Here is a 273,873-nt window from a genome sequence, read left to right as displayed (position 1 = left end):
AAGAAAGAAAGAAAGAAAGAAAGAAAGAAAGAAAGAAAGAAAGAAAGAAAGAAAGAAAGAAAGAAAGGAAGGAAGGAAGGAAGGAAGGAAGAAAGAAAGAAAAGAAAGAAGGAAGAAAGAGTGAGAGAAAGAAAGAAAAAGAAAGAAAGGAAGGAAGGAAGAAAAGAAAGAGAGAAGAAAGAGTGAGAGAAAGAAAGAAAAAGAAACCAGCTGTGCCTGGCTTTTGCAAAAGGGAATTTACTGGAATACTGGAAGGAGCCCTCAGGGCATCACTGAATGAATGGACCTGCTTGGAATGCAGATCCAGGGAGGGAGCATCTGATTGGCCTGGGCTGTGTCAGGGGCCCACACCGAGGCTATGAGAGGGCGGAGCTTTTGATTACCTTCTTCTCCGCCTGACTGTAATCAGAGGAGATGAGGTAAGTCCCCCCAAAAGACATCAGAGGGGAGTGTAAAGGGGAAATCCATGTCCAGCAGCCGGGAAACAACAAACATCACGACACCAGCCCTCAGATATTTCAAGACTTAGCATTCTACCCGGTCTCTCCTCTGAGTTGAAACCCCTTGTTCCCCCTCTGGGTTCCATCAACCTAACCCTAGAACTGGATGACGTTAAAGCTGAAATCTAAAGTAAACCAGCTGTACAAGTGACCAAGCCCCTGCCTGGTGGAGAAGAAATGGAGTGCATCCATCAGGGCCCAAGCAGAGAAACAGAACCAGCAGGAGATATGCATTAGGTGATTTATTGCAAGGAATTGGCTTATGCAATTGTGGGAGCTGGTGGGGCAAGTCTGAAATCTTAGGACAGACATCAGAGAGGGCAGGGGGGGAAGCTGCTGTCCACAGGTTCCCCAGGTAGGATTTTGTCTCCATCAGGGAAGCCTCAGCTCTGCTCATAAAGCCCTTCAACTGATTGGATCAGGGCCACCCAGACTATCTAGGATAAACTCCTTTACTTAAAGTCAGTCATTATGAACTTTGATAACATCTATAAATACGTCTGCCGCAACACCTAGATTAGCATTTCATTGAACAACTGGCCAAGTTGACACACAGAGGTGACCTCATTAAGCCTCTGAGAAGATGTGGCATGTTTAGGGTTGCCAGATAAAATAGAGGAAAGCTTAATGCCCAGTTACATTTGAATTTCAGGTAAGCAATGGATAATTTTTTAGTATATGTACGAAAGAAAGAGAAAGAGAGGAAGGAAGGAGAGGAGGGAGGGAGGGAGGGAGGAAGAGAGGGAAGAAATATCCTATAAAAGCCCACCTGCATATGAAGACTTGGAACTCAGAAGCAACCCTGGGAAGGAGCGTGGCACCGAAGAACCAGAGGCCCCTCTCATTCACTAAACAGCCGTGAGTTTGGAGAATATTTATTGAGCACCTATTACGTGCTAAGTACCAAAAGCTATAGCTAATACTCACATAGCATTTTCCATGTGCCAGGCACTGTTCTAGCTGCCTTTTAACTTATTAATTCATTTAATACATAAAACTCAGTGGGAGTAGGTATAATTCCCATTTTATAATGAGGCAATCAAGGCAAAAAGATTAAGAAATGGTCCACAGTCCCAGAGTAGGTAAATGGTAGACCTGGGATTTGAACCTAGGTAGTTTGGTTTCAGGGCTCATATACTTGATGGCCTGTGTACCAGTCAAGGTTCAGAGAAGCTAACCCAGTAGGAGATTTATACACACACACACACACACGTGTGTGTGTGTCTATGTATATATATGTACGAGGGGAGGGAGGGAGAAAAATATCCTTTAAAAGCCTTTATATATATACATATACATGTATATGGTACGGAAGGCACATGCTGTCACCTCCAGCATCACCTCCCAACTATTGATCACACAGGGTCAGCCCTATTTTGTGTAGAGGAAATGGCCCAAGGGCGTGGATACCAGGACGGGGGGTCATTCAGGCCATCTCAGAGGCTCTGCCACACTTCCCCACTAATCTGCCCCTCTAGGTCCTCAGCTTGGTACTTGGGGAATTGACAGTCAGCAAGACCAACTCCTTCCCTGTCCTTCTAATGCCTTAGGGTGTGAGGGAAGAAACAATCAATAAGTAAACAAATAAATAAATCATTACAAGTTGTGGTATGTGTTATGAAGAAAGCAGCAACTGCACCCGGGGTGACTGATCAGGGAAGGCCTCTCTGAGGAGGTGACATTTGAGCTGAGACCTGAAAGGTAAGAAAGAGCCACTAGTCAAAGAGTAGGGCTGAGCAGCACGTGCAAAGGTCCAGAGGTGGGACAGGCTGGCAGGAGCTGAAGGAGGAAGGTCAGTGGGGCTGGAGAGTGGCCTTACAGGAGTGCCATCGGGCAGGTGCTTGTAGGCCTGGTGAGCAGTTAGAGCTTTATCAAAATGAGAAAAGAGAAAGTGGGGGAGCAGATAAAGGGACAGGAGAGGAAGAATCAAAGTGACTTCCCTGTCCCAAACACACACACACACTCACATTTACTTGGCTGGAGGGCTTGGTCCCTCACTGGAGGGAGACACAATGAGACCTTTCCCTGCTGACTCTGGGGAAGGGAACCTGAAGGAAGGGTCTAGAAGAATGAGAAAGACCCTTGTACCTGAAACCCAGTGGCCTTCTCCGCAAAGCACATCTGCTTTGCATTTAAGGTGCCAAAGTTTCCTATCAGGACCAATGTTAACCTGCCAGGAAGTCCTGTTGGTGCTGCCTCAAATCATGACCAGGACACGTCTCCCTCCACTGTCCCTTCCTGGCCAAGCCCCATCATCTGTCACTGGATCATCGTCACAGCCTCTTAAATGGTCTCCCTGCTTCTGTCCTTGTTCCCATCTATTCTCCATGCCAGCAGCCAGCTCCTCTTAGAAACACTGTCAGATCCTGTCACTCCTCTGCAGGAAGCTCTCTGAAGGCTCCGCATCTCACTCTGAGTAAAAGCCAGAGTCCTTCTGGTAACGCACGTGGTCCTACAGATCCCCTCTGCCCCTCACTTCTCTGACCCCATCTCCCACCACCCTCCCAATTGCTCGACTCACTCCAGCCAAATGGTCCCTCTCAATGTTCCCCAGATACCTCAGCAGACTCAAGCCTCAGGGCCTTTGCACTTGCTGTGCCTCCTACCTAGAACACTCTCCCCATCCTACAGCCCCCATCCCACTCCACAGCACCTCTCACCTCCTTCAGGGTTTCTGAGTGTCACTTTCTCTGATCACTCTGTTCAAAAATCCAACTCTCCCCCTCCCCCAAGCCTCTAACAGTTTCCATCCTCCTTCCTGCTTTGTTTTATTCTTTTATCTTTATCCAACTTACTTCACTTTCCTTCTTTATATGTTTATTGGTCTTCTCCCCTGACAGAATGCAAGTTATATGAGGGTTGGAATGCTACTCTGTTTTATCCCCTGCTCTATGCCCAGAGACTAAAACAGTACCTGGCACATAGTAGGTGATCAATAAGGTTTACTAAAGGATGAACAGAGTAAATCTAGAATTTGACACTCAATAATCATAGGATGACTACTAGTAGACTATAAACTTTTGGGATAAGTGTTCCAGTTTAGCCCAATAGCACTGGGGAAGATAAATGAATATAATCCCTTCCTCCTGATTTCCCGATGAGGCCCCTAGAGACCAGGACTCATGCTCTGAGCCCCGTCATTTACCAGCTCTGAGGCTTTCGTCAAGTCACTTTTCTGGGCATCAGTTTCCCTATCTGTAAAATGGGAAGGACGGACTTGATCACCTTTAAGGTCTACCAGACATTCAACATTTCAACAGGCACCATCAGGAGGGGAAGGGGGGAACTTTCTTCCAAAGTTCAGAAAATCTCTCATGCACATCACCAGCGAAAGATCAGATGACATTTTTGAAAGGGGAAATGCTGTTGACAAGTAGCCAACTTCTTTTTACATCTTCTTAAGTAGCCAAATTCTTTTTACATCTTCCTTCAGTGCTGCAGTGCGGTGCCCTCTCTCTCCTTTCTGCCTCTCAGACCCTCACACCTGCAACCCCCGAGTGGCTATGTGGGGGGAAGGGGGAGGGAGGAAAACACACTAATGCCCTTTTCCCGTATTTTGGAGCATTTTCAAATAGAATGTCTAAAAGGCCTGGAACCACTCCAGGGTGTATGCCTGACAGAAATGGGGAGCTTCTGTGCACCAAAAACTGGTGCAAATACGATCATAGTTGCTTTATTCTTAACAGCCCCAAATTAGAAGCAACCTGAAGTCTATCAACAGAAGAATGAAAACATCAATTGCAGTATATTCAGACAATGGAATACAGTAGAGCAACGAAGAAGAACAAAGTACAGCCATACAAAAACCCCGCCTGGATCTCCCAGACACAATATTGAATGAAAGAAGTCAGGCACAAAAGAGTATATACTGTATAATTCTGTTTATTCGAAGTTCAAAAACAGGCAACATTTATCTACGGTGATGAAGGTTAGAATTAAGATTACTTGTGGGGCACTTCCCTGGTGGCACAGTGGTTAAGAACCCGCCTGCCAATGCAGGAGACACGGGTTCGAGCCCTGGTCTGGGAAGATCCCACATGCCGTGGAGCAACTAAGCCTGTGCGCCACAACTACTGAGCCTGTGCTCCAGAGCCCGCGAGCCACAACTACTGAGCCCACGTGCCACAACTACTGAAGCCCACGCGCCTAGAGCCCGTGCTCCGCAACAAGAGAAGCCACCGCAATGAGAAGCCCGCGCATCGCAACGAAGAGTAGCTCCCGCTCGCCGCAATTGGAGAAAGCCCGCACGCAGCAACGAAAACCCAATGCAGCCAAAAATAAATTAATTAATTAAATAAAAATTTAAAAATAAATAAATAAAACTTCACCTGAAAATATTAAAAAAAAAAAAAAGCTTAAAAAAATAAATAAATAAGTAAAAGGGGACATCCCCGGTGGTCCAGCAGTTAAGACTCCACGCTCCCAGTGCAGGGGGCCCGGGTTCAATCCCTGGTCAGGAAACTAGATGCCGCATGCCACAACTAAGAGTCTGCATGCTGCAACTAAAAAAAAGATCCTGCCTGCCACAACTAAAGATCTCACGTGCCGCAACTAAGACCTGGCACAGCCAAATAAATAAATAAATATTATAAAAAAAAAAAAAAGTAGGGACTTCCCTGGTGGTCCAGTGGTTAAGACTTCGCCTTCCAATTCAGGGGTGAGGGTTCGATCCCTGGTTGGGGAGCTAAGATCCCAGATGCCTCGCGGCCAAAAAATCAAAACATAAAAAAAAAAAAAAAAGTAAAAGGCCTGAAACAAAGGAAGTTTCCAACACAAGGAGGTCCTCGACCACCCACCTATAGCGGATTTCCACAAAATTGGGTGGCAGTTCCCACCTCCCCTGGCAGCCCACAGGGTCACTAACTCAGAACTCAGCACATCTGGCCACTGCTTCCTCCTTCTGAGCAACCTGGTCCCCAGAAGCCAAGAGGACAAAGGGCACAGCTGCTTCTGGCTCTAGGCTGCATCATTCACCCACCACCCTCCTACCCCTTCCTGTCTCCCACCCCCCTCCTAAGGGCCAAAGCCTTGGAGGGGTTCCAATTTCTCCATCTTTTGCTGGCCTCCTCCTCCCACAACCACCCTCCCCCTCACACACAGTGTTGCATAATCCTGGATGAGATGGAGAGGAAATCCCAGCCTGGCGCCTGCCTCCGGGCCTTTGTGGCTCTCTAGGTGAATTCTACGGAGCGTCCAGTTGGTTGTCCAGTGCCAACCAAGACACTGGGGGGTCGAATTCAACTACCAGGACTAGGTCTTTGGCACTCCCATCATAGGTCTGCTGAGACCAGTGACTCCTGACTCAGGGCAGAGACCCCATCACTCCACCCCCTTCCTGACCTGGCTTCATTCACGTTGGGAGTTTCTCTCCGATAACAATAAGAGCCTCCTTGTACAAAGCAACTTTTCATTGCTTGCTGCTTCCTTTCACAGATGTCAACTTGTCAGGACTATTACTGACCCCATTTTACAGATGAGGAAGCTGAGGCTCTGCAAGGTTAAATGACTCACCCAAGGAGCTGTAAACACAGAGCCAGGACTTGAACTCAGGCAGCTCAGCTTCAGTGCCATGTGCCCAGCAGCAAGCTAGACTACCTCACACAGGTACAAGTCTAAATATAAGTGCCGGCACTGTGAATGCTGCCTGGGATTAGCTAAAAGGCAATATAAGGTGAAAGAAATGGTTCTGTTTCTCACAGGAAAAGATCCCAATTAATACAAAATTTTAAATGTTGAAGTACATTGAATTATGTAGAGAAAACCACTTTCTCCCTTTTTGGCCAGAGGGCCAGTTAGCCTGATGGTGCTGTCCAAACTAGGTCCACATGCTGTCCAAGCAGAATAGAACCGCTGGGAAAATCCAAAGGCACAGGGCGGGTCTGTCTTTTCCCTGGGCTGCACTGACTCATTGTTCCCAGCCCACTGGCTGCAGAAAGCCTCAGAGCAGAGCCCGGGGTGGGCAGAGGGTTGGCAGGGCAGATGGCTTATCAGGTGCTCCTACCCACCAGAGGTGAGGAAGGAATGCCTTCCCACCCAAGTGCTTAGAGAAAACAAACCCCCCTCCCCGGAGCCCCAGGGACTAGCAAGCTCTTGGACTGCTCAGGGCCCTTTGACCGGAGACAGCCAAGGGACACGGGGCGAAGCTCTTCAGGGAGCTGAGCAGAAGCCCAGGGCGCCCTAGGCTCTGCATTATAATTGGATTTTCCAAGAACTGGCTTTGTGCCGCTTTTCAAGCTGCTGATTTACAAATTGACCTCAGCCAGCATTTACTCTTCCCTGTAACTGGATTTGCCAACTCTCAGACTCGGCCTCTTGTTTCATCCTTCCATTTTTATCCCTGCTCTTCTCCAGATAGTCGACCCGCCCCCGCTGTCTGGACTCTCTTTCTGAGGTTAAAGTGGAGTGAAGAGAGTCAATATATTACGCTGTGTCAATAACGGCCTCCTGTCAGTCACAGCCATTCTGCCAATCGTCTAGGGCATAGGCGGGCCTTAGGAAAAGTTCGACCAATGGCTTTTCACTTTCGCCCAGGTGAAGCTTGTGACTGGCCCCGGCCCTGAGCAGACGGGCAGGGACTTGGGGGTGCAGGAAGCCGGGAAGGCGGCGGTGAAATAAAACGATACCTTTGTGGGCACCGAGTGGCTAAGAGGATAGGCTCTAGGTTCAAAAGCCAGCTCTGCCCCCAACTAGCTGTTGATTTTGGACAAACACTCCGTTTCCAATTTAAGGTCTAAATGAAATGCTGCATGTAAAGTGTTTAGCACAGCACCTGGCATGTACAAAGATGATGAAGGGTGACATTTTAACGGATGGTGTTCTTCAGTCCCAGTTTTTCTTATTGTTTCAAGATCCTCTCCACGCCTAAAATTCAGGCAGCTGTTATCATATGTCTGCTGGAAGGCATGACACAGCGAAAAAAAGAGAGCCAAACAGTCCTGACTTTTGAATTTTGAAAGCCTAGGAAGTCAGGGAAACAGAAAGGACTGATGTGTACGGACAACAGAGTAGATGGGGGGCGGGGGACAACCCAGATGCTGGACTAGCAAGACTTCCTGCCTCTTAAGACAAAATAAAGCTTCCCACATCGGAAGGAGGAGGGCAAGTCTGAAAGGAAGCAAGGGAAACCGAGAACGGGCCCCTGGGCTGTGTCCCATTGTGTCCCTTTCCGTGTGGAGCTCGGGAGGGCAGCAGGACTCTAGATGGAATGGTATATCTGGGCTGGTGGATCTGAGACAACTCCACAATGTTTCTCTGCACCAGCAAGGAGCAGAAGAAAAATGGCCCCGGGGGACCCAAAAGTGGCAGAGGTAGGGAAGAGTGAGGGCTGCCAACTCAAGTGTTTACACAGGCCAGACAGGTTTTATAAATGAGTGAATCCAGGCTGGATGCATAATAGGGGGTGTTGGGTACGGTGAATCACAAAAGGGCATGCCTGGCTTAAAGGGGCAGCCACTCCGCAGGTCCAGCAGATTGCCACTCCACTGGAATGTGTGCCCAGAGCCCTCTGTTCCAGATAGCTAGATCCTATGTGAAAATTCCCATTTCAAATACTGGCAACTAATTTTTTCTGTAATAAAATTTTGAAAATGTGCTATTTATTTTTCCTTTCAGTTTTATTGAGATACAATTGACATACAGCATTGTATAAGTTTAAGGTGTACAGCATAATGATTTGACTTACATACATCATGAAATGATGAAAACGAAAAGTTTAGAAAGCATCCATCATCTCATATAGATACAAGGCAATTAATTTTAAAAAAATACTATATGGGCCAAATCAAACCTACCTGTGGACTACACACGAATCAGAGGATGCCAGGTAGGGGCTCATCATCCTGCCAGGTTTTCCCTGGGCCCAGCATGGTGTGGGAGTTGGGGTGAGGGATGGCTCAGTGTGGACTTGCAGGGTCTAACAGCCAGCAGCCAGTCTGGGTGGATGGCATTGGCTCCCGATGTGCTCCTAAGGTTGGGGGAGTGGGATGGCACTACAGAAGGCCCTCAGAAATTAGATGCAACCCCAGCAAAAGGGGGAAGGGAACATTTCTGCCGCCTGGCAGAAGAGGGGCTTGTGAGACAGATTAGGCTGAGCCACGGAAAAATAGTTACCTTTCCTGCCAGCTTGAGTTTGTGGTCTGAGTCTCACTTCCTCTGGTCTGGGAAATTCAACTATTTCTATACTGCATGTGATTTTTGAGAATTCTTTTCTTCCTTATGTCCCTATGTATTCATTTATTTTATTTATATATTATTTGAGTTAAAATCTTTATTTCGAAATAATTAGATTCACAGGAAATTTTTTTTTTAATTTATTTATTTTATTTATTTATTTTTGGCTGTGTTGGGTCTTCGTTGCTGCGCGCGGGCTTTTCTCTAGTTGTGGCGAGCGGGGGCTACTCTTCGTTGCGGTGCACGGGCTTCACACTGCGGTGGCTTCTCTTGTTGCAGAGCACGGGCTCTAGGCACCTGGGTTTCAGGAGTTGTGGCTCGTGGGCTCTGGAGCACAGGCTCAGTAGTTGTGGCGCACAGGCTTAGTTGCTCTGCAGCATGTGGGATCTTCCCGGACCAGGGCTCGAACCCGTGCCCCCTGCATTGGCAGGCGGATTCTTAACCACTGCGCCACCAGGGAAGCCCTCACAGGAAATTTTTAATGTACAGGAAAATCTTGTGTGTCCTTCACCCAGCCTCCCCCAATGGTAACCTCTTGCGTAACTATGGTACAATAGCACAGTCAGGAAACTGACACTGGTACAATTCACAGAGCTTATTCAGATGTCATGTTTTACATGTATTTGTGTGTGTGTGTGTGTGTGTGTGTGTGTGTGTGTATTTCTATGCAGTTTTATCACTCGTGCAAATCAGTATGATCACACGTGATCAATCAAGATCCAGAACTGTTTCATCACCGTAAGCTCCTTCATGCTACTCCAGTGTAGCCACAACAATTCCCTCATCCCCATCCCCATCCTCTCATGCCTACCCCCATCCCCTGCCAATGATCTTCATCTCTATAATTTGGTTATTTCAAGAATATTACCTCAATGAAATCATAGAGTATGTAACCTTTTGAGATTGGCTCTTTCTACTCAGCATGATTCCCTCAGCTCAGTACAAATTGCTGCATATATTGATAATTTGTTCCTTTTGATGGCTGCATGGTATTCCATGGTATGGATATACCAGAATTTAACCATTCCCCTATTGAAGGACACTCAGGTTGTTTCCGGTTTGGGGTTATTATGGATTTTTATGTATTTAAAATTAGGTAGAAAATGTCAGCCAGGGGCAGCTGTGTTCTGAGTTTGGACGGGGTACAATATTTTCTGTGGCCCCTCAGTCATGGAATTTTGCACAGACTTTTTCATTGGAACCCTGCAGAAGCCCTAGGAGGGAGGCAAGGTAGAGATTCATTCATTCAGTCAACACAATTTTCTTGAGCACTTACTATGTGCCATGCACTAGATACTGGAGTTACAGTAGTGAATGAAACCAGTTAAAACTCCTCTCCTCATTTATTATCCCCACTACACATGTGGGAAAACTGTGATTTGCTCATGGTCACACAGGTAAGAAGTGACAGAACTGGGACTTGAACCCAGGTCTTCTGACTTCCAGGCCACTACTTTTCTGATTATATTTCTGTGTCTACCCTCAATGACATCAATATCAGAGCACAAAGCACATGCTGGGGATCCTGTGTGTGATGTTTTAAACAGAGGTTCTTAACTGGGGGTGATCTACTCCCAAGGATGTTTAACAATGTCTGGAGTCATTTTTGGTTGTCACAACTTGAGAGGGGGTTGCTACTAGCATCTAGTAGATAGAGTCTCAGGGAAGCAGCTAAACATCCTACAAGGCCCAGGATAACCCCCACCACAACGAATGATCCCACCCAAATGTCAACAGTGCTGAAGTTGCAAAACTCTGGTCTAAAGAGCCATGGGGGGCTTCCCTGGTGGCGCAGTGGTTAAGAATCCACCTGCCAATGCAGGGGACACGGGTTCGAGCCCTGGTCCAGGAAGATCCCACGTGCCACGGAGCAACTAAGCCCGTGCGCCACAGCTACTGAGCCTGCGCTCTAGAGCCCACGAGCAACAACTACCGAGCCACCGTGCTGCAACTACTGAAGCCCGTGCATTTAGAGCCCGTGCTCTGCAACAAGAGAAGCCACCGCAATGAGAAGCCCACACACCGCAACGAAGAGTAGCCCCCGCTCGCCACAACTAGAGAAAGCCCGTGCGCAGCAATGAAGACCCAACACAGCCAAAAATAAATAAAATAAAATAAATAAATTTATTAAAAAAAAAAATTTTTTTAAAGTAGCCATAGGAGTCACGGACAAAGACAACAGCTACCCAGACAACATAGCGTCATGTTGAACTTCCACCCAAGCAGACACAATCGTGTACTTGACAGGTATGGTTAGAGCAGGTACATTGTTGGTTGGGGGCTGATGGAGGGTCCTTATGAAATAGGTACAAAGAACCATCACCTCCACTAGATCAGTACTGCGAGGATTTTCTGCAGGGGACGAGGGTGCAGGGACAGCAGAAATGGTCGAAGACAGAGACTGGTGATGCAGAAAGGGCGGAAGTATTATTCCTCTGTTCTGTGCTCTGCCTCCTCTGTTTCTCCTGAAGAACCTTGTTAATCCCCTTCTTCAGGCAGAAATGTACAAGAGGGCAGGGCTGAATATGCACAGCCCTTTGAGGAGCCGCAGGGAAACAATGGGACATTCAATCCACACCATAAAGTGCGCAAGAAACATAACTTCAGTTTTCAAAACAAGACTTAATTTCTGGGTGGAAGAAATGATAGTTAATCAGAGTCTCCCTACTTCTTATTCTGGGTTGTGTCTATGTTTCTTATATGGGGAGAGGAGGTGCTCCCAGAGGGCCAGACCTGGGCAGGGGGCAGGGGCGATCCAGTCTTTTCTGGCGCCTGCTGTGGTGGCCTCGTTTCTGTCTTCCAGGAGGCAGATGTGCCCTCCTAGGCTTCCTGAAATCCGTCTCCAGGCCCAGCTTCTCTCCCTTTCTTCTCTCAGCTTCTTCTGCCCTCTTGGGCACACGGGAGACGTTGGCAGGGCCTGGCAAACCCCTGTAAGGCCGTCTCAGCCCCTCTGCCAATCACTCTATGTGACCATCCCTTCCCTTCCCATGCCATGCTGGGTGAGGGGAGACATTCTCCCAGGCTTGTCCCCAGTCCACACTCCCTCCCCCAGACAGCACAGGGCCACTGCTTTGACCACGCCTCATCTCTCTGGAGACCCACATCAACATAACTCTGCCCTCTACCTGGCCCCCCAGCCCAAGGAACTTTGACCTTAACTGGCTTGAGGGAAATGGCTCTTGGGTCTCAGTCTCCAAACATTTTGTTAATGACATAAACGTTATGCCCAGAGGCCTCCAGGCCTTCCTCTTTTGAAACTCAAAGGCCACGTTCTTGCAACTCAAAGTCCTTGTTCTTGAAATTCAAAAGGGTTATCTCTGCTTTCCTGCTGAATCGAGTCTTCCTCCAAAGTAAGAAGCGCCAAGGTCTGGAAAGAGCAAAAGGGAGAAAAACAACTTTCATCAATATCACCAAATATTAGCCCACTGTGGCAGCCTGCGTGGAAGGAATGGGCCACCAGGACCCTAGCAGGTGTGGAAGACACGGCCGTGCTCCTCCTGTTGGCCCCTCTCAGCCAGGGGAGCTGAATCTCTGTCCCCCTGTTCATCTTCCATCTTCTGAACCTGGATCAAGGAGTCCCTCAGGGTATCATAAACACCACTTACATGAGAACCAGGGTAGAAAAGTAGGTGGGAGCACAGGCTCCAGGCACATTGAGGTCATAGGCAGACCCCCCCACTTACCAGCTGCGTGAGCTTGATCAGGTCACTTAACCTCTCTGTGTCTCAGTTTCCTCATCTGTAAAATGGGGGAACTATAGTACCTTCCTCATGTGGTTATGAGGATGATTAAATGAGACAGTAATTGTAAGGTGGGTAGAATACTGCCTGGCACATAGTCAGCGCTATATGAATGGTGGCTGCTATTGTTATTTACTTATCCTAGAGGTGAATGTCTTTCCTTGAAATCCAAGTCCCACAGGGCCCTTGTGTTTGCTGCTGGTTTCAATGCAGTTAGTTAACTGGGAGAGGATCAGGGCACCTGTGCTTGATCTCTGGCCCTGCTTCCAGGCTGCTTGCTAAAGCTTCCAAGGGATTCTCTTAGGGTCCTTTTGTTGCAAGAAATGGAAACTCGGGGCTTCCCTGGTGGCGCAGTGGTTGAGAATCTGACTGCCAACGCAGGGGACACGGGTTCAAGCCCTGGTCTGGAAGGATCCCACATGCCGCGGAGCAACTAGGCCCGTGAGCCACAACTACTGAGCCTGCGCGTCTGGAGCCTGTGCCCCGCAACAAGAGAGGCCGCGATAGTGAGAGGCCCGCGCGCCGCGATGAGGAGTGGCCCCCGCTTGCCACAACTAGAGAAAGCCCTCGCACAGAAACGAAGACCCAACACAGCCAAAAACAAAAATATTAAATAAATAATAAATTAAAAATTAAAAAAAAAAAAAAAAGAAGTGGAAACTCATCAGACTAGTTTAAGCAAAAAGGAAACTCGGCAGAACAGGAATACGGCTCAGCCTGAAGAACTGGAAGGCCGGCAGGAACCCCGGAAGCATCTCTCTCCCACTCTCTCTGCAGAGGGCTTTCCTGCTTTGGCGTGTGCCAGCCCAACACGGAGGCCCTCCTATACTGACGGTGCCTGCTATAGGTGTCTGCCGGGGGCTACCCACAGTCATTGGCTTCTTCATTCTGTTGGCAAATCCTCCATTTGTCTCAGGTGTCTGCACCAACCCCAAGTGACTCCAGGTGAATCCCAAGAGTCTACCCCAGGCTGGAGGGTCCTCGCTGTGATGGGGTTAGGAGTAGGCATGTGAGCCAGCTCCGGCAAGGGAGCAATCAAGGAAGTTTCCTGGGAGCTTCTGGGAAAGGTTTCATCGTTGATGGAAAAGGGACCCACAGGAAGAGAGAGCGACAGAGCAGGGAGCCTGAGGGAGCGTGAGTAAGGAGGCTGAGCACATCAGAAGGGCCCACCCGATTATGAAGTCCCCGTGTGTCCTCGTCAAGGAGTCTGGACCGGATGCCGAGGGCAGTGGGGAACCGTTGCTCAGATCTGTGTTTCACACCGCTGGCCATACAACGGGGAGAATGGATTCCAGGGCGAGAGCTTGGGAGCAGGACCCCAGTTAGGAATTAGCTGGATGAACTGACTGATGATTATGAGATCTAGAGGAAGGTTCTACAGGGTGGGGCACAGAGGAATATGGGGCAATAAGGAGGAAGGATTGCTGGTTCTCTGTGCTCAGGTGTCCCAAGAACCTGTACCCCAAAGCCATGATGTCCTCACCAGCTCCATTCTGGGCCATCTGATCTGTCTACACAGGCCCCATTAAGTTGGTAACTCAGGAGGAGATGTATTTCTTGAACAAAAAAATTTCAGGAAATGGGATGAAATTGTTTTATTTAAACAAATGGTCCGATTATCCAATTTCACTTTGCACTATATGAGCACAATTCCTCACCATGCAGACCTGATTAAACCTTCAGAGAGGTTGGGCCAGTATGTCATGGGTAATGCCTGCAAGCAAGACACATCCTTTCCGGGTAGGTGACTAACGTGAACCACTCCAGGTGAAGGTCAGGTTACAAGTATGGTACGTGTTTTACTGCTGACTTTGGCAAGAGTCACAAGGTAGAGACATCATTCAGATCCTCAGAGTTTAGAAATGAGTAAAGGTGGGAAGAGGGGGTCATCTGCTCAGAACTGAGCAAAGGAAGAGTGGCAGATGGGGAAAGATCACATCAAGAAAGGGAAGACACAGGGGCAGACTGTGTGTGCTCTTGGTGGACCATACAGGTGGTTCCTGGCCCCCCTATTTTTTCTAAGTTTTATTATAAATTTAATATATTCTTATTGAAAAAAATAATAATTACCTCCTCCATCTTTCTCTCCCTCCCTCCCTCCCTCCCTCTCTCTCTCTCTCTCACACACACACACACACACACACACACACACACACACACACACAGACACACACACACACCTCTTCTCAATTTCTAAAGGTAACTACGGTTTGGTTTGGTTTGGTCCCTCCTGAACACTTTCTATGTGTAGTCAAATACATGTGTCTCCATCTGTTTTAAAAACCATTTGTGTGGCATCAAAATGCTTGGTCTCTTGCTTTTCTCAGTTAATGATCCATCTTGGATATTCATCCCTGTGAGATAGCTCCTTCTCTCTTCATGACTACATAGTATTCCAGTATGAGCCTGCACCATAATTAATTTAGCATATCTCTTTTTGGTGGCATTTAGCTTGATAATGATTTTTCACCATTATAGATAATCAGCAATGGAAATCCTTGAACACATCTTCTTGAGCACACATGTGAGTTCTTCTGCAAGATGATCTCTTCCTCTAAGTGAATTTTTCAGCCTTACTTTGTAACAGATTGTGGTCTACTCACTGACCAGAGACAGTCGAATATTTTAAATTAGTTACTTGCTCATTCAGGCAGAGCAAGTCAAAACGTATGCCAGGAAATGCTCGGAACTGCATCCAGTCCTCTTCAAATCCAGACTTTCAGAGCTGGACAGGTTAATGCCCCAAACGACTCATGTTCAGATGTCATTGGACCATTTGTAAGGCACTTTTTCACATTCTGGTTCACCTAATCCTCATATTGGTCCTGAAAAATAGGTATTATTGGCATCACTCTTTTTACAGATGAAGAAACTGAGGTTCAGAGAGGATGAGACATTTGCCCAAGGTCACACAGCTCATAAGTCGCAGAGGATTCAGAAACCAAAGAGAGATCTGATGAAATCCTGCCTTCTTTCTAAATCTATGATACAGGTTGTATCATGGTGCCTCATATGAGAAGAGCTTTACAGTGAGTAGTTAGCTGAAAAGGTGGGTGAAATAAACATCTGCCTACGTGGCTGAGTTTGCAGGACGTATTGGTTTCCTATTGCTACTGTAACAAATTACCACAAACTTTATGGCTATGAACAACACAAATTTATTATCTGACAGTTCTGCAGGTCAGAAGTCCAAAATCGGTCTCGCTAGGTTAAAATTTAGGTGTCAGGAGAGCTGTGCTCCTGCTGGAGGGTCTAGGGGAGAATCCATTCCTGACCTTTTCCAGCTTCTAGAGGCTGCCCACATTCCTTGGTTCATGGCCCCCTCCAGCAACTGCATTACTCTGACCTCTGCTTTCAGTGTCACATCTCTGACTCTGACCCTCTTGCCTCCCTTATGAGAACCCTTGTGATCACATCAGGTCCACCAGGATAATCCAGGATAATCTCCCCATCTCAAGATCCTTAACTCAATCACATCTGCAAGGTCTCTTTTGCCATGTAAGTTAACATATTCACAAGTTCTGGAGAACAGGATGTGAATATCTTTGGGTGGTCGTCATTCTGCCTACCACACGGGGTTCCTAGCATAGCTGTTAAGAGCAAGTATATACCTTGGTTCAATTCTTGGCTCTATCACTTGCTAATGGATCCAGGTACGTAACTTCTCTGAATCTTAGCCTCACCTGAAAAATAGGAATAATAGAATTTTCCTTTTAAGGCTGTTGTGATGATTGAATAACACAATGTTTGTGGAGCACTTGAAACATAGGGCTCAGTAAATGGTAACTGTCATCTTCCCCACTGCCTATGATGGTAACAGGTAACAGAAATTCCACCATTCAAGATTTATTTCTTTGGCTCTTTCCCCAAGGGCATGCCTCAGGCCCTTGTCAGCTGACAGTGGGATAAGGTGGCAGTTAAATTAAGTCAGGCTCCTCCATGGGACATAGAGAACCTGGGAAGATTCAGAGAAGCTAACCACATAGAGGGAGAAAGCTTGAAGGGGAGGATGACAAAGAAAAATACGTTTCCTTTGCCAGCTTCTGGGTTCTGCCTGTGGCTCAGCTTTGAGAATTTCTCCAGCCTCTCCCCAGATTAGCCAGGGTGAGCCTGCCTAAAAGGAACACTCTGAAGATGATTTTCTCAGATAGACAAGACCTGCCCAGTTGGGTGTGCAACAGAGCAGGGCGGATCTGGAGTTGGACCCTGGCATGGAAAAGTACTGAGGCCCTTTGCCTCTGGGTAGGAGCTGGAACAGCTGTCTGAAATGATCAGCCGCAGTCCAGGCCTCTCCAAAGTTGGTCTTGCAGAGTGAAATGAAAACCAGATTCCTGGTCTTATCTGAGAGCTATGTGACTGTTTCCCATCACTCCTTCAGAGCCTGGAAGGTTCCCAAATTCATTGTCTAAATTTTGCAGTGGATACACACAGCTCTCAAATGGGAGCCTGTTATCACAGGTCCCTTCTACACAAAGGTTCTCCCCATTTGCTAAGATAATGTTATTATTTGGGGCTTTCATTCATCCAGCAAATATTTATTAAGCACCTGCAGGGGACCAGTATGGGGGCGCAGGGGTCCCAGTCCTCAGGAGAGCAGGAGGCAGACTTGTAAAGAATTACATCACTATGTAGAGTGCGACAATGGTGTCTTCTTCCTGAGTGACAGACAGGAGAAGCAGGGGAAGCTTGTCTCAGGGCCCAGAGCATGACAAGTGATTTTTCTATAGCAGGGAGAGCACAGGCTCTGGAGGGGACCAACTTGGGTCAAGCTCCTGACACTTCTCAGCTTTATGACTTTGGGCAAATGACCTCACCCCTTTAAGCTTCAGCTTTCTGTTCTATAAAGTGGGCATAACTGATAACCATCTCCAGGGTTGTTATGAGGATTAAATAAGATGGTGCAAGGGAAGCAGGTGGTAATCTGGTGCTTGATCCACAGTAAGGATGTGAGGAATACCAGTTATTGATATACTTATGGAGACTCATTACTCTGTTTCTCTAAATGCCTTTCCCACCCCCAAATCACAAGACAGCCCCAAATTGGCTTCTTTATAGACACCAGGGTCCTGTTGAACTGTTGCCATTAAGAAGCAACAACGGGAAAAAAATACCCACGTGTGACCACTCTGTAGGTATACACACATGGGGACCATGTGTACCCATGAAGTCAGCAGTTTGTAAGTGAACTTGATTGCAATTACCACCAGGGTGTCTATTTTCCATCCTGGACAGGGCAGATTCCCAGTAGGAGGCGCCTTCTGTCCTCAGCTAGATTCTCTGACACCCGGCCAGCTGCCTATCAGCTTTTCTCAGGTCTTGAACTTCAAAGGGCTGGACACTCACCGGAGAGAGGGACCCTGGCCTGACCGGTCTTGGAATTCAGAACAATCTAAGGTTGAGAGAGGAGAAGGGCAACCTTCTCCCTCTGTGTTTAGAATCGGGCTGAGTCCCAGCAGCGCAGTTCCAGGGCAAACCTCCAGGCAGGGGCCCCACGCAGGATCGCAGGTAAGAGGCGCCCTCCCAAGCTGTGGTTCACGCTCCCCAGAGCCAGGCCTTGGGCAGCAGCTCTCGGGCTCTAAGCAGAGGCGGACCACCCCGCTGCCACCTGGTCAGCAGGACACCAACCGGTGCTGCTTTGGGCAAGTCCTCCGCAAAGCTGGGAACGGGCTGCCAGCTGGGGAGGCACCCGAGCCGGGTCGCCCCCATCCCGGGCGCGGGCACAGGCACCTGGAATGGGCTCCACCCCGACCAAGGCCCAGGTGTGAGACCCGGAGGGCGCCCAGGGAACCCGGGAGGGGGTGGGGAGCCGAGTCGAGGGCCTGAACTGACTCGCTTTTCAAAAAACTCGCTTCCTCCTTTCTTACCTCCGCCCATCAGTTACCTCGCAGGGCCCCAGCCCTGGGCGGTGCAGGCGGGGTTCAGCGCCCTGAACCTGCCGGAGGGTGAAGAGGGAGGCGGCGGCCTCCCCAGGAAGGGGCGGGGGAGGGGGGAGGCCGGTGCATCGGGTGGCCAGGTGAGCTCCTCACCAGGTAAAGGCGCGGCAGGCGGGCCCGCTGAGCTGAGCCGCCGGGGCTGGTAGGGAATCTCTGCTCTTACTTAACGCTTAAAACCCGGACTCCGGGCCGAGACGCCCCTCCCCACCCTACCCGCACACATCCAATTCCCGGTCCCCCGCGGGGGGGAAAGGAGTCAGGGCCCTGTCCCCTCCCCCCACCACCACCCCGGTTTAGCCAACTTCATGCGGCCCAGCGCCCCCGGCCCGCACTCCTCCCCCAGCCGACCAGACGGAGCGGGTGTCCGCCCTCCGCAGCTGGGGTCGGCGCCGCGGGCCTCTGGGTGGAGCGGACTGCCGGGCTTGGCGGAGAGGGTCGACTGGTGGGCGGTGCCTCTCGGGGCCGGAGGCCGCTCGGGGCCGGCACCGCCCTCCGCCTCTCGCGGTCCCTCCCTCCGGCACGCCGGCGCCCAGCGGCCGCGCTTCCTGCGTCCCCATCCCGGTCCGAGAGCGGGCTGCGCGCTCTCCGCCCCCGCGCTCCCTCGACCGAGATTCCCCGGAGCCCCCAGCCCCGGGATCGCGGCGCCCGAAGGAGGCAGCCTGCGGGGGCCGGGGTCGTGTAGCCCCCAGCCCCCGGCCGCCCGACCGAGACCGAGCTGGACCCGCCGCCGCCGCGGTGAGTCTGCGCCTTCCGCCCCGCCGCGCCCCGCGGAGGGATTGTTCCCCACAGGGCCCCGGAGGGAGTCGACGGCTGTCTGGGTCTGTCTGTCCGTTCGTCTGAGAGCTTCCTGCCCGGGGTCTTCGGCGGGAGGACTGCGTACTCGCATCCTCTGGAGCAGCGCCGGGCTTCGCCTGGGGGAAGGCAGCCGGCCTCCGGGCCCCCTGTTGGCGGGGACAGGTGCCATCCGCCTGGCGGATTTCGAACCCTTGGCCAAAGAGGCACCTTCCCTCCGTGCTTAGAGCAGAACTTCTCAGTAGGTCCCAGGAAACCACCCGGCGCTGCCCGAAAGAGCCCTTTCCCCCATCCCTTATTCCTTTTCGGAAAGGGAGACTTTTAAGGGATTTAGTTTAGTGTGTGTGTGTGTGTGTGTGTGTGTGCGCGCGCGCGCGCGTGTGTGTGTTAGGTACTAGAGTCAAAGGGTGAGGAATCGGGTGTGAGCAATGGGGTGTAACTCAGGTTTCTTCACCTAGTAAAATGGGAGTGATAACCTCCCGGGGTGAGGTGGGGCGTTCGTGCCTGCCGCAGAGCAAGTATCAATACTACTCAGATCCAAATCAGATCTCTAGTCTGCGCCCTGAAGGGAGCCCTGTGGCCCGGAATGCCAAGTCTGATTAAGAGGGATGGGCACTTTCAGAACGAAATCTTTCTTAGCCAGAGGACGAGGGTGCAGGAAACCTGGACGTCCCTACGGTTTCCCGGGTCCCTCCCGGATCCTCCCAGGTGGGTAGCGGCCACCAGCATTTGTGCAGCTCTCCGAGAAGCTGCGACGGGTCCTTGCTAACTCTGCGGGTGGTCCAGGAGCTGGGAACCCAGGTGTAGACGGAGCGGGATGGGCGGGGCCGGAGCCAGCCTGGCGGGAGGCAGGAGAGGGATTGTCCTCTAAGGCTGGCTTCTGGCTTTCGTTCTGAGGGGGGGTCACTTCGAGGATGGCCTTCCTAGTGAAGGGTCGGCTCTGGGACCTGTGACTGGCTTTCACACTTTGGAGACGTCACACAGGGATCTTGACCTAAGTTGATAGGGCCAAATGGAATTGGGAGGGGGCCCCTTTCCCTCCAAATGTGTCCCTCCCCAGCTTGCCAGAGCTATCGCCCAGATTGGGAGAAAAGGCAGAAGAGGGAGAAAGGGGAGGAGACTGGCTGGGCATCTGTTCCTCACAATGTCCTGAGCTGCCAGTGGTTCAATGATTAGGGCCTCTTGAGTATCACAGAGGCCCAGGCCGGCCCCCCGGGGATACAGGGCCAAGGGGCCTCAGAGAGTTCCCAGCCTAGTGAGCAGTAAATGGCAAGTGTCATAAAGAGGTGGCAATATAGTCAGACCCCACCATTCCCTGGCTGTGTGACCCACAGTGTCACTTTGCCTCTCTGAGCCTCAGTTTCCTCATCTGTACAGTGGGAATGATAACCTAGGGTGAGGGGGGACATTCATGCCTCACACACAGCAAGTACTCTGTAGGAAGCTATGGTACAGGGTTAGGGAAGAACAGAAGAAAGAAAGTAACTCAGGGTGAGGCATGCCAGCAGGTCCTGCTAAGAAAAGAATGTTGGTATATTAAACAGTGAAGTGGCGTCTCTCAAGGGGACGGGGTAGGAAGGGTGTCTGGGCAGATGGAACAGCCCAGGCAAAGGCATGGAGGTATGAAGGTGCACGAGGTGTGCTGGACCAAGGGAGGCGCTCAGGTAGTGGCAGGTGGGTTTGTGGGAGGATACAGGGAAGTAAAGGGAGTGGAGGGTCTGGAGTGAACTGGACCAGAGAGGTGGGGCGAGGTCATCACAGGTGGGACTTTATTCAGTGGACATCTTAGAACCGATCCACAGATGTTGACTGTGTGCCTTCAGTGGACCAGGCACTGTTCTAGGTGCTCAGTATACAATGCTGGACAAGAAAGACACGAATTCCGTTCAAGTTCTTTAAGCAGGAGAGTTATTTGATCCTGTTGCTGTGTTAGGAAGATAAATCTGGCTGCGTGGAAGTTGGATGGGAATTTGCAGAAGGTTGCTAGGGGAGAGGAGGCTGGCCCGCAGGCTGGTGGGGGCATCAGGAATGAAGAAGCTGGCTTGGCACCCCACACAGGAGGCAGAGATTAACAGGTGGTCTTGTCATGTGACCACTGGTCAAGGGGGAGATCTGTGGATTCAGTGTGAGGCTCAGACTGCCAGCCTGTCCTCTACCAGAGCAAGGTGGTGGGACCTTGGCAGGGCCCAAGCCCCTCCAGCTGCGGCTTTCCAGCTCTCTCGCTCCAGAAGTCACGAGCCGCAGGAGCGTCTGCATCTATGCGAGGAGTGGCGATGCTGGAGAGAGAGCCAGCAGCCCATCTCCTGTTGGCATTTGCAGTGGGCAGACTGTCCCTTTGGGGGGCTCCTGTTTTCCTGGGTCACGGTTCTGGTAAATGTTCTTCCCTCCCTCTGCAGGGCTGGCAGTAAAGCCCTCAGAGCTCTTGGGCTGGAGGAGACCAGAGCTCCAGGACCTTTGGCTCTGGGCTTCTCATTCGAGGGACTGAGAAGAGTTTTCTCCCTAAGTGCCAGGAAAATTCCCTCATCTCAGATGCCTTCTGACTGGGGACGTGGTGAAGGGTCTGCTTCCGGCTGCTGGCTTTTGCTTTCCCTTTTGTTGTGTCTGCTCTGAAGTTTAGAGGAGTTTTTTATTTGTTTGTTTGTTTTGTTTTGTTTTTTGCAATTGACAGCTGTAAGAATATCCTTCTCCTGGTCATAAATCTCCTTTACTTGGAGGTGAACCATGCATGGCCTTTCACCTGCCACGGGAGGACCCTAGAATGTCCTCTCATTTGACAAACAAAACTCAGAGAAGGGAAGGAACTCACCCAAGGGCCCACAGCAAGTCAGCAGCAGAACCGGATCTAGGTTCCTCTACATTATCCCAGGAGACTGGCCACATTCAAGTCAGAGACTTGTTATGGGCCCCAGGTTAGTCCAGGGTGAGAGGTTTTCTCAACATCTGTCTTGCTCCTCCCCAGTTTGGACAGGTGGCCCCGTTTAGCCTGGTGATGGTTTTTTTCCTCCTTTCTTCTGGATTGAGCCTTTGGTGCACCACCCACCGTGCTGGGAGCTCTGGCTCCACGGAGAACAGGTCACTTGTTTGGCTTTGCCTGCTCCAGGCCAGACTGCCCGACCCCTCCTGGGCAGCCCCGAGACGCTGGCCTGAGGTCGTGCTCTGGGGATCTCTGCTAAGTGCCTCAGGCTGATCGTCAGGTCCTCCCTCCCCTCAGCCCCAAGCCCTGTGTCAAGATGCTGGGCTGGCCCTCGCCATCTAGTCTGTGTTGTTTACTCGGGCTGAGCAGCTGAAAGTTTCCTTATTCTCTCTTGCCCTAGATTTCTCAGACATAGCAGCCCTTAAACCTGAGTGCTGGTTCCTTTAGCTCTTAGAATATTGGAGCCAGAAGGGACCTTAGCCATCCGAAAGTCCACTCCATTTGTTTTACAGATTGGGAAATTGAGGCCCAGGGAAAGGGGAAGGGAAAGGACAGGCCTGAGATCAGAGCCGGGGCTAGAACCCAAGTTTCCCGATTCTGTCTTGAATGATTTTGAGGATGGTTCTTGAAGAAAAAACAAAACAGAGCACACTTCTCCTCCAAGGGCCCCTTTCTCCCTATACTCCACACTGCCAGGAATTTGGGGGGTACCCACAGTCACACGTCCAGAGGGAGTAAACGCTGGGGCCCCCGGAAGACAAGGAGTATATATATCTTGATATTTTCAGGACCTGTCTCTTCAAACTGACTTTCATGCCAGGGACTAAACTAGTGATTAAACTTACTTGCTGCTCCCTGAACCCTACTTTATCATGTACCCCTGGATAGACAGGCTCTTGAAGTTATTTTCTCCCCCAGGTTACAAAGGAAGTACATGCTGATTGTAGAAAACTCGGAAGGAAAACATCACGATATGCTGACGACCACTGTCGACACGGTGGTGTCTTATTCAGACTTTTTTAGTTTGCTTGCTTGCTTGCTTGCTTGCTCTGCTATTTCATATCCTAGTTTTCCAATTCATCATGATGACGTGTACTTTCCCCACGTGATGGCTTTTTCACACCGGTTCTAACCTGCCAGTCTCACGTGCTTCTACCATCTGATGGCTGGAAGGTACTTAGGAGGCCAGAATTTTGTGGCCAAAATCAGAATGCTCCAGTAGCCCAAATTCTGTAACGCTATGCAGATTACCACTGTGGGACTTCAGGGGGCCACTTCTCGGGCCACTGTCACCATGGCTGTTGGGGAAAGGGCTGTGTTTACCAAATCTAATGCAAACATTGATTCTCAGTGAGCTTCTTAGAAATGGAGGACATCAGCCATCAGGGGTGGGGTGGGTGCGATCCCAGGATTATAGGAGGGAGGGAGAGAGCTTCGTTTCTTCTGGTCTTTTGCTGTGTTGGTTTTAACCTAGCCAGGTGCTTCCACCCTGCTGTTATCACCCCTTTCCCCAAATCCCCCCAGGACTAGGCACTGGGGTGGCAAGTGCAGGTCCCTCGAAAAATCAGAATTTGGTTTGCTTGTCTCCAAGCCCTACCTCTTGGAGAGGCAAAGATGGCAAACATGTGCAGAGAATTTGTTACCGACTCAGGTGATAAGGTCGGTCACCCCACCCTGGGGACAGGATTTCCTGGCGTCTCTCATCCTCTAACAGGATTGAAGCCTTGCGAATGCCATGTAAATTGTCAATACTAGATGTGATCTTGGGGACTTCCCTGGTGGTCCAGTGGTTAAGACTCCATGCTCCCAATGCAGGGGGCCCGGGTTCAATCCCTGGTCAGGGAACTAGATCCCGCATGCTGCAACGAAGATCCCGGGTGTCGCAACTAAAAACCCGGCTCCGGTTCACTGGGGTTTTTTTCTTGTTTTATTTTTTTAAGATTTTTTTTTTTTTTTTTTTTTGATGTGGACCATTTTTAAAGTCTTTACTGAATTTGTTACAATATTGCTTTTGTTTTATGTTTTGGTTTTTTGGCTGCAAGGCATGTGGGATCTTAGCTCCCTGACCAGGGATCAAAGCTGCACCCCCTGCACTGGGAGGCGAAGTCTTAACCACTGGACCGCCAGGGAAGTCCCTCACTGGTTTTTATATGGTGATCCTGGGAAACTTGGGATTCCTTGGATGGGTCCCAGAAGCAACTCAGGGGTTTGTGGGAACAGGGCTGAGTGGTGGGAAGCAGGGCCAGCTGGGAAGAAACTCTGCTTACAAATATTAAAGATGTCATGGTGCGAAGGATCCCTTTAAAGAGATTCTGCGACTTTAAAAAGAAAACGAAACCGCTGCTGGTCTAGCCACCTCGATTCTTAGAAGAAGAAACTGAGGCCAGAAAACAGAGTGACTGTGGCCTGTGCGGGGCAGGTGAGGGCTCTCAGGCCTCACATTGATGAGGGTCTTCAGATGAGGCACTAAAGTCAGTATCAGACAGAGCTCCTGGCTGGAGACACACGTTGGCCCTGAAGCCTGCGTCTCCTCTGGGCCACACTGGTATGTGCGCTAGGAATTCATGTTTATCATCAAGCCTGTAACTGTCGTGCCAGTGGTCCAGCTTAAATTGCACAATGCACAAAACAGTCATTTGTTCAATGCCAGCATTTAAAACACATCACAGGGTTGGTTAAGCCTGTTTTGGCATTTCTCCTTTTTTTTAATGTCCCCAGAGCTTCCCTAATGGAAACATCCTACAGGCGATGGGCCCAAGGTCACTCAGCAAATCTTGGCAGAACCAGGATGAGAATTCACCATGGTGAGAGAGGTCCTTTTTTAAGATCGTGGTCTCATAGGATGTATAATTCTGGATGCCTCCAGGAGGTTCTGCTATTTTTTCTATTCAAGATGTAGAACCACGTGACTCTAATGCTTGGTGAATTTTTTGTCTTTGCCACTTTTTCCTCTTCACAGCTGGTCTGGGAGAGAAAAGGAGAGACAGAATTTCTTTACCCTTGTTCCACATTTTCCCCACCTTCACTGGCCGGGCTTGTGTTGGTTAGGGTGTGGACATGGTTTCCCGAAACTTGGGCATGGAGGGACTATGATAAAAAACAAAACATTCACACTTTCAGACTCCATATATTACAGCTTCATTAGCTTCATTAGTGTGGTGGGTAGGGATTATATATTGGAGTTGCCTTTGGGTAATTGTTTTCAAACACTGACAGATGCAAATTAGACCATGGGGAGTGGGGAGGAAGTTGTCTTTGGCTGCCAAGAGCTGCCATTTTAAACGAATGTGCTGATAGTGTTGTGTGCTGGTCACGGAGCTGGTGGGGACCTGAGAGGCCAGCTCTGCCCCCCTAGATGGGCCAGTGGTCCCGGGAGCCACCGTTACAGTACAGCTGACCAGTGGCAAGGAAACCCAGGAGCTTGGAGGAGTTGGTTTAACCCAGACTTGGAGAGTGAAGGAAGGATTTTTTTTTTTTAATTTTTATTTTTGGCTGCACGCAGGCTTTCTCTAGTTGCGGCGAGCTGGGGCTACTCTTCATTGCAGTGCACGGGCTTCTCCTTGCGGTGGCTTCTCTTGTTGTAAAGCACAGGCTTCAGTAGTTGCAGCACGCGGGCTCAGTAGTTGTGGCTCGCGGGCTCTAGAGCACAGGCTCAGTAGTTGTGGTGCAAAGGCTTAGTTGCTCCGCGGCATGTGGGATCTTCCCGGACCAGGGCTCGAACCCGTGTCCCCTACATTGGCAGGCGGATTCTTAACCACTGAGCCACCAGGGAAGTCCCAAGGAAGGATTTTCAGAAAGGGCGAAGTCTCAGCTGAAATCCGAAGGGCGGGCAGAAGGTCAGCAGCTGTGCCTGGCAGAGGTGCAGCCTGTGCAAAGGCCCAGCAGCCTAAGAGAGCTTAATTCACACGGGCTGATACTAGATGTGAAGGGCAGGGGTGGCAAAAACCATTTACTTGATTTCTTTCATTCAACCAGTATTCACTGAGTTCACTCTACAGGTCAGGTGTTCAGGGTTTTGGGGGGAAATGTTCCATAAGGGAGACTCAGTCCCTGCTCTCCTGGAGCTTACACCTTACTGGGTTGGGGGAGGGGTCAGTACATTAGGAAACGAACAAGGGCACTAAACCAATAACCATATCAGACACTGGACTGAAATCTTTGCCGCTTCCCCACTGCCTGCAGGAGCAAGTCTGGGCTAAGCCCCTTCGCTTTCAAAGCTCTAAAGACTGGATTCTTTAGAGTTTAGACTCAGTTTACCTTTCCAGACCCATTCCGGCTGCCCCGATCTATCTCCGCACCCCGGTGCTTTGGTCAGAAGGAACCAGGAACCGCTTCCCACCTCACTTTCCTCCCCCACCCATAGCCACGAACTTTGATGACTTTTCTCTCTAGACTGTTCTCTGTCCCAATCAAAACTAAAAGCAAAACTTGGAGAGGTGAAGGGCGTTGTGCATGACCCTAGTGTACGTATCAAAACTAAGAAATTCACATTACTGCTGGCTAAACGACAGACTTTACTGGAATCTCACCAGCGTTCCCACTGTCATGTTTCTGCTTCGGGATCTGGTCCAAGACACCACCTTGCGTTTAGTTCTCCATCCCCTCGTCTCTACTGATCTGTGACCGTTTCTCAGTCTTTCCTTGAATTCCGTGACCTCGAGAGCTTTGACGAGTACTGGTCAGTGTTTTGTAGGACGTCCCTCACTTTGGGTTTGTCTGGTATCTTCTCATGATTAGACTGAGGTTTGAGGTTTGGGGAAAGAATACTGCAGAGGTGAAGTGTTCTCATGACATCATGTCAGGATTTCCACGATGTCAGCATGACTTATTGGGGGTGTTAACTTTGATCCTTTGGTCAAAGTCATGTCTGCAAGATTTCTCCACTATAAAGTTACTCAAGCCCCTTTTTGGAAGAGGCTTTTAAAGCATGGTAGTAAAAGGTCAAATTATAAAATAAATTCTTGAAAGTGATTGATAGATTGGACTTCTAAAGTTAAAAAAACTTTGATATAGTAAATATTAAACTGGAGCAATATTTGCAACACATCCAGACAAGGGGCTGTTTTCTGGACACATACAGGATCTCTTCCAGTCAGTAAGGAAAGGCTAAATGCCCTAGTTAAGAAATGGGATAAAGGAATAGATAAAGAAGATGTGGTACATATATACAATGGAATATTACTCAGCCATAAAAAGAAACAATATTGGGTCATTTGTAGAGACATGGATGGAGTTAGAGACTGTCATACAGAGTGAAGTAAGTCAGAAAGAGAAGAACAAATATCGTATATTAACACATATATGTGGAGTCTGAAAAAATTGGCATAGACGATCTTATTTACAAAGCAGAAATAGAGACACAGATGTAGAGAACAAACATATCGATACCAAGGGGGAAGGGGGAAGGTGGGATAAATTGGGAGATTGGGATTGACATATATACACTATTGATACTATGTATAAAATAGATAACTAATGAGAACCTACTGTATAGCACAGGGAACTCTACTCAGTGCTCTGTGGTGACCTAAATGAGAAGGGAATCCAAAAAAGAGGGGATATATGTATATGTGTAGCCGATTCACTGTGCTGTACAGTATAAACTAACACAATATTGTAAAGCAACTCTACTCCAATAAAAATTTAAAAAAAAAGAAATGCCATTGACCCATAAGCATATAGGGAAAAAAAAACATTCAACCTCATCATATTAAAGAAAATGCTAATTAAAACAATGCCATCTTTCACATATAAAATTTTTAATGTTTTGAAAAGTTTAAAATTTTTAAGCTAAAAAAAGGAATGCTGGGCTTCCCTGGTGGTGCAGTGGTTAAAAATCCACCTGCCAATGCTGGGGACACAGTTTCGAGCCCTGGTCCAGGAAGATCCCACATGCCGCAAAGCAACTAAGCCTGTGTGCCACAACTACTGAGCCTGTGCTCTAGAGCCTGCGAGCCACAGCTACTGAAGCCCGCGCACCTAGAGCCTGTACTCCGCAACAAGAGAAACCACTGCAATGAGAAGTCTGTGCACCGCAACGAAGAGTAGCCCATGCTCGTCGCAACTAGAGAAAGCCCCCGCACAGCAACAAAGACCCAACGCAGCCAAAAATAAATAAATAAAATAAATAAATTTATTTTAAAAAAAAGAAATGCTGATATGGGGAGATGGTGATTTCACAAACTCAGGGAGGGAATGTAAATTGGAGGACATTCTGAAAATGCATGTCAAAGCTTTAAGAAAGGTAGCTGGGGGCTTCCCTTCCCTGGTGGCGCAGTGGTTGAGAATCTGCCTGCCAATGCAGGGGACGCGGGTTCGAGCGCTGGTCTGGGAAGATCCCACATGCCGCGGAGCAACTGGGCCCGTGAGCCACAACTACTGAGCCTGCGCATCTGGAGCCTGTACTCCGCAACGGGAGAGGCCGCGATGGTGAGAGGCCCGCGCACCGCGATGAAGAGTGGACCCCAATTGCTGCAACTAGAGGAAGCCCTCGCACAGAAACGAAGACCAAACACAGCCAAAAATAAATTAATTAATTAATTAATTTAAAAAAAGAAAGGTACCAGTTTCAATACTAGGAGATTGTCTAGAGGAAACATGATTGTATAAGGAGTTAGTTTCAACAGTTTTTTTTTTTATAATAGCAATAAAATTAGAAACCAACTGTGTGTCTGGCAGTAGAGGATTGGTTGTATAAATGATGGGTCCTCCATGTACTGGAATATTCCTCAGCCACTAAAAATTATAGTTTAAATGAATACTGGTGATGTGCAGAATTGTTCATTATGTATCAAAAATTTCAAAGGTCACAAAAACATACTGCAGTAAGATCTCATTTTTGTAAAAAATAAAAAAGTGTGTTTGTTTACAAAACACTCAAAGTCTGAACACCATCATAGATATTATCAGTGGTTACGGACGGTGGGGTAATGGATGATTTTAATTTTCTTTCTGCTAATCTAGATTTATTAATTTTTGTTTAATAAACAGGCAGTATTTTTATAACAAGAGAAAATGTTTTACTGTTAAAAATCTCATAGGTAAAATATCTAGGAATAAACCTACCTAAGGAGACAAAAGACCTGTATGCAGAAAATTAGAGGACACTGATGAAAGAAATTAAAGATGATACAAATAGATGGAGAGATATACCATGTTCTTGGATTGGAAGAATCAACGTTGTGAAAATGACTCTACTACCCAAAGCAATCTACAGATTCAATGCAATCCCTATCAAACTACCACTGGCATTTTTCACAGAACTAGAACAAAAATTTCACAATTTGTATGGAGACACAAAAGACCCCGAATAGCCAAAGCAATCTTGAGAACGAAAAATGGAGCTGGAGGAATCAGGCTCCCTGACTTCAGACTATATTACAAAGCTACAGTAATCAAGACAGTTTGGTACTGGCACAAAAACAGAAATATAGATCAATGGAACAGGATAGAAAGCCCAGAGATAAACCCACGCACATATGGTCACCTTATCTTTGATAAAGGAGGCAAGCATATACAGTGGAGAAAAGACAGTCTCTTCAATAAATGGTGCTGGGAAAGTTGGACAGGTACATGTAAAAGTATGAAATTAGAACACTCCCTGACACCATACACAAAAATAAACTCAAAATGGATTAAAGACCTAAGTGTAAAGACAGACACTATCAAACTCTTAGAGGAAAACATAGGCAGAACACTCTATGACATAAATCACAGCAAGATCCTTTTTGACCCAGCTCCTAGAGAAATGGAAATAAAAACACAAATAAACAAATGGGACCTAATGAAACTTAAAAGCTTTTGCACAGCAAAGGAAACCATAAACAAGACCAAAAGACAACCCTCAGAATGGGAGAAAATATTTGCAAATGAAGCAACTGACAAAGGATTAATCTCCAAGATTTACAAGCAGCTCATGCAGCTCAATAACAAAAAAACAAACAACCCAATCCAAAAATGGACAGAAGACCTAAATAGACATTTCTCCAAAGAAGATATACAGATGGCCAACAGACACATGAAAGAATGCTCAACATCCTTAATCATTAGAGAAATGCAAATCAAAACTACAATGAGGTATCATCTCACACCGGTCAGAATGACCATCATCAAAAAATCTAGAAACAATAAATGCTGGAGAGGGTGTGGAGAAAAGGGAACACTCTTGCACTGTTGGTGGGAATGTAAATTGATACAGCCACTACGGAGAACAGTATGGAGGTTCCTTAAAAAACTAAAAATAGAACTACCATATGACCCAGCAATCCCACTACTGGGCATATACCCTGAGAAAACCATCATTCAAAAAGAGTCATGTACCAAAATGTTCATTGCAGCTCTATTTACAATAGCCAGGACATGGAAGCAACCAAAGTGTCCATCATCGGATGAATGGATAAAGAAGATGTGGCACATATATACAATGGAATATTACTCAGCCATAAAAAGAAATGAAATGGAGGTATTTGTAATGAGGTGGATGGAGTTAGAGTCTGTCATACAGAGTGAAGTAAGTCAGAAAGAGAAAAACAAATACAGTATGCTAACACATATATATGGAATCTAAGGGAAAAAAAGGTCATGAAGAACCTAGTGGCAAGATGGGAATAAAGACACAGACCTACTAAAGAATGGACTTGAGGATATGGGAAGGGGGAGGGGTGAGATGTGACAGGGTGAGAGAGTGTCACGGACATACATACACTACCAAATGTAGAATAGATAGCTAGTGGGAAGCAGCCGCCTAGCACAGGGAGATCAGCTTGGTGCTTTGTGACCACATAGAGGGGTGAGATAGGGAGGGTGGGAGGGAGGGAGATGCAAGAGGGAAGAGATATGGGAACATATGTATATGTATAACTGATTCACTTTGTTTTAAAGCAGAAACTAACACACCATTGTAAAGCAATTATACTTCAATAAAGATGTTAAAAAAAAAATCTCATAGGTTTTTTGTGGATCCCCTTAGGGTTACTACTAGGTAAGGTGCTTTGTGAGCTGTAGAGGGCTTTGCAATTATTAGCCTCTATTCCAGGTGATTCTTTTCCCATTTTTAACTTTGAGCATCTGGGTCTCCCTTCTTAGCCTTAGGAAGCTGAGATAGGAGCAAGGCGGGAACCACAGCAGCTCGCTGATCTGTCTGTTATAGGTTGAATGTTTGTGTCCCCCCAAAATTCATATGTTGAAGCCCTAACCCCCAATGTGATGGTAGTAGGAAGCAGAGTCTTTGCGAGATGATTAGGTCATGAGAGTGAGACTATCCTCATGGGATTAGTGCCCTTACATGAAGAGGAAGAGAGAGAGAGATCACCAAGGAAAGGCCATAAGAAGACAACGTGAAGGCTGCCATCTACAAGCCAGGAAGTGGGGCCTCACCAGACACCAAATCTGCCGACACCTTGTTCTTGGACTTCCCGCCTCCATAACTATAGGAAATAAATGTCTGTTGTTTAAGCTCCCCCCGAGTCTATGGCATCTTGTTATAGCAGCCTGAGCTAAGATACGACCTCCCAGCGTTATGATACACACATATATATAGGTATGTATATATAAAACTTGAAGTGTGTGTGTGCTTTACAAACAGTAAAATGTACCCTTTTTCATGTATAGTTCTGTGAGTTTTGGCAAACACAAACAATTGTGTAACCACCACCATGATGAAGATATAGAAAAATTTCATTAACCACCCCCCCAGATTCCCTCATGCTGCCCCTTTGTAGTCAACCCCTCTGCCACCCCTGGCCCTTAGCAGCCAATCATGTTTGCTGTCCTTGTAGTTTTGCCTTTTTTCCAGGATGTCATGGAAGTGGAATCATACAGTATGAAGCCTTTTGAGTCTGACTTCTTTTACTCAGCGTAATGCACATGAGATTCCTCCGTGTTGCATTTGTTCCGTTGTGTGGATGTACCACGATTTATTTATTCTTTCACCTGTTGAAGGTTATTTAGATTGTTTCTGGTTTGGGGTGATTATGACTAAAGCTGCTGTAGACATTCACATGCAGATTTCAGGATGAACGTAAGTTTCTCATTTTTCTTGGGCAAATACCTAGGAGTGGGATTGCTGGGTATGTATGGTGAGTGTATATTTATCTTTATATGAAGTGGCCAAACTTAGAAAGTTTCATGCTGATGATCCAAGGCAGGGAGGGGGGAAGAGAATGGACTCTTATTGAGCACCTACTGTGTGCCCTGCACAGAGCCGGGAGTTTTACACACATAGCCTCAGGCAATCCTCAGCACAGCCTAGGAAGTAATGGGCTCTGGCCGCCCTTTACAGGTGACCCGCAGAAAAGGCCATTTCACATGATCTGACCTAATAAATGCAGAACTAGTCTCTTTGACTCTGGGGGCAGCCAAAGGGGTGGCCATGATAGGAGACCGTCTAGCCTCCATGGTATGTCCTTTACTTCTGCCCACCCCCGCATTGTTCTAGCATTTATACATCTTTATCACCTCCAGCCTAGCTCAGAGTCCATTTGCTTGAGTGTGCACCCCTAAACTTCCTTAAGAAGGTTTTTCCCAGCTCCTACTTCCAGGACCACAGCTGTATAGGGACCTAATAAAATATTAATAACACCCTCCCCTCCAATGCGGAACTTTAATGACCTGTGTTGAACACCCGGTAGAAACCATTTGTCATCTCTCCTTGAGTGATATTTTGCCTTTTCCCAACTGATGTGGGTTCAGCTCTGCCAGGAAGTAGGTTGACTTTTTCCCATTGGTGACCTCCCCCTTCCCCATGTCACAGGAGAGGAAGTAACAATGGGTTATGTATAGTTCTTAAGTAACTTTTTGTTTAACTAGAAATTAATTTAATTGGAAAATATTTTTATACATGGTAAAAAAAAAAAAAAATCAAACAGTATAAAAGGACATCCAATGAAAAATGTAAATCTCCCTCTCATCCCAGACCCCTAGTCCCTTTTCCCAGAGAGAGCCGTGGTTCCTAATTTCTTGTATATGCGTCCAGAAATGTTCTGTGCATAGAATGATGCTGTGAACACTGCTTTTAGAATTTCTCCTGGAAATCAGAACAATAAAGTATAGTTGTCTGGATCATTATGAAATCGTTGGGTAATTTTAGACTTGTAATAACTCATATTAGGATCCTCAGAAGTGGGTTAAGGACCCACTAACCACCTGAGATTTTCTGTCTGACCTTCCATCTCTGCTTTTTTCTGTGGAAGGTCCGTAGCGTTCATCAGATTTTTAAAGGGGTCTATGCACCCAAAAACAAACAAACAAAAAAAAGGAAGGGACTTCCCTGGTGGCGCAGTGGTTAAGAATCCGCCTGCCAATGCAGGGGACACGGGTTCGATCCCTGGTCCGGGAAGATCCCACGTGCCACGGAGCAACTAAGCCCGTGTGCCGCAACTACTGAGCCCGCGTGCCTAGAGCCCCGTGCTCCACAACAAGAGAAGCCACCGCAATGAGAAGCCCGTGCACCGCAACGAAGAGTAGCCCCCGCTCGCCACAACTAGAGAAAGCCCGCAGGCAGCAATGAAGACCCAAAGCAGCCAAAAATAAATTAATTAATTTAAAAAAAAAAAAAGCTTTAAAAGAAAGGAAGAAGCATGGCCAGTACTATAAGAGAAGCAACCTTTTACAGATAAACAGTAGATAAATGGGTAATTAGCTGGGGGATACAAGTTCTGAATTTACAGATTGTTGGTGCTTAATTTTGTGGTTGGAAGTTGATGGAGCCATAGGTTGAACAGGGGAGTGTGCCTGGCTGAGCCACCAAGGATGAAATTCGTGGAGTTCTTCAGGCCCTGGGTGTTTGTGCTGACTCATTGCATGTGGGGAAGTATGTCGGTGTCCTGAGAGCATTTGTATGCTCTTGCCCAATTACTGGCAACTGGGATGAAGTTGCCCAGTTACTGGGAGATCCTCACCGAAAAGAGCAGACGAACTTGCTTCCTACAAGAGAGTTTCAGGCTGAAAAATACTCAAAAAGAGTTTATGGTAATTCCTGGCAGGCAGGGCCATATCTGGTTGGTCATGAAAGTCAGGGATGTTTGGGGAAATATCCTTCATGGGGTCAATATCCTTGATGGAGTTGTGGGGCAGGGGGGCAACCCCAGTCTTCCCATCACCCCTATTTTGGGCTGGCTGGCTGGCCAGAGGGTCTGACCTTACAAGGTATTTCTAATATTAGAAATGTTAAATATTCGTAGCAAATGTATTTACATGTATTAACCCCTAACTCATTGATCCTCATAACAGTTCTACCACATGGGGAAACTGAGGTCGGAATATGCCAGCTACCATGCAAACATCTCCCCAGCTTCAGAGACTTAGTAGGTCACAGCCTAATCTGTTGGGTAGGGGAGGTAAGATCTTTGTTCCCCCCGCCCCCCGCCATCATTCAGGGCTGCTGGGGACCCCCCCTACCTCCTCATCCGGCCATGCTGCCGCCTTGTGGGTCTCAGCTGAAATGTCCCCGTCTCTGAGAGACCTTCCTTGATCACCTTGTCCAAAAGACCATCTTCCCCCTTTACTCTTTCCTATTCTGTTTCCTTTTCAGAACATCTCTTGTTAATCCATCCCTCCACGTGTTTGTCTCTTTCAGTAGAAGAGAAGCTTCATGAGAACAGGCTTTGTCTTGTTCATGCCTGTGTTCATCGTGCCGGGCCCCCAGTAGTTGGTCAGTGAGCGTTTGTTGAATGAATGAATGAATGACGTAAGCAGAGATTTGTTGAGACTTTATGATGGGCATAGTTCCGCGTTCAGGGTTTGAGGAGTCCCAGAGAAATGTAAAAATGCCCTGAGGCGGCGATCAGAAGAACACAGGTATTAAGTCCTGCCTGCTTAACTTTTTTTTTGTTTGTTTTAAGATTTATTTATTATTTGGCTGCGTCAGGTCTTAGTTGCGGCACGCGGGATCTTTCGTTGCGGTGTGTGGGCTTCTCTCTAGTTGTAGCGTGCGGGTTTTCTCTTCTGTAGTTGTGGCGTGCGGGCTCTGTAGTTTGCGGCATGCAGCCTCTCTAGTTGAGGCGCGCGAGCTCAGTAGTTGTGGCGCGCAGGCTTAGTTGTCACACGTCATATGGGATCTTAGTTCCCTGACCAGGCATCGAACCTGCGTCCCCTGCATTGTAAGGCGGATTCTTTACCACTGGACCACCAGGGCAGTGCCCTGCCTGCTTAACTTTAAATTCAGTTAAAAAGAGAAAGTAGGAAGGAAAAAGACTCCCTCAAGACATCCGAGAGCTGCTGGTGACAGTTGGCTAAGACAGAGGTCCTGCATTGACAGCTCAAAGGAGAGCTGCTTCCTGCTGGCTGTGGGGGAAGAGGAATCAGTTGGATGTGGAACCAACCAGGATGCGAGGCCTTCCTGGTTAGCTGGGGTGGGGGAGGAAGCCAAGGCAGAGAGACTCACAGTGTGCAGAGATGGGGAGGCAGACCTACGTGACCTCAGGGGTGACTTCAGGACTGTTTCCCTCCCTCGGACGTGTCCCTGACGTTGCACTGATCTTCCTTCTGGGAGAGAGCACGTTTTTATCCATGCTGGAATCGTTGGTGCCTGGTACAGGGCCCTGCACACAGTGGTCACTCAAGGAACATGGGAAGTAAGGTTGAGCGGGGCAGTCCACACCCTCCCGGGAGATGGGACTTTGTCCTGTAGGCTCTGAGGGACTCCTTTGACGTTTTGACAGACACAGTGGCTGGAGTGTTGGCGTGGCTGCACTTACAGGCTGAGAAAGCCTTAGAGAAGCAGGTTTTAGTAATTCTCACAATCAACCAGGCCTGAGGAATAGGAGGGAGATGGTTAGGGCAGGAAGAATCACTGCAAAGAAAGGCTTTGAGAAGGAAGAAGAAACAAGTTTGGGGACCAAGGGAATGTGGAAGTGAGCAGGGGCTGCAAATGCCCATGTCTAAAAGGATGCAGCAGGGGGTGTTAAGGAGAGAGTCTGGCCAGATATGAGGCAGCAGGGAGTGGTGGGGATTGTGGCAGAGTAGAAGGCAGGCCCCTTCCATAGGAGACAGCTGTGACACAGCACCGGCTGCCTGTTACACGTGATAACTGGGGCCAGGGCTACCAGGTTTTCAAGTTTTGTGTATGAGATCACCATGTTCTCAATATTGGCAACTACTCTATAGCATATAAAATAAATAACACTTCACGGACTAAATAAGACACGTCCGTGGGCCAGATACAGCCCTTAGGCTGCCAGTTTGAGACCTGGGGGTGCGTCTGGGTTGGGGATGGGGTAGGGAGGAGAAAGAGTGCTCAAGGACACTGAGATTTCAAGCCCAGGTCACCGGGAGAATGGTGGTCTCTCACACTGTAATTAGGAAGTCTGGAGGAGGGGGCGGGGAAGGATGATGTTGGAATGATGTGGACAAAGGAGGATGTCTGTGATGTATGATGAAGGAGGGCACGGACCAGCAAAAGCAGCTTTTCTGCGGAAACAGCTGGATTGCAAAGGCCGTTGGTTAGAGACTGGAGGGAGGGCCTGTGAGTGTGGTTCTTTGGTGATGGGTCTGGAAGTGGTCTCCCTGGGACCTCCTGTAAGGGGTTCATTCTGTTTTGGATTTGGCAGAGGGTTCGTTTAAGATTTGCACCCTGCTAGGAGGCAAACGTAAGAACGCAGTGTTAGAGCCTTAGAGACACGGGTTTGAATCCTGGGTCGGCCCCTTGCTGTCCGGGACCTTGGGCCAAGTCTCTCTGGGGCCCCCCTTTTCTGGGTCTCTGTCCCGCGTGGATGAGAATGTTGGCCTTGACGGGTTAGGAGGAGGTGTCCCCAGCCCCTCCCCAGGTCCCCGTGCCCCACACCGGGCGCTAAAATACTTGTCTTACAGTAACCCTCACCCCGCACGACCCCGGCCTCCTCTCCTGGATCCAGGGCCTCGGATGGGATGCATACGGGGTCCTTCCTGGTTCCCCTCAACCCGCCTGGGCATCGTGAATCCTACCTCCCCCAGCGTGGCTGCTCCCATCGGCCACCTAGAGCCACGGCACACCCTCCACATCCAGAAGAACCTCCCTTCACTGCGGGGGACTCTCAACCCCCCGGGGAGGGATCCTGAAGGACAGTGAGTGGCCCCCTCCCTGGTCAGGGCAGCTGGAGAACATCCTGCGGCCCTGGACGCCAGTTCAGGGGTAGTTTTGTGCGACATGGGCCCTGTCCTCATGGAGTTTCTAGTCTCTGGCAGGAGGGAAGGTGACACAGGCTACTCAACACCAGACCACAGTGCTTGTGGTAACATTTACTGAGTACTTACTACGGGCCAGGCCCTGGGTTACCTGGCTTCTCTGGGTTGTTTTACTTAAGTCCCACAGCATTGCACTAAGGGTCGTTCTATTATGACGCCCACTTTACAGATGAGGAAACTGAGACTCAGCGAAGTCACTTGCTCCCCTCCCTCCCTAGGTTGCAGAGCTGGGCCTCCCTGGCTCTCAGGAGACCCCACCATTTAGCTGTAGAGAGCCAAGCAAATGGGTGTATTAGGAGCATCACGGACAAGGTGGATTCAAGCTGAAACCGAAAGGAGGGAGAACACAGCTGGAAGGAACAGCCGTGTGCACGAGAGGGCCACGTCCTCTGTGCCCAGGCCCCGTGCGTCAGGGAGTATTTCTCAGTTGTCCACAGTCACCAACTGCATCCTCCAAACCTAAAGTGGAAGTGAAATAAGCTGCTAGTGCTGCGTCAGTACCAACCGGGTGAAAGCTGCCTGGCGTGGTGGTACATGCCCTACCCGCTCGAGCTCGTGGCTTCCTCTGGCAGCTCCATTAGAGGGACACACTTTTTATTATGCCCCTTTTACAGCTCAGCTGAAATAACTTGCTCAAGTTCATAACCAGGAAGCTGTGCAGCTGGGAGTCGAACCTAGAACCTCTTAGCTCCAGAGCCAGAACTTTTAACCCTTGCGAAGGAGGTAGGACTTTGCTGAGTGGACCCACAGGCCACGTGAGGCATGTGTGGCTAGAATCCCTGGGGCAGAGCTGAGAGGCAGTCTTGGTGGAGGAATAAATCAGTCCCTGGTCCTCCCTGGCCCAGCTCTTAGCTGTAGCTCTTGCAAGCCTCAGCTCCCGCACTGGGTCCTTCCACCCTGCCTGTCTCTGCGTCCTCATGCCCAGCTGACTTCCCAGGCTCCGCCTTGGTCCACACTCAGGATGAGGGTTCTAAGGCTTCCGCGAGCATCAGAATCACTCAGGGAGCTTGCCAACAGCACGTCCCGGGCCCCACCCCAGATTCTGCTTCTGTAAGTCCACAATGGGGCCCTCAAATCTGCATATTTAGCAAACCCCCCCCCACCTCTGTCAGGTAGGGGATGCAAGGTTCTCAGATAATAGCGGGGCCCAAGTTCCGCTCCCTGACCCCCACCTGCTGCTCAGTCAGCCACGGCCACCTCCTTTTATACACCTCCGGTTGCTTAGTCCTTACTCCAGTGCCACGATTAGTACTGCGGTTGCCCCCATTTTACAGATGAGGAGAGCAAGGCTCAGAAAGGTGAAGCAGTTTGCCTAAGGCCACCCAGGCAGACCTGGATTTTAATCACCACTGACTCTACCCACGTTGCTTTACTGCCTCTGCTAAATTGGCTTTGGGGGTCCCTGGGGGTCCCCGGTGGGGTTTAGAGGAAGGGCTGTGAATGATGCATTTTCATCACATGCAATCTGTAGACGCTGGGGAAGGAGGCAAGAACCTTAGTCAAAGCCTCGGCAACCAGAATACTCCTTGCTTTATCTCCATGGGCTTTTCAGCCTGGTGTGAACAGCTGAAGTCATTAGTCAGAACTCAACGGGTTCAGCTTTCAAAGCTACATGTGAATCAAAATGTGGAATGACTCAAAGATCATTGGGTAGGAGGACGGATTCCTCTGTGACCCAGAGCAGGTCCAGTAACCTCTGGGGGCTTCTCCCCTAGATAGATAGAGGGCTTCTCCCCTAGATAGACTAGGGAATCCCACCCCAACTGGGCTGCAGCACCCAGAGAGAGGGTGAAAGTAAATGCTTCTCCCTGTGCCCCAGCAATTCCACTGCTGGGTATTTATGGAGAGAAAGGCCAACAGCGACCCACCAAAACTCTTACACGTATGTTCATAGCAGCTTATACCCAGCAGCCCAAACGAGAAAGCAGCCCAGGTGTCCACCAGCAGGTGACCAGATAAACAAACTGTGGTGTAGCCACACAATGGACTTCCGAGCAAGAGAAAGGAACCAAGCGAACTACAGACACAGGCAACACCATGGATGAACAAAAGAAGGCAGACAGAACACACGCTGTATTGGTCCATTTATATAAATTTCTAGTACAGGCAAAACTAACCTATAGTGACAGAAAGCATATCTGTGATTGCCTGGGGTGGGGGATGATGGGAGGAAGGCGCACACGGGGAACTTTCTGGGAGTGGCTTGTATCTTGATCTCAGCAGTGGTTACATGGATATATGTTGTTAAAACTTATCAAACTGTACACTAAGATCTATGCAATCTACTAGATATAAATTATACTTTAAGTAAACAAGTAAATGAGCAGATGCCTCTACCCCAGCCCTGGCAACTCAGAGTCAGCAGTCTTGGGTGGGGCCCAGGGGCATCTGCATTTTCAACAAGTACCACAGACAGCATCGACCTTCAGCCTGTGGTTGGGCACCCCAGACTCTAATCGCTAAAGTCTCTTCTGGCCAGGACAGTTGAGTCTTTGAAGATGTTGAGCATTTACTATTAGTCTGTTTTTAAGCATAAACCTAACTGGGGTCAAAGTCTGGTCCCGGGACTGACTCCTGATAATCGGCAAGAGCAGCTCTAAGCCGTGCACAAAGCACCCTCAGTTACCGGGCTGATCCTGGCCGTGTGCCGGGCATCACAGGGTCTGCTGTGCTGGGGACAGAGGGCAGGACTCCTGCACAGGGCTGCGGACGCCTGCCAGGCACTGAGCATCAGGCAAAGCTAGACAGGCCCTCTCTGGGTTCTGTCTCCCTGCCCTCCAGAAAATCATGACCTTGGCTGTGTGTTGAGGAGCTGCTGCGTTATACTGTTTCGTGTATACGTTGAATTTTATAAGAGGATGTTCTTAGGCACCTCAGCTCAGAGTCAGCCTAGGCTCAAGTCCCACATCTCCACAATTAGCTGTGTGTCTTTGTGCAAGTGACTTAACCTCTCTGTGCTCCTTATCTGTGAACTGAAGAAGATGGCAATACTTCTTCACAGTGCCTTGAGCAGGGGAAGCATTTAGTAAATGTTGGCTGTTACAATTACTATTACCTAATTTAATGCTTATAATAACCCTATGGGCATAGGTGCTATTCTTATCCTCATTTTACAGAGCAAAAACTGAGGCTCAGAAGGGTCAAGTCCCTGGTCCAAAGTCACATAGCCAGGACTGTGTGGAGCTGGAACCGAAACTGGGGTCTGCCTGACTCCTGAGGCTTTTCACTGCACCACACTGCCATCAGCTTTGTGGGATGGGGATCATTACAGAAGACCCCCCATGCACTGGAATGAGAATCCATCGCTAGTTGAACAAGAGATGTGCCCTTCTTCAGGAAGGCCGTGTGTACTGGTTCTGAAAGTGGGTTCACATCCTGGCTCTACCAGCTGTGGAGCCCTGGGCAAGCTGCTTAACCACCTCAGTTTCCTCATCTGTAAAATGGGAGTGCTAATCCCGACCTTAAAAGGCTGTTGTGAGGATGAAATGAGTCGGTATGTATGTGGCACACAGAATGGCATCCAGCACACGGTAAGCCCATAAGCCTGGTGAGCTTTATTTACCGTCACTGCAAGGTTGCACACCTCTCGGTTCTGAGATGACTGAGCCGGGTGGGACCCCAGCTGCGAGAGGATGGGAGGTTGTCCTTCATGCCTTCGAGGAAGTGACAGGACAGTCTGCAGGGCGGCCTGTGGCAACAGGCAGAGAAAAGAGCCTTTCGAACCATGTGCAGGGAATCTGAAGTTCTGGGATTAAACCCTCTCGTGGATTCTCTCATTTTAAAAACTCAAAGCCTGGTTCCCAGCCTTGTCCCGTGTTTCCTAACCATCATGTTTACTCCATTGGAAGCGATTCGGGGCTGGCAGCCCCTGTCATGTCTAAATGGACGGCAGGCTTCTCGCCGCACTGAGCTGGCTCTCAGGTTGGGGGGTGGGGTGGCAGCAGGTGCTGGGCAAGACTGAGCTCAAGGTGGACAGACAACCCTTTTGTTTGTTGATTTTTTGGATTTCTGTTTTTGTTGTTGGTTTTTTTTGTTGTTGGTTTTTGTTTTTTTGCCTGCATCTTGGGAACCACAGTGTGGGTTTCTCAAGCTGCTCTCTTTCGTTTGGGTTGAAAACAAAAATAAAAGGCAGACCATCAAACCGTGACATCCAGCTGCCTGCATGAGACTCCGTGAAGGCTGGTTTATAAATGAAGAATGTGTGACCGCACTAGGCTGAAAGCAGAGGGGCCACACAGCACAGCGTGTCTCTTCTGGAGTCCAACCCCTGTGCTCTTCTTGGCCTGAGGAGGTGCCAGTCTGCCTCTCTGAGCCTCGGTTTCCTCGTCTATGAAATGGGCACAATTGTGGCACCCACCTCATGAGGCTGTTGTGAGATGAGGCAGTGAAGGTCTTGGTCCGGTGCCTGGTACACAGTACAGATTCAACAAGCATGAGCTAATGGGATTATCGGTTTACCAGCCCGACTCTGAGTTGAACTGTTCAAGCTCTGGGTCTCTCACCGACTGGCTGTGTGACCTTGGGCTAATTAGTTCACCTCTCTGAGCTTCAGCTTCTTCATTTGCAAAATTGAGACCCTGTGTTCCCTATGTAAAGGCTTGTCCTGAGGATTAAATTAAGGAAGATAACTCCTAAAGGCAGCCTGGCACCGTCCTTAGGATATTCAAGTGATTGTGCTGACAACGTGACACTGGGGGCACATGGCCTTGACTCTCAGGGAGGTTGAACAAGGTCATAAGCATCCCGCAAAGTGTCCCGGGGCTGCGATGCTGGGGGTACCTGGTACAGCCCCTAGTGCCAGGGAATGTAGTTGATGCTTCTTGGAGTGAGGGAGAGGCCAGACACCGGTTACTTACCAAGTGGTGGTGAGGGGTGAAGGTGTGCCAGCTGACAGAGGGCACAGAAATAACAACTGTTCCTAGCTTGAGTGGCCCCTGGGTCTTCCGTGTTGGGCTTGTTTCTGGACTCATGTCTGGAAGTAAAATGTTTCATAGCAAGTCTTTGGGAACATATGGATAGACAGACCTTGCTTACATAGATTCCGAATACAAAGATGCAATTTACTCAAAAAGTACATGAAGGGATTATGATTCCCCAACAGCAGAATTCTTTATTTTATAGAAGTATTCACTAGGAAATTCTTCTCGATGTCAAGCACCCCTCGTACATGTAGAATGCTGTTTGATTTATGAATAAGAGGGCAGGATTGTGCAGTGGTAGCAGGTGTAGTTACAGGGGCTAGGTCGCTCCCCACTCCACTCCAGGTAGAACCCCTGCTCTGCCTGTTACCATCTATGAGACCATGTGTCTAATGTGCCTCTCTTTCCTCATCTGCAAAATGGGGATTATCATAAATAGTACCTATCTTACCTCATAGGTTTCATGAAAAATAAGCGAGATAATCCATGTAAAGAAAATTAATGCCACATAATAAGGGCATAATACTTGTGGCTGTTATTAATTCCAAAAATATTTGCAGAGCATCTTCTATGGGCCTGGTGCTGTCTGCCCTGTACCTGCCCTCGTGGAGCTTACTCTGGGGTGTGGGATATGGAGGGGAGGGGTAGAGGCAGACAAAACATAACATAAACAAACAAGATGAATTCAGTCTGCCGTCATAGCTGTGTCCCAAAGCAACAGGGAGCTAAGATGTAGGATCACGTGGGGAAATGCTTGCAAACGTCTGGCTTGGAACTGTGATAGTGACATTTAAGTGACAGATGAGAGGGAGCCAGTGATGAGGGGCAGAGTGCTTGGAGCATGGGGTGGCGGTGAGGGGCAGACTGGAGCAGCTCTTCAGAGACTTGAGATGCACCTGCACCTCACCTGTGGAAATGCAGGTGCCGCACCAGCAGGTCCAGGCGGATCTGAGGTTCTGCTTTTCTAACTAGCTCCAGGGCCACCGAGGCTGCTGGTCTATGGACCACACTGTGAGTGGCCAGTACCGGAAGACGGAGGGAGCCAGGGTCCAGGTGGCAGAGGGCCTGGAAGGCAGGTGGGGGGTTTGGAGTTTATTCTCGAAGGCAGTAGGAAGGCAGGCAGGAGAGTGACATGACTAAAGGACGCTTCCAGAAGCTCATTTTGGCTGCTGTGTGGAGAAGACTTTGCTGGGGCCAGGGTGGCAGCAGGGAGGCCAGGTAGGAGGCGATGCAATCGCACAGGTGACAGTGGCAGCAATGGAAGAGGCAGGAAGTAGGTTTGAGAACCGTGGGCAAGTAGACTGACAACACTTGCTGAAGTGTTGAATATAGATATCCTTAATAATCCTTTTTTTCCTTACTATTCTTAATAACTATTCTTGTATATGCTTCATTTTATATTATTTTAAACCAATAGTCTAGAGCAGTGGTTCTCAGCCCAGGGTGTTCTGCCACCCCACCCCAGTCCAAGGGACATTTGGCAAGGTCCCAGCTGGGATCCAGATGCTATTGGCATCTAGTGGGTGGAGACCAGAGATGCTGCTAGATAGCCTATGATGAACAGGACAGCCCCCAGCAAAGAATTATTGGACCCAACCTGTCGATGGTGCCGAGGTGGGGAAACCCTGGTGCAGAGGCATAGAAAGTCAGACATGCAGAGTCCCCCCCTCTCACCCCAGCCCTCCAACCCAAAGAGAACCAGTGTTACCAATTTGCCACACAACTCTCCAGGCGGTACACTGTGCATATACAGTACGCAGATTTCCTGTATCCTGTCTCACCCCGGAAGGGGTGCTAGGGAAATGCTCAGAACCTGGGAGCGCTGAGCCGGGCACGGAGGAGGGCATATGTTTCTTTTGCCAAATCTGTTCCCACTCACTGAAGGTCACACCCAGAGGGAGGGGGGAAGGGGGAGAGGAGGGAGGGCTGGCAAGTGTCCTAAAACCTTATTCCTCTATAAACTGTGATAGTCTTTCTTTTCTCCAAAGAGCACTCTGAAAACTGCACATTGTGATGCAGGCAGCCTCTCTAACTGGGGCTAACTCAAGGAATCCAGGACTTCAGTGCCAGAGGACACATTGGGATAATCTAGTTCCACCCAACCTCTTATTTCACAGATGGGAAAACTGAGGCCCAAGGCTTTTTGTAAATGGAAAAAATCCTTTTATAATAGTCTCTTCTTAAATTACTGGGATTTTAATTTCAGATCTCCAATGTAATGCACAGTGACAGCTTATGTTCCTGATTTGTTTTTTTTCCTGGACGCGTCCGTATGTGAGGTTGGTTACAGTGGCTGACAAAGGGGACGTAGTTTAACAAACTTAGAAAGCTAAAGACAATGTATTAAATTTCCCTGAAATCAGAATTAATTTCATTTTGAGAGTGTGTCCTATACTCCAAGATTCTCTCTTACTATTTTTACTGTTCCATTGGTCTTTCTGCTCGGAAAGGATGGCAGTAGCAGAGGGGAGGACGCTTTCTGTTCAGGGTTTGTTTGGCTTCGGTGCCCTTACTAAGTGGAAGAGAAAGGTAGCAACCCAATGGCAGTCTTCTCAACAGAGCAGGAGGGATTTTACTGGTCTGTGAACTCCGAGGTGTGGGAAGTACTGGTTTCCTCTGTTCTCACTGGCCGAACCGAGGGCAGGATTTGGCGTCATTTTCACAGCTTTGGGGAGGTCCGGTTTCAATGCAGCCTCAGGTATGCAGTGCTGCCATGGTGTGGCCCTCCTTCTGTCACCATGCTCCTGTCCTTTACGAGGCCTCAAGGAGCCCCCCAAGTGGAAAGAATGAGGTCCCGCCTCTGTAGGACCCCAAGGGAGGACCGGCAGGTCTGGGAGGTCAGTTCTGGCAGCAGTGAGGGCGCCCACACCTGGAATCCAGCTGTGGTCTCCATCGGCCAGCCCTCTCCCCAACCCCCCCCGAGGCATTTGGCCTCCTGCCTGGCCAGTGAGAGGGGTGGGAACCTTAGCGAGGAGGGGTGCATTAGGAAGGCTCCCCCGGGACTCCTCTGTACCTGTTTTCCCAGATCCCAGCTGGAGCAGACCCTGAACACCGAGCTAAGGGGTTTGGCCTTAGACTCTTTGGCACTGGGGGGCCCCTGAAAGCTTCTGAGCAGGCGAGAGACAGAATGAAAAAGGCTGTTTCCTGGAGCTCAGAACGGCAACAGCACGCTGGAGGAATTGGGCAGGAAGGCGAGGCTGGGGCAGGAAGCCAGGTGGGCACAGGGAGGTGGGAGGGCGCACCCCGGAGCGGCAGCAGTGGAAACAGAAAAGGAGGAAGAGGAGGATGAGTGGGTGGGACTCGGGCCGGGATGAGGGAGAGCCAGGAGTCATGGATAAGCAGGGTTTCCAGCCCTGATGAGGAGGATGGCGCCTCCGCCGACGTGGGAGACGGCAGAGGTCACGGAGCCTTCCCCCAGCCTCAGTTACGTTATCTGCAGAGGTCAGGTCGTGGGGAGGACGCCGTGAGAGCGTGCATGGGAGCTGCATGGAAATCAGCGGGCCCCAGGGGGGCGGCAGGCAGGGGCCCGGGGCCTGTGAGCAGGGCTTTATCCTGAGGGCCCTGGGGAGCCATGGAAGGGTCTTGACGCCGGTGGTGTGATCACATTTGCCTTTGGGGAAGAGCCCCCTGAGAGCAGTGGGGAGACGGCAGGCCGGGAGGCCGGGAGGCAGGGAGGCCGTGGAGGAAGCCTCTGTGGGCAGTATGCGGGCGAGGTGTGAGGTCAGCCTGGGCCAGGCAGGAGGTGGTGGCCCTCCTGGAGCATGGCCTCTCCCCAGGGCCCAGCGTGCTTGTCCCCTTTGTGCTCGGGCAACCGCTGCGACGAACGCAGGGTGGCCAGTGTGGGTCCCAGGGATGCCACTCTAGGGCTCTCCGTGACCGTGTCTGTACACACAAACCGTGCGCTGGGCCGGCCCCTGCGACAGCTGCCAGGACAGCAGAGGCAGCCGCCGCGGAGTGGGCACGGGAGGCCCAGCACCAGGTCCACCTTTCCTTTCCAGGAATCCCCCCTCCCCCTCCCCCGGCGCCCGCCACCGCCCAGCCCCCCAATCCGCCCCTCGGCCCCCAGCAGTCTCCCGGCAACTCCCCTGCCTCATCAGGGACTAGATCTTCATTACTCCTGCCTCTCCTCTCCTTTCTTCCTCCTGCCGTGCTTCCACGGTGTCCACTCCATTTTTGTTCACTTTTCTCTCCTTCTTTGGGTTGTTTGTGCCTCTTTTTTCCTTCCTGTCCCCCTCCCCGATTCATCAGCTCTTCTGGTTTTTCTTCTCTTTTGCCCGTCTTGGGTGCACAAGGCTGAGGACGTTTTGCTGCTGCTGGCCATCTCGGTGCCCGGCACAGTGCCTGGCCCACAGGGCACAGGCGGCGTCCCCTCGGGCGTGTCTGCCTGTCCCCGACGCCACATGCCCATCCAGTGCATTCCCTTCCTGCTTCCTTTTTTGCTCTGTGTGGATCCGTTTGCTAGATGTACATTATAACCCTGGCAATAACGTTTTCAAGGACAGGCCTGGTTCTCCCGCCCTCTGTTTCCCGCTAACCACCTAGAGGCATTCCCAGCCCGGTGATTTATGACAATAGCTATTGGGTGGCGAGTTCTAGGGCACTGCCCCGAGGACAGATTTGCCAACTTTCAGCACTGTGACAGTGTCCTTCCTCGGTCATGGCCACGGCCATGCCTCTGTCAGTGAATGACCCTGACAGTCATCCTCAAAACATTCCAGCCAAGGAGACAGACCCAGTAACCCTGGAATCAGGCCTTGACTCCCCGCTCCCCCCCTTGTTCCAGAACTCCCGCTTGTGGCCTGACCCTGCAGTGAGGGGATGTGGGAGGAGGGTGCCCAGGGGAAGGTGGCGGCTCCGTCGGCCCCAGCTCGCTTCGGAAAAGGGAAGACTGGGGGCAACTGGCTGGTTTGGTTTTGGTTTTGGCTTTTAGTCGTTATTTATTTTAATTTTTGTATCAAGCAAAGAGGGTATGTGTTGGTTCACGTAGCAGAAACACCGGTCGTTCCAGCGGGATTCATGGGTTCAAGTCTTGCTCACTCTCTGTCTCAGCTCTCGTTTCTCCCCTTGCGAGGGCCAGATGGCTACCAGCATGGTAGCTACACCTTGTCCTTCCAGCAAAGCCAGCAGGGGGAGGGCCCTGCAGGAGAGGACGGGACTCCCCCACCAGTATTTCCTGAACAGCGGAGAATCAGGCCTTCCTGGTCCTAGCTGGGCCAAGGCCCAACCCATTGGCAAATAGGAAGATCTGATTGGCCGGGCCTGGCCACGCCCAGTCTCAGAGCCAGGAGAAGGGGAACCGGCACTCAGCACAGATGCACTCATCCGGGTAACCCTGGGCAGCCTGGCTCCCCCAGCCCAGCGTGGTCCTTCCCGTGGGCGTCCAGTGACCCTCACTGGGAGTGAGCAGTGCAACAGGCTCCGGATCACTATTCCAAGGGCCCCTGTAGAGAATTCTGAAGTAACAACAAGCATCCCTCTGGTTACCCGTTTGGGACTTTCCTACTTGATATCGGAGTTCTGTAAAGAGAGGGCATACCTGTGGGACGCCTGTCACTGGCTGGTTTCTGTGAGGTGCCTGTTGCCACTTCCCCGCACACCTGGGCTACTGCCTGGCCTGTTGCGGGTGTGCAGTGAATGTTTGTGGAATCGGTGACTGGAGGGGGACAGCAAGCCTTGCTCCTGCCCCTCAGGGCCCACCCTCACCGCACAGCACCTTCCATCCATCCCTGCCCAGCTTGTCGGGACCACTCAGGAAATAGCAGCTACTTTATCATCATTATAAGTATTGGTCGTGGTGGTAGTTGTTACCCTTGTAATTTCATGGCTGTTATTATTGTTGAGCCTAGCAGTTTCTCCCGGCTCAGGGAGCAGTCTTGACCGTTGATCACCCTCACCTGCTCTGGCTACCTTTGCTTCAGTGATAACGTTCTGTGCCAAAACGCATGGAGTTAACGATTCCTCAGCTGACCTTCAGAGCTAAACACCCTGCAAGGTAGATTAAGGGCCAGACCTTGCATATATTTAATAAACTCCTGTGCTGTCCAGGCCCCTTGTGGGGCAGAGATGATGTGGCGTAGCTCCTGGCCTGAGGGGGACAAGGGACATGACCGGAACACCCACAGATGCACCGGAGACCGTGACACCCACTGTGGGGCTTCCGGGTGGATGATCCAGGTTCCCCACCCTCGACCCCCTTCCCTCCTCTTACAGTGGGGAGGAGGGGGCAGCCAGAGAGAGCTCTGATGATTCGGGCCACAAAGATGATGTGTGAGAGTGTCCAGCTCGGTGCTCGGGCCCAGGAAGGGCTCTGAGTGTGGGTGTTGGGTCACAACCCCTAACACTGTGCTGTGGCAGCTCAGAGAGGGGCAGAGTCCTTGCACATGAGATGGGGCTTCAGCAGCCCCATGAGCCCCCGGTCCCAGGGGCTGAGCGAGGCCAGGAGAGGTGCAGGGTCAGTACTCAGCCTGGACCCTTAGCTCTAAGCAGGTTACTGAAGGCACTGACTTGCATCTTTGTCACCGAGTGGTCCTGGACACACCCGTTCCATCTCTGTCATCAGCAAATCTCTGATTCTGATATTAGACAAAGGACTGCCATGTTCATGGAAGCAGTGTGTAGATGTTTAAAAACTCCTTCTTTAAATCATGGCTTGGGGATAGGCGAGAGGCAGGATTTTAGGGGGACTCTGGACTCAGACTGCCTGCTTCACAGCCTCGTTCTGCTACTTATTAATGTGAGGCTCTGGGCAAGTCACGTAACCTCTCTGGGCATCTGTAACACAGGGATGGTGGCAGCATGTTTGTAAAGATTAAATGAGATAATCCAGGCTGGGAGTAAGCATTCAATGCATGTTAGCTATTCTTATCATGACTGACCTATGCAGGTTTCTGAAAACAAAAGGCCCTCTTGTAAAATATGTAATCCTCCCCCCCATTTGTAATGACACACCTTGTCTATATCCAGGTGCTCCTGATACCTGAGTGGGGATGCTTTCCCTGGCAGACAGTCAGTGAAATGCCAGTGAACCCCTGATGTACAGGACTGTGCCTGGGGGCCCTTAGGGTATGCTGAATAATGAAATTAGGAATGAATAATGACCCTCCCCTCCCAAAAGATGTTCACATCCTAATCCCAAAACCTGTGAATATGTTGCTTTGTATGGTTAAAGGGCCTCTGCAGATTCACATTATCCAGATGGGCATGATGTAGTCACAAGAATCCTTGTAAGTAGGAAGCAGGAGGGTCAGAGTCAGAGGAGGAAATGTGACGACAGAAGCGGAGGTTGGAAGATGGAGAGGAGGGGCCAGGAGCCGAGGACTGCAGGCGGCCTCTAGAAGCTGAAGCAGGCGAGGAAACGGATTCTCTCCTAAACCCTCCAGAAGCAATGCAGCCCTGCTGATACCTTGATTTTAGACTTCTGACCTCCAGAACTGTAAGAGAATGAATTTGTGTTGCTTTAAGCCACTAAATTTATGGTAATTTCTTGCAGCATTACAGCAGCAACAGGAAACTAACAGCCCTTCTTGGCGGGGGCGGGGGGTGTCCATAGGTGTTTATCAGATTTTCATCTGTGTTGACGGTCAGAGGGCGAGCAGTCACCGGTCCTCAGCATCTCACCTGGCCCTGGGAGCCCCTGCCGGGTGTTGCTGCAGCCACTTTCCCCACCTCCTCGGGCCCCCCCATGTTCTCAAGGAGCCCATCTGAAATGCAGATGCATGTTTCACCACTAATTTCTTCTCTGGAAAGGCCTCTGAAAACAGCCTGTCCTGTCACCCTGGGGATTCGCCAATCAGGACCATGACAGGTGCCCACGGAGGGTGCCTCCCCTGGTCCTCAGTCACTGCTGACACCAGCTCTGGGCCTGTCTCCAAGCTGCTGCTGCCCATCTGGACGGGGAAACGGGCTGCGGTTCCAGCCGCGGGAGCGGTAGAGGCACCTCTTAGCAGCTGCCGGAGGCCACAACCTGGCACGTCACTTGTGTTTATCATTCACTCACCCAAAATAGCAACCGCGCCTTGGCAGAGCCCTCCAGCCTCTCACCTTCCCAGGTTTCCCACACACAGGGCGGCGGCAGCGAGCAGTCTCCAGTTCTGGGCCACATCTGGCCTTGGTTACATCACTGGGTCCTCGGAAGCAGCATCTCCCTTTTACAGATGTGGAAACTGAGGCTTGCGGAGGTGAAGTGCATTGCCACGGATGGGTGTACCGAACTGAACAAAGGTCCAACGGACTCTATATTTTTCATGACAACACTAGGTCAGCTACTCATTCTTTCATTTAATTTTTTTTTAATTTTATTTATTTTTTTATTTATTTTTAAAACTTTTTTGGCTGCGTCGGGTCTTTGTTGCGGCACGCAGGACCTTCATTGTGGCATGCGGGCTTCTCCCTAAGTTGTGGTGCAAGGGCTCCAGGGTGTGTGGGCTCTGTAGTTGTGGTGTGCGAGCTCCAGAGCACGTGGGCTCTGTAGTTTGCAGCATGCGGGCTCTCTAGTTGTGGTGCATGGGCTTCGTTGTCCCGCGGCATGTGGGATCTTAGTTCCCGACCAGGGATCGAACCTGCGTCCCCTGCACTGGAAAGTGGATTCTTTACCACTGGACCACCAGGGAAGTCTCCTACTCTTTCTTTTATTAAATTCCATGATACCACTATGTCATGCTTTTTTTTTTTTTTTTTAAGTTTTTTTTTTTTTTCTTGGCCTCACCGCGTGGCTTGCAGGATCTTAGTTCTTCGACCAGGGATCGAATCCAGGCCCATGGCAGGGAAAGTGCCAAGTCCTAACCACTGGATCCCCAGGGAGTTCCCCATCATGCTTTGCATTCGCTTTGCATTCGTGAACATTTATTCAGCTCCTCCTGCATGGACCAGGCCCGTTCCAGGACTGAGAGAAAGCAGCAAACAAAGCAGACAGAAATTCCCAGCCTCGAGAGCTAACATTTCAGAACAGCTCTGTCCAATAGAAATAGAATGTGAGCCCCACATGTAATTTTAAATTTAACTTTTAAATGGGGACCATATTTTTTTAAAAGATACAAAGAAGCAGGCTAAGTTAATTTTAATAATATATTTTATTTAACTCAGTATATCTGAAATAGATCATTTCAGCATGGAATTAATTTAAAATGTTAATGAGATATTCTTTTTGTCCTACTAAGTCTTTGAAATCTGGGGCGTATCTTACACTTCTACAGCACATCTCACTGCAGACGAGCCACATTTGAAGAGCTCCTTTGCCACCCGTGGCTAGTGGCCATTGTATTGGACAGTGCAGCCCTTGCATACAGCGAATTCCCACTGGCCATCCCAACAGCCACCTGGGTGTGACTGGTGTCACTTGCACCGCCCAGTGGAGCTGAGCAGCCCTCAGTCCATTCCTACCACAATCAGCTTGGGATTACACTGCCCACACTCAGCTCCGTGTCTTCTCACGGCTGGGTTGTTGTGGAATTGGGGAACCAGCATTTCTTTGTGGGGTGGTGGGCAGAGGTGCTGGGCCTCAGCTCAGAAGGTTGGGTTAATCCAGCCCTTACTTTGTGCCACATCATCGTCTGTGGCCCTTGCTGGGCCACTCTCGTGTTTTATTATTGTTGTTATTATTTCGTTTTCTTTTTTCTCCCCTCCCCCATTCCATTTTATCTTTCCTCCCCGGGGCAACCATCCCCGGGGATGGTTCATACAATGCCCTGATTGGCCAGGCCTGGGGCATATGCCCACCTGTGGAGCCAGAGTTTGGGTCAGACACCTGGGCTGAGAGTGGAGAGGCCCTGGCAAAGGAAAGTTAGAGTGCTGTTGAACTAGGATTAGGAGCGGTCACTGGGCAGGGACAACAGCATCCTCTGAACTTCTCTAGGGTGCTTGAGACTAACTGCTGCCCCTCCTTGTTTGACACGTCCTCCTGGAACTTCTGGACCCTGTACCTTCTGGGGACCTTTTCCTCTGCCTGAGGAGCCCTTCTTGGCTTCTTTGCCCAGGCTCCCCTCTTTCCCCACCTCTGGCTCTGGCTGTCTCGGAAAGACCATACTGAGTCTTACAAATAAATTCACTGTTACTATTCACCAGGTCTTGGCTGGTTTAGGTGGTAAAAAGCCCTAAGTAACTGTAAATTCAATAAAATAAATCTTTGTTTTTCTCCCATGTAAACAGAGTCCAGAGGTCAGCAGTCCAGGGCTGGGAGGCTAGCTCTGTGATTACCAAGAACCCATACCCCTTCTGTCTTGTTGCTTTGCCATCATCTACCTCATGTTCCAGCATAGCTGCTGAGATCCAGCCATCATATCTGCATTACAGCCAGTTGGAAAGGGGTGGGGGAGGGGAAGACATGTCCCTTCCATTTAAGAACCCTTCCTGAATGACCCTCTCCCCTGATACTCACTTCTGTTTATATCCTATCGGCCAGAATTTAGTCATATGGCACGGCCAGCTGCCCGAGAAGCTGGATAATGCTGCCCAAGAAGCTGGATAAGCCACGGGAAACTGAGCATCAGGAGTTTTCTTAACAATGGAGGAAGGGAAGAGCGGATATTGGGAACCACGTGCAGGCAAAACAAAACCATCCTACTCAGTATCAGGCTAGTGAGTTGTTATCTTCTCTCAGGAGGTGACCTATGCTTGGAGGTGAGCTGTGCCCTACAGGTGACATCTCACCTTAGCCAGCTGTGTCTGGCACATCCCTGAAAAGGTCACCCTTTTCCCAGCACTTAGCTGGGTCCTGGTTGACACTTACAGATCAGATGGCAGAGAGGAAAGGCAGCCGAGCTGTGCGCTCTGAGGCCCCTGAGAAATCGTTTTGTGCCGCAGCAGTTTCGTCGGGGCTTATCTGTAGATGAAGAGGCCACTGCAGTATCACCTGTTGGTTGCAAAGAAAGTAGAATGAGTCTTTTTCAGTTCCTAGGGGACTTTAAAACCTGGGGGAGTGAGTGGGTGGTGGTGAGTGTGGGCCAGTAACAGGCTGGGGGAATCCAAATGTCATCCTTCCCTTGCTGCACCATGTCTTGGCACTACCCAGCACTGTACACTTAATGTGGATAAAACATTCACTCCTCAGCCCTGTGAGGTCGATTCTGTCTGTTCTAATCACCTCTGGACAGAGAGGGATTTAACTCCAGCCCTTGCATTGACTGTGCCTTGACCTCTCTGTAAAGTGAGGGTTACGGTAGCACTTCCCTCACAGGGAGCAACAAGGGAGAAGATGTTGGAAAGCATGGGCTATGCCATGGAGGTAGTAAGCTCTCGGCCAGGGGTAGTTCTGGTTTTATCTCCCAATGTGAAAGAGGTCCCAAGCCCCCTAAAGCAAGCCCCCCTCCCTCAGCTGTTTTTCTCGTCCTCTCCTGCAGGCTGCCCCAGTTTAACCTCTATTCTGGTTTTATGATTAAACATCAGTGTCAATTATTTACAAGTCTGTCCAGATGAGTATCAGGGTTACAGGGGACTGAGTAACTCACACGGGGGAAGCTGGTTCTTATGGAGGCGAAATGAGGGGAAGGAAAACAAGGAATTCTACCTCCTGACCACAGAGGCTGAGGTCGGCCTAGGGAGCGCTTCCAGCAGCCGGGGCGTGGGGAGGGGGCTCTCCATCGGAGTGTGGGGATTGGGACGGGAGGCAGTGGGTGGTGGGGCATGCTAGCTCTGGAATCAGACATATCCAGGTTGAACCTTTGCTGTACCATTCGCTGTGTGACTTTGAGTAGGTACCTTAACTTCTCTGAACTTCAGTTTCCTCATCTGCGAAACGGGGATCATTATAGAAACTTCCTCATTAGGGTTTTGGGGAAATTTAAACAGGATAGTAAAGAGTAAATCAAAATATAATTATATTAAATAAATGTAATAATAACTCATTAATGGATATTTATATGAAATACACTAAATTTTATAAATAATAAACAGAATTATTAATAATAATAAAAAATGCGTGGAAAGCACCCAGCACAGTGCCTGGCACTTGGTGAGTGCTTAGGAAATGTTCGTGGGTGTTGCTACAATTCCAAAATGTAACCGCTGGAAAAAGAATTGAGTGTGACAAGTGACTTCCTAAAAATCAGAAGCAGGTGGAGGCCAGGGGGCTGGAGAAAGCAGCTCTGGCTAAAACGCTTCAAGTAGGAATTGCAGGTGGAAAGTGGAGAAGAGGGGGTGGGGAGAGTGTTGGACAGCTCAGCTGTGTTCCCAAAGGGCTCTTGGCAGAAGGTTTGGGAACCACTTCTATGGAGGCAGCGTTTACTGTAGCTAAAAAAGAAAATGTCCAGATATGGGCAGGATAAACTTTCTCAGGCTGTGTCCTAGTCTCCAGAATCAGGGCCAGTCTGATAAAGGCCTGGGAACGGGGAGGGCTTTGGTTCTGCAAAGTCTGTCTCTCCTCTACACACCTCTGGTTTTGGTTTAAAGCCCCTCATATAAAGACCACATAAAATAGACATCCGCCGCCTTGTTTTGTCCCCAGGGTTTAGGAACTGTAGCTTTGAGCCACTAGAAGAGCCTGCTGATACAAGCCTGAGAGGGCTAGCCTTTATCACAGTTGCTCTCCCAGCAGAGTTAGAACAGGTGCAGACTTGGCTCGAGAGTGAAATCTCGGATTAACCTGTAAACCAGGTCAAGGAACACTGGGTTGCCCAGCTTCCCTTCAACCTGGTCCCACAAGGAATGGGTACAAAATTCACCAAGAGATTGGTTTTATCAAGACTAAGGAACTGTGCCTGATTAAACCAACTATTGGGTAACCAAACAGTCCAAGTGTTGGCAGGTGCCCATAGAAAGGTATAAACACGAATGCTGCCGATATTCATTTCCTGTGGCTACTATAAGGAATTACCCCGAACTTGGGGTCTGAAAACAACACAGATTTATTCTCCTGCAGTCAGTTTCGTGGGCTAAAGTCACAGTGTCGGAGGGGCTGGCTCCTTCTGGAGGCTCTAGGGGAGAATCCGAGTGCTTGCCTTTCCCAGCTCTCGAGGCCGCCTGCTTTCCTTGGCTCGTGACCTCTCATCACGCCAGCCTCTTCCTACCATCATCACATTTCCTACTTCCTCCTTTGACTTTTGCCTCCCCCTTATAAGGACACTGGATCCACCTGGATAATCCCAGCTAATCTCAAGATCCTTGAGGTCATCCCATCTGCAAAGTCCCTTTTGCCATATAAAGTAACAGTCACAAATTCTGGGGATTAAGATCTGCATATCTTTGGGGGCTATTATTCAGCCTCCCACATGCCTTTTCTCAAATTCTGAGAAACACAGGGTGGTGAGTCGCAAATAGTCCTGAAGTGGACCCCGGATTCTTCTCTGTCCCCAACTTAAATGGCCTTGAATTAGCGACCCACCCGTTCTGGGCCTCTTTAAATGTGGATGGCCTCTCACCCGCCTCCACGGGTGTGTAAATGACAGCTGACGTGTCATTAGAGCCGTCGTTCTCTGCTGGGCACTGGGAGAAGGCCCTTAATGCCTTCACTCATTGATACATCATCTTTACTGTCCCTGGAAACTGTCAGGCAGGCTCCTGCCTCAGGGCCTTCGTTCTGTGGGTCCCTCTGTGGGAAGTGCCCTTCTCCCAGATCTCCACATGCGTCCTTGGAGCCCTCACCTCCTTCCAGTCTTTGCTCAGATATCCCTTACCCAGTGACTGTGTTCCCTGACCACCAGATTTGATTTGATTTACTATTTTTTTTATGTTTTGGCCACCCATGCAGCATGAGGGATCTTAGTTCCCCAACCAGGGATCGAACCCATGCCCCCTGCAGTGGAAGCTCAGGGTCCTAACCACTGGACTACCAGAGAAGTCCCCCTGACCACCAGATTTGAAATTGGCACCGCCAGCTCTCCCTCCCGCCCAGCCCAGCATCACAGCTTTCCTCTAGCTTAGATCACCAGCCTACACTCTATAGCCTTTTCTCTGTTAGGCTGGTGGTCTGTGGGCTCTACGAGACAAAGCTTCTGCCTGTTTTATTCATTCCTCTGTCCCCAGCCCTTGAACGGGCTCTGGCACGTGGTAGGTGCTCAGTGAATAGTTTGTTGAGTGCATGAATAAGTACCTGGAACTCAAAACTTGGAGCTCGTAACGCATAACAGCCCAGTGAGGTAGATCCCAGTATCATTCCCCTCTTACAGATGAGGTGACAGGCTGAGAGAGGTAAGAATTCACCCTTCTAGGTAACAGTTAAGTAGCAGAGCTGAGATACGGACGCAGCCTCTGGTCCGGAGCCCACCACATGGTGAGTGGAGTTGACCCTTGCAGTCAACCTCCGTAGTCCCCGATTTTAGAAGTTTTCTCCTCTGCCTTCCTGTACTTTGTGCTGCAAAATGCCTCTTGAGAAGGAAACACCAAACGAATCAAGTTGGTGTCCAAAACGGCCCGCTGCACAAGGACAAATGGTGTGTCCAGACGGTGCCCAGGTTCACACGAGCCTGGCCGGCAGCCAGTGCCCTGACCGGGGGCAGCGAGGTGAGATGTGCTCCGCACTCCGGTCTCTCCGCACCAGGTCCCCAGTCCTCCCGCCTCCCCAGACTCGGAGCTGAGCCTCAGACGTCTGTGTTCCTGGTCACAGGTCAGCCGTGACATCTCGCTTAACTTCATCCTCGTGCCCAGAGGGTAGCCTCAGTGGCGGGACCGTGGAGCCAGCCCTTAGTAACAGGGATGTTGCCCTGCCTTGATCGGAGTTAATCAAGCTTGGCTGAAAGGCTGGTTTTTTGTTGTTCCGAGGATGAGGAAGTTCTGAACGGGGAGACTGTGCTCAGGGCCACCACCTCTAAGCTGTGAGACCTGGGCAAGTTTCTCAACCTCTCTGGGCCTCAGTGTATTAAGTGATAACGTGGACGAAGATGGGGACCTCCTCATATGGTTGTTGGGCAGAAAAAATGAGCTAACCCGTGCAGAGCGCTTAGCGTGAGCCCGGCACACGGTCAGGGTCCAGGAAGCAGGAGCAGATATTTCACAGGTGCTGACGGCGGACTGGGGCTGGGGTTGGGGCGGCCGGGTTGGGTGGTCAGAGCCTGTACTCGGCCCTGCTTACCAGAGCGGGAGGCCATTGGTGGCTCATCCCTAGAGCCTGGAGAAGGATCAAGGTGTCAGACTCGCTTTGATGGTGACAGGAGCTCTCAGCCTCCATCCTGGCAGGGAACACACGGAGATGTCACATTTCCCGAGAAATATTGAGTGTGGCTGGAGCCCTCGAGATTGGGTGCCCAGCGCCAGCCCTGTAAGGAGGATCACACCCGGCCACTTGCTTAGAGAAAGATACCGTGTCAAGCTCCCGAAGAAAAGATACCTGGTTTGTTAACTTGCTCCTTCTGTTTATGGCTCCTGGAGTCTTCAGACTTGAATTTGCCTTCCTTAATTTCCTTCCTTAATTTCACCAACACTTAATGGATTAGCAAGGAGACTGGAGACGTCAGGTCTTATAAAATTCACTGAGGTCTTATACTGCGGAGGGGAAGCTGCCTCTTTTCTCTGCAAGAAGTGGTGCATCCTGGGAGGTGTCTGCTCTCCCATCTCTGTGCACTTTCCCAGGCTGAACCCTTCCCACGGGACACCTTATCTCCTCCTGCCCCCAAACTCTGCCCAAGGAAAGGTTACAGATGCCTCCAGGTCCTACAAAACTGCTGCTTTATCCTCCTCCTTCCTGCCCCCTACAAAGTGAATTGGTCGCTCTCTCTGTAGCCTCATTTTACATACCCCGTTTTAGAGCTTAGTGGTGCAAAGCATGGGCTTTAGAATCAGACATACCTCACCCCTGCCTAGCTGTGTGACCTTGGACCAGTTACTTCGCCTCTCTGAACCTCAGTGTCCTAGGTAGAACTAATAACTATTAAATGATTATGCATGGAAAGAGCTCAACAGAGGGCCTGGCACAGAGTCGGCATCCAACGCACGTTCCCTCTTACCTGATGTTGACTTCCCTTCTATAAGAAAGAATCACCTGTCTTCCTGCTGGACTGTAAAGGTAGTCTCACACATCTGTGTATCCCCCAAAGCCCCTGGCACACAGTAGGGACCCAGGAATTGTTGGAAACAAATTCTTTAAAAAGTCATTTTAAAAGAAATGCACATACGTTACCCCTCATGCTTCGGTGATGAAGTATCTCCAGGGGTGAACTGTGCGTTGCCCATTTCTGGCCCACGTGCCCCACCCAGGGAGTGGCCCACGTGCCCCACCCAGGGAGTGGCCCACAGGGACTCGGCCTTGCAGGGGCTGGTGTGGTGCAAGGGAAAGGAGGTGGGCTTCCAAGTCAGCTAGATTTGATTGTGAAACTTGAATCTGCAGCTTACAGCTGTGTGACCCAGGGCAAATTACTTAACCTCTCGGAGACTCAGATATAGTGGGGCTAATCATCTTTGAAGGGCGTCTGTGAGGATTGGATGCCTTTAGAAAGGGTGCCTGATTCCTTCTTGATCTGTTCCTATTATTATCGTTACTCTGCCTCGCAGTTTACTCAATATCCTTTCTTTTTCTTTTTCCCATCAGCGCTCTCTGGCTCAGGCAGCCCTCCTCTCTCCTCTACCTTTAGGACTCATTTGCACAGTGCTTTTCATTTTTTCCTGAGTGCACAGTCTACAAGAACCTGTTCTAAAAGAATAGGAACCCGACACCCTTTCACCTTGGCTCTTGGGGAGGTAGCCTGAAACTCCCAGGCGGGACAGGGGCAGCGGCAGCGGTGGCTCAGAGCCTTTCCTCTCGCTCCCACCCCTTCCCTGTGGCATGGGACTGGAACTTGGTGACAAAAGTGATTGTGGGCTGAAACCTGGCCAAAGGGCCCCACTGAATTCTTCCTTTGTGATGGGAATGTAGCACAGCCTGGTTCCTGCGAATGGAGCTGGGGATCCCTTTCCCAATTATGCAGCTTGGCAGGAAGAGTTTGGGGCTCGGGGAGAATGGTCAAGGAGCCTCTTTGTCACGGGGGCGGTTGTGCTGCCAGACACCTCCGACTGCCGAGATCTCCTCCCCCTAAAGCTGGCCGGGCTGGACGCTTCTGGAACTCTGCCTTCCGGGGCCACAGGACAGAGTTCAAAGGCCACGTGAGGGTCTAGATCAGAGCCCAGGTTTCTAAACTGTGTCCCAGAGAATTGCTGGGATTCAGCGAGAAGCAGGGCAAGGGAAGGCTTGCCCATCAACACTTGGAACCCTGTGCTGTTTCAGCCAGAGCAGTGCTGTTTTCTATCGTTTGATTTTATTTTAATCACTGTCTTCATATTGTCTCTATGTCTATATAGAGAGACTCTAATCCAAGTGTGGACTGGTGATAATGACCACACCCAACACCCCACCCCCAGCTCAGCCTGGTGAGCACTCAGATGTCAGAGCTGTGACTACTGTCCCCAGGGCACAGCCCCTCCCCTGCCCCCAGGGAAATCCCTGGCTCTGGCTCTACTTGGTCAAAGATGTACGGGAATAAAGACAGCAGCTGCCCAGGTTGGAGGAACAAAGCTCTGGGTGCTTACCTATGTGCTGGGAAGACCAGGGACCAGCTGAAACCTCAAACCCCACCAGGGAGTATTGATAGAGTCACCATCTCGGGTCAGAATGGAAGTCACATTTAACCTGGGTGCCTTTCCTATGCTGCTGGCAAATCATTTGCATACAGACACAAGATTTGGGTATCCTGAAAATTAGCTCTATCTAATCCTCTCCTCCTCGGTGCCAACCTTGGACTAGGCATTTCCCCTAATTGGTATGGGACATCAGTTAAACTTTTTAACTTGCTAGATAGTCATTCATTCATTCTACAAATAGTTATTAAGCACCTGGTGTGGTCTTGGCACACTATGCTGGGTGCTGGGCATACAGAGGTGAACAAGGCAGACGAGAACTTACTTTCAGGGAGTTTACACTCCAGTGGGGGAGACAAGGAAGCAACAGGAAAGCAAAACAAGACGATCATAGACTGAGTTAATGTCATCCATCCATGAGAAGGAATGTCATAGGGACCGAAGCATGGGGCTTGAGAGTAGCTGGGTGAGGGAGGGGACATTATTTATAGTGTGGTCGAGGAAATCCTTGCTGAGGACGTGGCATTTGAGCTGAGAGACAGAAGTAGTAAAGAAGTGGACAAACAAAAGAGACAGGTGGAAGAGTTTCAGGTATCAGGAACAGTAAGTGCAAAGGCCCTGGGGCAGGATATGCTTAGTGTGACTAGAAACAGACAGGAAGCCACAGAGGGTTGGTGAGCCAAGAGATAAGATATGAGAGAGGCAGGAGCTCAGTCTAGTCTGGTGGGATTTGAAGGCCACAGCAGAGGAGTTCAGATTTTATGCTAAGAGTTATGGAAAGACATTGATGGACTTTCAGAATCTCCTATTGCAAAATACTCCAGCCAGTCAAAAGAGTATATATAAGATATATGTGACGTTTAAGAAATAATTTAATAAACATCCTTGTACCCTTCACTATTCCTCCCCAACACCATTTCTCACTCCTCCAGGGAGATAACTGTTATCCTAAATTTTAGTTTATAATTTTGCCTTTCTTCCTAATAATTACAAAGATAAAGCAATACATTGCCTGGTTTTGAACTTCATATAAATATTATAGAATCATGCTGTGTGTGTTCTTCTGCAATTTGCTTTCCTGTTCAACCTCACATGTGTCAGAATGGACCACGCTGGTGCATGTAGCTGCAGTTTATTCATTTTCTCAGCTGCGTAGTACTCTGCTGGCCTATAACTGCATAGTCAGCTGCCATCGTGGTTTATCCTTTCTCCTGGGACATGACGTTATTCGATTTTCTAATGTTGAATCAACTCTACCTTCTTGGGATAAACCTTTTTTAAAAATGTTGGATTCCATTAGCTGATATTTTGTTTAGGATTTTTGTTTCTGTGCTAGCAGATCAAATTGACCTGTCATTTTCCTCTCCTGCCTTGTCGCTTTTGGGGTCAAGATTACAGATTCCTCATAAAATGACCTGGGGAGTGCTTCTCCTCCTTTTACTCTCGGGAGCACTTGTGTAAGATGGAGAAAACCATGGAAGGATTTTGTCAGTGTAGCCGCCATATCGTCATCCTTCTGCAGCCCCACTCTTGGTACAGAATCTTGAATTTTTTTTGCATGTACCTTCCCTTCAAAAAGCAAACACGTGCCTCCCCCAGGAGTACCTCAAATTGACATGCTCACAGCTTACTTAGAAAGCTGCATTTCTGGTTTTTTACAGGTGGATCCTTAACTCAAGATTTTAGCATGAAGAGTTGTTGTCAGGCCTGCCTGGAGGCTCCCTAGGTAACAACAGGTAGGTGCCTCTCTTAACTGGTTCACCGTTTTCTTGAAAACCCAGATACAGGATCACTCACTTATCCCTTAGGGCTGCCTTGAACCTGAGCCATGATGGATCCAACTCCTGGGTCTAGAGGTGAGTCCGGCTGAGCTGGGACCCCAGGCTGTTCACCAAGACTCCTCTGTTTTAGGGACATCTTGGAAACTATGTGGTCCAAATTCTCTAAGCACAAAATTAGCTTCTTTCCATTATTTTTGGAAGGGAAAGAACACCATGCTAAATATAACGTGGGTCAACAAGCCAGAAACAAGATAAATAGCTGCCAGCTGCACCTCGGGGAACTGTGTCTCCACACCCGCAGTGAACCGTCGAGATCCTGGTCTCCAGAGGGAGGGTGGAAACGACCAACAGTTTTAAGCTACCATTGGACGCATAACCCTGCCATGAACCCCCGCCAAAAACACCTTTATTTCATTTTCTTATTTGAAAAGCAACACATTTCTGTGTTTTCCAATTCTTATCCTCCCAGAAAGAAAAAGAAAATAAAAATCATTCTAATCCCAGCACACAGAGAAAATAACTGTAAACATCATGGTTTGTATAATTTGAGTGTTTTGAAATTTAATATAATACATTCATTGGTGTCTCTCAACCTTATCTTCCCCGACTATCATTCCTTCCCCGAGGAGTCTTTTTAGACCTTCTTTTTTGTAATGCTCCCCCAACCCCTGCCCCATGAAATTTTAATGCCGCCGACATGCTGGGTATCTGGAGGACCACAAACTATTCTAACAGGTAAGATTATTTTGCACCATACCCAAGAGCCAATTGTTTCCCCCTTGTGGGTGATCTCACCCCATTGAGAATGCAGGGCTTTAAATAATATTAAATAACAAACCTTTCTGTAAGAATTTACTGTGTGCTGGTCACATACTATTCTAGGTACTTTAGGTCCACTTAATTTTTTATTTATCATAACTCCCCTATGAGGTGCGTCCTAGAGAGCTTTTATCTCCATTCTTACAGTTGTGGAAACTGAGGCACAGAGAGGTTAAGTAACTTGTCCAAGGTCACTCAGGTCCAGGCAGCCTCGTTCCAAAGCTCACACTTAACTACCAAACTGTGTTGCCTTGTGACAACACATTCTGATTGTAGGAAATTCAAAATACAGACATAGAGTAAAAGTTACACTTCCCAAGCCCCCTCCATCCCCAGAAGCAATCTTTGGCACAAGTTTGGAATGTGCCCCTTTTCTGGGATTTTACATACATGTTTGCATACATGAAAATATATTGTGTCTTTTTTATTTTAACATAAGTAGGATCGTTCAGCCCTTTCCCCTGTATATTCCTATCTACAGACCCATGTATGGAGTTTTATTAAAATTAGAATCACACTGAACATACTCTTGTTTGACTTTAAAATGTATCATTAGCTGCTTTGAGACCATAATTGAATAAGCGCATGTACCATATTTTATTTAACCAAATCCAGATTATTGGCTATTTAAGTAGTTTCTAGTTCCTCGCTACTATAATGCTATCATGAATATCCTTGCCCTGTGCATAACTCTTAGAAGTGGGAATTAAATGGAGCCTAAGGGTATAAACGTTTTTGAAACTTTTGATCCACGAATGCCAAAACTTGCCATCCAGAAAAATTGTATGAAATTGCCCATCCCGACACCCTCACCCACACTGAGTATTAGTACCTGTTTTCAGTCATTGACAATTTAACAGGCCAAAAATGTGTTAATTCTGACATGTTCATCTCTGCCCGTGTCTCTCATCGGGGACCTGTTTTACTCACGTGACAGCATAAGGCAAAGCTTGAATTGAGAATTAATGAGAAGAGGAGGCAGGGGGAGATAACACGGCCCCTGGTTTAATAAACAGGCTGTCAGCCTCCTGGGTACGAAGCCTGCCTGTCCGGCCCTGAGCAGGTGCTCAGGAAATGGTTTCTTCATCTCTCCTGCTTCCAGCACGAGGCTTGGGCTGCACCTCTCCACCACGGAGCCCTCCAAGTCTGGCCTTGTCTCCAATACATTTGGCAGGACCGGTGCATTCCTAGGGCTGCCAAACCCCTCCTCCTTCCCTTCGCTGGCTGTGAGTGATGTGAGAAACACACAGCCTTGTGTATACTGTAGACTGCTCCCAGCTGGTCTCATTGCAAATGTCTCCAGCAGGAATGGACAGTTGCTTAACAAGATCTGGGCAAGGAAATCCCAGGATGAAGGGCAGAGGCACCTACCAAGGCCAGAGCTGCCCCTCTCACCATCTGCGGCCCCAACCAGCCCTGGGGGAAAATCAGTAAGGATGGAGTCAGCGCTCCCTGTTCAGTGCTCTGTATGCATACATGTGCATGGTCATATACCAGCATGCATGCATGGGTGTGCATGTATGTACACACATGTGCCCAATGCATTCAGGGGCAGATGCAGATACTATTATGTGAAGTGGGGCTTCTCTCACAGAGACTTTTCCATATGCCCTCCAGCCTAACTTAAGACACCCAGCTGCCTAGTGCCACAGTTCCTGCACTTTCTTCCCACTTTGTTGTTCCCTGTAGACTGTTTTCCTGCTGGCCTGGAAGCCCCCCTAATCCTTAACTTGGTCACCAGTGTTTCTCCAGCACCTAACACTGCTTAGCAGACGCACAAGAAATATTTGTTGAGTGGAAAAAAAAAAAAAAAAAAAAAGAGAGAAGGAACTGACTTCAAGCCGATAGAGGATGTTATCCCAATTATTTTTAGAGTATTTTTGAACAAAGTGGCCAGTTTCAGATGGAGCCCAGTGCTTGATGAGAAAATATCTCGGCAGCATCAGCTTTCACGTGGCCTGGTTAGCCGTCCTTTCGCAAGGAGCGGAAAGAATGCAGAATGGCAAACAGGACCTTGCCCATCAAAACAGCTGTAAAGTTTTACTGTTCTGCAAAAGTTGCTTAGGCAGGAATAACGTATTTGAGGAGTAATTAGCCAGGAGCCTTGCTCGCTGGTCCCCCCGCCCCCTGAAAGTGTTCTACACTCAACTCTTCAAGTCACTGGCTTATCTGGCTCCCTCTCCCAGCCAGCAAATGGTTACGGACTCCCAGGACGGCTGACCGCTGCCTTTAGCACAAGGTCTCTGAGCTGCTTCACGGGACAGGGTTTCTCATCCAGCTGGGCACAGCAGCTAAGATGAAAGATGTGCAGGCTTCTGCCCCTTTAAGAAAAGCAAAGCTCCGTGTGGCTGAAAAGAAGCGTGTCTTGCAGGACAGCTTCATCTGGCCTCTGTTCATTTCCTTCGTTTGATTCAGCAGACATTTTTGGGGGGCCCTGCTATGTCCCAGGAGCAGAGTGAAGAAGATGTGGTCACGGAAAGAGAGAGACTTGCCACGGTAGTTGCTGGCGGCTTGCGGGACACACGGAAGGGCAGCTGAGCCCCGGCGATCAGAGGAGGGCAGAAACGCTGGAGGGGGTTTGCGAAGGAGGGCGAGGAGCGCCATGAGTGGGAGAGGCAGGGCCAGGCTGAGCCGGCCGTGAGCGTGATTCTGAGGAGCCTGGATTTTGTGCTGCAGGAAACAGGGAGCCATTGAGGGTGGTGAGGGTCCGCGGTCGGCTGTCGGACCGGGTCATATCACTGACCGATGCCGGCCAGCCAGGTGATTCTGTCACAACTATTGATCATGGCTCAGGCATGCCATCATTCACTCGCCTCGCCATACCCGGGAAGAGGTGAGATTTTATTGCACTTCATTAAATCCCACAAAATGTTTGAACGCCCTGCAGCTCTGACCTTTCCGGCCTCCTGCAGGGAAAGGTCTCGCTTTTCCTTTTCGGGTGGGGGTAGGCGGATCACAGAAGGAACAGGAGCACGTAGGACCTCTGGAATGCATCAGAGGCGAGCCCAGCAAGGGCCTGTGACTCAGTCCCGCTTCTCCCCACCTTCAGGAGCACAGCCGCTGTGTTCGCCAGAGCACTTGGGATCAGAACTGATTTTCCTCTCTCCTCTCTCCGCTTTCCTTCCAGACCTCCCAGCCGCAGCTGTCCACACGGGATGCCTCACCTTTGCTTGAAACCATCCCTTGAGAGTCTGGCTGCTGTTTTTTTAGCGTGGCGCTAGGAATTTAGTGCAAGACGTTTAAGGGGTTTTTGTGGCTGCTGCCGCTGCAGCTGTTTTTTTTATTTATTTATTTTCTTTCTTTGAACCCGGGCCTCGCCCCGCTCGCGCTGGCATGATGGCCCAGTCCAAGGCCAACGGCTCGCACTACGCGCTGACCGCCATTGGCCTGGGGATGCTGGTCCTCGGGGTCATCATGGCCATGTGGAACCTGGTCCCCGGGTTCAGCGCCACCGAAAAGCCAACCGCTCAGGGGAACAAGACGGAGACAGGGAGCGGCATTCTCAAGAGCAAGACCTTCTCCGTGGCGTATGTGCTGGTCGGGGCCGGGGTAGTGCTGCTTCTCCTGTCCATCTGCCTGAGTGTCCGTGACAAGAGGAAGCAGCGGCACGGTGAGGAGCTGGCACACATCCAGCACCCGGGGGTCGAGCCTCACGCCCACGAGGAAGACAGGTGAGGCCTGGCCACCCGCCCCGGGTGGGAGATGACGTGCACACCCACACGCGCGGGGGCTCAACAACGACGAGAGCGTTTTAGTCTAGGAGGCTTTCTCCCATTCACGCTTCTTGCAAAACAGTTTATCATTTTCCAGATAACTCTGTCCTTCGATCCCGAAGTTTCCCAGATAATGTGGCTTGAATGGATTACAGGTGTGTCGAGATTTTGACACGTCCAGGGGATCTGCATGGCTCCCGGGGCGGCCAGAGCCTGCGCACTTGGAAGCTTGTCCATTTACCCCAGTGTCCTGTGTGTTTATGCTTTTAAGTTGAAAAGGTTGGGAAGTAGTGTTCTCTTTGACCCAAAATGCCACGAACACATTTAAAAGATAAGTGGTAAATTGGGGAACCTATGATAAAGGTTGATATCCCTAGTATAAAAAGAGCCCTTACAAATGAATATGAATGAGGAACACATCAGTAGGAAAATGGACAAAGGACACAAACAAGCATTTCATAGATATTCACACTGTAGATGTTCAACCTCATTAGCCAGGAAATGCAAACAACCAAAATAAGGCATCATAATTCCTTGGCTTTCATATTGGCCCAGATGGACTGCCCCCGGGGTTGGAGATTTGTAGGGAAGTAGGTCGCTGATCAGAGTGTTGATTGACATAACCTTACAGAAGGGGCATTCACAGAAAGAGGCCATATTAAAGATGTGTGCACCTATCAGTTCTCTTCCTAAGAGCTTATCTTTGGGAGACAGTCACACAAGTGCAAAGGGTTTTGTGCTCATATGTTTATCAGAGCATTGCTGAGAATAGCAAAGACAGGTGACAACCTAAGTATCCATCAGTCGAGCTAAAGTATGACATGCCCATTCAGTGGAGTTCTACACAGCCATCACTGATCTATATTTGCTAATGTGGGTCCGTATCTACCACACTGAGAAAAGGAGGTTCTATATAACACAGCATGTTAGGAAAGGTTTTCATCACATCAAATGTTGCGGCTATGGGATTAGAGAAAGATCCGGAAAGGTATACGACTGAATGTTAACAGTGATTATCTCTGGGTGGAACAATTTCGGATGTTTTTATCTTCTTCATTAGATTTTTCTGTGTCGTTTGAATTTTCAGTAAGAATGTCTTATCTTTATAGTGGGATGGGAGTTGTTTTTATTTTGGAAAAATTAAACCGATTTTCTGAGAGTAAAAGATAATCAGGCCCATTCTAGAAAACTTGGGAAATAGAGAAAAGAACAAAGAAGGAAATAAGTCACCCATCATTACCCACCCTGGCTATGAGCTCACAAGTTCGTTCCTAAAGGAGATGAGAGGAAAGCCCAGGCAAACAACGAGGTTTCTGATGTTGGCCATTATCCCCTATACAGGTTCAAGTGTAGCGTGCTGGAAAGTGGCTATTGGCATTACTCCCTATAAATGTGTAAAAACTGCCCTGACCTTTTGGTTTTCTCTTTCAACAGTCAAATGAGAGTAAGGCTGAGGACCTGACCTATCCTTTGAGTCTAATGGTGAACGTGGAAGACAAAATCACAGAATAATTTGAGATACATGTAAATTTTACATTCCAGATATTCCTTCTCTACCCAGGGACAACCATTTTGCTTCAGATTTGCAGCTGTTTCATGCATGTTTATGTTGTCTTTGGTCAAAGGATGCCCAGCTGGGCATCGGAATAGCCCACCCAGCATGCTATTAAGTGTGAGGCTAAAAGGCAAGGGTGGTTAACTCCCAGATGATATGGTGTAGTAGTTGAGAATGTGGCATTCATTTCCTGCCCTGCCACTTCTTAAAGGTATGACCAAGTCACTTAACCTCAATGTATCCATTTCCCCATCTGTAAAATGGGTATACTAATAGAACCTAACCCATGGTGTCATTAGGAAGGTGACATTGGTTCATATGTACTTGGGACAGTGCCTGGCTCATAGCCAACAGTTGGAGTGTTAGCTCTTATTACTTCTTGGACACATTTGTTGTTTACAAGGCTGGCCTACATGGTCCCAGTGGCAACACGGGATCTGGAGTCCATCTATTTGTGATTTGAAATGACTTGGACGCAGGCTAACACTCCCGTGTCTGTGCTTGGTGTGTTGCAGCCAAGAGGAGGAGGAGGCCTCCTCAAGGTACTACGTCCCCAGCTACGAGGAAGTGATGAGCACAAACTACTCGGAAGCGAGGGAACTGGACCAGAACCCCAGGATGAGCATCTCTCTCCCCTCCTACGAGTCCTTGACGGGGCTGGATGAGACAAGCCCCACCACAACCAGGGCTGACGTGGAGACCAGCCCGGGGAACCCCCCCGACAGGCAGAACTCCAAGTTGGCCAAACGCCTGAAGCCGCTGAAAGTTCGAAGGATAAAATCCGAAAAGCTGCACCTCAAAGACTTTAGGATCAACCTGCCAGACAAAAATATGCCTCCTCCGTCCATCGAGCCTCTGACTCCCCCGCCACAGTATGATGAGGTCCAAGAGAAGGCCCCCGACTCCCGGCCCCCGGACTGACGACCCCTCCCGGGCGTGTTCCCTCCTGTCACTCAACCTCCACGCCAACAGATCCCAAATGAAGCCACTCAGCCACGGTTGAGAAGCGGAGGGGCCAGGTGTGTACTTAGCAGTTTGGACGGGGCCGGGGGGTGAGGGGGTTCTGGGATTCAGGAGCGACTCTGCAGCCCCCAGGACCTCACATAGTAGGTGCATCAGAAAGAGCTGCTGCTTCGGATCTCGTGATGCTGTGACCCCATCAAGGGATGGCGCCGGCATCTTCCCCCTTGTCCTTCCGCGACTCTGAATCGCCAGTGACGACACTCCTCGTTCCAATTAGGAAAGGATACCTAGCAACTGGTTTAGATTGTGGTTTTGTTTTGCTTCCACTAGGACTGTTTTGTTTCCAAAAGAAAACAAGTTATACCTTCGCTTTTTCCCTGGTATCCTGAACTGTGGGTAGGAAAGATGACCCGCTTTATAGAAAGGACACGGGCCCGTTTTGTGAATTAAGCCGAATGAGAGGCTGGATGATTACCCTGGGGTGAGACCCAGGTGGGGTTCTCAGAGCCCCTGATGCCGTCAGTCCTTTTGAGGGCCCAAAGCCTGAGGATGCATAAGATCCTAGTTTTAATTGGTAGACTTTACTAGTCTCTCCTGTGTAATGGCAGAAAAAGGAAAGCCGTCTGGGATGCTCTGTTCCTTCTAAGATGCCTTGCAACTGAGCTTTTTGTAATAAAATATTTTATATGTCACACATTTGGTGCTGAATTACTTTAGCAGTTCTTCCAGTACTGACTTGCTTAGGGAGAAATCTCACTGATGAGAATAATACTAGCTAATATATCCTGAACACTTAGTATATGCCAGGTGCTGTGCTAAGCACCTCACATATTTATCCCATTTTCAACTGTACCCAAGCCAGGTATTCCTTCCTGTGGATTAGTTCACGAAGAATCAGGTTAATTAAAGGGCCCCATGTCACACCGCTAGGAAATGACAGAGCTGGGATTTGAACCTAGGCCTCCAGGGCCTGAGTTCTTAAACACTCTAGTGTGCCACTCAGTGGAAAGGGCTTTTTCAGGCTTTGAATGAGGACCTGTGCTTCCCAAGAGCTGAGACTGTCCCCGTCAACCCACATGCCCAACAGAAGGTTCTGGGTATTTAGACAGCAGCTAAACATCCTGTGACAGCTCTTCTCCTAAGAACTGGCCCAGATGGGCTGTATGATCATGCAGAGTGAGCGTGTCCTCGTGGAGAGGGCAGAGTGCCTACCTGCGGAGCCCAGGAGAGAAATTCAACAAACGAGAACATGCAGGGGATGGCAGACTGCTGAGGCTGGGCTGAATGAGAGGACCAGGGACGTCTGGGGTCACGGTCTTGACTGTGGAGTGGGAGTCTGGCAAGACAAATCTGAGTCCAAAGTTCCCTTCCTGGGACTTCCCTGGTGGTCCAGTGGTTAAGACCCTGCGCTTCCAATGCCGGGGGGGCTCGGGTTCAGTCCCTGGTCAGGGAAGTTCCACATGCCACGTGGCGCAGCCCAGAAAAAAAAGAAAAAGTTCCCTTCTTGGTCCTGGCAAGCGTGGAGCGGGCTGCTGGGGGTCTGTGTAGCTAGGAGGGTGGTTAGAAGAGCACATTCTCAGGCCCTGATGTTTCCTAAAAGCTCCCGTGGGAGAGGAGGAGCGGCAATTAGGAAGTCAAGCACCTTCTTACATCAGAATTGGCAACCGTGCCTAAATTCCAACCTTTCATTTCCTTATGTAAATCCATCTATAAAAAGGGAGCTTCGGGCTTCCCTGGTGGCGCAGTGGTTGAGAATCTGCCTGCCAATGCAGGGGACACGGGTTCGAGCCCTGGTCTGGGAAGATCCCGCATGTCGCGGAGCAACTGGGCCCGTGAGCCACAATTACTGAGCCTGCGCGTCTGGAGCCTGTGCTCCGCAACAAGAGAGGCCGCGATAGTGAGAGGCCCGCGCACAGCGATGAAGAGTGGCCCCCACTTGCCGCAACTAGAGAAAACCCTCGCACAGAAATGAAGACCCAGCACAGTCATAAATAAAATAAATTAAAAAATAATAATAATAAATAAATAAACAGGAGCTGTTGTTAAAAAAAAAAAAGGGAGCTGCAATACCGGAGCACCGGGTATCTGCTCGGTGGCCTGGGAGACCCGGAAGCCTGGTCTGGTCCCAGCCCACCCCTGAGCCAGCCTGTGCCTCTCCCTGTATCTCTGGGCTGGACTTGCTATTCATTTACTCCTTTTTTAAATAAATTTTTTAAAATTTATTTTATTTACTTATTTATTTTTGACTGCGTTGGGTCTTCGTTGCTGCACACAGACTTTCTCTAGCTGCGGCGAGCGGGGGCTACTCTTCGTTGCGGTGCACAGGCTTCTCATTGTGGTGGCTCCTCTTGCTGAGGAGCACGGGCTCTAGGTGCATGGGCTTCAGTAGTTGTGGCACAGGGGCTCAGTAGTTGTGGCACACGGGCTTGGTTGCTCCACGGCACGTGGGATCTTCCCAGACCAGGGCTTGAACCCGTGTCCCCTGCATTGGCAGGCAGATTCTTAACCACTGCGCCACCAGGGAAGCCCCTCATTTACTCTTAATGCTTCCCCCTGATGCGAGGACAAACAGGAGGAAAAAAGAAAGGGCAATAGCAAGGTTCCAAATGAGCTGAGAAATGACCTTCTAAAAGGGCTCTCGATCTGGCCTCTGGTAGATGTCTGTCAGGGTATCTGCCCAGCCTAGACCTTCCTCAGGATAGAAAGAAGTTTAGGGCTTGCAGTGGGCTGACTGGTGGCCCCAAAGATCTCAGGCTCTAATCCCTGGGACCTGAGAATGTTACCTTACAAGGTAAAGTTTTGCGGATATGAGTAAGGATTTTGAGTTGAGACTATCCTGGCCCTAAATGCCATCTGTAAGTGTACTTATAAGTGAGAGACAGGAGGCGATTATATACATAGAAGAGGCAGAGGCAGTGACCACAGAGGCAGGACCAGAGTGATGCACCTACAAGTCAAGGGATGCCAGCAGCTTCTGTGGTTAGTCTTTTGAACTCCTTGGCTTTTCAGCTCCTAGGCTGTAACATTTGAATCAGCAAATGCCCCAAGGAGAAAAGCTGCACCAAACGTCAAGCTTGCGTCTGTGTTTCCCTTCTCTCCAGAACTTGGCTCACATGTCTTGGTGTCTGACATTCAGATGCCAGTGAACAGATGTCTTCTTACTTTATCCAGGTTTTCTAAAATTTCTTTAGACTTCACCTGATCTTATGTTATTATTGAACTATCATCTCAATTACCCCTAGGAAGAAAATTTACAATTTTTAGAGAAAAGGGAACCCTGGTACACTGTTGGTAGGAATGTAAACTGGCGCAGCCACTGTGGAAAACAGTATGGAGGGTTCTCAAAAAACTAAAACTAGGGCTTCCCTGGTGGCGCAGTGGTTGAGAATCTGCCTGCTAATGCAGGGGACACGGGTTCGAGCCCTGGTCTGGGAAGATCCCACATGCCGTGGAGCGGCTGGGCCCGTGAGCCACGGCTACTGAGCCTGCGCGTCTGGAGCCTGTGCCCTGCAACGGGAGGGGCCGCGATAGTGAAAGGCCCGCGCATCGCGATGAAGAGCGGTCCCCGCACCGCGATGAAGAGCGGTCCCCGCACCGCGATGAAGAGCGGTCCCCGCACCGTGATGAAGAGTGGCCCCCACTTGCCGCAACTGGAGAAAGCCCTCGCACGAACCGAAGACCCAGCACAGCCAAAAATAAATAAATAAATAAATAAATAAAAATAAAAAAATAAAAGTAGCTATAGAAGGGAAAAAAAAAACAAAAAACTAAAACTAGAACTACTGTATGACCTCGCAACTCCACTCCTGGGTATAAATCCGAAAAAAACAAAAACACGTGTTTTCAAACACATGTATTTGAAAAGATACATGCACCCCAATGTTCGGAGGATCATTATTTACAATGACCAAGATACGGAAGCAACCTAAGTGTCATCAAGAGATGAACGGATAAAGAAGATGTGGTACATATAACCAATGGCATACTACTCAGCCTTAAAAAAGAACGAAATTTTGCCATTTGCAGCAACATGGATGGACTTGGAGGGCATTGTGGTAAGTGAAATAAGTCAAACAAAAACAAATACTGTAGGATATCACCTATATATGGAATCTAAAAAAATACAACAAACTACCGAATATAACAAGAAGGAGAGTCACAGATATAGAGAACAAACTAATGGTTGCCAGCGTGGAGGGGGAGGAGGGGGCAATACAGGGGTGGGGAAGTGAGAGATATAAACTACTGGGTCTGTAATAGGCTCAAGGATGTATTGTACAACACAGGGAATATAGCCAACATTTTGTAATAACTGTAAATGTAAAGTAACCTTTAAAAAGTATACAAAAATTTTTAAAAAAAGAAATCATATTGAAAATTGGAAACAATTTAAACGTCCATCAACAGGAAAATGCACATATAAATTATTGTATTTCCCTACATGGAAATCCTACATAGCGAGGAAAAAAAAAAAAAAGGATGCCAGCAGCCACCAGAGCTGGAAGAGGCAAAGGATGGACTCCTCCCTAGAGCATCCAAGGGAGTTTGGTCCTTCTGAAAAAAACCTTGATTGCAGCCCAGCTGATGCTGATTTGGGGCTTCCGGCCCCCAGACCCATGAGAGAATACGTTTGTTGTTTTAGGCCACTAAGCTTGTGGGAATTCATTACTATGTTTAGCAAACCAACACGGGGCTCAATCTTCAACTCATTAGAGACCAGCCCCCATTTGATCTGAACATTTCTGGACTCTTCCTATAAGGCAGGAGTGCTGTGGAAATTGCACGAAGGACCTTAGTTGTTTTGTACGTGTGGAAACAACCAAGTAGAAAATTATTCACGCTGTTCAGAGAATAGCTCATGGATGTTCAGTACGTAAAATATGGAGCACGGATGCACCTCCGTCTAAAAGGAAGGCAGGGAGAATGTGAGCTGGGAATGGTAGCAGTAGGCTGGAGCCCTGAATAGTGCCTAGGAAGACAAGGAAGTTATCTGCGAGAGTAAATTAAAACCAAAGCAGGAGGTCACTTTCACCTCAAAATTCCCCAAGGCACACTCGTCCTGCTTGCTCACTGGTTCAGACTTATCAGAGCTCTCTATCTTTTGACTACAAAAAAAAGCTAAAAAGGTAAAAACCAGAAGAAAGACCCTGGCCCTTCCTTTCCTCTCCACCGTGTTTTTGTTCTTAGGGTAAATATAAGAAAGGCAGAGACAGGGGAGAAAAATCACAAGCCACCCACCTGTTCTTGGGCCCTAACTGGCCCCAGGGCTATGAAAGAGCAAAGAAAATTCCCTCCCAGCACTCCCACCCCACCTAAAAGGAGGAATCTCAGCAGCCATGTTGGTGTCATGTGACCTCCGCCCTCTCAAGCCACAGCTGATAGGTATGTGTTCACCTGACCCAGGAGAACCAATCAGAAGCTGGGCTGGGCTAGGTTCACCTCTCCCAGGTCCTGGGTTGGGCAATGTGGTATCAGGGATTAGGGGCCCACAGGTGAGTGAAGCAGGGGACGTTCCTCAGCACAGAGAGTAGCTGACTGCTGAAAGAGGCAGACATGAAGATGAGACCTCAGACGTAGCTGTCTCCTGATGACTTTCTGGTCTTTGGTCCTGATCCCTTGGAAAGCCCAGCTGTACTTCTGCCCCTGGGTTCCACAAGAGATGCTGTGTCCTCCCAATAAATTCCCCGGATCCTAAGTTTAGCCCATGTCCTTGAAGGCGGGCCCTGCCTTTGCATCATGTCGTAGGCGGCGCTGGGCCCACAGTGGATACTCCACCTGGTCTCAGTTTTGATTTTCACTTTTCTCAGAGCAGTTACAGTTCTGAAAAGGGGAGCCACAAGCAGATGATTGAGGTAAAAGACCGTGCTTGGAGCGCAGCTGTGCCTGCAGTGCAGAGCGCGGCCTGGTGGGGGGGTGTGTGTGCAGCTACGTCAGCTGCCTCCACCCACAGAGAAGTATTGAGCTCCACAGATAGGCGCCAGGGTACTGTTCTGGGTTCTGGGGATAAAGCAGGAAGCCCTGCTCTCCGTGGGAAGGGTCCTTGCTTGGACAGTGTTTCCCAAAGTGGGTCCCGTGGCCTCGGGTGACAATGACCATGGTCATTTTGGACTGGCTACTTGCACTGGATATAATAAACTTGAAAGCCACCAGGGAGCCACGTGCACAGAGAAAGCTGGTCTGCAAGAGGAGACTCATGAAGCAGAGGTTCACGGAGAGAACAGTCCTTCATAGAAAGAGAGAGTTCTGGGTTCTCCTTAGCCTGGCCTCACTCACTGTCCTATAGGATGCCCCAGGCTACTTTCAATAAAGCCCTATCTTACGCTTAAACGAGTTGCAGTGGGTTTCTGTTGCTTGATGCCAAATGTCCTGAGACGCCTTGGTTCTGGATGAACACGTATGAGATGGGAAAGCTAAAATAAACCCGCAATGGTGGACCAAAACTGAAAATGGGACACAGCTTTATCCCTGGAAATGGATGGATCAATCAAACCACAGGCCACAAAGGGCAGTACACGAAGAGCCCTTCTGAGGACTCATGGTCTCATTTGTGGCCTTAAGGGCCCTGACCAGGCCCATTTAGCTCCTAGGACAAATTGTGCTGAGTATTTAAGTGTGGCAGTACAAAAGGACAGCCCCTGTTCTGTCTGCAAGCGCAGAGGGCGAGAGATGGGCTTTCGACTGGGGAGGACTTTGTTTTAATCCAAGCACTGCTGCTTCCTAGAAGGATGATCGTGGGCAAATAATTTGATCCCTCTGAGCCTTGCTCTCTACACCAGCAAAATGGAGTTTCCTAATTTTGAGCACCTGAGGAAACCACAGGCAAAGCACCAAAGCTACACCTGACACAGAGTGGAGGCGGGGGGTGGGGGTGGGGTTGCCACGTGGTGGCCGTGACTAGACCACAGTCTCCTGATGGAGAACTTGAAGATTCAAGCACTTCTCCAAGTGTGAGCCTCACACGCATTTCTGAAAATGTGTTTTGGAGAAAATTCACCAGGCGCCACCAATAGTTTGCAAGGAATCTTCACATGAAGCCATCTCCAGGAAAACGGCAGCAGGGCCACGTAGGTAAGACCAGCTGAGGCAGTCCTGGGGTGAGCCTTGCACAAGGCTTGGTTCCTCAAGGCACGTGATGGCAACTCTCATGGCGTCCGTTTTGTTTGTTTTTAGTCTAACGCCGAGTTGTCTGTGTGTTCAGGACTACGTGGCTGGTACTAGGAACCACGGCCATCAGGATTTTAGCCACCCTCTTCCTGGGGAGTCCCCAGGCACATTTCCCTGGATTTTAATGGGAAAACATCCCTGATTAGCTACATTTGGGAATCTCCAAGTTAAACAAAATCTGTTCATTCAACACATTTTTATTGAGCACCTACTATGTGCCACATGCTAGGGATAATCTGCAAACAAATGGATCAAGTCCCTGCTGACACAGAGGGCACATCTTGGGTGGAGGGGGGGGACATAAAATAAACCAATAAATAAAAATATGATGCATTGTCAGAAAATGAGAAGTGCTGTGAAGAAAAATGAGGCAGGGTAAAGGATAGATGAGAAGGGATCACAGATCTGGGTGACCAGGAAAAGTCTCCGAGGGAAATAACATTGCAGAAAAGTGGCGAGTGAGCCACATGGATGTCTGGGTGCAGAGAATTCCAGAAAATCTCTCAAATGCTTGTGCGCATTATGAATCTCCAAACAGATGCTGTATGACATAGCATTTCCCAAACCCATTTGGCCACAGAAACTCTTCTTCCTCACAGAGCATCTTCCAGGGTCAGCTTTCACAGAACACCCTGCAGGGAATGGTGATGCAGCCAAATCTGATATTCTGCAGGGGGAGAAGCGGGCCCAGAGCAGACAAGGGTTGTCCAAAGCCCTACAGCTCATTGATGAAGTTGTCCATTAGCTTTCTCGCTGTGTGGCATTCAGATCGCAGATCACCAGTGAGGGCAAGCCACTAAGATGGCCCAGCACCTGACAGTGGTGGCGGTGGGCAGCGGGGTCGAACCAAGTTCATGGGTCCAGGATGAGCCAAGCACAGGCGCCTGGAACCTCCAGCTCAGACCTCCCTGTGTCCACTCCCCGACAGGGAAGCGTGTGCCTCTGATGGGAAGCCTGCAACCCCTCATGACAGCCTCACGGCAGAGGGGTGGATGCTTTCAAAAGTTCTTGCCACCTGTGTGGGTGGTGGTTCTAGAGGCACCGTCAGACCATTCAGAAGCACCTTTCACGCTGAGCCGACAGGAGAAAGCCACTCCCCGGTTTCTCTGTAGCAATGCAGCTGGCCTAGGAAGCGATGTCCGAGAGTGCCTGAAGATGGGATGGTGCGTGACAGCGAGCCACAGCACATCAGGCTCAGATTCTCCAATAACTGAAGGAGAGTAGTGGTCAGGAAACCGGCTCTCCTTGGACATTGCGAAGCAAGCTGACCCAGAGAGGGAGGGAAAGATAGGGAAATATGAGCGCACAGTACATAGATGCAAATTTCTCCAGAAAAGCCACTAGAGAGAACATGTATACACGTGCACCAGACACCTTTAAAACATAGCCCTGGCAACAGGAGTTTCCTCGGGGCCAACCCGCCTGACTGCCATGTGTCTCATCAGACCCCTGGAACTCTGCACTTTCCAGGAAGGCAGTTAGGTGGATGACATGCTGATACAAGCCGACCAGCTCCCAGATGCAACATGTGACAAAACGTTCTCAACTCGCAGTGACACTGTTAAGGATTCAAGCCAACGCCAGAACTGAATGTTTTCACCTCAGATCAGTGGTTCTCAACCAGGATTGGTTTTGCCCCCCAGGGGACATTTGGCAAAGTCACAGTGGCCAGAGGGGGAACTGCTGCTGGCATCTAGGAGAGCAGGGATTCTGCTAAACATCCACCAATGCATAGGACAGTCCCCACAACAAAGAACTGTTCTACCCCACAGTCAATGGGGCCGAGTTTGAAAAACGCTGCCCTGGACAAAGGAAAATCCATTCTCTTGGGCAGTGAGGATTCCCGTCATAGAGCCTGGCCACCCGGTGTCAGTTCCATAAGAAAGAAGCAGGAAACAATCATCCTTGGAGACCAGTCTGAGTGTGGTACTTACCATTTTCCTTTAAAGAAACAGTCTTTTACAAAGACTGTTTTCCTATCCCTCCCCAATCCAGAACTATAAATCAAATTCTCCATGGCATGATATAAACAGACTTCTCCTCCCTTTCTCCTTTTCTCTATCTCCAGTCCCAACTCTGTGCATTAAAACCTGGAATTTATTAATTGTAATATAAAAAATGTGGGAAAGAAAAGAGTCAGTAGTAGTTACAAACTCAAATTGATTTTGAGAAATTTTAGATTATTTAAAAGCATACTTGGAACTAATGGAGGGTGAGTAACAACAACAGCAAAAAAAACCAACTAGAATACAGTTTGGGAAGCAAAAGTTATGGCAAAAACCCTTCTGGGTTATAGGTCTTCCTTATCAGAAAAAAGAACCAATGTCAAACAATACAGCATGCATCTCAGAGATAATCTAAGCTCAATACTGTATAACATTTGGGAGGTGCGGGGGAACTTTAAACGCAAGAAAATGTCCTTAATGTTTATCCTCAAGATGACTTATTTCAGAATGCATCCTTGATGATTATGTCCAGTCAAGAAAAATCATCAGCATCTACTTTAACAAAACACAAAAGAGAGAAAAATCATATAATAATGTGATAGCAAGCTTTTTCCTTCACTTTTTGGGTAAAACTTGACAAGCTGTGAATATATGTGTTGGTAAGAGAAATTGTGTGAATACTTGATATAAACAAGTGAATAAATGTACCTGCCTGGGCTTCCCTGGTGGTGCAGTGGTTAAGAATCTGCCTGCCAATGCAGGGGACATGGGTTCGAGCCCTGGTCTGGGAAGATCTCACATGCCGCGGAGCAACTAAGCCCATGCGCCACAACTACCGAACCTGTGCTCTAGAGCCCGTGAGCCACAACTACTGAAGCCCACGGGCCTAGAGCCCGTGCATCGCAACAAAAGAAGCCACCGCAATGAGAAGCCCGAGCACCGCAACGAAGAGTAGCCCCTGCTCGCCGCAACTAGAGAAAGCCAGTGCGCGGCAACAAAGACCCAACGCAGCCAAAAATAAAAATAAATGTACCTGCCTTATCTAAATGCTGCCTCTTTCAAAGCTGAACAACAACCACAAAAAAGATAAAAGCTGCATTTTTTTTCTTTCTGACAAATTAGTTGTCTATTTTAAAAATCAAAGTATGAGTCCACAAATTGACTTTTTGATTAGGAAGGGACACACCATTCTAGCAGTTGCCAATGATAAATTCATTTTAGCACCAAATGGGCTCTTTTAAATCAGCACAAAAGCATCAGAGAGAAAGATTCAGGAGTACACATCTCACAGGAGATGCTGTGAGCAGAAGAGAGCAATAATTTGAAAGGTAATGCTAAGTTTATTGAAAATATCCACTCAATCAATTAAAATGGCAAGGAGGAACTGGGACCAAAAAAATCTAACTGCTATTTACGATAAAAGTTGATTTTGATGTTTATTTCCCGAGTTTAAAAAAAAAAAAAATTTTAAGACCTAAGATTTTTCCATTGGCCTGAAAGCAGTAAAAATTGTCCATTACTCTTCCCTCAGGCCAATAATAGAAAGGTCTCAAGGGGCAGAATAGGAGCCAGAAATAAGATTGAAGGGGAAACAGTAAGGAGATGCACATCAAATGACTAAATTCTATGGGTAGGTTAAAAACAGACTATCTCATTGTCCTACTTCATGTATAGCTGAATTCTCAGATGTGTACATTTTTATATGTACTTCCTTTCACTGAAGCATAGAAGTAAGAGGAATATGATTTTATCTCTATGGATTTCTTCAAGTCAGGGTTTCTCAGCTTTGGCACTAATGGCGTTTGGTGCCGGAGCGCATTTATGTGAGGGGGGGCGGCCGTCCTGTGCACTGCAGGATATCTAGCAACATCCCTGGCCTCTACCTACTGGATACCAGTAGCCCCTCCCAGGTGTGACCATCAAAAATGTCTCTAGACATTGTCAAAAGTCCCCTGGGAGGCAAAATATCCCTAACTGAGAGCTACAGCTTTAAGTCTACTGGGGGAAAATGCAGTATGGAGAAGTAGAAAAAAAACCAGTATCAGCTGGGTGGCAATTTTCATGTTTGTAAAAGGAAGATGTTGGTAACTGCATTCAGTCACAGGACTGGAAGAATCAAATGACTAAACTATATAACGTTATATGTAATGAAAACGCTACAAAAGGGAGAGTTTTGAACAGGAATGGTGCTAGAGCTCATTCCGTCCAACTTCCTTGTACAGAGAAGGAAAACTGAGAGGCAGAGTTGTTTGTCTAAAGACCACACCAATGCAATACAAACATAGGTGGTTACAATTAAATACTGTGTAGTTTCCACCTAGAAAAACAAAAACACAGGAGCCAAACTGCATGAACCCCTGAGGTGGCACAGTATGAGCCTCAAACCAAATAATGACTTCAGTGGACTGAAACACATCTACACTGTTTAAATCAAAGATTCCTAATGATATTTTTTAAAACTCACTGGTCACTTTGGCAGTTGCTTCTTTGAATGCTGACACATAAAAGGAAAGAACCAATCTTTTATTCTGCCTTTCCTGAACCAACTGTATTTTATGATAGACAAATAAACAAATGGTTGACGAAGGATTCTAGCTAATAATTACCAAAGGAACAGCAATCAGAAAAAAATCACAACTCTGTGACCACACAAGACATACGGATCCAGGGAATGATCCTCAAAGGATGCTAAAACTATTAGGTAAAAAGTTGATGGATGAGCTCAAGTGCCCATTTACAAATGAATGGATAAAACAAGGTATATACACACAATGGAATATTACTCAGCCTTAAAAAGGAAGGAAATTCTGACACATGCTACAACATGGATGAACCTTGAGGATATTATGCTAAGTGAAATAAGCCAGTCACAAAAAAGACAAATACTGTATGATTCCACTTATATGAGGTCCCTAGCATAGCCAGATTCATAGAAGTAGAAAATAGATGGGTGGTTGCCGGGGGCTGGGGTAAGGGGAAAATGGAGAGTAGTTGTTTAAGGGGTACAGAGTTTCGGTTTTACATGATGAAAAGTTTTTGGAGGTTGGTTACACAACAATGTGAATATCCTTAACATTAGTGAGCTGTATATTTTTAAATGGTTAAGATGGTAAATGTTATGTTATGTATATTTTACCATAATTAAAAATTAAAAATGTTAATTATTGGGGGAAAAAAAGCTGTTGGGGACTTTGTAATGGATGGCTCAGTCTGTTAGCACGGGACCTACTGTTCAATCTCAATATCGTTAAAAACGGGATGACCAGACATTATGTGCTCACTGTGTGATGCAGGACGGATCACACAGCACCGCCTATGAAGGCGTCTGGACAGCAAAAAGACTTTGATCTCCTCAGACCTCTAGATCTAACTATTAGTTTACAGGAAACATGGGGAAAAGAGGAACAAGTTAATTGAAACCAAGAAGAAGTGATCAGCCAAATCCAGGATGTGAATGTTCTACAGGACAAAAGACCCAGTTTCTCCAACAGATCAGTGGCTGGGGGATAAAAAAGGTCAGGGGCGGGGAGTTGCTGTTACAGAATTAAAGACATTTCAGAGACATAACAACCAAATGTAATGTGTGGACCTTGTCTGGGTCCTGATTCTAACAAACCAACAGTAAAAAAGATATCTCTGAGAGAATCAAGGAAAGGTGAGCATGGACTGAATATTAGATGATATTCAGGAATGATTATAAGTATTTTTAGCTGTGATAATGTCGAGGCGGGGATAATGTAAAGGAAAAAAAAAGTCCTTTCAGTTTGGATGTCTTTATGGGTGAAATGACACAACTTGCTTTAAATTAACCTAGAAAAAAACTCAAAAAGGAAGAAAAAAGAATGAAAGAACATTGGGAAAATGTTGAAGCTGGATGACGAATACATGGAGTTAATCGCACTCTTCTCTAGTTTTGTGTGTGTTTCCAAAATCCCATAATAAAAAACAATTTTTATATAGGCAATCTCAAAGGAACATACAGACACACAACACAAACAGAGTGAGCTACAACCAAAGCGTAAGCAAATGAGGAAGCCATTTGCGTTTAATAAGTGCAGGAAACGGGAGATTAAGCCTTGGGCCTTTGCAAAGTGAGCTAACCAAGTCTAAGATGCCTGTATTAAGCCGGCACCCTCAAAGATGCTCTACACCCTGGCAAGAGGAGGGCTTAAAAAATTTTTTTTTCTGGACTTTCAGAAAGGGGAGCCTATGAAAACCTGTAGTTTTCAATGTGGCTCTGGAGGGGAAAACTAATAATGGCCACAATCATGATGATGATGATTATCACCCTGAGGGTTTGTAACCACGTGGGTCTGGGGCTCGAGTTTATACTCCATGTATTCAGTGGGAAAACTCCAAGTTGAGGAAATAAATGTCAGTGTTCAGAGGTTATTAGCATCCCCAGCATCCAGCTGAAACAAACAAAAAAGACTTCCGAGAGAAATGCAGCCAGGAATCAGACCCCTCAGGATTCCCACAGATTAAGTTCAATCAAGAATGAGATCACAGTCAAATTACTAAACATCCAAGCAATAAGTCAGTATGAGCCAGAGTAAGCAGAAACAACAAACAAGACATTCAGATAACCCCCCGCCACTCCCACCCAAGGACTTCAGATGTTGGAATTATCAGAAAACAGATTCTAAAATCACTATGTATTCAATATTTTTTTTAAAGAAGGCTTTTAAAATGAGCAAGGAATGAGACTATCAAAAATGGCCAGGCATTTGTCCTCAGGAGTTTGTGGGAGCACAGGAGAGCTATTTGACCCCTGTACTTTTGGCTCTTCCTTTCTGGTGGGAAAAACAGATTTATTTACAGAACCAAATTATGCTGGCAATAAAAATTCAAGTGCTTCCAGGAGCCAGAGAGGAAATGTGAGCAGTGCATTGGGCAGGCAGAACATAGGCTGTATCTAAAGAGGGAGCCTCTTCTCAGCCCCAGCAGATTGTTGATCTATATACAAGAAGAGAGTCCAGGTATTGCCAGATATTCCCATTTTCCCAAAAAAAGGCATAAATCCAGATGTTAATGATCTGTACATGTTGGCTACTCTGGTAGACATCTGGGTTTTGTCACCCAATAACAATTCACCTCTCTTCTAAAATATTATGGTGTTATGATCCCCCTTTGGGGACAACACCTTTCTCCTAGTCTCAGTCCAGTTTCTTAGAGATGGTATTGATTCCACCTCTGGCTGCAGGGATGGGCATGTGGCTCAAGCTCAGCCAATCAGAGCAGAGCAGTCTCCTGGGCCACAATAATTGGCTCAGGAATGGGCTTGTGACCCACCCAGAGAAAATGAGAAGCAGTGAGGCCATTGGGGGAAGCTTAGGAAAAAGACTCTTATCCTTCCCTATGGAATTCAAAGCTGAGAAGATGTAAGGGCTGGAGCTTTGGCAGCCTTTTTGTGACCATTATACAGAGATTCTGTTTAAGGTTGGATCCACATGGTTAAAAGAATCCCTGAGAGCTGGAGAGAGGCCAAGGCCTCATGAAATCATCCGAGCCTGAACCCAGAGGTTCCCTCTAGACTTTTCATTTTTGGTAACCAGTGAATTTGCATTCATGCTGAAGACAATTTGAATAGGTTTCTCTGTCACTCCACAGAAAGAGGCCTATCCCTTCAGCAACTAATTAAAAGTCTTTTAACACACTGGGAAAGCCAGACAAATATATCTGAGGGCCGACCATGGACCTTCAGTTTGCAATCTCAGCACCTGGCCACCCCTCTCCTTCTGTAGTACTGTACCTAGCTTCTCTTATTACTCATCTTCTAGCCTCCATTCCTACTGCTCCTTCCTTGTACCATACTCTTCTCTCCCTGCTCTACCTCCTGAAATCCTACTCATCCTTCAAAACTCAAGTCAAATGGTTCCTTTTTTCTCAGCGCCTTTCCTGACAACCCCACCCTAAGCCCTACCCCAGGCAGAAGATACCTCTCCCTCCATCCCCAGGTCCCTCTGACCCCCCCGATGAACACTCAGCCCTTCTGCTGAGGATTCTAATTACCCAGCAACATTCCTGTCTCCCCTGCTTCTTGACCGTGATCCAAATTCAGACCCAGATTAGAAGGGATGATATTTGAGGCTTAAGTTTCAAAAAACAATCAGTTCTTAGGAGAAGTCAGAAAACATGGTGAAAGATGAGGATTTGGGTAAGGGATTAGAAAGAAAAGAACAGTTGTTCCGGGGAAAAGAGAGGGTCTATGTGGAGTGCAGTGAGGAAGGAGGAAAAATTGGACATATTTAGACCAAACGAAATGATTCAGAGGAAACCCGAGAAGAAATGTCTAGAGAGGCATGAGGTTGATCTGACTGGAAAGGAATATAAAAAATGTGTGACGGGAATGACCCAAAACAGCAACGACAAAACGCCCAAAATAGGTGCACTGTTCACATGAGAAAAGAATGCAGACAGCAGCAAGACACTGAGAAACCTCCAGAAAACAAGAGAGAAGGTGACAAAGGATGAGGTCATCTCAAACCAGATAAACTGGGAGGCTTTCTATTGATTGAACGGGGTTTTTCAAAAGCTAGGGCTCATGTTGGCTTGCCACTGATGGAAACTCAGGGCACCGAGGCCTTCTGGAATTTTCTGTTCAACAGACAGACACAGGGAGGGTCCCAGGAGACCAGGCAGTTGCTAGTTGTACCAAAAGAGCTACCATGGGTCAAAGGTCAAAACAAGTAAAGTGTCAGTTTCTGAGCCACCCCAGGCAAGCACTGTCTCGCTTTTTACTTCTAAGGACCATGGGACCTTGTCCACAGTTCCCATGCCTCCTACCCCGGGACCAATGCTTTCTTCATGTGATAAAATACCTAAACCGGACAGTATCCAATCACAGCGGCCCTTAACTTTTGTTGGGGACATATCTGGTTGAGGCTCTGGGCCCTCTTCCCAGAAAAATGCACACAGCCTCAGACACAATAAAGTTTCCTTCCCGTTTAAGCAGCTTATACCCGCCCTGGGGCCCATCTCTTGAACAAGAGTTCCTAAACTCATTCACTTAATCAAAAAAACATTTATTGAGTGCCAGCTACCTGCCAGGTACTGCTCCAGGCACCAAGGATACAGGGATCCTCGCCTCATGGAGTGGACCTTCCAGTTTGTATTTGAGCCCTCAGATGATCAGAATGTCTGGCAAAGCAGCCCGGGAATTCAGTGATTCTGACATGGGGCCAGAATTAGGACCTGTCTTCCCAAGGAGCCCCAGCTCAAACACCCCTTCTGTAAGGAGAGAGGGGAGGAGTGTATTTAAAGCATGTGCTCTAGCTGGGAAGCTCATAGCCCGCTGAGGGAGTGTAGAGGGTACCTGCGCTTTGGAAAAATGTTTGGCAGAATCTCGTAAAGCCGGACGTATGTGTGACGCAGAAATTCTACTCCTAGATATATACCCAAGAGATATGTGCACATGTGCATACCAAAAGGCATACACAACGGCCCCCAATTATCCCTGGTGTTCACACGTCTGTGTCCCCTCCCCTTGAGAGTAGGCAGGACTGTACCTTATTTCTAATCAGTAGATGCCGCAAAGGCGATGGGGATGTCACTTCTGTGATTATGTTACAGAAGATTGTAACTTCCATCTTGCCTGGAGACTCTCTCTTTGGACTCTCACTGGCTTTGATGAAGCAAGCCACCTTACGGAGAGGCCCACATGGCAAGAAACAGTGCAGGATCTCTGGCTAACAGCCAGCAAGGAGGTGAGGCCCTCAGACTAACTAACAACCCTCAGGGAACTGTATCCTGCCAACCACCACATGAACTGGAAAGTGGATCCTTCCCCAGCTGAGCCTCAGATGAGACCCCAGCCCTGGCCGCCTCCCTGATTGCAGCCTGGGAGAGACCCTGAGCAGAGAACCCAGCTAAGCAGTGCCAGGATTCCTGACCCACAGAAACTGGGACATAAGTGTGTGTTTTTTGGAGCCGTTAAGTTTGCCATAATTTGTTCTGCAGGAATAGATAACAGAGTGTAATGCAATGCAGCAGTGAGAATGAATGAACCACAGCTACATCAGACAACGTGGTCGAATCTCACATAGTTGAGTGAAAGAAACCAGGCAGCAAATGGAATCTGTAAGATTCCATTTACATGAAGTTCAAAAACAAGCAGAACTAATCTATGATTGGAAGTCAGACTAGCTGGAGTGGGGTAACCAGAAGGGAGCACAGGGAGACTTCTCGGAGGGGCGGGGGCGGGTGGTGTTCTGCTTCTTGATCTGGGTTCTGGTTAGGGTGGGTGCATACACTTTGTGAAAATTCTTCAAGTGTACACTTATCATTTGTGCTCTTTTCGAGATGTATATTATGTTTTGGGAAAAAAAGACAGTATGCTGGAGTCAAACAGCTAGGGTTCGAATCTTGGACCTATCACTTACAAGATTTGTAACTGGGCAAGTTACTTGACTTTTCTGAGCCCGCTTCTGTAAAATGGGTTGGGCTAAGAATTAAATAAAACAGTGCATGGCATAGCGGCTGGTACCTAACAAGCCTCAATAAATATTAGCTAGTTTGGTTAACCTCATTCATAATGGTTCATTGTTAATCTCAAAAAACATAAGTAGTGGAGGTTGATTTGCTTGGATACCTGGAAGTCGAATTTATGGAGTTGTCCTGCAGGCACCACCCCACAGAGACCAGCTGGATCCTCAGAATCCCTCTAGCAGTGATCAGGGGAGGAGCTCAGCCTGCCTCTGACACCCACACCCAGAAAGCTCCCTGGGCAACAAGCAAGATGATATGGGAGTGTTCAGAGGTCAAGTTTGCTCTGGGTTGGGACTGAGACGATGCAAATCAAAGTCCTCCCCAGGATGTTTGTGATCGGGTTGAGATGGTGCTGTCCTCCCATATCATCAAGAAGACAACAAAAACAAACAAACAAAAACAGACAGCAATGCGAACATTCACAGAAGGAGTCTGTGGTATCGGGCACAGTTTAGTACTTCACACATATTCACCCATTTGATCTTTACAGTCAATGCTGTTATTACCTCCATTTTACAGGTGAGAGAAGTGAGGTACAGACAGAATAAAACAAACAAACAAACAAAACCAGGCCCATCAGAGGTGGCATCGGCACCCTTCATCTGCAGTTTTCAAACAGAACATACAGACTGACCTCCCTGGCAAAGCTTTGATTTGCAAGAGATGAATGTCCCAACCAGCCTTGTCTCTATCTGAGAAAAAAACTGGGTGTCTTCTCATTTTCTGACAGGGGAAGGGGGTGAGCACAGCTGCAGAAGGCCTCAGTTACCAGCTGTTATTTTGTGGTTTGAATTTATTTTTGTGAGCCTGTGTGTGTGTATAAAAACCTGCATTTCCTTAGTCCATAGGGTCAGGTTATTAATGGACTGTGGAGCCTCTAGTGGCCCTTTGCTCTCCCATCTGTCACCCTACTCAACAGCTTAGCTACTTCCTGCTCTTCAAGCACTCTCTCTCTCTTTTACTCTCCCTTTCTCCTGTTCCAGCTCTTTCCCTGGCTCTCTCTTACCCCTTAAAGGCTGGGCAAGCTCCCTACCTCTTCCGGGCGGGAGGCCAGCATTCATTTCTTGTTGGAATGCAGGGGGCAACACGCAGGTCTGGGGAGGGGGCACAGTGGATGGGCTCTCCCAGTCAAGGACAGCCCAGGGAAGGTAACTGCGGCCGAATGAGATTTTATGGGGCAGAGGTCCTTCAGGAAAGAAGCCCAGTGGGTGACAGGAGAGGTCCGTGGCAAGCCCCAGCTACCCCCTCCTGGCCTCAGCCCCCTTCCCCTCTTGCTGCAGGCACTGCCGAAACTTCAGGACAGCCGGAAGCCCAGATTGTTCAGGGCTGGGGGAAAGCAGGTGGTGAGCATGGGTGTCTCATGGTTGTGACACCTGTCACCTGTAGTCCCCGGGGAAAATACCGTCCCGTCACAGTCATCTAGATTCAAATCCTTTTCTGGCTGCGCCACCTTGGGCACATACCTCCATGTCTCTTGAGCCTTATTTTCCTGTTCAGGGGGGAGTGATTTGATAGAAATAATACCCATCACGACATTTTTGAGTGCTTCTCTGCAGAGCTCACCGTTCCAGGTGTTTCACACACACCTACTGCCCCAGGTTATGGTGAGGATTAAATGAGATGATCCACGGGAAGGACGGAGACAGTGCCCCGCAGGTGGAAAGCCCTGAGTTAACATCACTCGCTCCAGCATTATGAGGACAGCTGGGAATGACGAAGCTGGGACCTGAACCCAGGCCTTTCAGGCACCAGCGTTCTGATGCTGATGGAGATACAGTAACAGCCTTGGTAGCCACCCAGAGCTCAATAAGATTGGTTGATTACAGGCATCACCAAGGAGCCCATATAATCTAGAAACCTCTTTTTTTTTTTTTTTTTTTGGCCATGCTGTGGGGCTTGCAGGATCTTAATTCCCCCACCAGGGATTGAACCCGGGCCACGGCAGTGAAAGCACCAAGTCCTAACCACTGGACCACCAGGGACTTCCCCAGGCGCAGTATTTTTCACAGCCCATCACTGCAAAGTACAACTCTCACTCAGCCCAGGACATGCTATTATAAAGCCATGAGTTATTGGGGTATTTTATTTTCTGTTTTTGAAATTTAAGTGGATGACATGGAACTGGGTTTTAAGATTTTCACACACCCTTTGAGATGACTGTGGCATCCTGTGGGGAGCGGCGGGATCCAATCAAGATTTGGCAATTTCTGCTCCAGTGAGCCTGAATGTCAGCTTTGTTCTCCGTTTAGTATTTCCTCATTGAGAGATGGACTAATGACAACATATGCTCTCCCAAGCCTATCAGGGGGCCATGGGCTGCTCCGGCTCCGTAGGGTCTGGCTGGCAGTGAGCAGGGTTCTGTGCTCATGTTGATGACACTGAAGACAAGCAGGGAGATGGGGGTGGGGCCAGGGAGGGCCATAGCTACAGAAGCCTAGGTCCTGGGGTAAGGACAGTTCAGCTCAGCAGCTCAAGAGGTAGGAGGCAAGGCTGTGGGCGGGTGGCAAGGGCTGCCCCTGTTCATTCATTCATTCATTCATTCAGGCACTGTTCTAGGTACTGGTGATACAGCAGTGAACAAAAGAGAAAAAAAATCCCTGCCCTCATGGAGCTTAAGTTGGGGGGCAGGGGGGAGTTGGGAGTGGGGAGACTGACAACAAATAAGATAAGGAAACTAAATAAATAGCATGTTAGAGGGGTGGTAAGATGAAGGGACGAGCAATAGAGTGAGGTGTTTATTTTGTTTCGTTATTCATGTTTTTTGGGGTTTTTTTGTTTTTTTTGGTGGCGTCACGGGGCTTGCAGGATCGACCAGGGATCGAACTGGGCAGTGAAAGCACCAAGTCCTAACCACTGGACCGCCAGGGAATTCCAAGACCATTTTAAATAGGGTGATATTTGAGTAAAAATCTAAAGGAGCTGAAGGAGATCCCTGGGGGAAGTGCCTGGTAGGGAGAAGAAACAGTAAATGCAAAGGCCCTGAGGCAGAAATGTGCCTGGAGAGTTGAGCCTGACCCTCTCTGTTCCTCTGAAGTTACCACTCAGGGCCCCGGCCTCTGTGGTCACTCCTCATACTTTCCTAGGGTCTTTCTGGTCGAAGGGAACTAACCCAGGCAGAACCTTCCAGGCTGACTGAGGGCCTGGAAGAGATTTCTAGGGACAGGTTCTGGGAGGGCTCTGTGATTCAACTGCAGGGTTGAATAAATCCTGGGGTTTTGCCAAGCTTTTAACAAATGCACAAGGAATTTGCAAGAATGCAACAAATTCATTCCTGGACCATGCTCCAGACCTGCTTAATCAGAATCTCTGAGGTCTGTGCCAGGGAATGTGCATTTCTAAGAGCCTCTAGGCATTTGTGAGTATCTTTACCATATATTCCATCCCATATCGATCTCCATGATTTTTCTCTCTTATATCTTCTTCTAATTGACTAGAGTAGAGTCTGCCATCTTTCATCTTTCTTAGATGAATATTTTGAGTTTGTCTTGGGGCACCTTGTCAGTCATTTCCCGCCAGGGAAATGAGGCATTCTGTAGGCAGTCAGCGGGGCTGTTCTGCTCCCAGGCAGAAGGGGTTGATCTGAAAAAGGTGACATGGGGTGAGGGGAGATAGTTGGGATTTGCATGTCTTCTCCACACGCTCCATCCCCCCAGTCCCGTGCGCGTGGTGGGGGGTCGGGGGGCTTCTTAAGGATCTGATCCAGTTCAACACTGGGGCCACCGTCTGACACTTGTAGGGACTCAGGTGATGTTTGTAGAAGTAAAGAACACATGAATGAATAAACGTGAGTTTTGACAGGGAAGGACAGGAACAGTAAGGTTGTGGGCTTGTAAATACCCTTTCCCTAGCACGTGGAAGAATCTTTCATTCTTTCAAAATTGTTCCTTCCACCCCACCCATCTCCCATCTCCACCCCCACCCCCAGAAGTGATGGTCCCTCCAGCTTACTCTATTTTCTCCTCCGCAACAGAGAGAACTAGAGATTCGGGTAGGACGGGGGTACTAACCTCCAAGCGTCTCGTGGTTCAGCTCCATTACCCTCCCACGCCTGACCACCCCCTCCTCAACGCACCTAGCCTAGAGCAAAGGTCAGTAGGAAGGATTCTTGAGTCTGCTCCTTCCCCGCTGTAAAACTTTAGGCTACTTCTGTGAACACTGAGCCTGTTTCCCCATCCTTGAAATGGGGCTGGGGACCTCTAGGCGGCAGGTCGGGGAGGGCTCGCAGCGCTGCAGCGGGCTGTAATTGGCCGAGTGCTCCCCGCGCACCGCCCCTCGCCCTCTGGCGCCGCGCATGCCACGCCCCTCACCAGCTCGGCCGGCCGGGCGCCGTTGCCGTGGCGACGCGCGTACACAGGCCGGGCGGGCGCTTGGGCTGCGGGCCGCTGGCTGGAGACACCGCGGGAGCGCGGCCTGGCGGCCTCGCCCAGAGCGGGCCCGGCGCCTCCCGAGCGGTCAGGGCTCTCGGCGAAGGACGGGGCGTGGGCTTCTTCCTCTGGCCAGGTGAGAGCGGCACGCGAGGAGGCGGCGGGCGGAAACCTGGGCCGGAGGAGGCCAGCCCTGCGAGGTCAAGGGCTTTGGGGTAGGCGGGGGACCCGGCCCCACCCGAGTCCGAACTCCCTGATCCAGGCTCGGGTCGCCAGGAGCACCCCAGAGAAGGTGCCCCAACCCCAGCCGTTCCTTCCTAAGTGCAGCCCCTACCTCGCCCCCCGAGGTAGCCGGCACGGGAGCTTTAGGCCTCTCCTGGGCACCAGCTCTTGGATGTCCTGGAGGTATAGCTGGGATTAAGAGAGGAACCCCTGTTTCCCCTGATTTATGGACAACACCCACCCAATGGTCAGACAGACAGACACACACACACACACACACACCCCGCCCCTTACCTGTACTCTCCTTCTTTAAGGAACTTTGAGGCCACTGTAAACCTCAAAAGAAAGTTTGCTCCTATAGCCCAATTCTGAGCCATCCGAAGTGGTCAGGGGGGATGCAGATACTGTGCCTGGTGCTCCATGGCACTGAGTAAGAACGAATTCACAGAGCTAAACACATTCAAATTACTTTTACAGTGTTTTCAGGCAAGGAAGTGATGCACAGGGCAAAATTAAGGTGGAGAAATATTGTCCAATCCAAAAGCTAAAGAGATAGAATTTAGGTTTTCCAAGGAGTCATCAAAGATAGATACTGACAGGAAAAATGGAAGGTAGTTACTATCAAAGTTTCCTAGCCAGCTGGCTGTACTGACTTGCTTTGAGGTGTCACTTGTATATTCATTCGCTCAGCAAGTGTTTACCAAGCACCTACTATGTGTCAGGTGCTGCCCCCCCCACCCCCCACCCCCTGTCCTGGAGAAAGGGTAATGCACAGAACTGGCAGGAACTGCAAAGGGTCTGACGTTTTACTCTGTTTGAAAGTAAGTTAGCCTGCCCAGCTTATAGTTACTGGCAGAAGACAAGAGACTCCTGGGCCAGAAACAAAGAACTTTATTACTCACAGCACAGCCGACATAACAGGCAGCCAGAGCTGCATATGCACATTGGTTCCGGTTGCCCTGAAAGTCCCTCGGGGTGGTGCAGAACAGCCAATGTGGATGCTGTGCCCACAGTGGGTCTGTGTCCCAGGTAAGGAACTCCAAACTTAGGAAACCGCAGTCTTTGAAAGGGGCTGCTAGCAAACCTGCCCAACTTTTGCCCCAGAAGGAGCTGTTATCTTTATTATAAACATTACCTATATCCTCCCAGGCTGTTTGCCACACAAGCATCCTTGGAAAGTTAGTGCAGGACAAAATCTTTCAATGCCTTTGCTCTGAAGATGGGTACAAACACAAAATACCCATGAAGAATCGCTTCTTAACAAAATCAACACAGTTCTGGTTTTCCAGGAACATATATCTTAGTGAAAGAGAAACAAGCAGCAAACATAACTAAATAAAGGAACAAGAAAATGTCAGAGAATGATAAGTACAAGGAAGGAAACACAGCAGGGGAAAACTAGCAGGGGAGTAACATGACTGAGGGTGCCTTTAGCCAGAGTGGTCAGGTGGTTGCCCTGAGGGGGGACATCTGAGCAGAGAGAAGACCCCAGCCTTGGGGACGTCTGGGGTGAGAGCTAAAAGACAAATATGCACATGATCCAAGTTTAAGTTTTAGATTAGTGGCGTTTCCTGTGGTTTTCCTGCAGAAGAGACATTTCTTGAAAGTTTACATTTTAGATTAATTAGACTTGAATGTGTTGCTTGATAACATGGTCCTCTGCAATTGAAGATTAATAACTGAAGGCAACAGAGCATGGTTCTTTGGGAAGAAGAAATGTCTTTTCCCCTATATACATGACAGCGAACTTAATAAAATTTATTTCTCATTATATGAAAGCATCAATATTTGTGGGACATCCACAGGCCTCAAAGTTTACAAATATAAACTATCCTGCTTATTTTTATTTCTCTTACCCCCAGGTAGGGTCTCGTCTTCCTTTCAGAGGATAGAATGCTGGTTTCAAGGACTTTCTTTTATTACATGTCCCAAGTGTCAGCAGACAGTGCAATTCCCCCACCCCTACTCTGCCCCACCAGCAACAATGGAGGTTTGTACACTGGTTACGTACAAAGGCCCAGAGTTGTCACACACTTACTATTGTGTGACCTTAACTTCTCTGAGTCTCAGTTTCCTCATTTGTAAAGCAGGATAATACTGACACCTACCTCGCAGGGTTGTTCTGAGGATGAAAAGAGGCCATGTGTGTAAAAGGATAGCCCAGTGCCTGGCACTTAGTAGGGATTCAGTGATGAAATGATGATGGAGGTGTTGATGGAAAGCAGAGCCAGACGGGAGATCCTCTACGGTCACACCTAGATGATTTTTGTTTTTATCCACAGTCTAACAACTTCACACTTCAGTGACCTTTCAGTTGAAAAGAGACTTTTGGGACTTCCCTGGTGGCTCAGTGGTTAAGAATCCGCCTGCCAATGCAGGGGACACGGGTTTGAGCCCTAGTCCGGGAAGATCCCACATGCCTCGGAGCAACTGAGCCAGTGTGCCACAACTACTGAGCCTGCGCTCTAGAGCCCGCGAGCCACAACTACTGAGCCTGTACTCTAGAGCCTGCGAGCCACAACTACTGAAGCCCACGCACCCTAGGGCCCACGTGCCACAACTGCTGAGCCCGCGTGCTGCAACTGCTGAAGCCTGCACACCTAGAGCCCATGCTCCGCGACAGGAGAAGCCACCGCAATGAGAAGCCTGCACACTGCAATGAAGAGTAGCCCCCGCTCACCACAACTAGAGAAAGCCCACATGCAGCAACGAAGACCCAACATAGTCAAAAAAAAAAAAAGGAAAAAAAAGAAAAGAGACTTTCTTTGACATGGCATTGAGATGGATCAGAATTCAAATATCATATGAATTATCATCAACATCTTGGAACCTACTGAAGTCACTGAAATTTTTATGTTTTAGAAAACATGTATAAGATTTACTTTGAAATGCATTAAAATATAAAATGGATAGATGGGTAGATATGTGATAAAGCAAATATAGCAAAATGTCGATTGTAGAATCTGGGTGGTGGTTATATAGAAGTTCACCATCCACTTCTTTCAACTTTTCTGTGTGTTTGACATTTTCATAATAAAATGCCAGGAAAAGAGATGTACAGAGTCTTGACCGTACAGCCAAGCTATAATCTTGATATTTTGTCTTTGGAAATCATTTTTTTTTTCAACCTAAATATATGAAGGAATGCTGTGACTTAAAAAGATAGTATCTTCTACTGCCCATTTCCTTGATGACTGACTCTTCCACCCTTTAAGAAGCTCTGTAGAAGTTGGGGTTCCTTGAGTCAAAGTTCAGAAGCCCAAGATTAATAACAGTCATAATCACAGTAGGACAAATGGGTGTTTAGTGTAGCAATCACCATTCTAGATGCTTCACATTTAATCCTCACAAAACTCTTTAGGATACAGAGTATTATTAGCCCCATTTTACAGATGAGGAAACAGAGGCATAGAGAGAGAATAAGTAACTCACCCAGAGTCACAGAGCTAGTAAGTGGTGGGTTAGTAACACTGAGTACTTGATTCTGTCAGATAACTAACCCCAAACTAAGCTTAATGGGAGGTAGAGAGCAGTTATCAGTGGAATTCAGATTTGTTTGGGGTTTTTTTTTTTTTTGCTATTGCTTGTTTGTGCTCTGAGTTACATAAAGGATGTCCTCTTGTTATCAGAACCAAGCTCATCTATGCCGGATATCGCTGTTAAAAGGACAGTTTTAAAAATGTACGAATTATAATTGTGATCATTGTTAAATCCAGCTATCCACTCCTACCTCTGCTGACTTCTCCTTTGGACATTATGTTGTATTTCATTCATTCTAAATATGATATTGAATAATTAGAGGACTGTATTTTTCTAACAAAATTGTTTTCTGAAAACCTTTTATAGGTAAAGCAGAGAGTATGAAAGCCTATCTAAAGAGCGCAGAAGGCTTTTTTGTCCTGAATAAAAGCACTACGATTGGAAGGCATGAAGATTCAGACCTTGTTTTAGAGGTAAGACCTCTTCCTACCCAGTCCCCGACCCTCCCTACCCCACACGCCACCAAAAGTCCTTACTGTTCTGTGGACTCCAATCTCTTCTAAAGCACAGCCTCTGGCTAACAGTCCCAGCCTTCCTCGGTGGGCCACCAGTAACCAATCCCCGCATGTGCTGGGTCTCCCTGGCACATGTGGTTAGAACGAGCACAGTGCAAAGTGCGATGGGCCCTCTGTCCTTTGCTGACTGTGTCTGCAGTGTCCCACCCTGATGGGGCGGTTTGGAAGGTGGGCGTAGAGCTGATGCTTGACCTTTACCTGCTCCGCGTCTGGCAGCCACGGCCACCTGAAGTGCCCAGCTTGAGCAAAGGCCTCTCGCCCTTTCCAGAGCTTCTGGAGACTGTGGGCCCCTCGGAGCCCTCCTCCGCCCCCGCCCCTCCAAGTAGTAAATCAGGGTAAGCCCCGGGCGTGGCCTCAGCGCTCTCTCATTTCATTTCATTCTCTGAATTACCTGTGGCTTGGTCCACAGTCCCAGCTCATTGACAGCCAAGGAAGTTGGAAGAAATTGTAAGTAAGGAATTATAAAAACAGTGGCTTTTGAGCCTTTTAAAATTTTGAAAGGGATGAAAATATTGAAGCAAAAAGAGAAATGCAATGGAATCCCTTTTGACTGTGAAAGGGAGACCTCTCTCAGACTTCACTCAACAGATTTTTTAAAACTTTTTTATTTTGAAATAATTATAGATGCACAAATGGTAGAGAGAATGGCACGAAGCGTGTGTGGAGTTCTGTGCCATTTTATCACGTGTGGATTTGTGTGTGGCCATCAAGATATAGAAGTATTCCATCATCAGAGATGTCCCTTGTGATACTCCTTTTATAGTCACAATTCCTCCTCCCACCGTCGTCCCCACGCCCTGACAACCACTAATCTGTTGTCCGTCTCTATAATTTTCATCATTTATGTATGACTTTTGCGATTGATTTTTTTTTTTTTACTCAGTGTAATGCCCTTGACATCCATTTAGGTTATTAGCTTGTTCTTTTATTGCTGAGTAATAGTCCACGGTATGGACGTATCACCTATGTTTAACCATTCACTTTTTGAAGGACATTTTGATTCCATTTGGGGCTCTCACAAATAAATCTACTATAAACATTTGTGTACAGGTTTTTGTGTGAACATAAGTTTTTACTTCTCTGCGATAAATGCTCAGGAGTATGATTGCATGGATTAACATATATGTTAATATATATTCGGTTTGTAAAGAAACTGCCAGGCTTATCCAGCGTGGCTGTACCATTTTTCATTCCCACCAGCAATATATGAGACACATCTTCACCAGCAATTAGCATAAACACTGTTTTTCATTTTAGCTGTTTTAGTAAGTGTGTAGTGGTATCTCATCATAGTCTTAACTTGCATTTCCCAAATTGATAGTGATGTTAAATGTCTTTTCATGTACTTATTTGCCTTCTGCATATCCTCTTCGGTGAAATATCTCTTCATGTCTTTTAAGCATTTCTAATCAAATTGTTTGGTTTTTTACCATTGAGTTTTGAGAATTCTTTATGTATTTTAGATATGAGTCCCTTGTCAGATAGATGGTTTGCAAATACTTTCTCCCATCCATAGCTTGTCTTTTCATTCTCTTAGCAGAATATTTCACAGAGCAAAAGTTTTAACTTTTGATGAAGTCCAGGTAGTTATTTTTTTTCTTTTATAGATCATGCTTTTAGTGTCATGTCTAAGAACATGCCACCAAGTCCATGACCCTGAGGATTTTCTCGTATGTTTTCTTCTAAGTGTTTTATAGTTTTATGTTTAAATCTATGAACCATTTTGGGTTCACTGTTGTTTATGATGTGAGATTTAGGTCAAAGTTCACTTTTATTGCATGTGGATATTTAGTTGTTCCAGAACCATTTGTTGAAAAGACTATCCTTTCTCCATTGAATTGCTTTTGCAAGTTTGTCAAAAATAATCTGGCCATACTTTCTATGGGGGCTATTTCTTAGTTCCCTATTATGTTTCATGGATCTGTGTGTCAATCCCTCTACCATTATGACACAGCCTTGATTACTGTCGCTATATAAGTCTTAAATCAGATGGACTGATTCCTCCCACTTTTCTCTTCTTTAAAAAAAATTTTTAACCTATTCTAGTTTCTTTGCCTTTCCATTTCCATTTTAGCGTAAGCCTGTCTATACATACAAAATATCATGCTGTAATTTTGATTGGAATTGTGTTTAATCCTATATATCAATGTGCAAATAATTGATATACTCCTACATTGTCTTCCAATTCATGAGCATGGTATATTTCTCCATTTATTCAGTGTCTCTCATGAGTGTTGTGTAGTTTTCAGCGTACAAGTCCTGTACATGTTTTGTTAGATTTACACTTAAGTATTTCTCTCTTTTTTTTTTTGACTGATTGTAAATGGTATTATATTTTTAATTTTGGTGTCCACATGTTCATTGACAGTATATAGAAATACAGTTGATTTTTGTATGCTTCTTGGTATTTTGCAACCTTAACTGAACTTTCTTATATAAGGGCTTTTGTAGATTTCTTGGGATTTTATACATAAGCAATCTTGTCACCTGCAAATAAGAACAGTTTTATTTCTCCTTTCAGAAAAGGAGATCTGAATGCCTTTAATTTTTTTTTCCTTGCTTTATTTCCCTGGTTAAGACTTCCAGGACTCTGTTGAACAAGAGCAGTGTATAAATCTTTATATTCGCTTGTTCCTGACCTTAGGGGAAAGCAGTCAGTCTTTCACCGCTAAGTACAAGGTTAGCTGTAGGGTTTTCATACATGTTCTTACGAAGTGAGAAATTTCCCCCTTTATTCCTAGTTTTCTGAGAATGTTTATTGTAAACTCAACAGATTTAAAGATAACTCCATGAACCTCCCCATGAGATTCTCCTCCATGATGTGGTCTCCCTTCAAGGACACAGAAAATCTGTGCAGTGTGCAAAGTGGGAGGAAAAAGAAGAAGAAGAACTGTAGTTTCTTCTTTATCCTAACAAGGCATAGATTTGGGGTAGTTTTATTTCCTGTCTGGCTAAAGTAGAGACAGAGATCTCTGTTTTGAACCTGACTATGCTTTAGAAAACTGTAGTAATTTTTAAAAGCACAGGCTTTGGAGATAGACAGACCTGGGTTTGAATCTCATTAGGCTACTTTGTGGCTGAGTGACTTCAACCAAATTACTTAATCACTCTGAGCTCATTTCCCTGTCTGTAAACCTCTTACCTCACAGGGTTATTCTGAGGATTAAGTGAGAAATGCACATAAAGAGCCTGGCATGTGGTGCTCAGTAAATGACACAATGATCATTATTATGGTCTCATAAAACAGAGACTGAGAAGAATCCTCAGAGGGACACAGGGTTGAGATGAGGATCCACTGACATTCATAAGCCATTTGGAAAAGGGAACCAATGAGGACAGTTATTAACTAGACAGAAATTGAGTTGCATTCATTGTATAAAAATAATTGACTGCTTACTGCTCCTCGGACTTAGCTTAAGGAATACGTCACTGCCGCCAGCTACAGTCACGTTGATTTATGAAGGAATCAGTTGCATTTCCAGAAGCGCGAGCTCATTTTGGCTCCCTGGAGGACGGGTGATACATGAATTGCCAAGCGTTTAGGGGGTAGACTTTTGATGGGCGCTTCTGTCTTCTCTTAGACAAATCATCTTCCCAAAGCTTAAATGGGTTTGGGAGAGGAGATTTGCTCTGAAGAGGGGTGTGGGGACATGGGTCCATTTTGAAGAATTGAAACCTACAGACATATCAACATTTTCCAGTTTTATAAAATAAGACAAGGTAAAAATTGCCCCTCTGCTGACTTCATTGGGCCTTTCTGATCAGAAGAATCACCCCTGATCAGCTATGAGCCATCCCAAGGAATAATTCACCAGTCAATTTATAGTTTATGTTATTGAGGCCACTAGAAGTCATTCCACTAAATAAAATTCAGGGATATATATTAATAAAAAGTCATCCTTGCAATTACCCAGAGGTTACATCTAGCAAATAAAAAAGATTGTTTGTTTTATTTACCTGGATCAATCCTAAAGAATAGGCTGACATGTTGTTTTGACTGTTGGTATCGTAGTATTTTGACATCATTTACTCTTTCCGATAATGGAAGGTAGTTACATGCTTCTTGTTTTTAAAAATTGGGAGAAAGGAAAATATAAGGAAGGCAATAAAAGTCACTTGTAATCATTTGGCTCAGGGAAAAATCAATATTGATATTTGCAGGGTTTTACCGTCCAGACTTTTTTTCTATATCCTGTAAGGAGTTTGGTTCCCTAAAGGCAATAGGAAAACTGTTTATAGCCAGGCGAGTTAGAACTGTTTATAGTCAACAGTGATAACTGTTGTTATCACTCATTCATTTCACAGTATTTACCCAGAGCCTCAGCACTGAGCCAAGTCTAGGGGTACAACGATGGCAGAACTGGACATGGTCCCTGCAGTCAGGAAGCTGCCAGGAGAGAGAGAAATAAGTCAAATGATCCCACAAAGGTGTGACTAATTCCATTCCAACATTGGGGCTGTAAAGGAGAGGAATATGGAGGACAAGGAGGACTTAACTAGACAAAAGGAGAAGGGAACGGCATGTGCAAAGGCCCTGGGGTAGAAGAGCGTATTGTGAGCCCAAGGGACTGAGAGAAAACCAGGGCGTCCAGAAGTCAGAGTGGGAAGGAGGAGGGCTAAGTGACAAGTAGGCCTCCTTCATGTCACCATAAGGGTTTTGATCTTTATCTGAAAAGCAATGGGAAGAAGGCTTGAAGGATTATAAACAAGGGGAGACCTGCCAGTGAACATCCCGGCTGCTGTGTGCAGACGAGCCATCAGGAGCTCTATTCACAATCTCCCCTCTCCCATTTTACACAGCTCAAAGGCCTCAGCCTTGCTCATTTCACAGCTAAACCTTGCGAGTTATAGTTTATATGATTTGATGTGCCTTGTAAACTGTAATTTTTAGAGTTGGATATGGCTGTTATTTAAACTCTGCTGAGAAAGGGGCTCAATTCTTCCAGAATGAAGAAACACCAAGCCAGTGGTTGTTGGATTTTCCATATGTTTAAGAGTGGTTGTTAAACATGAGCTCCTAGACATTCTGACCCAGTGGGTTTGGGGTAAGGCCCAGGAATCTTCACATTTATATGCTCCCCAGGTTCAGGTAGGGGGAATGGAGTCCCCTGGAGTTGGTTCCAGGACCACACTTTGAGAACCCCACCATCAGTGCTCCCTCCCTCTCCCTTCTTGATCAGCAGTGCTTCTTCCCTTCTGATGTTCTGGGAGCTCCTGCTTGTGTGTGTGTGTGTGTGTATTATTTCAATAAACTTTGTTTTGAGGACAAGAGAAGCGAAGTTTAAACAATGAAGGGCTGACTGACCCTCCTCCCTCCCCAGGGACTCCCCCAGTCCCACCCTGGGGAGGTTCCAGGATCCCTAGATGACTGAGCTCTAGGACAGCCCAAGTCAGCGCAGGGCTGCAGCTGGGAGGGTAGAGATGGAGGAGAAGAAGAAAGAACAGACATGACAGGGGGATGAAATGCTGGTGTCCGCGCCTCCACCCTCGGTGGTCAGTGTCCTGCCAGCCGGCTCTTCTCTCATGGATGGAGCCATCTCTCCAGCCTGTGTCAGCCCTTCTCATGTGGGATCTGAGGGTCGTGAAGCCAGACTGATCTCACACACACACACCGGATCCCACACAGCCAGGTGACTCTCGTCGCCTTTCCTGGCTGCTGCCAGTTCTGGGCTGCCTCTCAGAAAAGAACCAGAGCCTACATCATAATCTTGTTTATTATTATCAAACAAGGCTGCTGGGATTGTCCTAGTATTTGCATCATTTCACGGACGTGCAGGTATGTCTGCTCTGTCAAAGGACACATACAGCTGTAACTCTGATGGGCATGGCCAAATTGCCCACCAGAGGTTCCCGGATGTGGTGTCCTGCCAGCAGTGGACGCCCGTCTCCCACTCCCTCCCCAGCCTAGGGTGTTGTCCACCCATTGGATCTTCACTGATCTACGGGGTGAAGTATGGTACCTGTGTCATTTTAACTCACATTTCTCTTATTCTAAGCGAACACCTACATTTTGAGACATAAGGTGACAGGAGGACTCTCTGTGGGGAAATCCACGGAATGAAACAGGCCTGGGAGGGTGCACTTGCTGGCTCCCCATCTGCATCCCGCTTGTCCTCAGCCTGGGTCGTGCTCCCGTCCCACCCCCTCCCTCACCCCCACCTCACCCCTGGCTCCTCCCCAAGTGCTCCTCGCTCTGAGGGTTCACCTATTTGGTCTCGCCAGTCCTCAGGGAATTTTGTGTCCCCTGTTTGGGAACTGGAGGCTGATTTCATTGGTCAGTTCCCACCACAGCAATTGATGGGCCTAGTTTCTCACCGGCAGATGGAGGGCTTCCAAGAGGAAAAAGTTCAGAGGAAAGGGCTAGATCGTGATCTCATTTTTCTCATTTTTTTATTGTGGTAAGATATGCATAACATAAAATTTACCATCTTAACCACTTTTATTAAGTGTACAGTTCAGTGGCATTAAATATATTCACACTGTTGTGCAACCATCACCCCCATCCATCTCCAGAACTCTTTGAATCTTGCAGAACTGAAACTGCACCCATGAAACAACATCTCCCCATGCCCCCCCATCCCAGCCCCCGGCAACCACCATTCTGCTTTCTGTCTCTATGACCTTGACTACTCTGGGCATCTCATGTAAGTAGAATCACAGTATTTGTCTTTTCGTGACTGGCTTCTTTCACTGAGTATAATGTCCTTAAAGTTCACCCATGCTGTAGCATGTGTCCAAATTTCCTTCCTTTTTAAGGCTGAATAACATTCCATTGTGTGGATTCACCACATTTTGTTTATTCATTCATCTACCGATGGACACTTGGGTTGTTTCCACCTTTTGGCTGTTGCAAACAACGCTATGAACGTGGGTGTATAAATATCTCTTCAAGCCCCTGCTTTCAGTTCTTTGGGATATATACCCAAAAGGAGACTTGCTGGATCATATGATAATTTTATTTTTAATTGTTTGAGGAACCGCCATGCTGTCTTCCATAGTGGCTGCACCAATTTACATTCTCACAACAGTGCACAAGGGTTCCCCTTTCCCTGCGTCCTCACCAACACTTATTTCCTTTTTTTTTTTTATAGTAGCCATTCTGATGGATGAGATGAAAGAAAGATCATAATCTTTTGAACAGCATACGTAATACAAACAGCTACAGCATACATTTATGGACTACTTACTGTATTTCACATGGCTTTATACATCATCTATGTATGTTCTGTATATATATTTATAGAATTATATCCTCAAAACAAATCCTGTGCAGGTGAGAACTACTATTATCATTATTATCCTCATTTGAAGACATGGAAATGGGACTCAGAAAGGTTAAGGAACTGGCCCAAATCACACAGCTAGTCGGGGGAGGTGGGGCTGAGTTTCAGACTGAGCTGACTCAAGCTTCTAAAAAAAGAAGCTTCACTTTTCGAGTGTAAATTTAGCTTTGGGAACATCTACTATCTAAATTGGAAATTCTCAGTAAGTTAACTGAGATAACAAGATTATTGACTAAGCTAGGGAAATTCCACCCTGTGGAATCCAGAATGGGGGTTGTCAGTGAAATGTGAGATGAATGGTCTCGTGATCCTCATTCATGCAACAGACTGAGGTGGCGCCATCTAGGGGGCGATTTGGGTAAAGAGGAGATGTTGACCTGGTGCTTTTCCAGGAAGAGGAGCATTGGGGCTGTTAAGTGGGGGCCCAGCCAGAACCACCACTCATCTCTCCAATCCAGCCAGAGTAAGTTCTCTGCTTATAAGGGCTGGTGGGATTCGATTAGTCCCACCTGGATAACCCAGGATAGTCTCCCTCTTTTTTTTAAAATTTTTTTTTTTTTTTTGGCTGTGTTTGGTCTTCGTTGCTGAGCACAGGCTTTCTCTAGTTGTGGCGAGCGGGGGCTAATCTTTGTTGCGGTGCAGGGGCTTCTCATTGCAGTGGCTTCTCTTGTTGCGGAGCACGGGCTCCAGGCGTGCGGACTCAGTAGTTGTGGCACGTGGGCTCAGTAGTTGTGGCTCGTGGGCTCTGGAGCGCAGGCTCAGTAGTTGTGGCTCACGGGCCTAGTTGCTCCGCGGCATGTGGGATCTTCCCGGACCAGGGCTCGAACCCGTGTCCCCTGCATTGGCAGGCGGATTCTTAACCACTGCGCCACCAGGGAAGTCCCTAGTCTCCCTCTTTTAAGAGCACTGATTAGTAACCTTGACATCTGCACAGTCCCTTTTGCCACGTAATGGAGCATATTCCCAGGTTCCGGGGATCAGGGCATGGGCATTTTTGGGAGACCATTCTGCCCACCACATTAATACTACCACCTGACTGGACCGTTGCTTTGGGACTGGTTTGAGAGCTTTCTGGAAGAATCAGTAGGATCAATGCCACAGGCCGTGGAGAAAGATGGCTGGATGAGCTGGAAGGTGATAATACCATTACCAAGAGGGGAGGAAGCAGGATTGGCTGAGTGAGCGCCTCAACATCCAGGAAGCAGCCAGGTAGTTTGGGGCCTGGAGATGAACCAGGGGTTGGAAATACACATCCGTGGATCGAGGGGGTGGTACAGCGGCCCCAGCCCATGGACAGAGTGAGGAGGAAATGGACATCTGAGGGGAGAGGGGGCCGGCGTGGAGACCTGGAAGCAGTCAGAGAGGTGAGGGAGCCAGAGAGCTGTTGCCAGGCTGGGGGTATTAATAACAGAGACAGCTTGCTTTGTGCCAGGCACTGTTCTTGGCACTTTCGAGTGTGTTAACTCATTTCATCCTTAGGAGGTTAGTGTTGTTGGCCCCACTTCACAGATGAGGGCGTTGAGGCACAGATAGGCTGAGTATCCTGCCTGAGGTCACAGAGGGAGGCTGGGGCACTGGGAACCGCCCTCGGGCAGTCTGATTTCAGGACCAGCCTCTCCTGAGGCCTTGCCGGTCCGCAGGGCTCTCCCGGGGAGACCGGGGAGGAAGGATCCAGCTGATGGGGAAGCAGAGAAACTTCCTCTTTCCTTCCATGCCCAGACTCGTCGTCTCACCAGCGCCTGGCCATTTCCTCATATCCTTATTCTTTTGAAAACCCCATTTTTTTATTACTTCTGCACTACATCCCTTTCCTGAGGCAGTGGGGGGATGGGGCTGGGGGATGGGATAGCCAAGAACCAAAAGGTTAAAAGAAATAGGTAAAACACACACACACACACACACACACACACACACACACACACACACACACACGAGTTAATTTCAAAAATGTTATGCCACTCCTTTGAACATTTCACCAAGCAGTACCTTTTGTCAATCCTACAAAGCCCAGCTTATCAAACTCATTTTTGCTGCTCAGGGAGCAACCAAACAGAAGCAAAGAACCATGCCCCAGGCTGCACAGCTGGAAGATAGCAGAGGTGGGACTTGAACTCAAGGCTTTCTAACTCCAGAGCCCATCCTCTTGCTCATAATAGAGAACATTTCGCATTTGCCATATGTTCTCTTCTAAGTGCTTTTGTATGTATTATATCATTTATACGTCACCAGTAACTTATAAGACTGTCCTTTTGTTACCTTACAGATGAGGAAACTGAGGTATCACTTGCCCAAGGTCACCCTGCTAGGAAGTAGGAGAGCTGGACTCGAGCCCAGGCCACCCGCCTCAAAAGCCAGTCTAATAACCACCACATTGTCCTGCTTCCCCAACCCCTGAACCATCAGGCCAAGTGCCTCTCTCTGACAACTGTGTCAAATGTCACAGGGAGGCTGAGAGCCCGAGGAGGCCCCCGAGGGCAATGGCAGTGGGTTGAGAACCCATCGGGAAAGGAAAGGAACGCTCTTGAAGCCATTTGACAATAAAGGAAAGGAAGGGTGAAGGGGAGGCATTTCTAGGCCAGGGGGGATGGTAAGCACGTTCACAGGTTAGACGGAAGTTACACTGTCAAGATGAGGATGCAAAAGAGGAGATCGCTGAGGAGAGGGACCAGACCAGGGTGGGATGAAGGCAGGACCACCCGGAAGCCCTTGGCAGCTAAGAGAAGCCTTGAAGGTCCCATCCAAGAGCTTCCCCATACCTGGGAAGTCCAGGTCCTGGCAGGAAGCTGAAGGCACATTCACAGGGGTGTGGAGTGATGGAGGGGAGTCTCATGAAGGGACTCCATAGGGAGTGGGCAGGGCTCAGAGAAACCACAAAGGATAGTGCAGGGCCCAGAGCTAGCATGAGTGAGGACCGTTCCCACCCCCCAGAGCTGAGGGGTGAGGGGCAGGGGCAATTCCTGGGACCCGGAGACCCTGAGGGCTGGGTAGAGTCCTCTGAGGGAAGCTGTGTGGTCCCACAGAAAGGAAGCCAGGGGAGTAAGTACCCCAACCTCTCTCCCCCCTGCTCTGATCTCTAACCCCCCATTGGCCAAACCCAACCAGAAACCAGAGGCAAGGAGCCCATCAGCCCATGGATGCAGCTGCGCAGGTGGGCCTGCTGGGCAGGGGGCGCAGTGGAAAGGGATGGAGGAGCATCAGGAGAAGCAGATGGAGAAGGCCCGGCAGGTGCAGGAGGTGAAGATCTGGGAGGCTGTTATCAAAGTAGAATGAAAAGCCTGAGACCAGGGACCTGCGGGCTGGGGGGCCCAAAGGGCGCTGGGCCAGCCTCAGGACAGAAGTGTGAGGGTGGCAGGAGGGTTTGGGGGCCAGGATGGACTTGAAGGAGCTGGTGAGCTTGAGCAGGGCCCAGGCTGGGTGAGTGTAGGGCATTACCCACAGGGAGGGGAGGGGGAGCAAAGGCTATGTGACTCAAGGAGAGGACGAGAGAGAGGATAAGGAAGGCCGGGATCGGGAGGTTATGGTCTGAGATGGGGCTTCCCAGTTCCAGGTGATGCAAGGTTGAAACCTAGCTCCAGAGGACGGTTCCAGGGACACGTCGAACCTCAGCGACAACGTCAGCGAACCTCAGGGCAACGTCATAACTCAGTCAGCTTCCAGAGGAGGCTTCCTCAAAGCACAGGAGTCATCGGAGCAGATGGTCGTTGTTAATAGATGTTTAAACGTCTCAATATTTTACGGACTCACTATATACTTTTTAAAGATATTTAAAATGCAGGAGCCTTTAAAAAATGCACTTGTTTTCTATATTAGGTTCTGCCTGTCTCCTCTCTCATTATTAAATCACTCTCTACTCTGAAAATCACAGGGTACAAATCAAAGGTACAGGTTTTGGAATTAGACTTGGGTTCAAACCCTGACATTGCCCTGTGCCAGCATCTTGATGTTGACTGAGTCACTTCATCTTAGCCATTTTTTAAATCGTGGTAAAATACATATAAATTTTACCATCTTAACCACTTTTAAGTGTACAGATCAGTAGTTGTAAGATATTCACATTGTTGTGCAACCAGTCTCAGAATTTTTCATCTTGCAAAACTGAAATTGTACCCATGAATCAACAACTCCCTGTTTCCCCCTCCCCCAGCCCCTGGCAACCCCCATTCTATTTTGTTTCTATGAGCTTGACTACTCTATGTACCTCACATAAGTGCAATCATACAAAATTTGCCTTTTTGTGACACTTATTTCACATAATGTCCTCACGGTTCATCCATGTTGTAGCATGTGTCAGAATTTCCTTCCTCCTACACTGAATAATATTCCACTGTATGGATGGACCACATTTTGCTTATCCAATCATCAGTCAGCGGGCACTTGGGTGGCTTCCACCTTTTGGCAATTGTGAATAATGCTACTATAAACATGAGTGTACAAATATCTCTTTAAGTTCCTGCTTTCAATTCTTTGGGGTATATACCCAGAAGTGGACTTGCTGGATCTTATGATAATTTTATTCTAAATGTTTTGAGAAGCCGCTATACTGTTTTTCATATCAGCTGCACCATTTTACATTCTCAGCAGTGCATAAGTGTTCCACGTTCTCTACATCCTTGCCAACACTTGTTATTTTCTGTTGCTGTTTGTTTGTTTTTGATAGTAGCCATCCTAATGGGTATGAGGTGGTATCTCACTGTGGTTTTGAGTTGCATTTCCCTAATGAGTAGTAATGTTGAGCATCTTTTTATATGCTTGTTGGACATTTGTATATCTTCTTTGGAGAAATGTCTATTCCAGTTCTTTGCCCATATTTGATCAGGTTATTTGGGGGGTTTGTTGTTGTTGTTGCTGAGTTATAGTTCTCTATATATTCTTCATATTAACCCTTTTTCAGGTTTGTGATTTGCAACTATTTTCTCCCATTCTCTAGATGGCCTTTCACCCTGTTTATTGTGTCGTTTGATTCACAGAAGTTTTAACTTTTGATATAGTTGAATTTATCTATTTTTACTTTTGCTGCCTATGCTTTTGGTATCATATCCAAAAAAGCATTGCCAAATCCAATGTCATAAAGCTTTCCTCCTGTGTTTTCCTCTAAAAGTTTTATAGTTTTAGACTACGTTTAAGTCTTTGATCCACTTTGAGTTAATTTTTGTATATGGTGTAAGGTAAGAGTTCAACTTAATTCTTTTGCAGTTTTTCCCAGCATCATTTGTTGAAAATACTGTTCTTTCCCCATTGAATAATCTTGGCACCCTTGTCAAAAATCATTTGACCATATATGCAAAGTTTTATTTTTGTGCTCTCTATTCTATTCTATTGGTCTATGTGCCTGGCCTTATGTCGGTATCACACTGTTTTGATTACTGTACCTTTGTATGCAGTAAGTTTTGAAATCAGGAAGTGTGAGACCTCCAGCTTTGCTTTTCTTTTTCAAGATTATTTTGGCTATTTGGGGTCCACTGAGATTCCATATGAATTTTAGGATGGATTCTTCTATTTCTGCAAAAACTACTATTGGGATTTTGATAGGGATTGCATTGAATCTGTAGATCCTGCTGGGTAGTAATGATATCTTAACAATATTAAGTCTTCCAACCCATGAATACAGGGTGTCTTTCCATTTATTTGTGTCTTTAATTTCTTTCACCAGCACTTTGTAGTTTTCAGTGTATACATCTTTTACCACCTTGGTTAAATTTATCCCAAAATATGTTATTCTTTTTGATGCTATTGTAAATGAAATTATTTTCTTAACTTCCCTTTCAGATTGTTCATTGTGAGCATATAGAAACACAACTGATATTTGTGTGTTGATTTTGTATCCTACGACTTTGCTACTGAATTTTGTTTATTAGTTCTAAGAGGGTTGTGGTTTTTCATGGACTCTTTAGGATTTTGTACATGTAAGATCATGTTGTCTGTGAACAGAGATAATTTTACTTCTTCCTTTCCAATTTGGATGCCTTTATTTCTTTTTCTTGCCTAACTGCTCTGGCTAGGACTTCCAGTACTTTGTTGAATAGAAGTGGCAAAAGCAGGTATCCTTATCTTATTCTTGATCTTAGAGAAAAAGCTTTCAGTCTTTCACCTTTGAGTATGATGCTACCTGTGGGCTTTTCATATTTGACCTTTATTATGTTGAGGTAATTTCCTTCTATTCCCTGTTTGTTGAGTGCTTTTATCATGAAAGAGTGTTGCATTTTGTCAAATGCTTTTTGTACATCAATCGAGATGATCATTTTTTTCCTTCTTTCTGTTAATGTGATGTATTACATGGATTGATTTTCATATGTTGAACCATCAAGTCTGCATTCCAAGAATAAATCCCACTTGGTCATAGTGTATGATCCTTTTAATGTGCTGTTGAATCCAGTTTCCTCATATTTTGTTGAGGATTGTCATATCAGTGTTCATAAGAGATATTGGTCTGTAGTTTTCTTGTAGTGTCTTTGTCTGGGTTTGGTATCAAGGTAGTGCTGTCCTCTCACTTCACCTTTTGAGTCTCAGCTTCTTCATCTCTAAGATGGAGATAATAATAGAACCCCTGTTTAGGGCTGTCATGCAGATTAAATGAAAGAATGCACACAAAATGCTTCAGCAGGGCCCAGTTCACAGGAAGCCCTCAAAATGTGTTAGATGATGAGGAGGATAATAATAATAATAATAAATAAATAACAGTTCATCGCATAGTTGGACAGCTCAGTAGGATGGAGCTTATACAGTCAGTCTGTATTAGCAGCAGGGCGTCTGTCCAGTAGTAGCATTTAGCAATTTTCCAAGTAAAGGGAGTGAGTGATATTATAGGGCAGAACTAGGAAGCTCTCTCCTGGCCTAACATGTGGTAGAGGCTCACCCAATTTTGTGGAGTCATTTAAAACTTCCTGCTTCCTTTGATTTCTTAATAATGGCTTGACAGTTTTTGAGGAACTGAAAGTAGTGAAGCCTGGGAAGAGAAAATCAAAATGTAACACACAGAATTTCCCTCATTCATGGGTTATCAAAGGTTCAAAGGACACAAAGATCAATGGGAATGGTGATGAAGATGATGTGGGTGACATTTTCCAAAGAACTAATGTGTTTCAATTTTTTTTAATACTTTATTTTTTGAACAGTTTTAGGTTTACAGGAAATTGAGCAGATAATACAGAGAGTTCCCATATATCCACCCCTCCAATACACACAGTTTCCCCTATTATTAACATCTTGCATTAGTGTGATACATTTGTTACAACTGATGAACCAATATTGATATGCTATTATTAACTAAGTCCATAGTTTATATTAGGGTTCACTCTTTGCGTTGTACGTTCTTTCGTTTTGACAAATGTATAGTGACAAGTATCCACCATTACAGTATCATAAAAAATATTTTCACTGCCCTAAAATCCCCTGTGCTTCTCCTATTCATCCTGAGCCCCAGAGCCCCTGTGCCCCTGGCAAACACTGATCTTTTACTCTCCTTATAGTTTTACTTTTTCCAGAATTTCATACAGTTGGAATCATACAGTATGTAACCTTTTCAGACTAGGTTCTTTCACTAAGCAATATGCATTTAAGATTCCTCCATGTCTTTTTGTTATTTGATAACTCATTTATTTTTATCACTAATATTTCATTGTATGGATGTACTACAATTTGTTTATCTATTTACCTTTTAAAGGACATCTTGGTTGCTTCCAGTTTTTGGCAATTATGAATAAAGATGCTGTAAGCATGTATCCAAAATAAATGAGTCTTCATGGATATAGAGAACAGACTGTGGTTGCCAAGGGGGAGGGGGTTGGGAGAAAGATGGAGTGGGAGGTTGAGGTTAGCAGATGTAAGCTGTTACATATAGAATGGATAAACAACAAGGTCCTACTGTATAGCACAGGGAACTATATTCAATATCCTATGATAAACCATAATGGAAAAGAATATTTTAAAAAGAAAGTATATATATGTATAACTGAATCACTTTGCTGTACAGCAGAAATTAACACAACATTGTAAATCAACTATACTTCAATAAAATAAATAAATAAACAAAATAAATGAGTCTTAAAAGTCAACAATAAGTAACCAAACAACCCAACTTAAAAATGGGCAAAAGAGCTGAAGAGACACCTCACCAAAGAAGATCTACAGATGTCAAATAAGCATATGAAAAGATGTTAAACATCATATATCATTAAGGAATTTCAAATAAACATGAAATATCTCTTCATTTATTTAGACTACTTTGATTTCTTTCATCAACATTTTGTAGTTTTCTTCATATACCTCTTCATATAGCTAAGTATTCTGTTAGATTTATTCCTAAGTACTTCATTTTTTTTTTTTTTTTTTGGTGCTAATGTAAATGGTGTTGTATTTTTAATTTCAAATTCCACTTGTTCATTGTTGGTATATAGGAAAGCAATTGACTTTTTCATATTAATCACGTACCCTGCAACCTGGCTATAATGGCTTATTAGTTCCAGGAGGGCTTTTTGTCAGTTCTTTGGGATTTTCTGCATAGACAATCATGCCATCTGCAAAATGGGCAAAAGATCTGAACAAACACCTCACCAAAGAAGATTTTTTTTCCTTCCCAATCTATATATCTTGTATTCTCTTTTCTTGCCTTGTTGCATTAGCTAGGACATACAGTACAATGTTGAAAATGAGTGGTGAAAGGGGACATCTTCGCCTTATTCCTGATCTTAATTGGAAAGTTTCTAGTTTCTCACCATTAAGTATGATGTTAGCTTTAGGGTTTTTATAGATGTACTTTATCAGGTTGAGGAAGTTCCCCTCCATCCCTAATTTGCCAAGAGTTGTTGTGGTGGTTTGTTGGTTTGTTACTTTATCATGGATGGGTGTTAAATTTTGTCAAATGCTCTTTTTTTTTTAATATTTTAAATATATTCTTTATTCTAGGAAGACTATAACATTTTATTTTATTTTATTTTATTTATTTTATTTATTTATTTTTGGCCGTGTTAGGTCTTCGTTGCTGCACACGGGCTTTCTCTAGTTGCGGCGAGCGGGGTCTACTCTTCGTTGCGGTGTGCAGGCTTCTCATTGCGGTGGCTTCTCTTGTTGCGGAGCACGGGCTCTAGGCGTGTGGGCTTCAGTAGTTGTGGCATGCGGGCTCAGTAGTTGTGGCTCTTGGGCTCTAGAGTGCAGGCTCAGTAGTTGTAGCTCACAGGCCTAGTTGCTCCGTGGCATGTGGGATCTTCCCAGACCAGGGCTCGAACCCGTGTCCCCTGCATTGGCAGGCAGATTCTTAACCACTGTGCCACCAAGGAAGTCCCTGTCAAATGCTCTTTTTGCATCTACTGATATGACAATGCGATTTCTCTTCTCTACGCTGTTGATGTGATGGATTACATTAATTGATTTCCAAATGTTGAACCAGCCTTGCATACCTGGAATAAATCCCACTTGACTGTGGTGTATAACTCTTTTTATACATCACTGGATTCAATTTGCTAATATTTTGTTGAGGATTTTGCATCTATGTTCATGAGAGGTATTGGTCTGCAATTTTCCTGTTTTGTAATATCTTTATCTGGTTTTGCTATTAGAATAAGTTTGGCCTCACAGAATGAGCTGGGAAGTGTTCCCTCTTCTTCTATTTTCTGGAAGAGATTATAGAGAACTGGTATCATTCTTTCCTTAATGTTTGATAGAATTTACCAGTGAACCCATCCAGGCCTGGTGCTTTCCATTTTGGAAGGTTATTCATTATTGATTCAAATTCTTTACTAGATATGAGTCTATTCAGAGTATTTATTTCTCCTTGTGTGAGTTTCAGTAGATTGTGTCTTTCAAGGAAATGGTCCACTTCATTAAGTTATAAAATCTGTGGGCATAGAATTATTCATAATATTCCTTTATTATCCCTTCAATGTCCATGAGATCAGTAGTGATGCCATCGCTTTCATTTCTGATTTTAGTAATTTGTATCTTCTCTCTTTTTTTCTTGGTTATCCTGCTAGAGGTTTGTCAATTTTATTGATCTTTACAAAAACAAAAAACAAAAAAAACCAGCTCTTTATTTTGCTGACTTTTCTCTATTGTTTTCCTGCTTTTTATTTCATTCATTGCTTCTTTTCTTCTGCTTGTGGTAGGTTTATATTGCTCTTCTTTCTCTAGTTTCATAAGGTGGAAGCTTAGATCTTCTTTTCAAATGTGTGCCTTCAATGCCATAAATTTCCCTCCAAGCACTGCTTTCACTGCATCTTGCAAATTTTCATAGGTTGTATTTTCATTTTCATTTAGCTCAAGATAAATTTTTATTTCCCATGAGACTTCCTCCTTGACCCATCTGCTATCTAGAAGTGTGTTGTTTAATCTCCAAATATTTGGGGATTTTCCAGCTGTCTTTCTGGTATTGGTTTCTAGCTTAACTCCATTGTGGTCTGAAAACATACTTTGCATAATTTCTATTCTTTTAAATTTGTTGAGGTATATTTCGTGGCCTGGAATGTGGTCTGCTTGGTGAATGTTCCATGTGAGCTTGAGAAGGATGTGTGTCTTGTTGTTGTGGGATGAAGTGGTGTGGTTGCCAGTTAGATCCAGGCAATGATAGTGCTGTTCAGTTCAACTTCATTCTTCCTGATTTTCTGCCTGGTGGATCCGCCCATTACTGACAGAGGGCTGTTGAGGTCTCCAGCTACCATGATGGATTCATCTGCTTCTCCTTGCAGTTCTATCAGTTTTTGCCTCCCATATTTTTTTTTTTTTTTAAGCACTTTTCTTTTTTTTTTTTTTTTTTATAGCTACTTTATTTATTTATTTTATTTTATTTTTGGCTGTGTTGGGTCTTCGGTTCATGCGAGGGCTTTCTCTAGTTGAGGCAAGTGGGGGCCACTCTTCATCGCGGTGCAGGGACCGCTCTTCATCGCGGTGCGCGGGCCTTTCACTATCGCGGCCCCTCCCGTCGCGGGGCACAGGCTCCAGACGCGCAGGCTCAGTAGTTGTGGCTCACGGGCCCAGCTGCTCCGTGGCATGTGGGATCTTCCCAGACCAGGGCTCGAACCCGTGTCCCCTGCATTAGCAGGCAGATTCTCAACCACTGCGCCACCAGGGAAGCCCGCCTCCCATATTTTGATGCTCTATTGTTGGGCACATACAATGAAGGATTGTTATGTCTTCTTGAAGAATCGACCCCTTTATCACTATGTATCGCCTCTCTTTATCCCTGATAACTCTCCTTCCTCTGAAGTTGGCTCTGCCTGAAATTAATATAGCTACTCCTGCTTTCTTCTTGTGTTTCAGTATTTTAAGTGCCAAAGTGTTTGGTAGGAATTTGCAAAGTGGGTAAGGGCACAGTCATTTGAATCAGGCAAACCTGGGAACAAGCCAAGCGAGTCAAACTGGCTGACTGTGGGCACACTTAATCATTCTATGCCTCAGTTTCCTCATCTAAAAATGAGTAACTATCGGACCTACTGTACAGCACAGGGAACTATATTCAATATCTTGTAATAACCTGTAACGGAAAAGAATCTGAAAAAAAATAGATATTATATATATGTATAACTGAATCACTTTGCTGTACACCTGAAACTAACACATTGTAAATCAACTATACTTCAATAAAAAATTAAAAATTTTTTTAAATGAGGAAGTATCCCTTTGAATTATTGTGAGGATGATATGGGATAATGCAATAAAGCACTTAGCAAATTTTCTGGCATTTGTGTAATTACACATAATGTGTAATTAATATATTCTACTAATATATGCAGTTATATTATTATCTATTCATATAATATAAGCTATTATATTATTAATATAAGCTATTGGTTATAATTATATTGTGGGACGTTAGTAGAGATTTCTAAGTCCAAGTACTCTCTATGAAAGTTGGATGAGGCACTCTGAGAAGAGTAACGTAGAAAATAATTGCAAAGTCTCAGGCTGGAGTGGATGGCTCATGGCAGTGTCCTGAAAAGACAGAAGACTTCACATGTGCCCTGCAGCCCATAGTCCCGGGCGCCGGGGCCAGGGGGAATGTGATATTTCCTCCTTGGTGCCGAGTTTTGCTCATTCTTCTTATTAAAGTGGTTACACAGGAGGCTTCTGACCCCACTGACAATTCACTGTCTGGGTTCTCTCTCTTTTGGGGGAAATGTGGTCACACCAGGGCCCCTATTGAAAAATAGATCATCTTTGGTTAGATAAATCCTGATTAGCTTTTAAGAAGCAACAGTAATAATTAATCACATGGGAAAAACCTTCATTGTACACCAAGGCTTTTAAAAGGTAGTTATAAAACTGTGTTGTGTGGTGTGAGCTCAATTGTGTTTAAACTTTTTAAAAAGATTGTAAGCATAGAAAAAAGTCTGGAAGGATGTGAACCACCGTGTTCACAATGCCTGCCTCTGGGGGACGGGAGTCTAAGTGATTTTAATGTCTTCTTTGTGTTTTTCTCTAGTTCTCATTTTCTGCATTATTACAAAAAACATGTTATTTTAAAAATGAATAGAACAAACAAATGAAAACAACAATTATTACAAAACCTCCCCTTAACTTTAACACTTGCGGTAAATGGACAGTTGTCACTTGCCAACTGACCTTTCTGGTTTGTGTTGGGCCATTTCTGCTGTCTTGCCATGCGGGACAACCAAAAGGATACTTGCATGGGATCAGAGAACTATAATGTGGCCAATTCCTGGCCAATTCCCCCCTAGTTCCCTCTTGCCTCTGTGTTGCCTGACTCCCTACCCAAAAACTGGGCATCTATTCTGGGTCTGGTGTCAGGGTCTGGTGACCCTCCACTCACTAGCTGTGTGGCCTTAGGCAAGTGACTTAACCTCTCTGACCCTCAGCATCCACCTTTTAAAATGAGGATTGCAGTGACCATCCAGCCAGATGAAGTGGTTAGCACATTGGGGCACCCAGTGTCAGTGGCACTAGTAAATATTAGGGCCCCCTTGTTATTCCTGTTTTCCTGGCTCTGACTATCCCCCTTCTCCATTTCAGTCTGCAGACATCGACAACCATCACGCGCTCATTGAATATAATGAGGCCGAGAGCAGCTTTGTTCTCCAGGACTTCAATTCCCGCAACGGCACGTTCGTCAACGAGTGCCACATTCAGAACGTGGCTGTGAAGCTCATACCTGGAGACATCCTGAGGTTTGGGTCCGGAGGGCCGACCTACGAACTGGTCATCGAAAACCCAGCCTCGGTGAGTCCAGGCCCCTGCGGGGTGGGGGAGGGGTGCAGAGGTGCCGTGTTGTGTCACCTTCCGTGCAGCCTAGGGCTCAGATGCGGCCACAGGTGGAGTTCGTCTGGAGCGCGTCACTCCGCTTTCACGCTGCACGCACAGTGGCAGCCACAAGACCCGATTCTGCGATTCTGCGAAGTTCAGACCCATCGCGTGGGTGCCGGGGGAGAGCGAGTCCTCGCGCCCTCTTCTGGGCGTTTCTTGGAATTACATGCAAGAGTTGCCTAGCGACCAGCCCAGAACGAGAGCATTTTCCTGAAAAGTGAAGCTTGGCGAGGGGAGGTGGAAAACAGGTGTGTGCTTTTGAAGATGCAGAGATGGATGCTTCCTTTTTAGGCAGATCAGTGCTCTGCAACTTCCTAGCGCTGCGACCTCGGCCAGGGTTCTTTGCATGCCTGGGTCTGGGTCTTCTCAGCGGTGCAGGGCATTGAGATAGTATCTGTGTGTAAAAAGTCAAAGTCTCTGGCGGGAGTAGACGCTCAAGGCCTGCCAGCTGTTATCACACCCGGATCAGAAATGTTCCCGGGATCAGGACCTAAAGTATGGCCCCAGGTTAAGCGGAACGTAACCCAAAACTCGCCCAGCAAAGCTCAGTCACAAGAAGTATCTGGTTCAGTAAGGAGGAAGGATGGGGGCTGATTAGCAACATAGTCCTGGGTCAGAACCCCAGCTCTGCCACTGGCCCACTCGGTGTGCTCTTGCACAAGCCATTGGACCCCTCAGAACCTCGGTTTCCTCATCTGCAAAATGGGGCCAACGACAGCAATGACCTTGCAGGCTTATCTCGAGGGCTAAATGAGATGGTTATAATTGTAAAACTCCCAGAATAGTGCCCGTTCGTGGTGAGCACATAATTAATACCTGTCATGTGTGTCCCAGAGAGATGATGTGTTAACCTCACTTCCCAGCACCAAGAACGCTGCATGGACTGAGACCTCCTTTCTGGGACGAGGCTGGGTATAAATAAATAAAGTTTAGAGAGTCTAGACAGAATCCTGGGGTGTGGGTCCCCTAGGCAGCCCTAAATACTCACTCAGAGAAGATCAGCAGCACCCCTCAGGCTGCAGGGCCCGTGACGCCGCATGCATCACGTTTGGCTTTGCAAATCCGGGGCAGTTTTCTCCTGCTGCTGCTCAGCCCCCTTTTCCTCCTTGGACCAACATTAAAGTGTGCTCACTTGTGGGATGCACTGGGGTCCACTGGCTGCCCTGAGGAGGGGCTCCTGACCCAGAAGGTGTTGACCTGATCAGGGATTCTCAGCATGGGTTCTAAGGATCCCCCTCGTCAGAACCACGTGGGGAGCAGACCAATAGTGCAGATCTGGGCTTCACCCCAGGCCTGAGGACTCATACTTAGGATTCCCAGATGAAATGCAGGACACTCAGTTAAATCTGAATTTCAGGTAAGCACCAAATAATTTTTATGTACAGGTGTGGCCCAAATATTGCAAGGAACCACTTATGCTAAAAAAATTATTTGGTGTTTATCTGAAATTCAGATTTAACTGAAACCCTATAGTTTATTATATATTTATTTATTCATTTATTTATTTATGCGAGATCTGGCAACCGTACACATCCTCCCTGGGAGTGGGGCCTGGGAGTATGCATTCTCACAAGCTCCCTGATGATTCTGATGCACCCCCCAATAGTAGGGAAACCCAAATTTAGAATCATTTGTATGGAACACTTACAGAATTTTTTAGGGATCAAAGAAAAGGGGATTTCAAACTCCCAAGCCTGAAAATCCAAGTTCGTGAAGTTTGATTCAATGTGCCCCAACATGTCTGATTACAGGAATTTTTCAGGAATGGTCAGTAAAATTACAGGTTCCCAGGCCCCCTCCCTGGGAAATTCTGACTTTGTGGCTTGCCCGTGGGGGGGAAGAAGTCAGGGAGCAGCAAACAATATCTGCATTTTTTTCTTTTTTTTTCATACAAAGATATTTATTGAAATATTATTTATAGGGGCATAAAATTTGAAACCTAAATTTCCCTTAAAAGGGGGCATTGTTTAATAAATTTTAAGGAGTTCGTTTATATATGGAATACTGTTCTGCCTTTTTAAAACACAGCTTTATTGAGATATAATTGACATGCAATAAACGGCACATGTTTAAAGTCTGTAAGTGGATGGGCTTTGACATATGTGTACACCTGTGAAACCATCGCCACAATCAAGATAGTGAACAGATCCTTCCTCCTCCAAAGTTTCCTCCGGATCACAGCATGTGTTTGTTTGCTTGCTTACTCTTAACAGCTTCACTGAAGTACAATTTACATAACAGAAACTTCACCCATTTTAAGTGTCCAATTCAAGCAATTTTAATACATTTATGGAGTTGTGCAGCTATCACCACAACCTGCTTTCAGAACATTTTCATCCATTTCTATCACCCCAAACCTCGGAGAAACCCTGGAGGTACTTCATTTTGGGGTTTGTTTTTAACTTTTAATTTTCAAAATTGTGGTAAAATACACATAAGATTTACCATCTTAACCATGTTTAAGTGTACAGTTCAGTGACATTAAATATATTCACACTGTTGTGCAACCATCACCCCCATTCATCTCCAGAACTTTGTTCATCTTCCCAAACTGAAACTCTATGCCCATCAAATAAAACCCCCTGCTTCCTTCCTCCCCTCCCACCATGCTTTCTGTTTCTGTGAATTTGACTATTCTAGGTACCTCGTATAAATGGAATCTTACATTGTTTGTCCTTTTGTGACCATCTTATTTCACTTAGTATGATGTCCTCATGGTTCATTCCAGCTGAATAATATTTCATTGTATGGATTCACCACATTTTGTTTATCCGTTCATCCATCCATGGCCACTTGGGTTGCTTCCACCTTTTGGCCATTTTGAGTAAGTTTGTTATGAACATGGGTGTACAAATATGGAATGGGGACTTTATTTTACAAGGTGCTTCTTATATAATTGTGGGAAACAGTGATGACGACCTCTAACCTTGAGTAGATAAGACGGAAGAAGATGCTTTGTAAGAAGAGAAACCAGGAGAACAGCAGGAGGAATCACTGACATGAACAGCACCGTGCTAAGCAATTCACATGCTTTCCCTTATTTCATGCTCACAGCAACCTATGAGATGGGTTCTCCCATGATCCCCATTTTACAGACAAGGAATCCGAAACTCAGAGAGGTTAAGTAATTTCCCCAGGGCCACACAGCTAGTCAGTGCAAATTAAACACTATCCCCACTTGAGGAAAAAGGAGGGGAGAAAACCACTTAGTCTGATGCTAGCTGGAGCAGTAGCCTTGACTGGTTTTCACACAGAGCAAAGCATACTCTCACGGTCACTCGAATATACACGGATTTTTTCAATTCTTATTTCTACACGCACTTGCACCTTGCTTCATTCCTCAGGTGACTGCGGGCAGCTGCACAAGTGTTCCCCTGGCCTGTGCCCAGGGCACTTTGCAGGAGTCTCCCCAGCCCCATCTTCTCAAAAGTGCTCTCTGCCGGGGCGTCCGCAGCTTGAGAAGCTTCCATCCATGACGCTCTTATTCATGGAGGGGTCCTTTGCAGGGCCCGCGTGAGGGCAGCCTGTGGACTGACTGACACGTTCCTACAAATTCCACTTCCTGATGACCCCAACCTGCTGGCTGTTTAGAAGAAGAGAAAGAAAGAGGGGAAAAAGGGAGAGGTATTGAAGAGCATCTCTCATCAAATATTTTGAAGCCGAGTTTTTCTAAGAAATTCGTGGCCGTCTTGCTTCCAGCATGTTCTTGTTTCCAATTGATTTTGGGGTCCCTGGTGAGGGCACTGTGTTTCCTCCTTGGGTGGAGTTTCCACGGAGGACTGCCCTGATATCATACAGATTAAGTATGATCAGAACTGTTCTTCTCCTGACAAAGAGTTCCCAAATGAAAACATCTATTTCAGGTTTTGTGGTGACCATAACCAATAGAGGAGGGTGTGACAGCATTTTATTGGGGGAGGGGGGTGAGGTGGCGGGCGGTTAGGAATCCAGATGTGTTCGCAGATGTCACAGTGGTTAGAGCACGTGCCCTGAGGTCAGGCTGACTCCAGCACAGTCCCAGCCCTGCTCTCGTACTGGCTTTTATACTGGACGTGCACAAATCATCTACCTCTCAGAGCCTCGGTCCCCACTCCTGTAATAATAGTTCCTACCACCTTGAGTGACCGTGGTATTAAGTGGGCAAAGTACGTAAGTTGCTTAGTCCAGCGTCTGGCACCTAATAAGCACATGATAACCCTCAGCTTTAGAGTCAAGCAAACCATCACGGAGCAGCCAAGATGCCTCCTTCGTAAGTGTCCTTTTGGACAGGGAAACCTCCCAAGACCTGCCCCCACTAGCAGATAAATACATTTGCAGATAAATTACCCATAGAATAACATACAAGATGGAAAAATATAAAGAGAAACTCTTGTTTGACAAAGTACATTGGCAGCCAGGATGTGCCCAGGACCATACTTTGTAAATCATAGCTCTCTCATCAAAGTATTAGCTAGGGCTGCCATATTGCACAACTCCAGGGTCACCGTTCACAACGTAGTCCATGTGGATGGCGCCCACTGGAGCTGTGCAGGACGTAACCCGCAGGGCCGTTTGCAATGCCCTGAAGCAACCGTTGATTAATACCATAGAGTCTTGGTACCAGGCGTGGGAAATTGAAGTCATAAAGTCAGGTGTGCCTGCCGTATTGTGAGTTTTGTTTGTTGTTGCCTTTATTCGTGCTTTCTGAGCTCTGGGAAAGGAGGTGTAGAAACAAGCTGTGCTAGTCACAGTGGCGCCGTCCTTACAAGGCAGCTGAGTAAGGAAACCCACGTCACCCATATGTATAAATCATGTCTTTCTCTGTTCTGAAATACGGCAAAACTGATGGAAATGGCCAGAATGAAAAAGGAAGCCAGGCGCCACAAATGACGTGCCGAGTTGTTCCATGAGGGGGTTGACAGCTCCTTGGCAGCAGCCCCCAGCCCCACGATTGCCTGTGTCTGGCCTTCCCTGTAGCCTGCTCTGCCCAGTTACCAGTCCAACCAGACTCTCCCACGTGGCTCCTGGATACTGTCTTCTGTCCCTGCAATGTCATGACCTCCTATCTTGCGAGAAGAGTGCCCTCCGTCGGCCAATATTCCTTGCTGCTTTAATGGGGAAGCTCTGCAGAACACAATCGAGAAAGCAAGGGCTTTGGAGTTTGATGGACCCAAGTTGAAATGCCAGCTGCAACTGACTTTACCTTTCTGAGCTTCAATTTCCAATTTCTGCCAAGGAGCTACTCATTAATCCCAGGTCTCCTTTCCCCCTTCAGTTTTTTTTATAGAGATCCCTGGGACCACCCCTATCATGGTGTAAACTGAGGCCCAGAGAGTTTCAGCGACTTCCCCAAGGTTAGGCATCAGTCATATAGATCCAGAGCCAGGATTAAAAGGGAGTCCCTTGGAGGCTTTTCCTAATAGCACGAAGCATCATGGGGCCGTGAGAGCCCAGGCGGGTCCTTCACTGCCCAGCGGTTAAGGAAGGTCTTGCAATTCCCAGTCCAACCTACAGTTTCACACGCTGACAGGGGATGATTCATTATGTGGGTAAAAACGAAAGCCACTGATAATAGAAGAAAATGCATTTTCAGTTATCTGGCTTCCTTGCTTGTTTGGCTCCACTAACTTTTTTTTTGACTGCACCAACGCAGGATCTTAGTTCCCCAACCGGGGATCAAACCTGCGCCCCCTGCATTGGAAGCGTGGAGTCTTAACCACTGGACGGCCAGGGAAGTCCCTGGCTCCACTAACTTTTTTTTTTTTAATTATTTTATTTATTATTTTTGGCTGCATTGGGTCTTCGTTGCTGCGCCCGGGCTTTCTCTACTTGCGGTGAGCGGGGGCTACTCTTCGTTGCAGTGCGTGGGCTTCTCATTGCGGTGGCTTCTCTTGTTGCAGAGCATGGGCTCTAGAGCACAGGCTCAGTAGTTGTGGCCCACGGGCTTAGTTGCTCCGCGGCATGTGGGATCTTCCCGGACCAGGGCTCGATTCCCTGTCCCCTGCATTGGCAGGCGGGTTCTTAACCACTGCGCCACCAGGGAAGTCCATCCACTAACTTTTTACCAGGGATATTGCTGCCGTTCCTGGACAAATTCAGTTGCCCCCTTTCTTCTTCTTTTTTGATGATGATGATAATACCTGATGGCTAATGTTCTATGCTCATTTATTATGGACCAGGAAGTGTTCCAAGCATTTCATGTGCACTATCTCACCCACTTCGCACAGACTAAGAAATGGCTGTTATTATCCCTATTTTTTACAGACAAGGCACAAAAATAACACATTCATCAGGGTCACAGTGAAGGAGCAGAGCAGGGAGCTGGGCCGGATTCTGTGTGATGCCAACTCCCAAGTTCTTAACCAGAGGTTGGCACACTATGGCCCAGGGCCAAATGCAGGCCATCGCCTGTTTCTGTAAAGTTTCATGGGCACACAGCCATCCCATGCATTTCAGTATTGCCTATGTTGTCTGCTACAACGGCAGAGTTAGCTGGGCAGATCATGTGGCACACAGGGCTGGAAATATTTACTGTCTGGCTCTACAGAAAACGTTTACCAGCCTCTGCTTGTAACACTACGCTGTACTGCCTCTTTCATTTTACTTGGTTTCTGAAAGAAGAACTTAAAATAGAGGGGGGAGCTGGGGAGAAAGAACTCACTCAGATTGAGCCTTACTGTGTGCCGGGAAAGGTGCTGGTTAATTGCTTAAGTTTACTGAGGAATAAGAAAAAACAGACATGCTGGAAAAATAAATTTTGAACAGTCTTTTCAATACCTCTTTAAAAAAGAGCTGGAAATATGTGGTTCTAAATATACAAACACATATATATGCATTTGCATATATAGTAATAATATAATAACATTGACATGTATCTGATAAATATACTAGACATTAACATATTATATATACAACAGATGCATATTATAAATTTTACCTGTTTCTTCAACTGGAAAGTTTTCTTTTAAAACTGTGGAATGTTGGGAATTCCCTGGTGGTCCAGTGGTTAGGACTCCACGCTCTCACTGCTGAGGGCCCTGGGTTCAGTTCCTGGTCAGGTAACTAAGATCCCACAAGTGCACGGCGAGGCCAAAAAAATAAATGAATAAAACTATGGAATGTCTTCCCTGGGTAACTTTTGAAGCAGAAATTTGGGATTTGTAGTCTGAAGCCTGCTGTAGCTAGAGAACTATTTATCTGTCAAAGTTTCTCTAAGCAGCGTTTTACTACTTGTCTTACGATTGGTTCCTTGGTCTTAAATCGTTCTTCTCTGGAGATGCTGCTTTACTTTTATAAGTTTAAAGGTAAATTTGGTGCATGATTACAGTCTGGTGGGTTTTATTTGAGCATGTCATAACCTTTAAAACAACTTTCATTCTGAGTACATAGTGATGCTTATGCTAAAGTCTCAATAAGCATACTGTCCAGGAAATTTTATTGTTTGCAAGTGTCAGAAAACCAACTAAAACTAGCCTAGGCAAAAAAAAAAAAAAAAGCTTATGTAACTGAAAAGGCCAAAAGCTGCAGCTTAGGCCCAGCTGGATCCAGGCGCCCAAATCATGGTCAGGAATCTGTCTCTTTCTTCCCTGTGAGCTTCACAATCTCAGACAGACTCTTGCCTCACCTGTAGGAAAGTGGCCACCAGCAGCCCCAGCACCCTACAAACTAGCAGTTCCAGGGAAAGAGCCAGCATCTTCATTGGCGTGGCTTGGATCATGTGGCTTCCCCTGAACCAATCACTGAGACCAGGGGCAAGGAATGCTCTGATTGGCCAGGCCTGGGTTAGGGTCAGAGTTATATGGACTCAGGATTGTCAGGGAAAGGGTGTCTCTCCCGCAAAAAATTAAGGTGCCCATCCAGAAGATGGAAAAAATGGATGCGGGGTAGGCAAAAACAAAGAAGATGTCCATGACATTAGGAAGCATTCCTCTTGCCTAAGTGGAACCTTCCTAACGGGATTTGCCACTAGGGATTTGGAGGAGGAAAATGACGAATAATCCACTTTTCCATTGGAAAAGTCCCAGGCCAGTCTCCAAGGAAGCAGAGTAGCTCATTTCTCTCCTCTGGTGAACAGGTGTGATGAGAAGCTCAGAGTCGGGGCCTTAGTTGTGCATCCCCAAGAAGGGTGGCGTTTCCACGTTCCTGGGACCTCTGAATAGGGCCCGTTCTTGAGGAGGATGTGACTTTACTGTAGCCGGGGTTGAGGAGCTAGCTGGCAACTGAGTGAATGACCAGAGAGCACGGTGCCCTTCAGAACAAAAGCTCTTTCTGGTCAAGCTTTGTCATCTCCTACCTGACCTTGTAGGATTTCCTCTACCCTGTGCTCTTACAAGTCCCATGGGGACCTACTGATGTGACGAGAAGTCCTGAGACTGGGTGTTTTATATCAAAGGCGATTTCCCGAGACCAGTGAAGTGGAGGGCACGGGGCAGCAGACAGCCTCAGGCTCGGCATCCGCAGCAAAAACTCGCACAAAAGGACCCCTGAGGCTGTGTTGTCACCAGATGTCTACAGACGATGCAGACGACATCGGGGGAGGTGGAGACGGGAGCGCGGGCTGAACCCTTAGCATCCTGCTGAGACAGAACCCAGACCCGGCCAGGAACCGGGCCGCTTCCTGCTTCCTCTGGCAGACCACATCCTTTGCTACCAAACCAGAACTACATTGCCCCTTCTCTTAACTTAGTTGATGATCATTCATTCATTCATTCATTCATTCCGTCTCTCAATCTGGCAAGACCGAATTGAAGTAGGCCAAGTCTAGGGGTAGCAAAAGCTATTTGCAAAAATCAGGCTGTTTTCTCATTAGATTCTATTTCCCATTTTATGGACTGACCAGGAAGCTGATTAGAACTTGAAAGGAAAGGAAAAACCGTAAGATTGAAGATTTACAAGAAAATGGGAAAATTAGATGCGCCAGATCTCCTTTAACACAGCTGGGAAAAACCCAAACGAATGACTTTTCTGAACAGCTCAAAGGGCCCTAATTCTTTTAAGTTCCAAAACCTAAAAATAATGTATAACTTAGCGGTTCTGTGTTCTAAATGTATAATCCTGATTTCTCACACTGAAACCCCGTACATAATTTACCCTTTTCTTGGGGACTTAGAATTATTACCCCTCTCTGGGTTACGGTGACACCCCGGGAGCTGTTGAGATAAAGGCCATTTGTCCTGGCACCAAGTAGCCCCCTCTCCTGGCTTCTGAGATCTACCGGCCATGTTTTATAGTCTCCATTCTGTCTTTCCAGGTCCACGGCTGTGGTCAGTGTGTCTGCTCCCCACCGTCACCCCTACCCCCCAGGCCCTCCCAGACCGTGGGAATTAAGCTCCACATCTACGTGTGTGAAATTCTTCTATAAGGAAGACGGTCTCTTCTCCCTCCTTTATGTATTTACTCACTAATGTATCTATGTCAGTATGGACTCATGTATACTTATTTTACACTTTGAGTTATAATCCAATACTCATTATCTATTTCATCGCTCAAATTCTTCCAGCCTTGGCCACTGGGAGCTCTTTCAGGTTGGTTGCTGTGTCCTTGAGCATCTCCCCACCTTTTCGTTTTGGGCACTTCCTTACTCTCTGCTGTTACAAGGCGCGCCAGGCTTAGCATGTATTTTCCCCATCCCAGCCCCAGAATCAAAGTCCTCTTTATTTACACTCCGTTTGCCAACTGTTCCGCTCAGTCAGCGAGCTGAGTACCAGGCACTCTGCTGGGTGCCGGCACAGCCAGTGATTAGCTGGTAAATATTTAATGACCAGCTCGCTGGAAAAAGTAAAGTACATGCATAGCATAAGGTTTAATGATATAAAGAATGTGTAGGGGCTTCCCAGGTGGCGCAGTGGTTGGGAGTCTGCCTGCCAATGCAGGGGACACGGGTTCGAGCCCTGGTCTGGGAAGATCCCACATGCCGCGGAGCAACTGGGCCCGTGAGCCACAACTACTGAGCCTGCGCATCTGGAGCCTGTGCTCCGCAACAAGAGAGGCCGCGACAGTGAGAGGCCCGCGCACCGCGATGAAGAGTGGCCCCCACTTGCCGCAACTGGAGAAAGCCCTCACACAGAAACGAAGACCCAACACAGCCATAAATAAATAAATAAATAAATAAAAAATAAATTTAAAAAAAAAGGGTTATTAAAAAAAAAAAAAAAAGAATGTGTAGCACAGTCTTTCCATATAACAAGAAATACAGTACTCTTTCTTGTAAATTCTATATAGCCAGCTGAGTCTCACAGAATGCTTTCATTGACTTTAGCTGAACTCTTGTATCCATAGCCAATTTCTCATTGCAGTTGATGAATGAGAGAGTTCCCAACCTGAGCCCTGGTGGATATTTTTGGATATTTTGGATTTATGAATAATACAAGTGAAAAAAGAAAGACGTTAGAACTTCACATGTTCATCAGTGACATGAGTGACTTTTTTGCTGCATCAGATGATAATTTTCAAATACTGGAAGAACGTTTCCTCAATTTTTTGTTCTATTCATAACATAATGGCTAAGACACAACGTGCTTTTGTATAATCTGCACTGTTAACATTTTCTCCATTACCGTCTTAAGTCTAGGCAATCAACAAAACAAACAAACAAACAAAAATCAAGCTCTACACGAACCACCATTATTAAACCTATTTATAAAAGCTTTTAAAAATCAAGCCCTGATTTATAGCATTTCCTGATTTCTATGGTGTAATACTCCCTCCACGGTCAATTTCAAGCTCCCAATGACACATCCCTGAATACAGAGATGGAAAGAGAGGTGTGGTAACACATCACTATGTAGCATTTCCAACAGACACGTATAGTAGAGTGAAATAACCTCAAGAGCATAGGTAATAATAAAATAGAGTAAAATAATTAGGAAGGGGTGAGTTTTAAGTTTGTATCACCTTTGTTTCTGATATAATTTAATTGTAAATGTATGTAAGTTAATTCTTATTAATGGCTGTGTTTATCTACCAGTTGGCAAAATTCCTGGACATTTAACAATCGGTTCTCGTGGGCGGGTACCAGCTGGCCCCAGCACTCCTCTGGTACAGCAGTGAACAGACCACAGGTCTTCCCGGATGGAGGCTGGGGTCCTCTGAGCTGCTTCCAGGGCGTGGCATGTACCAGATGAATAACACTTCCATAAGACAGTTGTCAGTGTTCCTAGAAAATCCCGTTTCTAAGTAGCCCATGCGATGTCTTGTGGTTTTTCACACCGTCTAATGCTCATTTCCTTTTTTTAACTCGGAAAATATCCTATCATTCACTAACCAATCATCTAAGATCCGTTTGTGAGTATGGAAAGCAGGTAATAAATCATGACTTCGAGTAACCTAGAAGTCCTAAGAGCACAGGTATTGGAGTCAAATAGTGTCACCGCTTCCTGGCTGTGAGACCTTGGGCAAGTCATTTAACCTCTCTGAGCTTCAGTTTCTTAATCCACACAATGAGGGGTAAAATGCCTCCTCCAAGATTATTCTGGAGATCAGATGAGACCACATGCGTTAAGTGCCCAGCACAGTCTGTGGAACATCTGTGGCTTCTCTACACAGTGGCTCATAGCCGTTGTATTGTCCACAATTACTTACAAATGGCAGAGCACATAACAAGCTCTCCAAGGGCAAGGTCTAAGTTTCCACCTTCTATGCAGGCTCCAGGGCTTCCTGGCAGAATTCATGTGTATTATAGGCACTCGGTGTGCAAACCACCTTGAATTTTTTTTAGGGTCTCCCATTCAACCTACACTCTTTACAGGGTTAGAAGCAGATATTGGAGAAATAACACAAAGAACAAGTAGATAATTTGAAAAAAAATGGATAGTGATTTCTTGAGTAAATCACTGACCCGTGTTTATTAAAGCTAATATAAATTCAGCCGTGAATGTGGTCATGGTTAATCCAGGTGGTTGACAACCTGCTATTTTAAAGGTAGTATGGAAAAGAAATCAGGAGTATAACATATGCTACCTCAAAAACAAAACAAAACACCCAACCATGGCAACATACCATATGGTCAGAGAACAGGCACAAAGAAAGAGAAAAGGCGTTAGCATGTATTTTTAAACTAAAGTTTCTAAAAACAGACTTGGGGACTTCCCCAGTGACACAGTGGATAAGAATCCACCTGCCAATGCAGGGGACACAGGTTCAAGCCCTGGTCCGGGAAGATCCCACATGTCGCGGAGCAACTAAGCCCGTGCGCCACAACTACTGAGCCTGTGCTCTAGAGCCCACGTGCCACAACTGCTGAGCCCGTGTGCCCCAGCTACTGCAGCCCATGTGCCTAGAGCCCACACTCCGAAACAAGAGAAGCCACCGCAAGGAGAAGCCCGTGCACCACAACGAAGAGTAGCCCCCGCTCGCCGCAACTAAAGAAAGCCTGCACATAGCAACAAAAACCCAACACAGCCAAAAATAAATAAAATTAAATCTAAAATAAATAAATAATAAAAACAGACTTGTTGATAACTGACCTTGACCCCATGCTTCCTGTACAGCCCGGAGCTGGCTTTTAACGTGAGTCTTTTTCTTATGTTTGCTTTTCTCCCTGCCTGTTTCGTTGTAGTTACCAGCAGCAATTTCTGAGAAAACCTTGACCTTCCCTGTGATAGAGCAAGCCGGCAAACTAGAGAAAACCAACTTTAACCCTCCAACTAAAGCTACCCTCAACCAACACGCTTCAGAGAAAAAAAAAAACCCAAAACTTTATTTTTTAATTTTTAAACCCGAAGAGCTTGGAGTCTCTGCTACATTTACACATCTTTGGCTCCTTCCCCCGAGGGGCCCTATCGTTCGGGCTCTGTGTGCTGCAAGCGACAGAAACCAGCTCTAGCCGGCCTCAGGGATGGAGCACTTCAGGGTAGCACCCCAGCCAAGGCTCAAAACCAGCTTCCTTATTTTCCCCACCATGTTCACATCAGCATAGTTACAATAGCCAAGAGGTAGAAACCACCCAAGTGCCCATGACGCTTAATGGATAAACAAAATACACTCTAAACTGTATGATGGAATATTATTTAGCCTTAAAAATGAAGGAAATTCTGACATGTTACAACATGGATGAACCTTGAGGACATTATGCTAAGTGAAATACGCCAGTCACAAAAAGACAAGTACCATGTGATTTCACTTATTTGAGGTACTTGGTACTTAGAGTAGTCAAATTCATAGAGACAGAATGTTGGTCACCACGGGCTGGGTGGCGGAGGGAATGGGGAGTTGTTGTCTAATGGTAATAGGGTTTACGTTTTGCAAGACGAAAAAGTTCTGGAGATCCATCTCACAGTAATGTGAATATACTTAACACCACTGAACTATATACTTTAAAATAGCTAAGATGACAAATTTTATGTTGCAGGTTATTTACCACAATTTGAAAAATAAATAAACAGCTTCCCTCTCTCCATGTCTGGGCTCCACTCCCTCATGCTGGCTGCATTCTGAAGTCCCACCAGGTCACTCCAAATCCTGGTGTCCAGCCAAGTCTTCTTGGGTCTCCTTGGCTCTGATTGGATCACTTGCCCCACTGCTGAACCAATCAATATGGCCAGGGAGTGTGATTGGCTGATTACTTAGCCCCACCCACAGCAATGGGCCGACAGATTGGGAGGGAGATGCCTGGAATTTCCAGAAGAGCCGGGTGGGTGGTGGCCTGTCCACTACAGCAGTGGACCACTTGAGGCATGAGATATGACCACTCCCTTTAGCACCCTGGCAGTTAGTGGGCAGTGAGGCACATCTACCTGAGCATGCCAGCACAAAAGGGAATTCCTCCACACTACCCGTGGTCTCTAGATTTGTTTTCTAGCAGGCGGGGGTAAAACATATTCAAATTTCCCCCTTCCCACCTTCAGCCCTTTCATTCGATAAATCTTTATTGAATCGATGAGGAAAGGTTATAGGAATGATTGAGGCAAGACAGCCCCAGAGGAGAGGATGGGAAGGGATAGGATGGATGGAGAAGTTAGTGCAAGGCAGGAGCAGGACACCTCAGCTTCTGAAAGGAGAGAAAGGAAGAAAGCTTAGGTGGAGACCGAGGTGCCCACAGTGGAGAGAAATTCGAATCTTCACGTAAGGTAACAGAGTTCTGGAGCACTGCCAAGTCCGTTCCTGAAACAGGTTTCAACGGGGCCAGTGTCATCATAAATGCTGGGCCAGGTGTCGCCAGGCAACTGGAGTTTGATTTTCCCGAACAGTATTCTCCCTGACTCCAAAAAAGTCTTCAGGGGAATTCACCGGATTCTTGACTTGGCTGGGAAAGACTGTAGCTAAAAGACTGGTTTGGGAACCTGAGTGAGTGGAGAACCTTCCTCTTGAATGCAATCCAGCTGGAGCTATAGGAAGTTCTGTCTGCCAGTGCTCCTATTTCGGAAGCATTCTGTTCTGTTTCTCATTATGTGTCTCCAGTCTGCAGAAAGAGAAACGTGACCCGCCACAGGCGGCAAACCTTTGAACTTAGCTTCTTACCTGAAAAGTGTGTTTTTTTCTGCCAAGAGACTGGGGGCGGGAGAGGGGGGCAGAGAAGGGAGAGAGAGAGAGAGAGAGAGGGAAAGAGCTTTCCAGACCCCAGTCCCACCACCCTCTCCACCACCACCTCAGCTTGATGAATTCCTTAACCTCTCCAAGCCTCATTTGTAAACTAGGAATAAGGAGAGCTCCTCCCCTGCAGGGCTATTGTGAGAAATAGGTGAGCAATTACAGTAAATGGTAGCATTCACGATGTCACGGCTTAACCCCTAGGCACGGGGAGGGACGGCCACGACAGCATTAACCAAGACAAAGCCAGGTGTCAGCACCTCTCAGTATTTGCTTCTCCCGGTTTAGATGGCTTTTGATGTGCTCTGTTGAAAGTAGCTACAGACATCTTCCGCTGGGTCAGATGAAAAAGGGTTCCCTCGATAGATATTTATGGAGTGTCTGCCAAGAATCAGATGTGGCAGATGTTGAGGATCACAGGTTAATGAGCCAGTTGGGGTGCCTGCCCCCCCAGAGCTCTCGGCTTCGGGGAACAGATGGAGTAGGAGTGCCAGAGAGACACACAATGTGGATGTGTGTGTCCTGGAGAGCTGGGCTTGAATCTCGGAGATGTGTTCATTCATTCTTTCAACCAATATTTAAGGACCTACTCTGTATGTGCCAAGGGTTTATTCTAGGAGCTGAGGATACGGTGGTGAGCAAGATAGACAAAAAGCCCTCCCCCTCTCAGAGGTGGCATTCTACCAGCTCAGCAGCTCTCTACCAAACCTGTGATCCTGCGAAAGTCACTAGGTCTTGCTCAGCCTCGGGCTCATCACAGAGCATCAGGGGTATTAAATGAGGTAACGCATGCGAATCTCTTGACTGGGTGCCTGGCACGAAGGCTGCACCCAATACATGGTGGTGCGATAGTGTGCAAGGTGACCCATGGTGGGGACCACCATCCCAAATTTGGGGAGAGTCTGGGAGGGCTTCCTGGGAGAAGTGACTTATATGCTGAAATCTAGGGCAGCAATTATGTCGCCGGGACAGAAGGGTGAAGACCACCCCAGCTGCTCGTAACCTCCCCTGACCCTCTTGTCTGCCCCTGCAGGTCTCCTTCCCATGGGTGAGGGACCCAGCACCTTGGCCAAGGCCACAGCCACCTCGGGCCACCCAGCAACCGAACCAGTCACCCTCACCACCACAGACCCCCTTCCACCCGGGCATCTGGCCAGCGCCAGTGCAGAGGAGCTGGTCCCAGGGGTTCCCCGGGCCCCGCATGGTCCCACCTGCCTCCCACAAGCGGCCCGTGAGTGCCAGCGAGAAGATGTTCTCCTTCGTGGTGGACAGAGCTGCCCACAGGGTTCCCATCATCAAGCAAGGTACTCATGGGCGCATCCATGGAGGCTTAGGGGATGGGCTTTTGGCTGGGAGGATGGGTCTCGGGTTTTGCTTTCCCTTTTTTTTTTTTTTAATTTTTATTGAGGTACAGTTGATTTACAGTGTTGTGTTAGTTTCAGGTATGCAGCAAACTGAATCTGTTAAACATATACATGTATCCACTCTTTTTTAGATTCTTTTCCCATATAGGCCATTACAGAGTATTGAGTAGAGTTCCCTGTGCTATCCAGTAGGTCCTTATTAGTTATCTATTTTATATATAGTATTGTGTATGTCAATCCCTCTCTTCCAATTTATCCCTCCCCCCTCTTATTCTCAGTAACCATAAGTTTATTTTCTACATCTGTAATTCTATCTCTGTTTTGTAGATAAGTTCATTTGTACCTTTGTTTAGATTCCACATATAAGCGATATCGTATGATATTTGTCTTTCTCTGGCTTTTGCTTATGTTCTCTGATTCTAAAGTAGAACATAATCAATTGTGAAAAAATTGGGGTAAGCAGAAAGTTAGAAAACAGTAAAAGATAAGCTGTCACCCTTATCACCGGAATTCTCTCTGTTGACTTTTTGGCACAAACTCCTCCAAGACTGTGCTCTGCCCATCTGCACACGTCAGTACCTCTGTGGTGTGTGTGTGTGTGTGTGTGTGTGTGTGTGTGTGTGTGTGTGTGTGTGTGTGTGTGTGTGTGTGTGTGTACATATATATGGATATATATGAATGTGTATCAGAATCTAAATGTATATACTTTGACTCAGATGTACAGACATATTGGTAACTGAAATCCCTCTTGCCTTAGGAGGTTTTTAAATATTTTATTACCATTTTACAGGTTAGAGGAGACTGAGGCTTATGGAGAAAATTGCTTCTCCGGAGGTGATATATTCAATCTAATCTAATCTAACGCTTTTCAGTCAAATTTAAGGCTGGTTATCTCAGTGACTGTCACTCACAGCCTGGTCACTTTGGGGACACATAGCCATCAGGGTTTCCTTCTCCCCCCCTCCCCCCCAGAAGGCCTCATGGCATTTGGGGAGGAGACTTCCTGTCTGTCACCATCCTCTCGGCCTTGCCAGCCTCACTGGCAGAGTAGCTGGGTCGACTTAGTCCCTGGCATGATTCCCAGGTTTCTTCTGTGGCCACTGGTGTGAAGGTCCCATTCTCTGTTTTCTGCGTCCCAGCCCCAGACCCCTCTGAGTCCCCAGGTCTCTCGATGCCTCCACACCCTCCCCTGGTCTCACTCAGGACCACTCACCTAGTCACCTCCCTCAGCCATTCAAATAATAGTTATTATTCTGAAATATACAGACTAAGGAGCAAATGAGAGGTATCTCTACAGTTTACTTCATGATCATCATCATCATCATCTAAGGAACGCTCGTGTACCTACCACCCAAGTTAAGAAATTACTCAGCCATTTCCCCCCAGCATTTTAATGTGAAAACTTTCAAACATACAGCAAAGCAAAAAGAATTTTACAGAGAACAGCTCTCCTCCTAATTCTACCACTAACACTTTGCTGTACTCTTTATTACATTTCTGTCTACCCATCCTTCTTGCCCTGCATTAATCCATCTTATTTTTTGATGCATTTCAAAATAAATAGCACACATCTGTAGTCCTCCCCCTAAATGTTTTAGCACATATACCATTAACTAGAATTCAACATTTTTTGTCTCTTTCATGTAAAATTAACACGCAATGTGTATTAGTTATCATGATTGCATAACAAATTCTCCCCAAACTTAGCAGCCTAAAACAAAAATCAAACATGTGCTATCATCTATACGGTTTCTGTGGGTCAGGAATTTGGGAGCAGCTTAGCAGGACGGCTGTGGCTCAGGGTCCCTCGTAAGGCTGCAGTCATCTGAAGGCTTTGACCTGGGCCGGAGGATCCGCTTCCAAGACGGCGTGCTCACATAGGCGTCAGCAGGAGGCCCCGGTTACTCACCACATGGGCCTCCCCAGAGAGTGGCTCGAGTGTTCTCATGACACGGCAGCTTCTCCTCCTGAGCAAGTGATCCTGGAGAGCAAGATGGAATTGCAGCATCTCTTGTGACTAAGCCTCAGAAGCCTCTGTCATTGCTGCAATATCCTACTGGTTACACAGGGCGTCACCCTCCAGTGTGAGAGAAGACTACACACGGGCCTGAAGACCAGGAGGCAGGGATTATCAGCAGTCATCTTGGAGGCTGGCTACCACAGCCTGCCCTCGGGTCCTCAACAATTCTCACTCCTCCTCCTCTCTCCCAAGGCCCCCCAAAATCTCACCCCATTAACAGCATCAGTTCAAATTCCAGAATCTCATCTAAATCAAGTCCAGGTACAGATGGGGCTCATGGGTGTAGTTCCTTAAGTTCAACTCATCAAGTACTACTTCCAGAAATCTGAAGACCTATGAACAAAGTGTCTGTCCCTTACCCACCCAGCATACGTTGGTGGGACAGACATAGCATAACTGCTACATACACTCCTCTTGTTCCAAAAGAAGAAAAACAGGAAACACACAGGAGTCACTGGCCCAAAGCAATTCTGAAATCCAGCCGGGAAAATACTGGCAGTTCCTTGATTGGGCTTCAGTCCAACTCTTGCCCAGAAATGACTTTCCAGGGCTCTTGGCTCTGCCCCCTGGTCCCTGAGTTCCGCCTTCTGAGTCGTCCTACCTTTCCTATGAAAGGTATCACATGTATGCGGCTGCATAGTTTTATAGCCTGCTTCCTGCCTGTAGAAGCTTGGGGGTCCAGACGCTTCTTTTACTTTTGTGGGTCTCTGTCAGTCTGAGTTGGCAGTGCTTCTTATTGGGGTTCATCCTATTAGGCAAAACCCACGCCCACAGATTTTTTTGACACAAGCCCTTCCACCATGGGCTTCTGCAAAGACTGACGAAGGACAGAAGCTTCTTAGAAGCCCAGTTCTTTGACCGAAGGGTTCTCTTGGACACTGCCCTGGATCTGTATCCTTAAGAAAGGATTTTACAGCCACACCCTCAGCTTCTTCTCTAGACTGTGTTTTCTTGAGAGCGCCCTTGATTTGATCTCTGCCCAGAACCTGTTTCTTGCATTTCATTTGCCACCTGGAGAGGCAGGGAATTTTCAAGCCCAGAGCATTGCCCTGGTTTAACAGCCCTTCCTTTAACTGTCGCTCCCCCTCACATTTCACTATAAGTAGCAAGAAGTAACCAGGCAGCATCTTCCAAGACTGTGTCTGGGACTCTCTTTAGCTTGACCACTCAACCTCATCACCAACATTTTCTACCTTCCTCATGACCACAGGCAGCGTGTTATGAAACCTTCTGCCACCACCTCACAAGGATCCCTTAACCCCAGTAACATTTTCCTCACTTTCCTGGAAAGCTTCCCTCACTGCCTCCTCAAAGGCCATCGGGCTTCTACTAAGACGATTCAGGCTTTCTCAAAGACTCTTGGCAAAAGTCCTCCAGCTTCTGGCCACTGTTCCATCCCAAACCACTCCACATTTTAGGATTTTGTTAAATTTTGCACCACTCCTGGTGCCAAAACCTGTATTTGCTACTTATTGCTGCATAACAAATTACTGCAGGATGTAATGGCCTAAAACAACAGTAAACATTTATTATCTCATAGTTTCTCTGAGTCAGGAATTTGGGAATGGCTTAGCTGGGTGATTCCTGCTCAGGATATTTCATGAGGTTGCAGTAATGGTGTTGGCTGGGGCTCTGGTCATCTGGAGGCTTGCCTGGGGCTGGAGGACCCATCTCTAGGATGGTTCACTCACATGGCTTTTGGTAAGAGGCCTCGGTTCTTCACTAAGTGGACCTCTCCGTAAGTTGCTTGAGTATCCTCATGACATGGCTGCCGGCTCCTCCAGACAAGTGGTCCTAGAGAGTGAGGCAGAAGCTGCAATGTCTTTTATGATCTAACCTCAGGAATCAAACTCTGTCATTTCTGCAATATCCTTGGTTACATAGATAAGCTTTGTTATTGACTGAATTGCATTCCCCCAAAATTCATATGCTGAGGCCTCAATCCCAATATCGCAGAATGTGGCTATATTTAGAGATAGTGTATTTAAATAGATGAGTAAGTTAAAATGAGGTGATTGGGTGGGCCCTAATCCAAGGGCTGGTGTCCTTGTAAGAAGAGAGAGAGAGACGCCAGGGATGCACGTGCACAGAGAAAAGGCCATGTGAGGACACAGCAGGAAGGCGGCCGTCTGCAAGCCAAGGAGAGAGGCCTAACCCTGCCCACACCTTGATCTTGGACTTCCAGCCTCCAGAACTGTGAGAAAATGAATTTCTTTTGTTAAGACCTCCTGTGGTGTTTTATTATGGCAGCCCAAGCTAACTAATATAAAGTCCATCCAGTATTGGAGAGGATGATGCAAGGGTCTGAATACGAGGAGACAAGAATCAGTGGGGCCATCTTGGAGACTGGCTACCACACCGTGAAAGGTGTAGATCTTGAGTGTGCTCATTGAGTTTTGACGGTCATGTACACCTATGTAACCCAAATTCCTATCAAGATATAGAACATTACCATCACCCCAGAAAGTTCCCTCATGTTCCTCCCCAGTCAATTCCCAGCCCCAGGCCCCAGAGGCAACCACTCTTCTGAATTCTTTTCCCGCCATGGATTAGATATTCCTGTTCTAGAATCTCAAGTACACAGAACCATGTAGTACATGTTCCTTTGTGGAAGGCTTTTTTCACTCAGCGTAGTATTTCTGAGATTCATTCATTTTGTTGTACGGATCATGTTCTGTTTTATGAACATATATACAGGGTTTTTTTTTTTTTTTTTTTAATGCATCCTTTGGACACATGGCACATGGGCTGTTTCTTTTCTTTTTTTTACTCCGCCATTTAAATTTTTCCACTGTAATCACCAGTTTCTCCAGCGCCATGTTGAACTTGGGGCTTCTCTAAAGGGCTTGCATTCCCCCTGGAGAAATGAAGGATGAGTCGTATGGCTTAGAGGCCCTCGCATCTACCTGGGCTCTATCTCCTCAGCCTCCCAGCCAGGTCTCATGTTTCCAAACTTTTGCCCTCGTTCCCCTGACTATCTCCCCATCCTCAGAAAAGGACTTTCATCTTCCTGTGTGATGGGGAGTTCCTTTCTGTCTGGGCCTCTCTACTCCACGCTTTGGAGAAAACTCTGTGCTCCAGTCCTCCATGCTGACTCTTGACAGAAAACACCTATTTTTGAGGGTTCCGAGAAAGCTCTTTCCTCTCTTAGCAAAGCTGGGCTCTTCAAATTAAATTGGTTTACTGTTAGACTGCCACCTTGCTTTAGACTTGAAAAATTCTATTTGAAAACCCAAAGCCAAGGACTTATTTATTGCAGGTCAGGTCAGGGTTTCTCAATCTTGGCACAGTGACATGTGGGGCCAGATAACTCCTTGTTGTGGGGTCTGTCCTGTCCACTGTAGAATATTTAGAGCATCCCTGACTCCTACCCACTAGAGATACCAGTAGCAACACCACCACCACCACCCCCTAACTGTGGTACTCAAAAATGTCTCCAGACATTGCCAAAAATCAAAACGTCATTTTGCCTGGGGGCAAAATCACCCTGTTCTAGTTAATACTCATCCTTCCTTTTCCACAAGGCAATAAAACATCAGCTCCAAGGCCAAATCTTAACGGCAAGAGCTCATGGGAGGTGGGGAAGAATTACTGAGAAAAGAAAATATGCGGGGTGATTTATTAAAATAGCATCTTGATTCATATATATCTTTTCCCAATAATGAGATCATATGAACCTAACATAGGTAACCTCCTTTTTTTTTTTTTTTTTGGCTATGCCGCTCAGCTTGCAGGATCTTTGTTCCCCAGCCAGGGATGGAACCTGTGCCCCCTGCAGTGGAAGCACAGAATCCTAACCACTGGACTGCCAAGGAATTCCCTACCTGGTTTTTAAAATTCAATAATATATCATAAACATCTTCCCACTTCAATACATTGACTGCATAGTGGTTAAAAGCATAGGCTGTGAATCCAACAAACCTAGGTTCATCCCTTGACTCTACCACTTACCAGCTGTGTGTCCTTGAGCAGGTGACTTGACATCTCTGTGCCTCATATCGCTCACGTATAAAATGGAGATGGGAATAATAATGCCTATCTCACTGGGTTGTTATGAAGACGAAATCGGATCCTGCCTGTAAGTGCTGAGCACGGCGCCTGGTGCATAGCGAACATTCAGTAAATGTTAAAATTTAAAAATTAAGTTATTACCTAACCATGATTGTTATTTAACTTTTATTTACAACTTACAATGTGTAGCAGTGTCTTAAAGACACAGTTAAGGTGCACACATACTGCCCCTGCTGCAGACTGGTGGTTATTGGAGAGCACCAGGACAGCTGGGGGTTGTTAAAATATTAAAGTAACTCCCCTGCCGTTTGGCCAACAGCTCATGCCCGAAAATTCTTAAAGTGCCTGTGTCCCCGTATCCGCCATCCCACCGCCCCAGCCCTCCCGACCCTCCCTGGGGGTTCTCCCCACTGGGATCTCCGAATGATCCAGCAGCTAGAGTTAAGCCGGTTTGGTCATACATGGCCCTTAGGTTCTTTTTGATAAATAACAGTAGCCGGTAAAGAAGTTTGGGGCGGGTGAGGGGTAACTGCTCCAGCACCTCCCTGCCTGGGTGTAAGGAAAGCGAGTCTCAGAGCAAATTCTAGCCCCACAAAGACTTTCAGTAAACACACCTTCCCCAGTAAAGGGACCCCAACCATCAGCCTGTTCTGTAGGTTTGATGAAGTCCCCCCTCCGGCCATCATCTTGCAGGGAAGGGCCCCTCAAGACAGCCACGACAGGGTCGCAGAGGCAGCCGGAGTCGCCCCTAGAGATGGCATCAGATGCCAGAGCTCTAAGCTGAGACTGGACAGGGGCCCAGTTAGGGTCAGACCCCGGGGCCCTGCCTGGGGACACAGGCCAGGAAGTACTTTCCTCCATTTGACCAGTGGGAGCCGATTTCTAGCATTCAGCATACTAGGTAAGAGGCCACCCTTTTACCAATAAGAACCCATTTCTAGCCTTCAGTTTGCTAACCAGGAAAACTTTAGGAGTCACAGCTGCCTCTGGACGGTAGCCTGTCTGATGTAATACTGCCCGGCCACACGAGGCCTGGGGACCGCAGATTCTGTCAGCTGACCGCCCCAGCCTGAAAATTAAATGACCGGCACACATATAGCATCAAACAGACTATGCTGAATATTTAGAAACTAAACCACAGGCCTGTGACGATCCTTGATGCGCCAGAGGGACCCCCCAGAATTAGGCTGCATGTTATAGTCAAGCCTGCACCAGAAGAGGATTTTTTTTAAATCTCTTTTCTCTATTCTTTTTTTTCCTAACCCAGTTACAGATGTTGGCAGGAAAGGAGGTGTTGGGTCAGGAAGGAGGGGAACAAGGGGAAAATGTTCTGGTTCTGCGCTTTCTGCTACGGCAGCACCAGCCCCAGTGGCTGCTTAGCGTCTGAAACGTGGCCCGTGCGACTGAGGAACCAAACGTTTAATTTTAATTCATTTAAATTTAAAAACTGATACTTGATCCAGTTATTGAAAGGGTCAAAGTCTGTCTGGAACATTTTGAGTTGGCGAATCGACTTTTTCGACTCTAAGTTTTTGTGGAATCTGAAAACAGATCAAGTCTTCCTGCTGAAAATTCAGTTTCCAAATTGAGATGCGCCATCAGTGTAAAATACACCCCAGATTTCAAAGACTTCATACCTCGAAGAAAAAGAATATAAAATATCTCCATATTTTTTGTCAATTACGTGTTGAAATGATAATTTTTTAATGTATTGGATTAAATAAAATTTATCATTAAAAAGTTCATCTCTTCTTTTTACCTTTTTAACGCGACTACTAGAAAATTGAACATTGCATTCTGTAGCTCGCATTATTTTTCTATCAGGCACTGCTGCTGTAGTCAGTTAGGACTTAGCTGCTCAGGATCCAAGAGGGTCAGATGGGGGCAGTGAGCTTCAAATAAAAGTTTTCTAGTCATGGACCTAGCTGGGGAGGCGGAGGGAGAGAAAATGGGCAGCTGCCGGAGTTCCAGGCCCTTCTGTTCCTCGCGCCCCAGGAAACACCGTGGCCAGGGCTGCTCCTTCAACACGCAAGGCCGTGCGTTCTCCGGGCACCACAGGCCATCAGCTGTATCCACTAGAGGTTCTGGGGTCCACAAACAGGTTCGAGACCTGGCTGGGCAGCAGGCATCTTTGACTCTAAGATGCATAAATTAAAAATGCAGAAGCAAAATGAATAAGTGATTGAATGAATGTCCACAAACATGACGGTGCGTGCTTCATTCATCATTAATGTTAATACTCATTAAAGTTTCATCACCTCTGAAAACAATTTGTTCAGTTTCTCACTTCACAAGAAGATAAGAACGCACAGTGACCATCCAGAAACCACAGTCACTTGGAAATTTAAAATACGCTGCTTGGGCCCAAGTGATCTCACAAGCAGAATTATAGAAATCTTTACAAAAGTTTCTACTCCAATAAAAAAAAAAAAATGTATTCAGTGTTGATATAAGTGAATTGCGAGATGTCTGATGTGATACAGAGTGGGGCCCCCAAACATAATGCCATACCCCCCGAAAGTCCTATAAACAGCCCTTGTAATATTGGGGTTAATAAGAAAAAAATTAGGAAAGCTGAAATGTCTATCAAGTGGATCCTAGTTAAATACGTTTGGCACACTTGTACAGTGGACCACAACACTACCATTGAAAAGAACCCAGCACAGCTACAAATACTGACATGGGAAGATGTTTTTGATATTGTTAGGTGAAAAGTAAGCTGGAGAAGAATCTCTGTCACATAAATCCATTTTTGTTTTTTGAAAAGATATGACTGCAATAAAAAAAATATAACTAACGTTTAGTGCTAAATGCTCTACATCAGGGGTCAGCAAACTTTTCCTGTAAAGAGCCAGATAGTAAATACTTTAGGATTTGTGGGTCACATGGTCTCTGCTGCAGCTACTCAGCTCTGCCTTTGTAGCTGGGAAGCAGCCATAAATAATATGTAAATGAATCACTGTGGCTGTGTTGCAATAAAACTTTATTTACAAAAATAGGCGGAAGGCCAGATTTGGCCGCAGGGCCATAGTTTGCCAACCCCTGCTCTATATCATTATTCTATTTAATCTCCAGATAGCCCTTTATAGCAGAGACTATCAGTGATCCTAAATTATATATGTGGAAACTAAGGCTTAGAGAGAGTAAGTGACTTGCCCAAGGTCATCAGCTCTTATGCGGCATAGAGAAAAGTCTGGAAAGAGACACATCACAGTGCATCATGCAGTTAACGCTGGGGAAGAGAAATGAGGCGGCTCTTACCCTTTCCAGTACTCCCGTAATGCTTTCATTGCATAAGTCTCATGAATGTGAAGGTTAATCTGAAAATATTCTTTAAGACTTTGGGGAAACTCACAGTCTCCTCTGCATTCTCTGTCGACCTTGTGTGTCAGTGTGGACCAACGCCGTGGAGCTGTCGGAACAATCAGTGGCCGAGGAAATTCCTGGGGCAGGGTCCTCCAGAGAGATTTTTGTGGACCAGGACCTGGCCCAGCACGATAAGGTGAGGGGTCTCGGGGAAGGACAGAGCTACAGCAGCAAGAGGGACCATGGAGAGATTGCCACTGCCTCTTGTTCTCTGTGTCTCAAGGACTGCCCCTTTATCCTACTTCCAAGAAACCACCTCTTCCTCCCAAGACATTCAGCCAGGTTTGGCCACTGCTCATTTTATCCCAAGTAACATCTACAACTACAAGGTACTGAGCACCTACTGTGTGCTGGGCCATGTCCTGTGCACTTGACATTTATTAGCTCGTTAATCTTCACCATCTTCAAAATAGATTTTATCACCCTCACTTTGCAGATGAGGAAACTGAGGCTTAGAGAGGTTAAGTAATGTGTTCAAGGTTGCCCAGCGCAAGGAGCAGTGTTAGGATTCAAACCTAGGTCTGGTTAACTTCTCAGCGGGTACTTCTAACTCCCGCACAGTAATCACTTGGTCAACCTTGAGAGATGGAACAGTGATGCAAAAACACGTTCCTAGCAGGAGGAAGTGAGCGCTGAAGTCAGGGAGGCCTGGGTAGAGACACTCGTTAAAGAACCAGAGAGGTTTAAAGCAGGGATGTGAGCAGAACAGGTGGATTCAAGCCATCGTGGGAAGGGCCCAGGTCAATTTCTCCCCGCTTAGACACGACCTGAAAGTTACTCTAAAAGAAGCAGTCTATAACATCTCGCTTTCCTTAAGGGCCAGGGGCTGCTCCCCCAGCAACTCTCAGAGTTTGCAAGGAGCAGAACTAACTACCTGGGGGTCTTGTCAGACACGGAAATCCAAAACTTCAGGAGGCAGGGGGTTCCAACTCAGGCGTCCTGGGACCAGACTCTGAAAAATGTTGCAGAAAGGCGAGAAGCCACGCTCAGATTCTGTATTTATCGCTGTGTAACAAGCCACCCCAAAACTTAGTGGCTTAAAACAGCAATTCGTTATTCCCCAGAATCTATGGGTTGACCTGGAAGGGTCCTTTGCTCACGTCCCCTGGCCTCACTCATGCGGCCTCAGTCAGCCGGTGGCTTGGCCAGGCCGGTGGTCTCCAATGGCCTCCTTCCCACATCTGGGGCCTCAGCCAGGATGCCTGGACCGGCGGGCCCCTTTCTGCGTGTGGTTTTGCACCACAGCACGGTGGTCTCAGGGCTCCCAGGGGGCCAGAGCAGAAGCTGCACAGCCTGTAAGAACTCGCCTGGCGATCACGCAGCATCACTTCCACGCCATTCCGTTGGTTAAAGCAAGTCACGGGGCCAGCCCAGACTAGAGGGTGGGGAAATAGACTGATGGCAAAGCTGCAAAGTATTTGCAGCCATTTTTCAACCTGCCTCAATTTTAACTTGGAAATATAGTGCAACCACTATAATTTTTTCGATTTATAGAAAAATTTTTATAAGCCATTTATAATTTTTTCTATTTATAATAGAAATAATTTTTTCTATTTATAAGCCATTTATACCCTGACTTGCCAGGACTCCTTCAAGTGACATTAAACAAATTAGCTTGAGGGGGAGCATTTATTAGCTCACCTTATTGGAAAATTTAAAGGACCACTAGCTTCAGGCATGGCTAGATCCAGGAGCCTGAATGATGTCATCAGAACACCTCCCCACTACCAATCTCTCCCCTCTGTTTCCCTCAGCGTCTGGCTTTCTACATAAGGCTGGCTTTGTGTGTTAGAAAAGACAAACTCAGGCAAACAAGCCTACATATTTAAAGTTTATGATCCAAAAGGAGACAAGATCCTCTCCCTCTGTAATCGATGTGTGAAATCTCTGATTGACCAGCTTGGACCACATGCACATGGGGAGATGGCACAGGAATGAGCAGGGCACATGACTGACAGTCCTACCCAGACCACATGGAAGGAGGAACGCTGCCTCCAGGAAGGGCAAGGGGACCCTCACCAGGAAAGCAGAACCCACAGCTGTCCGCTGCCCTCTGCAAACTTCTTACATTCCAGCACTGGCACGGGGCCTGGCACTTAGTTGCTGCCTGATGAATGTTTGTTGCATGAAAAATGAATAAGCACCTGGCTGATCATAACAGGGTGAAACAGGAGAAAGTGCCCGGGAGTAGGGAATATGTCTGATGCTCTCTCTTGAAATTTTGCCACCAGCGTTCACAAGGACCCAAAGGAAGGCCCCTGGCAGCAGTTGGCAATGTCAGACAGGCTTTCTCATGAGCGAGACCCTGTCCTTCCCCAGGTCACGGAGCTAGCAGGTCGTGAGGCTCACTGGACGGTTCCCCTGGGAATGAGCTGGCCTAGAAATTGCCCGTTTACCTCCTCCTGTGGCTGCTTTGGAAAAGGCCTCTGGGGAATTTTTCTTCTTCTTCTTCTTCAGTTTTTCTGACATTTTATTGATAACTTCTGGTGAGAAGTTTGGGGGATTTTTTTTTCCTTTTTTGGAAAACCTGACAAACTCTTTGGCTGCAGAGCTTTTTCACTGGAGAGACGGAGGACAGTGTTAATTATACCTGTGGGTAAAGTCTACCAGCAATTTTGTTTTTCCAGCCGAAAGTTTACATGAGCCCACGCAAATAAATCACCATCCCCGTCTCATTTACTTTCCAGATTCAGTTACCTGGGAAAAATTCTTACATGAATAGCCAAAAGAGGCAGGAAGTACTAGAAGAGAGGAAAGGGAAAATAAATATTTCAGAATGTTTTAAGTTAAAAAAAATAACCCTCATTATAGGCAGAATGTGGTCAAACAGAATGTTGTTTTCCTAATTACCTTTCCTAGGTCCCCAGTGTGCTAGGCTGAATATTATAAATGAAAATATTATAAGTAAACTTTCTAGCAACAAAAGTTCCCAAGTGGGATAGTTGTTCTTAATATGAAAGTATAATTCTCGGGGAAAGGAAAGTTTCCATACCTGTGAGGTATAGATATCCATTACAGGAGTCTATATACAAGTACATCATTTTATCCAAATTCTTGTCTCTGTGAGATTTTCCAAGTGACAGAGATAGCCTTGAAAGTCTGCTTTTTTCCCTCCCTGCCTGCCCTCACCTTCCCAAAGAATGATACCATATTTTTCCTGTATTTCTTTAAGTGGGCTCAACCTTACACGGAGACCCACACCTAGTAAATTTCCCATCTGGCCTCCACCCAGGATGAAATAATTCTGCTGCTGGGAAAAGAAGTCAGCCGTCTCTCGGATTTTGAACTTGAATCCAAATACAAAGACACCGTGATAGCAAGCCTGCAGAACAAAGTGGCCAACCTGAGCCAGAAGCTGTCGGAAACAGCCGCCTCCAGGCAGAAGGAGAGGGTGATCCCGCCCAAGTTTCAGGTTCTGCATGAAGAGGACGATGCCCAACAGAGAGAGATCCAGAGCTTGAAAAACCAGGTAGGGCTCAGAGACAAGTGGGTCGGGGCCTTGGAGTCACAACACAGGGTGACAGCTCTCAGGTAGAGCCTGGGGGGAGCCACCCGGGCAGTTAGAAATGGGCAGTCAGCGTAGCATGGTGGAGAAGAGTGCAGATCCAGGGAGTGGAGGGTTGGCAGGTTCCTAGCCTTGTAAGAACAAAATTAGATTTGATTAAGTGCCTACCATGTTCAGGCCCTGGTGCAGGCGCTTTTGGTGCATTAGCTTATTTATTTATTTATTTATTTATTTATTTATTTATTTATTTAATTTATTTATTTATGGCTGCATTGGGTCTTCGTTGCTGTGCACGGGCTTTCTCTAGTTGCAGTGAGCAGAGGCTACTCTTCGCTGCGGTGCGTGAGCTTCTCATTGCGGTGTCTTCTCTTGCTGCAGAGCATGGGCTCTAGGCGCGCAGGCTTCAGTAGTTGCAGCATGCGGGCTTCATTAGCTGTGGCTCTTGGGCTCTAGAGTGCAGGCTCAGTAGCTGTGGCCCACGGGGTTAGTTGCTCCATGGCATGTGGGATCTTCCTGGACCAGGGCTCGAACCCGTGTCCCCTGCATTGGCAGGCAGATTCTTAACCACTGCACCATGAGGGAAGTCCCCACATTAGCTATTTAAACCTCTGTCTTCTGACACACGCCATTCTACAGATGAGGAGACTGAGGCAGGCTCAGAGATGCCCAGGAGCTTGTTACAGCTTGCACAGCAAGTGAGAGGCAGTGATGTGATTTGGGCTCAGCTCTGCCACCTTGTACACCTCATGCTTTCACACCCACTTTGCATTTCCACCCAACTCCTGTCGCTTCAGTGACCACTTCTCACACCCACCCGGACCCAGCCAGAAAGAGCTGGAGATGAGGAGAAGGAACCCCACAGTGTTCCAAACACTGAGGACTTTATCAAACCCTGAAGGCAGCTGCTGCTTCATTTATAGGGAATTTCACCAAAAATTCTCCACCCAGAATGTCTGGATTTACCAGTCAACTTCCTTTCTCCTGAAACTAAATCCAAAAAAAAAATTTGTTTTTAAGTTTTGAAGAACTACTTTAAAATTGGCCATTGATCTCGTACATAAATTATATCTCAACAAAGTTGATAAAAAAAGCAATTGGTCATTGATGAATTTTGGCCTCAGTGCATAATTCTGCTTAAAACCATAGTCAGATTTGGTTCAAGATGGTGGAGTAGAAGGACATGCTCTCACTCCCTCTTTCGAGAACACCAGAATCACAACTAACTGCTGAACAATCATCGACAGGAAGACACTGGAACTCACCAAAAAAGATACCCCACATGCAAAGACAAAGGAGAAGGCACAGTGAGATGGTAGGAGGGGCGCTATCACAATAAAATCAAATTCCATAACTGCTGCGTGGGTGACTCACAAACTGGAGAACACTTATACCACAGAAGTCCACCCACTGGAGTGGAGGTTCTGAGCCACACTTCAGGCTTCCCAACCTGGGGGTCTGGCAACGGGAGGAGGAATTCCTAGAGAATCAGACTTTGAAGGCTAGCGGGATTTGATTGCAGGACTTTGGCAAGACTGGGGGAAACAGAGATTCCACTCTTGCAGGACACACACAAAATAGTGTGTGCATCGGGACCCAGGGGAAGGAGCAGTGACCCCATAGGAGACTGAACCAGACCCTCCTGCTAGTGTTGGAGGGTCTCCTGCAGAGGCGGGGGGCAGCTGTGGCTCACCAAGGGACAAGGACACTGGCAGCAGAAGTTCTGGGAAGTACTCCTTGGCATGAGCCCTCCCAGAGTCTGCCATTAGCCCCACCAAAGAGCCTGGGTAGGCTCCAGTGTTGGGTCGCCTCAGGCCAAACAACCAACAGGAAGGGAACCCAGACCCACCCATCAGCAGACAAGCAGATTAAAGTTTTACTGAGCTCTGCACACCAGAGCAACAGCCAGCTCTACTCACCACCAGTCCCTCCCATCAGGAAACTTCCACAAGCCTCTTAGATAGCCTCATCCACCAGAGGGCAGACAGGAGAAGCAAGAAGAACTACAGTCCTGCAGCCTGCAGAACAAAAACCACATTCACAGAAAGACAAGATGAAAAGGCAGAGGGCTATGTACTAGATGAAGGAACAAGATAAAACCCCAGAAAAACAGCTAAATGAAATGGAGACAGGCAATCTTCCAGAAAAAGAATTCAGAATAATGATAGTGAAGATGATCCTGGACCTCGGAAAAAGAATGGAGGCAAAGATCGAGAAGATGCAAGAAATGTTTAACAAAGATCTAGAAGAATTAAAGAACAAACAAACAGAGATGAACAATACAATAACTGAAATGAAAAATACACTAGAAGGAATCAATAGAATAACTGAGGCAAAAGAACGGATAAGTGACCTGGAAGACAGAATGGTGGAATTCACTGCTGTGGAACAGAATAAAGAAAAAAGAATGAAAAGAAATGAGGACAGCCTAAGAGACCTCTGGGACAACATTAAACGCAACAACATTCGCATTATAGGGGTCCCAGAAGGAGAAGAGAGAGAGAAAGGACCAGAGAAAATATTTGAAGAGATTATAGTCGAAAACTTCCCTAACATCGGAAAGGAAATAGCCACCCAAGTCCAGGAAGCACAGAGTCCCATACAGGAGAAACCCAAGGAGAAACACATCGAGACACATAGTAATCAAAGTGGCAAAAATTAAAGACAAAGAAAAATTATTGAAAGCAGCAAGGGAAAAATGACAAATAACATACAAGGGAACTCCCATGAGGTTAACAGCTGATTTCTCAGCAGAAACTCTACAAGCCAGAAGGGAGTGGCATGATATACTAAAAGTGATGAAAGGGAAGAACCTACAACCAAGATTACTCTACCTGGCAAGGATCTCATTCAGATTCGATGGAGAAATCAAAAGCTTTACAGACAAGCAAAAGCTAAGAGAATTCAGCACCACCAAACCAGCTCTACAACAAATGCTAAAGGAACTTCTCTAAGTGGGAAACACAAGAGAAGAAAAGGACCTACAAAAACAAACCCCCAAAATTAAGAAAATGGTCTTAGGAACATACATATCGATAATTACCTTAAATGTGAATGGATTAAATGCTCCAACCAAAAGACACAGGCTTGCTGAATGGATACAAAAACAAGACCCATATATATGCTGTCTACAAGAGACCCACTTCAGACCTAGGGACACATACAGACTGAAAGCGAGAGGATGAAAAAAGATATTCCATGCAAATGGAAATCAAAGGAAAGCTGGAGTAGCAATACTCATATCAGATAAAATAGACTTTAAAATAAAGAATGTTACAAGAGACAAGGAAGGACACTACGTAATGATCAAGGGATCAATCCTCGAAGAAGATATAACAATTATAAATATATTTGCACTCAACATAAGAGCACCTCAATACATAAGGTAACTGCTAACAGCTCTAAAAGAGGAAATCGACAGTAACACAATAATAGTGGGGGACTTTAACACCTCACTTACACCAATGGACAGATCATCAAAACAGAAAATTAATAAGGAAACACAAGCTTTAAATGACATGATAGACCAAATAGATTTAATTGATATTTGTAGGACATTCCATCCAAAAACAGCAGATTACACTTTCTTCTCAAGTGCGCACGGAACATCCTCCAGGATAGATCATATCTTGGGTCACAAATCAAGCCTCAGTAAATTTAAGAAAATTAAAATCATACCAAGCATCTTTTCTGACCACAACGCTATGAGATTAGAAATGAATTACAGGGAAAAAACTGTAAAAAACACAAACACATGGAGGCTAAACAGTACGTTACTAAATAACCAAGAGATCACTGAAGAAATCAAAGAGGAAATCAAAAAATACCTAGAGACAAATGACAATGAAAACACGACGATCCAAAACCTATGGGATGCAGCAAAAGCAGTTCTAAGAGGGAAGTTTATAGCCATACAAGCCTACCTCAAGAAACAAGAAAAATCTCAAATAAACAATCTAATGTTACGCCTAAAGGAACTAGAGAACGAAGAACAAACAAAACCCAAAGTTAGCAGAAGGAAAGAAATCATAAAGATCAGAGCAGAAATAAATGAAATAGAAACAAAGAAAACAATAGCAAAGATCAATAAAACTAAAAGCTGGTTCTTTGAGAAGTTAAACAAAATTGATAAACCATTAGCCAGACTCATCAAGAAAAAGAGGGAGAGGACTCAAATCAATAAAATTAGAAATGAAAAAGGAGAAGTTACAAGAGACACCACAGAAATACAAAGCATCCTAAGAGACTACTACAAGCAACTCTATGCCAATAACATGGACAACCTGGAAGAAATGGACAAATTCTTAGAAAGGTATAACCTTTCAAGACTGAACCAGGAAGAAAGAGAAAATATGAACAGACCAATCACAAGTAATGAAATTGAAACTGTGATTAAAAATCTTCCAACAAACAAAAGTCCAGGACCAGAAGGCTTCACAGGTGAATTCTATCAAACATTTAGAGAAGAGCTAAAACCCATCCTTCTCAAACTCTTCCAAAAAATTGCAGAGGAAGGAAAACTCCCAAACTCATTCTCTGAGGCCACCATCACCCTGATACCAAAACCAGACAAAGATACTACAAAAAAAGGAAATTACAGACCAATATCACTGATGAATATAGATGCAAAAATCCTCAACAAAATACTAGCAAACAGAATCCAACAACACATTAAAAGGATCATACACCATGATCAAGTGGGATTTATCCCAGAGATGCAAGGATTCTTCAATATACGCAAATCAGTCAATGTGATACACCATATTAACAAATTGAAAAAGAAAAACTATATGATCATCTCAATGGATGCAGAAAAAGCTTTTGACAAAATTCAACACTGATTTATGATAAAATCTCTCCAGAAAGTGGGCATAGAGGGAACCTACTTCAACATAATAAAGGCCATATATGACAAACCCACAGCAAACATCATTCTCAATGGTGAAAAACTGAAAGCATTTCCTCTAAGATCAGGAACAACACAAGGACGTCCACTCTCACCACTATTATTCAACATAGTTTTGGAAGTCCTAGCCACGGCAATCAGAGGAGAAAAAGAAATAAAAGGAATACAAATTGGAAAAGAAGAAGTAAAACTGTCACTCTTTGCAGATGACAGGATACTATACATAGAGAATCCTAAAGATGCCACCAGAAAACTACTAGAGCTAATCAATGAACTTAGTAAAATTGCAGGATAAAAAATTAATGCACAGAAATCTCTTGCATTCCTATACACTAATGATGAAAAATCTGAAAGAGGTATTAAGGAAACACTCCCATTTACCATTGCAACAAAAAAATAAAATACCTAGGAATAAACCTACCTAGGGAGACAAAAGACCTGTATGCAGAAAACTGTAAGACACTGATGAAAGAAATTAAAGATGATACCAACAAATGGAGAGATATACCATGTTCTTGGATTGGAAGAATCAATATTGTGAAAATGACTTTACTACCCAAAGCAATCTACAGATTCAATGCAATCCCTATCAAATTACCAATGGCATTTTTTACAGAACTAGAACAAAAAATCTTAAAATTTGTGTGGAGACACAAAAGACCCCGAATAGCCAAAGCAGTCTTGAGGGAAAAAAACGGAGCTGGAGGAATCAGACTCCCTGACTTCAGCCTATACTACAAAGCCACAGTAATCAAGACAATGTGGTACTGGCACAAAAACAGAAATACAGATCAATGGAACAGGATAGAAAGCCCAGAGATAAACCCACGCATCTATGGTCAACTAATCTATGACAAAGGAGGCAAGGATATACAGTGGAGAAAAGACAGTCTCTTCAATAAGTGGTGCTGGGAAAACTGGACAGCTACATGTTAAAGAATGAAATTAGAACACTCCCTAACACCATACACAAAAATAAACTCAAAATGGATTCGAGACCTAAATGTAAGACCAGACACTATAAAACTCTTAGAGGAAAACATAGGAAGAACACTCTTTGACATAAATCGCAGCAAGATATTTTTTGATCCACCTCCTAGAGTAATGGAAATAAATACAAAAATAAACAAATGGGACCTAATGAAACTTCAAAGCTTTTGCACAGCAAAGGAAACCATAAACAAGACGAAAAGACAACCCTCAGAATGGGAGAAAATATTTGCAAAGGAAGCAACTGACAAAGGATTAATCTCCAAAATATATAAACAGCTCATTCAGCTCAATATTAAAAAAACAAACAACCCAATCCAAAAATGGGCAGAAGACCTAAATAGACATTTCTCCAAAGAAGACATACCAATGGCCAAGAAGCACATGAAAAGCTGCTCAACATCATTAATTATTAGAGAAATGCAAATCAAAACTACAATGAGATATCACCTCACACCAGTTAGAATGGGCATCATCAGAAAATCTACAAACAACAAATGCTGGAGAGGGTGTGGAGAAAAGGGAACCCTCTTGCACTGTTGATGGGAATGTAAATTGATAACAGCCACTATGGAGAACAGTATGGAGGTTCCTTAAAAAACTAAAAATAGAGCTACCATATGACCCAGCAATCCCACTACTGGGCATATACCCAGAGAAAACCATAATTCAAAAAGACACATGCACCCCAATGTTCATTGCAGTACTATTTACAATAGCCAGGGCATGGAAGCAACCTAAATGCCCATCGACAGACAAATGGATAAAGAAGTTGTGGTACATATATACAATGGAATATTACTCAGCCATAAAAAGGAACAAAATTGGGTCATTTGTAGAGACGTGGATGCATCTAGAGACTGTCATACAGAGTGAAGTAAGAAAGAGAAGAACAAATATCGTATATTAACGCATATATGTGGAACCTAGAAAAATCATACAGATGAACCAGTTTGCAGAGCAGAAATAGAGACACAGATGTAGAGAACAAACGTATGTACACCAAGGGGGGAAAGCGGCAGGGGGTGGGGATGGTGGTGTGATGAATTGGGAGATTGGGATTGACATGTATACACTGATGTGTATAAAATGGGTGACTAATAAGAAATAAATAAATAAATAAATAAACATTTTTTAAAAAGAGAGAGGGAAAAAAAAAACATAGTCAGTGCTTGGGGGCCTTGGTTCTCTTGTTCTCTGTTTACTGTCTTTCCCCTCTGTAACCGATTCTAGGTACACAGTCTCAGTCCTAGAAATGGTGCTCTAGAAAGGACACAGATTGTGCATGGTGAACCTAGGAGATTCTAGCAGGAAACTGTAAGCTCCATGAAGGCAAAGGTTGGGCCCAGTAACCTTCTAGAACTCTGTTAGGACCGTGTCTGTTTGTTTGTTCTTTATTCATCCATCCATCCATCCGTCCATTCATTCAAATAAATATTTTGGGGGGCCTATCCTGTGCCATGCCCTCTTCCAGGCTCTGAGAATTCAGCAGAGAAAAAGACAGACATGATCCTTCCCCCTGTTATGCTCTAGTGAGGGAGACAGAATAAACAAGTAAACAAATACATGCTCTAATATTTAAATGAACTAATGACTCTCCTTCGAACCTGGTTTTGAAAAAACAATGAAAGTAACAGGTCCTATAGGAATTATTAGTGCAAACAGCTACCTTGACATGTAGCTGACACGTTAATGAGCATCTTTTTCTTGAACTGAACCCAATTTTGCTGAAATATTCCTTTCAGTTATTCTCCCATTTCAGAGCTTTCCTGAGCAAATGACATGTCTTTTTCAGGTACATGGATGAGACTGAATTATTCCCACATACCTTTTTTTTTCTGCTATACCACGTGGCTTGCAGGATCTTAGTTCCCCAACCAGGGATCAAACCCAGGCCCCCAGCAGTGGAAGCACGGAGTCCTAACCACTGGACCACCAGGGAATTCCCCACATACCTTTTTTTTTTAACTGAAATATATTTGACATATACTATTATATAATTTCCACGTATCTTTGAGTATCAGCAGGTCACAATTTGAGTATTATTTAAAGTGGCTGCCGATATCTGGGGGAAAAAAATGTTTTTTTACAAAGAAATTATCTAGAAATAATTACACTGATGCATCATGCTGTTTCCTCCCCTACCGCTGGAGCTTCACTTATAACTGAAGGAGAATATTTTATAACAAGGCATATATGAACCAGAGGCTCCCCTGGTTTGAACTCAAATCGAGTTTCATCCACTGACATTTTAGTTTCTTAACTATTCTACTGCCTGCAGAGCATTCCACCAGAAGTGTAAGCCACGTGGCAGGTTGATTTATTGTTCTGATTACTTTATGTGTTTTCCCTGGTCCCCGAAGGTGTGTGCATAATGATTTGCTCTCAAAGATCTTCGATCCGCTACAATATCACTAGAAAATTCTTACCTCCATGTGCTCTTATACGCCTGTGCTAATTAGAAGCCAAATTATTATCTTGAAACAATCACTCCTCCTAGCACTATTAACTTTCTTATGATTCAGTGCCCATTTTATTACACAGCTTAACAGACATTAAACATCTTGGAATTTATGCCAATTACAAACAATATGGATATTTATTTTGGTAGTAAAAGTATCGAAGAGGTTTGAAGACTCTTTGGAGTTTTCCAGCAATCCGAAATCCTAAAACACTGACACTTAGATTGAAATATTTTAAATCTGTCAAAAGCACTGGAGTCTTAGAGGGGAATGTATGTCTTCCCTTCTGGAAGTTTGTCTCTGTGTGTTCTGCCTCTGGTATCATGCAAATAAAAGCATTAAGCTGAGAAGAACTTACAAACACTTTCAGTGTTCCAAGGACCTTTTATGGAAAAGTTGTATTTCCCCCCAACAGAGAAAAGTAAGATGTGAAAGAATTTTTTTACTCAAAGTTTCCAAAGCACAAACTTGCAAAAGTATAGCCTTGGGGAGAGTGGGGGGCAGAGTGGCCTGTGTCCCCGCAACTTCTAGCATAGACCCCCCCCAATAATGTCTCAGGTGCCCCAGGGAAAAAGTAAGTGTAACTGCCCCAAATGTCATAGACTCTGAACCATGATGGTGCAGGAAACGAGTCAGAAAACTTGTGAGACCTTGACGCTTCTGTTAATTCTACCAGAGTAATAATGACAAGATTTCCAAGGACACAAACCAAGACCAAAGGCTGTGAGCGCCATCTGGTGGCCAGGTCACCACACCCGAACCCCATTACCTGGGCATGCCCACCCCCTCCCCCCAATCTTTTTTTTTTTTTTTTAATGTGATGCCCGCAACCTGGTCTGATGGTAAACAGGGAAATTCCTGTATTTCTTCTTTTGGGGGATTATTTTTATTTAAGATACTGAGTCTCTATTTACTCTTATAACAGTTATTTTTAATTTAATGCACATTTTTAAGTTTAAAAAGGGAGCTGCTTCTACGAAAAATGCTAAGAAATTATAGTGGGGCTAGCCAAGAGACATGGGAAAATAGTGAAAGTGGTATATGAATGACTGAAGTTTAGGAACTCTCTTAGGGTGGGGTTACCAGATAAAGTAAGGACACCCAGTTAAATTTGAATTTTAGAATTTCGTTTTAGTGTGCGTCCCAAATATTGCATGGGACACACTTGCACTAAAATATTATTCATTATCTGAAATCCTATTTTAAGTGAACATCCTTTTTTCCTCCCCTAAATCTGGCAAACTTACCTTAGGAGAACAAAGAAATTGCACCTGGGACTTCCCTGGTGGCGCAGTGGTTAGGAATCCGCCTGCCAATGCAGGGGACACGGGCTCGAGCCCTGGTCCGGGAAGATCCCACGTGCCACGGAGCAACTAAGCCCGTGCGCCACAACTACTGAAGCCCGTGTGCCTAGAGCCCATGCTCTGCAACAAGAGAAGGCACTGCAGTGAGAAGCCTGTGCACCACAACAAAGACCCAACGCAGCCAAAAATAAATAAATAAAATAACTAAATTTATTTTTTAAAAAAAGAAAAGAAATTGCACCCTTCTCCTTGTCACTTCCATTTTGATCTATCAAAACAAGCTAGCTCTTGTCCTGTCTATGGACCGCGTGGCATTTATGCCCCAATAAACGTGTCCCTGTGGGAGTACTGAGGCCTGACATCTGAAAAATCACAGGGCAAAGGCCCACAGTGCACCTTGAGATGGGAAAGGCCTGGCCACTCAGAACAAGCAGCCTGGCCGCATCAGACCGAGAGGGAGGGGGTTCCGGGCCCAGCTCTCTTTCCCGGCCTCTCGGGTACCTGCTCTGCGGAGGCCGAGGCCTGGCAGCTACTTTCGGGCTCTTACCAACGTTGCCTTTGATGGAGAGCCTTCCGCGCCCCACGTGTAGACCTAGACCCCTGGAGGGGGTCCCGCCCTCGAGGGGGCTCTGAGCCATGGACTTAGAGCGTGCCCACAGCAGCCTTAGACAGAGCCGGCCTTGTGGTCATCCCACCCACAATTCCTGTGTTTCCTCTTAATAACAACCACACTGGTGTTTAAGTGAGCCTGGCAAGTCTTCCAAATGCACACATAAAGATTACCAACTACCTTCCCCAGAGACAGACGAGGGAAGCTGAAGCTAAAGCACCCCGTGGGTAGTCAGAGGAGAGGACCGTCACGGTTCATCCCCCTGTGCCGTGTGCCAGGCATGATCTGAGTGCTTGTACACATGCTAACTTATTAAAATAACTTCTAACAATCCTATCAGATTGGGACTACCATCACCCCGCGTACAGACTGGAAAAAAGGAAACAGAATACGGTGTCCTCCTTGTGTTCACAAAGCCCGTAAGTGGCAGAGACAGGACTTGAAGGCCACAGTCCGGCTCCCGAGCCCGTGCCATGCTTTACAGCCTCTGACTTCTCATGCCCCTTCCCAGAGCCGCCTGGGAAGGAGGAACCAGGCAGCTAAAGACTGGGTTTGAATCCTACTCCACCTCTGACCAGCCGCGCGATCCCGAGCAAGGGACCTCGCCTCTCTGAGTCTCAACCTGCTCCCTTGCAAAATGGGAACGTTAATGGGAACGTCAGGCTTCAGCAACGCTGCGAGGAGCATCAGTGTAGCATGTGTGAACGGGCTTTGTAAACTCTGGGGTGCTCTGTGAGGTATAAACTACCCACTATTATCGTTAGAGGGAATTCAGTTTATAACCTGCTCCCGTCTCTTGAACTTTCCTGTGCATCCAGTCACTGCTGGATGATCTGGAACCAACAGCTTGTCTATTTATGGCTGAAAATCCGCAGGTCATAGGAAGACAGCGGCACCTGAGCCCCTGGGTGGCCACAAAGATAAGGTTCGTGTCTCGATGACCTATGACATGGTGGTCACTGAAGGAACAGGCCCCCTCCCGCCCCTTCCACTAGTTATAACTGAAAAGCTTGGTTTCCCCAACACCCCGACCCAAGATCAACCCGACTCTTTGCCCAACGTTGGAGAAGTACCAGCAAGTCCTGCAGGCCTGGCTGGCCCCCTCTGACTGTGTGTTGCCTCCTTCCACAGATCAGTGCCCTACAGCAAGGCTACAGCCAGGTGCTGTGCCAGACCCTGTCTGAGAGAAACTTAGAAATCACATCCCTGAAGAACGAGGCCGAGAACTTAAGGAGGGATACCGCCATCACATCAGGTGAGGCCCTTCTGCATTTAGGCCCCAGAGCTTCTGCCCTCCCCCTGCAGACATCACCAGTCAACCACCACACCTGTGCCCGTGACCTGGGTGCAGCCTCAGGGATCCCCCGTGTCAGTTCATTAGAGCTCTCCCTCAGTGGAGGTTTCTTGCCACCCAGTTCCGAGGGCAGGGCCTGATAAATATTTGAGAGAATGTTATCTCTTGGCTACAAGGTCTCCTGAGCACTGGCCCCACCAGGGAGAACACAGGTCGCCTTGTGGCTTGGGTGGTTCCACAAACCGGCCTGAGTGCAAACTAGAGCGTGGACAAAATGGGGTCACTCTTTTTTTTTTTTTTTATGATTTGTACGTGTGTGTGTTTTATTATACATTAGTCTCTTAAATCAAACAGAAAACAAAAAGTGGAGCTACAAACCAAAGTTACAATAGTACTAGCTTTTCTCATCGCCCGTCTAGCTACTTGTCCCAGAGGTCTTTATTTCTTCATAAGGCTTTGAGTTACTATCCAGGGTCCTTGACTCCAACCTGAAGAACTCCCTGTGGCAGGCAGTTCTGGTGGTTAAGAACTCTCTCAACTCTTGATTAACTGGGAATGTCTTGATTTCTCCCTCATTTTCTTTTTTTTTTTTTTAAACATCTTTATTGGAGTATAATTGCTTTACAGTGGTGTGTTAGTGTCTGCTTTATAACAAAGTGAATCACTTACACATATACATATGTTCCCAAATCTCTTCCCTCTTGCGTCTCCCTCCCTCCCACCCACCCTATCCCACCCCTCTAGGTGGTCACAATCTCCCTCATTTTCGAAGGAAAGTTTTGCTAGATATAGGATTCTTGGTTGACGGTTTCTTTCCTTCAACACTTCAAGTACATTGAGCCATGCCATCTGGCCTCCGAGGCCCCTGATGAGAAATCTGCTCATGACCTACCTTCCTGGGAAATCTTCTCTCAGCTTCATAGACTTTCCTAATGTACCTTATCGTGTCTTATGCAACAGAACATTTTGTATAGTTTCGTGAAGTCAGTTAAGTTGTAACGTTATTTTGAGACCAGAATTTAAGGAAAAGGAATTGAATATTTCAAGTGTAGACATTATGAGGTCTTTAAAATTATTACCCATTTTCAAACTAGAAATAAAAAGGCCACTGAAGTATCCTACAGATTTTAATTTATAACAAAGTGAATACCAATATCTAATAACACACGTAAAGAAAAATTTCTTTGGGATCCTTTTTCCTAAGTGTAAAGGGGCCTTGAACTCAGAAAGTGAGAAAACCCCTGTGGTTTATCCCCAGCGGTGATGGGTCCATTTCTTGCTCTGACCTCAGAATGCACCACTGTGATGTACTTCACAAAGCCCTATAAAAGAGAAAGCTGGGCCCAGGTTTTTGGTCCTTAGAGCCCAGGAAGCTGCTTTTGGTGACCTGACGGCCTTGGACCTACAGTTAGCTTGTGTTTTCCTTGTTTCTGCCATTTTGTTGATTTTCATTTCTCTTTTCTCTACTCTTTTTTATTTGTCTCATTTTTCTTTCTACAGTTAGCATAGTGAGTATTGTTGGTATAGTTAATACTTGATTAGCATAGTTAGTGTAGTTAGTACTAGTTAGCGCTGTTGGTACAGTTAGCGTAGTTAGCGTTGTTAGTAGAGACAGCATACTTAGCCCTGTTAGTACAGTTAGCATTGTTAGTTAGCGTAGTTAACGTTGCTAGTTAGTGCTGTCAGTCAGTGTAGTTAGCAGGTCACCATGATGCAGGGCCTCACAGCCAAATCTGCTGGCAAGGCGGCTCATATTGATGACTTCGAGATCCTCCACACCATTGGTGAAGGCACCTTCGGTAAAGTGAAGTTGGCCCGGCACATTCTGACCGGGACACAGGTGGCTCTCAAGGTGATTAAGAAAAGGCGTCAGAGCTTCTCAAGTGTCCAGGCACTTTTCCGGGAAGTGTGCGGTATGAAGGCTCTGAATCACCCCAATATTGTAAAACTGCTGGGGACGATTGACACAGAGGAGGCATTTATCCTGGTGATGGAGTACCTCAGTGGGGGGGACATGTACCGCTATTTGAAGATCCATGGCCGTATGACAGAGGCGCAGGCCCGCGGCCCGTTCCAGCAGCTGCTCTCCGCCCTGCAGCACTGCCACCAGAGGGGCATCGTGCACCGGGACCTGAAGCCACTGAACCTCCTCTTTGATTCCAACATGAATATCAAACTTACAGACTTTGGCCTCAGCAACAAGTGTGATGACACTGGCCAACTGGACACGATCTGCGGCACAGTCCCTTATGCTGCCCCGGAACTCCTCCTGGGGCAGAGCTACAGCGGCCCTAAGGTGGACGTGTGGAGCTTGGGAGCAGTGCTCTACACCATGGTAACTGGGTCCCGGCCCTTTGCGGGAAAAGACTTCCAGGAGCTGCGGAAGCAAATCCTACAAGGGCAATACCCCATCCCACCTTATCTGTCTTTGGAGATAAGGGATCTATTACAAAAAATGATTGCCCTCAACCCCAGTGACAGAGGCACCTTACCTGACCTCATGAGGCATGCTTGGTTAAACATGGGCCAGAAGGAGCCACTCCAGCCACCCTGTGAAGAGGACCTGGAGGTGACAATGGTGAGGACTCCGGGCTTGACTTGCGACCAGATCCAGGACACTGGGACAGGCAGTGTGAGCTCCAAGAAACCCAAGGTGGGGGTCTCCATCATAACTGTGAAGCCCTTCTCTTGCGGGGACCTCAGTGGCAGTGAACTTGAGCCTTCTGCAAGCCCTGTGGTGTCCTCCCTGCAAACCAGGTGGCTCTACCACAGAAAAAGTGTGCAGCTGCAGGAAGACCAGCAGGCGGGGCAGAAGAGCGGTGAGTCTGCCTGTCCCCCACCCAGCCTGGAGGCGAGGACTGCCACCCCCAGCCCAGCCCCCCAGTGTGGCACTGGGACATCCCCCTCCAGCAGCAGCAGGATTGGAGCCCCAGAGGGAACCAGCTGCCCCCCGGGTGTGTCCAACACTGGAGGGTCCTCCCTCACTGGGCAGCCTGAGAGTGTGTCCTCATCCACTGTCTCTGGCCACAGCCAGAAAAAGCAAGGGGTGGCTGGGAGAATCTGGAACTTTGTTTTGAAACATCTTTGTTGCAAGCTGCCCAGCATGAGGCGTCATAATAAAGTGAGCCCATGTGAACCCCATGCATGACCGAGGCAGGAAGGTCAGGCCGCCGCGCTCCCTGGGGCCCGGTCCAGTGGAAGATGAGCGCGTTCTCTGCACGGCCTTCAGAAGCATCGTATCCAAGACCCTGGCCAGCTCAGAGGATGGTCCGGAGCAGCCCGGGCGACCGAAAGCGAGGCCACCATGGCTGCAGGTCTGCCCCTCAACCCCCTCCTGGGTGAAACTTGAGAGACTGGACTGTCATTCCTGGGGCACGTCTCCCCTCCCCCACTCTTCTGTCTTCCGTGTTGGTGGGGGAGGGGGATAGTTCTTGTTCCAAGAACTCCTGGGTTCTTCCAATTCTAGTTAATAAACTTGATGCTCCAGAGAGATGCATCACACTCTGCTTTGCGTCGTCCCTGCACAGAATTGGGGCTGTGCATTTTCCAGTGAGACAAGCGGGGACCCATGTAGTGCTTGGAGTTAATCGGAACAACTGGTTCCCTGGTTCAATAAGCCCTTGAACACACGGGTGACTGGAGCAGGTACTTCCCAGAGGCCTCTCTCTGGGGGCACATGCTCTCGGACGCATCACCTGCACAGTTCCATTGGCTCTCGTGCGCTTACAGGTCACTTGCCGACTGCGGAATCCTCACCGCTAGACACAGAGCACTCTGACCACGTGCCCGTGAACCACCTCGAGGGGCAGTCCCAGATGTTACAGGGCTGGGACCCAGCCAGCGGCTTCTGGAGGTGCTCACAGAAGGCCTCACTCACTTCCTGCCCTTTGGCCATTACACACTGGGGTCTCTGAACTCGGGCTCCCAAGTGGCTGCAAGTGGCAGAACAATGTGTCCAGCTACCAAGTTCCCAGAAAGTCTCCAAAGCCCCACCCATCTATTGCACTTGTAAATACCACATTTCCCTGGTCTGGAGAGAAGTAAAGGTGAGAATCACCCGTGTCCTCCAAGCCAGGGCTCCAGTCACACACTTGCTCTCCTTGCTCAGAATTTGGATTCACTTGGGATTCAGTCTCTCTCTCTGCTCTTTCTTCTAGCACTTTAGAAGTAAAAAGAGTTCCTGTGAGTGCATTAATCTGTTCTAAAATATTCTTGAGGTGACAATAGGCCTCCTGTGGGGTGAATTTCAGTTCCACTCTCAAGCGATCTATCTTATTAATCACTAAAACTGGACGGATGTTTTCGAGCCAGGCTTGTCGCAGAACTGCCTGTGTCTTTTGCATAATGTAGTGAAATGGCACTGGATTTCATCGTGATCCCTCGGACCCGTTCATCCTCTCTGTTGTCCATGTACCTTAACTTGCCTGCCAGGCGGCTGGAGATGATGCCATTGCTAGATATAAGGCAGTCAGCCAGAGTAGTTTTTCCATGGTCAACATGAGCCAAAACACAGATATTCCTGATGTTAGCAGCGTTTTTCTGGAGTTGAATCATCTTATCCAAACTAATGAGCACCATGGTCACTTATTTCCTCTGACGGCTCCCGCCGCCCAGCCAGCCCTGCTCGGATGCCAGCGCCCGGCCACACCACGCGCGTCGCAGGTGCCCAGACCACCGCGTCCACCTAACGCCCGCGCGCCGGGGACGGGGCTGAGGACGCACCGGGGTCACTCTTTTAAGGCACCCATTGTCTCACCCATTTCACCCGAGTGCACTTGGGCCCAAGTGAAAACAGTTTCTAATTTTATCCGAGGTGGTTCCCTGGTAAAGGGCTTGGGTGTGGAGAGGGGCAGCCAATGCACAGCTGTGGCTGCGCTTCGATTTCCTGGATTCCTTCATTCCTTCAACATGTTTATTGAGCACCTACTAGGTGTCAGGCCCCCGTTCCAGGCTCTGGGGAGGGAGAGCCAAGCAAGACAGTCAGATTCCTGTACTCACAGATTCGGGAGGGGGTGACAGACAATAAAAGCAAACGGATGAATAAACAAGCCCACTTCAGAGAGCAGTGGTGCGGTGGAGAAAATAAACCGTGTGTCGTGGTGGCCAGCGCTTCAAGGGGGGAGGCCAAGGGAGAACAGCTTACTGGGCGTGCAGCCACGCAACTCAGGTGGCACTTGAACCCGTGGGCTGGGACTCGAGCCCAGTGAGAACCCACTATCTTTTAATCGAGATCACACATCTGGTCTCGGGACTTAATAAAGCTCAGGTTCTTTATGTCTCATCGCAGAAAGAATTCAGTGAGAGACAAAGTAAGAAGTGGATTCATTTAGAGAGAAACACACTCTACAGACAGAGCGTGGGCCATCTCAGAAGGCTGGAGGCCCCCAAATATGGGGTGGTTCGTTTTTATGGGCTGGGTAATTTTACAGGCTAATGAGTGGGAGGATTATGACAACTCTAATATTTTGGGGAAGGGGCGGGATTTCCAGGAATTGGGCCACCACCCCCTTTCTGACCTTCATGGTCAGCCTCGACACTGTCCTGGTGCTGGTGGGTGTGTCATTTAGCTAATGTATTACAATGAGCCTATAATGAGGCTCAAGTTCCACTGGAAGTCGAATCTTACGCCACCTTGGACCTAGCTGATTCTAACCAGTTTATGTTGTATCCTCCACGGCTATGTCCTTCTTTTAGAGAGGACCTGTTTCAGGTGGGCAAGGACAAACCAAGGGCAAGTGAGGCTGCATGGAGTGAACAAGGGATTGTGGGGCTGGGCAGGGTCGGGGGGTCTGGGGTTTTTATTCTAAGGGTGTTGGGAATCCAGTGGAGTTTTTTAAGCAGAAAATGACATGTCTAGAGACCTGAAGAGGATGGGACCACTCACATACGAGGGGAGGGAGAGAAGCAGGTGACAGGAAGGAGGCAATGAGTTTCGGAGGGGCACATCACTCTTAAAGCAGCCAGCGTGTATCAGGAAAGACGCCCACAGCTGTAAAAGCCGGGCATAGCCTTGAGTCGCACGTGAATCACCATCTCTGTATGGATCTGTGCTTTTCTTCTGCCTCACTCTGCAACTTAATCACTCCCACCCCCACCCCCTGCTGCCCCCAGGTCTCTGCTTCTGCTCCTCCCTAACTCGGGATGTCCTCAGATATTTGCTGAGCACCTCCCCCAGGCTAGGTGCTGTTCTGGGCACCAGGAATGTACGGATGAACTCGCTGGTCCTCACCTTCCTCCCATATGTCGGCCAGTCAGACCTCATCCAAGCATCAAGCCTGTCTCAGATCCCACTTTCTCCAATCAGGGAGTCGGACAGACCCGGGTTGGGATAGCACTTGAGATGAGCTGGACCCACTCAAAATGTGGCAAGCCCCAGAGGGATTTCCAAGTAACTTAACTGTGTCCTGGAGGCAAAGCTCATTTTTAAAATGAAATTCTGGAGCATTTTGTTCTGTATTTCATATACATTCTTGATTGATACCTACCAATAAAACTGGGCCTAATGTTCTTCCAAGAAAAGAACCGTATGAGATAACCCAATACCACTGCATTTATGCACCCTTCTTCCCACTTTTATTCAAAGTGATACTACAACGCAAGAGGGAAGAGATATGGGGATATATGTATATGCATAACTGATTCACTTTGTTATAAAGCAGAAACTAACACACCATTGTAAAGCAATTATACTCCAATAAAGATGTTTAAAAAAAATGATACTACAGTAATGGAGTAGTTATCTATTGCTGCATAACAAGTTACCCCAAAATGTAATGGATAAAACCCCAACCAATATTTATTATCTCACCCAGTTTCTGTAGTTCAGGAATTTGAGGGGAGGGGGTGACTTAGTTCTCATGAGTTGCAGTCAAGATGTCGGCTGGGGCATCAGTCATGTCATCTAAAGCCTCGAGGGGAGCTGGAGGATCCCCGTTCAGAATGGCTGCTCATGTGGCTATTGGCTGGAGGCCTTAGTCCCTCACCACACGTGCTTCTCTCTAGGGCTGCTTGAGCGTCCTCACAGCACAGCAGTTGGCTTCCCCCACAGTGAGTGATTCAAGAGAGAGCCAAGAGGAGGCCACAGTGTCTTTTATGACCCAGGCTGGGAAGAAACATTCCGTCATTTCCACAGTATCATATTGGTTACCCATGTCAGCCCTATTCAGGGTGGGAGGGGCTACACAGGGCATGAATTCTAGGCGGCAAGGATCATTGGGGGCATTTTGGAAGCTGGCTGCCGAGAAAAATAATAGGCGCCATGTAACAAACATAATTTAGCCACTTTATGTTCTTGGAACATACCGTCTCATTTGACCCTTACAATAACTCTGTGCGGGACAGACAGTGGGAGGTGAAATAGCTTGTCCAAGACCACCAAGCTAATAAGTGGTAGAGAGGGGTCCAAATTCAGAGGAGTGTGAAACCAACCACCCCATCAATAGTGTCCAGCAGTGCCCTCTGCCACAAGCCTGTCTCCTGGCCTCTGGAGAATTCCTGGACCTTCCTTGTACTGGGCCTTCGTTCCCCAGGCCCATGGTGTGGCCTGTCCTCCCGGCTTTGCCTGGCCTGTGCCCACAAGGGGCCCCCAAAGGCGTCTCCTCTCGCTGGTGCTGACTGCCCCTCATTCTCACTGAGGCCTCAAACCATGTTCTGTGGACTTTGCTCTCATTCCCATTCCTGCTCTGGGACCCTCGGAAAAAGCCTTCCCAGTTCTAGGCGGGCACCGGTGGTGGCCCGGGCTTGGAAGGTCTTGTCCGAACGTTGGCTGACAGCCATGGTGTTGCCAATAATCCTTCCTGCCTCTTTGACCTCCATGAGTTTTTTGTTTTGGTTTGGTTTGGTTTTTTTTACAGAGATGGTGTCATCTTTGCAAAGAGATGTGTTAGTAAAGGATGATCAAGTTCAACAACTGAAACAGGAGGTGAATCAACTAAAAAGTGAGAACAAAGAAAAGGATCACCAGCTCGAAGCCCTCAGCTCCAGAGTGAGTGTCGGGTCATCACCAAATTGTAGCTGCGAAAAGCAGACACAGTGGAGTCACATGACACACGGTGGTGAGATGAGGCCAGTGCCCAAGGGCACAGGGACGGTAGCTGCTGGGCAGGTGGCCAACTTCTTTGCAGCTTTTCAAAGTACAGCGTGTATGTGGCTCAGCATAAGCATAATATATATTCAAATCCAGCAAACATTTTCTAACCCCATTATAAGTTAGTTTGTTTAATCCCAGCGACAAACACACCTATTAGCATATACTGCCATTGCAAAGTTTAATGTGAAACAGAATAGGATCTCTCTGTGAGCAAGGACGACCACACGGCTGCATCGTGGTCCCAGCGCCACTGGTTCTCGTAACTGCCTTCAAAGCAGAATGTTTGAAGATCCAGATGCAAACACGCAGACTCTCATTTCTCCCTTAGACTTTAGTGTGTAGAATTTCTCTATGGAAAATGAGCGTGGTAGGCAAGCAAAGAGCTTTTTACGTGTAACTTTGACTATTTGCAAATCTTGCCTTCAATGCAAACTTTAGAATCCTGACTCTATAGGATAAGATTTCTCAGTATTTGTATGATGTGTCTGTTTCTGTGGGTCAAGGTAAAACCTCAAAGCTTTCATCTCAGGTGGCAACTCAGAGATTCCCAGCAGCTACCCAACGGGTTAGCTAGGTCTGCATGGGGGTGGGGTGAGAACAGATCTTGAGGTTCCAAGGAAAAGGCACAATAAGTAATACCTGGTACGTAGTACCATACCCAGTTTGGAGCTGGTGAAAGGCACTGCATGAGGTTTGAGGTCAGACAGACCAGGGTCCAATCCCAGAGCTTTCTTTTATTGTAACTTATTTGGCCTCCACTTCCCCATCTGTGAAATGGGGATGACAGAATCGTTTTCCAAGAAGTGGGAGTCTGGTTTTCGTTGTGCTCCTCTGCCTCTGCGCCGGGTCAGCTGCCTGGCCAAGCCCTCTGCATTCGTTTCTCCCAAGCGGAGTGTCTTCCTAGGCATGTGCTATAGCTGTTTTATGTGGTGTGTATGTGTGTGTGTGTGTGTGTGTGTGTGTGTGTGTGTGTGTGTTGGGGACGGGAAGGGGGTGCAGAGCTGGTGCTAAGTAGAAGGAATATGCAAAGACAGCACCTGCTTGGCTCTTCTGCCTCCTGAAGTGCATTTGGATGATTTATGTCCCCGTTTCCCCTTCCTCGTTGACCTTGGAATGAGGTCCCTTCTCCTCTAGCCTGTGCTGGCCAACAGCACAAGGGCTCTTCACCACCAAGGGTACTGCCCTTGTGAACATTTGAGATGCCTTTTTTTTTAATGACATACATCATGTGTGTTAATTTTAGAAAAATAAGTTGATGACATTGAAAAGAAAAAATAAAAAGAGAGGAGAGGAAATGCTACCTTGAGAAATCAATGTTAATATTTTCATGTACGTTCTTCCAGTCTTGTTTCTATATATTACCTAGAAATCAATCAAGCAATCATTTTATAGTGAATTTATACTATGCACATTTTTTAAATTTTTAAATACTTACTATTTCCCGTGCTAATAAATCAACACTCTTATCATTGGTCTTAAAAGCTACATACTTTCTCCTGGATGTACCCAGTGTTATGAAGTGGTCTGCTGTTATAAACAACACTTGGGTTGTTGCCTCTTTTTTTTTTTTTTTTTCCACTGTTACTGACAATTCTGTGAAGAGCATCCTTGAAACTACAGATTTACTTATTTCTCCAGTCATTGCCCTTAAGGTACACTCCTAAAGTGGGAATTGCTGGGTCAAAAGAAGGCACATCCATCCTTATGACCTTAATGTCTGTTGCCGAGCCGCCCTCGGGAAAGACAGCTCCGTTTACCCCTCCACACCAGCCGGGGCAGTTGTGTCTTTGAGATGCAACCTGCACAAAAGCCCTAAGATGGACCCGAGCTCACTGGTTCCGCTCCCCTCCACCCTCACCGGTCACAGCGTGAAAACATCCCAATTCCTGCACCCTAAGTACGCAGACTCTACAAAGCTGGATTTCCCCTGCGGTGAAGTTTGCTGGCTTTTGAAGAGGAATTTAGACGCTCTATTCCTCAGAACTCATGAGAGGGGTGAACTGGGAACGACTGCAGTATCCCGTGCTCCCATCACACAAATGGTCTCGCCTCTCAGAATTCAGAGGTGTGATTGGGTTATACAGCAGGAAACACTCCTGGACGTGAACACAGGGACTTGGGAGCCCCAGCCCAGCCCCCGTGGCCTTGTCCTTTTTCTCCACAGTGCTCAGTGCTGAAAGAAGAGTTACAGAAGGAAGAGGCCCAGAAGGAGCACTGGGAAGCCCAAGAGAAAGAGTTAAAACTCTGCAAAACCGTGCGTTGAACCTCCTCACCCCTAGGTGTCCACAGAAAGCCTAGATTTTGACCTTCAGGGTTTTGGAGGGGTTCCTTGGCCCATTAGCTAGCACAAGCTCTGGGGCTTTATGGGTGTTTGTCTGTTAATGTAGTCTCATAATTCTTTGATTTGCTAGCCTCAAAGAGATGGGTGAAAAGACCATGGAAAACACACTCTCCCCAGATTTTCTGGGCAGTGGGCTCGAAGCCCCTCATCAGGTTTCCCCTGGGGAAAGGGACGGGAGGTGGCCACCATATGCTGCTAGAAATTCACCGTGGTCCCTACCCCTGCACTTGTGATGCCCAAACTTTCATGATCCACTGTCACAAGTTTTATCACAGCCCCGGGCACTGTTATTAACACCACTCTTCTTTAAGCATTTTTACTTAAATACATTCAATTTTACACCAATTCATAAAAACAAAATAAAAAGCAAATGTATCACTGGCCTTGTATGGAAGGTGAACATAAAAATGAATACAATGAAAAGATGACCGCTAAATGTAAATGTTCACCCCCTGTACCAGCCAAATCCTCGTGCACATCATCAGGCATACGTTTTCCATCCGTTGGGAAGGACGGTGCCCGGGACGGGGGAGGAGACATGTGCTCTTCTCTATGCCAGGAGCACATTTCTCTGCCTCAAATGAGAAAAAAGAAAAATGTCATTGTTCTTTTCTTCCAAACTGTGCCCATTGTGTCTTCCAAACAGCCCTTATTTAGATTGAACTCAAAAATATACCCCAAGGCAAGAGATTCTAATGAGTGGATAGGTATCTTGTACTGTTTAATCCAGGATCCATGCTGATCTTCAAAAGAAACTCAGATTTTCCCTCACCCAGCACTTTCATTGCATCCGTTGAAAGAAAGTCCACTTTGCCTTAAAGATGTAGAATTGTCCCCCACGGGAAGGAATTAAGCGAATCCCAGACTAGGTTTCTGCCTTAATGAAGCGGATGAAATGAGTTATGAAGTTGACTTCCCTGTTGTTGGAACTCTTTCAGCAAATCCATGACATGGAGAAAGAAATGAGGAAGCTCAGGGAGGAGCTGAAAAGGAGCAGTACTGAGCAGAGCCTGATCTCTAAGACACTGCGGGAAAAGAGCAAGGTATGGCAGGGACGGGTCAGCCTGGCAACCACTCTGGGGCAAGCACTCCACCTGCATCATCTCTGTGAATCCTCACAGTGACCCCATGCGGTCTATACTGGTATTGACCCCACTTTACAGTCGGGAAAACTGAGGCTCACAGAGGTGAAGGAAGTTACCCAAGTTCACTTGCATAAAGTAGTTGTGGCAGAACTTGAATCCAGGTCTGCCTGACTCCAAAGCTCCTGTGTGTAACCACTACCCTAGACTGCCTTCAAATCTTAATTGTGAAATTATCTAGGAAAGAATTGATCCATTAAATCAAGTTATCCAATGATGTTGTTCCAACTTAAATTCTCATATTGATTTTTTTTTGTCTTTTTGTTCCATCAGTCATTGAGAATGTTTTTAAAAATCTCATCATGTTTGTAATTTGTGTGTTTCTTCTTTTAATATTAATGATTTTTGCTTTATATATTTTGAGGCTGTGTTACTAGGTGCATATAAATTTAGAATCCTAATACTTCCTGTAGAACAAAACTTTTGATCATCATGAAATGTCCCTTTTCATCTCTAGTAGTGTTTCTCCCTTAACATCTTCTTTGTCATTTAGCTTCATCACTGGCTTTCTGTTGGTTAGAGTTTTCATAGCATATTTTTTTCATACTTTCTCTGTCAATTTTTGTCTTAAGTTTTAGACATATGCCTTCCAAATAGCGTATCATTTTTACAAAATCCAGTTTGACAATCTTTGACTTTTAGGGCATTTATATTACGTAATTACTCATGTACTGGGGTTTAAATCTACCTTCTTGCTCAGTACCAGTTGTACCATCTGTGCTATATTCCTTTTTCTCTCCTTTCTTTCCTCCTTCTGAGTTGAAGGTTTTCTCTCATTCCACTTTCCCCATCTATTAGCTTGGAAATATTTCACTTTTTTACTATTCTTTTAGTAATAGTAAGACAATAGCATTCATCCTTGACTCACCAAAATCACACATTAATTAAGTTTTTCACTCTTCTGCTATTCTCTTAGTAGTCATCCTAAAGACTACAATATGCATTCTTAACTTACCAAGAGGCAATAGTAGTTGATAATTATGCCCTTCTCCTTGACAGTGCAATGAGTTTCGAACACCTTAACTTCACTTACCCCCTCCAGATTTATAAGCCATTGCTATCATTTTCTAAACTCCTCTTGATAGTTAAAACCCCAAAAGACATTATTAGTGTTTTTATATAGTCAGTATCATATCCACACATTACCCTTACTGTTGCTTGTCTTTTCTGCATCTCTGATCATCCATCTGGGTTCATTTTTCTTGTGTCTGAAGAATACCCTTTAGTGTTTTCCCTCATTGTGGCTCTGCTGATGACAAATTCTCAGATGTGCCTGTGTGTCTGTCTGGAGATGTATATTTAACCTTCATTCTTAAAACACATTTGACTGCGTATTGAATTCTACAATGGCAATTCTTTTCTTTCAGCACATTAGAGATAGCATTAGATATGTCTCTATTGTCTTGTGGCTCCTATTATTTCTATTTAGAAGTCATCTGTAAGCCTAACTGTTGTACCTTTGCATAATCTGTCTTTTTCTCTGGTTGCTTTTAAGATTGTCTTTTCCCTTGATTTCCAGCAGTTCTATTATGGTTTACCTAGGTGTGGATTCATTTTTGTTTACCTCGTTCAGAGTTCGTAGGGGCTTCTTGAATCCCTGGCTTGGTGTTTTGCCTTAGTTCAGGCACTTGGGCTCTGTACCACATAGGCAGTGGGGAGCTACTAAGGCTTCTGAACAGGGGACTGATGCAATGACATTCGTGGCCAGTAATAAGGGTGAAAATGATAGTTACAATTTCTCATGTACTAGGCATTACCCCGAACATTTCATCTCTTCATCTTCACAACAGCGCTGTGATCTAGAAATCATCCTCTCCATTTTACAGATGAGAAAGTCAAGGCTACTAGTTACTAGTAAGTTAACTAGCCCAATTGCACAGTCGGTTTTGTCTGACTCCAGGTTCATCTGATTTCAGTTACCCTGGCGTAGCAAACAGCCACATGCTACTGTTTACACTGAAATTAATCAAAATTAAATAAAATTTTAAATTCAGTTCCTCTGTCACACCAGCCACATTTCAAGTGCTCGATACCCCGATGTGGCTGGTGGCTGTCGTATTAGACAACACAGGCTCGCCCAGAGTACCTGTATCGTTGCAGAAATTTCTGTTGGACAGAGCTGCCTTACAGCTGGGTAACTCTCACAGTATCGTTAAGATTGCACTGGAAGAAACTAAACTAGAGGCAAGGAGGCCAGTTGTCACAGGCCAACTTGCATGTGAGAGGGACTGGAGGACAGGCGTGGAGACTACCGAGTGTGAGAGAGGGGGCAGGGCGGCCGCTGAAGGTGACTCTGAGGCTTGGGGATGGGAATGGGGGCTGTTCATGGAGAACACAGATAAGGGCAGAGTCCAAGGTTGGACTTGGCTTTTGCAGCATATGAAAAAGGCTGCTGAAATAGAAGTCAGAGCATGTTTAGACCTGGGAGAAAACTAAGGCCCAGAGAGGTTAGATGACTTTTCCAAGGTAACAGAGCTGGGTAGAGGCTCTTCCACTGTACCACACTACTCAGAAGAAAGCTCTTAAGGGCTTTTCTGGGTCTTTAATTACATCCCTGTGATCCCCCTCTTCAGATCTCTAATAAACAGCCTGTGGATTTGTTTCAGCACAAAATCTTTCCATTTATTTACGAGAGTTTGCCTCATTTCCTGTTGGTGCCAGAGCCCAGGGCTCAGCAGGTGCATCCAAGAATTGAGCAGCTGCAAGGCCTATACTGGCCAGCAAAGGGTAGCGTGGGGCACGCCCAAGCTTACCGTGCGTTGACTGTTACCCAAGCAAGGGGGGAAAAATAGGCAAGCTTCTCCACTTTAAACGCCTTCCTTTGCAGGAAAGCGTTTGTCTATTCTTTGTCTATTCTCTTCCTTTGTCTATTCTCAATAGACATTGCTTTAGCAAGCCTCCAGAGAGGTTTCCACCAGTGAGTGTGCTCAAAGTGGTAACGACAAATAGTTATGATAATAAACCCAATAATAACATTTCCAAGTACCCATCATGAGTTATTAGAACGAGACTGTACGGCGGACATTCCCGTCCACCTTCCATAGGTTACAACAGTACTTAACACACTCACAGAACCCTTAAGCACTATTCCAAACATTGAATCCCCACAATAACTCTATGCAGTGGTACTAGTATCACCATCCCCATTTGACAGATGAGGACACTGAGTCACGGAGCAGTGAAATAACTTTCCCAGGGTCGTACGGCTTGTTAGGGACCGAGCTGGGATTGGAGTCTGCGGTAGAACATAGTTGAGCCCAGGGTGCAGAGCTCGGCCCTTTCCCGTAGGGGGCAACTCCCTGTGAGTTTGCCTCCACCCCGTGCATGCCTGTGACCCCTGCCACTGGGCTGCAGCTGTCCCTACCCCTCAGGGACTCCCCCACTGCCATTAGCCCCCCCAGAAGAGTTTCCCCAGAGGGCATGATGATCACATTAGCAGCAAGCCCACGCTTTCATCATCCTTTCAGGTTGAAGAGAAGCTTCAGGAGGATTCCAGAAGGAAATTGCTTCAGCTGCAAGAAATGGGGAACAGAGAAAGCCTCATTAAAGCCAATTTGGAAAGGGCAGTAGGTCAGGTAGGCGTGCTGCAGGGCCCCTTCACCGGCCCGTGCTCTCCACGGAATCCCGCACCCAAGCGGCCGGCAGGGATGAGTGAGGAAGAAGACGGCCTGGTTTAGTTCACCCGCTTATCTCAGGGGCAGGGCTTTGTGCGGCTTCCGCGTCCCAGCGGGCATCACTGAAGAGGCTTTTCCTTCTGGGAAGCTGCCCCCTCCAGTGTCTGCTGTTGCCTGAGACCCTGACCAAGCAGCCAGTCCCAGCTCAAGGCCCGGCCCAGTGAACCAGCTGTGCGGTTGCCTCTTGGGAAGGGTTTGAGCTCTGGACCCCAGGGGTGTTTCTAGCACTTTCTCCTTCACATTTTTTGTCCTGACATTTACAGCGATCTTTCTTCCTCTGGGCCCCCAAACAGATGCTACACTCAGTGTCCACAGGGAAATGCCACATTTCCTTTTGTTTGTTTGTTTTGTTTTGTTTTGTTTTGTTTTGTTTTGTTTTGTTTTGGATGGAACCCGCGCCCCCTGCAGTGGAAGCGCGGAGTCTTAACCACTGGAGTGCCAGGGAAGTCCTGCCACTTTTCTTAATAAAGTAAAACCCGGAATACCACAGCTTATGCCAGATGGAGATGGGCAGGGTGGGGAGCAGGCTGTGACCTGGCAGGTCGGGGGAGGGCCATTTCCCAGGGCTCTGACCCAAGATGGCCCAGTGGCCCTTCCTATTACACGTGGCACAGACATGAGGGCCAGAACATGCAAACGAGCCTTCACCAAAAGCTAAGGGAGAGCAAACGAGAACCCAAGATGGGGCGCTGGCCCTCTGGAATATGGCCCACCGAGGGCAGCCCCTCTTGGACCCCTCCACAAGGCATCCTCTCCTGGCAGCCACGGCTCCAGGGGGACCAAGAACGTTTTGCGTGTATGTGTTTGTGCTTTTCTTTTTCTGGGAGAGTGAGTCCACCTCGTCACTCACTGGATTCTCAGAAGGATCTGTAAACCACCAAAAAAGGTTAAGAACCACAATCCTTAAAGGAGCCCTCCATCCCACCCAGCCCAGCTCCCAGAGCCCTTCCATTCGGTAGCATCCAAGCCTGAACCATCAGTGTGACTGGAATTTGTCCCACACGCTGAACCTCAGAGGCGCCCACAAGTTAAATGACGATGCTGACTCTCAGGGAGGTTTTAAAGCCTCTTCAACCAACTTCCACACCATCACCCCCACTGTCCTTTCTCCTGCAGGGTGCCGACCCCTTAGCAAGGCAGAGAGCCCTCCAGCCTGGGCTCCCCTCTGTGCACCTGGGCTACCCCTCACCTTGCTGGCACTCTGCACCCACAGCGCACACCCGCTTTGAGGGCATGATCTGGGCCACTTGCCGAGGGCCTGGTCATGGCTCTGGCCAGGGGTCATCCAGGAAGACCCTCAGAGACACTGAGATTCCTCCAGGTCTAGACTTGAGAGAGAAAGGACGAACGAGGCTTCTCTGCGCTGCCTGGGCCTTCCTGCTTCACCCCCTTGTCTCCACAGCCCGCTCCCGGCCTGCGGTCCTGCCCTTCCCCAGGCCAGTGACCATGGGACTCAGCCCATCGTCCAGCAGGACCTGTCCCTCCCTACCCCCATCCCCCGCCAAGCAGTCCCGTAGGGCGCCTCTGGTGGTCATGCGGGCCATCGCCCACAGGGCCCTCTCTACATAACCTTTTCCTTGGGTGAGCTAGGACCCTCCCTTAGCCATGAAACCAGCAGACGACCCAGAGTCCCTCCAATCACCCGGTTGGCTTCCGGCAGGATGACCGCAGAGGTGTCCTTAGGAGAGTCACAATTCCTCTGCTTGGCTTCCCAGAGCTCCCTGGTATGCAGCAGACTCCTGTGTCTTGGGATCTGTTGACGTTCTCATTGATTCAGTGGCCCTTATGGTCCTTCAGGGCTCTGTTTTAGAGCCTTTCATGACCACATTTTGCCCGTGAGCCAAAAACCCAGGCCAAGGGCCATCATGTTGGTAAATTTCCAGAGAAACTTGGGCTTCTTTGCCGTTCAGGTCTCATGAGCCTGGGGCATCTTGAACTCGTCATTCTAGAAGCCCTGATTTAATTTAACAGCGTTGTTTCATCATCCGTAACATGAAGACACCAGCACTAGGGAGGCACTCAATAAAAACTGGCTGAACTGAAGTAGAGGACTTCGAACATCTGACTTGACAGATGTTTCTGTTATAAGCATTCGATGAACATTTATTGAGTGCCTGCTGTGTGCCAGGCACTGCACCAGGCTCCGGGGACCTGGAGAGGAATACAGGAGACGTCGTCTTCAGGACACAAGGTCTAAGGCACAAAATGGCAGCAGGCAGCTCCTCCTTCTCTCCCCAGGCGCCCTTGCTGATTACACGAGTTACTCGGGCTGACAGCCTCAATATTTATCTCACAGCCTGGTGCCAACGTAGCAATTACGGAAGAGTGCTCCTGGCCCTGGACTTCCCACTGGATAATTGGCAGCAAGTGGCTCTTCCGAGAGCCCGAGACGTGTGTGTGCTGACCACGTGTGTCGGCTAGGTTAGGCGGGCACACCTGAAAAGTCGTTAAAACCTGCTGTCCCCCTCTCTTGTGTGGGCACTGCCCCTTCTGGTGAGAGGTGAAGGTGTTAATTACCCATAATGACCACTAAAGGCGTGCAGAGCCTTCTCACCGATTTCTCCCAGACCCAGCGATGGAGGCGCCTCCCCCAGCCTTGCAGCTGCAGCTGCACCACTCACCTCATCCCCTTCCCTTTCTTTGTGCTGCAGCTGGAGCTTTTCAGAAGTCAGGTCATCAAGGCCACCTACGGACGCGCGAAGCTGTTCCAGGACAAACCCGTCTCCGATCAGCAGGTTCGTCTCTCTTCCCCGCTTTCTCCTTCAGGGACCCGGCACTCCAGACACTGGGAGCATATGTTTCTGTTTTTTGTTGGTGGCACATATTTTTCACACTGTTGCTACACCATAAAGATTTGTTTTGATTTTCTGGGATTTCCTGGCTTTTAAAGTAAAAGCCAGTTAAACTCCCTTGCAGTGTTTCTGTGAAAATCAAATTAAACCACCCAGGACTGTGTCTGGTCGCCAGACCTGCACGGTTAACCTCCGTTAGCCCCGCGAGGAAAGGGGTGGCCTCAGCATAGACGGTGCGTCCTCGCTCGCTCGTTCCTTCCGAAGAGGCAGATGGCAGTGAGGATGGGCCTCTGGCTGTAACGATTGCCTTATTATTCTTCCGTTTATCCTCTCCAACCCTGGGTGTCAGCACGCGGGTCAAAAAATCACAGCACGGGCTTCTCTTGGAGAACCTGCTTTTTAGGGGCCCACAGCATCAGGCTCAGCGTGATGAATCAATCCCAGAATGCAGAAGAATCTAGAACACACTCGTGGCCACATGACAGGCCTTTGGCTCTTAAAAACCATCTATGATCCTGGGAAACATGCCCTGGTGTCAGAGCCGACATCCGCCCTCCAGAGCCATCACCAAAACACACCAGGACCTCCCTCCTCCGAGCTTAAGCTGAAGCCCCCCAGGTCCCCTGCCCCCAGAGCCACCCTGCATTTTAAATCTTTTTTTTTTTTTCTTTTTCTCACCAGTTAATAGAGAAGATCACCAAGGTCACAGAGGACAACATCAACTTTCAGCAGAAAAAGTGGACCCTGCAGAAGGAGCCCCAGCTCAGCAGCTCCAAACAGGAGGAAGTCACAGAGAACATCAAGAAGCTGAAGACGTCCTTAGACAGTTGCCAGGTGCCCCCTTCTCCATTTCTCAAATGTCCCCTGTGTCTCATTTTTGTGCTCCTGGTTCAGGAAATTGTCCAGCTCTGCTTTAGTGCACCTTTTCTCTTGTTGGAGAAATCTGTTTGAGATCAGAAAACAAAGGACCTCCAGAAATGCCTCCCAGGTGAACTTGGTGTGGCCAAGGAGAAGCTGCCCGACACAATCTGAGCACTGCCTCTGGGAGGCCCCAGACCCCGGGGAGAAAACCAGCCCCGTGTTATTTCCAGAGAAACCAAAGAAACAATCTTCTCTTTATTTGCATGTTTCTTTTCTGTCCCAGCAGTGGAAGGCTGCTCTTACCCTTGTTGCCTTCGACTTTGGAGGAGACGGGACCACAGGGTCTGGCAGAGCCCCCCCTTCATGGCCCCCACGCAGGGATCCAGCTTATCACATCAGGCAGCTGCTTCTGCTTTCTCTGGAAATACGCAGCTACTATTTGGGGAGTCTGTGCAAATGTTGGCTTGTCAGCACTCCTTCAAATCAGGAAACCGCACTTTCTGACCAGCTTGTGTGTTGATCTCAGCAGGAATTCTGTAGCCAAATTTGGTTCTCGTTTCAGCCAAACCGTCCTTGGCAATTTGACTTTGGAATTGCCTATACCTAAACACAGGGTCTCTTTGACCATCCAGAGTCCAAATTAAAGTGCACGTGAAATAAAAGCTGCCTCCTTCCTTCCGCCCCGCCCCCCCCAAAAAAGGCAAGTAGAACTGGGCCGTCACAGGGCGGCCAACATACGGCGCTGCCTGCTTCACGGCCACGTCAGGAACACTGCTCTTGGCGGGTCACAACCGTCAGGTGCTATTTCTGGCGATGGTGCCCGGGCTCCTCACGACCTCATCTCTTTCCAGGCTTGCATGAAAATGTCTTGCTGTAGCAATGACCTGAAGAAGGAGGTCGACCTCCTGCAGCACCTGCAGGTGAGCCCACCTGTCTCAGGGCTCCAGAAGGTGGCGCTGGACATCTTGCACCTGTCACTGTCCTGGCTGGAGGAAACGGAGCATCTCCTCCACGAGGTGGGGATCCAGTTCCCCAGCTCCGACAAAGGTGATTGCAACTCTTTTCTCACATAGTTGCATGACTGAAATATTGCGTTGAATCTGATCACGATGGGACATCTGTTGAGGGAGGCTTCTTAGGTATGTGGCCAAGTGTTCCCTTCTCCAGACTTCACTTTGCTTCACCACTTGAGAAGCAATGTTCCTGGAAAAAAGTACACAAGTGAGACGTGATTACTGGAGAAAAATGAGCCGTGACAGAGGCAAAAGGAAAAATCAAAATTATGCTAAATCTTCTCTCTCAGAAGTAACCATATATATACATATATATAGTAGAGACTTTTTTTAGAGCAGTTTTATGTTCATGGCAAAATTGAGAGGATGATACAGAGATTTCCCAGGTACCCCCTGTCCCCACTCATACACAGCCTCCCCCATTATCAACATCAGCACCAGAGAGGTACAGTTGTTAGAACTGATGAACCTACATTGACGCATCATAATCACCCAAAGTCCATGGTTTACATTAGGGTTCACTCTTTTTTTTTAATTTCAGTTTTATTGGAGTGTAGTTGATTTACAATGCTGTGTAGGGTTCACTCTTGGTGGTGTACATTCTATGGGTTTGGGCTTGGACAAATGTGTGATGACTTGTATCCACCATTATAATGTCACACAGAATCATTTCACTGCCCTGGCCTTTCTCGCCTTCTGAGATGGCCCACACTCTGTCTGTGGAGTGTGTGTCTCTCTAAATAAATCCACTTCTTACCCATCACTTTGTCTCTCACTGGATTCTTTCTGCGATGAGACATCAAGAACCTGAGCCTCATTAAGTCCTGGAACCAGCAGGTCCACCAATAATGAGGCCAACCCCGGAGAGGACCCAGAGGCCCTGTAAATCACGATGCTCCACCGGGAAGATGGTCCAATCCTGAAGGTGCCTTTGATTCCAAATCTACTGCCATAAGCAGAAGCCAGGGAGCACGGTGGGTGATGCGGTTCAGATCAGGCCATCTCTGAGCAGATTGGTGTGATTCTGTGCACAAAGCCCTGGTATTAGGTCAACTCGATTTATGAGTTTCACTTCTCAGATCACTCTATAACTACATAGTAACAGAAAGTACAGAGAATTCATTAAAAGCCACGGTGGAGTCCATAGAGGGGAAATGGGGTGGGTGAGGTTACAGATCAGGGACGTGGTAATAAAGCAAAATGACGATAGTCCATAAACCAGAATATCTAGAAACTGATATTCTAGAAATTGAGGAAAGTAAAGCTACAAGTTTAACAAAATACAAGAAGCAAAGGAGAAGCCAACTTCAAAGCCAGCCTATGCAATTCCTCCATGGCATCACACGTTTGTGTGATTGAAGCCTGGCCCTGCTGCTCTTCAGTGCCTTCCTATTAGTGTCTTAAGTAATCAGCATCTCCAGTAATCCCCTCTGCGGTGTTCAGGAATTCAGCTCGTCATGGGGAAACTTGTGGTTTGAGGACTTATGTTTTTTAGAAAACTTCTTTTCTTTTCAAAACTGGACATTTTTATTCCAAATAAAAGAACCTTATCCAAAAAAAAATAAAAGAATAGTTTCACTGCCCTGAAAATCCTGTGTGCTCCCTCCCGGCCCCCCCACAGCCCCTGGCAACCACAGATCTTTTTACCATCGCCATAGTTTTTGCCTTTTCCAGGATATCATATAGTTGGAATCATACAACTTTTCAGATTAGTTTCTTTTATTTAGTAATATGCATTTTCGTTTCCTCCAAGTCTTTTCATGGCTTGATAGCTCTTTTTTTTTTAAGTGCCAAATAATATTCCATTGTCCATTCACCTACTGAAGGACATCCTGGTGGCTTCCAAGTTTCGGCAGTTATGAATAAAGCTGCCATAAACGTCCATGTGCAGGGTTTTGTGTGGACATGTTTTCAACTCCTTTGAGTAAATACCAAGGGCACGGTTGCTGAATCGTGTGGTTAGAGTACATTTAGTTTTTTTTTTAATTTTTTTATTTTATTTTATTTTATTTATTTTTGGCTGTGTTGGGTCTTCATTGCTTTCTCTAGTTGCCGCGAGCGGGGGCTACTCTTCCTTGCAGTGCACGGGCTTCTCATTGCAGTGGCTTCTCTTGTTGCATTGCATGGGCTCTAGGCGTGCAGGCTTCAGTAGTTGTAGCACACGGGCTCAGTAGTTGTGGCTCACGGGCTCTAGAGCGCAGGCTCAGTAGTTGTGGCGCACGGGCCCAGCTGCTCCTTGGCATGTGGCAGCTTCCCGGACCAGGGCTTGAACCCGTGTCCCTTGCATTGGCAGGGGGATTCTTAACCATTGCGCCACCAGGGAAGTCCCTAGAGTACGTTTGGTTTTTAAGAAAACCACAAAACTCTTTTCCAAAGTGGCTGTTTTGCGTTCCCACCAACAATGAATGAGAGTTCCTGTGGCTTCACATCCTCGCTAGCATTTGGTATTGTCACTACTATCATATTTTGTGTGTAACTTCCAAGGCATTTTCCCGTGGAAAGAGCTGTGTGATTCTAGGCAAGTTACTCCCCCTCTCTGTGCCTGTTTCTTTACCTGTAAAATGGGGATAATAGGGAATACCCACCCCTTAGGCTTGTTGTGAGGATTAAAATGCATTGATGTATGTAAAGTACTTAGAATAGTACCTGGCATAAAATAGGCACTACCTATATACATTTATTGATTTTTTAACTTTACAAGAGAATAATGTCATATTATACCCAATTTCCTTTAGTTTCGTTCCTAACAGTACATCAGGAACACCCTTCCATGTCAATACACACAGATCTACATCATCGCTGTCACTGATGGCAAGGAATCCCATTCCGTAGGATGTACCATAATTTATTTAGCCAGTCCTCTATCACGGGCATTTAAGTTGTTTCCAGTTTTTCACACTTAATAGATGATGCTGACATAAATATTATTCACACATACCTATTCATCTTATCTTTATCATCCTAGATGTGGAAGGATATGAACCACTTTCATTCAACAAAGATTTATCGCAGGCCTCCTAGATACCAGGCACAGTGCAGGGTGGAGATATAATGGGGTCAGAAACAGGTAGAATCCAGGTCATGGGGTATATGGATGTTGGCTGTAAAATTCCTCCCTCTTCACTGTACATTTGAAATCTTTCATAATAAAATATTGGGGAGATAACAGGCACTATCCCTGCGCTTGTAGATCTTACGGTCTCAGGGAGGAATAGGGTGCGGCATTAACTGAAAAGTCACTCACATGTAAAACTTTAATCATGACAGTTGCTTTGAAGGAGAAGTGCAGGGCTCTGACCCGGTCAGGGACGGCAGGGCACCTGCAGGATGCATAGGAGTTATTTGCCAAAGAGGGGAGGGGAGGGCATTCTGGGTGGAGGGAGCAGCGTGATGGGATCGCAGGAAGCATGGAGAACTCAAGGGGCTAAAAGAAGTGGAGGCGGAGGTCGGGGACTGGTGAAGGAGGTCCGCAGGGGCTGTATCATGGTGGGGCCAGGGGCTTGCAGGGCCCTGGTAAGAAGCTCTGCTTTAACCTGAGAGCAGAGAGAAGCCCGTGAAAGGTTTTAAGTAAGGAACTGATGGAACAGGTTTGCGTTTGGAGACAGTCATCTTGGCCACGAGTGGAAAACATACAGGAAGGTGGCCAGCACAGAACCCCGGGAGAGCAGTTAGGAGGCTGTCACAAGACACGATGGTGGCCCTCACTGTGGCAATGGAGGGGACGGAGCAAGAGAGAAGATTCCAGGGGCATTTAAGAGATGAATCAACAGGCCTCAGTGACGGAGTTAGATATGGCTAGAAGGGAAGTGACGGAGAGAAAGGGGCCTACAGATCTCCAGGTTTCTGGCTTGTGTTAAAAGTACAGATGTGGTTCCTTCACTAAAATCCAGAGTAAGGAATGCCGCAGGAGGACCAGGTTTGAGGGGGAAGATGAGTGTGAGGTGCCTGTAGACATCCAAAGTGGGGTGCCAAGGACGCAGCTGTCACCTGGATATCCAACTATATCAGTCATGTGGCCCCGGAACGCAGAAGAACAGGTGCCACATGGCGGGCGCTTAGTCAGATGGGATGGATGGACGGGTGGATGGATGGATGATGATTAAAGCCATACATGTGAACGGTATCACGAGGAAGAAAGTATTGGATGAGACGGGAGAGCCCAGGGCCACACCTGGGAAACTCCAACATTTATTGTTGATCCTTCTTGCCAAATCGCCCTCCAGAGAGGCTGCACGCATTTGACATTCTTACAATAATGAATGAGAATAGAGGAGTGATTTTCAACTCCGGTGATTAAACAACCCCAGCCAGGATATCTCTAAGGCAATCCAGAAGGTGGTGTGAATTTCTTTTAAACGTTTTTAAAAAGAAAGGCAAAATCAAGATTAACTTTTCTGTAAGTGCCTGCCCCTCACAGATAGCATAGAGAAGAGGGGGGCTGGATTTCTCCCAGCAACCCAGCGCCTCCCCAACCCCAGTATTACTGTTGTTGTAATCATGGCAGAGTCTGAGTGTGCATGAAACCAGCAGAGACGTGGCCCACAGTTCTAGCTGTTCTTCGAAATCAGAACTAAAACAAGGAAAGACCATTATCTCTATCCTAGTAATAGCGGGGCCAAACAATGTGTGCACTGTACCCTCCCCAGTCCCAGGAGTCACTGAAGCCTCTGTCTCTAAATCTAGTCATATGTTACCGTAAAGAAACATGGGTTGCCAAGTTAAGCCATCAGGCCAGCCAGACCAGAAAGCCTGAGAAAGACTCTTTTCAGGCAGCATTTCTCAGGCCCACCGTCTTTTTCTCCAGACTTCACAGAGTCAGGAGACTGAAGTAACATCAAACAGGTCTCTGCAGAATCCCTCCTGCACTGATACGCACTATGGATCCACAAGGATGGGATAAAGAATGCGATGTTCCCAAAATACGTTTCTCCTTTCTTGCTGCCCTTACCCCCAGCTAACAACTCTTGGAGAATGTTCTACAGAACACCTGTTGGGGAAACACAGACTGTGTTCTGTGATTACAACTACTTGGTTCTAAGAAGTCAAGAAGAAGGATGGAGGGCAATAGAGAAGTTAGTGAGTACGGCCCATTCTTTATTCATTCATTAGGAGAGGAAGTTGATGGTAAAAGGCATTTTATCTTCCAGAACTAGCAATGTTATGGCAAAGCCCCAGAAGACTAAAAGAGTGGGATGAGCTAGAGTATTCCCTATATTCTCTGTATGAGGTCCTGCTGTACCTACTTCCTAGAGGCATCTACACAAGGATGGTGATGGTGATGGTATGATGATGATGATTGTGAGGATGGTGATGATGATGGTGGTGAGGATGATGGTGATGATGATTGTGATGGTCATGGTGGTGAGAAGAATGATTAGATGGTGATGGTGACGAGGATGGTGATGGTGACAATGGTGGCCATCATTCATCATTGAGCACTTATATTCTAGATGGTGTTCTAAGTATTTTCCATACATAACCTCGGTTCATCATCACAACACCTCTATAAGGCAGGTAACATTATCCTCATTTTAGAAATGAAGAAACTGGCTCAAAAACTTTTTATGAGTTAGTCCACCATGATAAGTGATTCAAGGTACTTCCCATTACGGAGGCCAGCAGGGGATCCCCAGCCATTCATCACCATCCACAAACAGTCCTAAGAGCCTTCTGTGTTCACAGCTCCTAGGAGGAGGGTAGGAACCACGGTTTATTTAACTCCTCCTGGGTACTTGTCACTGTGTTAGTTGTTTTACATGTACTGTGTACTTTCATCTTCCAACAACCCAATGAGCCAGGTACTATTGTTGTCTTTATTTTGCAGGTAAGGAAACTGAGTATCAATAACATTAAGAAACTTGCTCCAAGTCACACAGCTGGTACATGGTAGGGTCAGGACTCAAACTGAGGTCGTTGTGATCCTAGCACTTGTGTTTTTTTCTGTGACCCCACAGGCCCTCCGAAGATCCAGAGAGGTACCAGGTACATGCCCAATTCCTAGAGGACAGGTTCTGTCATTAACTTGAACAGAGACAAACCTGAGAGTTTCATTCCCTGGAGTGAAGGGCGTCTGATGCACACCGCGGGCCTTGCCCCAGCAAAGCCCCATTTGCATTAGAGCGAATAATTCTGAGTTCAGGCTTTGGAGACCAGCTGCTAAGGTTTGACTCTCAAGTGTGCGCTTACTCATTGTGTGAGCAAGTCTCGACTTCTGTGTGCCTCTGTTTACTTGGTTTTAAAATGGGGTTAAGATCTCACCAGCTAGTTGTGAGGATTAAACGATGTGGTACCCAAATCATGGGGTCACACATAAGCCTTAGTAAACGGTAGCTGCCATCCGCATTAGCCTTGAATACTTGTTGATTTAATGTGAACTAAATGTGGATGGCAGGCAGATGGGTATGCGCACAGGCAGGGCAGCTTGATTTACTCACGCCGAGGTGCCTTTACCTGTGACCCCTGCCGCATCTCTATTTGACAGCTAGTCAGATTTTCTTAGCCGTGAGCACTCAGTTCTCTTCCCAGGCCTTCTTCCTCAGCTCTTGACAATGGGCTGCATTTCAAAGCTGGGACTCCATCCAGGTCCCTCTGACCTCAAAGCCCCTGCTCTGAACCACCATACTACCTGCCTTTTAAAATATTGTCCTAAGGGATAAAACGCACCTAACGAGCTAGGTCTGTAAAATCCTGGAATAAATCCCTCAGGGAAATCCAGGTTGAGTAAGTATTGTTGGATCATGTCATGAGCAGCCCAGGAGATTGGGGTCACTACTAAAGATCTGATTGGTTAAGCTATCACCTAACACCTGTCAGAATGGCCATCACCAAAAAGAACACAAATAACAAGTGTTGGCGAGGATATGGAGAAAAAGGAACCCTTTTACACTGTTGGTGGGAATGTAAATTGGTGTGGCCACTATGGAAAACAGTTTGAAGCTTTCTCAAAACACTAAAAATAGAACTACCGTATGATCCAGCAATTCCACTCCTGGGTATTTATTCCCCCAAAATGAAAAACACTAATTCAAAAAGATACATGCACCCCAATGTTCATAGCAGCATTATTTATGATAGCCAAGATATGAAAGCAACCTAAGTGCCCAGCAACAGATGAGTGGATAAAGAAGATGCAGTAGGGAATTCCCTGGCGGTCCAGTGGATAGGAGTCGACACTGTCACTGCTATGGCCCAGGTTCAGTCCCTGGTTGGGGAACTAAGAACCCACAAGCTGCACAGCGTGGCCCCCCCAAAAAATAGATGTGATATAGATATATCTATATATATATCTCTATGCAATGGAATACTACTCAGCCATAAAAAAGAATGAAATTTTGCCATTTGCAACAACATGGATGGACTTGGAGGGTACTATGCTTAGTGAAATAAGTCAGACAGAGAAAGACAAATACTGTATGATATCACTTTTATGTGGATTCTAAAAAATAACACTAGTGAATATAACAAAAAAGAAATAGACTCACAGATATAGAGAACAAACTAGTGGTTACCAGTGGGGAGCGGGAAAGGGGGAGGGACAAGTTAGAGGTAGGGAAATAAGAGGAACAAACTACTGTGCTCACTTCGGCAGCACATATACTAAAATTGGAACAATACAGAGAAGATTAACATGGCCCCCGTGCAAGGATGACACGCAAATTCATGAAGCGTTCCATATTTTTGTGACCTGAATGGGAAGGAAATTCAAGAAAGAGGGGATATATGTATACATACAGCTTATTCACTTTGCTGTACAGTAGAAACTAACACAACATCGTAAAGCAACTATACTCCAATTAAAAAAAAAAGAGGTACAAACTACCATGTATAAAATAAATAACCTACAACGATATATTTTACAGCACAGGGAATATAGCCAATATTTTATAATAACTATAAATGGAATATAACCTTTAAAAATTGTGAATCACTATGTTGTACACCTGAAACATATAATATTGTACATCGACTATATCTCAATTAAAAAATAAAAAAGCTGTGACCTAAAAAGAAAAGAAATCTGATTGGTGAAGGATTACTGTGTGGTCCCACTGGAAGATAGGAAACATCTAAGGAGGACCTTAAAAGTTAGCTCCCCTCTCCTCCTGCCTGGTTTCTCAGCTTCTTTTGATAAGAGAAAGAAAGGACTTTTTACATTTTTCTTTGCAAGCTCAGTTGATTGTGTCTATTTCTGCAAGACTTTGTTGCAAATAAAAGGCTTCCCTGCATACACAGAAAATCGCTCTGTCTCAGATATCCAAGATACGCAGTATTTTTATGTGAAAAAAAAAAGAAAAGCAAGTTGTAATACAATATGCACAGTGTTCTCCCCCTTTTTTTTTTTTTTTTTTAAATGCCAATATCCAACCACAGGAGAAATCTGGAGAAAAAGACATAAAAGTGTTGAGAGTATTATCCCAGCATGATGAGACTGCGTGAGCCTTGACTTTCAGTCGTTCAACAACTATTTATTGCAGGCCTACTGTGTGCCGGCCACTGAGGATACAGCAGGGCGACACTTTCCACTTTATGGGTTTCTGCCCTGTTTGGATTTGTGTAATAGGCATGTGTAACTTTTGTAACCAGAAATATAATCAAGAATTGCTTCTTCTCCCAAAGAAGAAAATCCCTCTTTCCTACAGCCCAAGTCAGCATCACCCATCTCTGCCATCTCGGGATCCTCCCAGCGCCCCTCTCCTCACGCACCCTTCACATCAGCCAGCCCAGCCCTTCACTCTCCAGCCTCTAGTCTCTCTGAAAAGAGAATGACAGACCTAGGTCTGAATTCTGCTCCCACTGCTTACCAGCTCCGTAGCTTAACCTTGCTGAGCGTCTGTGTCTCACCTATAAATGCAAACACATTTCCTTGCTGGGCTGTTTGTAATGATCAGAAAATATCACGTGTTAAACTCCTGGCATGGCGCCTGGCACACAGCAAGTGCTTAATACTGAATAGCTATTATTATAATATTATTTTTCTCACTCTTCCAAGGTGGAAATTCTCAGCAAGTGGCATTGTCAGAGGTCAAGGGCCCAGGCTCGAGCCTGTTGAGCTCCCCTCCTGTCTCCCTCCGCACCCATCTTTTCTCCTTTCCCTCTATCTTCCCTCACTACGTTCTCTTTCCACATGCAGCTCTTCCCTCCCTGAGTCTCCCCTTCTCTCTCCCTCCCAGACTACTTTGTGCACAAGCTCCTGAATCACGACCTCCTTCTTCAGCGTATCCAGCCTCTCACTCCATCTTTCTCCTTTGTCATCAAACATGCGCTTCAAGTTGGTGCATCTTCATTGGGACCACTGCTTCTTTAGCTCCTTTTCTACTGCTCGTACTCCTGTCCCACTAAGACCTTGAAGTGCGTTACACCCTGTGTGCTGGCCACCAACTTCCTACTTTGTCTTTGCCTCTTTGGCAACTGACGTGGCCCCCCTGCACGGAAGCCCCACCTTCCTCCCCCCGCCGTGTTCTCTCTGGCCTACCCAACCCTCTCGGTTTGCTTTCTTGAAACCCTCTCATCTTTGATAATTACAGCTTGGGTGGGGGATGCTCCTGGCGGCCAGTAGGTAGAGGCCAGGGATGCCGCTGAACGTCCTACAATGTCCAGGACGGCTCCCACAACAAGGACTGTCCAGCCCAACAGGTCGAGAATGCTGCAGTTGAGAAATGCTGCTGGCTCCTTCGTCTCTAATACATCCCGGTTATTTTTCTGAAAAAAAAAACCACCCTTGATTAAGCCAACTCACTGCTCCATCAGAAGCTGAAATAGCAGTGACTCAGACCCTGGCGTCACACCACTGTGAGCCCAAGCCCTGGCTCAGCCATTTGCCAGCTGTGTGGCGTCCAGCAGCCACATGTCTCAGAGCCCGACGGCCTCACGTGTAAAAGGAGGCGATGGTGGGACAATACAGTGGGGTGATGCGCTGATTGCTTAGCAGAGGGCCGGGCACACAGGTCACACTCATGACAGTTCAGTGATGTTTAAGTCAAGTTTATACTCTTTAGGCTACTGTTGTAGGCTGGCCACAAATTGAACTCAGCTTTCCATCCCAATTCTTCCCTCTACTCCTCCCCTCCCCCATCATCTGCTCTACCCCAATTAAGCTCCGCTCTCTTCCAGAACATGCACTGCATTTCCCCACCTCTCATCCTGCCTCCTGCCTTCACCCCCCCCCCCATATTAGTTTCCTATGGCTGTTCTAACAAATTACCACAAACTTAGGGGCTTAACACAACTCATATTTATTCTTTTACAGTTCTGGAAGCCAGAGGTCCAAAATCAGTTTCGCTAAGGTAAAGGCAAGGGGCTGGTTCCTTCTGGAGGCTCTAGGAAAGAATCCGTTTCCTCGCCTTTTCCAGCCTCTAGAGCTTTTATTCCCCGCTTTCCTGGGCTCATGGCAGAGGAGCATCTTCAACTCTCTGCTTCTGTCACATCACCGTCTCTGTCTGTCGTAGGCAGACTCCCTGTGTCTGCTTCTTGTAAGAACCCATGCGACTGTATTGGGTCCCCCCAGCTAATCCAGGATAAGCACCCCCATCTCAAGATCCTTAACTTCGTCACATCTGCAAAGGTCCTTCTGCCCTGTTAGGTAATGCTCCTCGGCTCTAAGGATTAGGACCCAGACATCTCTGGGGGGGAAGCATCATTCACCCAACCGCATCTTCCATTCTGAAACGCCATCCCCTCCAACTCTGCATACCCTCCAGTGCCCACGCCCAGTGGGTCCTCAGCCAAGCAGTGATCACTCCAGGGGAATGATGGCGCCTCCTCTGGGACCCTCACGCTTCCGCACTCCTTCAGCCATCATTTCCACGCCACCTGGAGTCCCTGCCTGTTTCCTACCAGGCACTTAGAGCTTGTCTCTCACGCTGAATGGCTTCATATCATCCCCCTGCTCAGCTCACCGTGCTGCATGCACACGGAAGACACTTAGTCGGTAGGAGCTCTGCAGATGGTTCTTATTTTCCACCCACAAAAAGAAGCTTGGATTCGAGCCCAACCGAAGCTGATCAACAATTTTAAAAACACAAGGTGGGGCTTCCCTGGTGGTGCAGTGGTTGAGAATCTGCCTGCAGATGCAGGGGACACGGGTTCGAGCCCTGGTCTGGGAAGATCCCACATGCCGCGGAGCAACTGGGTCCGTGAGCCACAATTACTGAGCCTGCGCGTCTGGAACCTGTGCTCCGCAACAAGCGAGGCCGTGATAGTGAGAGGCCCGCGCACCGCGATGAAGAGTGGCCCCTGCTTGCCGCAACTAGAGAAAGCCCTCGCACAGAAACGAAGACCCAACACAGCCATAAATAAATAAATAAATTTTTTTAAAACACACACACACAAGGTGGATGGCAACTCACGTTTCCTCGATGGGAGGGCGGCGTTGCCCTCACCCACCTGTCGGCAAGCTCTGTGAAGACATTATTCAGAAAGCAAAGGAAGTGAATTGAATTGATACTTACCTTCTTCTTGCTTCTCTCTTTAAGGATTGTCTTTGTATCTGAAATACCTTCTGGAACATTATAAAAAAATTACAAGCCGGACCCAGGAACTTCAGGTAATCTTTGAACTTCAAAAGTTCATTTCAGCTCCTGCTTAGAATTCACCTAGCCCTGAGCATTTGAACTCTGTTTCTCCTCTGTTAGCTAGTCAGCACACATCCTCCAAAAGGTGAGATGACACCTCCATTTGCACACGAAATGCTTCAGACAGGGTGGCTGAGATCTCCCAGGAGGGCAAGGAGGCTTGTTTTCCTCTGTCAGAAACCAGAAAAATGTAAATGCCATCAGATCTTTAAAATTGTTTATTAAATGCAGTGGAAGAAGTACAGCTAGCCACAGTATAGGCAGCAGAATTACCAAAAGTTACATAATGTCAACATTTTAGAGGCAAAATTATCCTTAGGGATTGTATCTCTCTGGTAGCTATTGCCGTATTAATACTGTATAATAAACAACCATAACACTTTTAGCAGTGGTCCACAGTTATTGTCTACTGATCACACATCTGGGGCCAGCCGCTAGGTGGGTCCGCTGGTCTTGGATGGGCTTGCTCATGTGTCTGGGTGTTGGCTGGACCTTGGTTGATACAGGCTGGCCTCAGCTGGAGCAGCTGTGCTCTGTTCCACGTGTCTCTGATCCTCCAGCAGGCTGGCCTGGGCACGTTCTCGTGGCGCTAGCAGAGGAAGCGGAAATCGGGAAGAGGAAGCAGAAATCGGGAAGAGAATGCAGGCCCAGTCATGGAGTGCTTTTCAATCCTCTGCTTGTGTTATGTCTGCCAACATCCCATTGGCCAGAGCAAGTCACATGACTGAGTTCAGAGTCGGGGGGCAGGATATGGGTGGGCACTGCAAGTTACAGAGCCAAAGATATGAATAGAGGAAGGGTGAAATATTGGGACCACCATTACGATCAACCACAAAGACCATCTAGTCCAGGGGTCAGCAAACTTCTTCTGTAAAGGGCCAGATGGTAAATATTTTAGGCTTTGCAGGACATACAGCCTCTGCCACACTTATCTGACCAGCTGTTGTAGAGCAAAGGCAGCCATGGACATACGTAAATGAATGGGCGTGATGGGCATGCTCTGCTCCAATAAAATTTTATTTATAAAAATGGGCAGTGGTCCATATTTGGCCTGCAGACAGGAGTTTGCCAACCCCTGATCTAGTCCATTCTCCTTATTTTACAGAGATGGACAATGTCATTCAGAGGCTAGGTGACTGTTTCAATGTCACACAGCTAGTTGGTGGAAGAATCAAGACAAAAGCTCAGGCCTTCTGGCCCTAGCTCACTGTTTTTACTCTTACACTCAGCAAATAATAACAAATAAGTCTAACTACCATTTACTGAGCACCTACTATGTGCTAAACACTGTGCTAAAAGCTTTCCATCATTATCTCATTCTTACAACTCTAAGAGGTAGATACTAGTATTAACCTCATTTTCTATACGAAGAAGTGTCTAGAAAGAACTAGAGCTGAGATTCTGTCTAGATCTAGAGTCTGAGCTCTTAACCACGATGCTCTACTACTTCCCTACTAGCTACTAAGCTAAGCATCATTTTTCTGTGTTTTGAAGAAAGTTTCGTGAACCTTTGTCCCGCCCCCAAAGGTAGTGGAAATGACTCCTGCGTTAGTCCTGTCCCCCATCAGCTGCAGTTTCCCTTCCCCTCATTTCAGATCAAGATCAATAGTTCTCAGGAAACTCAGCAGTATTTGCTGCAAGAAAAGTTACGGCAGCATCTGGCAGAGAAGGAGAAGCTGACCGAGGAAAGGCTACAGCAAGAGGAGAAGCTGAAAGCCAGAGTCAAGCGGCTAATGGAAGAGAAATCGGTAAGGTGGTCCCCGTCCTTCTCTTTACTACTGGAAACTGATGAAATGGGCTTTCCTATGAGAAACAGAGGGCACGTACTTAGATGGAGATATCTCAGCAACTCCTTTTTGGGAACTAAATTAATTGAAGAGGGTGAATGAGGTAGGAGGAATTAACATGAAGCTTGAGTCCTAAAACTCAGAGATCAAATTGAAGATCAACTTGAAGAGGCAAGGTTATTGAAATGTCTAGAAATGGTACTTTGTTTATATACTGCAGCTGATTTTATTGATACAAATCCCAGCCGTTACTGCAGGTCCTGGTTTGTGTCTAAGTGTGTGCAAGACCAACCAATAGTACTTCAGTCTTCTGCTTTCTCTTCCTACATATCAGGGGAAACACATAGCCAAAACTGCTACTTACTTTTCCAGAAACCGGCCAATTAGAGGATACTTTACAGCAGCGCCTCTCAACCCAAAGGTGTCCACAGATCACATGGGGATGTTGTTAAAATGCAGATTCTGCCTCAGCAGATCTGGGAGGGGCCTGGGAGTCTGCATTTCTGACCAGCTCCCAGCTGGTACTGATGGCACAGCTCTGCAGACGACATTTTCAGCCACAAAGTCTTACAGGAAGGTTTTCCCCAAGTTGGCCGATAAGAATCACCTGGACGCTGGTGAAAAATACAGGTTCTTGGGCCCCACCCCAGACCCACTGAATCAGAATCTCAGGAGAAAGCCGGGAAACTGCAGATAATGGGCTGATTCTCATCCTTGTCCTTGAGTTGGCCCTTTCTGATATTCAGGGACCCGCCATGAATTTAACTACCTCGGTCGCCATCATCCTAGATGAGTGGCTCACGACTTTGGCTGCACTTTTGTCACCTAAGAGATTAACAAATACTAATGCCTTGTACCCCTCCCCCCACCCCACCCCCAGGTTCTGACCTAACTGGGGTGAAGGTGTGGCTCAGGCACTGGGATTGGTAAGCTCTCCCTGGTGGTTCCAATGTGCCGCCATGGTGGAGAGCCACTGCGTGCTGCCCCTCGTCCACCCACCTCAAGACAGCAGCACCAGATCCGCTGGACCCCAGCTCTCCCCCAGCACCTCCTTTCTTCCCCTGAGAAGGACTGGACCTGCCGTTTCCTCCACCTTCACCAAGGGAAGCTGGGTGACTTCCTGCTTGGACCGTCCTTCTCTGCCACACACCCTCACTCTCCAGAACTTTCCAAGAGCCAAAGACCTCTGCCTGTTTCCTTTCATCCTCTAGCTCATGCCCCGCTACCTCTTCTCCTGTTTGCCTCTTTCTCTGCCTTTCTACCTTTTGTGAAATAAAAGATTAAAAAGGAAGAACCACCTGACCAAAATCACCTGTGAGCCACATAAAGGTACTATTAACAACAGCCTTAAATCAAGGCAGCTCCCTCCAGAAGGGCAATTAGACATAGAAAAAGCCAGTGCATTTCCACAGAGAGGGAAATAAAACCAGAAAGAACATAGGAATCTTCAAAATCTTCACCAGACTCTCCACCTGTTTCCTCCCTCCTCTCTGATTAACTTCTCCCTTGCCAAATGTCTTATTTTAGTTTTAACTTTGGTTTGACTTGTTCCCACTGTGGATGTACGGTATTGCAGCCCCAGCATGTTCAACATCACCTTGGGCACCGGCCTGGGCCTCCCAGATGCCCATTTGTAACATCGATTCAAACAGATAACAGGGTTTCAAGGGCTGACATCAATCCCCCTTTAATCACAACAAACCTCAGAGCTCACACCAGCCCATCCAGAGGGGGACGCAATGCCAGGGACCCACCAAGACAGAGTGCCGCTGTTCATGTCCACTGTTGTCCCGTCGAGGGTCATCCTTCCCCAGACACACACATTGATCAGCTTGACCCCAGGGACTCATCTGAAAGTACTGTTCCAGACTCGAGTGCCAGGTGCCCCGATTTTAAATGACCCTCCCTCATACCACATGACACCATCACCCCCACCCTTTCTAAAAATACGTTTGTCAGAATTCATTAATTAAACTCGTCACGAGTCCTAGCTTGTCTGAGGACTCTGTTTCAATGGTAAGAAATTCTAGGTTCCCTTACGGAGCTAACGTTCTTTTTTTTATTATGATCTGTTAGCAGCAGTCCTCTGATTTGTGCACACACTAATGGTTTAAATCAGGGATCAGCAAACATTTTCCATGAAGAGCCAGATAGTATCTATTTTCAGTTTTGCGGGTCGTATGGTCTCTGTTGTGGCTTCTCAGCTCTGTTGTTGCAGTGCAGAGGCGGTCGTAGGCAACCCACTATGAGCATGGAGGGATGCCAATAAAACTTTATTTACAAAAAAGCAGGCAGCGGGCCAGATTTGGCGCAGATGCCATAGCTTGCCAACTCCTGGCTCTAGGGTCAAAGGGACCAGGGTTCAAACTCCTGTTGATGTGATTTACTAATAAACTGAACAGATTCCTTAATCTCTCTAAGCCTGTTTCCTCCTTTGCAAAGTCGAAATGACAGAAGAAATGATTGATCTTTACTCGTGAATAGTTATCATGTGACAAGTATTTCATGTTCATCATCTCATCTCCTCCTCACATCAACCCAATGCAGGAAGCACTATTACTGTCCCCATTGTACAGATAGGGAAACTGAGGCTTCTAAAGCTTCTCACTTGCCCAAGACTATTTATCTAGGAAGGATCAACAGGAGGCTCTAATTTGGGCCTGCCGACTCCAGACCCCGTACTCTTAGCCCCTAGGTATACTGCCCACAGTTTTCTGTGGGGTTGTTGTGAGAAGTGAAAGAGTTAATCCGTGCAGTGTCTGGCACAGAGTCTAGATTCCTACTATGGTAACCATGTCTATTAAACAACAGTCATGACTTTCAGGCTTTGGACGAAACCATTTCTCGGGAGAAAAGCAGAGCGAAGGAAGCATTAGAAGAAGAACAGAGCAAAGTCCAAGAGCTGGAGAATCGCTTAACCCGCCAGAAGGAGGTACGCAGCTCGGGGAGATAGTTGGCTCCAGCCCAAATCCGGCTTGAGGGCCAAATGGAAGAAGTTTAGAACCATAGATGATGGGGAGAAGCGCGTGGCGGAGTTTCCTAGAGTGATTTGTCCTTGGGAGGGCTCAGCTAGTCTGGGAAGAAGCAAGGGGGACTCTAGGAGAGAACCCTAGAGCTGTAGCCTTCACAATTAGTTGGAAAAATTGTAAACAGCGTAAACTACAGCCTTAGATAGGGAACAAGTTGGGATTGGTGACATGAGCATTTTCTGCGCAGAGATTGTATCCCAAATCACAAAAATGGAGGAATTACAGAATCGTGGGACTTCAGGGCTGCGTGTATCCTCCAACAACATCCTAAAATCATCCAGCCTTCAGCTCCACCACCAAGGAATTCTCTGCAGCCCAGGACAACCCAGCCCAGTGTTGATGCCTTGGGCTGGCAGAACATTCTTCCTTTAGGTTGAACTGACTCAGACTTTCTCCCAGAAGGGTTTCAAGTCCTCCACCCGCCCCCCGGGCTCCTGCAAGACCCGTCTATTGAATACTTTCTCTTCCACAGAATAACCTTTTATAGATGCTTGAAAATAGAGGCACCTGCTCCTCTCCAGACCCAAATGCCATTCACAGTCCTGGAGCATGGCCTTGTTCCGCTCCTCTGAGCTGCTTTGTGCTCCAGAAGTCACAGATGGGCAGCTCACTGGCTGAAAAGGGCCTGCAGACATGTTATGTTTGGTCCTCGAGTGTTTTATCTTGAATTCATAAAATATACTGAAAAATCCAGATTTCCATCCTCTCTTGAAAAGTTGGGAAATCTGGCCCTCCTTTCCACTTGGCAAAAACGGGCCGGAGTGGAACCAAGTAGCAGAAGTTTGCCACAGTCCTCGCCATTCCCTATTGTATTACACACAACCCACTTCACTTTGGGTAACTGTCGAGCCGCTGTAGGCATCTGAGTTTGCAACCCATCATCTGTTTTCTTCCTAAAGTCTTTGTAGCCAAAACTGGACACAGTTCTCCAGCATTTAGTGGCCTAGAGCAGGACTCTTCTCTCCCTCGTTGAAGATGTTGTACTTCTATTGATGTGTCCAAAATGGCTTTTGGAAAAGCCCTATTACAGTGTTCACTCATACTCACCTCATGGTCACCCTCAGATCCCTGAGTCTTTTTTACAAAATGTTTTCATTAGCGCTTCAGTCCTGGGGCAACGCAGAGGAGTGAAGAGTGCAGGCTTTGCAGCCTGGCTGGGCTACTTACTGGCTCAATACCTACCTTCTTTAAAGGATGGCTGTGAAGATTAGAGATAATGTACACTAAAGTGTTTGACCCAGAATCGTCACTCAAAGAATGGTAGCTATTAATACTATCAATCACTGTACTTCCACTTCTGTTTAGGCACTTGCCTCCTACCAATCCCCCACTGCATCCCTACTCCTCAGAGTGAAACCCTGGCCCACCCACCAGTGAGCGAGAAATAAGGAGCCTGGTGGGCAGAGCCCATGCCATTTGATCCGATCCAGAGAGGGAAAGTGTTTATGTGTTGGGTCTCACTCAGGTCTCCGGCACAGCTGTGCTCTACAGGCCTGTGTAAACAGTGTCAGTACCCGGTCCTGAGTTATTTCTCCAGGGGTGGCGAGGAGGAGGAGGGTGCCACAAGGGTTCACAGCGGCCAACAAAGATGGGGAAGCCCCTCGATTTTAGCGATCTCGAGGTCACGGGGCACTTCAGGAGGGAGACTTAAGGAAAGCCTGGTGGTGGACAGCCCCGTGGCAGGCAGGAGCTGTGGCCGGGTCACCCAGGCCCAGGACAGCGCCAGCCCACTTCTCCCGGCAGGATCTCTCCGTGGCTTCTTGTCAGGGAACCTGAGATTAAAATCCCAGACACAGACTTTGATCAACTTCAAACAGTCATTTGATTTTTCTTTCTATTAGACCTTCCTCCACACTGTCAGATGAATCTTTTTTTTTTTTTTTGGCTGCGTTGGGTCTTCGTTGTTGCACACGGGCTTTTCTCTCTAGTTGCAGCGAGCGGGGGCTACTCTTTGTTGCGGTGCACGGGCTTCTCACTGAGGTGGCTTCTCTTGTTGCGGACCACAGGCTCTAGGCACGTGGGCCTCAGTAGTTGCAGTACACGGGCTCAGTAGTTGTGGCTCGCGGGCTCTAGAGCGCAGGCTCAGTAGTTGCGGCGCACGGGCTTAGTTGCTCCGCGGCATGTGGGATCTTCCCGGACCAGGGCTCGAACCCGTGTCCCCTGCATTGGCAGGCAGATTCTTAACCACTGCGCAACCAGGGAGGTCCCTGTCAGATGAATCTTTAAAGATGACAGAATCACTAGGTCATAATGCGGGTTCGGAGGTAACGTTAAAGGTTAATTCCCATGACCTGCCCAGGAGCGTGGGAGCAAAGTGGCCCAGGGGGACGGGACCTGGGCGTGAGTCTTACGAGGACAGCCGTCCCTGTAGTGCGTAGCGCCCATCTCGGCTGCAGAGGAGCTGCCGGGAGCAAAGTCCCGCGTGTAGACGTGAGATCAGGCGCAGTGGAGCAGGAAAATGTCTTAACCCGAAACCCTCCTCAGACGTTCGGCTCCCTCATGTCTCATGGGAGACGCCAGGCTCCCATGATGTTACTGCTCTTCTGCTTCGTGGAGGGCTGGTATTGGAACAGCTGAGTGCTGGCGTTTTTTAAACTGCTTTTCACTGCAAAATATATAAAAATGTGTAGTATTTCCTCCATATTATGGATTAGATATTTTTGCAGGCTAATCTCGGACCCTAACCACCAGCTATAATGGAAACCGTGTTCCAAATTCCAGACATCTGCCTAGCTGGTGTTTAAAACACAACCCGTTTGAGAGTTGAGGTGCCCTTTCTTTCTTTTTTTTTTTTTTTTAACATAATGATGATGAATATGAGGTGCCCCTTCTTTCTTGCAGTGACTAGAAACAGGGGCCTTACCAGCAACTTCTAGCCTTCTGCAATTTGCATAAACCATTTAACTGAACGGCTTATCAGCAAGCTGCTTCCCAGATGAAATTCCCTGACTGTGGGCACTAAATACCAATCACAGCCCTCGCATCCTCTCAGAGCTTCCCCTGTGAGCTTTGCCCCCACCCCTCCTAGAGACTGTTACGTATGGCTCATTAATTCAATACACTGCCCTCCTCCAGAAACCTGATTGTCTTTCAGAGATTTATTTCAACAATGGGAAATTCCATTATTAATGAGATTCTTCTTCTTCTTATCACAGAGGCTGCCTGGCACAGTGATAAGAGCTCAGACTCTGAAATAAGACAGGCTTGGTCTCCTCTGCTCGCTTGCTCCCTGCCAGGGCCTCCACCCACAGGCAACGTGAGGGGTTCAATCCTGGCCTCACCACTAACAAACTTCATGGTCCCCGCACCCTCACCAACTTTCCATTCTTTAGTTTCTTCATCTGTTAAATTTGCAGACACTAACTTCTCTGATGAGGTTGCCGTGAGAGTGACGTGGGTGAGAAGCGCTGGCCTTGGGCCCCGGCACGAAAGCTTTGGGCCCTGGCACGTAAGACCAACCCCCAACGTTTGAGCTACTGTCATTATAATTAGTATCATCGTTATTAGCAATTTTCCCCCTAAATGTGCAGGCAACCAAAAAGGCTGGTCATTGATTTTCAGATTTTGGAGAGCAGCATTGCCCATGAGAAAAGAAAAGCAAAGGAAGCCTTAGAGACAGAAAAGAGAAAAGTGCGAGATCTGGAGAACCACTTAGCCCAGCAGAAGGAGGTATGAGGAGCAGAGAGAGAGAAATTGGGCGGTGGCAGCCAAAAGCCCTTTGGAAGGAGCTCCAGAACCAGATGTGAGGCTGTGTTTCGGTGCCCTGATGTAGAGCAGGTGGTAAAGCGGGCAGATGGGGAGCAGTGCCTCCATTCAGAGTGGCCGACATCACATCATGGGACTCACCAGCTGTATGACCCTAGGGCAGATCACCTAACCTCCTGTGCATCAGTTTCCTCATCTGTAACATGGGGAGGGATACAGTCCCTGCCTCGTGGGATTAAATGAGTTAGTGTACATTAAGTACTTAGAACTGCACTCGCACACGGAGGGTCATCTCCAAAAGCACTGCTGGCCAACTACCTAGGGAAGGGAGATGCACTCCAGGGGAGACCCCCTGGGTTGGAGTCTGGGTCAGTCCATCAGCCAGCATCCTCCTCCTCGTCGTCGAAAGGTATTTATGATGCACCCAGCGTGGGCACAGTAGGAAAACACCCTCTTGGGTCCAGCCTCCTAGTTTCATAGACTCCAAAGTAGACCCTCCCTGGGCCGATGGACAGACAGAGACCCAAACATTGCAGAGTAAGATGGAATAGACGGTACACACCCAGCTCACACGGTGGTCACATCAAATAAGCGCCAGCGGTCAGTGCCTTCTGGAACAGATGAGAAGTACACCCTCAAGGGCAGGGGGATGTGGGAGGGGGAAAGGGTGTCCAAGTGCCAGGCCCAGGCCGAGCCAGTGACATCCACTGCCACCAGCCTGGGGACTGGGCTTACCAGCCTCACCTGCCCGGAGCCGCCATGAAAGGCAGGCCCCAAGGCTAAGAGGAGGGATGAACGCCCGAGTCGTGCCCTGAAAGTCAAAGAAGGGCTCTCCGGAGCCAGGAGGCCAGGTGGCCGTGCCCTCAGTGACCTGTGATGGCATCTCCAGGAGCCGGACTCAAGGGACAGAGGGGGCACACACAGACATGTGCCGGCCCTCGTGGAACTTCCAGAAACAAAGCTGGTGACTCAATGAATTGTTTAATTCAGTTTTATTCATCCATCTGCAAATATTTACTGAGTACCTACCACGTGCCAGACCTTATTGGGTGTCAGGGATACTGCAGAGCATTAGACGGACCACGGCCATGCCCCCAACTCTAGGGCGGAGGACAGACAACCATGTAAACAAACACAGGTGACTCCAGAGCCACAGGCTGTGGGGTAGACAAAACCAGGGTGGGTTAGAGAGCCCGTGGGCCCGCCGGCGGGGAGGGCCTCTCCAAGGAGGTGACCTTGAGTAAGAACTGGAGGGCAGAGGGAACACCACGGGAACATCTGTGGGAAGAGAATGCCACTAGGTCAGGGGTCCCAAGTGCAAAGGAGGGGGACCTGAGTTAGCCAGAGGGACGGAGGCAGGACAGGAAGAATGAAATCAAGCTGGAACAAGATGGAAGCCAAATGAGGGGTCAGAGGAAGAAAGCTGGAAGGAGACACAGAGGAGGCGAAGCGAGGCATAGCAGCAGAGCTGGGTAGGCTAAAAGTGTCGATTCTGGTCCCAATTCCAGCTCTGCCCTAACATGCTGTGTGACTCTGGGCAAGGCCCTTGCCCTCTCTGTGCCCTCATCTCTAATGTGGGTGTAGTGACAGAGGTTTGTTTCGAGGAGTCCGTGCATTCATTGTGAAGCACCTCCCCAGGTGAGGTCAGAGTCCCGGTCGGGTGGGGAGGATGGAGTGCATGGTGGGATGTGGGGGCTGGACAGTCAAGCAAAGACCTTGGGAGTGAGACCGTGCCAGCCCCTGCAGAGAAGTGAGGTCAGAGTCCACACAGGGCGAGGGAGCTCCGACACAGAGCGAGCCTTGTTAAGGGGTAGAACCCAAACTGTGGTCACAGCTGTCCCCAGATCATCCCTTATACAGGTGGGCCAGGGGTGGGGTTTTAGAGTGTGGGCTCCTGCTGAGCAGGGTGGCAGACTCTGTGCCAGTCTACGTGTGAATACACAAGCATGTCTCCTGCCTCCAGGTAGGGTGGGGTTTGAATCAGGAGGACAGCTCAGGCAAGGTCCAGCAGGATGGCTAGGGCAGGGCACTGGCATCTGATCTGGCACCACCACTTCCTGACGGTGTGACCTTGACGCATTACTCATCCTCTCACCGCCTCACTTACAGCCTCCGTGTCCTTACCTGCAAAATGGGGGGCAGACGCCACCTGGGGGCTCGCATTCAGCGCACGGTGCAGGCGCTCGTGTTGCAGAATTTAGAGAGTGGGCAGTATCATCATCATCATCATTTTCATTTGTAATTTGCCAAGCGGCGCAGAATAAGAGAAGGGAGGGCGCCCTCCCACGGGGCATGTGGCCTCTTACGTCAGGCAGGACGCAGACTGGCAGGGTGGGGTCTGGACAGTCTTAGGCAGACTTGGCAGTGGGAAAATGCCAAGCCCATGCAGGGAGGAGAGTCAGAGCCCAGGTGGGGCGGGGAGGCCCGTGTGCAGAGCAGGGCAGTGGGGATGGAGGCCCAGGACGCAATGCTAGAACAGTAAGGCTGTCGGGAAGATCGTCTTTTCTCCAGGGCCACCCACCCGCAAAGTACAGCAATGTCAGTAGTTTTTCTTTTTACCCAATAATGCACGTTCACTAAAGAAAATTTAGAAGATACACACCAGTGAAAAGAAGAAAATATAAATTACCATAATCTCAATTCCCCCCAAATAGCCATTATTTATATGTTGGTACATAGCTTTCCAGTCTTTTGTTTATGCATATATAAATTATTTATTTCATTAAAATGTTATTCTTGTGAACTTTATATTTGTACGGGAGGCATATCTACAAGAGTTTCAACAACTGCAAATAGAGTTTCTCGACCCTACTCTGGCTGTTTCCCTCCTGGGGCTTGTGTAGGTGAGGCTGGGCTCCAATCCCCTCCCCATCACCGTGTCTGTGGGGTACATGTTCTCAGTCCCAACCTGTCCTGGGCCTCAATTTCTGCACCCAAGCCTTTGTAGGCTGGAGAGAGACCGCCAGTGTCCTTTGAAGCCACAGGCATCAGGCCTGCTGGCACAGGAGGTGTCTCCCCCCACCCCCTCCCGCCCCCCACCCCTGCGCTTTGCCTCTCCTGCCCCACCTCCCAAGAAGCCAGGTACTTCCCAACAAGGGACCACACTGGTGCCATCACCTGTCCGTTTAGTAGTTTAGTTCGCGGCTCAGCGCCAAATGCCTTGACCTGAACACTCACCAGCCTGTCACTTCCTGAACACCAGCCCAGAAATCCTGAAAGATGAATAACTCTCTCTTTTAGGGACACAGCTAACCAAGACGTGACTTGCGGGTTCTCACCGTGCTGGGCACGCCACCCTTCTCACCTCTCTCTCCAGCGAGCATCCTGTCCCTTGAGCTCTCGCTCCCAAACCCTGACTCACTGGTGTCAACAATGACTAATCCTGGCTTCCCCTTGCCGTGTCACTTCCCTTCCTTTCTCGTGCACACACCCTCAAACCGCTTGTTGTTGACTTCCAGATTTCAGAGAGCAGCATCGCCTATGAGAAACACAAAGCGAAGGAGGCCATAGAGAAGGAAAAGAAAAAGGTGCAAGATCTGGAGAACCGCATAACCAAGCAGAAGGAGGTATGAGTCTCAAAGAGGAAAAGACACGGAGGAGCCGGCATGGCTGAGCACCAGGCTCTGGGGGCGGGCGGTCTGGGCTCAGATCCTACCTCTGCCACCCCCTGGCTGTGGGACATTAGGCAGGAGTTGCCACCTCTGTGCCTTGGTGTCCCCACTTATGAAATACAGATGATCCAATAGATCAACCTCATGGAGTTGTGAGGCTTGATTGCTAACATACACAGAGACAAGCACCTGGCACTCAGTGAATGCTGCCTGTTTTATTATTGTTGTTGTTGTTGTTATTATTATTATTATTATCTCACAGCCAGGAAGTGGAGGGGCAGAATCTGAACCCAGGACTACCTGACTCCAGGACTTCTCATCATCACCCCTCCTCTCTATATCCTTGAGCTTGGTGTGGGCTCAGCTGCCCGGGGTCACAGAGGGGGCGGCAGGATATAGATGTCTGAATGTCTGATCGCCTTGGTGCTATTTCTCCACCAGAATCTGTCATCATCGCTATCATCACCTTCATAATCAAACCACGTTTACGATTATTACTGGGAGTAGGAGATGCAGTAGAAGCAGAAGTTGTTGCACAGGACCCGGTCTTAGGCACCTCTAAGCTGGAGGACTGAATTCACCCCTCCTGGGTCCCAACAGTACAAGACACACATACACACACACACACACACACACACACACACACACGCAAGCCGATATCTCAGAAGTCAAGGCACATGATAAACACACAACCTGACAATAGTGGGTTAAATTTAAATACAGGTAAATACAATTTCAAAGGATTTTCAAGACCAGATGGGGCTGGGACTTCCCCGGTGGTCCAATGGTTAAGAATCTGCCTTCCAATGCAGGGAACACGGGTTTAATCCCTGGTCGGGGAACTAAGATCCCACATGCCGCAGGGCAACTAGGCCCGCACGCGCTAGAGCCCATGCGCCACAACTAGAGAGGAGCTCGCACGCCATCAAGAAGAGCCCTCTCACTGCAACGAAAGATCTCGCATACCGCAACAAAGATCCGATGCAGCCAAATAAATAAATAAGTAGACCAGATGGGACTAAACAGATCTTTAAGTCTATTCACATCGATCTTAGGTCGTTTTCTTCAAAGAAAGGTTCCCAAACATTAGCATACGTAGAATCACTGGGGGGTTATTTTTTTCTTCTTCTTCTTTTTCTTTCTTTTTTATTTTTCTTTATTTGGCTGCGCCACGCAGCATGCGGGATCTTAGTTCCCCAACCAGGGATCAAACCCATGCTCCTTGCAGTGGAAGCGTGGAGTCTTAACCACCAGACCGCCAGCGAAGTCCCCTGGGGGGTTTGTTTTAAATGCCCGATCCCGGGGCTTCGCCCCCAGAAATTTTGATTCACTGTCTGTAGGGTGGACTCAGGAATCTGCATTTTTAACAAGCAGCCCAAGTGGAGCTGGTGCTCTTGGAACAAGGCTACTCCAGGAAGACTAGTGCCAGTAAAGCACATCTGGATTACATATCAGTCCCGGGCACCACTTTAAGAGGGGCCTTGACCAATTGGAGCATCTCCAGAGGAAGCAGAGCAGAGCTGGGTGAAGTGATGCAAGACTTGTCAGCTCTGGGCTGATGCACCTGTGCAGGACTCCCCGTGGGCAGGCGGACGCTGCAGGCCGAGAGAGAGCCCAAGAGGGGCCATCTCTACACACAGCCTTGTTTCCCCAGTGATTCACCATGGCTCTTCCACACAGTACTTCAATTAGGGGTAGGAGAAAAGGAGAAATTAGAATTTTAAAGTAGATTATTCAGGGCAGAAAATGGATTAGGAATGAGACTAATGCAAAAGAAAAAAGAAAAAAAAAAGTGTGTATTATGAAATCAATGAATGGGTCACAGTTTTTATTCCAGCAGTTACAGTGAAAGGTTGTGTAGTTCACAAGCAAAACTGGACCAAGTGCTCCTGGAAATGAGACCATTCTGGGTGCTGGACCCAGAGAGCACGTATCCTCAGGGTCATCACAGAGGAGACTCTACAATGCAACCAACAGCGTGTCAACGACCCCCTTAGAGAAAACAACGGTGACACCAGAGGGCACGGTCTCGCAACAACCTTCAAGGCAGGCTGGTGGCATCACACCAGACGAGGAGAAACGGGACTCTGTCCCCGGGGGCTCCCCATTTACCAGGAAAGACCAAGGAAGTACAAGGACAAAGACCCACTCAGACGTAGAGTTGCTTATTTGCATGCTGTTTTACTTGTACACAGGGAAGAGCATTCGAAAGACTGATTTCATCTACACCAGTAAAAACAGGATTTATGTGAGAAAAAGAGGAGAGAGGGGAGAAGAAAAACTAATTCTGACCCGCCGGAACACTGATCTTGAGTAAGCTGCTGAGTAGCTGGCAAGGAGCAAAGATGCCAGGCAGCGTGTTCTGGCCCATCAACGAAGCCGTCTCAGTTTGTTGCGGATTCCCTGGGACAGCTGGAGCGTCGCTGCTCTGTGGTGTGCCTGCCACCGACCCCAGGGAGCGCCTCCTTCAGGCAGGTCTGCACACCGTCTGCAATGGGATTTCTCAACAGTAACGACCACGTCAAGATCCCAGATAAGAACAGAGAGAGTTCAGTGACGGTACCGAGAGAATGAAGCTTCTCCCAGATGAGGGTCGCAGGCATCACATGATGAGAATCATGTTTTGTTTTGTTTCCGAAAAAAAAAAAAAATCAGTTTCCTTTCCCAAGTGTAAGAGGAGCACCTGTTTGCTCTAGCAGTTCTGAAAAATATGGAAAATCACTCATGATTCCACTGAGCAGAGTTACCACTAGTGACATTTTGATGTGATTCCTTCCGGACCAGCTATATGTTGATCGACAAATATCGATTTGTTACAAAGTGATTTACACTGGTATACTGTGCACGCTGTGTATTGACTTAATATATTACAAGTATGTCCACATGTCATTGAACTTTCTTCTACAACCTGCCAGTAAAGGATGACCTGGGTTTGCACTGTGTTGGGTGAACCCCGATTCGTTTACCCTCGGGCACTGGGCTGTATCTCACTTTCACTGAAGTAAAAAATGCTTAGCTGAACAGCCCTTCGCACTGGGCTTTGTGTGCGTGTGTAGTTATATCCTTAAGATACATCTCCAAAAGTGGAATCACTGGGTCACAGGATATGAGCATTTTCAGGCTCATGATACACGTTCCCAAATGACCCTCCAGAAAGGTCATACCAGTTTTCACTGCCCCCAACAGAGTCTGGGAATGCCCCGCACTGCACCTCAAGAATATATGTTAGATTGGATTAAATAATGTTCATGAAAAGGCTACATGCAGTATGATTCCAACTATATGACATTCTGGAAAAGGCAAAACTATGGCGACAGTAAAAAGATCAGGGATTGGTTGTGGGGGGTGGTGAACAGATGGAATATGTAGGGTTTTTAGGGCAGTAAAACTATTCTGGATGATACTATAATGGTGGACACATGTCATTGTACATTTGTCCAAACCCACAGAATGTGCAATACCAAGAGTGAACCCTAACGTAAACTATGGACTTTGGGTGATCGTGATGTGTGGAGGCAGGTTCATCAGTGTAAGAAATGTACCAGTCCGGTGGGGATGTTGACAGTGGAGGGGTCTGTGCATGTGATGGGGGCAGGAGTTCCATGGAAACTCTGTACTTTCTGCTCAGTTTTACTGTGAACCTAAAACTGCTCTAAAAAATGAAGTCAAATAAATAAATAAAGTCCGTCCAGCCCCAGCACAGTGCCTGTCACAAAGCCCACATTCCACAGTGTTGGAGCATGGACCCAAGGAGGAGAGTAGAATTTTGACAAAGATCGGAAGAATGGGTCCCAGGAGGAGGGAGAAGGTGTTGAGGACACGGCGACCAGAGTCCAATCTTGCCGGGGCCCCACGGGAGGAGGGGAGGTCATCCCAGGGCCGAAGCCACAGAGGAAGATGGAGGAGTGTCCTGAAGGCGGGTCCTGTGATGAAGGGGTGAAGGAACTTGGCACGTTTATCCTGGAAAATAGATTTAGGGAGAGACATGACAGCCCTCCTCAAATATTTAAAGGGCTGTCTCATAAAAGAGAAATAAAACTTGTTCAATGAGCTCCAGGTGACAGAACTGAGCTCAGAGACCAGAAATCTCAAGTAGACAGATCTCAGCTGCATATAAAAAAAGAGTTCTGTAATCATTGGAACCTTCCAGAGGAAGCATGGACTTTGGACTTTAAAAGGATCAACAGAACAATACCAGAACAGAGGTCACTTCCTCTCTGAAAACAGGGGAGGGGAAGGCTAGGGTAAATATTTATACCTGAATTTCTGTTAATTTGATGTTTGCTGTTTGTCTAGGAAATAGATTTAAAAATGCAAAAAGAAGACATTTTAAATAATAAATTAAATGATGCACTGGCCATGGTAGAAAAGACTCAGAAAACAAAGACGGCTGAAAGTCTAAAAGCAGAGAGCCTCACCATGAAATTAAGTGAAACATTAGCTAAACTGGAAACTGCCAAGACGAAAATGGTAAGTCAGTGCCTTCTGGGGACGGGAGAATTTTCCCTTCAATGCAAGATCACGATGCCACGAGGATGCGTGGTTTAGACCAGGGGTTCTCAGCCTCTGCACTGTTGATGTTCTGGGTGAGGTAACTCTTTCTCCTGTCCTGTGCCTTATAGGATGTGTAGCAGCATCCCTGGTCTGTACCCACGAGATGCCAGTGGCACCCTCCCCCCAGTTGTGACAACCAAAAATGTCTTCCAACTTTGCCAGATGTCTCTGGCAGGGTCAAATCACCCTCTGCTGAGAAGCATTAGTTTAGTATAAAAAGTAAACAGAAGCTATGATGATGCCCTCTGTCCAGGGTCTTCTAAAGATGTTGTAATTCGGGGTCCTCACAGGATCAGGCTGAAGCCCTGAGCAGCCCCAGAATCTAGGGATCAGTGACTATTCCTCAGACATTAAAATAATGTTTTTCAATTTTATCTCAGCATTCAAGGCCCTCCACCAGCAGGGCTCAATATTGCACTCGCCTGTCCTTCATACATTGACCAGATAGGTCTGTTGACAAGGAGGTGATGAGGACTGACCTGGCAGAAGTGCGCAGAGTGAACCTGAGTGGGACTGGACTTGGAGACACCAGCTCAGGGCGTGGCACGTCGTTGCTGTAGTACTGAATCATAGGACCTGGACGCTCGGGGCAGCAGAGGAGGGGAAGGAAGGAGTCGCTCTGGCGAGAGTGACCAGAGAAATGGCAGGACTCGACAACTGATTGACAGGACAGGAGTACTGAGGAGAGGGAGGAGCTAAAGGAGGCGGGCGAGCTTGGAGCCAGGGCACCGGGCCGGCTGATGGCACACGGTGGAGATGCTGGAAAGATGGGGGTTGGGGTTTGTGGGGGGGGGGGAGTCTCTTGTGGGAGAGGGGCTGTCTTCTGGAGAAGGTGAAGAATTCAGACTGAGACGAGGGTGGAGTACCAAGTTCAAAAGTTGCCCAAACTTTTGGCGGGGCAAAAAAATAGATTTGGGGCAGGAAGCAAGAAGTGGGAACAAAATTTGGAAGATAGCCTTGGTGGAGTGATTGTTGAGAGAGCGGGCGCGTGTGAGCGTCTCAGGCAAAGACTTTACGCATCTGGAGAAGATCAGAGGCTCAACGTGTTAAGGGAATCAGGAGGAGGAGGATGACGTCATCCAGGTAGCAGGAGAATGACGTCATCCCGAGAGGGGAGGAAGGGGGGGCGGTCACAGGTAAGGTTCTGACTCACCATCAGGGGACCATTGATCATTTTTGTTTTTAAGAACTACAAATTCATTCACTTTTCTCTTATAAAATTGTTCACTCATTAATTCAACCAATACTTACTGAGCATCTGGGTCTAGATGCTGTGGCAGGGATCTAGACACTGATGCTGTGGGCATATTGGTAAATAAGAAAGGGTAAGTTTCTGCTCTCATGGAGCTTACATTCCAGTGGGAGCGAGAAATAAAGACATGAGATCATTCAGATGGTGATTTCCCCTCAGGGGAAATGAAACAGGATGATGTCTCCTTCAGATAGGCAGTCAGGGAGGGCCTCTCTGAGGAGGTGACATTGGACCTGAGGCCTGTCACATGAGGAGTCAGCCATGCGAGGAGCTGGGGGAGGATTGTACCATGCAGCGGGAACGGCACGTGCAAAGGTCCTGGGGTGGGGCGGAGCTTGGTGCTGGTGGGTGCAGGGGGCCCATGTTGTTAATGTTGTTATCGTCCTCTTATCCAGTTCCCAAGATCATGTTAACCACGTCCATTTTCCAGATCATGATGGAGGAGCGGATGCAGCTGCAAGGGCACACAGTAAGGGCCCTCCAAGAAGAACAGGAATCACAGAAGCACGGATTTGAAAAACAGATCATGGAATACAAGGAGCAGATCAAACAGCACTCCCAGACGATTGTGAGTCTTGAAGAAAGACTCCAGAAAGTGACTGAACACCATAAAAAAATAGAAGGAGAGATTGCAACGTTGAAGGACAATGACCCAGGTTGGTCCAAAGAGACGCCGAGGAAATCTTAGTGTTCAGGGCAGGTTCTGATGACCCTGTGGGTCCCCCTAGGCTGATGCACAAGAAAAGTCTGCACCTCATTTAAAAGCTCCTCTATTGTCTGGAGGCCTTTTCTTCTTGTTACACAGCAAGGTTAGGCGCCCTCAAGGCCCAGGTTCAACAGAAGTAACAGCAATGAGCAGGGACAGCCTTTGTGCCGAGCCAGTCAGCCAGCGAGGGGCACAGGCTGCCGGGGCTGTTAGGGGTGTCAGAGCAGCACAACGGGAATCATCTTTTCCACATGGAAACGTCCCGTGCAGGGGCCTTTCAAAGGCATCTCTCTGCCATCAGCAATTTGCGACTTTGTCTAATGCACTTTCATAACCAGCTGGGGTTTATCTCTTTAAAAAAAAAAATAAAAAGAGGCTAAAGAAAGAACTCAAGAGTTGTGAGCACTTGTTCGCCCTGAATGACCAAGGTGATGCGTAAAACTAAAGACAGTGAGCTCTTGGAAGAGAGTTCTAGAAGTAGAGGCCTCGGGCCAGGGTTTCTCATCCTCGGCACTGGTATTGCCATTTGGGCTGGAGAGCTCTTGGTTGGGGGCTGTCCTGTGCACTTAGGGTGCTGAGCAGTGTCCCCGGCCTCTGCCCACTGGATGCCAGTAGCACCCGCCCCCACCCCAGTGCGACAACCAAAAATATCTCCAGACATGGCCAATGTCCCCTTCAGGGTAAACTCCCCACTGGTTGAGAACCCTGGTCCTAGCCTCAAGCCAGTTGACAAGCTGTCAGGGCTCACCTCACGGATTCATTCACTCAACATGCATAACTGATCATCTATTATGTCCCAAGCTCATTCTAGGCAATGGCGGTTCAGCAATGGACAGGCCAGGCAGCTAGCCAAATCACTGCCCTGACAGGGGCCCCAGGATGGACAGGGCACCCCGGCACGGGCACGGCGGGGGGACTCAGTCTCCCAGCCCAAGTCCAGGTCGGAGGGGGGATGTTTCAGCGGGGACCCGAGAGCGACTACATCTTTGTCACCCCGCTCTTAGATCCATGCGTGCCATCAAGCAGATGCTCCCTAAGCATCTGTCGAACGAATGAATGAGTGGGTGAACTGAGGGTGAGGGCGGAAACTGGAAGGCAGTGGGCTGAGGAGTAAGCGGGAGGTGAGGACAGGACGAGACTCCTGTCTGAGCGGAGAGCAGGAAATAGGGCAGGAGGTGCGACCCAGGGGTTAAGGTTCCACCTCTCACCGCTTAGCTGAGTGGTCACCGGCAGGTCCCGCCCCTCCTGCGCCCATCTCCTCGTCTTTCAATGGAGTCTGCGATCCCTGCCTTAGAGAGCAGCTGGGAAGATTTCATGAGCTCATACGTGGTGCGGCGGGAGGCGGCAGCCTGTGATACAGAACACACGTTGGTTCCCATTAGGTGGAGAGGGCTGGGGGCATAGGGAAGCTTTGTAAGTTGAGAAAGACATAGGTGTGTTGATAAGCAAAGGGGAAGGAAGACATCCGTCTTGTAGGACTGTGATGACACTGGCCTGTCCCTCTGATTCAGCCCAGGAGGGGGAAACACAGCAAGACACTGTGGCAGCACCTCCGGTGGAGAGCACCGCCAAAGACGCAGTGTGTGAACACCTGATGTGAGTACCCGACCGGACCCCTGCTTCAGGCCACGTTGGCAGAGTCTGCAAAAAGGAGTTGAGTCTGGGCTGTTCTTGCTGCTATTTGAGTTTTTCGATCCCTTTAGTTTAGTTTCTCAAGCATGTTCAAAGTCCAACTCAACACTCTCCAGGTGTGTGGCCCCGGGCAGGTCACGTCACCTCCTGTGCCTCGGCTTCTCTGCTTGTGAGATGAGGTACATGAATGCCAGCTAATGCTATGATTGGCTACTTTTCCCAAGTACCTGCTCAAGGCAAGTGCATTCCTGGGTATTATAAGCGGGTTTCAAACAGTGGAGACCACTTGGTGGAGTGGGTCCTGGAGATGGTTAAAAGTTAAGAGGTTGGACTAAACGACCTTGAAGCTCCCTCCCAACCCAAAAGTCCATACCTGGAGCCGCAAAGAGCTGACAGTTTCCAGAGAAACAAAATCCATGGATGGGAAAGATCCTGAAAGCCACCGACAAGCAGTGTACAAACCAGTAAGCAGGAATGTGATGCAGAGAAAGGGTTCAGAAAGTTTCTCGAAAAAGACAAGCCACCAGCCTGAGCCCTGCACCACATACCAGTTACCAAAGTCTAATGTCACAGGGGTTTTACCCCAAGAAGGCAAAGATACTCAGATACTCAGCCTTCATGTTCTGAAAAGTTCCTAACTGACTCCTCCTGGTAGAAAGAACTCTCTCTAAAGACAGCAGTAGCCACGACCTGGAATCAGCATCACGTTACTCTTCTCTGGTCCACTTCCTTAGCTGTGGACACCCTTGAGGCAGAGTTTCATCCTCAAGTTGGAAGAGTTATAGCCAAGGAGTAGATAGACAGATAGACAGACAGACACACACACACAGCATGCGTCTCTCAGGGCTGGGGTGTCTCACCCCTGCTCATAACCCCCCTCAAGGCACCTCTCCCGCTGTCACGCTGGGCCCCTTCCCAGGGAAAACTGCTTCCCTGTCAGCCACCCTGATCGTCATGGTGCCAAAGACGTCCTGCCCTCTGGGGCATGGGGCCAAAGAGCTGCCCTCATCCCACCCTCCCTGTGTCCTCCTTGATTTTCTGGGCCCCGGGGCCCACACTTCTGCAAAGTGTCCCATGAGCACCAGTCACTCACGTGGCACCACGTCTCTCCATCAGGAATTAAAAGAAGCTGGTGAGAGAAGGGAAGCCATACCATCCTCTTCTCTCTCCTCTTCCTCGTCCTCAAAGAATCCCTGAACCCACACAAAAATAGTCTTCCTTCCTCTTTGCACCAAAGATCAAAAGTCCACAAGAGCATTGGTTCACGCTGACAGACACTTGAGCAGCGAGAGGTTTCATCTTCATATTAGTTGTATCTCAACCTCAGAGCGAACCCAGCCGGGATCCTTTGTTCTGTCTCCATGTATTTCTTTGTAATGAAGGTGGATCAAAATGGATTTTTGTTTTGAGAATTTTTAAAGAGTGTGCTTATCGCCCTTGCTGGTACTGGCATCGCACGGACCATCACTGATTGGGCATCACTTTGCCTTTGTACTTGGCCCCTTCCAGGCACCCAAGACACCACGGAGATTGAGTTGAACTGACCTGGTCTGTTTCTGTGAATTTCAGAGAGGATTTATTGACCGCTCAGAAGGAAATCCTGTCTCAGCAGGAGATCATCATGAGGTTAAGGAAGAACCTCACTGAAGCCCATAGCCGAATGTCAGATTTGAGAGGTTGGTACAGTTGCCCATGTCACTTGATTTCCTGACCCACTTCAAGAAAGGAAAGAAATGTGTCTGAAGGGTTGGAAAGCTGGGCATTAAAAATCCCACTCAACCTGATTTCCTGGGCTGTCACAGTACTCTTAGCTCAGGGTCAGCAAGAGCTGTATCCTGGGTGTTGAACTGATTCCATTTGATGTGGGGCTACAGGGAACATTCTCAGATGACTCTGGACCTGTGTGTGGAAACGCAACTTTCTTTTTCGGAGAGAATCTCTGATGACCACAGAGGATTTGTCTCTGGGGGCAAAGGCTTGGGGGTCAATCGTGGGCGCCCCTGGGCAGGCCAGCCGGCACAAGTCCTAGCACCCAACAGCTTAGGGACCTCAAGTAAGGTGACCCCCGGGCCTCTCCTTCCTCTGATGCAAAAGCACCTGCAGCACGTCTGCCTCCCGGGGTTGATTTGGACGTCAGAGACCACTAGAGTAGGGGCGAAATAGCTCCGAGGTCTGCTCTCTTCTGGACGGACACAAGTCTGGCTGAATATTCCTACTTGACCCTTCTTCTCCCCAAACTTTTATTTTTGCCTCTCTTCTTCTTGCTTCTCAGAGCTGCCTTCTTTTCCCATCCCTAGCTTCCATCCAGCCAAAGGGCAGGAGTCGGGGGGTATAACTAGGTTTGGGGAGGTGGAGGGAGGGTGAGGAACACTCCTCTTTTCCCCGTCTCAAACCATGTGCACCCCAGACCTTCAGTGGTGTTTGCTCCCTGTGTCTGGACCAGCTGATGCCCCCAAGGCTTTTATGGCAGGATTTCTCAAAGAGTGATTTTTCCATACTAAGTTATGAGAACACATGGGAGAGAGGCTACAGTGTCCAGTTCTAGAATGGGGAGGCGCTGGACCCAGTTCTGGGTCTGCTGTGTATTAGTTGGGTGACTTTAGGCAAGTCCCTTGACCTCTGTGAACCTCAGTTTCTGCACCTGTGACATGGGGGTGTTACTAGGAACTGCCTTGCAGGGTTGCTTTGAAGATTCAAGGCAATGTAGGTGTCTTTTTTCTGGCCCTGCGGCATGTGGGATCTTAGTTCCCCGACCGGGGATCAGACCCTCGCCCCCTGCGCTGGAAGCGCGGAGTCTTAGCGGCTGGACCGCCAGGGAAGTCCCAGTGTAGGTGTCTTACTTTGGGTTTTCCCACAAGCAGACCTCCAAGACCAGAATCCCACTGCAGGTGGTTTATTTGAGAGATGATCCCAGGGAAAACAGCAGTGGAAGTGAAGTAAGACAGGAGGGGGAAGAAAGCAGATAATGGCTGTGCTGTCAGTCAGCGGGCCCAGTTGGGGACCGAGCTTACTACTGCAGTGTGGTCAGTGTGGTCGCAAGGGCGCCACCTGGGGTGGGAGGGAGCTGGGCTGTGTACCCCAGCCTGTCTCCACCGGTCCATGGTTGGAGGCTGTTGCCTCTGGCAGGCTCATGAGCAGAGCAGTCTCCAGAGGCCTTAGAACGCCGTAGGCAAACATGCAGAGCAGGCAGCCGAAGGTGACCTAGAATGGCACAGGCTCACAGGTCCTGACAGCTGGGGCCGGGCAGGCGCCTCACGGGCTGCCTCATGGCGCCAGCACTCACTGAAAGGTATTGCCGGTGGGCTATTTTGCTGTTTTTTGGGGGAAGATGCACACAGACCTCCTGGCCGTTACTGAAGCCCCCTGAGCATTCCTGGAGGGTGGACCGCCTCATGGTTCTTAGAGGCCTGGCAGAGCTGCTGTGGCCCTCGCAGAGACCCAGGGCGGGAGACCCCCTCACCAGCTTCCACATCACTCCCAGGGGAGCTTAACGAGAAGCAGAAGGTGGAACTGGAGCGGAATGTGGCGCTGGTCCAGCAACAAAGCAGCGAGCTGAGTGTGCTCAAGGAAAAGATGGCACAGATGACCAGCCTGGTGGAGAAGAAGGACAAGGAGCTAGAGGTCCTCAAGCAGGCACTCAGGTGGGTAGGAAGGTCTGCATGGTGGGTGTGAGGAGCCCAGGCACACCCAAGTGCCCAGGGAGCCTAGCACAGAGAGGCAGGGCAGGGGGGGTGGTGCTCAGTCAATGCTGGTTGAAGAGTTGAATGAATGAGTAGATGAATGAATGACATACATTTCATTGCTTTACAACCTCATCATTTAAAACAAAGCTTTGCTCAGTTCTGTGCATCTAGACATTCCTACCCAATATTCCAGATGCGTCTCAGCTTAAATGCCACTTCCTCCAGGAAGCCCTCCATCATTCACCTCACCAAACATAGCCAAGGGCTCCTGCTCTGCCTGGGGTCCGTCAGCTCCTGCATGCCACTTGAGCGAACCCTTCTCACACAGCCAGGCTGCTCCCACCTGCTGATTGTCTGCCTTTCCCATGAGAACCCCTGTGTAGACTCTATTGACTCGCCAGCATTCACACAGTGCCTGGCATATAAAGGAACGTAGTAAATATTGACTGTACAAAGGTACAGACTGGAGGTGTCAGAGGTCAGCTTAAACTAAGTATATTGTTGTTGTCCCAAGGATTCGTCTCAAATACACATGTGAGTTTGCATTTTCATCTATAGTGTATCCATATTTTGACATAAGATTAATGTTTTTCCCAAGAAAGTTTGCGTAGAATTGATATCTCATGTATACCCTGTAGCTTCATGTGCTCCGTGGTTCATGGCCAAGGCAGATTCACATAGTGGTTAAAAGAACAGGCTCCAGACCCAGGCTGCATGGATTCGAGGCCAGGCGCCTTCACCTACAAGCTCCACGACCACAGGCAAATTGCTGTATGTCTCTCTCCTTGTCTGTAAAACGGTGCAAGCAGAGTCCCCACCTCATGGGACTTCTATGAGAAATAGAAGGGTTGACACATAATAAGTGTTAGAAACAGCAGACACACATTAAATACCCCCCATGAATGTCACAGCAGGTGTCCCGCAGACCCAATGCAGGAAGCAAGGATGGGTAGGGGCCTGCCTCTCTGGTCACTATAGCCTTAAGTCCCCCGAAGCTCAATTCTCTAGAAATCTTCGGGCAGTAGACTTGAAGGCTCAAAGATTTTGGTTCCCTGTGAAAATGGAGTCCCTTTTCCAATTCTGCTCGTGGATACAAAGGTAATTCACGGTTCCCGGAATTCATGCTGCCAGCCACTCTGCTGCCCAGTGTCTCATCTTCTCTGCCCTAGGGCCTCCCAAGAGAAACACAGACTCCAGCTGCACAAGGAGAAGGAACAGAAGCCCAGGAACACAACCCAGATGTGTGACACCTCGGTGCAGATAGAGCCAATCCACACCGATATTTTCTTGAGCAGCCAGGAGGTGAGTGCCTGCCCTGTCCCTGGTCAGCTAGAAAGACAAGCTAAGAAAGAGCCCAGTGGTGGCTTTCTTTGCTTTTTTTTTTTTTTTTTTTTTTTTAACAGGATGATGTGAGGTTCCAGTTTGAATGAGAAGCCACAGCTGGGGAAGGGCGGTCCAGGCAGGGTAATGGCCACTGCAAAGGCCCTGAGGCAGAAATATGTTTCAGGAGGAATATATGTGGGAAGGAGGGCAGTTTGGGATCTGGGAGAACTTTTATTTTTATTTTTATTTCTTTTGGCTGTGTTGGGTCTTCGCTGCTGCACGTGGGCTTTCTCTAGTTGCGGCGAATGGGGGCTACTCTTCGTTGTGGTGCACAGGCTTCTCATTGCGGTGGCTTCTCTTGTTGCAGAGCACGGGCTCTAGGCGCATGGGTTTCAGTAGTTGCGGCACGCAGGCTCAGTAGTTGTGGCTCGCAGGCTCTAGAGCGCAGGCCCAGTAGTTGTGGCGCACAGGCTTAGTTGCTCCACGGCATGTGGGATCTTCCCGGACCAGGGATCAAACCTGTGTCCCCTGCATTAGCAGGCGTATTCTTAACCACTGCGCCACCAGGGAAGCACCTTTCTTTGCTTTTGTAAACATCTTCATTTTAAGTTCCAAAAATATTACTTGCTTATGTGAAATGTATGTTATCAACAGCTTGGCATGTGTGCCACCAGACCTTTTCCTCACAGAAACCACCACATGCTCATACAGTCAGGATTGTGCAGTGGTTGCAGGTTAGTCTTGGATTCGATTTCAGTCTTGAATCCTCCGCTCAGAAACCCTGTGACCTCAAGGATGCACCTGAGTACCAATTCCCTCATCTGGGAAGTGGGAGTAATACCAGTCACCGCCCACCCCCATGGGGTTGTTGAGAAATGAATTTATACACACAAACACCCGCAAACTTACATATACATATATTTATTTAATAGGTTTTTTTTCAAAACACGGTATCAAGCCGCATATATCCTGCAGCTATTTTTTTCTCACATAAGACTATTTAATGGGCATATTGTCAAGTAAGCATGTAAAGATCTACCTCATTCTTTTAAACGGCAGCAATGAATTCCATCATGTCCCTTTTATCCAACCAGTCCCGTATTGATGGACATTTGTTTCTACTTCCACACGTTGCTGTAGTTAATATCCTTGTAAGTATGTAGAACAAATTCCTAGACGTGATCCCGAGATGTCCAGAGGACAGCCTAAATTGTGCTTGGTATGGCCAAACTGCCTTCCCAAAGAGCCATGCCAGTTACGCTCCATGGCTGACTCTTGGCCACCTCTGCCCATGAGGCCTTTGCATGTCTGGAAGTCCCAGCCGCGCAGCACACAGGGATCGTGTCTTTGAGCGAGAACAGCCTTCAGCACGCGCTCCTGAATGGCGGCGCTCACGTCTGTGCCCGCGGCAGGGGCTGTGATTGTGATGCTCCCCATTGTCTGTGGGCGGCTGACTGTGGGTATGGCGCTTCCCCGAGGCCCCGGGTTTCCTGGAGTCCGGGGATCTCCTTTCACCCTTTGCTTTATGAAACTAGAGAGCAGAGCGTTTCAGTAATGGGCTTTGGACTTTCACTTGGAGACGGGGCCAAATGTGTCAGCTTGCCTTCCTGCTTTCTCAAAGATGCCTTTCCCCTGCCAAACAGCAGTGAGCCGGGGCCGCCCGCAGCGTGAAGGAAAGGGCTCGGCGGCCCAGCCCTCCGGCCCTGGCAACGATCACCATCCAGAGAACTTTAGCAGAGGCGTCTCCTCGTTACCAGGGCCACCTGGCGATGGGGCTGCAGCGGGTTCCGCAGCTGTGAGCTCCATGGGGCCGGAAGCAGGTCTCACTCCTGTCGGAATCCAAGCTCTTCGTGCAGGACCCGGCCCATGTTCATTCACATGTTCAACAACTATTGAGCACCTGCTGTATGCCAGGCCCTGTGCTGGGCTCAGGGGAGGATGCTCCGGGTCCCTGCCCACACCAGACCCCCTGCGACTCTGCACGTGTTTGCTGGAAAGGACTGTTGACCAGACGCCTGTGATTTTTAGTTTCTATGATGAGGCGGGGTTAGTTGAGGAGGATGGGGGAGGGGGGCTGCAAGATAAAAGTAAAAAAGGATTTTTTCTTTCTCAGAACGGCTTTCCACACTCAGGCTACTTCCTGCTTTCTAAACCAGAGTGGGTCAGAGGGCTTAAGCACTGTATGAGAAAGAATCTCCATCTTCTCTAAATAAACAAATTCCCAGAAGAGCCATGAGTAAGGGTCACATCGGGCTCAGGCGAGCTCTGCAGGCAGAGGAAGGGCTGTCACCAAGCCCGGCTGCTGCGGCTGCCCCACCCCCAAGGCCGGTCACCCCTGCCCACCTCCTCCTCTCCACCCTCCAGCATGTGCACACACACACACACACACACACACACACACACGACATTCCTGGTGTTTACTCCCAAGGCAAACATACACCCTCAAAGAGAGGGAGGCCAGTGTAGAAAGAGCCTGGGAAGTAAGCCGGCTATAGCCAGGGTCGGGCTCCATTGAGGTCCTACTAAGTGCAGCCGGGGGTAGAGTGCCCCCTTCTCTCAGGAACTGAGCCCTGGTCCCAGCAGTAACACTGGGGCAGACCCCTTCCGGCTCCGTATTTATTGAGCCCCTATTATGCCCGGGCATAAGGCTGGGCCCCAGGAATAGCACAGTCTACAACGGAGACAAACTCTGCTCTCACAGAGCCCACATTCTGGAAAAGGAGAGACACAGGCAATAAACAAGTCAATGTCGAACAAAATGTCCAGCGGGAGTGAACGCTCCGAGGAAAGATACAGCAGGACTCGGGGCAGAGTAGCGTGTGGGAGGGAGCTCTTTAGGACAGGGTGATGGTGGGGTGTGGGGCGGCCTCTCCAGGAGGAGACCAGGAGCAGAGCCTGAATGAAATGAAGGAATGAGTGGTGGGGAAATGGGGTGAGAAGTGGCCCCAGGAGGACCTCAGACGGCCCTGCTGGGCTCCCCGAGGGAGGCCATGAGCCTTGTGCCCATCATGGCCAGCATGGGGTCTGGCACATGTCACATGGGCCTTCAATAAGCATTTGATGAATCAAGGAAGGAAGAGCAAATAAATGTCCCTTTCCCTCTTCTCTGCTTTGTTTTCCTGGTAGCATTTATCACTTTCTGGAATTTTACCATGTCTTTCTGCTTGTTTGATGTGTCTGCCCCATAGAAATGAGCCCCCAGCAGCAGAGCTTTCTGCCTGGTTCCCCGATCTCTCCCTAGTGCCTCAAACAGTGTCTGGTGAGCGCTATCTCTCTGAACCAAAATTGTTATAAGATTGTTATAAAACAAACAAATTGTCAGTTTCTTCCCTTTCTCGCCATTTTGACTGGGACCTTCCCTAGCCACAGTGTTTACATCTGAAAACCATTCCCAACACCCCATCCCATTTCCAGTTTTTTTCTTTAATATCTATCACTGTCCGCCATATATTTTCCATGATTATCGTATTTATTGTCTGTCTGCTCACACTAGGATGCAGAATCTATGATAACAGGGATTTTGCCAGTTTTAGTCACTGCTAAGTCCCCAGAGCCTAGAACAAGGCATGGCACATAGACATGCTCAATAAACCTTTGTGGTATGAATGAATGAGTGAATGAATGAGTCACTTACCCTAGGGAAGCATTGTTTAATTTGGAGTCTATGACAGGGCTTCAGGGGGTCCCTGAAGCTCCAGAAGTTACCTGCAAATTTTTGTATGTGAATTTTTCTGGAGGAAGAAACCTGCATTCTTCCTATTCTCAAAGGGGAGAATATGTGCATGGCCCTTAAGAGATGAAGAAGACCTTTCCTTGTCTGTGCCCTTCATAAACCCAACTCTAGCGACATGGCTAGTGAGTACCATATTGGATGGTGCAGATATAGAATATTTTCTTTGTTGCAGAAAGTTCTGTTGGACCACACTGTTCCAGAGGGTCCAGAAGTCTCAGAGGAGTGTTTCCCTTTCTCCAGACCAGCCAGGAGTCTGCCCATTAAATTCCCCCTAGCAAATATTAAACCACCATCCTTGTTACCAGCTAAGAAGAAAGTATCACATGTTTGTACCTAAAAAATGCCCCTCCAGGGACTTCCCTGGCGGTCCAGTGGTTAAGACTCTGCGCTTCCGCTGCAGGGGGCGCGGTTTCGATCCCCGGTCAGGGAACTGAGATCCCGCATGCCGCACGGTGCTAGCAAAAAAAAAAAAAAAAATGCCCCTCCAGGAGCGAATTTGATGTGATTGTTCAGAGATGAGACCAGAATGACAACAAGTGGAAACCCAAGCTTAGAAGAATATTAGAAGAAAAAAAGAAATAAAACATGGGGAGGGAACATAGAGGGGATCTCTTACTTATAGTGATGCTAAGTAGGTAGGAAAGTTGGAAATCTTCCTACATGTGACTTCGTATTTGAAATGAAATATTTAAATTCCTTCTCTGCTGAAGCCCCTTAATGATATTTTCCAAGGTACTAAGTAAGTGACAGGGTTTCTGCTAATCCACGACTTGTTCATGTTTCTTCAAATACAAGAGAAGGAGATTCTGATCCCTAATAAAGCTGCTGTCTCCACCATTCTGGCCACAGGAGCAGTCCTTCAGTGACCTAGGGGCCAAGTGCAAAGGGTCCCGACATGAGGAAGTCATTCAGCGTCAGAAAAAGGCCTTATCTGAGCTTCGTGCGCGAATTAAAGAACTTGAGAGGGCCAGCTCGTCAAGTAAGTTTCCTCCTTCTTAGTCACCCCCTCTGTGCTGAGAGCCGTGGGCCCCAGACTTGAGGGTTCACTTTGGGGACTGACCAATTTGCCAGGACCACCATCTTCTCTCCCCATCATTTCATAACTAAAAGGACATAGTTATAAAAAAAAAGATGGGCAGACATGATCTGAGAGTCAAGAGTAGGCCTTGATATTAAATAAACAGGATTTCATGAAAAACTCACAACCTTGTCCTTCTTTTTCTTATTTCACTGTGGCCCAGTGGAAACTTTTTCATAGACTGATGCTGTGCAAGGACCAACCTTGGGGAACTTCCCAGGATAAATACCCTGTTTAGAGGGAATAGGGCTTTCAAGAAACCAAGCTTGCTGCTGGGTAGAGCACTGGGCTAGGACACAGAAGCCTGGGTTCAAGTCCATCCTCATACCTGTGGCCGAAGGTTCACCCTCAGTGCCTCAGCCCTGTGAGGCTGCAGCCTCATATTAGCTGTGTGGCCTTGGACAAGTCATTTCACCTCTCTGGGCCTTGATTCCTCACCTGCCAAAGGAGGATGGTGAGGATTAGTACTGGCCTGTGGTAAGTGTCCAGTAAATAGCAGCTGTGATTTTTACATGCCGTAACTTCTTCCTGAGCCTTTCTTTTGAGTGTAAATTATTTCTTTTATAGATCATAAGGGCCACATGGATGGATCATTTCTAGACTTAAAGACCCTCGGGATGGAAAAAAATGTTCAGAAAATATTGGATGTAAAACCTGACTTGCCAACTTTTTCAAGAGTAGAGATCCGAGCGGTAACCAAAGAAAATTTGTCTGTGCACTGACTGACACGTGGAGAGGGTGGGCATGAGGACAGACACTAGTCGTGTGCCCTGACACCACTGTATACATCATTGGTTCAAGGCCAGGTCCTCCCTGATGGGCTAGCACCTGTATGGACTGGTCGGTGCCTGGCCGTACCAGCGGTCCAATGTTTGAATAGAAAGGCGGCTTCCCATCATGTACAGCATGATATAGCATTGCACTGATGTTGGCCAGGTCAATCTCTGGGCCCTCCTTTTCACATCACATGTTATATTCTGCAGAAAATACTCAACAAGCTAATGTACAACATTCTGTCATGAGCTTGCCTAACATTTGCTTTTTGCTATAAACTGAAAAACATGAACACATAAAGGGCAGCAGAAGGGAGCCATGATGATTAAGAAGACACAAGTTCTAGAATCAGAGACCTGTGTCCTAATCCCAGCTCTGCAAGCTCTGTGACCTTGGGCGGGCTCCTAACCTTTCTGGGACTTCATTTCCCAGCTGTAAAATGATGATGGAAAAATTAAGGGAGATAATTATGTAAAGTGCTTATCCCAGTGCCTAGCTCATAGTGAACACTTTAATAGATGATAGTTATTATTATTAAACAGTATTTAAATAGTATTATCCAAGAAAACCTTCCTTTCTTAGGGAGCATAGTTCCATCTGCCAGGATTTTCAGAAGTAATTTGATTGTTAGGTTGAAGGTGCCCTGTATCCTAAATGGATGTTTGATCAGGTGTTTGATTGACACATGACAATGGACAGCTCAGGTCAGCATTAATCACAGGATCTGCTGGGTGTGGCTTGCTGCGGCAGCTGGTCTAAACCAGCTTTTGGAAAAAATAATAAAGTCATCCTATCTGTACCAGCATTCTCTCCTACAATTTTTCGAGACATTTGCTCACATGTTTAGAGATGTGACTTCAGAAACGTGTTGGTTTTTCTGATAAAATCGAACCTTCCTTCTCTGAGGTTGGGAGTAGAGGGACCATCTCCAGGTGGGGAGCTCAGCTGGATCTCATATCCTGATGATCCTGCTTCCAAGATTTACCTTCTCCCTGGCAACAACCCCTCATCCCACCACTGACACCACAGAGCAGGAAACCTCCCAACTCTCAATCCTCCAAGGTTAGCAGTAGTTAAAAGAAGAGAAGGAGCAGGAGGAAGAATAGCTGACATCTGTTAACTGCTTACTGTGTGCCAGGCCTTGAGCTCAGCCGGCTACATGCCTTATCTCATTTAACCATCATCGCAGCCTTGTGTCATAGTTACTATTATTGTCCCCATTTAACAGATAAGAAAAATTAAGGCCTCAGGAGGTCAAGTACCTCATCCAAGGTCACGGAATAATGATTGAAGAAGCCAGGGGTGTGTCCCTGGTGGTCTGTCTGCTAGCCTGCAGAGACCGGATGGAGACTGTGTGATTGGATCCTGTAGCCCAGGCTCTTCCTTAGTGACCCTCCCTCAGGAAAAGAGGGGGAATCTGGAGAGGTACAGAGGATGCAGCTCAGGGGAGCTGAAGACACAGAGCAGCATCTCAGGTTCTTTTTGCAGCAGATCTGCCCGGTTTATTGTCATCTTCAGATACCCTCTTTTATTCTCATCTCCATAGATACATAGACAAATATGTCCACTCTTATCTATCACAGTCACTTTGGGGCCTTTATATTTTTGTAGTTGTTTCTTTTTTAATCTCAGAGGTTTTCAGGGTAGTGCCAACAAATGCTAGGGCTAAGAGATGCTCATGGCAAGCATTAAAAGCCAATTTATTTTTTAAGGAGGCTTATTATGGTTATTTGTAGTCGTTCAGATCAGGTCCCCTATTCAGTCTGGCGGCCTTTCCATGCAGTCAGTTGGGCTTCCAGCAGCCAGCTGGCTGGTTGGGGTCTTAGGGAGATGCAGCTGCAAACACTATCTGCATTGTCTCTGGAAAGGGTCTGAAGTGATGCCCACCCACCAGGTTCCAGAGCTAGGAGAAGGTTTGGCCAAATTTTGTGAGGGTATGGTTTCTGCTGCATAGAAATGAGATTCCTTTAATAAAGAGGAGGGAGGCTATTTTCTACTTAACCTTCATTCGTTCATTCAACAAACATGCCCACTATGCACCACTCGGTGCCAGGTGCCATGCTGGGCGCAAGGAGGGGGGTAGTGAGCAAAAGCAACATGGTCCCCATTTTTCTGGAGCTTGTCTTCTCAACGTCAGCGGTACCGAGTTTTTGAGCCAGGTAACTCTTTGCTTGGGAGACTGCCCTGTGTATCGTGGGGTGTTCAGCAGCACCCTTGTCCTCTACCCACTAGATGCCAGCAGCAATTATGACAACCACAAATGTGGCCAGGCATTGCTAAATGTCCTGGCGGGGGTAAGGTGGACAGAGTCACCCCCGGTTGAGAACCGCTGGCCTAAAGGGAAGACAGACGAGACGGTGGCCAAAGAACGGCACGAGTGATGTGTCATTTCAAAGGCAGTCGTGCTCTGAAGGGGTAGGAACACAGTTATAAAGAAAGCAGTTCACAGAGTCGGATTGGATTCAAAACCAGCTCTCTTGGCATGGACATATATACACACACACGCTACCAAAGGTAAAATGGATAGCTAGTGGGAAGCAGCCGCATCGCACAGGGAGATCAGCTCGGTGCTGTGTGTCTACCTAGAGGGGTGGGATAGGGAGGGTGGGAGGGAGACACAAGAGGCAGGGGATATGGGGATATATGGATACGTATAGCTGATTCACTTTGTTATACAGCAGAAACGAACACACCATTGTAAAGCAATTATACTCCAATAAAGACGTTTAAAAAAAAATCGGCTCTCTCAAATTATTCTTTAGTAACTTTCCAGTTCTTCCATTATTCTTTGGGTTATTCTTCTGGATGTAGAAAATCGTAATAGAATGCCAAGAGAGTTTTTTTTCTTTTTTTTTTATTTCAGCCTCAAAATGGCCTTTCCAGCCCAGGGTCCATCACAGCCACTGAGAAGTTAGAGGAAACGGATGTGGCTGAGGCTTTAGATCTTAGTGAAAAGCTGGTAGGTACACCCAGCATCAGTCCCCTCCTGTCCGAACCTGCGTGCCCTGCAGATAATTTAAACATCAACCCACATACATATTTAGTTGTTACAGTAGCTCCACGAGACCCATCTACTATCCCAGCATGGGCTGGAAATTGCACAGCCAAATTCCTTGGAAGACTGGGCAGTAAGAATGAATGTTTATGTCTGTTGTCATTCCCCCTCCCCCCGCCCCCAGTTCTCAAAAAGGCATAGTGTAAATGGATGCGGGGAAAATGAAAGTCGTACTAAAAGCCCCAAATGCACTCATTTGCAAAGCATGTGTTTCTTCTCTGCAATTGCAGAAAATGAATGAAACAGAATTAGACGTTTGCTTCCTCAAAGTGGCCACCAGCGGTCTTGGGCCAGGCCTCTTACCTGCGAAACGCTTTCTCGTAGTACATGGATATGAGCAAAACCCTCGGGAGTCTGATGAACATCAAAGATATGTCAGGTCACGTGTCCATGAAACACCTCTCCCCAAAAGAGAGGGAGAGAGTCAACCAGCTTCGACAAAGAGACCTCGACCTGGTGTTTGATAAGATCACCCTACTCAAGAACCAGCTGGAGAGAAAAGAAGAGCTTTTGAGAGGATACGAGAAAGACATTGAACAGCTCAGGTATGGCCCGTGTCCCCGGCAAAAGGCCCAGGCCTCCACTCTCCAGGCTAAACCTCGGGGCAGCTGCAGACCCGTAGGGACCAGGACAAGAGGACAGAGGCCTGGGTGAGGAGGGGGGAGGCGGGATGGTGACTCAGGGCCTGATGGACCCAAGTCTCTGGGCAAGAAAGCAGCAGTTAAAGTGCCCTACTCTCTCTTAAGGAATAAGGTGCACCTTTTATGAATGTGTCTGATGTTTCACCATGTGTGTGCTTTTCATAATTCCATCCTATTTTCAGTGGTATCCATTCCTCCACCCTCTCTGGGAAGTTGGGAGGGGCTGGTAGCATAATCTTTGCCACCTTCATGCTACACTTCCACAGCCAATGGGCTATTTATCCTGCCCTCTATTCCCCAAATCTTCATCCTTCTCCCCCACTTGTAATGAAACCACTAAGTTAGGCATACATGGAAGTGTTTTGAGAATCTCCCAGGTCGGGAGCGTTGGTGGTGAGTGAGAAAGATGAGGGGAAAAGAGACTTTGTCTCTCCTGTGTGCTCAGGCAGAGCAAAGTGTCGGTTCAGATGTACCAGTCACAGGTGGCAAAGCTGGAGGACGACATCTACAAAGAGGCCGAAGAAAAGGCGCTGCTGAAGGAGGCCGTGGAACGCACGGAGCAGCGGCTGCACCACGAGAGGAGGGTCAACAGGGCGATCAGGCAGCAGAAGGTGAGAGGTCCCGCCTGGAGCAGAGCCTCTGAGGCTGCCCCTCAGCTCCCTTTAGAAACAGCCAACTGAGGTCCCCGTGGGATCCAGGCGGCACAGAATGCATTCACTGATGCAAAGGAAGGTGGCAGAATAGCTTTAGCGTTAGGCAGACCTAGGTTTAGACTCTTGCTCTACCATTTACTGTGTGACTTCACGCAGCTTTCTTTTTTTTTTTTTTTTAACATCTTTATTGGAGTATAATTGCTTTACAGTGTTGTGTTAGTTTCTGCTGTACAACAGAGTGAATCAGCTATATGCATACGTATATCCCCATATCTCTCCCTCTTGCGTCTCCCTCCCACCCTCCTTATCCCACCCCTCTAGGTGGTCGCAAAGCACCGAGCTGATCTCCCTGTGCCATGCAGCTGCTTCCCACTAGCTATCTATTTTACATTTGGTAGTGTATATATGTCCATGCTACTCTCTTACTTCGTCCCAGCTTACCCTTCCCCCTCCCCATGTCCTCAAGTCCATTCTCTACATCTGCGTCTTTATTCCTGGCCTGCCCCTAGGTTCATCAGAACCATTTTTTTTTTTTTAGATTCCATATATATGTGTTAGCTTAACCTCTCTGAGACTCATAGTCTAGCTTGTCTCTATTTTTTTAAACTTTCTTTTTTTTTAATTTAATTTTTATTTTATATTGGAGTATAGTTGATTTACAGTGTTGTGTTAGTTTCAGGTGTACAGCAAAGTGATTCAGTTATACATATACATATATCTATTCTTTTTCAGATTCTTTTCCCATATAAGTTATTACAGAACATTGAGTGGAGTTCCCTGTGCTATACAGCAGGCTCTCTGGCTTAGAGCCCCAGAAATGAGAAGTGGCTGTCCTGCTCTGAGGGAGCCTGGACGCCGTGTTTCCAGTGCTCACTGCTCTGAATTAAACATCACAGGCCTTAGTCTGCGTGTGTCATGGGGCTGCCTCAGACAGAGGACAGTTTCCTTTCACACCAAGCAATGCCAGGGAGAGCTGGGCCAGTGACAGAGTTGTGACTTTCCCTTTGATGTGCCCTCTGGAGAGCTCACCCCTCCCCGAAGTGGCCCCCCACCCCGGCCCCCAGGGTTTGGCAGGCTAGGCCCCAAAGCAGAGACACCAGACCACAGAATGGGACAGCAAAGGGCCCAAAAAAAGCCATTGTCATGTACTGAAAACCTGAGGATTTACATAATCAGGCTTCACATGCATTATTCATGGACTGCCTCATTCACACACAATGCAGGGACGTGCCAGCCTGTTTGGTGCTAGACATCCTTCAGCTGAGAAGGGTCTGAAATGGCCAAGTTGAACCTGTGTCAGGGTCCCCAGAAGAGCTACAGCTAGTAGCTTTCAAATTCGTGGAATTCACAACTGGGGGAAAGATGTGTATGAACTACAGCCGCGATCATGGCATCGCCGATGGTGTCATGTACTGAGCACTTACCGAGGGGCAGGCACCTGCTCCACACCGCACATGCTTCATCTCTCCCATCAACCCGCAAGGGATGCTGGCAAGTGTCGGCCCCTTAGAGAGAGGGGAAGGCTGAGTTGACAGAGGGTACCGTTTCCTGGCTACTCAGCGGCAGAAACAGGATTCCCTCCCCACCTGCTGCCCTCCCCAGCCCATGTTCACTTTTCCACACCTCTTCCTTCTGTGTCTCCCTTACCAGGTGGCCCCCTTGTATACCTCTCACCGTTGCTCCTGGGGTTTTCACTCCAGGACTCAGGTTTGCATTTCAGGCTTGTTATTAATATGTCGTCAGAAATCCCTGTTTGTCAGGAAGAAAACAATAATAAATTTTAAGGTTTTGCTGGATTCTAAAGGGCACTTGTATACATCTGTCTTGGCATCAGTTCCTTCCAGGGAGTGTATCTTTCTTGTTTTTAAGCAGAAATTAACAGAAAATAGAATTCCTCTTTTCTAAGTTTTACACTTAGTATTTTCACAAGGAGCCTTAGTTTTTTTAGTCTCCTGTATAAAACGTTGAAACTCTTCACCTGTTCACAGAGGTGGCAGGGTTGAAGCACTGAGATGAAATTACACATCTTAAGCTTCAGAATTGCCCCCCCCCAAAAAAATGTAGTTGGTAGTTTTAATGTTTGACCATCTCTTCACCAAGCAGAACTTTCAAGAATCAAAAGTCATACTTCCACGCTAATACCTTTGGCTGTGAAAATGAGACTTGGTATAAAATGCTGGGCATTCACAGAGAACTGGGTCTGTGGCTCTGTCCATGTGGCAGAGGGACGGGAACCGTGGCCCAGGCTGTTCTCACTGTAAGCCACATCCCACATCACTGGAGAAGCCGGCAGTGTCTCTCAGAGTTCAGAGGCCAGATTTGGAGTCAAACAAATAGAGGTCAAGCCCCACCGCTGCCCCGAATGACCCTGAGTAAGTGGCTTGACCTCTGTATCGCAGGTTCCTCAACAAAAGCAACCAAAACTGTCAACAAGGGGCCTACTCCGTGGGGCAGCGGGAGGGTTAAATGGCAAAATGCCTGCAGTGCCTGGCACATCGCAAGCCCGGTTTCTAAGGGGGAAGAATAGGCAGCTCATGGATGGGTGGGGATTCCTCTATTTCTTTCAGGGAGCTTCCTGCCAGCTGACGCCTTCCCCGGTCCTCCCAAAGCCGGCAGCTCTTATGGGACGCACTCTTCTCTTTGGTGAATACGACTAGGGCCACGGCCAAGAAAGGACCCAGATACCTTTTGTGAATGGGCTAAGGCTGGGATTTTCAATAGGAAATTTTTAAATGCACAGAAGTTGCCACTTGAGAAGCACGCAAGCCCTTTCTTGGGGCTTGAAGTGTAAGAAAGGCTGAAGGGCACTGGCTGTTTCTGGCAGGAGAAGCCGCTCAGCTCTCCTGCCAATCAAATCTCCAGCCAATCAAGTCCTGGCTAGGGGGCGTGACCACCGCTTTGCCTTGTGGTCTCAGCCAGGAAAACCCCCTAACCTTCCCTCTGCTTAATTCGCTCAGATCCCTCTTCTTTAAGATGAGAATTAAAATGGCACCTAGCTCGTAGCCTTCCATTCAATGGGAGCTTGTATACAAAACCCTTAGCACATAAGACCACAAGGCTAACATGCTCTCCTACCATCGTCATTATCCTCACTATTCTATTTAACTCACTATCTTGCAAGATATCCTTGGGCCCAGGTATTCTCAAGATTCTGGTTTCCTCCGTGCCACTTGTGTGTTTTTGACCAGGAAGTAGAAATTGGTAGATGTTGTGTAGGAGGAGCGTGGATGGGAGGGGCTTGGGGTGGTACTCTTCCGCCCACAATGATGAAGTAGAACCATGTGGCCAGGCCTATGCAGCATACAGGTAGAAGAAGGCTAAAGAAAAAGACCCTCACCCACCCCCTTCTTCTGCCCACCAATCCCAGTGAATCCCAGCGTCTCCTAGAAACCTCAGAGGTGTGTCCCCGAATGGAACAGGTGGGGATGCATTAAACGCTGTTGTGCTCACCTGATATTTTCACTCAGGAACGTTTAGAGGATCTCGTACAGAGAAATGCCAAAGAATCAGCACCTTGCAACTGTTCCTTCAAAGAGAAAGAGAGGCAGGTATGGAGAGGTTTTCTGATCTTGCAGCCAGACACAAAGTAGGTGCCTTATTTTCAAAGGGTAAGAGCTTATGGAGTGTAAATGCCAGCGTGGGCGGCCCAAGAGACACCCACACACCTCCAGTTCCTTCCCCTCCCCCACCCCAGCCCCTGCCCCCATCCCTTCTCCTGAACAAATGACCTAAGGGACCCAGTATCTGGAGGTGAGAGAAGGCAGAAGGGCAGTGCAACCATCCTGGATGCTAAATGATTTGGGGACATAGAGACAAAATCATAAGAAAAGGAGATGGGGGGGAGTGGGGCATCCCAGGAACCCCTGCCCTAAGAAGGAAGTATGTGGGTGAAAGAAGGGGGGAAAGTGGTACAAAATGGAGCCAGAAATAAGGATGAAAGTGCCTATTATAATGATCCCTTCACCTGCCAAAGGGGAGCCCCATTTGATGGTGGGCTTTCTGGCAGCCCATGGGAAATGGAAAACCCAGCGTGGTCCAGAGTTCACAGCATCCATGAGATATGATGGATGTGATGCTCAGAAGTGTTCACAGAACAAAGACAATATTGGATTTTCCCCCGGAGAGGACATTGTGTGATATAATGGACAGCACCCCTGAGAACGGCAACGCGGTGTTGGCTGGGCCACATCTGTGCACAGCTCTTGAGACAGACTGATGTCATCACATCCCAGTGAGTTCAGTAAAGTTCAGGAAAAGCAGGTGCACAGGGGCCAGGCTCTGCCCTTCAGTGCCCAGCTGCCCACTGATTGAACTTGATCCAGGAAGGAATTTCGCAGCAGTGTTCAAACTGGGGTTCCCTGGAGTCTTTGGGTGCCATGGAAGGGTGTGACTCTCAAAGCACACACACACCTTTCTCCCACCAGAGAAGCTCTCCATTATCTCATACCCCAAGTTCCTCATGGGATTTTGCTTGGATAAACGGTTCTGCAAAAAAAAAAGGGGGGGGGGAGCGGGATGGGGTGGGAGAGAAGAAGGCTGTTGGTTTAAAACTAATCCCTGCTTTATAATATCTGGGAATTTGGATAGTGACTGTCTCAACTGAGCTTGTGATAAATACTGAGTGGCTGCAGGCTCGAGGCCTTCTCCACGGAAAATGCCTGGAGGGCGCCTGTCAGTTCAATACGGGCCCATCGGCCTTCACGGACAGTCCTCTGAGGGTAGACTTAGCATCCTTCTGGGAGAATGGAAGAGTCTTGTAAGCACCTATGCCCTGTCCCAAAAGACAGCCTTATTTCCTCCATGAGTTTTGTGACTACCCAGTAGGGTTGCCAGATTTAGGGGAAAACAAACAAACAAAAAACACGATGCCCAGTTAAATTTTAGTTTCAGATAAACAACAAAAGCTATTCAGTATAAATGTCCTAAATATTACACGGGGCATATTCCCACTAAAAAATTTGTTGGCTTCATTCTGAAATTCAGATTTAACTGGGCATCCTGTATTTTATCCGGCAACGCCTCCAACATTTACTGAGCACCAACTAGACACCAAGCAGGGAGGTTCTGAAGCAGGTGTCTCAAGAGGGCAGCCCACAGACATATTCCATTTGGCTCATGGGATTTTTTTTTTTAAGTTACATTTCAAAATAGGGCAGTTGCCTGGAATACTCTGGATTTCCAGCTTCTCTGGGAAACTCGGAAGATCTGGCAACCCTAGGCCCACAGACCCACAAGCCACCATCACAAGCCTCCATCCTCCAGGCCTCTTAGAAGGGCGCTGGGCTCATGTGTTTGCTGCTGTCCACTACCACCCCAGCTCACTTCACCCACTTCTTTTACTTTCCTGGCCCCTGTAGGAACCAGGTTGGTGACCCCGGTGGATGCTCAGGGCTCTCGGAGAAAGTCTCCTTCCTGACACCACTGCACGTTCACCTGCGGAGTGTCAGTCTGCAAGGGAGACCCCAGTTCCCTCTCACTTTTGTGTCTCCAGTGCTTAGGGGATGCTCTTTCTTTGATGAGCTTTCCCTGAGGTGCGGGGTCTTGAGCGGATCAGGGTCAGCAACAGTCATCAAACCCCAGGGGAGTGGCAAGCTCCAGATTTTCAGTGATGCTGGCTTCCCAACAGGCCCCTGTAGTCCCTGCCAGGGAGGTTAGCCACTGGGGCTTTCAACATTTCCACTGGGTGGAAACCCACTGGACATCTACAGCCTCTTTCACTGATCTAGGAGGCTCTGCTTCCAGCTAAAGCACATCTGTCCTCCAAGAAGAATACAGTATCCTTCATAGCCTTCTTGGTTGACCACCTCCTTCTCTGCTGGAATCTGGAACAGAGATTCCCTAAGAGGTTCAGCAGGACAGTGTAGCATTGCCCAAAAGCCACACCCCCTTCTGCAGACCTCCATCCTCACCTCCTCACCTAGGAAGGCTCAACATTCCATCCAAATGGGTAGCATCTGAAAGTTGAGAAAAATCCATTTTTCTCTGATGCAAAAGGCAAAGAAGAACATAAGCTAAATTTTGTCAATATTCTTTCTGTATTAAAGAGACGAATGTTTGTAGAGATGGTGAAGAACTCAAAGATGCAGAACTCAAATTTCCAGGTGAGCCAGAAGAGAGAAGAGAGAAAACCATAGAACGTCAGCAGGAAGCCCAGTTGACAGTTATCCCACATCTATTATGTATTGAGCATTTGGCATGTGCCAGGCACAGAGCCAAACACTCGACGTGCAGTATCTCATTTAAGCTTCACAACAACCCTATGGGGTGGGTGTTGTTATTATACCCAATTTACAGATGAGGTGTCTGAGGCTCAGAGACTTTATTTGTCCAGAGCCACACAGCTCAGTAGGAGAGCTGGGAATCAGTGCAGATCTGACACCCAGGTGAGTGCTAGCTTTTCCTCCTTTAGGTTATAAACCTCCAGGTAATAAACCTGATACATTTCCAGTGGCATTTCTCTTAAATTTCAAGGAAGCATCCTCTAGAATTCTCTTAAAAGTTGAGAATTAAGACTATGAAATCTTGAACATGTTGAAACATTGCCATTGACAAATCAGCCCTGGAACTGGAATTAAGCCAATCCACGTTCCCACTTTGCAGACAGTAGAAGCGAGCTCTCAGGAAGCTTGAAAGCCAAACACATTTTGGTTGAATATGAGAGAGGAGACATTCAAGTTTGATAAAAGGCCACAGTCATGCTGAGGCAACCAAATTATCATGGGAAGAAACGAAGATATTCTAGGTGAGGGATATATTTGGAAAATAGAAGCTTCTCATCCAGCATCCTTGTGCTGAGACCAGAAGGTGGTTACTACCCAGAGCAGGATGTTAGGAGGATAGAGAGCATCCTGAGGGCCCCACTTGATCTGAGACGTTTGCCACCCTGCAAAGTGGAAATGACTGGAAGTTTGTTACTTATTCATTCACATATATGATTGAGCTGGGAGGAGGCAGAAACTGCCCTACATCTAGGTTTTGTCTGAGGACCACCTGGGGATGTAAAATGGCAGAGGAGATATTGGGATGGGTCCCGGATGTTGTGGGAACACTGTGCTTCTCTGAGATGTGAGACCCCCTGGAACTTCACACTGCCTCTGGCTTTAACAAAGGCGGGGCAGATGGTGCTTCGGCTAAGAGCAAAGAGCCAGCTTCCTATTCTCCCTGCCCTCCAGCCTGAGCTTAGAAGTTTGGTGTCTAGGATCTCCTCGGTACAGAAAGGTTTCCTCCAGATTCCTTGCCAAGTGTAACTTGGGCGACTCCTTCCTCAAGAGTGGGCCTGGAGTCCTTCGGGGGATGGAGTCACCAGGACCACCTTGAAAATGATGGGACGTGTAAAATCTGCTCTGTCTCGCCCACTCATAAGAGAGTCTCCATCTCTAACAAGCTTCAGAACTAACACCTCCTACCTTTTTAAGACCCTCTGGTTTTTTGTTTTCTGTCCTCCAAATGCCATTCATTGATTTTATATATTTTTTCCATTGCAGCTAACAGTCTTCTATAATTGTTTGTCAGTCATATGCTAAAGGGGAAAATCTTCTAGTTGACAAATATTTATTGAATACCTAGTCTAGCCCACATATTGTGGTAGGAACCAGGGATAGAAGAATGAACAAGACGATACGATTCCAGCCCTCATTCATTCAACGATATTTGTTGAGAGCCTACGATATGGCGGGTACTGTCCAGATGTTAAGGTTCAATCCCGTTCTCAGTGGGAGCCATATCACCCCTGCGAGGCCAAAACTCTACTTTTTTAATGTATAAAGGGCAGACGTACACATAGCGCTCTCTGTAATATTCAAATTTTATGAAGGTGAGAGCAATTAGTAAAAAATGCCTGAGAAGGCTCCTTAGGGGAAGAACGATACTGAAAAAAAGGGTGAGAAACACTGGGTTAGATCAATGAAGAAACACGCAAAACTCCCTGTCTTTCTGGGTTTTATTCTGGGATAAATAAATAAATATAATGATTAAATAACTACTGTTTGAGGACAAAGGCCAGTGCACTGAGCTCAGGAGCATATTTCACAGGGACCTCCCTCCCCCACCTCCCAGGTCAAGGGCCAAGAGAGGTCTCCCTGAAAGGGGGATGTTTAAAACCAAGACCTGAGGTGATGTGGGAATGAACTGGGATCTTTCTAGAACCGATGCTTGCAGATGCCCAAAGCAGCCACTCCAGTATGCCCTGAGTTAATTTCCAGTTAATTTCCATATTTCCAATCTGGATGTTGTTCTTTAAATGAGGGGCTTCTACCCCTGCCTTGTCCTTCTAAGGATGGGGCATGTGGTTCCAAACACTCAGGCTGAATGCGTGTCGCTGCCTGTGGTCACTGGTTCAAGATGGACCCTGCCAGGTTCCCCCAACCCTCGGGCCCACACTTGCATTTTCACGTTTCCCATTCCCCATCTCTTCCTTTTCCCAGTTCAGCCATCCCGTCTGCCTTCTGCTGCCCCTGACCCCCCACTCAAAAAAGTGGACCAAAGCTTGCTCTGTGGTGCTTCCCACCCCAAGCTCGTGGCAGACCTGGGGCTCGGGGGACCCTGGGACGAAGGAATCTTTATTTTATAACAGACACCCAGACTCCAACTCCGACAGCCAGCTCCACACCGGGTCAGGGCACTGGCATCTGGGAACCACCCAGAGCCAGCAATTTTATTGAAAATCAAATAAAAAAGGATACAAAGGAAAAGTGGTTTAGAGGCAAAAGATTTTCAACATTTCCTGTCTGTTTTCCTTTTATCTGGGCATTCCCGCCAAGGTTTACTTTGTGGGCTAGTGTAGAGATGTTAGCCTTTCTTACCCTGAAATGATTTTTTTTTTTCCTTGAAATGATTTTGAATGCAGTCTGAAAACACATTCAAGGCTCCTGTCAGCCACTGGCAGAGGTCCAGCACAGGAGGTGAATTTTAAACCTGTCTTAAAGAGAAAAGAGCTACAGAGATGGTCCTAACAGCCCCTCCCATTGAAATCCACCCAGAACCTCCTCTCAACCCCTGAGAAAGACAGGACTTTCTGGTCCCTATTTGACAGATGAGGAAACCGAGGGTCACGCAGTCAGTGGCAGAGCTGAAACCACCTGACTGAAACCAGCTGAAACCAGCTGACTACCCACCAGCCCTCTTCCCCCAGGGGCATGTGTTGGAGTCAAAAACTTGCAGGAAGGCAGTGTGAAACCTGCTGGAAAGAAACTTGTAAGGTACAGTGGCATCTACAGTACGTACAGAACTGTGTGAGCGAGAGATTCTTGGGTTGCAATTAATGGAAACCTATTCAGAAAGAGGGAGGGGGCTTTTATAAGGATAAAGGGTGAGTGCCTCATAAAAACTGAGAGCTGAAAGAGAGCCTGGCCTCGAAGTAGAACTGGTAAGCCATCAGATCTCAGGCATCATCTCTTTTACACACACACAAGCATGCGCACGCACACACACAGGCCGTATCTCCTCTCTGTGTCTCTGCATGGCTCCCCTGATCTCTGCTCTCTCCAGTCATGTGACAGGAAGGAATGACCTCACGGTCCCCCAGTTCAACGGACCAGCCCAAGGAGCAAGTAGCATCTTAGAGCCCATAACCCCAAATCCTGGGAGTGACCATCTTAAAAGCCCAGCCTGTGCCAAGTGCCCGATCAGCTATGACCAGGTACAGAGTCACACACATGGCCGCCTGGAGCCAGGAGTAGTGCTCAGAAAAGGGTTAGACAGACCCCCTCAATTATCCTGCATTTTCTCCTCCTAAGACATCAGAGACATAAGGCATTCAGTTCAATAACAGCTTTTCAAGAGAAAGTCCATCCCAGTGAATGTGCCTATAATCAGAAACTCCTGGTTCAAAAAAAGATGCAAATGGAAGACGAAAACGTTATCTGTGTATCTGGAAGAGTGTACACCAAAATGTGAATAAGGTTACCTGTGGGTAGTGTGATAATGGTGGATCATTTTACCTTCGTTTTGCTCACATTTATGTGTATATATAAATATTTTTTACAACAAATATTTTATTTTGAGTAAAAAAAAAAATGCCATTTGAGAAATATTTGGGGATCTCCCTACAATTATAGAGTTTGGGCATTTGTTGCTCTTGCTTGTTGAAGGTTGGAGCCAGAAAAGGCACCCCAAAGATGGACCAAGAAAGGGAGATGCTGAAGAGAGAAGTTTCCAGCAGATCCAGCCAGAGCCTTTTGTTTTCTAAACCTGGTGGAAGGAACTAGAAACGTCGTCCCGCTGGGCCTCGCGTGATCCTCCGTGAGTCAGTGTAACTCTTCTGCGTCAAACTACTAAGATGCTTTTTTAGGACTTTAAAGGTTGCTACCCGAGTGTGTTGCTTCCTAGACTGGTATTTTGCACAATACTGTATTTTGGAGTGTGTGAGGAGGGGGGTTCTTTTCACAGATAGTACGAATGTAAACATACTCAGGCATATGAAGAATAAGTTTGACATTCAGACTCCTAGGCCCAGTAGATACAATTATGTGTTTGGGTAGTGACAAACCCACATGTCACACCTCCAAGGAGCTCCGAGAAACCCGCAGTTGAGAAAACCCAGGGCGTGTACTGGGGCCACAGGACAGAATGGTAACCTCAGGGCTGTTGAGGCCACGGTATAGTGCATTTATATCTGAATTTATTATAATAAATTTGAACACCAACATGTTTTATCGCTTCCATAACAGTGAGTCATGTTTATAGGGCGCTCTGCAGTTTTCAAAACACTTCTCATCTAATCCTCTCCCAAGCCCTGGGAGGTAAATAGCATTATGTTCCCCATTTTACAAATGAGGAAGCTGAGGCCCAGAGAGGTTAAATGGCCCATCTAAAGTCACACAGCTAGTAAATTCAAGAGTTGGGTCTGGAACCCAGGTTTCTAACTCCATCTCACGCTGCCCATTCTGCCGCACCAAGACAGCCCAGTAGGTCAAGTCCCAGGCCATCAGGACAGACCAAGTACCCAGTCATCAAAGAGTACACACTGCCCAGGTGGACACACCCCTTTCCCATGGTGTTTGAAGAGACCCTCATTTTTGCCTTCTCTCCAGCCATCTGTTCTCTCCCTGCCTTTCTTGTACGGCCAAAGACCACCAAACAAAACAGGAGGAAGAGCCAGAAGTCATGAATATCATTATTTTTTATTTTTAAAAACCCACCATAAAAATATTTTGATATTTTAAAACCAAATGCATTCTTTATACTGATTAAAACTAGAAGGAAATGGGACAAGTTATTTGCATGATCTTCCACTAAAGGTACCTCTTACACAGTGAGAAGAGTGAGCATCACCTGACCTTAAAAATGATCTTGAAAATCCCAGCAGTTTTCCATAAAGAACATGATATTACTTATACTGTACCATATCCCCAAAATCCAAAACAGCAATCTCCAGCACCAGAAAAGATCACTTGGTCAGGCAGTAGTTAAGTAGCTGGCTCATGTTTGGAAGCCAAATTGTGTGGGGAAAAAAAATACTTTGGTTGAATACAAATATTTGAATTTGCATAAGTTAAATGTAATGCCTATGTGACTCCAGTGTATTTGAGGTCTTTCAAAGGACATGTTAATTTTTATCATATAACATTGCAACCCACAATGGCAATTTCCTTTCTTCACTCCTTGAACTACATGGTTCTTTAGGTGTCTCCTCAGCCACACACCCCTTTCTCTGAGAATGCACATTCCCCAGCCAGATTTACCCTACCTACTGCTGCTCTCTTGGCCACACGTGATTGGCTGATCGGTAGATATTCTACCCAAGCCAGACGAATCAGGTTTCTCTTCTAACCCAAGCTGGGCCAATCAGCACCTGTGCTCTTGATATTTGGAAGTGGGACACGGAGTCACCACACAGGTCATTAATGGTCCAGAGCTGAAGGTCTTGATGCAGTTCCCAGCTGGGGTGACCATTTCTCCCACTGTGTTTGGAGAAACAAAGCCAGTCTTAGAAAGAGATGGCCAGGATAGATAAGCAACAAGTAGAGACAAGAAACCAAGACCCAGGGAATTCCCTGGCGGTCCGCTTTGCGCTTTCACTGCCAAGGGCCCGGACTCAATCCCTGGTCAGGGAACTAGGATCCCATAAGCCACACAGCGTGGCAAAAAAAAAAAAAAGAAGAAACCAAGACAACCCCCAGAGAGACAGTGCAGCAGACACTACAAGCCCCTTAGTCATTGCCTCCCTCTACTGTATAAGCAGCACACTAAATGCCCTCATTTCCCAGCATCCCTTGCAGCTAGACCTGGCTGTGTTGTTCAATTCTGGCCAATGACATGCAGGTGAAGGCCCTGGGCAGGGCTTCCCTTCTGGAGTTAAAGGCAAGGCTTTGCTAGGAGAAAGCTTTTTCTCTTTGTCCCTTTGCCTTGTCTCCTTTTTCTCTCCTGGAGCTCAGACTTGGAGCTGGAGCAGCCACGTTGGGGATCACCAGGTAACAAGCAAGAGACCAAAGCCCACCTCAAAAGACAATGGAGTGGAAAGACATGAAAAGCCTGGGTGGGAGCCTAGTGGCATCACTGTGCTCTGGACTGCACCTGAACTGCCTACCTCTGTACATCCTGTTGTATAAATAAATAAATCCCTATCAGTTTAAGCCACTGTGGTCAGATGTACCTGTTTGTGCTGTGGAGCAAACCACTCAAAACTTAGTGACTTAAAATGGCAACTATTATTTCTCATGATTCCATGTGTCAAGCTGGCCACTTGTACTGGTCTGGTTGGCTTGGCTGGGGCTAGTTTAGGATGGCCTCGTGTACAATGCCTGCCCTTGGGTTCCACTAGGACTTTTTGTATCACTCAAGATTCTCTGGTTGCAAACAACAGAAGTCTCCTGTGGCTAACTGAAACAGAAAAGGAGTTTACTGAAAGGAAATGAGGAAGGTTAGAGAATCAAAGGGCAAGCAAAGCTGAGGAGTCTGGACAGGCAGGAGCTGTCTTTTCTTCCCCATAGATGTCCCCTTTTTGCTTCAGCCGGTTTGAGTTTCTGTTATTTGCAACCAAAATGGCATTTACTAAGACGCTCTGCACAGCCCCAACTGGTAGCTCTGAGAAGCTACCAGCGACCTTTCTTTCCCCTGACGTCGTACCAGGGGACAACTAGGTACCTGCCGTCCCCCCACCAGAACTCCCAATCTTCTGATCCCCCAAGAAACTAAGCCCAAAAACTTCCTTCCACCCTTGCCAATGGGGGCCCATTTGGATTCGTGACTTTGCAGATAAGGTGCCCTTCTCCAGCAACTTGGCAGAGCCAGCAGTGCCTGCTGTCGTGGAAACCGGAGTCATGAAGTGTGTGCGGAAAAAAACAGCTTCCTCCGGATCCGCGTTCCGAAGTGTGTTCCTGGTAAGTGAAGTGGTTTCCAATTTTTTAGGGTCTTAGGGATGAAAGCAATACACTGACGATGAGAAGAAACCCAAAACCTGCTAATGCTAATGTGCTCCTCTTTTTTTCCCCCCCCCCATAAATTTATTTATTTATTTATTTATTTATTTATTTATTTATTTTTGGCCGCGTTGGGTCTTCGTTGCTGCACGCACAGGCTTTCTCTAGTTGCCGCAAGCAGGTGCTACTCTTTGTTGCCGTGCGCAGGCTTCTCATTCCGTTGGCTTCTCTTGTTGCGGAGCACGGGCTCTAGGCATGGGGGCTTCAGTAGTTGTGGCATGCGGGCTCAGTAGTTGTGGCTCGCAGACTCTAGAACGCGGGCTCAGTAGTTGTGGCGCACGGGCTTAGTTGCTCCGCGGCATGTGGGATCTTCCCGGACCAGGGATCAAACCCGTGTCCCCTGCATTGGCAGGCAGATTCTTAGCCACCAGGGAAGCCCATGTGCTCCTCTTTTTCGTACTGAGTTTCCTAAAGCAGGAGTTAGGGAGCCAGGTGAGGGTAAACTCTTCCGGCTTATCAGCTTGGCCTCATTTCCATCAAGATGCGTCGCTTGCATCTGTCTGCTCAGTGTCCCGAGTTATTCTGGGCCCATTCATGATCTTATGTGCCTGCTTTTGTTTTTAAACATTTTTCTTTGTCCATCTGTTCCCCGGGAATCCATTGCAATGCCTCCGTCCTGCAGTGGGAAACATAAGCACGCTCCTTGTTTTGAGTTTCGTCTCATCATATTGCTTTCATTCCTAAGACCCTAAGATATCGGAGGCAGGGCTTCCTTGGTGGCGCAAGTGGTTGAGAGTCCATCTGCCAATGCAGGGGACACGGGTTTGAGCCCTGGTCTGGGAAGATCCCACATGCCGCGGAGCAACTAGGCCCGTGAGCCACAGTTACTGAGCCTGTGTGTCTGGAGCCTGTGCTCCGCAACAAGAGAGGCCGCGATAGTGAGAGGCCCGCGCACCACAATGAAGAGTGGCCCCCGCTTGCCACAACTAGAGAAAGCCTGCGCCCAGAAACGAAGACCCAACACAGCCAAAAAAAAAAAAAAAAAAAAAAAAAAATATATATATATATATATATATATATATATAAATTAATTAATTTAAAAAAAAAAGATATCGGAGGCAGAAATTTTACCTCTGGCTCGACGTGGTCTTATCATCACAGATTAGAGGTGCCCTTTGACTGATAAATCACTTTTATGGTTAAACAACCAGCCTTCATTCATTCCAGCAAACACCAGGTACCTACTACGCGCCAGGTACTAATGATACTGTGCTAGACCTTGGGGCCTTAACCTTTGCTCCCCTTTCTTTTCACGGTCTAATCTGCTGCCTTCCTGCAAAGGAGTTGGAATCATTAATTTAGTGGGTGTGTTGCCTGGGAGAGCTCACCTGTGACATTCCCATCCTCTTTTTTGGCTTTCGATGAGATTATTGCTGGACCTTCTCTAGAGAGAGCTGCATGCAGCAGTGACCCTCTTCTGGGAGTTTCTTTGTGCCTTTCAACAGTTGAAATTTAATAGCTAATAATAGCCAACTTTTTAGAGCATCCTTGCCAGCCATCAGACCCTGCACTAAGCATGGTCCAGACGTTATCCCGCTCAGTCCTCACTGTCTGTATCACTCCTGTTTCACGTGTGAAGATGATGAGAAGTAAGTTGCTTGCCCCAGAGCAGGCGCATCAGAGCCCAGACTTCGTGCTCAACTGCTCCAATACATCGTTTTCCTCGGTGAAGTCCAGGAACCAGCTTGGTATCTACTGGTTGACGAGGATCAGGTCAGCAAACATTTTCTATAAAGGGCCATTTCCCTTTGTGAACCATGGGGTCGCTGTCATCACTACTCAACTCTGCCATTGCAGCATTATGCCTAAACAAATGAGCTTGGCTGTGTCCCAATAAAACTTTATTTATAAAGATAGGCAGAGGGCCAGATATGCCAACCCGTGTTAAACTCTCACCCAGACTAGATTGTTAATATCTGCATGGCTATCGTCTGCCGCACGACTACCAGGAAGACAGCTGATCATCATCTCCATCACTGAGAGCATCGTGAGCTTTTACTACGTGCCACGTGCCACGCACTAAACGAAACACTTTACATAAATGTTCTCATTTAATCCTCTCAAGTACTCCAGGAGGAGAGAGCCATTCGAAAGGCCTCTCGACAGGTAAAACAGGCTGCCCAAGGTCACCCCAAAGGGATTTTCAAACCCAACTCCTAACCATGACACCACACTGCCTTTCACCATCACCGTGCTGCATCTGGACAACAGGAAGCTTTGCTGGTGAGTCTGGACACCTGCCTTCCACTGGACCAAGCCTGAAAGAACCAAGACTTCATGACACATCCCTTCCTCTTGGCATCCTGGTTTACTAGCCCTTCTTAGAGTCCCCTGCTTTCTTTAGTTACTACCTAAGTTCAGGTGTTCCCAGCCTAGGCACCATGCTCTCTCTTTCAACCGACTTTGCCTGTCTCCGCCTTGTATTCATTTTACAACCTTCCTTTCAGTTTCCCAAATCCACATGTGCCCCTGCAGCGGCCACAAGCAGTGTTTACCCGTAACTTCCTTTTACTCCTTCCACCCTGTGTGCTGAGCAGAGAGCTCTAAATGACCTCTGGGCCACATCGATGCCCAAGGACCAGCAGGTCACCCGGCCCCAATCCCTATCTGATGCGGCTGACGCTGTCCTCAGAAGAGCAGGGGACAGACACTTGAGAGGCTTGTTGTTCAAGAGATCCTATTAACTTTTGTGTTGAGTCATGTGCGTGCACAGAGGTGTCACTTTAGCAGCTTCTCTTTCTTGGCAGTGACCTTGAGACCTGAAATCGGGCCACCGGATGCTCTGGAGGGGACACTGAGAAAACATTCAGCCCATCCTGAGCCCTCAGGCAGAGCAGGCCATCATGCGTCCAGTCAACCCCGATTTCTCCAACAAGGACCTTGGGCCAGGCACCATGCAGGGCACTGAGGAGCCAAAGCTGAACCAGACAGACAGGTCCCTTTCCCCAGGAAGTTGTGCTGGGATGGGGTGGGGTAGGAGGTGTCAGATATTTTATTAACAGCTTCATTGTGGGTTGTAATAAGTGCTGAGTCCCAGCCAGAGGCGGGTTTAGCTGGAACAGTCATAGCCTCTGTCAGTCCCTCAGCATGGGGTCCAACAGATCTCACTCTTCAAACTGGCTAGTCCCGCTCTCCCCGCCCCCATCCCCACTCTTGCCCATGACCAGAAGAATTCCAGGACCAGAGCCTGGTGCCAAACACACTTAATAAATAGGTCTTGATTGCCGGGACGTAGACGCACACTGCTTTCACAGAATAGTATAAAAATCGAAATCAGCTGCCCATATTATTGCCATCTTTGGAAAGGGTCCAGGAGGGCACTGCAGATGCAACATTGTTGAGTTTTAAGCCACATGGTACACACACACACACACACACACACACACACACACACACACACACACACAAACAGAGTCTTTGAGAGTTTAAAACAGGGCTAAGACTCAGGCCTATCAGTTGTTAAAGTTGGACACAGAACCACCTGGGGTTTAACAGAAGCAGAAATCACGCTCAGATTTTTTTCCTCCAGTCTGTCCAGTCGGGCATATGCAAATAATTTGCAAGACAATTTTCGTTTTCAAGTAGATTCAACGCATCCAAGATAACCCCAAAAAGAGAGCTCACTAGAGAGATAGGTTGGCTTCTAATGACCTGCAACCACCTGCAGGTCTTGGCCCCATCGTGCCCTTTTGCACCTGCCCTGCTCAGCAGTCCCATGAGTGCCTGCCTGACAAAGCTCCCCCACCCCACTCCCCCTTGCGCAGCTTCCAGACTTTGCAGGAGGAGAGAAAGCCTCCGAGATCAACCAGGCTGTGACCTCATTCCCTGCTCTCACTCCTCCAATCGCTCCAAATGAGTATCTGGGTTGTCCCTGAACTTTGACCTCTGTGCACCTTTCTCTATCCATCACGGGTTTGCTGGTGAACACGGAGGGTTTATGATGATTAATTAGTAAATTGGTATTTATAAAGTGCCAAGTGAATGATGTAGTTTATGAGCTGACTTTTATCTCTGCTGGCCTCCCTAATCCCTTCTTGTTTTCCCAGCACCTCAAGTTGGAGGGACCACCCAGTTCCGTCCGGCTCTGGAATGCCCCTCAGAGCTCTCTCCATCTGCCCCCATCACCCAAGAGCTCTTCCCAACCCTTCCTGCGTCTCCCTCCTCTTTTTCAAAGTGCTGTTGTTTTTCTTAATATTACCTTACCCCTCCTCAAAAGACAGTTACACAAGTAGATGTGGGAGGAAGCAAAGAAATATAAGTCAACGATGACTAAGTCTGCCTAGCTCCCTTGTCGCTGGAGTTTTGTCAGAATTGGCTCTCTCTCACCCCTGCCTCTGTAAAAATCCTTTGCCAAGGGTGTGATTTTTCCTGAAGATCATTCTTTCCGCATGACCAAATGCCGTAATGCATAACCAGTCCAGATCGTTTCTTTCTGCCCAAATCCATGCTTGGGACACAGCGCTCAGGGTCACTCAGAAGTGATTTCCCTTAATGAACAGGCAACTGATGGTTCCCGGAAGTTTCACCAGCAATCAGGGATCATCAGTTATCCTGGCCTGTTCTTCCCCCACTACTTCTCTGGTTTCTGAATAAGTGCTTTTCCTGAAGTCCAATGACCTTAGAAAGAAAGAGTTCAAATAAAATGCAGCCCCTAGCATGCATCTCTGTCTTTGGAGCGGATCAACAAGGCCTCTGAAATGAGGCAGAGCTCTGGGCAGCATGAGCTCCCACTCCATGGTCACAGAGTCTCAGGCCTCTCAACCCCTGAGCACCTGTGAGAAAATCAGCCCAAGAGGTGTTAAAAGGGCTCACCCATCCAGCAGCATTTCCTGAGCTCTGCCTGAGCATAACAGCAGCAAGGTCTGGGCGTTCTGTTCCCCTTTTACAAGATGCAGTAGGTAATGAACTGGAATTCCCCCAACTGTGCATCACGGAGCCTGCCCTCCCTCCAGAGGGTTGTGTCCACAGGAGCCAAATGGGTAACTGACCAGAGCATTTAATACATACAGCCTGTGTGATTAATTCAAACCAAAACCCCAGGTTTTTCACATACATGTAAATTGTTTTGCAAGAAGGTAAACCCTCACCTAATCTCTTCACTGTTAAAAAGTTTGCTCCCAGATGCAAAACATTTCATAATGAAGGTAGCCCTGGGAATTCCCTGGCAGTCCAGTGTTAGGGATCCGTGCTTCCACTGCAGGGGGCACGGGTTCAATCCCTGGTGGAGGAACTGAGATCCTGCGTGCCTCACGGTGTTTCCAGAAAAAAAAAAAAAAAGGTAGCCCTATTTCATGCAGATCCGCTATAAACCATAGGTTGGGGCAAGTTGAGGTTCATCAGATTTTTTTAAGTAATTAGCTGCTTTAAAAAGAAAGCTCAGAATTTGCAAACCCAAGCATTTGCAGGCATAATTTTTAAAGTTTTGATCTACACCCTGTCCCTAGTCTTTTGCATTCAATAAAAATACAACTATTTTGCTTCTGTTGGGTCCTTAAAGGACACATATGGAAGATATAGAAACTTACCTTTTACAAGTAGCTGTACCAAGTTGCCCAAGACCAAGAGAAACTTAATTCCAAGCTTTAAAAAAAACAAAATCGTGTCATTTAAGCTGAACATCTTTATTGGATTCAGAAACAATCTCAAAAATAAGTTAATGTAAATTTCATATTTTCTTGAACCCTGAAGGGTTTTTTTCTCAATTTTTTTATTTTTAAAATGCCTTTTAAATTAATTCAGCAATATTCTTAAACTGTGGAAAATCAAAAAATATCAATTGAGGGTTTGTTCTGTGCAAATCAGTCTGTAACAGCTTGCTGGTTTTACATTCTCAAGTGCTCTCTGCCTCCAGAGCACTGGTTTCTTAAGCCCTAAGCCCATCTCTTCTCTGCACATTGACTGGTAGGAGATGCTTCTGCAAAGGGGTCTTGAGCATCATCCTAACATTCTAGAGCAGCGGTCCCCAACCTTTTTGGCACCAGGGTCCGTTTTCATGGAAGACAATTTTTCCAAGGACGGGGGCGGGGTAGGGGGGGAAGGTTTCGGGATGATTCAAGCGCATTACATTTATTGTGCACTTTATTTCTATCATTATTACATCAGCTCCACCTCAGATCATCAGGCATTAGATCCCGGGGGGTTGGGGACCCCTGTTTTAGAGAATAATCACAAAGCACAGTAGTGATTTTCAAACTCCCCTGGGTGCCTGCTAAAAATGCAGATTTCTGGGCCCCATTCCAGAGATCAGTTTTGTCCGTCTGGATTGGAGCCTGGGAACCTGAATTATTAACCAGCCCCACTCCTCCCCCGCAGTGGTTCTGCTGCTGGAGGTCCACCGCTTTGCAGTTTTAAGGTGACAGACCAGACCACAGAGAGAAATTCTCTCTGGTCTCTTCCTGACACCCCATCCCTTGAGCCTTTGGAGAGGACATCTCTTCTCTGGGGTTCCCACTGAAATGGCAATATCAAGATCTCCCTGTCAGTTCCCCTAAAATTAAGTCTCAGGCGACCGCGTGGCCCAGCAGCTATTCTGCCAAGTCATTCATGTGATGTGCTGGCCCAGAGGGAGAGGGCAAGGCTCTTCTCCCTCTCGCTCTCCCGCTATCTCCGAGGACCTCTCAGGGCTGAGGCCCAGCGCCATCTCCCTCGCAGCTGCTGATGCATCCCTCTCCAAAAGATGCAGCAGCTCCACCTGCGGTTACATCTAAACGGGGGTTCCTGCTCACCGGGTGCACCTTCTTCATTACCCCCGCAACCCTCATCGAAAGCGACAGTGTGTAACATTGAGTCGTCTCCATGGCAACCGACAGGGTGTCACACCGACATGGGATTACGACTCCACGGCGTGGGGATTCCAGAGAAGGGGTTGCGGGCGGCGCCCCCCTGCGCCCCAGACCCACACCCAAACTGCAGGGAAGGACCCCCTAGTCCTTCCCGCCTCGGTCCCCGGCCCCCAGCCCGACCTCTCCCGTTCAGCCGGCACAGTGAGGAGGAGAGGGGGGATGGGTTCTACGGGAGCCCCCCAACCTTACGGGGGAGGATGGTGGCGGGCCCGGCGGCCCCGGCCCACTCTAGTCGCGGAGCTCGAGCCGGAGCCCGAGCCCGCGCGGGGCGGGCTGCGCAGGGCCGGGAGCCGGGGCGGGAGCGGGCGGGCCCAGCGAGGGGCGTAAGTCCCACCTTCGGGGGCGGTGCCTGGCGCCGGGGAGTGTCAGGAAGAGGAAGAGCGCGGCCAGAGGCGGTGCGGGCGCGCGACTAGCAGGGCCTGGGGGCGAGCGCCGCGCGGGCCACCATGGCCACGGACGAGCTGGCCAGCAAGCTGAGCCGGCGGCTGCAGATGGAGGGCGAGGGCGGCGTCGAGGCCCCGGAGCAGCCCGGGCTAAACGGGGCGGCGGCGGCGGCGGGGGCGCCCGACGAGGCGGCCGAGGCGCTGGGCAGCGCGGACGAAGAGCTGAGCGCCAAGCTGCTGCGGCGCGCCGACCTCAACCAGGGCATCGGCGAGCCCCAGTCGCCCAGCCGCCGCGTCTTCAACCCCTACACCGAGTTCAAGGAGTTCTCCAGGAAGCAGATCAAGGACATGGAGAAGATGTTCAAGCAGTGAGTGCCCGCCCGACACGGTTCCCCACCCACCCCGAGAGCCGGCCTCGGCTCCCGAGCCCCCGAACCCTGGACCCCGCGCCGTCCCGGGACCCGTGCGGCCAGCCGAGCTCCCCGATCCCTGACACACCAGGGGCGGGGACCCCGGGCCCCTTCCAGATAATCACGAGGCTTCGGGACCTCCTCCCTACCACGCATATGGGTCTGGGGACCCGCGGCCCCTGGCACGCGACCCCTCCTCACGGTGACGCTGCCCCCGATACACCGCACGCGCGCACGCGGAGTGGGGGACCCCGCGGCTCCTTCTAGATAAGAACAGGGGTCTGGAGGGTCCGGTTCTCTGGCCTTGTTAGTGATGCTTCTCCACACGCGCGCACACCGAGATTGAGGACCCCGTGGCCCCCTTTCCGCCTCCTCAGCTACTTGAATTCCCAACCCACCCCCAACAACCGCGGGTCTAAAACACCCACCCCACCCTCCAGCGCCTCAACAAAGGTGACCATTCCTTTCACTGGGGTCCTTTCATTTACTCTGCTTATCTCAGATCCCGCTCAACGTGGGTTCTGGGCCGAGACCCCTCCCCGCGTCCCCTCCACTTATTCAGCATCTGCCAGCAAACTGTGTCAAAGACCCTTCGGCCCCTCCCACCTCTACCCTTATCCACTCCGTTAGCCAGGACCCCAACCCTTGACCCTCAGGTGATCTCCCCAGGGAGGGACCCCTTCCTCCCTGCCCCCCAACTCGGCAGGTATGTACACCCCCCCCCGCAGCCACGTCCCTGCAGGGCCGAGTCCCCGCCTCCCTCCCCAGACCGTCCCTCCCTCCTCTTGCCCTCGCCACCCCGCTACACCCAGCAGCTTTGCGGTCACTGCCTCCCTGCTTTCTGTCAGAAGGCCCCATCTCTCCTTGCCTCCCTTCCCCCACTGCGTGCCCCCTTGCCTCCCCACGCAGGGTCCCTGACACCCCACACCTTCCTCTCTGACTTGGCTGGTAGCTCTCACCTCTGCCTTTACTCCATCCTTAAATTCCACACCCCATGCCCTCAGCAGGTTGGACAGGTCCTTCCTGGCCTCTGGGCTTCCCCCTCCCCCAACAAAAAAACTTTCAATCTCTGTGAAATGACTAGAGAGAAAGGCTTCCAGGTCCCCTTCTGGTCCAACCCTGCGTTCACCCAGTTGGAATTGAGATGGTCAGCCACGCTGCCCCACCCCGAGCAGCTGCGGGAGCCTGGGGCGGGGGTGAAGGTACTCAGCCCGCCTCCCTTTGGTATTCTTCCCTACCCACCTCCTGTTGCCCGTCCCCCCTGCCCCTGGCCCCTGGAGGGGAAAACAGCCCAGGGGTGTGATCTGGAGTAGATCTGAAAGTGGATCCAAAAGGTAGAACCGTCCTGAGGCCAAGTCTCAGGTGAGGGAGTCAGGAGGTCTGGCAGCCCAAGGTCGAGAGAGAGGGGTGCTGACCCCACCTTGGCTGGGACAGTGTGCCCGGGCCGCAAGCAGGAAGCCCGGGACCGGGCAGAGGGTTTTGCAACCCCCCAGCTTGAGAAAGGCTCTTTCCCACTCCTCACTGCTTACTGTGACCGCTGCTTCTGCATTTGGCCCCAGTGCAGGGGAAGAGGCTTTTGGTTCTCAGACCTGGATGGCTGGGAGCCCCATGTTTTTCTGAGGGTCAGCCTGGGGTGGAACTGAGTCCTTAACCTCACTCCAGGCCTCTGCATGGAGAACCCTGGGCCTTGAGAAGCCTGCTTCTTTGGCTCCAGGGTCTTGTCTGGGAGTTCTTCTCAAGTTTCTTCCTGATAAAAGACTGGCCCTATCTGGAGAGCAGGAGTTCCAGGATCGCAGCCTCAATTGAGGGCAGTCGGAACTTCCTTATAGATTCTGCCCCCCGGGGAAGTACGAGGGAGATTATTCAAATGCGGCCACGATCCCTGCATTCTCAGTGCCGCAGGACTAAGGAGCTCCTCCATTCCTCCTAGCAGCCCCATGACATAGAACTGTCACCACCGTGGCGCAGTTGGGCAGTCTGGGCACAGAGCAGTTAGGTAACTTGCCAAGAATACACAGCTCAAAAATGATGGAGTCATAATCTAAACCCAGGTCTGTGACTCCAAAACCCATGTTCTTCCCTGCTGGGTTTCCCGTCGCAGACGTCTGCCTCCACGCGGGGAAGCACGCCCCGCCAACACCCGCATGGCTGATTTTCTACCACATGGACCCACCACCAGAGTCCTCCTTCTCTTAGGCTTCATCCCCTCTACGCCCGCCAAAAAAAAGAAGGAGCTGTTTGGAGAACCCAGACACACCAAATGAGCAGGGACTTGGGAGGCTGCAGCTTGGTTGGAAGGGGCGCGTAGCTAGGGGAATGGTCGTGAAGCTGCATCTGCAGAGCAAGCTCACTTTTTACAGAGGCTGTTTTGGCTGTTAGTTTGACGAGGGGTACTTTGTTGAAAATTGCGGGGAGCTGAACCCCTGGAAGCCCCCTCTTGGCACCACTACTGCTCGATGGGGTATTGGCAGTGGTGAGGGGGGCAGGAAGGGGTCAGGGAGCTTCTAGGGAAGGAAGTGCCACCGGCCGGGGGGCCCTGGCGTGGATGGAAGGCTGCAGATTTTGTATTCAAGGAAACAAGGCTTCACTGTGCCAGCCGAGCCCAGCCCAGCCGTGTCCCGGCTGTGAACAGCCAACAGACAGGCTCTCATGGAGGACAAAACCCGCGTTCTGCTTCTGCTGTCCAAGAGGTGCTGCAGCCTCCTGGGTCCAAGCAGGGCCCAAGGATCACAGCCGGGGCTCTGCTGGGACACTTCCACCCTGATCTGCAGCTCGCATGGCAGAGGGGAGGGGAGCCTGACCCCCCGGGAAGCCATCCACCAGAGCAGAGTGCAGGAGTTGGGAGAGGGCAGAGGGAGCGGAGAGCTGGACTTGTCTTGGAGGCCAGGAGCTGGGAAGTGGGGCTTTGTCGTGGCTCTGCCACTAAATTACCTAGTCTGCCTGCCCTCTCTGGGCCTCAGGCTTGCCACCTGTAAAAGGAGCCTGATGTATCTGATGATTCCCAAAGGCGATTCACCAATGACTTCCTTATTTCTGAGTGGTCCTGAACCCTCCCGGATGGCAGAACTGCCTTCCGGGGTCTTCCAGTGCATCCATTCAGTGATCATCAGCAGATACTTCCTAAGGATGGAGATGGAGGGAGAAGAGAGGGGGCAGCGGGAAGATAGATGGGCTCTCCGTCATCGCTGACCTCACGCTGCTGGTAGTTTCCATCTGGGAGAGACCTCCGGGGTTGTCACCAACGCTTCTCCCCCATTTTACAGAAGAGGAAACTGAGGCCCAGGAAGGTGTAGTGACATTCATGGGGAGGTTTTCAGTGGCTGAACCGGAGCATCCTTGTCTATACAATGGGAAAAGTGATCCCTGCTTCTCGAGGTGGGACAGGGGGGAGGTGATGCACGCAGAGCTCTGGCACAGTGCCAGGCACCTGGAGGCGCCTGGACTCTCAGTCCTTCCTCCTCTTGCAGCCTCAGGCTGCACCCATCGCCTCTAATCCGACCCTCTCCCCTCCTCTGTCTGCCCATCCATCCAGGGCTGCTCTGGAACCCTCCAGGCAAGGGGCAGTGGTGTGGACCCAGAGGGCAGCCACCTCTGGCCTGGCAACAGCCTGCGTGGGGCTCTGTGGGGTGGTGTAAGCCGAGACCTGCCAGAGAGGAAGGCAGCCATGTAATTCTGAACCTGCCGTGGAATCCGAGGAAGATGTCCTAGTTCCCTGCCCTGCCCAGCCTCGTCCCCAGCCACTTCATCTCATGACCCCTTGCGTCAGAGAAGAGGGGGGCTTCCCTCTCTTCTTGCCACCTTGCCCTCCCCTCCTCTCCACCCGCTCCGCCTCCCTGGTGTCGCCTCAGGCTGTTGCAGCTCAGCAGCGCCACCCCCTCGTCCTTCCTGGAAGACTGTCTGGTGCAATGGTTAAGGGCAGGGCCTTTGGAGTCAGCCGCCCTGGGTTGGAATCCCAGCCTTGGGCCCTGGGGCAAGGCACGTAAACCCTTCTGAGCCCTGGTTCCTCACCCTGGAACAGGGAGAATAATAGAACCCACCTCACAAGGTTGTTATGAAGTGCCTGGCACAAAATAAGTACTTTCCGAGTTCCTGTCACCACCATCCCCAGCCCTGGTGGTGGCGCCTAGCACGGAGATTGCTCCACAGAAGCCACTGGCTGACTCCACTTACCCCCCACGGAGGTGCCCGGCCTGCCAGGCTGGCAAGAACCCTCTTGCTTTGGGCCGGAGTGACGGGGACCCAGCATGAGAACCTTCTTTCCCTCCTGCTGAACCAACACTTTGATTGACAGCTACATATGGCTTTGATAAATCACAAAAATGGGAAACCGACTTCATTATCACTTAATTACGTGGAAGGCAGGTGGCAGAAAAAAGGGCAGCGCAAACAGCAGCCCTGGGATGACACAAAACTAGGACTCCAGCGCCCGTCTGCCACCGCCCAGCTGGGTGACTCTGGACGGGGTGCTCCGCTTCTCAGAGCCTGTTTCCCCTGGGGCTGAAGAACCTGCCTGGTAAAGTCCTGAGGATTAAGTTTAAAAAGGTCCTGGGGAATTCCCTGGAGGTCCAGTGGTTAGGACACCGCCCTTTCACTGCCGAGGGCCCACGTTCAATCCCCGGTCGGGGAACTAACAAGCCTGACGGTGCAGCCAAAAAAAAAAAAAAAAAGTCCTGAGCCTTTGTAAAGAGCCCACCATTGTGTCTGGTCTGTGGGCTATTAAAAACATAGACGATGATTTTGAAAAGCTTCAAGTCCACTCCTTTGATCACATTTTATTAAGTTTCTGTGTGCAAGGTCCAGAGAATTAAGGGAAAAATAGAGTTCCTGCCCTCGAGAAGCTTAAAGTCTCACGGAGAGCAGTGGCATAGAGGGGTCTTTGGGGGGATAGAGAGGATGGGCCCGCCGGGCTGGAAACGGCAGGCTCCATTTCTTTATTTCTGTGACGAGGAGTGGAAGTTCTCCTGAGGGATGCCATGCCGACGGCCCTCCACAGCCAGCCCCCTGCCGCCACGCCCTCTCCTTGTTAAATGGAGCCACCAGGCCCAGTTGAGCCTGGTGTGTTATTTCAGGAACTGAACTTCATCCTCACACCAGCCCAGTGAGGTGGGTGCTGTCATTATCCCCATTTGCCAGATGAGGAAAGCAAGGCTCGAGGTTATAATAAGTGGCAGGGCCAGGATTAGAACCAGGTCTGCCTACTGGGAGCTCCCAAGGCCAAGTGAGGGCTGCATTTATGGCTGGGGGACAGGAGGAGTCCCAGAGCCTTGGCAGTGGTCGGGGGAGTCCTCTGGGGGTTCAGAGGTTGGGCCCTTCCCCCTACAGCAGCCAGGAGCCTGCCTTTCTGGGGAGAAGCCCCACCCCTGGGGAGGGAGGATTTCCCTAGCCTCGGGCCTGTCCTCTGCTCTCCTACTTCCCTTCTGATTCTGAGTCACCTCTCCTTTCCCTCCCCCCAGGGACTTTTGGTTCCCTTTTGGTTTGCACCTTCCGGCCTTCTCTCCTCTGTGCCTCTGGGTTCAGGGCCTGGCTTCAGCTGTAGGAGACCCAGCCCTGCTGCCTGGGCCCCTTTCTGCAGGGCCAGCGCAGCCAGGGGCAGAGTCGCCCTGTGGCCTCAGCAGGGACAGTCCCCACAGCCTCCAGCAGCCGAGTTCCCTCTGACTGGCCAGCAGCCTGCCCCTCGGCAGACTTCTGCTTTTCAAGGTCTCTAGAGAAACGAGGGTTCCGGTCCAGAAAGGTGCAGCCGGACGGAGCCGGGCCCAGGGACTCCTGAGCTGTGCGGAGACAGAGGGCCGCTGTGGCCTCTCCATCCCAGGCACTTTGCCCCTTGTTTAATCCTGTCTCAACATCCTGGAAGATGGTCATCACCCCTTTCATAGATAAGAAGACTGGGTCTCAGAGAGGTTTCCGTGACTCGAGGAGTGGAGACGACAGGATTTGAACTAGGGTCCTTCTGACTCCCAAGTCCCTTGCTCCCATGGGACCCGAGGAGAGCAGCATCGGCGTCACCCGGGAGCTTGTTAGAGAAAGCTCAGATGCTCAGGCTCCACCCCAGGCCTACTGGATGGGAATCTGCATTCTAACAAGGCTCACCAGGTGTGCGCATTAAGGGGTAAGAAGCACTGGGCCACCCCATAGCCGTCTCCCTGCCACGTTACTTAGTCTGGGCAGTGAGGGGAAAACAAGAGGGAAGATCAAGTTAAATAGTAAACACTGGGTTATATTAGACAGTCAATGAATGTTCTTTGCAATCACTATTATAATAATAATTATTGTTAAGTGCAGGCAGGGAAGGAGGCAGCACAGGGGAGAACCGGGGGGAGACCCACTGCTGAAACTACATGTGGACGGAGCTGCCCTCCCAGGGTGGGCTCAGCATGAGGTGCTTGAACTTGAGGTCCCCAAGTCCTGACAGCGCCCAGCAATTGCCATCAGCCTAGGGGGCCCCCACTTGATCCTTGGACTTACTGGAAAGCTGTGGAGGAGGCGTGAGCACCCCCCCCCCCCAGCCACACACTCACCCATATGCACTCACACACCCTCTCCTTGGCTGACACAGGGCAACAGATCAAGTGTCAGACTCTGCAGATAGGACTGGAGGAAGTGGTGAGAGGCTGGGCTTTCCCCTCATGAGTCAGGCAGTCTGGGGGTGGGACAGTGCAGGAACGGATGGGCACTGCCGGCCGTCATCACCGAGCCTGTGGGCGTCCACCTGCACCTGCCTGTAACAGCTAGCAAGGCCAGAATTTCCCTGTTGTCCAGAACTTTCCTGCCCCAAGCGACCTGCCTTCCCATTTTGCAGGACAAAGAGTAGAGGCCTAGGAGACTCTGGGGCCTCCCCAGATAGGATGGGGGAAGACCAGGTCTGTGAATGCTGAGAACAAAGCCAGGTGGGCCTGGGGGCTCAGTGGTCCATAAACACCACTCTCTCCAGCTGTCTGTCCTCCTGGGGACCCCCATGGGCAGAGGGGCCATCAGCAAAGGCCTGGGATGGGAACTAGAAGGGAGAGAATTGGGGTCCCCTATGCTCCCAAATCAACTGTTCCCACCCTCCCCTTGTGCAGCAGCTGTGATAACTCCTCCTCACTCTGCTATCAGACTGTACAGCACAGCTGGCGGGTGGGGAGGGTCGTGCGTGAGGAGCAACTTTCTAATAGTTCCAAAGCCAAAATGTGCTGCTTTGGGTAAGCAGTGAGCTTCCCATCCTTAGAGGTATTCAAGATGCCAAGCAGGAAAACTGCATTGTGTATCTGACCCTCATGAATGGCTAAATGAGGTGGCCTCCAGTATCCTTCCCAACCTGAGTTTCTTTGGTGCAGGGTCTGTAGGCATCAGGACATAGCATAGTAGTTAAAAGCACATGTTTTTCATCAGGTCAGGGTTCTGATCCCAGGTGTGCCCTTGTCGGCTATAGTCTTGGCCAAGTCACTTTCTCCCTGAGCCTCAGTCTCCTCGTCTGTAGTATGGGGATATTTATGCCTGCTTCACTGAGTTCCTGTGAGGATCTGATACAACACACTTGGCACGGTGCCTGGCACATAGTAAGTGCCCAGCCAAGAGCAGCCACTAGTGATAATATTGTTAGGAAATGAGGGCAAGCCCTGCACACTGTAGGAGCCGGCCGCTGCTCACCCCCATATCTCCGGGTTATCATAACCGGGGGAGGAGGAGCCGTCAGCCGGATGGGACCTGCAGCCCAAAGGGGCAAAGTCTGCCTGGGTGGTGGCCGCTGCTCCACTTTCAAGGGCAGATGGGAGGGGATTTCGTCACCAGCATCCGGGAGGGCAGCTGCTGAGCCCTCTCCGTCGAGAACTATTCAGGGGGAGGCTCGGGGGGAGGCGGGTAGGAATGTGGGCACAGCACCAGGTGCAGCAGCCTCCCTCCAATGCTGGAGAAAAGTGCTGAGCTCCCAGCCCAGGAGCTTTGTTGTCAGTCCTGCCAGATGGAACTGGCCCTCCCAGGCAGGCCCCAAGCCTCTCCTCTCAGCCCAGTCTCCCCCAGCCCTGCAGGCTTGAGAACCTGGGACCCTCCATGGGACCTCCTTCCCAAGAAGAAAGCAGGCAGGCAGGGAGGAAAGCTTACAACTTTGGGAATCTTGCTTTTCTCCAGCTGTGTGACCCTGGGCTGCTTGCTACCCACTCTGGGCCCCAATTTCCCTACATGACATGAAGGGGGTAGACCAGGCATCCAGGCGGATCTTGGGTACGGACTCTTTTCCTGGATCCTCTGAGCTACCTGCAACCTCAGCTCCAGCTCAGGGAGAGGGCTGAGGGAAGAGAGGCTGTCCCCAGTCAGGGATATATGCCTGTTTCCAAGCATCTTAGAACACCCTTCTCTCCTGGGTTGCCAGTCGTCCTCCTCCTGGTGGCACAGTGACAGTCTCCCCCTTTGTCACTTCCCTCCCTGTCAGAGGAGGAACAAGAGAGTAATCCAGGACCGAGGCTTCTCTCTCTCTCTGCCCAGCGAGAGAGCAAAAGATTCTGTCCTGCTGTCTCTTCACCTCCCCAGGTGGCGGGGTCCTTGAATCAGGCCTAATGGGGGTGGGGGAGGGAAGTAGGGGGACCTTCAGAGAAGATGCTGGAGGGACCTCTGGGTCATCGTGTCCACTCCCCGCCTCCAGGCCAGTCTACAACAAGCATTTCCTCCCCGCCATGCACCATCAGGACTGGTGCCTGAGGGAGAAATTGTATTTTTTACCATTATTATTCTCATTCTCAACATCATTTTTATATTATATGTGCAAAGTACTTAACTAGTATCTGGCACATAAAAAGTTCTCAATAGCCACTGTTCTAAAGAAATTGCAGGTTTCAAGTACGTACTATGTACTAGGCATTTTACATCCACAAATCCTAAAGGTAGATGTTACCGATAATAATAACTTAGTAGCAGTAGTACTGTAGTTAGCGTGTAATGATTAAGTACTTATTGTGGGCCAGCCTCTGTGCTAAGAATCTACGTGGATCGTCTCTTAACTCTTGCCGCAAGCCTGGGATGGGTCTGAGCTCCATGATGTAAATGGGGGAATTGAGGTTCATAGGGTCTTGGGACTTGAGCAGAGTCACCTAGCCAGCAGGTGGCAGAGCTGGGGTTTGGACTCAGGTTAGTCTCAGCAGAGCTGCTGTGAGCACAAACCTCCAGGGTTTACCCAGGAACCTGGCTGGTCCAATGACCCAGAGCCCACCCACGTCACAGCCCAGGGCACATGGTAGGTGTCCACTCCCCCGGGGGTCTTGCGGGAACAACCCCCTCCAGTGTGGCCAGCCCCTGCATTGTCCCCCTGGGGGCAGGAGCCCGGAACCAGTAATTGATTGATGCTTGATTGACACAGGCAGCGGTTCACGCCGCGGTTTGAGCTGCAGCCCAGCCAGGCCTGGGAGCTGCCAGAGACCGAGATCCAGAGCCCAAGTTTCTGTCCAAGTTTGGACACTTTATCTGCACTTCCTCTGAAACTGAGCCACCCCTGGCTGCAGGAGTAACCCATGAGCAGTAAATAAAGCTGAGGCTCAGGAGAGGCAGGTGGGGCGGTAGAGAGAGTAGAGTGTGGGAATCACAGGGATGGGCGTCTGAACCCTTGGCCAGTGACCAAAGCTCTCCAGCCCCTGTCCCCTAATCAGTCACATGGGGACATAACTCTGACACCCCCAGGATTGCTGAGCGCAGAGATTGTAAAGAGAAAATGCCTGGCACATAGTAGGAGCTTTATAAAAGTAACGAAGTCTCGTGATAGTGCTGGTAGCTGCAGTTTCTGGAGCCAGCGCTGTGCTAAGTGCTTGTCACGTGTGAACGTACTCAGTCCTCGCAGTGACCTTACGAAAGAGTCACCATCATACCAGGGGTTCTCGGCCTTGGCTGGAGGCTCGATGACACAGTCTCCTGGAACCCAGGCAGTCTGCTCCAGCCCTGACATGTCATCATTGGAGCCCGAGTTCAGAAAGAGGCGGGGGCTTTGTCTTCCTCAGGGACGCTGAGGAGCGGCATCCGTGTGACTTGCCCCGGGAAAGACTGACTCCCTCACCTGGCCACGCTCCAGGGCTGCTCCAGTACCGGTCACTAAGGCTCGTGCAGCAGCCACCCAGCCCCTAACCACTGGCAAACAGGCTCCAAAGATGGAAGGGGGGGCTCCGCTGTGCCCCCCACAGGGCCCCTCCAGCTCTAAGCGGAGCCTGGACCACGGGATCGTTGGCCTCCCTGACCCTCCCGAGTCCCACAACCCTCCACCACATCCTCTCGCATCTGCTTCTGCCTCGGCTGCGGCCACTGCTCCCACCTCGGCCCCTTTCACCCTGTGGTGGGGGAAAAGGTCTCAGGACCCTGTGTTCCCTGCAGGGTTCCCAGAGACCTATCTTCCCTGTGCTGCATCACTTCCAACCACTGACTCACTTGCTCGTGAACTATTTTTACCACTTGCACAAATGCTCTGCTCGGCGCTCCAGGCAGATGTCTCTGTCCTGCTGGCAACCCCAGGACATGGGGGGGGGCGGGGGGGGGGCGGGGCCCAGCAAATGTGCAGGTTTATGAGCCCTACTGATGTGGGGTAGAAGCCCAGCCCCTTCCTTTACTGCTGTGTGACCTTGGGCAGGCCACTTAACCTCTCTGAGCTTCCATTATAAAAGAAGGTTATTATGAAGATTAAGTAAAATAAAGTATGGAAATTTCCCAGCACAAAGATAGATTTCAAAAAGTGGTTGCTGTCAGATGTCCATAGTCGTGTGAAGCTTATGTGTAATTAGAGATGGGGGAAGGGAATTGGGAAGCCCTGTAGAGGCCACAGGAATGAGATGTGTGTTTATGTAGGAACTCCAAGTCTCCAGGAAGTTTCTGGAACTCAGCCCCTGTATGTCATACTGCTGTCACCAGCGCTGCCACCCAGCCATCTTGAGGCCTCGGGGACTGCACAAGGTTCTTTAGGCTCAGAAGGCCCATTTGGCCAGCGCTGAGATGACTCTCCCCAGCCCACCAGGAGACAGGGCGGTTGCTTGGTTCGCCTGATAAGAGGCCTGGCTGGGCCGTGGGAACAGCACCCACATCTGCCATGCTGTGTGCTCCCGGCACGAGCAGCACCTCCCCAGCCAGGGGACGGGCCTGGAGCCCAGCTCTGACCCAAGCTCTTACCACAAGGAAGCCAGTCGAGTGAGCCGTTTAGACTCTGCCCCTCACCCTGTCCCTCTCTCTGCCAGGCTGTTGGTGGTAGGAAAAGAGACCTGAAATGTGCAGGGCAGAGGCACGGTCATCACGTAATCACTGTTCCAGGTCTTTCCAGCCACCCAGCTGGATCCCCGCCGCTCACTGCAGGCACCCTGCACAACTTGTTCCCAGAACACACCCCAGGCCACCTTCCAGAAAACTAGAAGTGGCCCCTCCCTCCTGTGACCTCTGGCCCTACCCTGAGACATGTGGTACCTTCTGCTTCCCTCCTGGGTGGAGGGAGAGGGGGAGAGATGGAACCAAGATGCTTCCCTCCTGGAACAGGGAGAGGGGGAGAGATGGAGCCAAGATGTCCCTCGAGTGCCTGTGGAGGTACCTGGAGATGTTCAGTGAGTTCTAACATCAGGGCCTACCGTCCCAATCCTCACCCCCAAGGTATTGTAAATTCTCCCTCCCTGCTTATTCACATCTCATTCAGTAGAGAGGGGCTGTGGTTTCCGCTTCCTTGTGTAGCAGGTAAATTTGGCCAAAAGTTAGCACTGTTCAACATGTAGGAGGCTGCCAGGTCATGTGGTGAGCTCCCCATCATCAGAGGTAACCAAGCAGTAGCTGGGCCTCGAATCGGGATTCCACCTGGGCCGAGGTCCTCTCCAGCTGTGATAAGATGATGTGTTGGTGGGAGGTAACTTTTGAGCCCCCAGGCTTCTTTTACTCTGGCTTATGACCACCCTGGTCAGGTATGAGGTGGCAGGATGTCCTTAGGCCTCTCCCTTTGTGCTCACAGGTACGATGCCGGCCGTGATGGCTTCATTGACCTGATGGAGCTAAAGCTCATGATGGAGAAACTTGGAGCCCCCCAGACCCACCTGGGCCTGAAAAACATGATCAAGGAGGTGGATGAGGACTTTGACAGCAAGCTCAGCTTCCGAGAGGTGAGCCCCACTCCCCGTGGGGGGCAACACCGGGGGGTGGGGAGAAACTAACCCCTCTTTGTCACTGAGCGACTTTGTCTGTGAACAGCCACTGTTGAGTGGCTGAGAGTTGGCTGAGTGAGGTGTCAGCGGATCCTAGAACAGGTACCTGGGGAGGTTCTGAGATACCTAAGTGAGAAGGAGGCACGTCCATTCCTTCATGCAGTGAGCACTTATGGAGTGACTTCTGTATACCTGACCCTGTGTGGGCTGTGAGAGTACAGAGAAAGGCCCTGTGCTCCGGGGGTCCTGGCGTGTAGAGGGGGAGATGCTCAGAGAGTGAAATAACAGGATGCTGTGATTCAGGAGAAGAGGGGACAGATGAAGGAGGGACATGCACTGCGGGTCCGAGAGGAGCCGGGCGCTGAGCCGGGTGACTTCACACTCCGAATCTCACTCAGGCCTCACTCTGAGACAGGAGCCACGAACCAGCCTGTTTGCTGGAGGAGGAAGCAGAGGCTCAAGGCCAGAGAGCAAGGGCACTGGTCCCCGGGCAGCATAGGGTTAAATGCCAGAGGTGGCCTCTGGAGAGTCAAGGCTCAGGCTGGGCCTTGGAGAACTAGCAGGAAGCACAGAAGAGGCAGGGAGAGAGAAGGGGTGGGGGAGGCGCCTGGGGGAGCCAAGTCCCAGAGAGGAAGGTGCGAGCAGCACACGATGATGGTTTGGAGTCCGGACCTGGGTTCAAATGCTTCCTCCATCGCTTTCTGGTGCTGAGATTGGGGCAGGTTTTTTCTTGCCTCTGAGCCTTCCTCGCTCTGTAAAACGGGCAGAGTCATGTACCTTTAGGACTCAGTAAATGGAATTTAGAGCGGATTGGTTTGGGGAACAGTGGAAACAAAGGTAAGAGGTAGGTTGAGGCTTTTAACGGGAGCTGAGTGTGGGCAGAGCAGCCTGCAGTAGCCCCAGTCCTGGGGGGGGGCAGGAGACAGGTCACCTAGCCTCCCATCGTACAGATGGGCAAACCAAGGCCCAGAGAGGGAGGGAAGCGACAGCCTGTGCAGGACACAGAGCACGGAGGACGGAGAGCCCAGACCTCCAGCTCCCAGGCCTGTGAGTACCGCCTTTCCAGGGAGGCCTGCAGCTGGCCCCGGGTGTGGCCAGGCTCTGGCCCCTTTCCCTCTCTCCCTGACAACATCAGTGTTCTGTTCTCCCTGCTGCAGTTCCTCCTGATTTTCCGCAAGGCAGCGGCTGGGGAGCTGCAGGAGGACAGCGGGCTGCACGTGCTGGCCCGCCTCTCCGAGATCGATGTGTCCACCGAGGGCGTCAAGGGGGCCAAGAGCTTCTTTGAGGCTAAGGTAAGGAATGGGAGGAGGTGTGGAGCCCCAGGTGGGGTTGCCCTGACCCCCGCTCAAGGACAGGTGTGGCCGGGGTACACCGGGACCCTGAGTTAGCTCAGCACGTCCCCTTCCTGTCCCTGCTGAGACCGCAGACAGGAGGTGGGGAGCTGACGCCCCTCCTGGGTCGGTCAGGGCCCACGGCGCTCCTGGCTTCCGTCCCCTCCCGTCCAGCCTGTGATCCTTTCCAGCTTCTCTTTCTCTCCCTGCCCCAGAGGTGGGTGAGGGAGGGGTGTGTACTCTTGAAGAGGTGACAGGGGCCGCTTTGAGCTGCCCCAGCCCTGTACCCGGAGCCGCTACCCGCAAAGGACTGGGCCTTAAAGAGGGGGCCCGGGAGACAGGAAGCAGGCCCAGAAACACAGCACTGGCTTCCGGGGCCTCTCGGAGACACTAGCCCCGCCAGCCCCAGCCGGGAGGGAGTATGAGGGGCCCCAGAGGCCACCGCCGTGCACAGTACCTTCCCCTTTCAGCACACGCTCAGTTGGAGGGGACAAGTATGGTTCCTGGATCCTGCCCTCCCCGGGCCCCAGGGCCCCTGCCTGTTCTTGCTTCTCCCCCTCCCCATGGTAGCTAAGAACATTCCTTCTAGAGGCCTCCTCCCACCTCCCTCTGGGCTTCTAGGGTTGATGGGACGTTTCCGGGTTCATCAGTGGGACCAGGTGTGCGTCTGGGCTTCCCAGGACAGGGGACAGGGTAAGAATAGCAGCTTCAGAAGCTCGCATTTACAGGACCCGTGCTCTGCAGCAGCTACTGAATATGTCTTCTCTCTTTCAATCCTCGCAACGTATCCATGAGGTCGCAGTTATTGAGCGCCAGGCTCTAAGTGGAAAAACTGAGGCTCAGAGAGGGGACTGAAGTGCCTGGCCCAGGACCAGGCTAGTGGGAAGCAGAGCTGTGTGTGCGTAGGGGAGGGGGACAGCGGAACCAGAAGAGACCCCGGAGAGAGCCCCCTCCGGCCCTGAGCCACCTCTTCCCCCGACCCCACCCCAGGTCCAGGCCATGAACGTGTCCAGCCGCTTCGAGGAGGAGATCAAGGCGGAGCAGGAGGAGAGGAAGAAGCAGGCAGAGGAGATGAAGCAGCGGAAGGCGGCCTTCAAGGAGCTGCAGTCGACCTTCAAGTAGCGAGGCTGCGCCCCACCGCCTGGCCCCGGCCCCGGCGCCCCGTCCTGCTGGCGAGGGTGGCGAGGGCCGGCGGACCGAAGGCCAAGCCTGGTCCTCGGCTCTGTCTGAAGGGACCGTGCTAAAAAGCTACACGTGTCTGTGAACGAGCCGGCTGAGGGGTCTCCCGGAGCGGCCCGGCCTCTCCCCGCTCCCTTCCGCTGTTCCTGAGGCCCTGACACCAGCCGCCTCCCTGCCTGGCCCAGCCCTCCCTGGCCAGTCCTGCACCTCTCGCCTCCTGGCCGCCCACTGCCTGCTCCAGCCGCTCTGCTCCCGGCTCTAGGGCGCCCCCTGCCGGTGGGCTGCTGCACACACACTCCTCTCCTCCCTGTGCCTCTCGCTTTCCACCTCCTCCTACCCCCGCAGAGACCACCTGCCCTTAACCCACAGGCTGCACTTGCCCCTGGGGCCCTCGAGCGCCCCCCCTTGATTGGGGGAGCAACAGATGGCAAGAATCGTGGCCGGCCCCATAGAGCTGATTGGTGGCACCCAGGCTCCCCATCACCAGCACCTGTTCCTCTGGCCCCGCCTCCTCTCTCTGCTGGAATCAAGGGGGGGCTTCTATCTTGGCGAGGGGACCCAGGCCCCTGGCACCCCATGCTGGCAGGGAGACCCCAGCTCTCTGGGGCCCAGCCAGGCAGGGTGAGGGGGCAGCTGTGCCAATCTACCTCACGGGCCCACACTCTGCCGGCCATGCCATGGATTGTGGGCAGGGAAGGCTCTGGGGGCAGAAACACCAGTCCCTGGTTCCCCCCCCCTTTCCCTGGCCCAGAACAGCCTGAGGGTCTCTGGAGAGAGGAGGGTGGGGAGGAGGGATTGGCCCCTTCATAGGGAAGGAAACCAGCACGTCTCCATTCTCCAGGAGGCGTCCAAGAAGTGCTTTAAGTGGTTTGCACGGACCAGGTGGTGGGGAGCAGGGGGCCTGGCTCGGCTCTTTCACGCCATCCTTCCCCAAGTGACATTCACCGCCTTGTCACCAGCAACGGGACCTGTCCTGTCACACCCACCCCCTGAGGGAGCATGGGGAACCCAGCCCTCCCCGTGCCCATCCCCAGATGGGCTGTGGCCAAGCCTGTGCCACCGGCCCGGCCCTACGCGGCTCCCGATGTGCTCGCTCACGTGTGTGCGTGTCTGTGTGTACGTGCGTCTGTGTCCATTGCTGTGTCGTGAAGCTGTGCCCGTCCCCCAGTCCAAACAAGTGAATGGCCACTGAGGCCACAGTTATGCAACTTTCAGTGTGTGTTGTGACAGCGTCACTGCTTTTTAAACTCGGTAACTCTTTATTTTAGTAAAATGCCCCAAGAGTCCACAAAACTCCTGTTGGACTTGCAGAGTTGGACTTGCAGAGGTTTTATTTTTTTGGCCTTAGAATCTGCAGGAATTAGGAGGTACTGACCCCAGTGCAGCAGCCTTGGCCCTGGATTGCGTTTGCCTTAGCGGATATGTTTATACAGATGAATATAAAAAGTTCTTTTTCTTTTGGCTTATTGCTTTTTTTTTTCTCTCTTCCCTTCTCACCAAAAAAGAAAAAGGAAAAAAAAAAAAAAAGGCTACTTCTTCATTCGGTGGTACGATTATTTTTTTTAACTAAAATAAGATAAAATTCTATATTCTTATGTGTGTGTGGTTCTTGTTGGGGTGGGAGAGGGGAGGGGCTGGGAAAGGAGCGGACAGGATGAGGGACAGGATGAGGTCACCTGGGTGCTGGGGCAGCACTGGCTCAGGTGGCTCCCATGTCATTTCAGAAGCCAGGGAGAAGAGGGGCTCTTCCTAATGGGAGGTTGAGTTTGATGTTCGCCTGCTGTCACCAGGGGCTAGTCTAAGCTCTTTACATATAACAACTCATTTCATCTGCACAGCCAGCCCAGGAGGGGGCTGGGGGTGCTGTGTTATTCCCCGATAAGAACAGAGAGACCCAGAAAGTCTCCCAGAGGCACACAGGCAAGCGGGGCAGCTCCAGGCTGCTCGGTCCACAGCTCGTGCCCCTACCCAACCAGCCGCCCTGCCTGGCAAGTTCATTCAGAGGAGGACGTGCACCAGGGGTGACACCGAGGCCACAGGGATTCTGGATTGAGGCACCCTAGAGCCCCCCAAGACTCTCTGCCGCACTCAGAGACACCCCAAGCCTCCCCCGCAGATGGGTGGTTGGATGAAAGGCAAAGAGCCAGGTGATCCCTGTGTAGTTTTGGACAGGTCAGGCTCCCGCTGGGTCTCAGTCACCCCATCTGTTCAATGAGAGGGTCTCAAAGTCTTCCCAGCCCTTTGGTTTCCAGGTAGGATGTCCCCCGTCTGTCAAGTGCAACGTGAGTTGGGGGTGCAGGAGTTTGAGATTAGGCTGGGCATCGCTGCCCCCGGGTGGACATGGGTGGTATGACAGCAGCCAGAATGCCTTCCACCTCTGGCTTCCTCACAGGCCCTGCTTGGAGAAGGCTGCGTCCTTGAAGTGTATTTCCTGAGAAAGGCCACTCCCACATGCCACCTGTGGCCTGAGATGCCACCATCATTAACACTGCATGTTGGGTTAAGCGTCGCCCTTCAATTGCCTTCCCAAGGGCAGAGCATCAGAACCCCTGACATGCTAGCAAAAGGGTCTCAGAACTGAGGGACAGAGGATACTGACAGGGAAGGGCTAAAATTCAAGCCCCAGAGCCCCCGCCCAGCTGGCCCGGCGGTGGATGTGGGCCTCCAGCCCTCGGAATGTGAGGGACACAGGCCAGCGGTCCCACACCAGGCCCTCCGCCATCAGATCCAGCTGAGAGGGGCCCCAGCCTCGGCCCGCACAAGACCTCCCACTCCCAGCCCGGGCAGAGGGCACGGGAGGAATAAGGAGGCCTGAAGTGATTCAGGGACCAGGAGTGGGAAAGGGAGACGGCTCCTCAAACCCTGCCCAGGTCCCGTGCTCTCAGTGAGCCTTCCCCCCGCCGAGTCCCGGCCCCCATCACCAAACACCGAACCCCTCACTCAGCCCCCAAACCCCCTCTGAACACCCAGTACTTTCATCTGGCTTTGAGGAGAAACCCTGCCAGCCCCCAGGCCTGCCTCCTTAGTGGGTCCCACCCAAGATGTAACACTTGCCACCCGAAAGTCCTGTCCCAGCAACTAAAAATTATGGGCCCCGGGCAGTGGCACCTGCCCTGTTTCTCAGGCTCTCACCAACAGCCTCCCTGCTTGACTCCCAACCTTGGCATTGCTTCTCCTGGCGTTCCCCTCCCCTGAGCCCAGCCTCTGCCAAGTCACCCATGGTTATTTTTCCAGCACAGTCTGGCCCTGAATGGCTGGGGGACATTAAGTGCCCAGATCCTGGGAGGCCCTGCTCCAGGCCTTGGAATACACGAGCTTCAGCGGGATAAGGATGGGGGTGTCCGGCATCCTCACAGTCTCAAGTCCTCACGTTCGTTTTGGACGTGGAATCTGCAGAGAAGCCACCCTTTCCCACCTGCCCCCTATCAAGCTCCCACCCAGAACTAACCTCTTCTCGTTTGGGGCTCCCAGCTCTTGGCCCAGAACACTCCAAGGAATACTTATCACCCTGCCAGGCAGGGAGGTCCAGCGGTGCTGAACAGGGTCTTATCCTCTCTGTGGCCCCAGCCCTAGCACAGCGCCTACGCACCGGAGCTGCCCAGCGAGTCTGGGAAGAATGAAGGAATGAAGGGCTTCTGTGTACCTGGTAAGTCAGTGCCTCACAGTCTGGGCAGGCAAGAGTCACAGCTTTAAGTTAATCCAACGCCAAGCCCCCTGCCCTCCAATCACAGCAATCCACTCCCCCAGGGCGCCCTTCTGCAGTTATTCCCAAGTCCTCCTGGGGCTGCTTCTTCAATCTTGGTGGCCAGAAAATCAGGTCAGCCAACCGAGTGTCACCACCATAACTTTAGGCATTTCGAGCCCCTGGAGTGATGGCGTCCTCTGTCCGATGGCTCCCTGCACCAGGGCCAGGTCAGGAGGGGCTGGCACTAGCCGTGCGCACGCCCAGAGGCAGCTCCCACCTCTGCCCAGTTGCTCCCAGTGAGAGCACAGTTTTCTCCCTGGCTGCCCCAGGACACAGCTAAAGGCATCTCCAGGGTCCAGAGCAGGCACTCATGATGATCCAAAGAACATTCCCCAACGTCTCTCTCAGCCATTCAGTTGTACAGAACCTGACTTGCGGAGGGGCCACAGCCAGGGCCAAATCGTCCATCAGTACGGTGGGCCCAGTGCCTGGAGCCCACAATAACTTTAAGGCCCACAAAAATGTTTTAGTTTCTCTTAAAATTGGCAGGAAAAAATGAATAGAATCCAAACTGGATTATACTAGTCTTTATACCCGCGCAATCATAAAATATAAAATTCTTAATATTTTTTGGTGGAGGAAGGGGCCCACAAAGGCAAAAGGGTTCAGTGACAGTCCAGATTCAAGCTTTCTCATGAGAACCAGATGACCAACAACAATAATAATAACAGCCAACATTTATATAGTGCTTGCCCTATGCCAAGCACTCCTCACAATAACCCTATGAGGCTGGTACCATTTTTTAACCTCCATTCTATAGATGAGGATGTGGAAGCACAGAGAGGTTGAGTCACTAGCGCAAGGTCACACAGCTAGGAAGTACTGGCTCTAGGTTTTCCGTCCTTTGGGAATATGGTCCAACACTAGGCAAAGCACTCAACATCCCATCTTCAGCATCTGAAAAAGACTAAAGTGACCTCAGTTTTCTCCAAGTACAATTGTTGGTGCTGTCTTACATAAAGGACCTCAACTAGTAAATGTCTCAAAACAATGAAGTTCCCCTAAAGCTGATGCTGTCTGCACCTTCCAAAGCAGCCAGCAACCTCCCTCTCCAAAAAGGTCAGTTTCTCTGTGAACATTCCAAAAGAAAAAAAAATTAATGACTTTTTATCTGGTACCTCACTACCTATGTGCCCGTGCACTTGTGGCTACTTCTATATCGGGGTACATTTTGAACATGTGGCTCATGGCTCTGAGGGTGACTGTGTTTATAACGGAATGCTTTCTATGTATGACACTGGTGTGTGTGTGTCTGTCTGTCTGCCTGTCCCTGTATGCTCGTATATCCATGGGCTTGTACACGTGACTGAGATGGGCGCCTAGACCTTGCTGTCTCTCTGTGTGTGTAAATCAGCAAACTCCCATTCACAGAAGCCCAGCTATTCATTTTCCCAAGTTGTTCAAGAGAAACTGAGGCCACAGAAGTTGCCCAAGGTCCGGAGTCCAGCAAGTCACTGACTGCGACAGCAACCAGGAGTCTTGTCTCCTGCCCCCTGAACCCTGGTGACCCCCAATACGTCCCTAGCTCAGCCTGTATCTCTTTACGATGTCAGTCCCCAGCCCAGGGTGACCCTTTGCAGAGTTTGGTGACCAACAGCTCTGGGTCTGAGGTGTGGTGGGCAGTAGCCACTGACCATCCTCTAGAAGGCAACAGAAAGTTCTCGCAGCCTGTGATCCCCCAGACACCCCAGTTCTGAGGCCTGAGGCCATCCCCCCTACACACACTCCCTCACACTCCCTCTCTGCTGTTGCTTTTTCAGTCAAAACTTTATTGATTTTTAATATGACCAAAGTAACACACACTTGTTTTTAAAAAGGATTTAAGCTGTAAAAACGTGTGAGTTAAGAGTCCTCCTCTACCCCCAGCTCACCACCATGACCGGCAGGGTGTGTAGCGTTCTGAATTTCTTTATTAGGAAATAATTCCTAATGGGACCAGTGGGCCCAGCTCAGAAAACAACTTCCTAGGAGCACGAGAATGAGTCAAAAGGGGACAAAGAGGAGAAGTCGGGCCTCTGGACAAGTGGGTTAAACCAGATGCTCCGAGAGCCAGGCTGAGCCCAAACTGCTGGGGCTCGAGCTGGAACTTCTGGGCGCACATCACAAATCCAGATCTGCACTCGACCTTGACATCCAAGTCATGGAATTTTAGGACTGAAAGGAGCCTGAGAGCCCATCTGGTCCTACCTGCCCATTTTAGAGATGGGGAGACTGAAGACCTTGCTGGGAGACAACTGAGGTGGCTCCAAGTAGGAACTTAGCCCACCAAGCACCTCCCAGGATGTGCCAGCGCCTCAGCCTTCATCCACAGCCTGGGGAGGAGGTGCTGGAGAGCAGGGGGTACCCCAAGACCAGACAGTATTAGTTGAATAAGGGAGAAAGAAAAGGACAGGAAGCAAACAAAGAGCTATAAAGACAGAGAAGGAAGCGGTGCATCACAGGTGTTTGCGGCCCCAGACTGACGTTAGAAGCGCTGACTTCAAATCCTGGGTCTGTTGTTGCCCAGCTGTGTGACCCCGGATTACCCCTGACCCTCTGAGTCTCAGCTTCGTGAAGTTTAATGAGCGGACAAGAGTGTCTACCGCATGTTGTTGGGAGAATTAAGTGACTGCAAGAGGTATTGAGCATGGCACCCGGCACAGTAAATGACAACTAAAAAAAATGTCAGGCCAAGCAGCGTGGCAGGGCCCCCAAAACCTGCAAACGTCAGATTTGCTCTGTCTCAGGGTATTTGGGAAACCCATGCCTCCAAGCCAGCTCCAGCTCCTGCACAAATTAAACAGTAACCAGACAAGGTCAGGGAAAGGGCCTTGACAGAACAGGTTTCTCCCAAGGGGTGGCTCAGCCTTGACGAGGTGGGCCCGCCCTCCTCCTGCCTATAAGTGCGGGCCTGGTCACCTCGACGGCCACTCGATCCTGAGCACTCACAACATGTTGGGCGTCACAGTCTTCACAGCGTTCCTGGCCTACGGTAAGCTGTGGCTTGGGGACCAGCTGCAGCCAGCGGGCTGTGAGCTTGGGCTGGCCTCCCGGGGACAAGGATGGGGTCAGGGACCCTCTGCTCTCCAGGGCTTTGGGAAAGGAGCTTTGGGGCCCCATGTGGGTTCAGCTACTACTGACCAGCTGTGTGTCAGGTGAGCCACTTGCCTGCTTGGCAACTCTGCTTCCATATCTGCAAAATAGGATTGACGATCCTCACCCCCGGGTGAGGGTGAGCACCAGGGACAAAGAAGATGCCTCATCCCGGGTTACCCCGGGGGCCATCAGGGCCTACCTTTCCCAGCATTGGCATTTCTCATTTGGGGATTCTTTGCTCCCCCCCCTATGCTGGTGACCTCCCAGATTGGGAATCCAGGAACTTGGCTTGAATGTCACTCTCTCTTGGCAGGACCTGGACAAGCCACTTCCCCTCTCTAAAGCTCACTGGCTCTTTTGGCAAATGAGAGCACTTGATTAAGAGTCCTCCAGCTAATAACAACAGTAATAATAATAATAGCTGCTCCTGTGTACCGCATGTTTGCTATGTGCCAAGCACTGTGCTAAGCCCTTGACGTTCAGGAGCCAATTTGATCCTACAACAACCTTGAGAGGCAGGGTCTGTTAATATCCCCATTTTACAGATGAGGACCCCGAGGCTCAGTGAAGCTCAGTATCTTGCTCAAGATCACACGGCTGGTTGGTGGTAGAGCCAGAATTTGAGTCTGGGTCTTTCTCACTGCACAGCACTTGCTCTTGACTGTTCCACACAGCTCCCCAGCTGTGACAGTCTGGAATTCTGTAGATTCAGTGCTCACACACCCCCACTGTGCTGTGGCCTGAAAAGGGACAGCAGGGTAAGAATGAAGGACACAGGTGTACCTGGGCACTCACACACAAGCCAGCCACTTTGGGTTTCCTTCAGTGATTAAACATTCACTCCAGGTCTTTTGCTCAATTCTTTACCTGCATCATCTAATTTAGTTCTCAGGACGAACTTACCAGGTTAGTGCTAGTCTCCCCGTTTCACAGAAAGGGAAGTTGTGGCCCAGCAAACTCGATGGCTTCCCCAAAGTCATGCAGGAAAAGTCAAACCCATGTCTGCCCAGCCCCCAAATGTGTGCTCTTTCCACCTGTCCCTTCCCCAAAGCAATGCCAGCCCGGCTCACCTGTGCTCTTCCTCTCCTGTATCCCCAGCCTCCAGCTGCGGGGTCCCCATCTTCCAGCCCAACCTATCAGCCCGGGTGGTGGGCGGAGAGAACGCCATTCCCCACAGCTGGCCCTGGCAGGTAAGCGCACGGCAGCAGGTGGGGAAGGCAAGGTGGAGGGGGTGGGGAGCAGGTCCCTGGGGGCTGACACGTGGTCCTTCCCCATCCTCCTCCAGATCTCCCTCCAATACCTCAAGAATGGCAAGTGGAGGCACACCTGCGGAGGCACCTTGATCACCCCCAAGCACGTCCTCACAGCTGCCCACTGCATCAGGTGAACGGGATGCTGCCAGACACCCCGCCCTCGCCCGGGGGCAGGAGCCTGATAAGCTGCTTCTCTCAAGCACACACTCCAGACACTGGGCTAAATAAGCTACTCCCATCCAGTAACTCGGTTGTTCATTTATTCATTCCACAAGTATTTACTGTGCGCCTACTATACGCCAGGGAACACAGCCGTGAGGACACAGTCTGTGCTCTCAGGGAGCTTATATTCTAGTGGAAGACAGAGTGACAGACCATTCAACGAGTAAATATATAACAAAGCAAGTGGCAAGGAAGAAAAAGAAAGCAGGAAGAGAATAAAAAGTATGAGGAGTTCTATTTTAAATGACGTGGCCGGGGGAAGATCTCTCTTGAAAGGGGATGTTTGAGCAAAGACCTGAAGGAAATAAGGGAAGACGTCATTGGTCTGGGGGTAGGGTGTTCCAGGTGGAGGGAACAGCTAATGCAAAGGCCCAGAGGAGGGAGCCCGCTTGGTACGTTTGAGAAATAAAGTGGAAGCCGGTGTGGCAGGGGCAGTTTGTGTGAGGGGAGAGGAAGAGGCGGTTAGAGAGGCATGCAGGAGAGAGAATGCAGGCCAGCAGCAGTGTGGACTAGTTCATCTTCACAGCAGCCCTGGCAGGTGAGTTCCAAGATTATCTCCACCTTACAGGTGAGAGAACTGAGGCCGAGCCTACCCACCTAGCAGTCAAAGTGGACTTGACTCCAAGACCAGGGTCCTTACCCCGTGCCCTGGGAAGGGTCAATGGGATGAATACTCCCTTCCCCCAAACAAGTCCCACGGTGGCCCCAAAGCTGGGTCACTAAAGACCCAACTTCCCCCTCTACCCCACCGGCCAGTGGGGACAGGAGGCCACCCTGACCCTGTCCCCTTGCTCTGTCCAGCAATACCCTGACTTACCGCGTGGCCCTGGGGAAGAACAACCTGGAGGTGGAGAATGAGGAAGGCTCCCTGTTCATGGGCGTGGACACCATCTTTGTCCACAAGAAGTGGAACTCCTTCCTAATTCGGTGAGTGCCCAGCTGGCTGTCTCACAGCCCCCTGGGAGCAGCTCAGAAGAAGGAGGGGTCCCTGAGATGCAGCCGGAGCCTGTCCCTGGACCCCATCCTTATCCTGAACAGCCAACAGGTGATGGCTTTACACAAAATGGCAAAATGCTAAGTGGAGATGGACACCCCTCCAATACCCATCACTGGCCAAGGGTCTCTGGAAAGTACACAGGGAATAAGGACCCTGAGGGTCCCACAGTATATTACCTGAAGTCTCTCAGCCAGAGGATGAGCCAGCACTCACCTTTACTGATGTCTACTGCATGCCCGCATTGTAATAAGCAGCTTACATGCCATCTCTTATTTAATCCTCACAACAGCCCTAGACAAGGAACCGAGGATCAGAGAGGTTAAGGAATGTGTCCCAGGTCACACAGCCCAGTACATGGCAGAACTAGAAATCAAACCAGGCTCTCTCTAGGGTTGTCCATTTTCATTCTGGCAACACGAAGACATTAAAAATTGCATCCGCAAGTGTTTTTATCATTGTAATTTCCAATTTGCTTAGCTGAATTTCAGTTGATACATAACCTTGCAGTGGTTCAGAATGCTTCTGCTCTTGTCTCCACTCTGTTAAGCCTTTCATGTTGTGAAGACATAAGGTGGCGCGGGATGGGGGGGAAGAAGCTACACCTACAGGAGCGGGTGATGGGGTTAGAAGGCAGATCGTTGCTCCTCCGGCATCTCTATCTGCCAGTAAGAAGCTGGAGGTCCAGGATGTTTACAGAGGATCCCTGCTCACCCTTGGCCCGACTCCCAACTCACAGCCTGGGTCTCTTAGCATTGGCTTGGGGGACCAGGCCCTCCTGCCATTCACCACCTCCACTTTGGATTCCAGCAATGACATTGCCCTTATCAAACTGGCGGAGCCCGTGGAACTGAGTGACACCATCCAGCTAGCCTGCCTGCCAGAGGAGGGTTCCTTGCTGCCTCAGGACTACCCCTGCTACGTCACTGGCTGGGGCCGTCTCTGGAGTGAGTATAGCCCCTGGCCAAACACAAGTGTCTTATTGGAGGAAGCAGCTCCCATGATAAGCACACCACCCACATTTGCCCACCACTTTCCTTTTTGCCTTAACATCTTCACATCTTTTTAAATTTTGTAATAATGGTTAATATTTATTAAGCATATACCATGTGGCAGATGCTCTAACAAGTGCATATAAAGGGTGTTATAAGGATTAAATGGACTAGAATTTGTCAAGGGCTTAGAACAGGGCTAGGCACATACTAAGTGCCATGTAAGTGACTATTAAATAAATGAAACTAACCATTTTGGGGTGGGGGATTAGATCTTATGTTATACCACATGCCCAAGTAAATTCCAACTGAATTAAAAGGTTAAATGCAAATAAGTGAAACTACAGAATACTTAGATGAAAATGCAGATCCTCTAAAATTTGGAAAATTTGGGGTTGAGAAAGACCTTTCAATGTGTGACACCAAAGGCAGAGAACTACAGGGAAACCACTGGCAATTAAAACCCCAGAACCCAAAGTAAAGATAACTCAGTGGTTATTTCTTAAGGGTTTTCTATGGGTTGGTTCTGCCTTCCCTGCCCTTAGAGGGGTCTCTAACCCAAACAGTTCAGGACCATTGGCTCAGAGTCTCGCCTCTCAATTAAGGGCCTGTGTGTGGGTCCCTCAAAGTCTATCCAGAACTCGCCCGGTCCTGTCCCAGCCCCATCCAGCCCTCTGTTCCCTGAAGGCCTGGGCCTGGGCTGGGGCTGAGGCTGCCTGGGCTGACCTCCCGGTCACCACCCGTTCTCTCTCCAGCCAACGGCCCCATCGCTGATGAGCTGCAGCAGGGCCTGCAGCCTGTGGTGGATCACGCCACATGCTCCCAGAAAGACTGGTGGAACACCATGGTGAAGGACACCATGGTCTGCGCCGGGGGTGATGGCGTCATCTCAGCCTGCAACGTGAGTGTCGAGGCGCTGCCCCACGTCCCTACCGCAGGTGGCCAGATGGAAGGGGGCAGTGAGGAGGGCAAAGGAGTGAGAAGTGGGGAGACGCCACACCCTCTCCCTGGGGGGAGACTGAGCCCCGGCTGGGCCTAAGAGGCTTAGGAGAAACTTGTCACCGTCCCTCTTCCCCTCCCCCACCAGCACTGTGGCCAGAGCATGAAAGCTGAAAGTGAATCTGAGTCCGAGTCCCAGTCCCCCCACTTCATAGCTGTGTGACCTTGGGCAGGCTGTTTGATCTATCTGAACCTCAGTTTTCCCACGCATAAAATGGAGCGATAGTAAGCACAGGGCTGCTGTGAGAACTAACTGAGTCTAACACAGGTAGAAAAGACCTCGGTGAAGTCCGGGCACACGTTCCTTCATACCATCAGCTCCAAAGGTCCAGGGAGACGGAAGACTCAGGGAGTCTGGCACAGAACGAAGAAACATCTAGGACAATCAGGGACTGTCCCGTTTTCAAGCACACGAGCCTCTCCCCGCTTCCATTTTCTTCACTTTCCCGGGTCTCCTACACGGCTCCCAGCATCCTCATCCCTCTGGGCAGCTCAGAGTCTTAGGCATGGTGACCTGAACAGCTAGGGAAACCAAGGCACAGAGTGGGTTCCCAACATCCCAAGATCACACAGCAAACCAAGACCTAGTCTGACACCCCAAGGCCCCCCAGAATAAGGCCAAGTTACCCACAAACCACATTTTCTCTGCCTCCCTCACTATGGACACGCTGAGGCCCAAACAGGGGTTAGAGGTCAACCCACATGCCCCGCCCTGACCCTCACCTGCTTCCTGAGCCTCCCTCTGACACCCGCCCCATCTGGTGCAGGGGGACTCGGGCGGCCCGCTAAACTGCCAGGCCCAGGACGGCTCTTGGGAGTTGCGGGGCATTGTCAGCTTTGGCTCCGGGCTGAGCTGCAACACCCTCAAGAAGCCCACGGTGTTCACCCGCGTGTCCGCCTACATCAACTGGATCAACCAGGTGGGTGCACCTCCCCGCCCCCCTTCTCACCACCCACCCCTCACCCTCCCTCGCCCTTCCTTCACTCACTCCCCTACTCACTCTCTCTCACTCCATTCACTCACTCACTCCTTCAAGATGTTTTGATCGAGTGCTTATTGCATGCAGCCTTGAGTCAGGGGCAGTGAAGGAAAAGGTCATTCACTTCCCCACTCTTTCATCCATTGGCTTCAGCAAATGCTTCTGTCCCAAGCCCAGGCTCCCCACCAGGGCTCCCAAATGTGAAACGTGGCCCCAGCACAGTAGAAGGGGCGGCATGGATGGCCGTCTATATTTTGAGGGTGGGGGGACAGAGAGTCACCCTGGGCTGGGGGCTTCCACCCTGGGAGCAGGAGGTGTCCTGAGCTCACCTGCACAGTGGGTGGAATTGCCGAGAGGGCCAGACCCCTTGGGCTGAGGCAAGCCTGGCTTGTCAAGGCCCGGGACTGCCGGCCATGTTCCTACCCTCCCGGCAGAGCCTCACTCCCCCCACACCCAGAGTCCCTCACTCTGTTCTCTGCTTCTCCAGCACTTACAGCTGTGATTCATCCCTGGGAGCCAAGGCTGCAAATCCCGGCAACCACAATAAACCTCCTTCCCCCTCAAGCGACCTGCGTTCTTGATTTGCGCTTCCCCTGCGGGTTCCCGGACTCTCTAGGGGCTGCCCGTTTCCATACCAGGGGTGCAATGAGAGACCCCCCTCAGCCAGGCTGGTTAGGCCTTGGAGGGAGCTGCTGGGGGTGCTGGTGGAGGGGGCACGCCCAGGAAGCCACCTGGTGCCTGAGGGAATATGAGTTAAGGACACACAAGGCACCTGCCCCATCCCCGCACATCTCATAAGCCGTGAACCACCAGGCCCTGATCAAACTGCAATGGCTTCCACACATAGTCACAGCAGGTCAGAGGTGGGAAAGCTTGCACTGCACTAGACAGGCCGGGAAGCTCAGGCCCAGAAAAGGAAAGAGCTGGGCCAGATCACAGGAACAGACGGCCAGTGATGCAGAGGCAAGAGGCTCAGGGCAGGGCCCTCTGGTCCTGAGGCCGACTGGAGGGCAAGGGGGGCCAGAAAAGAGAAGGACCCAGTGTCCAGTGAGGTACATCCAAGCCAGACCCCCAACCCCTGACCATAGGGCCTCTGGTCCAGGGCGCTCCTGAGGATGTGCTGATCTATGGAGGGTGGTACCCCCAACCCGGCCTCTGAAGTCCTCTTAGGAAAGCCATCAACTACGGCTGCCTCTGGTTGGTCCATGAGTTATCCAGTTTCCCCATCAGACTTTGGTTCCTGGAGATGGGGACCATGGCCTCCCATGATGTCAAGCTCATTCTCAAAAAATACTTTATTTTCTCAACCAGCAATGGGGCCTACAAGGAGCCCAGCACCAGCTCAGCCATAGGAATCCAGGGATGGTCCAGACAAGATCCCTGCTCTGCAGGAGACAGACCCATAAACAGATCATTGAGTTCCCTGGTGTAAGTGTGAAGGTAGGAATACAGTCCAGGAGCATAGCAAAGGGACACTTAAACCAGTGAGAGCTGGCAGGAAGAGTCCAGGATGGCTTCCTAGAGGTGGTGATGCCCCGTGTAATGTATTCTTTACATTTGAATAGAAGGTACCAAAATACAGAAGATGCTGCTGGTTGCTTGACCCAAACTTCATTCCCAGCCTCCTCCTTTTGTAGTTGTCTCTATACTGGAGGCTAAAAATGCTAAATTCTTGCTGTCCCCAGGTCCCTTGCAGTTATAATATCAAAGTAATAGCTAACACTTACTGAACACTTACTCTGTGCCAGATACCGCTCTACAGGTTTTACATGTATTACCTCACTTAATCCCCAAAACAATCCTAAGACATAGGTTATTAACATCATCTCCATTTCACAAATGAGAAAACTGAGGCTAGAGATGGTTAGTGACTTCCCAAGGTGATTTACCTGGGAGGTGATGGAGCTGGGATCCAGACTTTGTTCATCTGGCCTCAGAGCCCATGCTCTTGACCACCATGCTCTACCGCCCTGTGATGAATATGAATATGGATATGATGCCTGGAACTAAGGCAACCTTCTTGTGGTGAAGAGAATTACAGAGACATGAGCTCAGACATCATCGAGCTGCAGATCTGATGCCAGCAACCGTTCTCTGAATGTCTAGTTATGTAAAAAATAAATAAACCTGCATTTGTTTTAACCACTGTAGTCCAGTTTTCAGTTACTTGCAGCTCAGCACAGTCCTAACTGATACCCTGGGGGATAACATAAGGGGTCACTTTCCTGACCGAGGGAAGGCCATAAGCAAAGTCATGGTAACTGCTTGGAAGAATCTCCAAGCAGGTGTTGCTAGAGTATAAGGCACAGGGCAGGGACTGGGTGACCAGTGGTCCTGGCACTGAGTAGTTTTCTAGGAAGTGGTACTTTCAGTGCTGTCCCAGGCAAACTGGGATGGTCAGTCACCCTAATAGGGAGGGGCAAGAGATGTGGCTAGAGAGTGAGAAAGGCCCTTCCTGGAAGGACTTGTAGCCATAGTAGAGGGTTGTTGGGACTTTATTCTGAGGGCAATAGGGAGCCGTAGAGTGGTTTTAGATAGAGAAGTGATCTCTGTGGTCAGATGTACACACTAAAGCATTCATCTGACAGCTATATGGAGGGTGATTTGGAGCAAGAATGGAGGCAGGGAGGCCAGTTAGGAGGCTGCTGCAATGTTCTAGGCCAGAATTAATGGGGCCCCAACCATCAAGCTGCAGATGGAAAGGAGAGGTAGGTTCAGTAATAATTCAGTAATAATTCAGTAATAATTCAGTAATAATTCAGTAATAATTCAGTAATAATTCAGTAATAATTCAGTAATAATTCAGTAATTATTTAAGAGACATATGTATAGTGTTGGACAGCAGCATCCCCCCGCCCCGGTGCCAAATCTATATAACTTTTGGGAATGTGATTGGATTATCAAAGCTACTTTTTATTAGCTAATAAATGGTAAAACATAAGCCACAGTTCTGTCTGTTCAGCAATAGTGTGAAATTCTCAGATTCAGGGACAAGAGCCACTGTTATATACAAGGGTCAATGCCTATCTGTGGTAGACAAAATAATAGCCCTCCAAAGATGTCCATGCCATAGATCCCAGAACATATGAATGCATTACCTTATGTGGCAAAAGGGATTTCGCAGATGTGATTAATTTAAGGATCCTGGGATGGGGTGATTAGCCTGGATTATCCAGGCGGGCTCAGTGGAATCACAGGAGTCCTTATAAGAGGGATTAGTCACAAGGAGGTATGAGGACAGAAGCAGGGGGTCAGAGTCAGAGGGAGATCTGAAGATGCGATGCTGCTGACTTTGTAGATGGAGGGAGGGGCCACAAGCCAAGGAATGCAGGCAGCCTCTAGACGCTGGAAAAGGCAAGGGAAAGGATTCTCCCCTAGAGTCTCCAGAAGGAACCAGCCCTGCTTTAGCCCAGTGACACCGATTGTGGACTTCTGACCGCCAGAGCTGTAAAAAAGTACACTTTTATGTTTTCAGCACTGTATTTGTGGTAATTTGTTAAAGCAGCAATAGGAGATAAATACACCATCACTCCTCCCTTCTGGCAAAATCTAAAGTACAAGGTGGGGAGTGTAAGAGGGAGGCAAAGGAGGGGTCAGGAAGGACTCCCTGGGATCTGGCTGGGATGAGAGCAAGGATCTGTAGACTTTGTCCAAGAGGTCACAAACCAGTGGTTGGGAGCCAGGGAGAGTGGGCACTTAGGCAG

At 48.4% G+C, this 273,873-nt stretch overlaps 4 protein-coding genes and 2 long non-coding RNA genes across 15 annotated transcripts; 4 read left to right on the top strand and 2 right to left on the bottom strand.

Moving 5' to 3' along the window:
- Positions 1 to 4,164: 4,164 nt before the first annotated feature.
- LOC309624497 lies at positions 4,165 to 17,687 on the bottom strand. The gene is made up of 2 exons (XR_014241974.1): positions 16,021 to 17,687; positions 4,165 to 15,234 (listed from the first exon to the last, which is right to left on the bottom strand). It is a non-coding gene; the product is annotated as an uncharacterized lncRNA (long non-coding RNA).
- A 102-nt stretch (positions 17,688 to 17,789) lies between these two features.
- Positions 17,790 to 69,121, top strand: TMEM51 (transmembrane protein 51). 4 transcript variants are annotated; one of them, XM_082382394.1, is made up of 4 exons: positions 17,790 to 17,914; positions 61,260 to 61,334; positions 65,326 to 65,869; positions 67,982 to 69,121. In XM_082382394.1, exons 3-4 carry the CDS (start codon positions 65,532 to 65,534, stop codon positions 68,385 to 68,387), a joined length of 744 nt encoding a protein of 247 aa, XP_082238520.1. In that variant the 5' UTR covers positions 17,790 to 17,914; positions 61,260 to 61,334; positions 65,326 to 65,531; the 3' UTR covers positions 68,388 to 69,121. The 4 variants fall into 4 exon arrangements, with proteins under 4 accessions (XP_082238520.1, XP_082238519.1, XP_082238522.1 ...); XM_082382393.1 differs by lacking the exon at positions 17,790 to 17,914 and adding an exon at positions 18,758 to 19,077; XM_082382396.1 differs by lacking the exons at positions 17,790 to 17,914; positions 61,260 to 61,334 and adding an exon at positions 18,758 to 19,077.
- Positions 69,122 to 85,869: 16,748 nt separating this feature from the next.
- Positions 85,870 to 232,882, top strand: FHAD1 (forkhead associated phosphopeptide binding domain 1). 5 transcript variants are annotated; one of them, XM_082380985.1, is made up of 34 exons: positions 90,161 to 90,526; positions 92,475 to 92,602; positions 94,459 to 94,565; positions 114,908 to 115,114; positions 130,737 to 131,007; positions 140,491 to 140,600; positions 143,697 to 143,933; positions 155,370 to 155,493; positions 163,386 to 163,516; positions 165,786 to 165,875; positions 166,901 to 167,005; positions 170,572 to 170,679; positions 173,430 to 173,513; positions 174,252 to 174,404; positions 175,283 to 175,478; positions 186,916 to 186,986; positions 188,610 to 188,762; positions 191,626 to 191,733; positions 195,392 to 195,499; positions 198,994 to 199,101; positions 203,443 to 203,616; positions 205,383 to 205,608; positions 207,170 to 207,254; positions 208,860 to 208,966; positions 210,772 to 210,931; positions 212,143 to 212,275; positions 216,879 to 217,008; positions 217,675 to 217,799; positions 220,745 to 220,840; positions 221,261 to 221,481; positions 222,023 to 222,188; positions 225,698 to 225,778; positions 228,275 to 228,331; positions 232,319 to 232,882. In XM_082380985.1, exons 2-34 carry the CDS (start codon positions 92,506 to 92,508, stop codon positions 232,433 to 232,435), a joined length of 4,446 nt encoding a protein of 1,481 aa, XP_082237111.1. In that variant the 5' UTR covers positions 90,161 to 90,526; positions 92,475 to 92,505; the 3' UTR covers positions 232,436 to 232,882. The 5 variants fall into 5 exon arrangements, 4 of the variants coding, with proteins under 4 accessions (XP_082237110.1, XP_082237111.1, XP_082237109.1 ...); XM_082380982.1 differs by lacking the exons at positions 195,392 to 195,499; positions 225,698 to 225,778; positions 228,275 to 228,331 and having other exon boundaries at positions 90,166 to 90,526; XM_082380984.1 differs by lacking the exons at positions 90,161 to 90,526; positions 92,475 to 92,602; positions 195,392 to 195,499; positions 228,275 to 228,331; positions 232,319 to 232,882 and adding an exon at positions 85,870 to 89,381 and having other exon boundaries at positions 225,698 to 228,000.
- A 103-nt stretch (positions 232,883 to 232,985) lies between these two features.
- Positions 232,986 to 242,769, bottom strand: LOC309624511. 3 transcript variants are annotated; one of them, XR_014241983.1, is made up of 3 exons: positions 242,374 to 242,769; positions 241,174 to 241,228; positions 232,986 to 234,130 (listed from the first exon to the last, which is right to left on the bottom strand). It is a non-coding gene; the product is annotated as an uncharacterized lncRNA (long non-coding RNA). The 3 variants fall into 3 exon arrangements; XR_014241985.1 differs by lacking the exon at positions 232,986 to 234,130 and adding an exon at positions 235,671 to 236,264; XR_014241984.1 differs by lacking the exon at positions 232,986 to 234,130 and adding an exon at positions 235,671 to 236,264 and having other exon boundaries at positions 241,174 to 242,769.
- An 86-nt stretch (positions 242,770 to 242,855) lies between these two features.
- Positions 242,856 to 259,371, top strand: EFHD2 (EF-hand domain family member D2). The gene is made up of 4 exons (XM_082382439.1): positions 242,856 to 243,241; positions 255,210 to 255,357; positions 256,557 to 256,691; positions 257,721 to 259,371. Exons 1-4 carry the CDS (start codon positions 242,937 to 242,939, stop codon positions 257,850 to 257,852), a joined length of 720 nt encoding a protein of 239 aa, XP_082238565.1. The 5' UTR covers positions 242,856 to 242,936; the 3' UTR covers positions 257,853 to 259,371.
- A 5,192-nt stretch (positions 259,372 to 264,563) lies between these two features.
- Positions 264,564 to 270,733, top strand: LOC309624421 (chymotrypsin-C). The gene is made up of 8 exons (XM_082382586.1): positions 264,564 to 264,625; positions 265,828 to 265,919; positions 266,015 to 266,112; positions 267,006 to 267,131; positions 268,009 to 268,145; positions 268,946 to 269,091; positions 269,957 to 270,109; positions 270,657 to 270,733. Exons 1-8 carry the CDS (start codon positions 264,586 to 264,588, stop codon positions 270,669 to 270,671), a joined length of 807 nt encoding a protein of 268 aa, XP_082238712.1. The 5' UTR covers positions 264,564 to 264,585; the 3' UTR covers positions 270,672 to 270,733.
- The last annotated feature ends 3,140 nt before the right edge of the window (positions 270,734 to 273,873 follow it).

The sequence above is a fragment of the Balaenoptera borealis genome, assembly GCF_965194805.1.
Source record: "Balaenoptera borealis genome assembly, chromosome: 1".
In the NCBI taxonomy this organism is placed as follows: domain Eukaryota; kingdom Metazoa; phylum Chordata; class Mammalia; order Artiodactyla; family Balaenopteridae; genus Balaenoptera; species Balaenoptera borealis.
Note: the sequence above shows the minus strand (reverse complement) of the source record. Positions and strands in the feature narration are given on the sequence as shown.

Excerpts from the sequence above, each read along its gene's own strand:
- EFHD2 (XM_082382439.1), top strand. The coding sequence starts at position 242,937 with ATGGCCACGGACGAGCTGGCCAGCAAGCTGAGCCGGCGGCTGCAGATG. Across the intron at positions 243,242-255,209 it reads ATGGAGAAGATGTTCAAGCA|GTACGATGCCGGCCGTGATG; the intron begins GTGAGTGCCCGC and ends TTGTGCTCACAG. Across the intron at positions 255,358-256,556 it reads GCAAGCTCAGCTTCCGAGAG|TTCCTCCTGATTTTCCGCAA; the intron begins GTGAGCCCCACT and ends TCCCTGCTGCAG.
- LOC309624421 (XM_082382586.1), top strand. The coding sequence starts at position 264,586 with ATGTTGGGCGTCACAGTCTTCACAGCGTTCCTGGCCTACG. Across the intron at positions 266,113-267,005 it reads ACAGCTGCCCACTGCATCAG|CAATACCCTGACTTACCGCG; the intron begins GTGAACGGGATG and ends TGCTCTGTCCAG. Across the intron at positions 268,146-268,945 it reads TGGCTGGGGCCGTCTCTGGA|CCAACGGCCCCATCGCTGAT; the intron begins GTGAGTATAGCC and ends TTCTCTCTCCAG.
- TMEM51 (XM_082382394.1), top strand. The coding sequence starts at position 65,532 with ATGATGGCCCAGTCCAAGGCCAACGGCTCGCACTACGCGCTGACCGCC. Across the intron at positions 65,870-67,981 it reads CACGCCCACGAGGAAGACAG|CCAAGAGGAGGAGGAGGCCT; the intron begins GTGAGGCCTGGC and ends GGTGTGTTGCAG.
- FHAD1 (XM_082380985.1), top strand. The coding sequence starts at position 92,506 with ATGCTGGTTTCAAGGACTTTCTTTTATTACATGTCCCAAGTGTCAGCA. Across the intron at positions 140,601-143,696 it reads ACCTGGCCCAGCACGATAAG|GATGAAATAATTCTGCTGCT; the intron begins GTGAGGGGTCTC and ends GCCTCCACCCAG. Across the intron at positions 203,617-205,382 it reads AAACTGCCAAGACGAAAATG|ATCATGATGGAGGAGCGGAT; the intron begins GTAAGTCAGTGC and ends TCCATTTTCCAG.